At 46.6% G+C, this 238,565-nt stretch overlaps 9 protein-coding genes and 1 long non-coding RNA gene across 19 annotated transcripts; 3 read left to right on the top strand and 7 right to left on the bottom strand.

Annotated features, from left to right (window-relative positions):
- Positions 1 to 780: 780 nt before the first annotated feature.
- Positions 781 to 21,560, top strand: GTF2F1 (general transcription factor IIF subunit 1). The gene is made up of 14 exons (XM_083593549.1): positions 781 to 894; positions 2,616 to 2,678; positions 4,029 to 4,075; positions 4,465 to 4,537; positions 5,354 to 5,547; positions 6,623 to 6,793; positions 8,333 to 8,514; positions 10,250 to 10,394; positions 10,599 to 10,660; positions 11,802 to 11,921; positions 13,806 to 13,879; positions 16,506 to 16,641; positions 18,165 to 18,297; positions 20,623 to 21,560. Exons 2-14 carry the CDS (start codon positions 2,667 to 2,669, stop codon positions 20,825 to 20,827), a joined length of 1,554 nt encoding a protein of 517 aa, XP_083449675.1. The 5' UTR covers positions 781 to 894; positions 2,616 to 2,666; the 3' UTR covers positions 20,828 to 21,560.
- A 9,831-nt stretch (positions 21,561 to 31,391) lies between these two features.
- On the top strand, positions 31,392 to 35,587 carry PSPN (persephin). Its single transcript, XM_083594138.1, has 2 exons — positions 31,392 to 31,529; positions 34,621 to 35,587. Exons 1-2 carry the CDS (start codon positions 31,397 to 31,399, stop codon positions 35,019 to 35,021), a joined length of 534 nt encoding a protein of 177 aa, XP_083450264.1. The 5' UTR covers positions 31,392 to 31,396; the 3' UTR covers positions 35,022 to 35,587.
- A 1,484-nt stretch (positions 35,588 to 37,071) lies between these two features.
- ALKBH7 (alkB homolog 7) lies at positions 37,072 to 44,075 on the bottom strand. The gene is made up of 4 exons (XM_083594074.1): positions 43,783 to 44,075; positions 41,604 to 41,777; positions 39,148 to 39,272; positions 37,072 to 37,522 (listed from the first exon to the last, which is right to left on the bottom strand). Exons 1-4 carry the CDS (start codon positions 44,044 to 44,046, stop codon positions 37,387 to 37,389), a joined length of 699 nt encoding a protein of 232 aa, XP_083450200.1. The 5' UTR covers positions 44,047 to 44,075; the 3' UTR covers positions 37,072 to 37,386.
- Positions 44,076 to 47,254: 3,179 nt separating this feature from the next.
- On the bottom strand, positions 47,255 to 72,446 carry LOC310752638 (afadin- and alpha-actinin-binding protein-like). Of its 4 annotated transcripts, none has more exons than XM_083593482.1 (14): positions 72,310 to 72,446; positions 69,312 to 69,385; positions 67,966 to 68,132; positions 66,221 to 66,436; positions 60,133 to 60,243; positions 58,250 to 58,385; positions 57,834 to 57,909; positions 56,101 to 56,245; positions 55,300 to 55,384; positions 53,638 to 53,786; positions 49,651 to 49,824; positions 48,623 to 48,749; positions 47,969 to 48,140; positions 47,255 to 47,428 (listed from the first exon to the last, which is right to left on the bottom strand). In XM_083593482.1, the coding sequence occupies exons 2-14, from the start codon at positions 69,358 to 69,360 to the stop codon at positions 47,299 to 47,301; spliced, it is 1,737 nt and encodes a 578-aa protein (XP_083449608.1). In that variant the 5' UTR covers positions 69,361 to 69,385; positions 72,310 to 72,446; the 3' UTR covers positions 47,255 to 47,298. The 4 variants fall into 4 exon arrangements, with proteins under 4 accessions (XP_083449608.1, XP_083449606.1, XP_083449607.1 ...); XM_083593480.1 differs by lacking the exon at positions 72,310 to 72,446 and adding an exon at positions 71,386 to 71,435; XM_083593481.1 differs by lacking the exon at positions 72,310 to 72,446 and adding an exon at positions 71,320 to 71,356.
- Positions 72,447 to 75,625: 3,179 nt separating this feature from the next.
- On the bottom strand, positions 75,626 to 83,912 carry CLPP (caseinolytic mitochondrial matrix peptidase proteolytic subunit). The gene is made up of 7 exons (XM_083594034.1): positions 83,843 to 83,912; positions 79,580 to 79,681; positions 78,780 to 78,851; positions 78,134 to 78,230; positions 77,775 to 77,962; positions 77,065 to 77,170; positions 75,626 to 76,099 (listed from the first exon to the last, which is right to left on the bottom strand). The coding sequence occupies exons 1-7, from the start codon at positions 83,858 to 83,860 to the stop codon at positions 75,930 to 75,932; spliced, it is 753 nt and encodes a 250-aa protein (XP_083450160.1). The 5' UTR covers positions 83,861 to 83,912; the 3' UTR covers positions 75,626 to 75,929.
- On the bottom strand, positions 80,721 to 82,776 carry LOC310753085. 2 transcript variants are annotated; one of them, XR_014543165.1, is made up of 3 exons: positions 82,681 to 82,776; positions 82,130 to 82,647; positions 80,721 to 81,323 (listed from the first exon to the last, which is right to left on the bottom strand). It is a non-coding gene; the product is annotated as an uncharacterized lncRNA (long non-coding RNA). The 2 variants fall into 2 exon arrangements; XR_014543166.1 differs by having other exon boundaries at positions 80,721 to 81,320.
- Positions 83,913 to 102,389: 18,477 nt separating the features above from the next.
- Positions 102,390 to 121,761, bottom strand: MISP3 (MISP family member 3). 4 transcript variants are annotated; one of them, XM_083593053.1, is made up of 4 exons: positions 121,566 to 121,761; positions 117,018 to 119,529; positions 111,657 to 111,721; positions 102,390 to 103,484 (listed from the first exon to the last, which is right to left on the bottom strand). In XM_083593053.1, exons 1-4 carry the CDS (start codon positions 121,683 to 121,685, stop codon positions 103,389 to 103,391), a joined length of 2,793 nt encoding a protein of 930 aa, XP_083449179.1. In that variant the 5' UTR covers positions 121,686 to 121,761; the 3' UTR covers positions 102,390 to 103,388. The 4 variants fall into 4 exon arrangements, with proteins under 4 accessions (XP_083449179.1, XP_083449178.1, XP_083449181.1 ...); XM_083593052.1 differs by having other exon boundaries at positions 111,639 to 111,721; positions 121,566 to 121,742; XM_083593055.1 differs by lacking the exon at positions 121,566 to 121,761 and adding an exon at positions 121,214 to 121,408.
- On the bottom strand, positions 106,197 to 221,770 carry RLN3 (relaxin 3). 2 transcript variants are annotated; one of them, XM_083594175.1, is made up of 3 exons: positions 221,542 to 221,770; positions 217,716 to 218,220; positions 106,197 to 106,235 (listed from the first exon to the last, which is right to left on the bottom strand). In XM_083594175.1, exons 1-2 carry the CDS (start codon positions 221,699 to 221,701, stop codon positions 217,964 to 217,966), a joined length of 417 nt encoding a protein of 138 aa, XP_083450301.1. In that variant the 5' UTR covers positions 221,702 to 221,770; the 3' UTR covers positions 106,197 to 106,235; positions 217,716 to 217,963. The 2 variants fall into 2 exon arrangements, with proteins under 2 accessions (XP_083450301.1, XP_083450302.1); XM_083594176.1 differs by lacking the exon at positions 106,197 to 106,235 and adding an exon at positions 140,970 to 140,990.
- Positions 134,204 to 177,008, top strand: PALM3 (paralemmin 3). Of its 2 annotated transcripts, none has more exons than XM_083593061.1 (8): positions 134,204 to 134,603; positions 153,800 to 153,851; positions 159,862 to 159,942; positions 161,492 to 161,616; positions 163,587 to 163,707; positions 168,640 to 168,670; positions 172,004 to 172,111; positions 173,367 to 177,008. In XM_083593061.1, the coding sequence occupies exons 2-8, from the start codon at positions 153,807 to 153,809 to the stop codon at positions 175,643 to 175,645; spliced, it is 2,790 nt and encodes a 929-aa protein (XP_083449187.1). In that variant the 5' UTR covers positions 134,204 to 134,603; positions 153,800 to 153,806; the 3' UTR covers positions 175,646 to 177,008. The 2 variants fall into 2 exon arrangements, with proteins under 2 accessions (XP_083449187.1, XP_083449188.1); XM_083593062.1 differs by lacking the exon at positions 134,204 to 134,603 and adding an exon at positions 143,999 to 144,310.
- IL27RA (interleukin 27 receptor subunit alpha) lies at positions 181,359 to 213,188 on the bottom strand. The gene is made up of 16 exons (XM_083593208.1): positions 212,476 to 213,188; positions 206,966 to 207,047; positions 203,957 to 204,092; positions 202,235 to 202,404; positions 200,261 to 200,415; positions 198,674 to 198,827; positions 197,407 to 197,486; positions 194,733 to 194,928; positions 190,240 to 190,443; positions 189,426 to 189,527; positions 187,374 to 187,538; positions 186,213 to 186,347; positions 185,637 to 185,727; positions 184,503 to 184,617; positions 182,443 to 183,478; positions 181,359 to 182,278 (listed from the first exon to the last, which is right to left on the bottom strand). Exons 1-15 carry the CDS (start codon positions 212,917 to 212,919, stop codon positions 183,317 to 183,319), a joined length of 2,391 nt encoding a protein of 796 aa, XP_083449334.1. The 5' UTR covers positions 212,920 to 213,188; the 3' UTR covers positions 181,359 to 182,278; positions 182,443 to 183,316.
- Positions 221,771 to 238,565: the final 16,795 nt, after the last annotated feature.

The following is a 238,565-nucleotide window of genomic DNA, read 5'->3' as shown; positions in this document are numbered from 1 at the left end:
TGCTCAGTTCAACCGGCGGGTGTGGTCGCGGTCAAAGAGGTGCCTCACAAAGCTCCGCGCAACCGCGACTTAAGGTTCCGGTTAGGATGCAACGCAAAAAGCAGGGGAAGTATTATATATTCAAAAGCATCAATTCTTCGGCGATCAGCCTTCTTTATGGTCCAGCTCTCACTTCCATACATCACTACTGGGAAGACCATGGCTTTAACTACACAGACCTTTGTTGGCAAGGTGATGTCTCTGCTTTTTAAGGTGCTGTCTAGGTTTGTCATTGCTTTTCTTCCAAGAAGCAGGCGTCTTTGAATTTTGTGCCTGTTGTCACCATCTGCAGTGATCATGGAGCCCAAGAAAGTAAAATCTCTCACTGCCTCCGTTTCTTCCCCTTCTATTTGCCATGAGGTGATGGGCCCAGTGGCCATGATCTACCTGAACTCAGAACTAGCAGTTGCTTACATACTGTGTTTATGGAAGACAATCTTACTCGGCTACGAGTGATTGCCAAAGAAGAAGACCAAGCAAAACTTGACGCACAAAAACAAAATAAAAACGAGCTTTATTATAATCTTAAATGAGATTTTAATTATATTAATGATTTATAATTGTCTTTGTCTTGTACTTCTAGTGTTGAAACTTATTCCAAAACGCTGCAATAAAATGGGAAACTCCCGCGGGCGCCAAAAATAAATATACAAAACCCACCCTTTGCTGCTCTATTTTGAGCTTTCCCCTTAGTTCCTACGCCCCTCATATGGCGGGCGCCAATGAGTTTGGCGCAAGGGTACCGGAAGTGTCGAGAGACCATGGAGCCACGGAGACGCCTCACTTGGTCCTCGCGCATGCGTGTGTGGCGACGGCGGGGAACGCGCAGGAGACCGGTGTGCTGCTGCCGGGCAGGTGAGGCTGCGTGTCGGGCGAGGAAGGAGCTGGGAGGGAGGCGGGTGCGGGGGGCGCGCGTAAATACGGTACTCCAGCAAGTGCTGCCATGGGACGGGAGCGCCCCGGTCTGCCCCACCCCCATTCCCTGGAAGGGACCCAGGAGTCCGGGTGCCCCACCCCCACCCACCGGTTCAGTCCTTGCAGGGGAATCTCAGGTTCGGACAGGTTCGCTTTCCAGCCCAAAACCCCAACGCCTTTTAAGGTTGCCACTTTTTTTTGTTTCGTTAACATTTTATTAATCTCCCCCAAATAACAGAAAAAGGAAAAAGAAAGCAACAACAATACAAAATCATTACAAAACAAGGGAAAAAAGAACATCATAAACAATTTTTTAAACTATAATTTTTGCTTGACTTCAATCCCCCTCTTGGTTCGATTGTTTTATGCTTGTTCACGCCTGTCCATAGAACCTTATATTCTTAACAAACCAATTTTAGAACCTTCTTCATCTTATTACAAGTGAGTTTTTTAAAAGTTATGCTAATGTAGAAGTCTATACACAGCTTAAAAGATATGCATTAAACATTTGCCCTTTTTAAGAAAAAACAAAAATAAAAAACAACTCAAAGTCCTCTTTGTTTCTTGGTTTCAAATTGACTATTTTGTCCCGCATAGTTGAATAATTTAGTTTGCCAATCTTCTTCATCTTTTTTGGCGGAGGCTTCTTCCTTTTGTAGGGACTGGCTTAGGGTTTCTACTTTTGACCTGACCGGCAAAGGACAGGACAGGATATGGGGCGGGGTGCAATTCCACCCCCGCCCCCGTGCTGAAATGACTTCAGAGCAACCCATTACCCACTGTCCAACCATCTCGTCCTCTGTCGTCCCCTTCTCCTTGTGCCCTCCATCTTTCCCAACATCAGGGTCTTTTCCAGGGAGTCTTCTCTTCTCATGAGGTGGCCAAAGTATTGGAGCCTCAGCTTCACGATCTGTCCTTCCAGTGAGCACTCAGGGCTGATTTCCTTCAGAATGGAGAGGTTTGATCTTCTTGCAGTCCATGGTTGAGAGGATCAGCAGTCCTCTTGAGTCTCCTCCAGCACAAAAAGGCACATTGGGCACATTTTGCAAACGGAACGTCCACATACTGGAACACCCCAGAGACAGGCCACTAGGTGCAAAGCCCTCGTGACTGCCGCCACCACTTTCCCCTCCACGCACTCTGTTACACGACAAGTTTAAGCTGCAACCCCTTGTGGACCATGGCCTTGTATCCTCCATTTCCCTGGCCTACAGGAAAATTAACTGTCAGCTTTAACGAGAGACACACGTGCGCAGGCAGGTTTGCACGACCCTCCCACCAGCCAGCCTCGCCTTCCCTCTTTTCCTTCCTCTTCTCCAAGGCACTTCCAAACTCACTCCCTTCTTTCTCAGCCTTGCCCCTACGTTCCAGACTTTCTGCCTCTTTCTGTTGCTTTTTTATTTTTAAGCAGCTTCCTGGCAGAAAGGAAAAGGCCCTCTGTGCATGATCAGAAATATTCTGCCCTGTTATGGTGGGTGGGGACAACCCTCCTTGGAGAGAAAGGCACCCTGCACACATCTTAAGGGACACTGTGAGGTGCCAAGGATTCTTGAAAGCAGAAAGCGGCAGCCCTCTCTCTCTCCAGCCCTTCATCTGACTTCTCCCCCAATTCTTCCATTCCTCCATGTGGAACTAACTCTTCCATTCTCTTTCTTCCTCAGACAGGTGCTTTTGGAGAGGCTCGGCTGGATACCTGCGCAGCACGTCCAGGAATGACTTCTTTGGTGAGCTGTCATTCTGGGATGGAGGCCAAGAGTTGTCTGAATCTTTGGCCTTGTCTCATCCTGGTTCCATAGTGGATCAGTTCTGGCAATCCCCACTAATTTTTGGCATGGAAAGGCATGGTCGGCTATTTCCTGCCTTCCCCCAGACCTCTTTTGCTTCCACAGCTTCAGGACACCAGCCAGATTAGTGAGCAGTGTTAGAAACTGAGATATGAAAGCTAGGAGCTAAATGGCACCTTAAGACGAGGTTATGGGCGCAACAACGGAACGTCTAGGCACACTTTTTTATAACAAGAATTCAAAGCTGAAAATGAACGAAATGCAGCTAAGATATTATGTTCATTTTTCACATGGTCCAGTCCTTCCCCTGCCCATCCCCTTAATATTCTTAAGAGGGTCTCTTCTCCAGTCTTCAGAGAGTAACTGGAAGTGGGGAGGCAGAAAAAGGTCCTCTTTTCGTTCCACTGCAGTTTTAATCTGAAATCTTAGGCGCAGTACTGCGCCCAGAGCTCAGAAACTTCTCTTGCTAGTGAAATTCCCTGTTTCAAAATGCGCCTAAAACAATGGGAGTTTCGATCACTGTTAGTGAGTGTACCAGCTTTCTGAAACCGGACAGCCCATTATTACACACACACACACACACACACACACACACCACACCAGCTCTTATCTTCCCCAGGCAGACGGATGTATTGCTCCCTCCCTCTCTCTCCTGCCCGACTTGGCAAAGCTGTTCTCAAAATGGCCACCTGTTATTTTCCCCCAAGTCCCAATTGGGTTCCATGTTCCATCTCCTAGTTCCTACAGCGTATTGTAGTAGAACATGATGAGCCCGTTCCTCAGCAAAAATGCATTCAACTCTTTTGTCCCTAAGAGTGACAGAGACATGATGATGGTCATCTGCTCAGGCTTGGACCTTGAGGGCAAACATGCGTCTCCACCCTTCCCATCTCATTGCATGCCTCCAGCCTGGAGCTGTGACCGGAAAACATATGCTGTTACTAGGCAACTCTAGCTTCCTAGCTTATTATATGGTCTAAAATGCATGGCTAGGCCATAGATGACCATGCAGTTTGGGGAATTAGCACCAGCTGGGCTAGCCATTGAGATGACACTGGATTACAAATTAACTCCTCTCTTTTTTTTTTTGCAGCCGTTTGTCTTTGGTGTGGTTTGCATGCAGCAGAGCAGTTCTTAATGTTCTGTAGGAGCATATTGCTCGAAAAAAAATACCTGATATATTTCCTGTGACCTGTGCTAAACCTGTCACCTACGAATGCCCTTGAGTTTGACCAGCCTCCTCTCTGCATCCTTTTTCACTTGAGCAATCTCTGTTGCTTTGTTTTGCAGGGGACCAGCAGTCAGACGGCAACTGAATATGTGGTCCGTGTTCCCAAGTAAGTGTAATCCTTTTTCTTACTTTCTTTCTTCAGACGTTTTGGTGTTGTGGTTGAATCTCCTTCATTTGATAGTTTTTCTCCTCTAACCCAGGCAGGTGCAACATTTGACCATACTGGCCTTTTTTGCATTGTGGTCGGGTTGTTAGATTTTAATGTTTACCCATGGAAGCAAAGCTTTATTTGGGTATTCTGGGCATGCTGGGCATGAAATGTGGCCCTCGGTAGCACTGAACTGTAGGCATGCTTCGTGCTTCTCTGCAGTGTGCAGGGAAGGGCTTCCCCTGAGACCAGAAGAAAAAGAGTTATTTTGTTGGAGCATTCCCACTTGGTTCCAACCTGTGGTGCTGGGCAGTGATCTGACTTATTTCTGCTTCCTTTCTCCACAGAAACACCTCTAAAAAATACAACATTATGGCATTCAATGCTGCTGACAAGGTGAACTTTGCAACTTGGCACCAGGTAGGACTCTGCGCTTAGGCTGCTAAAGTTTTTTGAAAGCATTTTTATAAATACAGTGGTACCTCGGGTTACATATGCTTCAGGTTACAGACTCCACTAACCCAGAAATATTACCTCGGGTTAAGAACTTTGCTTCAGGATGAGAATAGAAATCGTTCTCCGGCGGCGCGGTGGCAGCAGGAGGCCCCATTAGCTAAAGTGGTGCTTCAGGTTAAGAACAGTTTCATGTTAAGAACGGACCTCCAGAACGAATAAAGTACTTAACCCAAGGTACCACTGTACAGTAAAAAGTTAAAACAGTAGAGAATACATATCCATATATCCAGATTCCTCTGAATCTCGAGACTTCCCATCATCCCCTCCTTGGGTCCTATTGTCAACATTTTCGACTGCATATTATTTTGTAATTATATTTTGAACCTGTCCATATTGTCCATAGTGTTTGTGACATTACAAGTGTTACAGTGGTACCTCGGGTTTAGAACTTAATTCGTTCCGTAGGTACGTTCTTAACCTAAAACTGTTCTTACCTGAGGTACCACTTTAGCTAATGGGGGCTCCGGCTGCTGCCTCGCCGTCGCGTGATTTCTGTTCTCATCCTGAAGCAAAGTTCTTAACCCGAGGTACTTTTTCTGGTACTATTACGTTCAACTTTCGAGGTACGACTGTACTTAATTGGAATCCGTACTTTGTGCTAGCAGACCTTTAGTAATGAATTGGAGCTGCTTAAGAGCAAATTCATCCCCCACCCCTCTTTATTAGAGACAACACAATACGTGTTGACCTTGGCCTTTTCTTTTCTGCTCCTACTTGTAGGCAAAGATGGAGCGAGACCTCAGCAATAAGAAGATCTACCAGGAAGAAGAGATGCCGGAGTCGGGAGCTGGCAGCGAGTTCAACCGCAAGCTGCGTGAGGAGGCGCGGCGCAAGAAATATGGCATCATCTTGAAGGAGTTCAAGCTTGAAGACCAGCCCTGGATCCTGAAAGTCAACGGCAAGACTGGGCGCAAGTGAGTGGGTGATGGTGCTTTTTTGCCCAGCGGGGTTTTGGTTCACATCTCAGCTTGGGAGTTTGTACTGAAGAAATAAACCTATGCTGCCAGTTCTCATAGTAGACCAGTATAAAGTAAGCAGCACATAAGCAGCACAGAAAACACTAAAAAACCATTCTACATTCTAAATCTTATATTAATAATCCAAAAATTGAGCTATGTACAAGATCTACTACAGAAGCCACAAACAGAAAACTCATTCAAATTGTGTCCAAAAGGGAAGATACAGTCTTTAAATGTTCCTTTAGCCAGGCTCCTGCAGATATTTAAAGACTGTATCTTGTAGATATTTAAAGACTGTATTCTGTAGTAGATCTTGTACATAGCTCTCTCAATTTTCAGATTATTAATACAAGATTTAGAACGTAGAATGGTTTTTTAGTGTTTTTGTGTGCCGCTTATGTGCTGTTTACTTTATACTGGTCTACTACCGATTTGGGAGTTTGGGCTAGCATTACTCTTCAGTTTGCTTGCACTTGGTAAAGTCTAGAATTGGAGCATGTGATGAACCTCTCCCGCTTCGTGAGCAGGGGAAGGAGCAACTTTGATATCTAGAAAGCTCTAGTTAAACATTTGCAACTGGGAAAACTGAAGTCTCAAAATTAGAAAGTTAGGCTAACCCGTATGTGCACCTTCTGGACAGTTAAATATTTTTTATCTTATGAATAGTCTAGTTCCAGACTTGCGGGGCTGGGGGTGGGGAAGGAAATGCATAACTTGAATTTAAAATAAATATATAGACCCTGTGATTTTCCAGTTTTAACAACTGTGACAAGTGGAGGATTTAATAATAACAATAACAATACATGTTTATTTAAGCAGAAGCTAAAATTCTTGAGGTTCTCAAAAACTCAACAGATTTAGTGTTTCAATCATATCCCTGGATTTGGGCAGTTGACACCAGAGTCTTAAGAGGCGTGTCTTCCCCTGATCTTGCCTTGCACCTTTCTGGAACTGAATCCCTAACATTAAAACCTTTGGCATACTAAGAGTGCTGCTGCTTTATACTTCGTGCTGTTTTCTTTTTGCTCAGGTTCAAAGGTGTGAAGAAGGGTGGGGTAACCGAAAACACCTCCTACTACATCTTCACCCAGTGTCCGGACGGTGCCTTTGAAGCTTTCCCAGTCAACAACTGGTATAACTTCACACCCATTGCCAAGCACCGCACGTTGACTGCGGAGGAAGCTGAGGAGGAGTGGGAGAGGTGAGCAGAGGGACTTCGGGGGGCCTAAATAAGGCACGGCTGTTAATTTCATGGGGTCTATTCCTAGTGAAAGCTAGTAGACTACAATGCGTGGGGTGGAATTCAACGTAAAGAGATTGTTCCATCAGTTCATGCATCTCTGCTTGTCTGGTGGAATGATCCCCCATCTCCTCTTCACTGTGGAGGGCTTCAACTGTGATGATGATGATGATGATGATGATAATTTATTATTTATACCCCGCCCATATGGCTGGGCTTCCCCAGCCACTCTGGGCGGCTTCCAACAAAATATTAAAATACCGTAATACATCAAAGCTTCCCTAACAGGGAAGCTTCCCTAAAAGCTTCCCTAAACAGGGCTGCATTCAGATGTAATAATAAGTGACCCTCCAGATCAGATTTGGGGAGCGCGTGGTGGCAGGAGTGTCCTCTTGAGCTAGCAGGAATCATTGTGCTGGTTTCTTTTTCTTTCTTTATTTTTGAAATATTTTTTATTTGATTTTACCAATACCAAATTGTGAAAATCCAAACATACATCCATATACAGATATTTTTCCGAACCTTCCCGAGCCTTCCTGCCACCCCCTCCCTGGGGTCCCATTTGAAACATTTAAAACTGCATCTTCTTCCAAATTCTAACTTTTATATCAATCCATATTGTGCATAGTAATTATTACACTATAAGTGAAATCAGAATCTTGCCTATGTTTCCATCTGCTTACAGTGGTCTCTTAGATCACTTATAAATTTTTCCCAGTCTTTTGTAAAGTTTTTTTCCTCTTGGTTCCTGAGGTTTCCAGTCAGTTTTGCCATTTTGGCATAGTCCATCAGCTTGGTTCGCCATTCCTCTCTAGTAGGAACCTTGTCTCCTCTTAGCCTAGTGGAGAGATCTTTAGGAAGCTTCCAGGGTGTGGCGATGTCTCTCACCTTGGGTCCAGTGCTTCTGTTACCTTTATAAGCTAAAAGGCAAAGGACCCCTGGACGGTTAAGTCCAGTCAAAGGCGACTATGGGGTTGTGGCGCTCATCTCGCTTGAGCCGGTGTTTGTCCGCAGACAGCTTTCCGGGTAATGTGGCCAGCAGTTGCTTCTGGTGCACGGAGGACCGTGACAAGTGCCAGAGTGCACGGAAATGCCGTTTACCTTCCTGCTGCAGCTGTACCTGTTTATCTACTTGCACTGGTGTGCTTTCAAACTGCTAGGTTGGCAGGAGCTAGGACAGGGCAATGGAAGCTCACCCCATTGCAGGGATTCGAACCACCAACCTTCTGATCAGCAAGCCCAAGAGGCTCAGTGGTTTAGACTACAGCGCCACCCGCATCTTATAATTTGCATAGCATATTTCATGTGCATAAGAAATAAGAAATTCTGGTCCTCTGCCCAGGACCTGCAGCATCCCTGCCTGGCGCTTTAAGGCTCCAGCCTGGTTTCTTGCGAGTCCCTGTGCCGTGTGGCCCTTGCCTCCCAACCACAGTGTCCTGGGGAACTGGGGCTTTAAGGAGCAGCCCAGTTGAGTCCGGCCCCCTTTTTTGCCTTTTGCAGGCGGAACAAGGTTCTGAACCACTTTAGCATCATGCAGCAGCGGCGGCTGAAAGACCAAGGCGATGAAGAAGAAGAGGAGAAGGAGAAGAAAGGCAAAAAGAAAGGGAGCGATCTAAAAATCCATGACCTGGAAGATGATCTGGAAATGAGCTCAGATGACAGCGAGTTCAGCGATGCGGATGGTGCGAAGGGGAGGGGGTGGCAGCTCTGACCTGGATTTTTTTTATATAATAATTTTATTAGTTTTCAATTACAATAATCCAATAATAGCCTCACTAGAACAATGCCAAATTATAATACAATTACTCATACCAATCATTCAAATACCAAATTATATAATTTAGGTGGCCCCCTGCATGCTAGAATTGATGGTTTGATGATTTAATTTATTTCTGCGTTCCAAAATCTTACTAATTTCAATTATACTCTGGTCAAAATAACAATCCCTTATACAACAACTGCAATATTAACAACTTCCATTCGTATTGACATATTGCATGATTTATAAAACTACAGATGAGGCACTCAAACTATATCCTTGTTCTTGTTCTTCCTGTGTGTGGCAATTTTTCTGTCCGTGATGTTTCTTCCTGTCCTTGTAAAATATTTGTCTATCTTTTCCCAGTTGTTGCTGTTCTGCATCATGCCTTGGGCGGAGGAACTAATATCCCATTGTTGTTTCAGAAATTCTCCATTGCTCCATCCCGTGCTTCATTGTTTTACAACTTTAACAACAGCTTTAAAAAACCCCAGTAAATTACCTGTTTTCTGGCCTGGATTTTTGAAGGACCTCTCTGAGAGACAGTGGCTAGCTTTATAATGGGTTCCCTTTCACCCCCACTGAGCTTTCATTCTTTCTCGTGTGGAGGAAGGCTTGGGCACACTTCTGCAAGGCTTCAGGAAAGACCAAAAGAACAGCTATGTCCTATAAGTGAAGCAGTGAGGGATAGGAGAGACAAGACATAGATGCATAGTCAGTGCGATAGGTAGCAGTAACATATCTGGGCCATGCAACAAGAACTGGGGCCCTTCCAAAAGAGGTTGGGCTTCAGCAAGCCTTGAAGCACTCTTCTGCAGCTTTTGTCTCCGGTATTGCTGGATCTTTTCCTTGTTTGTGTTCACGGCCCACACAGAAGGCAGATCTCCTTTGACGTTGGCTCTGTGCATATAATCTTGTTCATAAAAATCAATTTGCGGCGGAAGATTCTGTGCATTTGCTGTTTGTCGCAGATGGGGAACCTGTGGCCCTCGAGATGTTGCTGGACTCCAACTCCCACCAGCCCCAGCCAGCCTGATCAATGGTCAAGGATGATGGGAGTTGTAGGCCTGCAACACCTGGAGGCTCCCAGATTCCTCACCCCCTGCTCTGTGCTGTATAAAGTGTGTAGGCATAGCGGAGGGCGACAGGAGGTTGGATGCAGGTGAGCTGTGCAGAACCACGCTGGCAAACATGCTCCAAGACAAGCTGCTGGCTAGCTCTGCAGAGGCTCCTTTTATTAGCACAGTATGCAAAACCAGTCAGATACATTTTGGACTGTGACCTTTACACATCTTCCAATCCCGAGATCATGGGGTGGTACAAAGTTATTTTGGCACCTGTTTCCACCGCGTCATTTTCCCCTTGAGCAATGTATGACGAAGGAGACAAAGGTCACAGAAAGGGCACAGTAGAGCGCTAAGAGAGCAAAGGTTAGATAGAGGGCATGATATTCAGACAGCTGTGGCTTTGTCTGCGGATGGAAGTGTGCTCCACACCCAGCGATCATTCCTTCAAAAGTGCACCCCTTTTCTTTTCTTTTCTTTTCTTTTCTTTTCTTTTCTCTCCTCTTCCTCTTGGGTTGTACCTCTGGGCTACCACTTCCAGTGAGATTTCTGCCTTTGGAGAAAAGTGTTTAACGTCATCCCGTTATTCTTTAGATGAGAAACCCACCAAGCCCAAGAAGAAAGCCCCTCTGACGAAGAAGAAAAAGAAGAAGAAGGGCTCTGACGATGAAGCCTTTGAAGACAGCGATGATGGGGACTTTGAAGGGCAAGAGGTTGACTACATGTCTGACGGATCCAGGTGGGCACCACAGTGGACGGGAAGTGGGGGTTTTTCCCAGCAAGGGGGGGCAAGCATTGCCTGGCCACCCCTGGGGTGGTCAGTCTGCTGCTGCTTCTCTTTCCTATACCCCTGTTGGGACAGGTGGCTTTCCCTGCCGACACTTCATGTTGCCTCTATGTGTTGTGTCCATTCGCACTGAGGGTTCTCCCTGTCCTCTTACAGCAGTTCTGTGGAAGAAGCCGTGGGGAAGCCCAAGGCGACTAAAGAGGAAGACATCCCCAAAGGTGTGTGGCTGAGCAGGTCGTGCAAATGAACAAATCCTAAAGTTCAAGATGGCAGCAAGACCTGGAGCAGCCCATTGGAAGCTTGGTGGTTCTTATCCGTTGGCCCTGATCGTTGTTTTGCTCATCTCCTCTGTAAGATGTGTGGGAATGTTAAGGAAAGTAAGAAAGGATATATTGGATAAGTATTATCCTTCCTTCACTCACTCACTCTAGTATGTAGCAGAACAGATTCCTCTCAATATAGCTGGAAGCTAGTTTGCAGATTCATTAGAATCTCTTAGTTACGATTATTTCCTGGTGTCCCCTTTGACCCCTCTTAAAAGAATAAAGACGAGAGTCTCTCTGAGTAAAGTTACAAAAGTTTACTCACATTTCAGTTCACGATATGATCCCTGAAAGGCAGGCTTTACTTACACAAAGAAAGAGTGAGTTTATCACATAGGGAGACTGAACTCATGTGCTGCTGGCTGAGAGCCGGCAGACAGCAACATTACATTAATAGAGCGAAATGACTGCAGGAGAGCAGCATGGTAGCAAAAGATCAGCAAGAGAGCAATAAGAGACAAGACAAACTGAGAAAATGGCTGCATGGCTCTTTTGTGGAGTCAGCCAGAGCGATGCCCATCTCCCGGGTCACATGCAGGGAGAGGAAGCTCCAGACCAGTGGAACAGGAAGTTACACTGACTGGAAGTCCCCCTGCATGTGCCCACTCTAGGGAAATAAGGAATGTTGCATTTGACTGTGCCAATGGATTACATCCCACAAGATGCATGTTGGTGTGCATACTGACGTTGACCCGCAAGGAGATTCTGTTCTGCCTTGTCCTCATCTGAGTTAGATCTACCCAGTTTTCTGCCAGCTTGCATGGCATGGCTTCTCCCAGTAATCCTCAGAGATGTACTTTGACGTGGGTGCTGAGCATCCTCTGCTCAAAGACCTCTAGGGCCACTCTGCGCCCCTCTCAGAGCTGCACTTCCCTGCAGAGAGGGAAGCAGCAACTGATCTGGCATAGGCGGGTTAGGTTTTCCTTTTAGCCGGCACTGGCAAGGGGAATGGGGGAAACTGTCAAGCGGATTTGCCCAGAAACAAGTCAACCCCAACTCTGTTGCCTCCTAACCCCATTGCCTTTCTGCTTTGCAGGTATAGACGAAGCAAGCGAGAGCAGTGAAGAGAGCGAGGAGGAGAAGCCGGTGGAGGAGAAGGAAGAGGAAGAAGAAGAGAAGAAGGCCCCGACTCCCCAGGATAAAAAGAAAAAGAAAGGTGACGCTCAGTTGGTAGAGCATGAGACTCTTAATCTCAGGGTCGCGGGTTTGAGCCCCACACTGGGCAAAAGATTCATGCTTTGCAGGGGGTTGGGCTAGATCACCCTCATGGTCTCTTCCAACTCTACCGTTCTGTGATTCTAAAAACCTCGAGTATTGAAGCGGCATATCATAGAAGGCTGGGAAGGGGGAAGCATTTATGGTCTTGATTTATGGGCTACTACTACAACGAGGCTGCATTTTAAGCTGTATTTTAAGCCGTATTTTAATTAACTGTTGTTTGTTTGTTTGTTTGTTTGTTTGTTTTCCTATTACGCTTATTGTAATTCATATTTGGTGTTAGCCACCCTGAGCCCTGGCCAGGGAGGGCGGGGTATAAATAAAAATTTATTATTGAGCCAGTGTGGTGTAGTGGTTAAGAGCGATAGACTCATAATCTGGGGAACCGGGTTTGTGTCTCCGCTCCTCCACCTGCAGCTGCTGGGTGACCTTGGGCTAGTCACACTTCTCTGAAGTCTCTCAGCCCCACTCACCTCACAGAGTGTTTGTTGTGGGGGAGGAAGGGAAAGGATAATGTTAGCCGCTTTGAGACTCCTTCGGGTAGTGATAAAGCGGGATATCAAATCCAAACTCCTCTTCTTCTTCTTCTTCTTATGAGTCAGACTTAAGAGAGGCAGAACTAAGTTTATGCTGCAATTTCACAGGGTATGGCAGTGGGCATAGCATTCAATTTCCCAAGGATCTTTGCTTTCACTTGTTGAAAAAACCAAGGCTTATAAGCCTTTATGGCCTCAAAGACATGCTATAAAGAATGTGGGTGTTAGCTGTTGGAATCGGCCTAGAGTAGCCTTTATAGCAGCTAACGTCTCCCTATAGCTAGGTTGCAGAATATATTGCAGATAATAGTAATGTGCAGCTTGAAGCAATGGGGTGCATAAAAACTGAATCCTTTTGGAATAAAAATTGTCCAGACCCATAAGTAGTATTCAAAGCTTTAATTACCAGCACTTCAAAACAGGTACAAAAACAATTAATGATATGCATATGCTTTATCCAGAAAGTTGTATATAGCATATGCACATTCAAGCATAGATTCTTCTTAAATATATAACACAAATACGATCAGAACAAAAATCAAAGCTCTGTTTCTCCCATAGCTTGCATTAGGCTGCATCTGGCCTAAGACTATGCAGCTCCTGTTGTCTCTGTGGCATCCAGAGACTTGCAGTTGAATACCCTCACGTGATCTAAGGTTAAACACTCACATGAGTGCTAGCAGAGAACAACAGTTAATTATCAACTCAGAAACTTAGAGAGCTTCAGTATGGCCCAATGGAATTTTCCACCGTTAAACCCTTCACAACATACATACAGACATTCTGTTTTACTGTGCATTTAAACAATTATACTTCAGAACTTTGCTTCCTTGGGGCAGAATTTTGACAGTTGTAGCATGCGCCCAACCTTGACCTGCTGACAAAAGTCTCCAGTAACAAACCTGGAAGCCCAGAATGTTTTGAGCATCAAAACATTATTTCTGGCCTTGGGAGATAGTTTAGTTCCCAACTTAGGGCCCTCCAGATGAAGATGTTGCGCTCCAACTCCCAGAAGCCCCAGCCAGCACTGCCTATAGGTAGAGATGGTGAGAGCTGGGAGTCCGCAACAACTCGAGGCCACCATATTAGCCACCCTGGCCTAGTGCTTTACTTTTGACCTGAGTGGTCTTGCAGTTCCTTGAGAACAAGCCTTGGTGAACAAGCAGCAGCCTGACCTAGAATCTCCGTGCCAGTGTCAAATGGGTTCTGCCTGTGACTTGTTTGTTTTGAAGTCTGCCACAAAGACAGCAAAGCCCAGATTGACTTGGTTTGGCTCTGTTTTACAGACACCAGTGATGAGTCTGAGACGTCTGAGGACAGCGACATTGACAGCGAAGCATCTTCAGCACTCTTCATGACGGTAAGCCCAGATGCAGTTGGGTTGGGGGTGGCATTCCAGGGGTTTGGACCTTGTTTGGAGAACAGCTGTCATTTCCAGCCTAAGCCTGGTCCCCATATGTGGTAGAACGGACTGTGTGACACTGACAGTGGCAGTGAAGAAATCAATTTTTTTGAATGTCCGCTTTTTTTAAAAAAAAAAAAAAATATTCAAAATTTCATCAATACATAAACAAAAGCAAGAGAAACAAAAAGAAAAATACAGCAAAAAGTAAAACAAAAAGAAAAACCAAAAAGGGAAAAAGAAAAATACAAATCTCAGATTACAACTTTTCATTTGCTTATTTCTTTCTCACACCTCCCTTTTTGTATTCTAGTTTAATTCATTATTCCAGCAAATTCTTCCCCTGTTTCTCAATTTTAATTTAAATAATTAATCTTCACAATCTTATTTATTAATTCAACATAACCTTTCCCTCTTTTAATTTAATCTGTTATTCGATTTACCTTAATCTCTTTAACCTTATCTTATCTTAAAAATCTTAAAATTTCAAAGTTTACGTCATATTCATTCATATCTCCTTAAATCATTTCTGCTAAAGCCAATTTAGTTCCTTTCCGGCATATTCCCTGGTATTTCATTAATGTTACACTGATTCCAAAATTAACAAAAGAATTTCCCTTGATATCTCTAATTTTTATCCAACGTCCCTTCTTCCTGGTTTCGGGTCATGTCAGTCCTTTCAGTCCATTACATCCAGTCCATCAATCTGGTGTTCTTATGTCCGAGGCCCTTAAGTCTCTTCTAGGCCCCTTCTGCACAATTTCTTGTCCTTGTTTGTGCTTACGCACTTCTTTGTCTGTTGTTGATTTCTTGGGGAGTGGGTCTCCGGAGGGTTCCATCCGGTAATAGTTTCCATTTTCCTTTGTCAGACTGGCCCCTTCCCCCCAGTCCCACTCCCTGTCATCTTTGTAATCCAAAAAGTATTTATCCAAAAGATAGTTGTTCACCTGTTTCATAGTCCCACTAGAGTTAAGAGCTTCCTTTACTTCGAACACATCCCAGCACTCTCCAAGTTCAATCTTCCAACGCAGTAACTTTTGTTCCTGCAGGACTTTGGATCTCTCAATTTGTGTTGTTTGAGGAGTAATTACTGCCTCTTCCTTCTTCATCTGCCCTTGGACTTGTCTTGTCAAGCCGGTTTCTTGAATTGGTCGTTGTATAACTTCTTTATCCTTATTCCCTGTTAAATCATATTCACTGGCCACAGCACTCATCAAGTCCAATTTTTCATGCATCAAATTCATTTTCTCATGCAGCTGCTCCAGCAGGGCATTTGTCATGCCAAGGGCAGACACCAAACCTTCCTCCCAACTCATTTCTGTTCAAGGTCGAACGGCAAGTCCCACGATCGAAATCTTGCAGCTGTAGAGTCCAGATAAACAGCAACAGCAAACTGACAGGCTCCCTCTAGGGGACACAATTTCTATTTGTATCCACTTTTTTAAAAAGTATCCAACAAAGAAAATTACTTTCGATTTCAAGTCCTTTCAATTTTCAAATACTTTGTATCTTTAAAATACAGAAATGCAGAAGGTAGCGTTGAAGTTAATTTGTTTCTCTTCTTTTTTTTAACTATCTGTCAAAGTACTGCACTTTCAATCAATGGACGTCATAAGCAATTTCTGTCCCGACACCCCGTCCCCAGGTTTGGGACGATGGAAACTTAGATTCCTTTACTCTCCTCCTGCAGGATTAGACAGTCAAATTCCCCCCCCCCCTTTTCTCCTGCTTCCAAGGGGGTTTTATTGGTTGTAGATGCAGGAAATTTCCAACTTTAAAGCAGTTTTCCAGGCTATTAGGTTACAAGGTCTTTGCTTCAATCTATATACAAAAAGCGGAAGGCGGACTTCCTGTTTAAACCTTCCCACTTGTGCCTAATTCAAAAGTTTTGCAAATTTCTTGATCCAATTCTCCGTTTTTACTCACGGGTACTTGATTTAGAGTCCGAATGTCATCAGGAAAAAGTCAGCGCTCTCCGGCGATGGCTGTGCGGCTTCCCTCCATGGAAATAGCGATCGGTTCGCAGCACCGCGCTGCTCACCCCACTTCACTCCGGAGCCCCAAAAAGGGGTTTCCTCATGAGTAGGGGAGGCGCTCTTGGTGCTCTGCCGAACCCCACGTTCCCAGGCTTCTCCACCTGGGGTTTCTAGCGGGCCTTCGCCGCGGCGGGAAGACCCAATTTCCACGGAGCCCGTTCCTCCAATCGGAGGAACTCCGCCATTCGTCGTTGGCGCTAACCCGGAAGTCCCGAATTTCCGTTTGCACTAACTTCCTGCAGGCATCAGCTGCAAGTTTTCTCCCCAGTGTGGTAGATTTGCAGGGGTCGACTTGCATGGATTTCTTTTATCAATACAAGAAAGCATATTATTATTATTATTATTATTATTATTATTATTATTATTATTATTTTATTATATTCCTCCCAACTGCCAACTGAACTGGTCCAGTCTCCCTTCCACCTCACAATTCTGTCATTCCAACCTGCTTCATGGATGGGCCTGACAGCGTATTGAGGGCCACACGCACTGGTGGTGCTTGAGTGGAGAAGGGAGCCCTGGCTGAGCCTGTGTTTCTGCCCTCACAGAAAAAGAAGACTCCTCCCAAGAAGGAACGCAAGGGCTCGGCTAGCAGCTCACAAGGGAACAGCCGTCCAGGGACGCCCTTGGTAGATGCCGGCACCTCATCCACCTTGCGGGCCGCAGCCAACAAACTGGAGCTAGGTACAGCCGAGTGTGGGCCCACAGGAGCTTCTGAGCTCTGCCTCTTGCTTTGTATTGTATACAGTCGTACCTCGGGTTACATACGCTTCAGGTTACATACGCTTCAGGTTACAGACTCCGCTAACCCAGAAATAGTGCTTCAGGTTAAGAACTTTGCTTCAGGATGAGAACAGAAATCGTGCTCTGGCGGCGTGGCAGCAGCAGGAGACCCCATTAGCTAAAGTGGTGCTTCAGGTTAAGAACAGTTTCAGGTTAAGAACAGACCTCTGGAATGAATTAAGTACTTAACCTGAGGTACCACTGTACTGTATAAGCTGAAATGGGTGCCCTCTTCTTTGCTTCTTGAAAATTTCTGGGCCTTGTATGTATTTTGGAAAACAGGCAAACGGCTCCCATGATCAATGGGCAGGGCTCCTCCGCGAGGCTGAAAACCATACCTGTTCCGCTCTTCTTTGTGGCCTGTGGTCCCTCTCTCCTCCCATTCTTTGTATCCCATAAAAAAAAAATCCTTCTAGTAGCGCCATAGCGACCAACTAAGTTTGTTATTGGTATTAGCTTTCGTGTGCATGCACACTTCTTCAGATACATCAGACCCTTATATATAGTGGGAGGGTGGGGTATTACTCAGAAGGGTGGTGGGAATGGGTGATTGGCTGATAGGTGTGGTAAACCAGTTGACGACTGTTAACAACTGCAATTAGCCTTACAGGAAAAAGCAAGGGGTGAGATGGCCAAAAATAGCTTTATTGTGTATAATGAGATAAGAATCCAATGTCTCTATTCAGACCAGGTTTCTCCATGGTATTAAGTTTGGTAATAAGTTGCAATTCAGCAACTTCTCTTTCCAGTCTATTTCTGAAATTCTTTTGTAATATGACAGCTACTTTGAGATCTTGTATAGAATGTTCTGAGTAATACCCCTCCCCACCCTCTCACTATAGATAAGGGTCTGGTGACTTCTGTTTCAGTGTATCTGAAGAAGTGTGCATGCGCACGAAAGCTCATACCAATAACAAACTTAGTTGGTCTCTAAGGTGCTACTGGAAGGAATTTTTTTATTTTGTTTCGACTACGGCATACCAACACAGCTACCCACCTGTATTTTGTATCCCATAGTTAGAAAATAGCAATACAGTCGTACCTTGGTTCTCGAATGTAAACCATTGTGGGAGTCTGTTCGACTTCCGAAAACGTTCAAAAACTAAGGCATGGTTTCCAATTGGCTGCAGGAGCTTCCTGCACTCAAGCGGAAGCTATGTTGGACGTTTGGCTTCCAAAAATCATTCAAAAACCGGAACACTTACTTCCGGGTTTTCAGCGTTTGGGAGCCAAAACGTACGAGTTCCAAGGCATTCAAGAACCAAGGTACGGCTGTAAATGAATAGTAGCAAAACCAACAAATGCACAAATTACTGAGGCGTCCATTCCCTCTTTAGCCTCATTCATTCGGGCTCCTAGGGTGGAAGGGAAGGTGTGTTGCAATGGTTGTCCTGAGGCCAGCTGGTTTTCTTTCCCTGGAACAGGAAAGCGGCAGGCAGGGTCCAGTGAGCTACCTGCAGCAAAGAGGCTGAAGTTGGACGCTGGGCCCCAGGCCTCCACCACCTCTGGGAAATCTACCCCACAGCCACAGTCGGGCAAGTCAACACCCAGCAGTGGGTAAGCATACAAGTTCACCTTCCCGCTGGAGCGGTATCTATTTATCTACTTGCGCTGGCGTGCTTTCGAACTGTTAGGTTGGCAGGAGCTGGGACAGAGCAACAGGAGCTCACCCCGTCGCGGGGATTCAAACTGCCGACCTTCTGATCGACAAGCCCCAGAGGCTCAGTGGTTCAGACCACAGTGTCACCCACGTCCCTATAAGCGGCTTTCCGCGCACTCTGGTTTCCGTCACAGTGTTCTGTTGCGCCAGTAGTGATTTAGTCATGCTGGCCATATGACCCAGAAAGCTGTCTATGGACAAATTCCCTCGGCCTGAACACAAGATGAGCGCCACAACCCATAGTTGCCTTTGACTGGACTTAACCGTCCAGGGGTCCTTTACCTTTACCTTTTTTATTTACGCATACAAGTGTTGGCTTTTGTTTGGGCAGAGGTGGGGAGGGTCCTTGCTGTGCATTGGGCCCTTCTGCAACTATGATGACACACTTCGCATCACTGTTGACAATAATAATAGTAGTAAATTTTATTTTTTCCCCGCCCTCTCTGGCCAGGGCCGGGCTCAGGGCAGCTAACACCAATAAAATCACAGCAAAAACATAATTGGGGGGGGGATTTAAAATACAGGTTAAAATGCAATTTAAAATGCAGCCGATAGATCAAGACCATAAGGGGAGGGCAACATAAGGGTCAGACTGAGTCCAAACCAAAGGCCAGGCAGAACAGCTCTGTCTTGCAGGCCCTGCAGAAAGATGTCAAGTCCCACAGGGCCCTAGTATCCTGTGACAGAGCGTTCCACCAAGTCGGGGCCAGTACTGAAAAGGCCCTGGCCCTAGTCGAAACCAATCTAACCACCTTGTGACCTGGGACCTCCAAAACGTTGTCATTTGTGGACCTTAAAGTCCTCCGTGGGGCATGAACTTTCCAGAAGCAGTTTGAAGAATTAAGCGATTGTATTAACTCCCTAATCCGTAGCGGACGACGATGTACATGGCTAAGAATGCAGGATGTGAGGATCAGTTCATGGCCCACCCTCCAGTCTGCCTTTGGTGAGCCGCTGTTTCCGAGAGCCACCACCATGCTCACAACACGGGGGCAGTATTTCTGAGGGGTACGAGCCCTCAGATCCCATTTCTAAGCAGACTGATGGAAGGCGTGGGGTTCTGTGAATGGTGGAGACCCCCACACCCTGACCCTTGGAATTACGCCAGTGCTGTGCTAAGGGAGACACAGCTAAGTCAGGTCAGACCCACCGTGGCCTTAGTAAAGCACCAGCTTAGCTGCTTCGTTTATAGTTGAATTGTCTTATTATGAACTCCTCCTAGTGCTTTTCCAGCAGCACCACTAGGTGGGGAGGTGAGCTGCTATGACAGTCCAGGTCTTGCCAACTGAAGGAAGGGGCTGAGAGAGGCCACAGCAGTCAATGCCCTACCTGCCCACCCCCACCCCCATGCCATACCTTCATTTAGGTGTGATGCTAGTGATCAGGGCAGCTCAGGCATGTCACCCACTTACCCCAAACTCTGTTGTCCCAGGCACATTATTGCCCACTTCTCTGCAGCAAAAGCCAGTTCTCCAAAAGCTCAGAGATAACAACAACACCGGTGGCAAGCCAAATGGTTAGGGCAGATAATCTAGTTATCTCAGATATTCGGACCTAACGAATAAGCTAATAAGATTAAAAGAGGGACCGATGTGAGAATTTATGAGAAATGCCTGAAAACACCCTGTAAAGCAACATTTTAAATATTCACTGTCGCCGTTCAGGATCTGGACACTGCAAAGCTTAGGGCCTGAAGATTTTAGTGAGGTTTAGAAGTACATCTGTGTTTTCAAGCACTGTGGCTGTCCTGGCCAGCTGCACGCGTCACAGAAGGGCAGTGGGGAAATTCTGGCACTTAGATTTTGCTGCAAGAGCCGTGGGGAAAAGTCCTTCCTCTTCTGCGGTGTTCATCCCTGCCTCGTGCCATTGCAGTAAACTGTCCTTTATTTTTATTTTTATTTTTAGTTTTAGTTTTTTGAATTTGCAAACATTCTAATATTACATCGGTAAACATTGTCATATTACAGGACTTACTATAATATAATTTCCAATATGTATACAAAAATTATATACAAATTTTATATACCTAGAAAGAAAATGAGACAAAAAAAGAAAGAACAAAGAGAAAAAGCAAAAACAATTTTCCACCCAAAATCATATACATACCAACACACTAGACTTCCTGTCTATCCCGTTGTATATTCCTTTTGTACAAATGAATGTACTCTTATTATTGTATATTTCTTTACATTCTGCATTAACCTGCCCTTGCTTCCTTGCAGCGATGTGCAGCTGACGGAGGACGCCGTGCGCCGCTACTTGACCCGAAAGCCCATGACCACCAAGGATCTTCTGAAGAAATTCCAGACCAAGAAGACGGGGCTGAGCAGCGAGCAGACGGTCAATGTGCTGGCCCAGATCCTGAAGCGCCTCAATCCCGAGCGCAAGAACATCAATGACAAGATGCACTTCTTCCTCAAGGAGTGAGGAGGGCAGCGGCTGGGCCAGAAACAAACTGTCCTTTGGCATCCACCCTCCTGCTGGGCAGCTCTGAGCCCCTTTGGTTAGGAGCTGGGGGTGGCGACATCCTAGAACCATGTGGACTGGCCTTCATACCCTTTGGGGAAAGCGAAAGAGCCATTCTCCTACCTACGTGCTGGTGGCCCCTTTGGGATTCAGGAGGGGGCGGAAGACTGGGACAGTCTCGTGAGAGGCATTGAAGCCACAATCTCTCTGAAAGGAATACTTTTCTCTATCATGTGGAGGAGTTCACAAATGAAATGCTGCCATTTTTAGAATAAACAGGGGAATCTTTTTACACCCAATCCACAAACACCCACCCCACACCTTGTGTGTTCTCTCACATGCTGGAAGGCCTTGAGAGGTAAACCGTTCCCCTTTGCAAGCTGTTTTGCAACCAGTTCCACTCTTCTCCCCTCGCCTCCCTCACCCGAAATCACAGAGACTCTGAGTAAGCCATTACTGGTACACAAATATTTTTCCTTGTATTTTTTTTTTTTAACACAGTCTAAAATTGTGTGTGCTTTGGCAAACAGAGAAAGACACTGCTCAGCCTGCCCTGCTGTGACTGGATTCCTCTAGCTGGATGCATCCAGTTGTTTTCAGTCTGCCCTGAAAAGGTTTTTGGGATGGGTTTTTTTTGGTAAAAGCTTGGGATTCCAGATTTGACACGAAATAGGAATAAATTAAGCAAATTGAATTATTTGCATGTACACGCTTGCTGTTCATGCTCTCTGAGCACTTCATAGTTCCATGATCACCTACTTCTGTGCTGGATTCTAGATTGCTTCCCTACACCAGTGAATTACTACAAAGAAAATGTTTTGTGTAGTGCTGGATTGGTGCTCCAAATAGGCACAAACATTATTATGATTATTATTAGTAGTAGTAGTAGTAGTAGTAGTATAGTATTATACCCCACCCACCTGACTGGGTTTCCCCAGCCACTCTGGGTGGCTCCCAACAGAATATTAAAAACACGATAAAACATCAAACATTAAAAAACTTCCCTAAACAGGGCTGCCTTCAGATGTCTTCTAAAAGTCAGATGGTTGTTTATTTCCTTGCCATCTGATGAAGACGGGTGCCACTACTGAGAAGGCCCTCTGCCTGGTTCCCTGTAACCTCACTTCTCTCAGTGAAGGAACCACCAGAAGGCCTTTGGATCTGGACCTCAGTGTCCGGGCTGGACGATGGGGGTGGAGACACTCCTTCAGATATACTGAACGTAGGCAGAGAGCTGAGGAAATGTGTTGCTTTTGTTTGTTCCATTCCTATATGCCACACACTGATTGAGAAGTAGTACAGAAGTAGTCTGTACCCTCCAGCGCGGAACACATGTTCAGAGGAGTGAATGGGTGCATACAAGATGGTCAAAAGCACCTGTGTCGCAGGTCCAATCAAGTGCATGTAGGGTCAGGTCATGGAATCATAGAATCTTAAGAGTTGGAGGGGAACCAAGGATCATCTAGTCCAACCCCTGGCAATGCCAGAATCTCAGCTAAAGCATCCATGACAGATGGCCATCCAAGCTCTGCTTAAAACCTCCAGTGAAGGAGAGTCCACCACCTAAACCCCATCCCTCCTCATACCTTAGTATGCATTTTAACACTATGGGTGTAAAAGCCAGCTCTCACCATGACTATATCTTTAGCAACCTCCCTCCTCGTAATGCCTGCCTGCCTTTACAGTGCTGCTATCAAGTACCATATTTTTCGCTCCATAAGACACACTGTTTTCCTCCTAAAAAGTACAGTGGTACCTTGGGTTACATACGCTTCAGGTTACATATGCTTCAGGTTACAGACTTCGCTAACCCAGAAATACTACCTCGGGTTAAGAACTTTGCTTCAGGATGAGAACAGAAATTGTGCTACGGCAGCAGCGGGAGGCCCCATTAGCTAAAGTGGTGCTTCAGGTTAAGAAAAGTTTCAGGTTAAGAATGGACCTCCAGAACGAATTAAGTACTTAACCCGAGGTACCACTGTAAGGGGAAATGTCTGTTCGTCTTATGAAGCAAATGCACTGGATGGCAGAGGGATCCCTCGGCTGCCGCTGCAGTCGCGAGCTGAGGGATGCCTCCACAGCCGGAGCCATGGCTCCCGTCCATTGCTCACTGTGAAGCCATTTTTGTTTTAAAGCGAGAGCCGTGCAGAGCCTGTCAGCAGCTCTCGCTCTGCTGGGTTCACAGCGAAGTGGAACGGAGGACGGACGGGAGCAAGCAAAGTGAGAGCCGCTTACATGGCTTCCGTCCCGCTTTGCGCAGCTCTCACTTTGCTGTCCTGGTGTCTCCTCCTCTTCTTGCTCCAGTGTCGCCGCGCTTTACAGCGAGGCAGGAGGAGGGATGGGCAAGCAAAGTGAAAGCTGCGCAAAGCGGGACAGAAGCCATGTAAGCGGCTCTCACTTTGCTTGCTTTAAAGCAAGAAAAGCGAGAGCCACTTACACGCTCTGCGCAGATTTTTTTCTTCTTCTTGCTTTCCTCTAAAAACTAGGTGTGTCTTATGGAGCAAATAATACGGTACTTGGTGCTGCTGATGTATCAAACCTTGGTGTTATGGGGATCACCTGCTTCCACAAGTTTATCACTCTAGCAAAGCAACTGCCTAAACATGTCTTGTCATAGTTGTCTCAGGAAGTCATATGTAAGGGGGCTCCCCTTTTGGTGCCTTGACAGCTTTGCTGCTTGCTGACCTCTCTGGCCCTTGCATCACCGCCACCTCTCGTTCAAGCCGGATGTCTCACACTCTCTGGGATGCCTGGCATGTTGTGATTAATTGGCTAAAAATGCTCAGTGGTGTCTGCCAAGCATCCTTGTGCATCTTTGTGTCCTGTGGGCTCTTGAGGGAGGGGGGATGACAGTACTTCTGGGTGGTGGCCCCCACAGTCTCCTACCACCGTTGCCTTCTATGGGAATGCTAGCACGATTTGGAGATGATGTTATCCAAAGCATTAAACAGGGACATATACATGCTTGACAGCTCTGTGACCACAGCACAGCCTCCACTCATTCATGAACACTACCAGCCTGAGCCAGAACTGTTGTGTGTGTGCACACATCTGGAGTTGCTGTTTTGTGCACACATTTGTCCTAATAATAATAATAATTTATTATTTATACCCCTGCCCATCTGGCTGGGTTTCCCCAGCCACTCTGGGCAGCTCCCAACAGAATATTAAAAACATGATAAAAGATCAAACATTACAAAACTTCCCCAAACAGGGCTGCCTTCAGATGTCTTCTAAAAGTCAGATAGTTGTTTATTTCCTCGACATCTGATGGGAGGGTGTTCCACAGGAGGGGCGCCACTACCGAGAAGGCCCTCTGCCTGGTTCCCTGTAACCTCACTTCTCGCAGGGAGGGAACCGCCAGAAGGCCCTCGGAGCTGGACCTCAGTGTCCAGTCTGAACGATGGGGGTGGAGACGCTCCTTCAGGTATACTGGGCAGAGGCCGTTTAGGGTTTTAAAGGCCAGCGCCATAACTTTGAATTGTGCTAAGAAACGTGCTGGGAGCCAAGGTAGGTTTTTCAGGACCGGTGTTATATGGTCTTGGTGGCCACTCCTAATCCACGACAGGCACAGATTGTGTCCAAGCCTCCAAGGAATAAGTGCTTGGAGAGGATATGTACAGTACAGCCCCAGCAGCAGAAATGTATGACATCAGAAATGGCCTGAGTGAAAGAAGCAGGGTAAGAATGGTCTACATAAATAAGCAACCTGATCAAAACTAAGCAAGCACATTACACAAGATTATTGGGACTCAAAAACCTGTGGTTGCCCCAATCAGTTCCTTTCTTGTGTCTAGTTTTTTTCTATTAATTCTTGAGTTTAAGATATGGGATGGCAGTTTTCCAGAGTTAGTAGGCCTGGCTCCACGCTGGTATTCCCAACAGTTGATGAATATGGTCAACTTGCATCATTTCACATATATAGTCTTATGTGCCTGCAGGCAAGCACGTAAGTCTGTAGAAAATCACTTTCTTTAAAGAAGACTGCTGTGACCAAGAAAACTTAACGGAATGAAAGCATGAGATTAAAGGAAGAGGAAGGAAGGAATATATTGGTATGTCTGCTAAAGGTGCCTTTCAGAGTAACTTATCCCAAAGTGGTTTGCAAATGATTTGTTGTTGTTGTTGTTTAGTCGTTTAGTTGTGTCCGACTCTTCGTGACCCCATGGACCAGAGCACGCCAGGCACTTCTGTCTTCCACTGCCTCCCGCAGTTTGGTCAAACTCATGCTGGTAGCTTTGAGAACACTGTCCAACCATCTTATCCTCTGCCGTCCCCTTCTCCTTGTGCCCTCCATCTTTCCCAACATCAGGGTCTTTTCCAGGGAGTCTTCTTTCTCATTAGGTGGCCAAAGTATTGGAGCCTCAGCTTCAGGATCTGTCCTTCCAGTGAGCACTCAGGGCTGATTTCCTTAAGAATGGATAGGTTTGATCTTCTTGCAGTCCATGGGACTCTCAAGAGTCTCCTCCAGCATTGCAAATGATAATAGAACAATAAATTACCAACAACCATGAAATTGCATTAGCAAGTAAAACAGTTAAAAATGGGACAAATCAACGTTAAAACTAGCAATTAAAACAGCCATTAAAAACAGTGCCATTAAACTATTTAAGTCTGGCTTTAGGTCTTTAGGGCTCCCTTGAAGGCCAGCAAGGAGAGGGCAAGTGCCTGCAAGTTACATAGCTGCACTATGAGGATGTAGTTGACTAGCAATTACTCAGAGTAGACCCACAGAAATTAATGGCCATTGAAAATGGGTCTATACTGCATAATAGTTTATTGCAACCCTTTCAGATAACCAGTATACATAGCATAATAAGTACAGAGAACATTTCTGTAGGCCTGAAAGGGGGAAATGTCTCCAAATGTTGAATTCCCATCACCCCTAATCCTTGGCTGTGCTGGCTGGGGACAGCGGAATGGCAGATAGAAACCGAACAGGTAAATTCGTCTTTTCTAGTACTGTATAGGAATGTGATTATGGAGAAAGCTTCACCATCGCTGTATGCCATGCCCCCATGGCAGCCATGTTGTGACTGGCACCCACAGCAGTCCCTCAATATTCAAAATGTGCCCACTGGTCCAGAAAGGTTGGCAACCTCATATTTAATGCATAGGCCCAGTTAACTCTTCATAGCAATATTGTGGGATCTCTAAAACTAGCGTGGTCCTCCACTCACAATATTCCTAATCTGACTCGGATACTACTATGGGAATTTGTATTCTGGTTTCTGCAAGCTGGTGCATTTAGTTGCATGTTTGGCTCAATATAGATACCAAATCACATACAAGGGCAGCGTTCTATACTATAACCACAAACAGCGCTACAAGGCACGGGACTGTAACAGCAATATATTGATTATGAAAAGTTTTTAAATAAAGTTTCAGTGAGGCTTGCAAAGAACCATAGAGCACAAAAAAAATAATTATTCTTATATGGAAGAATACTTGTAAGTATCTGACAGCAGGCAGGCTGTCCTATTTTAATTAGCTTCCTGAGATGATAACTGCAAAAGCATTCCCCCTGGAGGAATTAACAAGCAATTAGTTTCTAAGGTAGGCATCCACATGTCAATCACACAACCCGGAAACATTTTGATACCCTGATTGCAGTTTTCACTAGTGGGAGAAAGTCAGGTATGTTTATCTGCCCAAATAAGTTACTCGATTCCAATAGGACAACTGCAATGGTCCAAATTTTAGGCCCTGCCTATACTTTGCATTTGTAATTTTGTCTACTTGATTGTAAACTTCTTCTCATCAATATGTTGTTAGGTTAGAGTTCTGTGCCTTTCAGAACTATTCTGCGATCGATATAAATACCACCAGTTATCTGCGCAAAGCCAGTTCACAACCAACAGACTGACATGACCAGAGCCAGGGCCTTTTCAACACTGGCTCCGGCCTGGGGGAACGCTCTGTCTCATGAGACCAGGGCCCTGCGGGATCTGATTTCTTTCCGCAAGGCCTGTAAGACAGAGTTGTTCCTCCTGGCCTTCAGCTTGGTATCAATTTGATTCCCTCCTCCTCTTCTTTTTTCCTTTCTCCTCCTGTGTTGGAACTCCTATTTGGCGACTTCCCTGGCTTTTTTCTGGCCCGTGTAGGACCAGTCTTGGTGAAGACTTGACGTTTTCACCCCCAAAAAAGTTTTTGATTTGAGTTTCCATTGAAATGAGGCTGTATTTTAATGTTTTAATGTTGTATTTTAATCTTGTTTTTAAGTTGCATTTCAATCAATTTGTTTTTATATTGGGTGTTAGCCGCCCTGAGCCCAGTCTTGGCTGGGGAGGGCGGGGTATAATAGAAATAAAATTTATGATGATGATGATGATGATGATTAGCTCAGTTGATAGAGCATAATCTCAGGATGTGGGTTCAAGCCCCACATTGGGCAAAATATTTCCGCATTGCAGGACATTGGACTAGATGACCCTCGTGGTTCCTTCCAGTTGCAGTTCTATGATTCCATGAACATGAATGTTTTTGCAGGTCCTGCACTGGCATAAGTAGGTGCTGCATCTTCAATGCTCTGCTGTGCTCTCCCTCCTCTGCCCCAGCCTCTGGGCACTGATCCCTTACCCTTCCAATACAGTTTCCTCATCCATCATCCATTCAGGAGCATCAAGGGAAGCCCAGTTGTGATTTATCCTCCGCAAATCCCCTCTCCTCCAGACTGGAGCAGCCCTAGCATTCCTCAAATTGTTCCTTGCATGCCACTACCCACTGCGGTCTCTGTTGGCAGGAGAGCAGACCTTTAGATGTCCTGGCTAAAAATAACATGCTTGAGATAACACCTGCATGGAGGCACAGGCCTCCCTTTCGGACTAGGTCCCACCTCTTCGGGTCTTGGTTATGTCTCTGCAAGCCAATATGTTGCTCTGCTCGGAAGCAGAGTAGTGCCAGTATTGTCCTGGGTGGGTTGTGGGTCTTTGGTGCACAAAGCCTTCTTGTGCGCTATTGTGGCAGAGCTAGGTGGTCCACAGTCTTCTCAGGCCTTGCCAAGATGGCCACATTGATATCCACTGCATAGCAAAGCGTCAGTAGGATTTCTCCCAGTGGCTAGAGTCTTTGTTTGTAAATATAAATTGCCACCACTGTGTTTGTGGGTCTAGTGTTCCTTTTTTGCATCAGGCACAGTGTTAAATTAAAATGCCAAGACCATTTAAATGCCAAGCAGCCAGCAACGTCAGACAAAAGGGATGTGGGTCTCTGTCTCTAGTCCCCTAAGTGAGTCCTTAACTGGACATTGTCGGTAGATGGTTGCGAATTCTTAGATAATATTTCCTTCCCCAGTTTCCCACTACAGAAAGATAATTATATAGTTGGAATAAAAAGATGTACGTGCCACACTTCCTTGTTTCTGGTGGCTGTGGGGTACCCTCTTAAATCGGGCATGGGGAGGCTTTCTTTCAAAGTGATGGGGAGTAGAAAGGACCATTTCACAGAAAGGGTGGAATTCAACATCACACTCTTCTACCTGTTCCATCTGCACAAGGATTCAGTGGTGTAGCGTGGATTGTCAGCACCAGGGGCAAGGCAAGTAATTTGCGCCCCCTAACCTGTGGATTTGCGCCCCCTAACCCTAACCCCCAGATGTTGCGCCCAGTGCGGCCAGCCCCCCCTGCACCCCCCACGCTATGCCACTGCAAGGATTTCAGCTTGCCAAATAAACTATCCTCCTTCTTCCCCTTTGCACTGTCCTGGAGGTTCTGACACACACACACACCCAGGCCAGAGCCAATTTCAGGGGACAAATGGGATTTTTATGTTAGCTAAAAGGGAGTGTGAGTTTAAGAAGGTTGAGAAGGACAAGCCTAGGGGTTGGAATCGGAGTCATAGACTGCCTAGTGGAACAGTGGAATTTCAAGTGAATTTGTGGCAGGCCTACTGAATCCTGTTCCCTACACGTGCTTAATAAGATGACTGACTCTCAGCTTCTCTGCCAGATTTAAAAAAAAAAACTTGCTCTCAAGGAACCCTTTCTGCATTGTCTGTTGAGGAACCCTCAAATGTCCCAGAGGATAATCTAGACCTTGTGCTACAACACACATTCTGTTCACACAAGGCCCTGACTAAGATGGTTGGGCCTCACCCATGGCCCTGTGGAAACCTAGAACAATCCCATGGCTGTACATTGCATAGAAGGTCTGTTGTGGCAGAGAAGTTTTCTTCAAACATGGACAGACAGCCCTCCCTGAAAGAGAGCTTGCCATGCCATTTATTAGTGGTCATGATCTTCACATAGAGGAACCTTCAGTAAAACTCTGAGGAAGCTCAGGGTTCCCTTGGAAACACAACTTGAAAGCCTCTGCTCTAACCATTCTTGACACACATGCATACACGCGTAACTCCATGTGCCCAGATCCAGTTGAGATGGGGAACTTGTGTGGTCCTCCGGATGGTTTTGGATTCCAGCTCTCACCACCCCCAGCCAGCATGGTGAATAGTTGGGTATGAGAGGGGTTCTAGTCCAGAAACATCTTGAAGGCCACAAGCTCCCCATCACCACTGTTCACTTGGCACATTACTTGAAGTTGGGTGTCCTCCCTTCTGCCCACCCGCACAACTCACATCCATTGATCATCCGTGTTGCCCTCTGGCCTGTTATTCCGCTCCTCCTTATTCTCCAGACTGTTTCCACTCCTGCTAAGCCTCCATTGGGCCCTGTTGTGGTATTCCCCATGCCAAGTGGAAGGAATGTGCTTGGAGAGGCCGAGCACAGACAGCGGAGATCCCTCTTGTGTCGGCTTGATGGTGATTTATCAGCGCTGTCATGCCACATGCAAGCGCTCCCAGCCTCGCCGGGGCTCAAGAAGATGTTCCATGCTCTACAGGGCTAAGCCGACAGCCAGACGACGGCTCGCCTGCCCCAAATTCCTCTTCCCCCTTTGCTGACCTTTCCCTCGGCATTCCAGGAATGCTCGCATACATGGAAGTGGCTGGTCTGGAGTCGCACACTAGCCCAGAGAGCACAAAACACATCAAGGGAAAGCTCTTTAGAGCCATTAGTCTCAGGTGTCTTTTTGACCCTGCAGCAGCCACAGCCGGCTCTGAGACGTTTCAGGTCAACGCCGCAACAAGCTGAAAGGTCAGCTGGCCCTGACTCCCCACCTTGGTCCTACTGAGGGAGCTGTGCAGCAGCTGACCTCTACAACCTCCCTGTTTTTGTGACGAAGGCGTCAAGTCATGTTTGGTTGCATGCAGCCAGTGAACTCTGAGCATCTTCCTCTGCCCCATCACATGGCTCAAGTTCAGTGCAGGCCACCCCAAGTATCACGATCTGTGCTGAAGCGAGTGCAGAAACAAACCTGCGCAAAGACAAATTTTGGCGCTGCCCACCTTGCGCTGCTTCCTTATCATTAAGCCGTAGAAAGGGCATGTCCCTCAGGGCCAAGTCTGGATTGTGCAACAGCCTGGAAGTGTCGTTTCACAGTGGAGGAAGAGCTTGTGTGTAGCATGTTGTGGTTCTGAGACAGTAGAGGCTCTGTTCTCTGTCCCACTAGGGGTGCCCTGTGAGGCACAGTGGTGTTGGCATCAGTGCCATCACCCCGCTCTCTCAAGATGGGAGGTTTGGCTCCATCTCCTCACCATCCATCAGTGTGGAGAAAGGGAGTCCCCTTTTCCGGACATCCTGTCCGATAACTGCAGGCTAGGTTGCTTCTGAAGCCAGGGCCAAGCCAGCCAGCTTGGTATGTTCCTTGAAGACATAATTTATGGAGTTGCCCTTCTTTTTCGCTCCCCACCCACCCCGCCAGCCGCCACTGTCAGCAGCTCCTCCCAAAAGCATTTCACCACAGCGGGATCTGGGCAGAATAAGCTCCAGGAATTTCCATTCAAGGATTCTGGGCTCTCTTAAAGATTTAACCATTTCGGATGGGGAGCCAAGGGCAGCATTGGACAGAAACACCAATGGTTCCAATTTCCATCAAAGCCACGGGACACAGCCGTGCTACCAGAAAAATGCACTGGACACAGAAGAGAGTGGGCAAGACACTTGGGTTGTGTAGAGCTGCACCTAACCCCAGTGTTACGTCCTGCAAGGCACAACATTGCCAAGGACAACCTCCCCCAAACTTCTTGCATTGGTACCCCTGGAGTATTTCTGCTCCAGCTGACTACGTGGGTTACTCGTTTAGCTGGCTGACCTGGTACTTAGAAAATAAAGTGGCCTGGAAGCCTGCCTTCAGATGCAGCTAGGGTGGTTCTCTGCCCGCCTCCTGCAAGGAGGGCTTCCAGAAACATCTCGAGGAAAGGGTAATAGGCTGCAGGGAGAGAGGCTGCATCCTTTACAGGGATCTCATCGAAGCGACAGTGATTTATGAGCGCTTTCTCGATTGAGCCTCTAAGCCCATCGTGCAGGAAACATCACTTGCATGATCTGTAATAGTTTTCAAGGCACAAGGGTTAACGCTTTTCCTTCCAGCCGGCGTACATGCTACTCCCCCTCCCACCCCCGTTCCAAAGAAGATATAAATGAGGGGGAAGGAGTCATCTTCCTTATAGAACCTGGCCCTGCTCACTGGGTAAAGGATGGGGCCCCCTCAGCTCCTCTCTCTGGTCCTATTGATCCAAATAGTTCCTTCTCAGCTCACTGAAGGCAAGAGCCTGGCAATGCAGACATCGTTGGGCACCGCAATCGGAGATGCGCTACAGAGACCACTAGGTATGACAACCATTTGGGAATTCTTAAGAAGTTCCTACTGAATTGTGCTTCCAAGAAAGGGATCCTGCCATGCTTGGGTTTGGTGGTGGCTCTTGCTGTAGCTGGTGGGCTAGAATGAGCTAAGGTGCTCTCTTGGAATTAAGTAACGTGGGTTCAAATTTCTGCTCTTCTGGAAAATCCCCAGCTGTGGCCTAGAGCACAACCTTGTGTCTCTGAATATCGCAGTAGCCTGCTGGAACAAACAGCTGCATTGGCCAACGAGTTTTGGGGCATTAGCAAAGCAGTCCTAAATTCAGCATCTCTCACTTTTTGTACATGATGCCAATAAAAGGTTTGATGATGATGACAATAACAGGAGCTGGAAGGGGCAGCTCGTATTCTGTGCCCTTTCAAGAGATTCTGTGGCATGCCTCTTCACGATGTGCCATCGAGGGTGGCCTTGAACAGCCCTTTCAGGGCTCCAGAAATATAAATGTCATGAAGGTCGTCTGGTGTACCAAACATTGGATGAATGAACATACTAGCTTGGGTGGAAGAGCATGATGGAGCATTGAGAGGGCCTAGCTAAGGCCAGAGCTGTAAGCAAGACCGTGCTTAGAGCAATGTTTAGACCAGGCCCTCCAGGTGTTTTGGGGACTACAACTCCCATCATCCCCGACCACTGGTCCTGTTAGCTAGGGATGATGGGAGCTGTAGTCCCAAAACATCTGGAGGGCCGAGTTTGCCAATGCCTGGTTTAGATTCACTCCCAGGAAAGCCAGACAGTTAAGTGTTAAGATTTGGAGGCTAAACCTCCAGTTACTACTTAACAATGATGCTCACCTACAGGTGCTCTCTCTCTGACCTCACTAGGTAGTTGTGAGAATAAAATGGTGGTGGCAGAAACACACACACATACCATATGTGCTGCCCTTGGAAGGACAGGATAAAAATGTACTAAATAATTAGTTATGAGATGCGTTTCAAGGAACTTGTGCAATTATTGAAACATGGCCCCCCTTTCCCAAAAGGCACTACAGTTCTCTTCTCTGAAGTCTCTTCTTGATCCATTGCCAACCAAAGCGGCCGCAGCAGCAGCAGCAGCAGGGATGGGGAACTTCCAGATGTTGCCGAACTACAACTCCCATCATCCCTGCACCTGCTGCTATGCTGGATGAGGGCCACACAGGTTCCCCTCCCCTACTTTACGGCTTAAAGCAAAAGTAGCATTTAGTACCAAGAGGGGAAAGTTTGGTAAAACATTGTTTTAGTTTTTGAGTGTACACAAGCCCTCTGTCTTAATGTGCTTGTAGCATGAAAGGGGCTTATTTAAAAACCGGTGTTTGAAAACACAGCAGACATACAGGGTGGAAATGGAATGAGGTCCCCTCACTCGATGCAATTTCCTTTTGCATCCCCTAATTCTATTATGGAGTTCCCGTAACCCTCCAGAGCAGATTTAGGGGGCATGGAGGGTCCCGTTGCATGAGCGGACTTTGTTTTGTGCATGCAACAACTTGGTTGAGTCCCACCCTCATTGCTTTGGGATGGGACACCCTAGATAAGTGACAGAAATGCCGAGAGAGAGGAAGTAAAGTGAGCTTCTCCTGTACTCCTGCCTCCCAAGCTGATTTTGTACATATTTCTTATTTGGTAAGAAATGTCCAAGTCATTGTTCTATGTGTGCGGCTGACGTATCAGTTATTTACAATTCAAAACATTCCCAGCTGTGAATAGCCAGATCCACTGTGCATACAAACCTGGACCACTGTAGAAGCTTGCTCATATTTGTGACCTAGGTCTCTGTACCAGCGCTCTAGCTTTTTGACCACTATAACTGACATAGCACAGTGCGCAAGGATCAGGTAGGATGGCAACAGTCCCTTGGGGGTTGAAACACAGAATTGGCCCCGTCATAGAGAACAGACTTCCCCAAACATCTGGAGGGCCACAGGCAGGCAAAGGCTACCAGAGAAGGGTTGGGTATCTGATTGTCCCAAGGGTACCAGGCATCTTATTCCCAGATGGGGCTCAAATATTGGAAGTGATCCCAGCTTGGAGGTGTGCGGAGCGGGAGGGCTTGGGTGTCAAACTATGGGAGCAGGATGTTTCTTGCTTTAAACTGGATCCGCGGTGAGGCTCCTTACAGGGCCCTTGCTGCGGGATCACATTCACCCGGTGCTATACCAGCTGCACTGGCTCCTGGTGAAGTACAGGATCAGGTTTAAGGTGCTGGTTTTAACCTTTAGGGATGCGGATGGCACTGTGGGTTAAACCACAGAGCCTAGGGCTTGCCGATCAGAACGTTGGCGGGTCGAATCCCTGCGATGGGGTGAGCTCCCGTTGCTCGGTCCCTGCTCCTGCCCACCTAGCAGTTCGAAAGCACGTCGAAATGCAAGTAGATAAATAGGTACTGCTCCAGCGGGAAGGTAAACGGCGCTTCTGTGCACTGCTGCTCTGGTTTGCCAGAAGAGGCTTAGTCATGCTGGCCACATGACCCGGAAGCTGTACGCCGGCTCCCTCGGCCAATAAAGCAAGATGAGCACTGCAACCCCACAGTTGGCCACGACTGGACCTAATGGTCAGGGGTCCCTTTACCTTTAACCTTTAAAGCCCTATACGGCCTAGGACCCTTGTACCTATGGGACCACCTCTCCTGGTATGTCCCATAGAGGACCTTACGGTCTTCAAACAAAAACGTCTTGGAGGTCCCGGGCCACAGGGAGGTTAGGCTGGCCTCAACCAGAGCCAGGGATTTTTCAGCTGTGGCCCCGATCTGGTGCAACACTCTGTCACAAGAGACTAGGGCCCTGCAGGACTTGACATCTTTCCGCAGGGCTTGCAAGACAGAGCTGTTCCACCAGGCCTTTGGCCAAGGCACAGTCTGACCCCGCTCCTTTGGTAATCCTCACAGAACTCTAGCCCAATGGTTGCCATTAATTTGATTTTGATTTGATTTTAAAATGAATTGATTTTAGAATGCTGTGTTACTTTTATTGTTGTTAGGCGCTCTGAGCCCGGCTTTGCCTGGGGAGGGCGGGAGATAAATAATATTTTATTATTATTATCCCCCACCTGCCTTCCGCCATTCTTCCTTTCCTGCTCGTTTCAGAAACGCAGACCTCCCAAGGAGCATCCCTGGACACGGCAGGCCTCCAGAACAGCCTGCTCAAGTCACTCCCTGGCCCAGCCAGGAGCCGTCCCAAGCGGCGCGCATGGGAGAGGCCTGAGGAGTGCCGCCTGCGAAGCCTGCAGGTTCGCGTCAAGGACCTGGGCTTGGGCTACAGCTCCGAGGAGACCATCCTCTTCAAGTACTGCAGCGGCATCTGCCCCAAGGCCCGCAGCAACCATGACCTGACCCTCTCCGCTCTGCTGCAGAGGAGCGAGATACCGGCCTTGGGGGACCCCTGCTGCCGCCCCACACACTATGAGGATGTGGCTTTCCTGGATGACAGTCACCAGTGGCAGGAGGTGGAGCAGCTTTCGGCCGCTGCCTGCAGCTGTGTGGGCTGATGGTGGTGTTGTTGTTTTTTGAGGGGGCTAGGGGAGGGATAAACGAATGCAGACATGGGGCAGCAGCAGAGCCCACAGTAGAACAGGCCAACGCAGTCCATGGCTCAGAGATGTGCTTTTAGCCACCAATTAATGTGCAACTAACAAAGACGTCCCAGCAAGGGGTGCCCATGCTTCTCCCCAGTTCCAACTGCAAAGCCATTCCTCATAACTCACAGCCAAGGGGAGCAGCTCAAAGAGTGCCACACCCATTACTGGTCCCCTGCTCCTCCCTAGGACCACTTCACTTTACAAACATATGGTGTTTTGACTGGATCCTTTCCGCATTAGTTCCAAGAGGCTGGGGCAGCACCGCGAGGACTGAGCAAGCGGATATATTTATGGGTTATTTCTAAGTTATTTAATTTATTTCTTCCCCTGAACAGGAGGAAGGCCTAGCAGTTGTGCTAGCCTTTGTCCAAACTGAGCTCCCCGTTACAAAATAATAATGTATATGCTGATTTCTCGTGTTAAGAGGCTTGAGGGTATTAGTCGCAGACATGCAATAAGAATGACTGAGTTGTAAATACTGGTGTCTATACAATAAAGAGCAAGCAAGGAAATATCAGTGTCTACAGTTTTGGGGTTACCAGCACACACTGGGAGGACAGGTTGCTTGCTAGCTTCATGGGAGCAAAGACTGGATGGGTTAGGTATAAATAATATATTATTACAGTGGTACCTCGGTTTAAGTACTTAATTCATTCCGGAGGTCCGTTCTTAACCTGAAGCACTACTTTAGCTAATGGGGCTTCCTGCTGCTGCCGGAGCATGATTTCTGTTCTCATCCTGAAGCAAAGTTATTAACCTGAGGTAATATTTCTGGGTTAGTGGAGTCTGTAACCTGAAACGTATGTAACCTGAAGCATATGTAACCTGAGGTACCACTGTATTATTATTCCCCAACGGATGACTTGAGCCAAATGATAAGAGACTGCTGCACAGTGACCCAGGCAATGCCAGGTATAGAAAAGCAATGTACTGCAAAAGCAATACCTGATGAATAATAGTATTATTATTATTAGGTACCTATGCTATTTGAGGAACCAAGGAAAATATAAAAATCAGAAAGAGACCCTGGCAACAAGCCTACATTCTAAGGAAAAACATATATAGGTTTTTTTTAAAAAAGGATTGCTTCTCAATCATCCCAGCTCCACAAGCATCATGAATCTTTTTCTATTTAAAAAGAGAGGGAGGGACAGAAGAAGAGGCAGCAAAGGGCAGTAAAGGGTGAAAAGTCAAAAGGAGGAAGAAGATGGCCATATGCAGCATACAGATAAAAAGTGGTTCCTTTCTTGCAGGCTGGAGTTGAAGGTGGGTCAAAGGTCTTGAAATGGTGGACAAGCATTTTCCTAAATTCTCCCTCCCTGCACCACCACCAACTGATTCAAGGATTATGTGAGCTATGGATAGGAGTGCAACGAGTGGAAATTCTGTGAGCACTATAGAATCTCCCCTCTCTCTCTTTCCACAGCCAATATCAAATTTGCACCTTGTCTTCCATTTTTATGTTTCAATTGCCAGCTATCTTCATGGACTTTCAGTGCCACAGGCCAGAAGCAGGATTTTTATTCTACTCTATTTCCACTCTTTGCACACCTGTCCAGTATCGCAATCTAGGAGGACCCTGAATTAGCCTCTGAATTATTTTTAGATCACAGGAATACTCGGGCTACTGTTGAGGATCTCATGACAGGTCCTTGCAAGGCCCACTTTGAGGGACACACCTCACACAATGGAGAGCAAATCCCAGCTGTGAGAAAAAGCAAAATTTCAGGCGATTTGGGTTTTGAATTAGGAAAAACAAGAAAAGCTTTGCCATTCTGTTCACACCAGCGAGTTGCCACAGACCAGGTGTGTGATTCTCCTCATGACCTCCACTTTTGTTAGTAAGAGAGCCTGTAACCTTCCATTGGACAACACCTGTTCAGCCTCCTTTGCTTGAGTTCGCCATTTTGAAACAGCCTGTGTGACAGTGAATGCAGGCAAAAAACTTGAGAGCAACATATCAAAGAAGAAGCATCAAGATTTTTATTCCCTGAGATGAACAGTACATTCATGAAGTATGTTTCGGCCCATTTCTCCAACTCTTTGCAGGGCTCACCTCTTTCCCATCCGCTAAGGGCAAAACTGCCTTAGATCTTGACCATCCTCAGACTCTCCTTCTGGTGCACTGAGGAGAAAGCCCACCGCTTACACCTGGCTGCAAAGCTGTGTCCCATGGAGCCAGGAGGGCAGGGCAGAGCAACAATTTCAGAAGCAGCCCCACTCCCACCAGGTGAGCGCTTAAGAGATACTCCAAATGGAGACAGTCAGTCAGGTTCTACGGTGGAGTAGATGGCAAGGGGAGGTTTCGGCAGATGACAGAGATCCTCCGCTCCCGGGGGATCTTCCTTCCACCGAAAAAGGATTCCTCATCTTTAAGGATCTCGTGAGTGAATTCATAGCGAGCTGGCCCCCTTAAGGCAAAGAAGAAATTACACAAGATGCCAGTGTATTACCATAACTAATAATAATAATAGTAATAATAGTAATAATAATAATTTACACACACACACACACACACAAACATTGCCCGTCTGGCTGGGTTTCCCCAGGTATTCTGGGCGGCTCCCAACAGAACATTAAAAACCACAATAAAACATCAAACAGTAAAAACTTCCCTAAACAGGGCTGCCTTCAGATGTCTTCTAAAAGTCAGATAGTTGTTTATTTCCTGGACATCTGATGGGAGGGCTTTCCACAGGGCTGGCGCCACTACTGAGAAGGCCCTCTGCCTGGTTCCTTGTAACCTCGCTTCTTGCAGTCAGTGAACTGTCAGAAGGCCCTTGGTGCTGGACCTCAATGTCCAGGCTGAATGATAGGGTAGAGACGCTCCTTCAGGTATACTGGGCCGAGGCCATTTAGGGCTTTAAAGGTCAGCACCAATATTTTGAATTGTGCTCGGAAACGTACCGGGAGCCAATGTAGGTCTTTCAGGACCAGTGTTATATGGTCTTGGTGGCCATTCTGAGTCACCAGTCTAGCTGCCGCATTCTGGATTAGTTGTAGTTTCCAGGTCACCTTCAAAGGTAGCCCCACGTAGAGTGCATTGCAGTAGTCCAAGCGGGAGATAACCAGAGCATGCACCACTCTGGCAAGACAGAGTGGAAGGAATTTTGCTCCAGGCGGAAAAAGAGACACTGTGACCCACCCAGTTGGGTCTCTGTGGCTCAGCTCCAGGACTTGGGTATTTTATATCTGGCTTCACTGGGCAATCCTAAAGAAGACCTTCTGTTTGCAGACACTAACTGTAGAGATGAGTCTACAGATACACACACACACACACACACACACACAAAAACACACTAGTCTACATCTCACAGCACTTCATTTGTATGAAGAGCTCAGGACCTTCATGAATTCCTGTAAGATATCAGACTGGTTCACACATAATGTGAAGCCACGGTTCCTTGATCCACAAATGACTCCTGAGCTCATATATTCCCCTCTCCCCTCTTTTTGGGGAACAGAAGCTTCTGCTGTTGAACAAAACACAGTGCCTTGTAACACCCAAAAATCAGGGAACCGTGATTTGCGAGAACCAGTATCTGAGTGGAGTTCATCCCCCTGACTTTGAGCATAACAGGGAATGGTGTTTAAATTGTTCTGAAGCAAAGCATGCCTTGTGGCCATGCAGAGAAGCAGAAGAAGAAGAGTTTGGATTTGATATCCCGCCTTTCACTCCCTTTAAGGAGTCTCAAAGCGGCTAACATTCTCCTTTCCCTTCCTCCCCCACAACAAACACTCTGTGAGGTGAGTGGGGCTTAGAGACTTCAGAGAAGTGTGACTGGCCCAAGGTCACCCAGCAGCTGCATGCGGAGGAGCGGAGACACGAACCCGGTTCCCCAGATTGCAAGAAGCAGGAACCTAGTGCTCCCCTCAAAGAACGCTTTGCAAGGGGATTTTGACAGATAAGCAAACAACAAGGGAGGACTCTTGCTTTCATCGCCGTCCTTTCTCAGAGGCATCTGTTGGGAGGCAGGGTGGTCTCTCTGCCTGTAATCTAACCAGGCAATTCTAACATACTAATATTGCTTATTACCTAAGGATGTAGAGAGAACGGCGTTCAAGAAGCAGGTCCAGCCAGTCGTGCCTGTTCTGCTCACTGACCAGGCGCATCACGCTTGAGGACAGCAGGGAAAGGCCTGCAATGGTGCAGCCACAGAACTAGCAGATGGTTTTTTGAAAAAAAGGAAGGGGGAAAGAGAAGAGAATGTTTAATTCTGTAATCACAACCAGTCCTTTAACACAACCCAGAAACAACAGCACCTGTGAGAGGTGGGGCAGGAAGATACATTTACAGGGGGAGAAAGGTGCTAACATTTGCACACATTTTCTCAATGCCTGACTGGGGTTTGATGTTGCCAAGAAGGGGCACCAAACTCAACAGGACCCACGTCTGAGTAGACATGCAAACGATTATGCTACAGACATCACGTTCCAACACAAATCTTCACAAGCAACAATTCCCCAATTGAAGCAAAATCTATTCTCATGAGAAAGCAACGCCAGAAGGGAACAGACAAGCCTGGTTCTCACTGACAGGGTAAATCTGTATTTGAACTCTTTCCCTTGAATTCAGTTTAAAGGAATTCATGCGATGAAATCCTCCACCAAACACAGTCCCCATGGCACAGAAAACTAGCATGTCAGGGGAAATGAGAGGCTAGAATCCTTCCCACATATGCAGGGAGCTGCTTTGACCGATGGAGCATTCAGACAGACAAGCCTCCAGCTGCGGTCACAGGTACTGCTGCCATCCAAACACAAGTTTACCTTCTCAATGAGAACCAGGCCTTCTTATAGCAACTAAGGGCCAACCTTTTGTGCATGAATGCACAGCAACAAAAGGCAGGTGCTCTTCTTGAAAAAGGCCTTAAAGGTAAAGGGTAAAGGGACCCCTGACCATTAGGTCCAGTTGTGACCGACTCTGGGGTTGCGGCGCTCATCTCGCTTTATTGGCCGAGGGAGCCGGCGTACAGCTTCCAGGTCATGTGGCCAGCAGGACTAAGCCGCTTCTGGCGAACCAGAGCAGTGCACAGAAATGCTGTTTACCTTCCCGCCAGAGCGGTACCTATTTATCTACTTGCACTTTGACGTGCTTTCGAACTGCTAGGTGGGCAGGAGCAGGGACCGAGCAACGGGATTCGAACCACCGACCTTCTGATCGGCAAGTCCTAGGCTCTGTGGTTTAACCCCCAGAGCCACCCACGTCCCAGAAAAAGGCCTTAGGCCAATGCTAAATATTAATCTTGCACCCACACCAAAAATATGCCTCTTATTCATGGTCACTTGGGGGGCGGGTGTCTCCTGCTGCCCACCTGCACTTATTTCAGTCACCGTTGCTTGATGTTGCTTCCCATTCATTTTGCTGGCTCAAGGTGAAGGGGGGGAAGTTGCCATATTGCAAACAAATCCATAAGGACTATTTATGGCCGACCAGATCAAAGTTCCCTCTAGTACCACATCTCTCACATCCTGGCCAGTCAGGTGGCTCTAGGTAAAGGTAAAGGGACCCCTGTCCATTAGGTCCAGTCGTGACCGACTCTGGGGTTGTGGCGCTCATCTCGCTTTATTGGCCGAGGGAGCCGGCATACAGCTTCCAGGTCATGTGGCTAGCATGACTAAGCCGCTTCTGGCGAACCAGAGCAGCGCACAGAAACGCTGTTTACCTTCCTGCCGGAGCAGTACCTATTTATCTACTTGCACTTTGACATGCTTTCGAACTGCTAGGTTGGCTCTAGGAAGCCCATAAAGGGCACCTAGGGAAGGGGTGGCCAACATGGGGCTACCTTTGTAGGTGACCCGGAAACTGTAATTAATCCAGAATGCGGCAGCTAGACTGGTGACTGGGAGTGGCCACCGGGACCACATAACACCAGTCCTGAGAGATTTGCATTGGCTCCCAGTATGTTGCCGAGCACAATTCAAAGTGTTGGTGCTGACCTTTAAAGCCCTCGGTCCTGTATACCTGAAGGAGCGTCTCCACCCCCATCGTCCAGCTCGGACACTGAGATCCAGCGCCGAGGGCCTTCTGGCAGTTCCCTCATTGCGAGAAGTGAGGTTACAGGGAAGCAGAAAGAGGGCCTTCTCGGTAGTGGTGCCCACCCTGTGGAACACCCTCCCTTCAGATGTGAAGGAAATAAGCAGCTATCCTATCTTTAAAAGACATCTGAAGGCAGCCCTGTTCAGAGAAGTTTTTAATATTTAATGCTGTACTGTTTTTAACGCTTGATTGGGAGCCACCCAGAGTGGCTGGGGAAACTCAGCCAGATGGGCAGGGTATAAATAATAAATTTATTATTATTATTATTATTATTATTATTATTATTATTATATACCAGCCAGCACAGATCATAACCAGGAATGAGGCAGTATAGCCCCCAGCATGCGGAGGCCACCCCCATTTCCAACCCTGCCCTGCGGCACAACCCTCCCCAGTTATCAAGATGCTATTCTGCAAAGCTGCAAGGAGAATACCTGGCGTGTTTGCCTTACCTTGACACTGTCTATGTGAGGCTTTATGTAGCCAGTTTTATCCAAATCCAGGACGTGAACTTGAGCGAGCTGCGGCACTCCCGGGGGGAAAGCCGTATCCCGGACCCGTTGCAGGATCTCCTGACACTCCTTGCTCCAATGTGATCTTTCTGTCTCGCGGTACCTATGAATAACCTACGGGATGGAGAAGAGATTTCGTGAGATGTTTGGCAGGCCCCTGGTGGTTGAACCTGCCCAAGGCCTGGAAAGAGGAAAGCCCACATCTGAAGATTGGGAAAGGTTGTGGGGGAAAGGGCTCAAGTTTACTGCATGTACAACGTTAAAGGAAAATATAATGAAAATGATGTATAGATGACACTTGACCCCTGTACAGTTAGCAAAGATTTATAATCTATGCTGGAAATGTAAAGAAAAAGAGGGTACCTTTTACCATATGTGGTGGACCTGCCCCAAGGTGAAAGACTTCTGCGAGGAAATTTATAATGAGCTGAAAAAAATGCTGAAATACACATTTGTTAAGAAACCAGAGGCCTTTCTTCTTGGAATAATAGGTCTGGAATTGCCCAAAAAATATGTTAGATTGTTTTTGTATGCCACAACTGCAGCTTAAATTCTATCAGCCAAGAACTGGAAAACACAAGAAATACCAACAGTGGAGGAATGGCAAATGAAGATGATGGACTTTTCGGAGCTAGCCGACCTGACCGGAAGAATCCATGACCAGAAGGAGGAGGAGCATCAGGAAGAATGGAAGAACGTCAAAGACTATTTATCTAAATATGCTAAGATAAATTAAATAGAAATACTTGCAAAATAATAGTTAGGCTACAGATCTGAATATGTGAAATTATAAAACAATATGTTTAAAGTTAAGATGAAAAGAGATAAAGATGTTAAGAGGGTTAAGTAAATTTTATGAGATATTATTTTGGAAAACCGTTACAATGATACATAACGACATTCAGTCAAGGGAATTTGAGGAAGTCATTTAACTATGATATTAATATTGGACCAAGTTCAGTTTGTCTAAAAATGTGGAAAACTAATAATTTTTTTGGGGAAAAAAGATTTATAATGAATTGAAAAAAATGTTGAAATATACATTTATAAAGAAACCAGAGGCCTTTCTTCTTGGAATAACAGGTTTGGAATTGCCCAAGAAAGATGTTAAATTATTTTTGTATGCCACAACTGCTGCTCGTATTTTGTTGGCTAAAAAGTGGAAAACCCAAGAATTACCAACAATAGAAGAATGGCAGATGAAGATGATGGATTCTTCGGAGCTAGCCGACCTGACCGGAAGAGTCCGCGACCAGAAGGAGGAGGAGTATCAGGAAGAATGGAATAAATTTAATGATTATTTAGTTAAATTTGTTAAGTTAAACTAACTGGAAATAGCTTGCAGATACTTAATGGGCTTAGGATTTTATTTATGTTAAGTGATGAATTAATATGTTTAATTCTATAAGGTGAAGATTTAAGGATGTTGATGTTTAAGTTAAATTTCATAAAAATTGGGATTTGGAAAACCGTTAAAAGGACATGCAATGAAATTCAACCAAGGGGAAGCGAGGAAGTCACTTAACAAAGTTAATAACTGTAATTTTTAACAACGCTATGATTTATGTTTGTTTTGTTTGTTTGTCTTGTGTGTTTGCTTGTTTGTTTATAATATTGTGAAAACCAATAAAATTTTTGGGGAAAAATAATAATAATTTTTTTGGAAAGAGGAAAGCCCCCATCTCCTCTCCACAGTGGCCTAGCGTGGGGGGTGCAGGGGGGGCCGGCCAGGGGCGTAGGGTGGGTTGTCAGCACCCGGGGCAAGGCAAGCAATTTGCGCCCCCTAACCCGTGGATTTGCGCCCCCTAACCCGTGAATTTGCGCCCCCTAACCCTAACCCCCAGATGTTGCGCCCGGTGCGGCCGGCGCACCCCCCCCACGCTATGCCACTGGGGCCGGCCGTACCGGGCGCAACATCTGGGGGTTAGGGTTAGGGGGCGCAAATCCACGGGTTGGGGGGCGCAAATCCACGGGTTGGGGGGCGCAAATCCACGGGTTAGGGGGCGCAAATCCACGGGTTGGGGGGCGCAAATTGCTTGCCTTGCCCCGGGTGCTGACAACCCACCCTACGCCCCTGCCTCTCCACTTCGCGCGCCCAGGGTGCCCCGGGGATACCCACCCCGTCCCAGTGCGCGTCCTGGTAGCGGCCTCGGCGCAGCGGCGCCTCCACCTCCCGCGCCAGCAGCGCCTCTTCTTCCTCGCTCAGGAAGCCCGGCACCACCGACGCGCCGCCCGCCACCAGCCTCCGCAGCAGCGCCTCGCTCGACGCCGCCGCCACCGCCGGCTGCCCCGGAGCGCCTTCCCGGCCGTGCAGCGCCCGCTCGGCGCATCGCCGCGCAGCACAGTGCGCCCTCCGTGCGCCCAGGGCGCACCGGCTCTGCATGGCTGCCGGCGGGGCAGGGCGAGCTCGCGGTGCATGCCGGGCGCGCCGACACCCCTTGCTGCATGCTGACGTTCGCCTTTCACGGATCCCGAGGACGGGAGCCCGGAACCCACGTGTTTGCTTTCTCCGCCCCCTGCCATCCTGTTCCTTTAAGGAATGCAGCAATCTTGTGGTGCGTCCCCGCTTTGGAGCTAGTTATCCAACCAAACTTTCCTTATTGGCGCCGTTCTTCGTTTCGTGCTTTCAAAGAAGGAAAATCTCCCAAGCGGTCGACCACGCATTGGGACAGCAAATAAAACAATACGGAAGAAAACATTAACTGAAGAAAGCAAGCCAAATGTCAACATACATTCAAAACAACTTTGATTGAGCTGTGTTTCCAAATGGCACCCACCGCAGTCTTGGGTGGCCGCTACAAGGTCCCGTAGGTGAACAGATCTTTGTATTTGTGGTCAGCGTTGGAAGACATCTCTCAGCTTTCTGAAACCTTGTTTAGGGAAGTTTTTAATGTCTGATGTTTTATCGCATTTTAAACATTCTGTTGGGAGCCGCCCAGAGTGGCTGGGGAAACCCAACCATATGGCGGGATATAATGTAATGTAATGTAATGTAATGTAATGTAATGTAATGTAATATATTATTTTTACTCCCATAAGCAAGCACATGCACCTGAGCAAAAATACTCCAGTTTCTTTTGAATCTTAGAATTGTAGAGCTGGAAAGGCCCCCTAGGGTCATCTAGTCCAACTCCATGCAAGGCAGAACTCGAACCCATGACCCTGAGATTAAGGCCCTCATGTTCTAGGACTGAGCTATCCCTTCGCAACACACAGTGTAGCCCTGAATGCACTGGCTGCAAAAAAAAATAATAATCAGGAAAAGAGAGTTAACAAAAATTGCTTTAAGTTGTTGTGGTGATTTAGAGGTTTAATCTCAAATCAGGCTGGATTTCAGCTTGTTTGTGTCTGGTATCTTTTCTTGCTTACATTAGGTTCTGTATTATTTTATTATAATTCCACTGCTACCAATTTCTCATGGGCTTTGTAAACTTATGAGGAGGAATGTGTGTATGTGTGTGGGGGGGTCTTTTTGTTTTTCTTTTAAGTCCCTTTGGGTTGCCTTGGGCAAGATGAAGGAACTAACAAATATTATTATTATTAATATTATTGCCAGTCCTCAGCACAGCAGCTGGTTCCCTCCTCCCTTCCAACTACTTTGCATAAGTTGCTTACAATGGACAGGATCACACTAGGATTGCGGGCACACACATTTGTGGCAACGTGTGAAAGCAACCCACTGGCAACACAGTACAGCTGACACTCAGTGGAGGTTACGTTCAGTGGAGAGAGCAAAAAGCCAAAATCGCATATACCGTAGTCAAAACACTCTCTCTCTGCAGCTCCAAATGCTCTTCCAAGGTGACTGCAATGGTGGGTGGGATTGCCAACATTTTATTTCCTGGATCCCCGGCTCTGCCTTTTTAAAAAAATTTTGCTGTTTGGCCAAGTGCAGAAAGCTGAATTCACACGTTAAATGTGTTTAATACTCTGGCCAGTAGCTTGCCAACAGTGTGCATTTCTTTTGCAGTGTACAAGGGGACAGGAGCTTACAATCTTAAAATTTGAAGAGGAAAACAACAGAAGGGTAAATACGGGATAGCCACCCCCTCCAGCTGTTATTCATACTTTGCTTGGTCACAGTTTTGGTTGCAGCAGGGCTAGGAAATAAAGCCAAAGGCCTAATAAGAAAGGTAGGTCTTGAGGGGTTGAAATAATTGCAAGAGCATCATGTACACCTAGAATTCCAACACTCGGATCACTGCAAACACTCCCTTCATTTATCCTGGATTAAGGCACTTGGATTTCAGGCCCCACCCACGAATTGCCCTATGGCAGAGATAGTTATGGCCTATGTCTGAATATACTTCTCCCCCCTGGCACTTACCGTATTTTTCGCGCCATAAGACGCGCCTGACTATAAGACGCGCCTGGTTTTTAGAGGAGGAAAGGGGGGAAAGCCCTGTTTTTTGGGGGATCAGCTCACAGTTGTGCAGCGCCTTTTGCAAAGGGGAAAAGCCCCGGTTTTTTGAGGATCAGCTCACAGTTGTGCAGCTTCTTTTGCAAAGGGGAAAAGCCCCGGTTTTTTGAGGATCAGCTCAAAGTTGTTGAGCTTACTTTGCAAAGGGAAAAAATCCTGTTTTTATGGGGTTCAACTCACAGTTCTGCAGCTTCTTTAGGAAAGGAAACGGAGCTGTTTCTACAGTTTCCAGACAGATAATCTAATCAGCCAGTCACATGTCACTGGGGAAACAAACAGCCTCCGTCTGTAGAAGATTCAACAATGGAGACCTGGGCAAGGGGGCGAGGCCAGAAAGGGAGCCAGCGATTGACCACACATTCGCTCATAAGACGCACAGACATTTCCCCTTACTTTTTAGGAGGAAAAAAGTGTGTCTTATGGAGCGAAAAATACAGTATATCCTACCTCTCCTCCATTATGGAACCCAAGGTGCCAGCATGTCGCTAACTCTTAGGTGGTCCTGACCAGACCCGCTCAGCTTCAGCAAGTTGGTTAAAGCTGCATTGAGACCAAACACTGGGACCATGAACTGAACTCTCTCATGGTACCAGAGCCAAGTCAGTCAAAGTATTAGCTGCGCTGAGGCCTCTGAAATTCAAGGAAGCATACCTTTCCAAAAACCCTTCCAAAATTAAGCCAGATACCACACATGGTTAAAAACACATTTTTATTATAAGGAGATAGGAACCCGTGAAGAAACCCCCAATTCTATGGCCACAAAAACAAGAGAAAACTTTTAAAAGAGATAACTGAGGTATAACAGGGTGCTTAACGTGTAAATTCTTAAAAACCTACCCCCCTGGAATGTTCTTGGATACAGACGGGGGAAAATGGACTCATTAACATTGCACCCCTAAGAGCAGATACATTAACATATAAAATTCAAATGTCCAGTTACCAGCATCAGGTGTGGTCTAGTAATGATTATATCACTTCTATACTTGCACACAAAACAGTTCAATTGCATCTTTTATTCCCATTAGCAGCTTTTCCTAAGCAGAAGCAATGAATAGAATTTCAAATAAGGGAAAGCCATCTCTTGTAAGTTCTACTGAGGTTAAGGAGTCATGCATTAACATTTCAGCTTCTTATAACTAAGACAGCAAAATATATTGAAATGGAACTTAAAAAACACACCAAAAACCCACTCAGGTAGCAAGGTTAAGAGCATCCCTAGAGAAAGCTGTCCAGGAAGCGTTCTAAAAGGTCACCCTGAAGCTCATCATTCACAGACATCTCAGTTTGGCAAGCTGTGTTTTGGCAGCTTCTCTTACTTTGCCAGAGCTGTGGAGGAGAAGCTGGCCTACAAGGAAGAGACCAAAATAATAAATGAATAAATAACACATGTGGTTATTATACGCCCATTCTTCCTTGTGTGTAGGCTGTTCAAATCCCAAAATTCCCTTCCGATTTATGGACAAGAGGGCATTATTTATTTGTTTATTTTTTAGCTGATTTTTATTTAATTTGCCACCAAAAAAAATAATCTAACATTGACATTTTGATAATGGCACTCATGTCTTCCATCCCTGTAGACAAACTATAGAAACAGAGGCAAGTGTCCTCTCCGTCATATTCATTCATTTATAAATACTCTCCAGTTGCAGTTACTATGTCCAATCCTATCAACTATTGATGTAAGCAACAAACAGGCATGGGTCAACAACTCACAGGAAGGTTCTTTTAGCAATACAGAAAGGCTCAGTTCTTGCATAAGGCAATGCAGGGGTAGGACAATGTTGGGAAATTCAGTCCGCCTGGAAAGTCATCCCCAAGTCTGGACTGGATCTCCATCAGCCCCCACCCTGCTGCCTGATTGGACCAGGAACAATGATGGCCTTACCAGTCATCTGGGAGGAGCAGCTGTTGCCTGCACATGGTGGGGCTGGTTGGGTTTGAAGCGAGGTGTTTTCTTCTTAAGACCTGCACTGGGCTGCAGCAAGGAGTGATCATGACCTTTGGATAAGGAGTACAGATGGGTTTGTTCCAGGTCCTTTGTTTGAGCAAATGCTCATCTGTGGTCAAGGAACGAAAAAGGGTTACAAAGCAGAAAGCTAAGAATGTCAAGACAAGCCCTGAGGGATCAGACCAAAGGTCCATCAAATTTAATACATCATCATCATCAAGTCCTGCAATCTTTTTCCAGCAGCAGATGGCCAGATGGCACCAAACCAAACTCTGCGGTCCCATGGAGCAGTTTCCCATTTCTGTGGCTTTTAGACATCAAGATCTATGAGCCTATGCCAGCAACAGTCTGTAGAATAACTCTCCAAATTGCAAGACCATTAGCACTGTGGGATGAAAAAGTGGGACACACATTGAATAAACAAGCAAACACACAAGACAATAATACTTTTGGAGACCTCCGAAGACAGAGACAGACAGGATTTCTATGCATTTCTGCCTTTACGTATCTACTACAGAAAACATAGGCGTAACCACAGTAGAACACACCTGCCATGTGTTTTGAAGCTATACTAGAGGTGGAGACAATTACCTTGCACCCCCCTGGCAGCCACTGGGGCAGAGAGCCTTCGGGTAGGATCTCTCACATCAAATCCTGGCCATGAAGACAAGAATCCCTGTTGCAAGAATAGGGCCTTGCGTTGCTCAAACTGCTTCCTCTGCCAAGGAGAAGAAAAGAAGACAGATTATTATCTATTTCCAGAATTCTACCAATCTCTCAGTCATCTTGAGAGCACTCAGAACTTCTCCTTCCATGGCCCAAAGCTCAGTGAGATGATCAACTTGTGGTTGAGTTATACTGCTTAAGATTCTGGGAGCTCACAATAATCCTCTCTGTCATATTCATTCACACATACACACACTCCATACAAAGAACTAGATGTTCAAGAAAAGGGTCTCAGCCTAGCCTTTTCCCTGACATGCCAGACTATGAGATGGCAATTTGACTTTGTGTTTGTTCCTGGGGAAATAAAAGGTAAAGGTACCTCAGACCGTTAGGTCCAGTCGTGGACGACTATGGGGTTGTGGCACTCATCTCGCTCTATAGGCCGAGGGAGCCGGCGTTTGTCCGCACACAGCTTCCTGGTCATGTTGCCAGCATGACTAAGCCGTTTCTGGCGAACCAGAGCAGCACACGGAAATGCTGTTTACCTTCCCGCCAGAGCGGTACCTATTTATCTACTTGCACTTTGACGTGCTTTCGAACTGCTAGGTGGCAGGAGCTGAGACCGAACAACGGGAGCTCACCCCGTCACTGGGATTCGAACTGCTGACCTTCTGATCGGCAAGCCCTAGGCTCTGTGGATAAACTTGAGGGTGGGGTTTTAAGAAGATGAATCTATCAGGGATGAGGAACCTTTGGGCCCTCCAGATGTTGCTGGACTACAACTCCCATCATCCCTGACCTCTGACTGATGGGATTCAGAGCCCAACAACATATTAAAGGCCCACATCTGCCCTACCGTGTTTCATCATTCTCAAGGAGGCATTGCCGCTGCTTGTTAAAAATGTATAAAGGTGGCAACTTGGCGTCAGGTCTTCTGGAAAGTAGCTACCTACCTCCCACCCCAGCCGAATGGCCGCTTCCGTGAAGTTTTTCCGCTCTACTTCAAATGCTTGTTTTTGCTCCTCAAACCTATTCTGTTCTTCTTGCAGCAACTGCTGTTCCTCCAGAAAATAAGATCCCTTCAGGTGAGCTGGGAGCTCTGAACTGGAGGCAGCGGTCAATTGTTCCTGAAAGGAGGAGACATGTCACTTTGGGTGGGAAAATGAAATGAAGAAACAACAACGGACTTTTTCTCTGTCATCCACCATTACGGGGCAACATCTTGTACCTAACTCCATGTTAGCCCTGCTGCCAATGCTACCAAGCCAAAATGTCAAGCATAAAGCGTTGGCCTTCTTTCTTATGAGCAGCGAGACAAATAGTTGCTTACAATTGGGGGAAAAAACCACCCCCTCCCATCACAGAAATTTGGGCCCAATATGTGCAAAATATAGCATTTATGAAACACTTAACTCACTATCAGAGGGTGATAAGAGGATACCAAGAAAAGATGGATTTGACTCTCGATTTATATAATTTATTAACAAGAGTAATCTCCCTTCCATGTGGATGACTGAATGCAAGACTTAACACCTGTACATGTATTTGTCTTGGAAGACAACATGTTTGGTAACTGATTTTTTAAAAAAATTATTCAGTAAAGTTTGTAAACAAATAAACGAGCCACCCTTTCTGATTACAGAGCTTTCCGCCAAGGGGAGTAGGAACAGAACACGTCTCCATTGCAAACTTGAATTGGTTCTGCCCCAGTTTTAACAGCCATGCGTTTCCTAGTAACTGACTCCTGGCAACCACAGTTTGATGCTGGTGCTGGGAATTCTACGGTCAGAACTATGGTTCTCATGGTTCCCTGAAAGAAGGCAAGACTACCAACCAGTTTGTGGTGCTACATGATTCAGCCAGTAAAGGGACCCCTGACCATTAGGTCCAGTCGTGGCCGACTCTGGGTTGCGGCGCTCATCTCGCTTTATTGGCCGAGGGAGCCGGCGTACAGCTTCCAGGTCATGTGGCCAGCATGACTAAGCTGCTTCTGGCGAACCAGAGCAGCGCATGGAAACGCCGTTTACCTTCCCGCTGTAGTGGTACCTATTTATCTCTTTGCACTTTGACGTGCTTTCAAACTGCTAGGTTGGCAGGAGCAGGGACCAAGCAACAGGAGCTCACCCCATCACAGGGATTCGAACCACCGACCTTCTGATCGGCAAGTCCTAGGCTCTGTGGTTTAACCCACAGCGCCACCCATGTCCCAGAAAAAGGCAAGACTACCAACCAGTTTGTGGTGCTACAAGATTCAGCCAGTAGAGGGAACTAAAAGGCTGAACTAACAAGGGACGAAATTTCACAAGCACCTGCTGCTGATGGCGTGTGGGGTTCAGCCATATAAAGTCTGCAAACAGCAGCCTGTTAGTACAAGTCATAGACCTTCCCCCACAGCCCAATTATTTGTGCATCAGCTCACAGAAAGAACCCTGCTCTTCCATCACACTTGCTGCAATTCCATGTGCACTCAGACACCTGTCCTACTGAATTCAATACTTTAGGATGAATTCCAGTTACCTTAGAATACCTCCAACTTCCTCCTCCAAAAGGAGATTGCCCCACTTCAGCCCAAGCAAACTCTCCAATGCTCTTTTTGCAAATTCTCCCCCTTCCAGTGGACATTTGGCACCTGCTTGCTGGCCTCGGTCCAGTATACCTGAAGGAGCGTCTCCACCCCCATCGTTCTGCCCGGACACTGAGGTCCAGTGCCGAGGGCCTTCTGGCGGTTCCCTCACTGCGAGAAGCCAAATTACAGGGAACCAGGCAGAGGGCCTTCTCGGTAGTGGCACCCGCCCTGTGGAACGCCCTCCCACCAGATGTCAAAGAGAAAAACTACCACCAGGCTTTTAGAAGACATCTGAAGGCAGCCCTGTTTAGAGAAACTTTTAATGTTTAAGCGACTATTGTATTTTAATATTCTGTTGGAAGCCACCCAGAGTGGCTGGGGAAACCCAGCCAGATGGGCAGGGTATAAATAAATAAATAAATAAATAAATAAATAAATAATATTATAGATCTATCTTAGTTTGTGTGTCTGGGCAGGAAAACTGGAGATGTGATGCCAGCTACATGCACACTCAACCCCTGCCCATCCTGACTATTGAAAGTGTCAATTTCAGAAGGTTGTGCTGGCCATGATCATTGGCTGCTGTCCACAAGTTGTGCAATATCTATATGAAACTGCAAGGAAACACCCAGGAGTTTGGAGCTCAGTATGTTATTGACATCTCACTCTATTTTTTCTTTCCACTTCATGGAAAAGCTGCATAGAGGTTCTGAACTGAGCCCTAGAGAAAGCAGTAGACTTCTTGTGGCCAATGTGAAGCTTAATCCAGACAGGACAGAGGTGTTCCTGGTTAGCAGAGCTGACTCAGAAGTGTGTAACTGATTTTTGATGGGGTAGCTTTCCACTTGAAAATAGGTGGGGATTCTTCTGGACTTTGCTATCACCTTAGATGCTTATGTATCAGCACCAACTATGCCCATTCCTTGAGGCTGCACATTTGGCTAGGGTGACACGCGCTTAAATTGCATCCCATCTGGATTCCTGCAACAGGGCTGCCTTTGAAGAGAGTGCTTGGAAATTTCAACTGATTCAGAATATTGCAGCAAGGCTGTTAGCAAGAGCTGCTAACTTGTAACATAACTAAGCTATAAATCCTGGCTTATAAAACCATACTGTACAGAGGCTATGTGATGGTGCATGCAGCTTAAGCCCTCCCACTTTGCACAACTGGCTAAACAAACCACAAAGCGGATGGCTCGGTGTTATGTCTGAACCCAGGATTGTGGTTTGTTTCACTGCAACAAACTATGGCTTTAGGCAGGCTAGCAATCAAAGCTTGCTAGGGCGGAACAAACTACGGTCCTAGGTTCAGGCACAAAGCTAAACTATCTTTTTCTGGTGTGTTTTCCAGCTTGCACCAAAGAAAGAGGGAAGTGAGAGTGCCCAATACAATTTAGTGAGCCAAGGGTGATGATGGCTGAGGTTTAGGGCTTAGAACTGTGTGTTTCAACTGCTACAGGCTTCCAATTTGTTTCCAGGCACAGTTCAAAGTGCTGGGATTGACTTTATGGCTTGGGGCCAGGATAACCGAAGGACTGCCTTCTCCAGCATGAACTGTCTCCCTACTGAGACCCACCTGCATGTCCTAAAGCCCCCAGAAAGATGCCTATTTAGAACTAGGAAGAGGGTCTGGCACAGCTTTAAACTGTAGTCATTGGCACGTCATCTATCAATCTACTGGGCACTGCTCCTGGTTCTTCTCAGTGCAACAAGCGTATTTTTGCACGGTGCACACTTGTAGTTCACAAGAGCCTCGTGCCTTGCAGCAATAACAAATACTGTACTGGGACCTTTGTGTGTGTATTCTGCTCAAATGCACAAGGAATCCAGTTATTATTGGAGAGCCTCAGTTTTCAAGTTTCTAGACCTTATAGGGGGTTTTTTTTGGAAGAGCTTTAAAACTGTGAGAGAAATGCCTAGAGTTACTGGATAAAGCTTCAGGTGGAGTGGGCTTGCTTTAATGCCCATAGCTGACTCAGGCTCCCCACCATGCAGGGCAGGTGCTGAGTACAAACAGCCCTTTCCTGTGGCTGCCTAAAGCAGGGACAGGCAACCTAAGGCCCAGGGGCTGGATGCGGCCCAATCGCCTTCTCAATCCGGCCCTCGGATGGTCCGGGAATCAGCATGTTTTGACATGAGTAGAATGTGTCCTTTCATTTAAAATGCATCTCTGGGTTATTTGTGGGGTATAGGAATTCATTCTTTTTTTCTTTTCCAAAATATATTCCGGCCCCCCACAAGGTCTGAGGGACAGTGGACCAGCCCCCTGCTGAAAAAGGTTGCTGACTCCTGGCCTAAAATCTGATGTGCCACCTGCAGAGGGCAGACAGGAGAGCCTGGAGAAGGGCCAAAATTGACCAAATCTTTCCTTTACCTGGAAACATTGCTGCTGCAATGCAATCAGCACTCTGCTCTCCTCAATTTCGCCCTTTAGTTTCATGATTTCCTTCTCATGATCCGTCACGCTGATTACCGGGTCTTGCCCACCTCCCTCAGATACGCAGGAATCAGCAGCATAGACAGCTGTGGAGGGAAAGGTAAAGCAGGAATGTGTCTTTATGGAGCCCACCATTTCAGCACTAGGAGGCTCAGAGAAGGAAGCTACAAGAGAGACACAGATTTTGGAACATTCGAACTCAGGACTTCCAACGCATCAGCTTGTCTGGTGGGTCCAAAAATGTAAAAAATAATTTCAAGCTTCAAGCTGCACTTAAAAAGATTTCAGGATCAGTATGGTTTGGTGAAGAGAGTTGATGGGAATAAACAGTGATCTACCTCACAGGATTGTTGTAAAGTTTTTAAAGTACCTTGTTTATTTTTAAAGCTGAATATAGGATCAGTTCGTTATTGTATGCAATATTTTTAAAGATAACAGTGTACATACAAACACACCCTTCCAGGTGGTGTAAGTGTCTTAAGGCAATCTGATAGGTCAGAGCAGGTTCACCTGTTGCGTTCCTAACATACCATGCCTTTGCTTTATAAACATCACTGCTAAGGAAGGCTGCATTTTAGTGGTAACAATGCACCAAGTTTTGATATAAGCAAGTGCCCTTGTTGCCAGTAAACTTTTGTGAGCAAAAGGCATTATAGGAGGATTTGGCTCTTGTTGCTTTTGAATTAGCTCCAGCCAGAATCAAAGCTGAACAAAACACTACAAAAAATGTCAGCCAGACCACCTTTGTTGGTTCTTATTGAGCTGATGACGACTTCTGGCTTTTCAATTCAGGCAAAAGGGGGCTTGCTGATACCACAAGAGAACAAGGCCAAGTAACCAAGCTTTCGTTCTGCTATGCAAGCAAGGTTCCATGCTGTGTTTTACTGCTGCTAAGGTCTTGCACATGTCATCCCTGAACTGAACAACGTTAAGAACCAACATAAGCCAACATAGGAACCGGGTGAGACATGCAATCAAATGTTGTAGTGTGGATTTCAGCCAGCTTCTCTCTCCACACCCATTATGGAAGCACAAAAACCTTGCCCTGTGTAATCCCAGCATTTGACATACAGAGAAGTTGCTGTATGCAGAGGAACCATTATAGCTGCTATCCTCCAGGAATGTGCACAATCCTTTTGGAATCTCATCCGATCTATGTTCGCAACCAGTGCCGGATTTATGTATAAGCTAAACAAGCTATAGCTTAGGGCCCCACTCTCTTAGGGGCCCCAAAAAAATTTGAAGGAAAAAAAACCTGGATATACATTTCCAAAATATAAGTTCAACAATTACTTTGATAAAATACATGTTTTGTTATGTGCAAAGGGCTTTAGATACCTATTAGGACCATAAATGAGCATATAGCATATACCATATATTCAACACAAAAATACAGTGACAATTTGTTGTTGACAAAGGACAGCTGGACATATGAAGGGCCCCATTACCTTCAGTAGCTTAAGGCCTCATCAAACCTAAATCCGGCCCTGCTTGCGACCATCACCGGTGCCTCTTTTCCCAGGGAATTTCCAGGGTAAGAATAATGTGATATGGGAGCCAAAAATCAGTGGAAAGAACTTGCAGCTTCCAAAACCATACCTTGACCCCCAAGGGTCTTGAGGCTGCTCTTCAGCCTGCTCCACTGCTCCTGGAAAGCCTTGTATGGGCAGCTTAGATCTGCATCCTGGAGAAGAGAAAGCAGCAGCTGAGCACCAGAGAAGTCAAAGGACTGTGGATCACCCTCCCATCAGATGTCAAGGAGATAAGTAGATATACAACCTTCAAAAGACATCTGAAGGCAGCCCTATATATGTTCTGATACATTTTTGTATTACGTATATGTTGTATTATGTATTATGTATATGTTTGTATTATGTATATATGTTCTGATACATTTTTGTATTATGTTGGAAGCCACCCAGATTGGCTGCGTCAATCCAAACAGATAAAAAGGTAAAGGTAAAGGAACCCCTGACCATTAGGTCCAGTCGTGGCCGACTCTGGAGTTGCGGCGCTCATCTCGCTTTATTGGCCAAGGGAGCCGGCGTACAGCTTCCGGGTCATGTGGCCAGCATGACTAAGCCGCTTCTGGAGAACCAGAGCGGCGCATGGAAACACCATTTACCTTCCCGCCGGAGTGGTACCTATTTATCTACTTTGCACTTTGACGTGCTTTCGAACTGCTAGGTTGGCAGGAGCAGGGACTGAGCAACAGGACCTCACTCCGTTGCGGGGATTCGAACTGCCGACCTTCTGATCAACAAGCCCAAGGCTCTGTGGTTTAACCCACAGTGCCACCCGCGTCCCTCCAAACAGATAGGCGGGGTACAAATAATAAAATTATTATTATTAAGTGGCGGCGGCAGTTGCCGCCAGCCAGGAGCCCCACAAAACTCTTACCCGGGCGGTGTCAGTCCCCAACAGCTGCTCCACATCTTGGCCCACTTGGCCCAGCAGCTGCTTCAGCTGGGCATTCTCCAAAGCCAGGCCCTGCTCCCGCCGTTCCTGCTTGGCTAGCTGGGTACGGTAGAGCTCTTCCTCCTTCCTGCCAGAAAGGAGAATGAAGAAATAAAGGAAGATGGATACTGCCTTCCAAAGCCTAAACCTGGCTCAGGACTACCACCCCCTGTGATCTTCAACAGCTATTCACCATTAGGATTCATTTCCCGTGCTGCAGTCATGGGATTGTTTTTATCACATGATGGTGTATGTTTTCATTCCACATTGTGGGAAGTCACGGAGACAGGATGTTTGTATTACTGTGTTTCCACATTTGTCCTTTGTTCTCTCTCTTTGCTGTCTGATGCTGAAGAGGAAGGAGCTGAGTTACAATGCTCCGAGTGTGTATATGTAAATAAACGTAGTTTAGCCAAATGCTGCGCTACTGAGTCTGTACGCTGACTGCCTTTACTCTGCTGATCCTGAAGTGTGCTGATGTCTCTAAGGTATCAGTCACTGTGATTTTCGGGCTGGAGAAAGATTTTGAATCTCCCAAACGAACGACCAGGAGTGAGAGAACATGCCAGTCGGGCATGTGTCTTTGCCAGACCCCTACTCTTGTGTAGGACTTCTTGACATCTACCACCTCTTGATAACCCATCCTTGGATTTAAGAATTCACCTGGCAGCCAGGAATTCCATGCAGGCTGGGAGGGTGGGTGGGTGGGTGGGTGGGTGGGTGAGGAAGGAAAGTCTCTTCCTCCACGACCCACACAAAAAATGCCACGTGGAGCAGGCATACTTAGCCTGCATGACCTCCAGATGTTGTTGAACTAAAGCTTCCATCATTACTGACCATGAGACCCGGTAGCTGAGGTTGATGGGAGTTGGTGGAAGCAATAGCTAGAGGGCCATAGGTTCCCCATCCCTGATGTAGAAGGGCCTGGGGTTCCATACTCAGAAGCTCTAGGTAGCAATGGGATAGGGAAAATCTCCTGTCTGAAACCCTATAGAGTCACCAGCAGTCCATGTAGACAGAACGGAGCTAGCTGGACCAAAGGCTGACTTGGTAGATAACTAAATAAATAGCTATGTTCCTATGATCCTATCAGGTAGATCAGCTTCCTTTAACCTTTCCAGACCCACTTTTAACCCAAACATGCATTCGGGGACCCATTTCTTAATATTCTACCATACGTTTGCACAGTGGTAGTGCTTCTGTTGAAACGTCATCCAGCCTGGACACTGAGGTCCACCTCTGAGGGCCTTCTGAGGGTGGTTCCCTCACTGTGAGAAGTGAAGTTACAGGGAACCAGGCACAGGGCCTTCTCGGTAATGGCGCCCACCCTGTGGAATGCCCTCCCGTCGGATGTCAAGGAGATAAAAAAAACTATTTGACTTTTAGGAGACATCTGAAGGCAGCCCTGTTCATGGAAGTTTTTAAAGGTCAATGTTTTATTGTGTTTTTAATATTTTGTTGGGTGCTGCCCACAGTGGCTGGGGCAACCCAGTCAGATGAGTGGCATATAAATATTATTACCCACCTCGCATAAGGCTGTGACCCACTAGCAAGTCCCAACACACCAGTGGAAGATGGGTGCACTAGATTAGTCAATCCATTTCTGTGTGCAGCTAGTTCTTTCACACACTTCTTAAAGCCCCTGGGTCCTTAACAAACAGGTCCCTGTGACTCACCTGCCAAGCGTTTTCCCGGTTTTCCACGTTGCTCTCCTACCATCAACCCGGGGCAAGGTGTTGAGGACTTCAATTGCTAGAGACAGCAAGACTAGCCTGAGTAGGAGATCAATATTACACCATCTCTTTCCTTGCCCCCAGCCCCAGGACAGAACTCCCCTTCCCCAGACCCCACAGCCAGGTTCTTGGAGCCGAATCCAAATTGTGCTAGAGCAAGCAGCATACGGAGTCCTGCACTGCAGGGGGTGGGTCTAGATGACCCTTGGGGTCCTTTCTAGCGCTACGATTCTATGTTTCTATATGCTAACTTCTCCACTTTCCATTATTCAAGTTGCAAAAGGAATTTTTCAACACACCCAGATGTTCTCTTGCCTTGAACTTCCACACTCCTCCACCTTGCTCCCTTGCCCACTTACTTCCTCTCTTGTCTTTCTTGTCAGTCACCAGCTGGCTCATCTTCTCCCTGAGTCGGAGTAGCTCTTGCTCCTTTCTTTTCATTTCGTGGCTGTGCTGGCTCTTCTGGTTGGCCAGCGCATTCAGGAGCTTGGTGATCTTTTCAGAAAAATGCGGACTGCTATCAGCTAGCAACCCACCACAACTCCCTTCGTCTGACCACATTAAAAGTTCTGTGTTCTTAAGTGTACGCAGGAAGCAATCCCAAAGTCTATCCAGACTTTCCCCTCCAATATATCACAGCTGGTCAACTTGTATTGCCTTTTATTCTATTCGCTCTCACATAGCTAAAGCTAAAGGGACCCCTGACCATTAGATCCAGTCGTGGCCGACTCTGGGGTTGCGGCGCTCATCTCGCTTTATTGGCCGAGGGAGCCGGCGTACAGCTTCCGGGTCATGTGGCCAGCATGACTAAGCCGCTTCTGGCGAACCAGAACAGCGCATGAAAACGCTGTTTACCTTCCCGCCGGAGCGGTACCTAATTATCTACTTGCACTTTGACGTGCTTTCAAACTGCTAGGTTGGCAGGAGCAGGGACCGAGCAATGGGAGCTCACCCTGTCGCAGGGATTCGAACCACTGACCTTCTGATCGGCAAGTCCTAGGCTCTGTGCTTTAACCCACAGCGCCACCCTCGCTCTCACATACATGCCTGTAAAGGAGTTGCTAAACTGGCCACAGCAGCAGCCTGCTTAGCGAGATAGCGCTGGCACTGTTTTTTAAATGTGTGCTTTAACATCATCAGCCACAAACCCACTGGGTGAAAAGAAGAGGTGGCCATGAAATATAAATAGGGTTCAAAAAATCTTAAGAGTGGTATTCAACTACGTTTTACTCAGAGTATTCAACTAAGTAGACCCAACCAGGGCTTCCTTCTCCCCACCAAAATTGGTTTGTAGAGTTCAGAGAGCCAAACCATGTGTAGCAGGAGGAGAGAGCAGAGTGTTCCACCAGGCAAGCAGAAATGTGTGCAACTGATGGTGTAATCTGCTTAGCACTACGTTGAACCCCCTCCTGTAGAAATTAATGGATGTGACCTAATGGTACCGATTATTTTCATTGGCAAAGCAGAGGAGATGGGCAGAACCATCTAGGAAATCTCTCAGACATTGGGAATGTATCACTGAAGACTGTTGGTGACAGGAGAAAGACTGGACTATTATTATTATTATTATTATTATTATTATTAATTGAATTTATATACCGCCCTATACCCAGGGGTCTCAGGGCGGTTCACAGAATAAAATCAAGATATAGAACCACAAAATATGTGATAAAAATAAAAACAACTCCCCAATAGCCCCCCCCCCGCAACCACATTTTAAAAGGGCATAGGATGTAAATCAGATCAACCAAAGGCCTGGTTAAAAAGGAACATTTTTGTCTGGCGCCTAAAGGTATATAATGAAGGTGCCAGGCGAACGTCCCTAGGGAGAGCATTTCAGAGACAGGGAGCCACTGCAGAGAAGGCCCTTTTCTCGTGTAGCCACCTTCTGGACCTCTCAAGGAGGAGGCACACGAAGAAAGGCCTCATAAGATGATCTCAGGGTCCAGGTAGGTTCACATGGAAAGAGGCGGTCCTTAAGGTATTGGGGTCCTGAGCCATTTATGGCTTGGAGAACCTTGGAAAGGCTACACCCAATTTTGACCAACAAAGGAGCCTCCACTGGAGTTTATTATGTCCAAATTGCATTATTGTGATGCTCTTTTAAGCTGGCCTCCTCTGTTCCCACCATAAGTCTCATTTCCTGCTGCCAATTAATGAGAAGTGTTGCCAATTGGATTTTCCATCCCCAGCATTAGAAAGCTAAGGTTCATTCAGTTGTTTCCCCCCTCATTCCACTTACTTCATCCTTTTCTCCTTTCAGCATGCTATTCAGTTGCTTGTTCTTGCTTTGAAGTTGCTGCTCCTTGCTCTGCACAGCTGCAATTTCCTGTTCACAAGCTTCCACCTGGTCCTGAAGTTTTGGGGGGCAGGGTGGAAATAAGCAGAAGGTGTAAACAATTAAGGCAAGAAAGACCGCGTCTTTCTCCCTGCACCTCCCACCCCAAGATAAAGCACCCCACTAAATATATTGCTGAACAGGGCAGGTGGATGATGCATGGGTTAATAAGTCTGTAGGGAAGCAAGCAAATACCTATATAGGCCCAGTTCACACATAATGCTAAGCCAAACCGTGGTTTGCTGCAAATGAGCGGATTGTTTGTTGTATTACAGTTGTTTGATGTATTACGATATTTTAATATTTTGTGGGAAGCAGCCCAGAGTGGCTGGGGAAGCCCAGCCAGATGGGCGCGGTATAAATAAATTATTATTATTATTACTAGAGAGAAGGTTGCAGCTGCTCTCCTCTTCTTCCTGCTCCCACACTGCTGAAGGCCAACTCATGCTTTGGCTAAGTGTTTCTTCAGAGCCCAGGTGTGTGGCATGAGCAGTTAAGACAGGAACAAGCCAGGTAACAGATTTTAGAGGCTCACAGCTGCTTTCGGTTGAATATTGTTTCCTTACTGAGCCTGCTACCTGATAGGGCAAGCTGGGCCCTTCCTCTTGTTATAAGAATTCCAAGGTCTCAAATATAAATTAAATGTACAAGGCAAACCCATACATAAGTATATAAACCACATGTCTGAAATAGTACAGGAGAGCAATCCTCAATCCATTTTGACTCTCCCAAATTGACCTCAAATATTTCTCTGCAAGGAGGAAGAAAATAGGAAAGTCTCCCCATTGTCTTTTGCTTACCTGCCCTAAGGGTATATTTGTGTGTGAATAGGGTGAGCCTGTGACCTGGATTCAGGAACTAAAGTATTAACCATCGCAAAAGAATGGCCAGGCTGCCCAGGTAATGCAATCAGTAACCATTATCAGGTATCCTGGCAGACAGGATTTCTGCTGTAGACCACCTCCTTCTGTGATGTATGTATGTATGTTTTAGGGGGGTGCTCTTGGGCTACAGGGTGGGCAATTTCAAAAGTCTGTATAAGGGCTTGCACACCATTGTTCAGGGTTCTCCTTCCTCCTGCGTGTGGTGAGTGGAGACCCTGCTGCAACAGTTTAATAAAGACCAGGCTTACTAGCCACTTTGCTTCTCAATATACTCTGGTTGGCCTCTGTTATTTTCTCCTATCGATAGGGGACCCACTTAAGGACTCTATATGAGCTCTTGGATACCCCATAAGGGGAAAGGAGCAGTTTTTTCTTAATAACACTCTTATTGCAGGTAGGTGTCCAAATTTGGCATTTGGGGCTGGTGGAGCTACCCACAAGCTTATCTACGTCATGGGCTCCTTTGGAGGAAGGGCAGGATATAAATTTAATACACAAGCAAATACAAGTAAACAGAACTTGAGCAACTGGCTGTGGCCCCCTCCACCAGCAGCGTGCTCACAAGTAAGTCCAGCATGGATTTCTGAAAAATAAGTCATGTCAGACTAACCTGATCTTGTTTTTTGACAGAATTACAAGCCTGGTAGATGAAGGGAACGCAGTGGATGTAGCCTACCTTGATTTCAGCAAGGCATTTGACAAGGTGCCCCATGATATTCTTGTAAAGAAGCTGGTAAAATGCGGTCTTGACTATGCTACCACTCAGTGGATTTGTAACTGGCTGACTGACCGAACCCAAAGGGTGCTCATCAATGGTTCCTCTTCATCCTGGAGAAGAGTGACTAGTGGGGTGCCACAGGGTTCTGTCTTGGGCCCGGTCTTATTCAACATCTTTATCAACGACTTGGATGATGGACTCAAGGGCATCCTGATCAAATTTGCAGATGACACCAAACTGGGAGGGGTGGCTAACACCCCAGAGGACAGGATCACACTTCAAAACGACCTTGACAGATTAGAGAACTGGGCCAAAACAAACAAGATGAATTTTAACAGGGAGAAATGTAAAGTATTGCACTTGGGCAAAAAAAATGAGAGGCACAAATACAAGATGGGTGACACCTGGTTTGAGAGCAGTACATGTGAAAAGGATCTAGGAGTCTTGGTTGACCACAAACTTGACATGAGCCAACAGTGTGACGCAGCAGCTAAAAAAGCCAATGCAATTCTGGGCTGCATCAATAGGAGTATAGCATCTAGATCAAGGGAAGTAATAGTGCCACTGTATTCTGCTCTGGTCAGACCTCACCTGGAGTACTGTGTCCAGTTCTGGGCACCACAGTTCAAGAAGGACACTGACAAACTGGAACGTGTCCAGAGGAGGGCAACCAAAATGGTCAAAGGCCTGGAAACGATGCCTTATGAGGAACGGCTAAGGGAGCTGGGCATGTTTAGCCTGGAGAAGAGGAGGTTAAGGGGTGATATGATAGCCATGTTCAAATATATAAAAGGATGTCACATAGAGGAGGGAGAAAGGTTGTTTTCTGCTGCTCCAGAGAAGCGGACACGGAGCAATGGATCCAAACTACAAGAAAGAAGATTCCACCTAAACATTAGGAAGAACTTCCTGACAGTAAGAGCTGTTCGACAGTGGAATTTGCTGCCAAGGAGTGTGGTGGAGTCTCCTTCTTTGGAGGTCTTTAAGCAGAGGCTTGACAACCATAGGTCAGGAGTGCTCTGATGGTGTTTCCTGCTTGGCAGGGGGTTGGACTCGATGGCCCTTGTGGTCTCTTCCAACTCTATGATTCTATGATTCTATGATTCTATACTTTATATCATCATCATCAATCTTTATTACGGTTCAGAGACCCAACAAATCGTTACAAAGCAATACACAATTCATACAGCCTACCTCCAGGTTAAACAAGCATTTTGTTCAGAATATAGGGATCATTGGTTCTTGCAACCACCGATAAAAACTTTGCCACTGCTAATGTTCTAGCATTTGTCGGGTCTTCCAATAGGAACCTGACATAGTGAGCCTCTGATTTTCCCGGGAAAGGAACCAGCAAGTGTAGTATCAGTTCAGCCCTGGCTTGCTCATATTTTGCACAGTGCAACAAAATATGTTTTATGGAATTGATGTCTTAAGCACACGAGCAAAGTCTGTCCTGGTAGGGAACTCCTCTCAACCTACCATCCAACACTGCAGAAGGAAAGACGTTTAGTCTGGCTTTGGTGAAAAGCCTTCGATAGTTTGGTACTGTCAGGTTTTTAATGTAAGATGTTAACTTAAAGACATGGCCATATTGTACTCCTACTGCAAGCAGACTACAGACTGCGTGTGATCAAGATCGCAAGTCACTGTGTGCATTATCCCATAATCTTTGCTTTAACGTCTTTAGGGCGCCTTCATAACCCAGGTAATACAGTTGGGGGGGGGTGACAGACCAACAGACTGCAGCATGCTAGGCCTCTCCTTGTTCTGGCACCCTCTCCTTGAGAACCCCTAAAGATCAAGGAGAATAGATGATCATACAACAGTTAACCCTGTATGATCTTTTTGCTGCTGCTTAGAGTAAACAGTGTTTAATTTATAACAGAGACAGCATGTTATTGCACTGCCCAATCCAGATAGTTGCGGTTCCAGTAAACCATTTAAGAGTTTCATACTGTACAGAAACTGTCCTTGAACGGGGACACTTTGATACAGCTTCTTCTGCCTCACCCATTTCTTAGTTGCCATTACACAGAAAAATATTTTGAACTATTCATTATTCAGTGGAAGTTTTTTTCCCCTTATCAATTGTAATTTTTTTTTTTTTGCTGCGCTCACAAAATTTCCTATGAGCTCATGATTAGTCCACAGAAAACCCAGAAGTTAAAAGGCACTAATTATATTAGGTAACACTTTGAACATTCTGAAGCGCTATCTCAGTAATTCTTACAGCAAACCTGAAAGGCAGGACAATATTATCCCGCACTGCAAATCAATTGATATAAATGAAGTTTCATAATCAAACAATGACAGAGGATAAGGATCCAGAGATCATGCTAAGGATGGCCAAATTTTGCGCAGCTGCCATAAAACTCAGGGAACAAGCTGTGCTATTACAAAGACTAAGGCCTCAGGTGCAAACTCTGGATAATATTTTAGAGACTAAGACCTAAACCACATTTCCAATGGCTGTCATATTCGTATTGTTTATTGTCATATTTGATTGCTAAATTCAAACTTAATTCTACTGTGTTTTATGTTCGCTTAGTACAGTATGTGAATCTCATCTGGGACCATAATAAATTTTATTCATATTCAGTTTCAGTTTCATAATCAAACAATGTCCTTTATACTTTACTCAAACATAAATTTACTTGGATGCAATGTCACTACCTATCTAAATAAGCCAGCTTTCCCCTTAATGCATTGCCGGCCCTGAAAAATGACTGATAAATCACTATTATTAATTAATTAATTAATTATTGTTGTTTTGTTGTTGTTATATACCATCTTATACAAGATATGTACAACACATCTCGATTCAACTAAACAAATGAGTTGGCAGGAGCCAGCAATTCCCCCTAATGCAATGGGGTTTCTCTCCCATATCCCAAACTGGCTTAGAAGAACCCCCAGAAAAGCATTGGGGGAGGGGAGGAGAGGGGAGATCACTCCTTCTGTCTTGGATGCTTTAGTTGAGATTTCTGCATTGCAGGGGTTGGACTAGATGACCCTGGGATCCTTCCAACTCTTACGATTCTACGAACATTGAATTCCTCTCAGGGCTCTCAGAGGCACACACCTAATACATAACTTACTCCCCTCCACACAAATTCAGGATCCGTCTGACAAATTGCACCGCAAACTCCGTATAAAGAACTACAGTGGTACCTCGGGTTACATACGCTTCAGGTTACATACGCTTCAGGTTACAGACTCCGCTAACCCAGAAATAGTACCTCGAGTTAAGAACTTTGCTTCAGGATGAGAACAGAAATTGTGCGGCGGCAGCACGGCGGTAGGGGGAGGCCCCATTAGCTAAAGTGGTGCTTCAGGTTAAGAACAGTTTCAGGTTAAGAACGGACCTCCAGAACAAATTAAGTTCTTAACCTGAGGTACCACTGTAATGTGCTAGGGATGGACTCCAAGCAGGGAGGGAAATCAGACAATGGAACATGAAGGCTAGAAAGAAGAGTCTCTCACTCAAAAGAAAGTAGAAGCTTCTGGTGATGGGGACACACTGACTCACACACATTTATAGAGTATATGTTATTTTTGGTAGCCATCCTGAGATCTAAGGGGTATAGGACTGAAAGAGGAACTGGCAGGACTGAGCGGAGCGCAAAAATAGGACTCCCCCCCCCCCGGCTGGCTGTCCCCACTGCGCAGTTCTGTGGAAGGAGGAACACATGCTGTCTTAACAGAAAGGAATATTCCTGAAGAAATTCAAGAGGCAGACCTGTTACAAGGTGCAGCAAAGCAGTGGGTTTCATTTTGAGTACTCTTAGACAGGCAGCAGACTGGGAAGCACCAGAAAGTTCTACGGTTAATTTCAGCAGAACTTGTGTAGGAGAGGTTTCTGCTGGTTTGCATCCCAAGCCAGAGGGAGGTGTCATTTGGATTCTACCCCAGGGGTAGGCAAACTAAGGCCTGGGGGCCGGATGCGGCCCAATCGCCTTCTCAATCCGACCCGCAGACAGTCCGGGAATCAGCGTGTTTTTACATGAGTAGAATGTGTCCTTTCATTTAAAATGCATCTCTGGGTTATTTGTGGGGCCTGCCTGGTGTTTTTACATGAGTAGAATGTGTGCTTTTATTTAAAATGCATCTCTGGGTTATTTGTGGGGCCTGCCTGGTGTTTTTACATGAGTAGAATGTGTGCTTTTATTTAAAATCTCTGGGTTATTTGTGGGGCATAAAAATTGGTTCATTTCCCCCAAAAAAATATAGTCCGGCCCCCCACATCGTCCGAGGGACGGTGGACCGGCCCATGGCTGGAAAAGGTTGCTGAGCCCTGTTCTACCCCAAGACACCCAAATGCAGAGATTGGACATGAACAAGCTGAGATGCACTTATGGGATGAACAGAGTAAAAAGCCAGGCGCTCTGACCTTGAGTTTACCATGTCGTGACCTCAGGTAGTCCAGTTCTCCAGCCCGTCGCCTTTCCTCTGCCTCCAGGTCACCCAGCTTGGCAGAGACACCTTGGTAGAGATTCAGCAGTCTGCAAGTACTGTTAACTAATGCCAGGAGGTCAAAGCCATGCTCAGCACCATCTCCAGAACCATCATCCTTATATAGCGCAGGGAACCCCAGCATCACCAGTTCCTAGGTAGGGAAGGTAGTTAAGGAGAGAAGAGTTACTAAAGGAGTCCAAGGACAGTTTAACTGCAACTGCTTTTCTCCAGGTTCTGTCCACCTTACCATTAGGTACTCAGTTTCTCTCCTGGCTCATTGGTTAACTTGCTTTCACCATCTTCTTAACCAGTCCTTATACAGGTGCCTACCAGCACACCGGGACATGGGTGGCGCTGTGGGTTAAACCACAGAGCCTATGACTTGCCGATCAGAAGGTCAGAGGTTCGAATCCCCGTGACGGGGTGAGCTCTCATTGCTCAATCCCTGCTCCTGCCAACCTAGCAGTTCGAAAGCACGTCAAAGTGCAAGTAGATAAATAGGTAGCGCTCCGGCGGGAAGGTAAAAGGCGTTTCCATGTGCTGCTCTGGTTCGCCAGAAGCGGCTTCGTCATGCTGGCCACATGACCCGGAAGCTGTACGCCAGCTCCCTCGGCCAATAAAGGGAGATGAGCGCTGCAACCCCAGAGTCGGCCACAACTGGACCTAACGGTCAGGGGTCCCTTTACCTTTATCTACCAGCACACCAGAAGTCTACCCTTCTGTGATCCCTTTGCAGGAGACAGATATCCCCAAATTTATCATACAGCTCAGCTTCAATAGAAATTTTGACGCATCCTCAAAACTACCCGGCAATTTGAAATGTATAAATCTAAATCATAAAAGTGTTGGAAATGTAAAAAGAAAAAAGGTTCTTTTTATCATATGTGGTGGTCTTGTACTAAGGTTAAAGCTTACTGGGAAATGATATACAGGGAATTGAAAAGGATGTTCAAAATAACCTTTGTAAAAAACAACAACCTAGAAGTTTCTCTTTTGGGAATTATAGAGACAGAACTACCTGAAATGTATAGAAACTGATTCATGTATGCTATTACAGCGGCAAGAATGTTACTTGCTCCAAAATAGAAAGAAGCAGAAGTCCCAGCAAAGGAAGAATGGATACAAAAACTGATGGAATATGCAGAAATGGCAAAACTTACTGGAAGAAAAAGAAATCAAGATAACATATTTTTTTTAAAAAAATGGTAATGATTTATTACATTAATTATAAACAGATAAAAACATTGGCAGGATTGTTGTAATAACCTGAACTTTCATAAGAGTATATATTTAAAGAAGATGAATAAATGAGCAAATTAAGTTAATTTGGATATGCAGAAGATATTAAAAACAAATTTGAGGAACCGCAGAAAGAGGGAGAAGGAAGTCAAGTTTTGAAATGTCAAAAGGATTGTAAAAATAGTGAAATGTATAAAATTTATGAAATGTATAAGCTTGAAAAGTACAAAATAAAAATACATAAAATGCAAACAAAAAACAAAGACCCCAACTACCCTGCAATTTGCACAGGAGCGAGGGAAACCTCTCAGTTGTTACACCTGCAGCTTGACATAACCAAACTAGATAGCAGCAGACAGCTGGAAAAGTAGATTCCTTCCCTGTAAAAGGCTCAGTCCTGACTCGCACACAGTGACCTTCCTGCCCAAGGCCATTGCTCACCTTGTTAAGGTAGGAGATACAATGATCGACATTGTCACTCCAACAGACGACATCGCCCAGGCCACCAAGGCCTCCAAGAAACTCCCCAGAGTCAGGGTAACAGGCTGGGTTGCACCCATCAGCTGAAAAGAGGCCCATCTCAGAAGCATAGCTGAAGAACTGTGTGTCTGTGAGGAAGAGGACAACGTAATAACACAGGAAGATCCAGCGGGAAGACATAGGCAGATGGTGGAAGAGGGACCAAAGGATTCCTGAGCTGTAGGTGGGTTGCACACTAGCGTGATGGACCTCTCCGAATCCAAAGGACAGAGGAAGGTCTCTTGCAGCTTAAGTGTGGGAGTGAATGCTAAGCTGGCGTTTCCATGCATGCATCTGCACCCGTGTTAGAAACTGAGATATGGAAGCCAGGAGCTAAATGGCACCTTAAGCCGAGGTTATGGGCGCAGCAATGGAATGTCTAGGCGCACTTTTTTTATAACAAGAATACGAAGCTGAAAATGAATGAACTGCAGCTAAAATATTATTTTCATTTTCCACATGGTCTAGTCCTTCCCCTGCGCACCCCCTATATATTATTAAGAGGGTCTCTTCTCCAGTCTTCAGAGAGTAGCTGGAAGTGGGGAGGCAGAAAAACATCCTCCTTTCCTTCCACTCTGCAGTTTTAATCTGAAATCTTAGGCGCAGTATTGCGCCCAGAGCTCAGAAACTGCTCGCACTAATGAAATTCCCTGTCGCAAAATGCATCTAGAATAGTGGGAGTTTTGAACAATGGTCTGCACACACACACACAGCTTCTTTACCCATATATCTGTGTACTCAGTAACATACTGGTATAATGACAAACTTGAATGTGAACCAGCCACTTAAAGACACCCATTTCAGTGGCACCAGTTGTATACTTGAATACACAGCCATATAGAGAAAACAAGTGCAGCTTTTTTGTGGGAACTGACTGTAGGGTACAAGGCTGCAGAGATAAAGCCCCAGAGGTCCAGTAGTCAGGAGCCCTGCTCCACGAGGAGGAATCAGTCCAGGAGGAAACAGTCCTAGAAAAGCAGAGTAGCTCTCCCGCCAGCTATAGCACAGGCCATTTGGTGCCTCACTATCTCAAGCAGACCTTGAGATTGTCACTCTCTCGCTGAGCCTAACCTACCTCACAGGGTTGTTGTGTGGATAAAAATGTGTCTCTGTGGATATAATAATGTACACTGCTTCCTTAAGCCCCTTGGAGGAAGGATGGGATAGAAATGTAAGAAATTAATCAAATGAGAAATGCTGGAAAAGTTAGAAACTCTGGCAAACATCTCTAGCTAAGATGCCTTACCAAATGGTAACCGCACAGTTACCTGTGAATAGTTGTTCCCCTGGAGTATCTGGGGCAGTTGAGGCTTCCATTTTCTACCAGGGGTTCACTAGAAATCTAGAAAGAAACTAAGAGGTATTATTATTATTTTGACACGCCTGCAAGGTCCACAATGCAGCAGTGACACAGGAATCTGAGCTCTTCGACACCCAGCTAGTCAACATGCTTCTGGCTCTCTTGCAAGAACTCACACATTAATTCTATTTTAATAATCACTACCAGTTACTAGCAGATACAGATTCATTTTATTAACTTTGATCCTGTATTGAATTTACTTGCCAGGTGGGTGACTGAGAAAACTGAATGTCCCTCTAGGTAACAGGGCCTCACATTGCTTATGCAGTGAATTTCTGGAGAGCTTTTGAATTTAGGTAAAAAGAAAAAGCACAACCTTGGAGGCCGTACACTTGTCCTGAAGCGTGTTTTTTTGGGATTCAGAAAAGTGTGTAATTTCCCCCACACATTATTTTGCAATGCTTTTCCATCAGATTGCCTCAGAATAGCTCTGTCACACAGGTGGCTTCTGCAAATCCTGCCCTTTGCCCCATGCTTCTGTCAATTTAAGGCAGCCTTTGCCAAGCTGGTGCCCTGCAGATGTTTGGGATGAGGCAATTCTCAAATGCCCCTGCCAGCACCACTGGCTGACTGGGACTGATGGGAATCAGACTAAAACATCTGCATGGTAGCATGTTGGTGAAGGCTCATTTCAGGAACGCTGCCTGTTTCCTAGGACACAAGGCCTGGAGTTTATCGGCATTTTAGGCCAAACTATTAAGATTGCCTGCCAAACCATATTTTACTTGTCTACCTTGTAAGGATGCTAGCTGGTTTGCCACTGTAAACATGGCCCCCACAGCATTCCTCAAACTTGGGTCCCCAGCTGTTGTCAAACTACAACTCCCATCATTCCTGATCACTGGTACTGCTAGCTAGGGATGATGGGAGTTGTAGTCCAGCAACAGCCAGGGACCCAGGTTTGAGAAACACTGCCAGAGTCTTGAACGCATCCCTCCCAAATGTCCCACCCCACATTTGTAAACTTTTCTGGACATAGACTTAGCTATGCATTTGCTACTTTGTAAAATGTACTCGTTTTTTAAAATATTCAAATATTAAGATGCCGGCACATTACCTTTTATTAATAATAAAAACACAAACAAGGCAAAACATACAATAGAGCCCTTATAGGACAGCTGCCTGACAAGCTTTTCTCATCTCTATGTGGGGAGAAAACTTGCCCTGCGGAATTTCTGCTTAAAGGGCACAGGCACCCTGCAAACCAGGCAGAAGTTGGCAACCTTCATAACCACCTTCCCTCAAGCTATTAACTTTACTTTAGTATTCAAAGGGGAACCTGCAAGCATAACCCTCATCCTTTAAAAAGCCAGCACTCAAATCTCCATGTTTAAAGGGGTTTCAGGCACCTATATTAGAGGCCAGCAAGCTTGGTTTTTTTTACTCAAGCTTTGCCTGTCTCCCAGTGCAGAATTATTGCCACTGTTCTCCTACTTTTAAAAATATCTCTGTCACTTCCTGCACCCACCCAGACAGAAGGATACAGACACACTATTGATAATAATAATAATAATAATAATAATAATAATAATAATAATAATAAACATATGGGAAAAGGTGTGGCTGATACTGTTAGGGAACAGGGCATGACGTCCATTTTCTCTCTCTCTTTCACACACACACACCTCTAGCCCTTCAAACAGACAACCACACACAGCATCCATAGTGTATAATAAAAAGCTATTCCTTTTAAAAAGCAAAACAAAACTTGAAATCCCCCATAAGCTTATCTCGTTGATAAAATGCACACACACTCGCACACTAATCCTTTTAGCTGCTCTTATTTTTTTTATCTGTAAACCGCCTTAAGTCCCTTGCAGGGGGAAAGGCGGGGTATATTATATAAAGGAAGAATAGGACCGCGTTGAAGCCGCCAACCTCGCTAGCCTAACCTCCTGCAGAGTTGTGCAATATACGCTCAGCAGCCCTGCCGGCACCAGAGAAACCCCCCGACCCGCAACCGCAATGCACACGCTCCTTACTAGCGCAGCGCAGACCCTGCAAGACTTGCCGCCAGCTGCAAATCAATGGCCTTTTTTCTAAAGTTCCCGCCCCTGTTCCGCGCGACTCGCCATTGGCTGGAACGGAGGGATCCCGCTCTGACGTAATGCAGTTTGCAGTTCCGATATGTTGAGTCTGGGTACCCGCAGCAGCATCAGAGTGAGGTATACTCAGTGCCGGATTTATGTATAAGCTAAACAAGCTAAACAAGCTACAGTATAGCTTAGGGCCCCACTCTCTTGGGGCCCCCAAAAAAATTAAAGGGGGAAAAAACACCTGGATGTACATTTCCAAAATATAAGATAATAATAAAATAATAAAATAAAATAAAACCTACATACAGCAACAGTGTTTTGTGTTGTGCAGGCTCCTATGATGTAGGTAATGGGTCCCGCCTGATAGCCTGCTCCTTAAAAGATCACTGGTTTTGTTATGTACAAATGGCTTTAGATACCTATTAAAGGCAAAGGGACCCCTGACCGTTAGTTCCAGTCGTGACCGACTCTGGGGTTGCAGCGCTCATCTCGCTTTACTGGCTGAGGGAGCCGGCGTACAGCTTCCAGGTCATGTGGCCAGCATGACTAAGCCGCTTCTGGCAAACCAGAGCAGTGCACGGAAACGCCGTTTACCTTCCCGCCGGCTTTTTTCTACTTGCACTTTGGTGTGCTTTCGAACTGCTAGGTTGGCAGGAGCAGGGACCGAGCAACGGGAGCTCACCCTGTCGCGGGGATTCGAACCGCCGACCTTCTGATCGGAAAGTCCTAGGCTCTGTGGTTTAACCCACAGTGCCACCCACGTCCCTAGATACCTAGTCCATAAATTACCATATAGCATATATTCAACACAAAAAAAGCGACAATTTGTTGTTGACAAAGGACAGCTGGACATATAAAGGGCCCCATTACTTTCAGTAGCTGAGCGCCTCATCAAACCTAAATCCAGCCCTGGATATACTGCGGCTGAACATGGAGGTTCCACTCAGCTATCACGGAATATTGGCAGCTCAAGGCGGTAGAGAGGTGGAGGCAGATTGTCACAGTCACTTATGTGCATGTGACAGCATGCACAGCCATTTTGTGCGGGCACCCATGGCACTTTTTATCAATATATGAGTACTTTTAAATGTATTTTTACTGGAAAAAAGACTGACCACCTTTGTATTGACATCTTTATTTTAACGTGTTGCCTGGGCCATTCTGAAGCTAGCAAACAATTTAACGGCATATATCCTATTGGAATGCACTTAAAATCCAGCTAATATATCTGAAACAAGCTATCTATCAGTTTAAGGCAGTGTAATAATCGAAAGCAATGGTTCCCTAACTCCCCCCCCCCCGAATCACTTGACAATTACTAACACCATTTATTGATTTTTCTGCCCCCTGTAGCAATTGCACTAGATGCTGTGTGGCTTTTCATGGCATTTTGTTACTTCTTTTGTTTCTTACATCGTATTACCATTTGAATTCCAGAGAACACAATGTAAAGTACGAGCATAAACAACAGAATACGAAGAAAAGAATAAAATAAAATGCTTTTGGAGGGAAAATCTTTATAAAGATAGTTTTCTATTCAAGTTACATTATAGTCCAAAGGCTATTCATCAGGAAATAAGGATTTGTTTTCAGTTTTTTATGTGTGCTAAAACTCAGTCTAAGGTTTTTATTTTAAAAAATTGTTTAACCACATCAGTTAACAAACATGGATACATATGCCACAATGTTATTGTTTTAGTTAAATAAATTGTTTAAATTGTTACTGTATTAAGGAAATGATTATTTTTCTCCTTCCAATGAAGTACAGCAGAAAAGTTGGCCAAATATAAACAGTTAACTTATTAAACCTCACAATAATTTCATAATTATCTGTCAATGTATTTCTAATAGTACAGTATAACCAAATCAGCAATTTTTGATATACCGGTAACTAAAAACTACTCTGAAAATTTATTATTCCAAAAATGAAACCTTCATCTGGTTGTAAATATTAAGATTATACCAGCAAGAATGAGTTTTTCTGTAAAAAAAGAAAGAAAAAGATTTAAAGCAAGTCTTACTGACCAGTGATTTAAATCGTGATTTAAATCAAATCCACCCTGCTTGTGGTGAATATATGCACTTTCCCCCTCCATTAATGTTTTGTGGCCCTCTCTCGTCGCCTTTTCTGCTCTTTTAGACGTGGCAGCCATTTTGTGATGTGGCAGCATGCCCCACAGCAGCCATTTTGAGCGCAATGCATCAAACAGAGCCTGCGCAGTCTGTTTTACTGTGGACTGTGGGCATATTAGGAAACTTTCCAGGTTGGGTGGGTGGGGGAGGGTGTGGTGGGCCTTGAAGAGACAAATAAACTAATGACGTGCTAGTCACAGAGGACATGCACAGATGGCAACGATTTATCAGTTGCTCATGCCATAGGAGGATCCAAGGGGCCCGAGGTCTCTTCTCCCACCCCTGCAAAATATTGATGGTCCAAATGATGTGCATGCGCCACATGTTGTGATCAATTATGTGGGGCGGGGCTTACCTGCCCCCCTCCCAATATTTTATTCAAGTTGGCACCCTTGGCTCATGCTGTCTACATGGCAAAGTGCTTTTGCAAAGTGATCGTCTACGAAAATGCTTTCAGAAAACCCCAAACCGCATCACTTCAAATGCTGTAAGATTGTCCGGGTGCCCTCTCTCTACTTTTTCCACCAAATACAGTGGTACCTCGGGTTACATACGCTTCAGGTTACAGACTCCGCTAACCCAGAAATAGTGCTTCAGGTTAAGAACTTTGCTTCAGGATGAGGACAGAAATTGCACAGCGGCGGCGCGGCGGCAGCAGGAGGCCTCATTAGCTAAAGTGGTGCTTCAGGTTAAGAACAGTTTCAGGTTAAGAACAGACCTCCGGAACGAATTAAGTACTTAACCCGAGGTACCACTGTACTTATATCCAACTGTGGATAAATGGGATTCTAATTTAAAAAAATAAAATAAAAATATTGCACATAGTTTAGTTTGGGAGTTATGGGATTAATTTGATTCCCAGAGCCAACCCACAATTTCTGAGACACAGGGTCCCTTCTGAAACATTGTGAGAACCACAGAATTGTGGAATTGGAAGGGAGCATGAGGGTCATCTGGTCCAACCCCCTGCAACGCGAGAATCTTATATTAAGATGGTGAACCCACCCCCGCTGATTAGAAGATTATTAAAAGAGCAGTTTTCAGTGATGGGTGCCCATGCGAACCCTGGGACTACTTCTCAGCCTAGTTGCAAACCACCTCTTAGTGTTCCGAGTCCTGCTCAGATATCTGTTTTCCATTCTCTCTGGAAATCTTTGCTCTTGAACATGCACATCAGCTATCTTTTGCAAGAGTTTGGTGTCATTGTCTTGTTGGGGGGGGAATACTTTTGGGGGGCCACAGCAGCAAACTCCCCCAACTCACACTTCCATCTATCACCTCTGGGCCAGTAGCTTCTACAGCAGCTCTGGAGAATCTTCCTTGCATCGTGCAGGACATCAGCCAAGCAAGCAGAATCACCTTTTTTAGTCATCACTTCTCCACTGTGATGTGCTACATGCAGGGAGAATGGAGGATGGTGCCGTAGGAGCAAAGAAAGAAGCAATCGGCTTCCCCTGCCCTTCCTAATTCTGCTTCCCATTTGACTGTGACTGTGTTGCACTGGCAAAGCCAAGACATCTATGCGTACATCGGTTACCACTGCGTATGAAAGCCATGTAAAAAAATTCCTTCCAGTAGCACCTTAGAGACCAACTAAGTTTGTTATTGGTATGAGCTTTCGTGTGCATGCACACTTCTTCAGATACACTGAAACAGAAGTCACCAGACCCTACTGGAAGGAATTTTTAAATTTTGTTTTGACTACGGCAGACCAACACGGCTACCTGCCTGTAACTAGAACTATGAAAGCCATGATTATTAATGGATGTGGCATAGAGATGTTTGTGGACCATCCTGGGCCTCCTCCATATTGTGTGGTTGCAGAAGAGCTAGATGGCAGGACAAGGTCTTCTTGGTTACCTGGCAGAGATAATGTTTTGGCAAACTGGCCGGGCCACAATTCTGAAACAGCCAGCAAAATTATCTCCCACAAGCCAATGCTATGGACTATGGGACTGATATAAACAGCGGACCCATAAGTTGAGGGAACCTCAAGATCTGCTGCCAATAGCCTTTCACTTAGAAAACCAAGGAAAAAAAAGAACACCCACACCACAGAGGTCTAAGTTTAATTTAAAAACATCACTCTCTTATACAATGGTGCAACTGGAGGAGCGAGAAGGAAACTGGATCAGCTGAGGAGAAAATGGCAAAGAGACCAGCTCCTGTAAACACAGCTGGCCAGCTACATGTGGGACCCTCCGCTAAGAGAAGGCCTGCTAAGGGGAGACATCCCCAAACAATTCCAAGGACTCCAACCAACCAGCCTGGGGAAGTAACACCGTCCTCACTTCAGAGTGCTGGCGCTGCAGAAATAATTCCTGACACAACAAGCATCTGAGGAAGTCGTTGATCCCTCAGGGTTCAGCTGAGGAAGAGGTGGGAGCAGAGCCAGGAGGAGCCTCTTTTTGAACCAGCTCTGGCTCATCTTCCCCATCGTGTGGAGGATGAACAAGCACCTTGTCCAAGATGCCAAATTCCTGGGCTTCGACTGGGCTCATGTAACGATCTCTCTCCATGGCAGCTTCTGTGAGGGTTAAGAACACGTAAAGGTAACATAAACGTGGAAAAGCACCAAAAAGTGTGAGCCCACATACCAGGGAGAAAGTCCTACTGAGTTCAGGAGGCCTTCAGAGTCTCCCTGCTCCATCCCAACTTCCCTCTCCACTGCCATTCTGCACCTGAAGCATCCATGGCTAGACACTGCAAGGATCCCATCAACCCTTACTTAGCCTTCCAGGATTATTTGTTTACATAATAATAGAATCAATGCACAAGCGCAAGTCCAGCCCTGACCCCACCCCGGCCCAATTAATCATCTGACAGCACCTCTCAAGGCTGACCAGGGAGGGAGCTGGTAGACAGAAAGAGAGAAATGTCAGTCTCCCAGGGTGAAAGACTGGGAGGAGAGAGAAAAGATCCCAGGTGAGAGCTGGGAGGAGCTTCTGTCCTCTGTGGGTGCTAAGGACCAATAATTACTTTTAAGAGTGATTCAGTTTGCATCTTCTGTAGTTGTAATGTAGCTGTCTTATGAGAAAATCTTAATGAATTAATTAAAAATATATATTTTTGAAAGGAAATTGTGTTATTACGGAAGGAATTCTTGTTTTATTTGTTTGTTTGCCTTTTCATCAAAAGGAATCTGCAGCCCTGCAGAGGATGTTGGACCACAGCTCATATCATCACACTGGCTGAGCCTGACATCTCTGAAGGGTCACAGGTTCCCCTTCTCTGGTTTATACCCTGCCTTTCTTCCTCCATGGAATTCAAGATGACATACATGTGGATCTTAGGTGGCCAGACTCAGACTTGCTTGGCTTCAGGCGCCTTCAGAAAGCTTTATCTCACCACAGTGGTGTCCAAGAAGGAACAGATCCAAACTGGAGGCTGGAACAAGCATATGGCCTCCCTCTCCCTTGTCCGAATGCTAGATATCTCCCCTGGCACACAAGGTTTTGTCTCCCTGCCCCACCTTCTGGCTCCAATGCTTACCAATCACATCCAGGGATTGCTTGGTGTGCTTGGCATAGAGGGCATTGATCTGCTTCTTCAGTTTAAGGATCTCCTCGGCCTGGATGGCAATGTCTGTAGCCTGACCCTAGAAGTCAGGAATCAGAGTCAGTGGAAAATGTTACTCTGTCATCTGCTGAGGTCATTCACTCACCAGTGAGCACTGGGGAATGCAGAGGATGGGTAAAGGTAAAGGTAAAGGACCCCTGGACGGTTAAGTTCAGTCAAAGGTGCTCATCTTGCTTTCAGGCTGAGGGAGCCGGCGTTTGTCCACAGACAGTTTTCTGGGTCATGTAGCCAGCATGACTAAACCGCTTCTGGTGCAATGAGACACCGTGATAGAGTGCACGAAAATGCCATTTACCTTCCTGCCGCAGTGATACCTATTTATCTACTTGCACTCGCATGCTTTCGAACTGCTAGGTTGGCAGAAGCTGGGACAGAACAATGGGAGCTCACCCCACTACGGGGATTCGAACCACTGACCTTCTGATCAACAAGCCCAAGAGGCTCCGTGGTTTAGACCACAGTGCCACCTGCATCCCCTAGGCAGAGGATGGATACAAGATCTGCACCCCATGCCCCACGTCCCGGGGAGCAATTTGCCCAGGGAAGCATCAAGATAGGGTGCTGGCTAGAGAAGGAGGTGTGGCCCCTGCAAGAGAAAGCAGCAGCAGCAGGGTTTGACTTACCCGTGCCCCACCTGACGGCTGGTGGATCATTATGCGGGAGTTGGGCAGAGAGTGGCGCATGCCTGGTGAGCCCGCAGCCAATAGCAAGGAGCCCATGCTAGCTGCCTGCCCCACACACCATGTGCAAATGGGGTTCAGGATGTACTGCATGGTGTCGTAGATAGCCAGTCCAGATGTTACCGCACCACCTACAGAGGGAACAGAGAAGTCACTAGCGGTCCCCAAATTTAGACACAGCATGCCTCCTTAACCCATTTCTTTTTTTAAACACCAAAGTGGCATTAAAGATAAGGTGAGAGAGAGGAGATTCTGTAGGGAAGCTGCTCTGATGTCACTCTGTGCTTTTCGCTGCCTCTCACCTGGGCTGTTGATGTACATGTGGATGGGCTTCTTGTTGCTTTCTGACTGCAGGAAAAGTAGCTGTGCAATAACCAAGCTCGCAACGTTGTCATCAATCTGTAGACGGGGAATGAAAGGCAGTGGATGAGAAGCAAGGGAACTCCTTGCTGCAAGAAGCCCACCTCCCGCTCAAGTCAATATATACTTGAAGTCAAGTATACCTGAAGGCGTGTCTCCACCCCCATCATTCAGCCTGGACACTGAGGTCCTCCTCTCAGGGTCTTTTGGTGGTTCCCTCACTGTGAGAAGTAAGGTTCCAGGGAACCAGGCAGAGGGCCTTCTCGGTAGTTGCGCCCACCCTGTGGAACGCCCTCCCTTCAGATGCCAAGGAAATAAACAACTATCTGAATTTTAGAAGACATCTGAAGGCAGCCCTGTTTAAGGAAGTTTTTAATGTTTGATGTTTTAGCATGTTTTTAATGTCCTGTTGGGAGCCGCCCAGAGTGGCTGGGGAAACCCAGCCAGATGGACAGGGGAAAATAATAATAATAATAATAATAATAATAATAATAATAATAATAATAATTATTATTATTATTATTACACATGGACACACTGTGACAGAGGACCCATTTGCCTCGCTGCAGAAGGAGTTTGTGTACTTACTGGGCCCATGACACAGACTATGCGCTCTCTCAGAAGGCGGGAGTAGATGTCATAAGCTCGCTCGCCACGACCCTGAAACAGAGAGAAGATCAGCACAAGTACCCTCAAGGCCTGGGATTCGGCGCTGGTGGAGGAGGAAAGTCCCAGCATATTTCAGAGGGAAGGACCTCCAGTCTCATACGAAGGAAACACCTTGCTGGAAGCTTTCTTTAGCATGGTTCTAAGAGCAGAACAAAGTTAAGCCATTTTGAAGGCCACTGGAACAGTTGCATGCTGTTAAAAACCAAGGCGTGCATCGACAGAAAGCAGAGTCGTAAATAAATCAGGGGAGTTAAAACACGGCTGCACCGTGATTCTGGTCTCCACAAACTCCATCCCTGACACTTTGGCTGTCATTACCAAAAAGAATTAAAATTGAAATAGCATCCACCCTTAGGGAGATATGATAAAAGATGTACAGGCAATAATTTGTGCAATCAGAAGGAAAACTCTTCCAATTGCAAAAAGACTTAGCACAATGTACAAAGCCCTGTCCATATTCTTAAATTTTCTTAAGAGCCTTCAAATGCAATTGCATAGTATTAAACGTAACCTGCTTGTAGTTAGGTCTCTGCAGTTTTTGCATTGATGGGCCTGCAATGTAGCACAACCCTTAACAAATTACTGCTATGAGCCTGACAGTAACTGCCAGCCACTGCCACAAACACCTGTTATTTCAGACTTTGCAATTCCCAGCCTGCTCCCTTTCCCAAAAATACATTGATAAAGAGGAGTATCTCCCTCCCCTCCCCTGTGCTTACCGTTTGCTCCACTACAATGGGAATGAGAGGGATGTGACTCCGGGGAGACTGGTGCAGGCTCCGAGCCACAGAGAGGACGTGGCTTCCCAGCCGCAAGGGGCGCTGCAGGCAGAGAGAAGGCCGGTTACCAAACAGACAGACACTCACCCCTGTCAATAACCACCAGCAGCTCCTCTGCAATCCTCCATTCAAGGTGCAGCATTTTCATTAACACCCTTTCAAATTCACTGCCACATTCATCAATGCGCCCTCATGCTCAGAGGGAAAAGGAGGAGACTACGCTGCTTTTAGCACCTGTGAGTGTAGAGGAAGGTCTCAGCAGGGATGCCAGGTCAAAGAAACCCAAGGAAAGGTGTGGCATTCTACTTTCATGAGAGAACAGCAACACTTATCCATCAATCTATTTTTGTGCATTTGAAACACTTGACACACAGCGCAACCAGCTGTCGCACTTGCATGGCAGACTATCATATATCCCCATGTGTTTGTCTTCAAAGACAACACTTTGCGTTTGGTGATTAGAATCAAAGAAGCACAGAGTTGGAAGGGACCCCAACTCTAGTCCAGGCTTCGTCAACCCCGGCCCTCCAGATGTTTTGAGACTACAATTCCCATCATCCCTGACCACTGGTCCTGCTAGCTAGGGATCATGGGAGTTGTAGGCCAAAAACATCTGGAGGGCCGAGTTTGAGGAAGCCTGCTCTAGTCCAACCCCCTGCAATGCAAGGAATCTCAACTAAAGCAAAACGCTTTATTGTTTTTAAACACTATTGTTTTTAATAGGGACACGGGTGGTGCTATGGGTTAAACCACAGAGTCTAGGACTTGCCAATCAGAAGGTCGGCGGTTTGAATCCCCGCAATGGGGTGAACCCCCATTGTTCGGTCCCTGCTCCTGCCAACCTAGCAGTTCGAAAGCACGTCCAAGTGCAAGTAGATAAATAGGTACCGCTCCGGTGGGAAGGTAAACGGCGTTTCCGTGCTCTGCTCTGGTTCCCCAGAAGCGGCTTAGTCATGCTGGCCACATGACCTGAAAGCTCTACGCCGGCTCCCTCGGCCAATAAAGCGGGATGAGCGCCGCAACCCCAGAGTCGGTCACGACTGGACCTAATGGTCAGGGCTCCCTTTACCTTTACTATTGTTTTTAATATTCGGCTGGAAGCTGCCCAGAGTGGCTGGGGAAACCCAGCCAGATGTGCAGGGTATAAATAATAAATTATTATTATTATTATTATTATTATTATTATTATTACTACTACTACTAAAACATGCATGACAGATGGCCATCCAGCCTCTGCTTAAAAACCTGCAAGGAAGAAGAGCCCACCACACCCTCTGAGAGAGTCCGTTCCACTGTCAAAACAGCTCTCTATCTGTCAGAAAGCTATTCCTAATGTTGACTCGGAATCTACTTTCTTGCAACTTGAAGCCCTTGGTTCGAATCCCACCCTCCAGGGCAGGAGATGACAAGCTTGCTCTACATGACGGCCCTTTAGATATTTGAAGATGGCTTTCATATCTCCTCTCAGTCTCCTCTTATCCAGGCTAAACGTACCCAGCTCCTTAAACCTCATCCTCTTAGCTGCTATACCAGTTCTCAAAGAAATGATGTCTCCCCTCCCACTCTGTGGCCACCAGCAATGATGTGCTACAGGGCCCACAGCAATGTCGCAGTACCAGGATGAAACCATCACCTCCGTGTACAACCTGCATAGGGCCTAAGAGCTGCCATTCCCACCCACCTCCTTCAATCAATCAATCAAAATGTTTATTCGGCTTTACGCCCATCATGAAACACAACACAACAAAACAAATCAAAACAAATCAAATCAAATAAAACAGCGGACTCGTACAAGCCACAAGTAGTATAACACAGTTCACAACTCACAAGGACAGATATTAGCCATTCATAAGAAAAGTTGAAGATTAAGATTAAAAATTTTAGGCACTACACTAAAATCAATATCTGATGTCATTATAGAAAATTCTTATAACTATCAATAATCAACTAACATTCCATTCCGTCTCTTGTACGAGAGGACGGCTGTTAGGAATTTAGCAACCTGTAGGGTAATATAAGGATCCACATCTTGAAGAACCCAGGCAAGCTGTAGGTCTACTGATTTGTCAGCCATAGGCTGGATTATGGAGTTTAGTATACTAGCACGGGCTGAACTGTACAAAGGGCAGATAAACATAACATGATGTAGAGATTCAGATGTTTTCATTTCACACGCACACATTGAAGGGACTTGGCCCTTAGTGAATCTATGTCTCAGCACGTTTGTTGGAAAGACATTAAACCTAGCTCTAATGAAGGCATATCGGTGAGACGCGGCCATAAGCGATGTTAAGTAGGACGGAGCGCGGTAGATAGGGGTTATGCCGATATTTAACGGCGAGCAGACTCCACCACCAGCTACGAAATTTTGTTATACCTCCGCATCATCCAGCCTTTGATTTATACACCTTTTTGCCACATTTAGATCCAGTTTGAGCAATTCAGTGGGCGAGATCTCATAGGACAGCAATTTGGCATGGATTTTTCCACCTCCTTCTTCTTCTGCAAGGGATGCCTCTAAGGTTGCACATCCCAAAATTATTTGCCACCCCCCAATAAACACTGTAAGTGGCTTGCTTTAAGCAGTTGGCCAGTATGGTGGTTTGACCATAGCTTTCAACTTTTCCCTTTTTTCAAGGAAATTTCCTTATTCCGAATAGGATTCCTCGCAAGAAAAGGGAAAAGTTGACAGCTATGGGCTTGACCCTTCTCCTCCCACTGCCCTGGCAGCACCACAAAGCAGGAAGAAGAGCCTTTGGAGAGAGACAGACCAGGCACTGATCCTGCGGGGCTACTTATAAGGAGATGCTAAGCATTTGAGTCTTCCTGGCTCCAAAAACCAACATAATACAGGTTTATAGAATCATGAATGGATGCTCCAAATAAAATGGACATTCTTTGCCCCCGGCCCACTCCCTACCCACCCCCAAAAACCTCTAGAACTCAGGGTGACCACAATGAAACTGAGGAGTGGTACATTCAGGAGAAAATAAAAAGTACTTTTCCACCTCTGTAAAAGGATGTAGCAAAAACTTTTCCACACTTGCTACATCCTTTTACAGAGGTTGTAGCAACAAGAGATGGCGAGGACCCCCAGTTTAGATGGGCTGGAAAACGGGATTGGACAAAATACATGGGTTGTTATGTGTGGTGTGGTATATTTTACTGCTGCTTCAGCTTGTAAACCGCCTCGTGCATACGAATTAAAAGTGGAAGCGTGGGGGAAACTGAAAAGTCTATTCTAACTGATTTTATAATGAATTGATTTTAGAATGCTGTATTATTTTACTGTTGTTAGCCGCTCTGAGCCCAGCTTTGGCTGGGGAGGGCGGGATATAAATACATATTATTATTATTATTATTATTCAAATTAAGTCTGTTCAACATCTGTCCCCCGCAGCAGCTTCAAATGGTAAAGGTAAAGGGACCCCTGACCATCAGGTCCAGTCGTGACCGACTCTGGGGTTGCGGCGCTCATCTCGCTTTATTGGCCGAGGGAGCTGGCGTACAGCTTCCGGGTCACGTGGCCAGCGTGACTAAGCCGCTTCTGGCGAACCAGAGCAGCACACGGAAGCACCGTTTACCTTCCTGCCGGAGCGGTACCTATTTATCTACTTGCACTTTGACGTGCTTTCGAACTGCTAGGTTGGCAGGAGCCGGGACTGAGTCACGGGAGCTCACCCCGTCGTGGGGATTCGAACCACCAACCTTCTGATCAGCAACTCCTAGGCTCTGTGGTATAATATTATTATTATTATTATTATTATTATTATTACTATTATTATTATTATTATTATTATTATTAATTCTGTTCAACATCTGTCCCCCGCAGCAGCTTCAAATGGCACTTCCAGTTTAAAGGGGCCTTCGACTAAGGGAGAGGGGGGCAAAAGGCTGAGGAAGGGGCTGCCACCACCGCCTTCATATTCCGCCTCTGAGGTTGCAGAGGAGGCTAGGGAGCAGCTGTGGAAAAAGGAGGCGCTCAGCCCGCGGGTGCAAGGCTCGGATCGCTTCCTTGCCTTTCAGGAGACCGGCGGGTGGGAGCTCCAGGAGGCGCTTGAGGCAGGAGAAATCTAGGCAAGGGGTGGTTCTCGGAGTGGGGTGGGGGCTGCCCCTTCCACCGCCCCCCCCTCCTCACTACTGCACCCGCAGTCCCTGAGGCACCCACCCTCCAAGCCCCACCCACGTGCACTTGCCCCTCACCACTATCCTTTGCAACATGCTGCCCCGGAAGGTCTTTCTTGCTTTCCACCCTCCCACGTGGTTTAAAAAAAAAGGGGGGGGGAGAACAAGAATACTGCACGCGAATCACGTGATGATGGCCGAGGTGCCGGGGTTGCCACGCCGCCGCAGTGCACCGTGGGAAATGTAGTTTAAAATTTAGGTACCGGTGCTTTTTGTTTTGTTTGGGGTTTTTTAAAAGCGGTTTTAGTATTAAGCTGCTCTAAAGAGCGTCATTCATTCAGTGCCGGATTTACGTATAAGCTAAACAAGCTATAGCTTGGGGGGGGTTTGGGGGGGGAATAAAGGAAAAAAAACCTGGATGTAATAATAATTTCACTATTAATATACTTTTTCTTAATTGTATTTCCTGTCAACAATTACTTTGATAAAAATACATATTTTGTTATGTGCAAATGGCTTTAGATACATATTAGGTCCATAAATTACCATATCATACAGCATATATTCAACACGAAAAACAGCGACAAATTGTTGTTGACAAAGGACAGTTGGACCTCATCAAACTTAAATCCGGTCCTGCATTCATTCATTCATTCATTTTTAAGCAAACGGGATTTAAAAAAATAAGTGCACGGCAAGAGGAAAATCAGCATCTGTCAGACGGCTGCGGGGGAGAACCGAATTGTTTTCAGGTCTGCAAGTTCAGAGGCGTCTAAGATCGGCAGCAGTCCGTTCTTGTGCCTTCAGTAGCAATGGGATCTGCAAAAAGGAGCAAGTGAGGCGTCTCATGGCATGCATATAAATTTTCTCTAATGCCAGTGTGCCTTTAGGGGTTGCCATATTTAAAAAAGTAAAAACCAGGACACCCCGAAAGTTCTTGAGATTTTTTTAAAGGAAGACTCCAAAGTTGTTGAGCTTGTTTTAGCCACTCACATTAAATGTCTACAGATGGTGACATTGCTCTTAGCTACAGGAAAAGAGGTAAAAAAACCTCACAGCAAAGGGGTACCTTACATTTCCAGGTGGGGGTGGAAGTCTGTCACACACTGTCATTCTTCCAGTTTCCGCTTCCTCCACCAAGTTTCTAGCATTTATATTTTGGAGACGGCAAAATTTGCACAAACGATAAGTTTGTGCAAGATCAGATCAGAAGAATCTTTATTTGCATCAGCCACTAGTCATAGCAATAAAATAAAATATACTTAAGATAGAGGTAAAAACTTAACTATGCAAAATACATTTTTGAGATTTATATCAATAAAGCTTGTGCAAGAGTAGTTGTAGTAGCTTCTGCATTGATTTAGATTATATTCTGCATGGTGGGTTTTTTTTTATAAAAAACCTGAGTTTTGTCATGACTATAAATGAGTTATAATGATAACAATGTAAATAAATGTTTACTGCTGAGTGTCTCACAGGCATCCAATCATACAGCAGGATACAATATCGAACCCTCCGCTGTTATGAGCTTACATCACAAAGTCAGCTGTGTCTGTTACGAGTAAGTCTCCTGGGATCCCCCTGTTTTGCCATTGTACACTCCAGCCTGCTGACTTTATTATAGATGCTTTCAGATCCATTCTACCATGTCCAAGACCTGTATTTCCATTACTGTCCGCACAGTGGCAAGAATGCCAGAGAAATATCCTGCCAGCAACAGCACAGGGAGAGCTGCCTCCATAATATTCAGTCTCCACCCAGTAGACGTACAAAGAAATCAGCCCTATTATAGTACATGCCAGTGCACCGAAATACCTTCATACGTGCAGGGTTCTTTCTTCCTTTATGCAAATCACTAATTTAGGGTGCAATCCTAGCCCCCCAAATACATTGGCTGGGAGAAATTAGGCTGTAATGTACCTTTCCCCCACCCCACTGATCTGGCCTTAAGTCCGTGTAAATAACTTATCCCAGCCTATCTACTTGTGTCAGCTAAGGGAAAGACCTGTTGGTAGAAGTTATTATTTAATATTATTGTTAGCATTTATTAAATTTATACATCACCCTCTATCTGAAGATCACAGGGCAGTTTACAAGTTATGCCGGCATCAGACCCTCCAAGTGCCCCTATTTTCCAGGGACAATCCCAGATTTACAGAAACTGTCCTGGTTTCTGATTTGATCTCAGAATGTCTCGCTTTTCTTTAGGACGTCCCTATTTCCATTGGGGGGACGCGGGTGGCGCTGTGGGTAAAACCTCAGTGCCTAGGACTTGCTGATTGTAAGGTCAGTGGTTCGAATCCCCGCGGCGGGGTGAGTTCCCGTCGTTCGGTCCCAGCTCCTGCCCACCTAGCAGTTCAAAAGCACCCCTAAGTGCAAGTAGATAAATAGGTACTGCTTTATAGCGGGAGGGTAAACCGTGTGCGGCACTGGTGCTGGCTCGCCAGTTGCAGCTTCGTCACGCTGGCCATGTGAACCAGAAGTGTCTTGGACGGCGCCGGCTCCCGGCCTCTTGAGCGAGATGAGCGCGCAACCCTAGAGTCGGTCACGACTGGCCCGTACGGGCAGGGGTACATTTACCTTTACCTTTACTATTTCCATTGGGAGGGACGCGGGTGGCGCTGTGGGTTAAACCACGGAGCCTAGGACTTGCCTATCAGGAGGTTGGTGGTTGCCTATCAGAAGGTTGGTTGTTTGAATCCCCGCAACGAGGTGAGCTGCCGTTGCTCGGTCCCTGCTCCTGTCAACCTAGCAGTTCGAAAGCACGTCAAAGTGCAAGTAGATAAATAGGTACCGCTCTGGCGGGAAGGTAAACGGCGTTTCTGTGCGCTGCTCTGTTTCTCCAGAAGCGGCTTAGTCATACTGGCCACATGACCCGGAAGCTGTATAAATAAAGCGAGATGAGCGTCACAACCCCAGAGTCGATCATGACTGGACCTAATGGTCAGGGGTCCCTTTGCCTTTACCTTTATTTCCATTGGAGAAGTGTTGGAGGGCATGGTAGGAAGTCCCTATTTCCATGGGAGAAATGTTGGAGAGTATGGAGTTATGCAACCCCTGTTCCATCTGATGGCAGCCCTGCATAGGGAAGTTTTTTTTAATGTTTAATATTTTATTATGTTTTTATATATGCTGGAAGCTGCCCAGAGTGGCTGGAACAACCCAGTCAGATGGGTGGGGTATAATTATAATTATTGACTAGGACGTCCCTATTTTCATCGGAAAAATGTTGGAGGTATGCGGTATAGAGCTCAAAAAGGGCTGTGTCAGGCTCCCTCTCCTTTTCTGAATGGGGGTAGTACAAACCGTGCAAAATGAAAGCTGCAGTTTCCCCTAATTTCAGGTAGAGCAATCTTACACTCTCATTACTGGAAGGGGAGATTTAGTGGAACAGCCACTCGATCCTAATTTGCCCTTCAGTATGTATATATTCAGTATATTGTTGCCTTAATCCTTCCACTGAGGTGTATGGGTGTTAGGGGAGAGGAAGTCCCTTTGGTAGGAATGCAGATGGTGCTGTGGTCTAAACCACTGAGCCTCTTGGGTTTGCCAGTCGGAAGGTCGGTGGTTCGAATGAGCTCCCGTTCCTCTGTGCCAGCTCCTGCCAACCTAGCAGTTGAAAAGCACACCAGCGCAAGTAGATAAATAGGTACCGCTGCGGCGGGAAGGTAGATGGCATTTCCGTATGCTCTGGTTTCTATCATGGTGTTCCGTTGTGCCAGAAGCAGTTTAGTCATGCTGGCCACATGACCCGGAAAGCTGTCTGTGGACAAACGCCGGCTCCCTCGGCCTGAAAGCAAGATGAGCGCCACAACCCCATAGTCGCCTTTGACTAGACTTAACCATCCAGGGGTCCTTTACCTTTTAGCTGTAGTCCATTTGGTGGGGGACACATTGTTCTTCTTCTGGTGTAGTTTGTCCACCTTTGGTCCACACCCTGCACTCAGCTCTCACCTGTGTCTCCTAGAATCTGTCAGCATGCAACAGCGATCACACCCCGGGAACAGCTTTGACTGGCTGGCAAACCAGGTGAGAGTACCCAATGGGATTGAGCAGACGAGACCAATAGTTGGTCCAATGATCAAGAAGGCAGTTTCTGCACGTGCTGAAGAAGGAAGTGAGGGTCAAATGTGGCTCCTCAACCTGTGAAGGTAGTCCATCCAGGAGAAGGAAAACTCTGACCCAAACCTCCACTGCCTTGCAGGATATCTTCAGGAGAAGATAAGGCTAAGGAGTAAACCCAACACAAAACCAGAGTGGAGACCCTAAGGCACCTTGTATATCTCCTTCTGGCAACCTGCAGCCCAGCTGGTGCCAAACATGCAGTGGTACCTCGGTTTACGAACTTAATCCGTTCCAGAAGTCTGTTCTTAAACCAAAACTGTTCTTAAACCAAAGCACGCTTTCCCTAATGAGGCCTCCTGCCGCCGGTGCCCTTCCATCATTCTGATTCCGTTCTTAGACCAAGGTAAAGTTCTCAAACCAAGACACTATTTCTGGTTTTGTGGAGTTTGTAAACCAAACCGTTCTTAAACCGGACTGTTCTTAAACTGAGGCACCACTTTATTGCTCTGTTTTCCTTTGGACCACATCAGTGAAGCTGAGAGGGGGATCTTGTCATCTGGGCAGCCCAGGATTTCCTAATTCTCCAGCCAGGATCCAAATATTAAGTAAACTTATTGCGGAGGAAACAGTAATTTTAAAAAGAGGGTGTGGGATGTGGAAGACCACACAAGTACAGAACTAATATTTTAATAACATTCAGCGTAACATATCCAAACCAATAAGGAACGAAATGTGGTAATCCCTGGTACCAGAATATTAGCAAAAGATAATAAGTAGGCACAGGGCAAATAAAGCACCCATCGGTTATGTCCACTGATTCTCCCCTAAAAGCTACCATACCCCTTTCATCGGTGTTATGTACTGAGAACAATAGGATCCAAAATGCAGCAGTCTGATTGGTCCTAGAACAATAGGATTCAGAATGCAGCAGTCTGATTGGTCCTAGAACAATGCAGCAGTATGATTGGTCCTCAGGAGCCACCCAACCCAGCTCCAGGTGGAAGTGAATCCGCAACCTGATTGGCCTACAGGAGAATCCTGGAATTAGCCAATCACGTGCGGCCCATTGTGTAAATAATGTATATAAAGCAGATATTTTGGGGGAACTCCCATTTTTCACTACTACGAGCTGAATAAAGAGCATGAAATCCACACTCCGAATATATTTCACTGGTGATGACAATCGTGTTTTTGGAAACAGATCTTTGCCCAAAGGCAATGTGTAGTGCTGCTCCTGCTAAGCAACTGGGAAAGTGAGTCCTGTCAGAATATAACCCCTTGTTTTTCCACACGCTAAGGGTCTCAAGACTGATTATATTTGCTGGAAAGTCAGAGAAGAATGTCCCTGAGTGTGCCAGGTTCCTACAAAACGCCCCACACCCTCCCATCACAGGGTGCAGTTGTGGTTCTCGTTCCCCGTCCAATTCACATGCTTGCCAGTCAAGGCCAGAAAGACGGTGAAGTTACTGGCCCCCCCTTGGCTGCAAATCTGGGACAAGGGAAAGTAACATTGTAGTGCAATCTGCTTTTTGCAACTCCATGACAAAAAGGCTCATTCAGACTGCAACAACTTCTCTCTGTTCTTGTATGTTTCCTCTTCGGGCATGGAACTTGGTGATCCAAACTTTAGCTACGGGGGGCATACCCCTCTTGATATTTCACAGAGGAAAGAAGGACACTCTTTTGTGCTTATAAAATGCCTGTTCTCACAGCTTGAGCTGCCACAACTGCAGGTTGAGGAATCTGTAATACTCCCTTACCTCAGCATTAAAGGACCCCTGACCATTAGGTCCAGTCGTGACCAACTCTGGGGTTGCGGCACTCATCTCGCTTTATTGGCCGAGGGAGCCGGCGTACAGCTTCCAGGTCATGTGGCCAGCATGACTAAGCTGCTTCTGGCGAACCAGAGCAGCGCACGGAAATGCCGTTTACCTTCCCGTAGGAGCGGCACCTATTTATCTACTTGCACTTTGATGTGCTTTCGAATTGCTAGGTTGGCAGGAGCAGGAACCGAGCAACGTGAGCTCACCCAGTCACGGGGATTCGAACCGCTGACCTTCTGATCGGCAAGCTTTAGGCTCTGTGGTTTAACCCACAGCGCCACCCGCGTCCCTACCTCAGCATTACAAATTGCCAAAGGTTCTTTTCTGCCTGCTATATTTTGTTACTACATCTCTTGTGCTGACTTCTGAAACTTAATACTGTATGTACACCGACCTTAACTATTTCCTTTTTGGAAAATGGGAGAAAATTTAATTTCACAGAGGACCAAGGAGGTGTTAATTGTAACATAGCTGCGACTCAAAGACACCCAAAGACATTTACTATCTAATGTTACTTGCAGAGGGGCTGGTGGAGACAAAGAGAAATGTCCTTTCTTATCTATGTAAATAATCCAAAGAGTTGCATGGACCTCATAAAGGAAACGGCAAAGGAAAATATTTTAGATATTGCATTGAGAAGCAAGGATATGGGAACTGAGTGGGGGGGAATTTGCATGTTGTAATGATTTAAATTCTGCCCCTTTTAGTTAAATGGTATCTCATTCTTATTAATTCGTGTGAATGCTTTTTCATATGCGCGCGCGCGCGCATGCACACACACACACACTCATACACACAAACATGGATGTTTAGAACCAACAGGTGGTTTTTCTTTTAATGCCATGGGGATAAGCATTAAACACATGCGACTGTCTGCAGCTGAAGCTGCTGTTCCAGGGAACGGAATCAAGACTGGTTGAAGAACTGGCAATTCTGTGGAGCAGGATAGAACTTTGGCAGTCATGAAGCCCTTTCAAAGGTATCCACAAGGAACAAGGCCATCGTATTCACTGAGGAATCGGAACAGGAGAAATGTACAAGGAGTAGAGTGGTGTAAAAACCCAATAAATTGATACAAAGTGGAAAATCACAAGTAGCAATGTCGGGCATTTAGAAAATTCCATGCAGCAATAGTAAAACAATACTTTTACTAGGACAAAAAAGGAAAAGGAACAGAAACCACAAGGCACTGTGCCAGTCTTTGAGTAAATCAAAACTCCTTCAAGCTGTATTTAGCAAATAATAGTTTTTAAAAGGAGACTAGGAGAGAGGAGAAGAACATTTTCTGAGTACGATGGGAAGGGTGGTCTGAAATCTGTATGTAACAGCCTTAAAATTGAAAGAAAGAGGCATTTGATTATGCCAAGTGTAAAGGGATATCAGGTTGCAGCCAGGCTTTCTTGGACAAAGAAATACGTAATAGGCTCTCTCCCTTGGATTTCAATAGTTGCTGGCTTTTCATTTTCGAAAGGAGAGTGGCCCATTGTCCCAGCCAGCCTTGCTGCAACCTGATATCTTTTCCACCAGACACCATCTAACAGTAGAATCCTATACATGTCTACTCAGAAGTAATCCCACCTGAATTCATTATGGGGGTGCTTATTCCAAGGGAAATGTGTATTGGGGTACACCCTCCCTTTTTGTTCATCCTAGCTTTAGAACCATTAGCTTTATGCCTCAGAACAAGGCATATAGCTTGTTCTGACACAAAGGAATCCAGACATCAAAGGAATCCAGTTTGGGAACCAAACTATACAATTGGGTTATTTGCTGTTGATTTAATTATTGTGACACCTGACCTGCTGAGAGCTTAACAGTTTTGCAGGCCTGCAGGTTAGCTTGTCACAATCCGAAGCTTTATGCTTCCTTGTATCACCCAAGAATCAAAAAACACTCACAGAATTCACAGGCATTAGACTCTGTCACACAAAGCATAGATATTTAAGAATTACAGTTGTACCTCGGTTTACGAACAGCCCTGTTAACGAAATATTCGGTTTACGAACTCCGCAAAACCGGAAGTAGTGTTCCGGTTTGTGAATTTACCTCAGTCTACGAATGGAAGCCGAACGGTGGAAGGGCACGGGCGGCAGCAGGCCTGATTACGGAAAGCGCACCTCAGTTTAAGAACGGCTTTGGTTTATGGAAGACACAAGATTTACCCACTTTGGAAGAATGGCAGATGAAGATGATGGACTATATGGGACTGGCAGAAATGACTGGCAGAATCCGGAACCAGGGAGAAGAGGCAGTGGAAGAAGATTGGAAGAAATTTAAAGACTATTTACAGAAATATTGCAAAATCAATGAATGTTAGAATGATGTTGGATAGAAATTAAGTGGTTTCCAGCTGTAATGCTTTAAGAATATGGAAGAAGGGTATAATTAGGTAAAAAAAATAACTAAAATGGTGTTGGATTGGAAATAAGTGGTATTGGCAACAAAGTTAATAAGAATATGCAAAAATGAATTGATAATGGATGAAAATACTGAGTTATAAAATGTTAAGTTATAGAGATAAGATAAATGAGAGAGGGTAAGGATTTGCTGATTTGATTATTTAAATGGGAATACAAGAAGGGGAGGTGTGAGGAAGTCAAAGAAACAAGCAAATGAGTTTTATGTTATGAAAAACAATTGTTTTTAATTTTTCTTGTTTTTTCTGTATGTTTTACTTATCTTTTTATTTTTTATTTATTATTATTATTATTATGTGTTTTTGTATATTTGTCTTTGTAAAATCTTAATAAATATTTCTCAAAAAAAATAATAATAAGAACGGCTTTGGTTTAAGAACAGACTTCAGGAACGGATTAAGTTTGTAAACCGCAGTACCACTGTATTATAACAAGAAACCTTAACAGACTCTATTCACAAAACTATCCCCTTGTATGGCAGACAATTCTTCAAAATTTGTAAAAGGCGAAAGATTTATACGATCTGAAGAGAAACCAGACTAACTGTTTCAAAAGGACTGGAACAAATTTATACTTTATATGAAAGAAAATTGTAAACATCTGAAAATGTTTGTAGGTCGGAATTGAAATGTTTTGTGATGTAAATATAAGGAACAGACTTACCGATAATAAGGTGAACAATTATAATAAGATAGAAGGTAAATATGTGATCTTAGAAATGCAGAAAATACAGAAAGATGTGTGGAAGTCAGAAAGGGGGAGGGAAGGAGGTCGATGCACTTATAGAGTAATGTATTAAGTTATAGAATTATGTCACAAAATGTGATTATGATAAAAGTGGAAAACTCAGTAAAAAGTATATTTTTAAAAAAATTCTTCAACATTTGGAAAAAAATGAGCAATACCCATGTCACCCTCCCAGACAAATCAGTAATGGTAAAAACAATGATCCTAGCAAAACTGCTGTTTCTATTCCAATCATTCCCAATTTAGACCCCACTCGACTAGATACGAAAGTGGCAGGGGAAAAAATTCATTTCTTTTTTTCCTGCAAAAGGCCCAGAATAAATGCCAAACTCCTGTTTCTCCCCACAGTGAAAGGAGGCTGGAGCATCCTATGCCTGGAGCTATATTTTATTGCTCTCCAAGCATAGGCGCCATCTCTGGGGGGCCTGGGGGGCCTTGGCACTGTTACGGTAAAAAACTGGGTGCGAGGCTGCTCAGCCACCCAGCTCGTCGGACTAAGTCCGCGGGTCCCTGCGGAGGAAAAATGAGCTCAGCCGGAGACAGGAGCAAGCTGCAGAAGATCCAAGTTTATTGCGCAACAGGTTCAAGGCGAGATTGAACAGCGAGAAAGGGGTGACATAAACTTTTGAAACTTCCCTCCATGTCCCAGAATACAGTGCAAAATACATCCCAGTTACATCATGAATACATTAAAGAGAGGTTGGGTTACACAGATTACATCATGAATACATTAAGAAGAGGTTGGGTTACACAGGATTAACATATGGAGGAGGGAGGGGGGAATATGCAGAGCTGGAGATATGCGCAGATAAGCACATCCTGATGAGAAGACAATGGTCCATGTACTGGCATTTCCTGGAGGAAAGGCTTGGCAGAGTGATTTGACAGGATTAGGGTCTTGACACCTTGCTTGAGGGATTATGGAGGACAGGGGAGGTGTGATGGAGTCCTAGAGAAATTGAGCAAATTGGCACGTTGATTTTCTATGAATTTTATAGATTTTAGTCCCTTTTGACATTGACAATTGGAAATAAATTGATATAGTGTAGCGAAGAAGAAGGTGAAGAAGACATGCCCCCCCGTTCCGTATCAGTACCCACAAAATTTGCACTGTGGGTGCCCAGCGGGGTCGCACATGTGACGTCACACAGCATGACATAGACACAATCTCCATGGGGTTGTGGATGCCTGTGCCCACGGCCCAAAAAATGTGCGCTTTGCCGCCCCACCCCTGCTGCCACTGCTGTGACCAGACCAAGCCCTCTGCTGTGAGACCTCCCCTGAGGCCTGCTGTGGCCGCAGATGCACCCTAGAAGCTGGGCTGCACAGGGACCCCCATCAAAGACCCCACTGAGGAGGCAGAGGCTTCGGCCCAAGGCACATGTGCGACATGACATCATGTTGCACGCATATGATGGCACAAGTGATGTCACGAGCACCCACAATCTGCAGCCCAAGTCAGAGGCTCTGTCACCAAGTAAGACACGCCATCCCTTTTATTTTAGATGACACCTCAAAACAATGGGACCGATGGGAAACAGAACTAGCTGAGGGAATATGGACCTCAGAATACCCTTTCTTAAAGCAAAAACTTAGAACTTGCCTAAAAATTTGAAGGAGAGTCATGCAAACCATGCTTAATGCATGGAAAGAGACATGGGCATAGCCGGGAGGGGGGGCAGGGAGGGGTAGCTGCCCCCCAATCAATAAAAATACATAGCTAACTGAGGTGATAATATAATTTATTATTTATACCCCGCCCATCTGGCTGGGTTTCCCCAGCCACTCTGGGTGGCTTCCAACAAAATATTTAAAATACAATAAAACATCAGACATTAAAAACTTCCACCTGCCCCCCAGCAAAAGGCCTGCCCCCCCAAAAAACAAAAATCCTACTATTTCACATTACCTCACAACAATTTGATGTGGTCAGAAGGTGGGGAAAAGTTGCATACCAGTTATGTGACTTTTATAAGAGAAACACAACACTCTCAGTCCAAGAAATACAAACTACATTAGGAAACTTACAAACCCCTTGACCACAGCTGTCAACGTTTCCCTTTTTTTAAGGGAAATTCCCTTATTCCGAATAGGATTTTCCCTTAAAAAAAGGGAAAAGTTGACAGCTATGCCCTTGACTGCTACTCCAACAAATCTGCAACTTTTTTTTGCTAACCCAATGACCAATAAGGCAGCCACAAGACCACTAGCCACATTTCAATGACATGTAATTTCCACAGAAGGACATGGTCCAAGTATAACATTTGCAAGCTATACCATTCTATTCAGTGCATCAGTTGGTTCAATTGTCCTTGGGAATGCAATTTTGGCTATGAACTTGACACAGGACTTTAGACAAACAAACAACGTCTGTTTACGTCTGTTTCGGCAACCAATAGAGAATTAACCCTTAAACTCATAAATAGATGGTACCTAACTCCTAGGAATCTGGCAATCATCTATCCTGGCACCTCATAATGTTGCTGTACGGGTTGCCTGAATACTGAAGTTAATTTTGCAATCAGTCCAGAAAACTTTTTTGTGCCTGCGTCCTATTGTGTCTGAGGTACAAAGGTTATGAGGCTCTGCAAATATTTATTGGACTGCTCTCTGTGTAAGGATAAAACAAATAGCTTGGTTTCTAGATTAAAGAAGGATCTGCATTCCACCCTTAATCCTAACTCTATTTACTTGAGAGTAAGCCCCATTAAATTCAACAGGATGTCCTTTTGAGTATAGATAAAGTTCAGATTGTGCTGTTAGTCTGCAATCTTATACCCACTTACCTGTTGGAAAGTCAAACCAAGGAGGCTAACTCCTGAGTAGACACTTAAAGGTTCCCTTGGTCCACAGAATTATCGGAACTGTAGCTCTGCGAAGAGGGTAGTCAAATAATCTTCTGTATCCTCACTAAAACCACAATTCGCAGGATTATTTGGGTTATTTTAACCAGCATAGTTAAAAGATTTCAAAATATAGCTGGATTTGTTTCAACTGTGTGAAATGTTTTTGGATAGACATGTGGTATATTACCATAATAACCAAGAGTGTTTTGGGGTTTTTTTAATGCAATGGTCTAACCCTGCTTATTTAACATATGCAGAATTCATCATGCGAAAGGCTGGGCTGGATGAATCCCTAGCCGGAATTAAGATTGCTGGAAGAAATATCAACAACCTCAGATATGCAGATGACACAACCTTGATGGCAGAAAGTGAGGAGGAATTAAAGAACCTTTTAATGAGGGTGAAACAGGAGAGCGCAAAATATGGTTTGAAGCTCAACATCAAAGAAACGAAGATCATGGTCCCATCACCTCCTGGCAAATAGCAGGGGAAGAAATGGACCAGAGCCCATGGACCAGAGCACGCCAGGCACTCTTGTCTTCCACTGCCTCCCACAATTTGGTCAAACTCATGCTGGTGGCTTCGAGAACACTGTCCAACCATCCCATCCTCTGTCGTCCCCTTCTCCTTGTGCCCTCAATCTTTCCCAACATCAGGGTCTTTTCCTGGGAATCTTCTCTTCTCATGAGGTGGCCAAAGTATTGGAGCCTCAGCTTCACGATCTGTCCTTCCAGTGAGCACTCAGGGCTGATTTCCTTCAGAATGGAGAGGTTTGATCTTCTTGCAGTCCATGAGACTCTCAAGAGTCTCCTCCAGCACCATAATTCAAAAGCATCAATTCTTTGGCGATCAGCCTTCTTTATGGTCCAGCTCTCACTTCCATACATCACTACTGGGAAAACCATAGCTTTAACTATACGGACCTTTGTCAGCAAGGTGATGTCTCTGCTTTTTAAGATGCTGTCTAGGTTTGTCATTGCTTTTCTCCCAAGAAGTAGGCGTCTTTTAATTTCGTGACTGCTGTCACCATCTGCAGTGATCACGTAGCCCAAGAAAGTAAAATCTCTCACTGCCTCCATTTCTTCCCCTTCTATTTGCCAGGAGGTGATGGGCCCAGTGGCCATGATCTTAGTTTTTTTGAAGTTGAGCTTCAGACCATATTTTGCGCTCTCCTCTTTCACCCTCATTAAAAGGTTCTTTAATTCCTCCTCACCGAAGCAGCATTCTTAAGGATTGTGCTGGCTACAGAAGAAGCTGGCTAAGCAACAGCCCTAAGGCAAGAAGAGCCTTTAGAGTACGGTTTCCCAAACTTGGGTCTCCAGCTGTTTCTGGACTACAGTTCCAGACCAGTGCTGGATTTACATATATGCTAAACAAGCTATAGCTTAGGGCCCCACTCTTTTGGGCCCCCCCAAAAAAATTAAGGAAAAACAACAACCTGTATGTACATTTCCAAAATATAAGATAAAAAACAAATAAAATAAAACCCACATACAACAACAGTGTTTTGTGTTGTGTAGGCTCCTGTGATGTAAGTAATGGCCCCCGCCTCCTAAAATATCACTGGTTTTGTTATGTGCAAATGGCTTTAGATGCCTATTAGGTCCATAAATTACCATATAGCACATATTCAACACAAAAAACAGCGACAATTTGTTGTTGACAAAGGACAGCTGGACATATAAAGGGCCCCATTACCTTCAGTAGTTTAGGGCCTCATCAAACCTAAATCCGACCCTGTACAGTTCCCATCATCCCTGACCACTGGTCCTACTAGCTAGGGATGATGGGCTTTGTAGTCCAACAACAGCTGGAGACCCAAATTTGGGAAACCTTGCTAGAGAACTAATGAATCCAAGAGTTTATCTTTCCCCCTTTTAAATATCTCTTTGCATGTGGTAACGGTAATGATGGTGAACCGGCACAGAGCAAGCCAAAAACATAGCTAGCTGTGCCCCACCTAGTCCCATTTCCCTATCCTTCTAGGTTGGGCTGTTTGTTTAAAGGGAGATTAGCCACTGTTTACAATCCCAGGTTTCCAGCTTCTTTTGTCCTATGACATACTACCTGTTTCACAAATAAAAGAACCATTGTAAAGTTTTACTGCAGGTAGACACAAAGGCTTGGTAAAGATGGCTGTTGTCATCCTTGGAAAGGTTCACAGGTGCTGGCGGACTCACCTTCGTACAGGACTGGCCTAGGACTGGCCAAATATTTATGGTGTTTCTGTTTTTATATTTTTATATGCTTACTGTGATTTTATACTTGCTGTACAGCGCTTCAATGTTTTCTGTATGAGTTAGTGGTATACCTGCACATGCATATATATATATATATATATATATATATGCATATATATATATATATATATATATATATATATGCATATGCATATATATATATATATATATATATATATATATATATATATAATTTTTCCTGTCTAAGGTGAAGGATAAGATGTACCCACCCCCGTTACATCTTATGACTGGACAGGTAGTTGTATTTTTTTCCAATACTGGTGACGGGGGTGGGGTCATTATCCACCATACTTGAGAGCAGGCAACTACCTTAAGGCAGCACCTCATTGCCACATCTCAACATCATGTTGCCTAATGGGAGGGCTGTACTACACAAGTACAGTCGTACCTTGGATCCCAAATGCCTTGCAAGTCGAACATTTTGGCTCCCGAATGCCACAAATCTGCAAGTGAGTGTTCCAGTTTGCAAATGTTCTTTGGAACCTGAATGTCTGATGCGGCTTCTGATTGGCTGCAGGAGGTTCCTGCAGCCAATCGGAAGCCACGCCTTGGTTTCCGAACCTTTTGGAAGTCGAACGGACTTCCGAAACGGATTCCGTTCGACTTCCAAGGTACCACTGTATCCTGATTTCACCTCTGCCTTCTTAAACCCACATGCTGCTGCTTAGGTTACCTCAGGGGTCAGCAAACTTTTTCAGCAGGGGGCCAGTCCACTGTCCCTCAGACCTTGTGGGGGCCAGACTATATTTTGCAAAAAAATATGAACGAATTCCTATGCCCCACAAATAACCCCTATGCATTTTAAATAAAAGGACACATTCTACTCATGTAAAAACACGCTGATTCTCAGACCGTCCGCAGGCCAGATTTAGAAGGTGATTGGGCTGGATCTGGCCCCCGGGCCTTAGTTTGCGTACCCATGGGTTACCTCCTGTACCTGCCACCTTTTCTTCATTTGTGCTCCTTTATTTGCTCCTATCCCTGAGAACTATCTGCAGCAGAAAGCCCTTCTCCCTATCCTCCTCTTAGGACTCCTTGAGTAGCGTTCAGTAACAGGTGTGTATACACAATGGGACTAAAATTGGAGTTGAGCAGTAAAAAATGTGAATTCATCAAGCCTTCGCCCCATTCCTTTCCTGTCATAATTTTAACTAGGGTTAAGATGAAGCCGGTTGCCCTTCAGAGATGCCAGGGCTTAAATCAGAAACCTCTTGGGTTCCAGTTGTGGCCTAGCCAGAGCTCTCACAAACTTTGAGGCAAAGTATACATGACATGTGATTGCATGGCTTTTTCCTCAGCATTTTTTAAAGAGCAAAGCAACTGCCTGGAGCTTTGAGGCTGATCAAGAACAGGAGGGGAAGGGTAGAAGAGGTGCTGAAAACCTTTCCCTTGGTCTGGATTTGCACTCAAAATCCTCCCCCCTCACACATACTTTTCTCCCTGGTAGAAAATGCTGGTACCCTTATAATTTTACCCCTTGGGGAGAGAGACACCGTGAGGAGACCGATTCTGAGCAGACCAATGGCAGGAAGGGAAAGAGTGGGTGATACAATGCACATCATGTGTGGCGTGACTATCTTTCTTGACTTATCTGTTTGGTACGTTGGACATTTTCCTGTTTGTGTGATCTGTGCTTACCAGATATCATGTGTGCATGGTCCTGATGTGGCAGAATACCTGTAGGGATGTGCAAAAGCTTCACAGGGGAGGAGAAAAAATTGTGCATGAGAGAGGGAAGAGAATCATGTTTGTGGGACAAGTCTTGTATGAGTTTAATATGTACAGTGGTTCTTGCCAATGTATGGGAAGGTGATGTGGCGGACCCAGTCTATATATAACACACAGAGCCCAGAAAATCCTGTTGGCACCCCATAAAATAAGCTCTGATGACAAAAGCCAGAGTTCCCTTTTTTCTCTTTTGAAGGTGGGCCTAAATTTGAATCTATATAAATAGAATTAGCATATACAAATGTTATGCAAATTTGTGTTATGGACACCACCATTCCAAGGCTTTATGTGCCTAGCAACATGTAGAGGTGGTTATTTTGTGTACAGGCAAGCTCCCCACGGGACAGAGCTATTTCCCCCCCTTCCCTTCATAAGCATTTAGAAACTTTACACTGTAGATGGCTAGACAACTTTTGTGGTACGCTCTGGACTCATTGCAAATGTCAATGCCAGCTTCCACTCTCAGGACCTGCTCAGTTGGTAGCCTTAATTAGGGCCCAGTGCCTGTTTGGCAGTGAAAAATCTTCTGTTTGCTGCATTTTTGAATCTAGTAGTGCCTGAGTTATGGCGGGTTTGTGTGCTTCACTATTGTTTTTTTTTAAAGATGCAAGGCCCAGGATGTGGCTAAAATTAGAGGGAGACAGGGGTTGGGGCTTGTGGATTTAATAAAGGCTCCCCTACCTCCACCCCCCACCCACCCCATAGTTTGAGCACTGGTTCCACCTTCCAGCTTTGGCTGCTCACCTGGGGAATGCAGGCTGGGAATGCCCCCTCCCGGTTTTAGTATTGCTTGCTTTCAGCTTTGGCTCGGCACTGACAGAAGCGACTCTCCTTCCCTCCAATTCAGCAGGGCCTCAGGGACTGTATTTCCCTTTTAAAAATACCGCCTTCACCACCTAAGCAGAACTTGACAGAGATGGGGAGCACCGTGGAAGAATTGCGTGGGTCAGGGGTATCCTGGGGTAGCACTTTCTGCTAAGCCAGGTCTGAAATGTATAACTCCTTTTGATACCTACCAGAATGTGGTTTGACTGGTCAGACCAGGAAAATAACAGAGGCAACCTGAGCCTTCGCGTTGCACCCCACTCCAGACTACTGAAACAAGAAGCCTCTTTTGCCTTCCTAAGCTACTCATGTTGACGTATTTTTCCTTCTGTTGCCACAAAACAGAAGGCAGAGGAGAATGAAGTGGTTGAGGCAGCCAGGGCGAAACAGCCCAGGCATCTGGCTCCAGCTCCTTTCCTGTTCTTATATTTTAATTTATGGTGCATAAAATGCCCACATTAATTAAGACAGCCAAGCCTGACAGCCTACCCCACATTTATATTTTACAGCGCACTAAATGCCACACAAACGCACTGAAATTCCATTCCTTACAGAATGGAATCTGGTTGCAAATTGGTCCCTCTAAATTACAGCTAGTTAAGCATCTTAATCACTATGGTGAGATGCATTGCATTCTGGTCATATTGTGGCAATTATCCATACACCTATAAATCACCATATGCAACTTTTATGCAAATTTGCTTCTCGGTGGGGGCTTGAAACAGGCACCCTGTTCTTCTCTCAAGGACAGGAAATAGTTGTCAGATGGCTTGAAGTCCAAAGAGAATTGGAGGCAGCTATTCTTCGAGATTTTGCAATATTCTGCTATCTAAGCAACAAGTAATGTTTGTTTCTGGTGAATGGCTCCAAGGTCCTTCAGATAATTTGTATCTGTGAAGTATCTTTCCAAAAAGGCCATGGCATGAAGACATCTCAACCCCTTTCATTGAGACCCCAAGTAGCCAAGAGGGTTCAAATTTAGCCTGCTTTCCCATGGCAGTCAGCAGTCTCACCCAAGGCTCAGACCGCCAGACGTCAGAACAGCTGAGCAGCAGCCCATCATCGTACTATGACCTGTAGCAGTTCTCATTATTCCACAGTGCACCTTGCAAGCCTAAGGCTAGGCAACTGGTTCAATTGCAAGAAGATAAGCACTTAAAACGAAAACAAAATATGCTTAACAATGCCCAGTTAACATTTTTGTTAAAAATGGATTTGAAACTGTGGAGGGGCAATACTTTCCTCCCCCTACCATTTTCCCACTGGAAACAGATCCTTGGGAGGGAATGAGCAGCTGAGAGGCATTTGTGGCGGTAAAACAGCTTTGGGGTGAAGGGGTTAACCCCCTCTCCCTGCAGTTGGAATCAAGCAGCTGCTGTTTTGGGTTGGGTGGGCATGCTTTTTAAAAAGCAGGCTTAAGGTAACATGTACTTTGATCCTAGCACAGGTCTGCTATGGCACTGCAGTAGATGAGTCAGAATTATCAGCAGGGTTATTTAATACCACTCTGTGCCTTTCATTATACGGACAAGCCATTAACAGTATCCACCCCCACCCTGAAACAGAAGGGTCAGTTATAAATTATCTGGTAGTAACAAGCAAAAGTATCTGATAGTAATGCATGGTTGAATTTTCTGCTTACAAAAGGCTCTTTGGGCTTTGTTGTTCATCGCTTTTCAGACTTTCTCCTTGTGATATCTTTCTAGCAATTTCCCTGCTCTTATTTGAGAAATTCCCACGGCGGCTTTTACGACCCTGCTTGCAACCAGCTTTCCCCCATTGGTTCCCCCCCCCAATCACTGAGGGGAACTGAGGCAGGGCTTCCCCTCAAAGGTGCTAAGGGACTCTTTCTCTCCATTTGTCGAATGTCAATGTTCTCGTAGTATTTACAAAAGGCAACAATCTGGAGTCACTCCCGTTTGATTTACTTTTAATTCTTGCTGGCATAGACAAAATCAAGGAGCTCTTTTCATTGAAAGATTCTTGTTTGATTCTTATTTTGCTGAATGAAAAAGAGAGTCAGTGGCAAAGCATACTACCCCAGAGTAAAAAAATTGCCATCTTTCATCAACCGCCTGTGGGCTGGTTCCTACAATACTTGTTTGTACACAAGTTTGAATACCCAGGGACAAAACCCACATGTGACTTGGTCAAATCTGAGGATGAAAGAAGTCTTGGGGGAACAGTCGCAAGTCACCTGAGATAGATGCCCAAAGGCACAAGTCTGCCCAGATTATTGGCCCTCTGCAGCCAGTTAAACATAGGAATGTAGGAATCTGCCTCACAGAGTCAGACCTATGTTCCATCTAGCTCAGAATTGCCTACACTGACTGGCAGCACCTCTCCAGGGTTCCAGGCAGGAGCCTCTCCCAGCCCTACCTGGGATTAAACCTAGGACTTTCTCCTTGCAAGCCAGGTGCTCTGCTACTATGGAGCTATGGCGCTTCCCCATAAACAACTGGACCTCAACAGGAAAAGATGCTGCTGGCATGGGACAGCTCCTACACATGCACTTAAGTGTAACTGCTCCTGCGCATGGATCCACCTGTACACTTCGGTGTGGGGTTGCCCAAAGCAGACCAAATGTAGGGGAAACCTGTGTTTGGAAAGCCCTTGGGTTGAGAAATCAGTGTCCAAGCAGGTGTTACCTACGTAAAAAAAGGAACTAAAATGAACCGTAATGCTTTGGAGCCCATCCCTTAAATCTTTCTCCTCTTTGTTCCAGGATAATTTTTTTTTTTTTTGTCAAATCAAAAGGCGGAGTGGAAAGAATACATGGTCGGCTCCAGAGGTGCACTCGACATGCACACCGTGAGTTATGTTTTGTGCAAGTTTGGGGGAGGCACAGGGGGGCCCTTGTGTCTTTTGCACTGGAGACGCGACCCAGTGGCTTTTCTTGCTGAGGCAGCCCCCTAATCTTCACTGTCCTGGTTGCCAACAGCTCCCGACTCCCAGCGCTGGATTAAGGCACTCCTCTGTCGGCGGAGGATTCGAGGGCTTCTCTCCGGCTGTGGGGTTAAATGAGGGGAGAGAGAAAGTGGGGAAAGTGAGCAAGAGTCCACAGAAAGTGAGGAAACATGCAGGCTGAAGGCTGGGGCAGAGAGCTTTCTCTGCTTAGTGATAAAGGACTTGAGGCTCTGGGTGGGTGCAGCTGTTTCTGAACAGAAAAGACTGAAGACCCCATTTCTCTGCAAAGAAACAGTTATTGGTTCAGTAGGAAAACTGTTTTGCCCCATGCCTGTGGGCAGTTCCACGGAGCCCAATTATTACACTCAAGGACTGAGGGAGCAGAGCCCCACACCTAAAACAATTCTTAATTCACCCACCCCATTCTTCTGCTGAAATTTAAAAATTCTTCATGCATTTGGTGGAGGAGTTTGGAATTGATATCCCACTTTATCACTACCCGAAGGAGTCTCAAAGCGGCTAACATTCTCCTTTCCCTTCCTCCCTCACAACAAACACTCTGTGAGGTGAGTGGGGCTGAGAGACTTCAGAGAAGTGTGACTGGCCCAAGGTCACCCAGCAGCTGCATGTGGAGGAGCGGGGAATCGAACCCGCTTCACCAGATTACGAGTCCACCGCTCTTAACCACTACACCACACTGGCTAACATTCTCCTTTCCCTTCCTCCCTCACAACAAACACTCTGTGAGGTGAGTGGGGCTGAGAGACTTCAGAGAAGTGTGACTGGCCCAAGGTCACCCAGCAGCTGCATGTGGAGGAGCGGGGAATCGAACCCGCTTCACCAGATTACGAGTCCACCGCTCTTAACCACTACACCACACTGGTTCTCCCTTTAAAAAAGAAAGAAAAAGCACTCACAAATCACAATTAGCGAGCTAAATTTTAAGATGTAATACGTTGTGGTTTGTGCTAGGACGAATTCGCAAGCATGCATGCTGCAATTCTACACATGCTCCCTTTGAAGTAAGTAGAGTTTACTCCCTACGACTTGAGTTTAGGATTGCAGCCTGATTGATGTCTAAAACATTTCAGTGCCTGATGCTGAAAATCATAATGGTATCAGGCATCTCGTTTATTAAAATCAGAGTGAAAGCTGCAATGCTTTCTCATGAGATGAAAGGCATGCCGAATCATATAATGAAGTTTTCGCACATTGTTGGTAAATATATTGAATTCAGATATGTTTGCTCTCAAACGAACTGCCCAAGGTAGGGGTTGCTATGGGAAGAGGTAGAGATAAATGTGAACTGGCAATCCAAGTCCTATTCAGTGCCTGCCCTGATGTTACAGCTTCTCAGCCTTTTGGCTAAGTTCAAGTGTATATTAACAGCAGCTGTAGGCAAAAGGTAAAGCACGGACCCATCTCGTTTCTGATGAACCTGATTCCTGCTGACTGTTAGGGTTCTTGCAAAGAACACTGGACTATTTATTTATTTATTTAAATTTCTATACTGCCCTTCATCTGAGGATCACAGGCCAGTTTGCAATATAAAAACACAAAAACACGTAACAAAGGGCTCATCTACATTTTGGTTTGTCTCGTGCTTTCTAGGCATGGGTTAAAGCAGTTTTCTCTCCCCCCCACCCCCCACTTTCCTCTAAGAAACCCACTCTTTAGCGCTAAATCGGAACAAACAGCAATCCGCAGAAAACCCAATTGCTGTTTGTTCTGATTTGCAGTGGGGAAAATGGAGGTGTGGATAAGCCCATAGCAACAAACAAAAACTATACCCCCCCACCCCAGGATTAGGGAGGCTCTGATCTGCTCCTGCAAGTTACTTCTAATAACTTGGGTTTGCTCAGAATCCCTTAACCCACATGATTAGTGTGAAGGGCCAGAGCCCATTGGTAGTTTCTGCCTTGCACAAATAAGGTTCCTGGTTCAATCCCTTGCCTGGGATGCTGAACGAGATGGACCAATGGCCTGACTCAGTACAAAGCAGCTTCTTCCTCCTCGAGTATCAAGAGATCCTGAGTCTGCATTCTTGCTTTGGGTCTTTGAAACACAAAGGGACCTTTTTGGTGCCAGAGGTGGAAAACTGAAGCTGCACCCACTTTCACTAAAGACTTACCCTTGCTCCCTCTTTAGTGCTCTATCGGCAAGCGGGTTTTCCACAAATTGCCATTTGTTCCAGTTTAAAGCTAAAGAGCAGACTTTCCCTGGGAAAGGAGCCGGGCAAAGGGGAAACCGCTCAGACCTGTGCCTAGAAAGTAAAAAACTACTCGGACCTGTGCTTTTTAGGCACAGGCCAAAGGGAAGCGTGGCTGAGCACTAACTTTGTGGCAAGGTAAATCTTCTGTTATCCCAGGGACCAGCACCATCAGGCTTCCATTGAGGCCCCAGCACCCTAGGCTCCTATTGCAGATACCCTTCCTGGGGACGGGGGTGCTTCTCCTTACAGCTAAGCAAAAGGGATACAGGGCAGGAAAAAGGGGTGAATGTGCAGAGGCAAAACTAGGATCCCTGGCACCCATGGCAAGGAGCTGTATTGGTAAGGTAAAGGTAAAGGGACCCCTGACCATTAGGTCCAGTCGTGACCGACTCTGGGGTTGCGGCACTCATCTCGCTTTATTGGCCAAGGGAGCCGGCGTACAGCTTCCGGGTCATGTGGCCAGCATGACTAAGCCGCTTCTGGCAAACCAGAGCAGCGCACGGAAACGCCGTTTACCTCCCCGCAGGAGTGCTACCTATTTATCTACTTGCACTTTGATGTGCTTTCAAACTGCTAGGTTGGCAGGAGCAGGGACCGAGCAACGGGAGCTCACCCCGTCATGGGGATTCAAACCGCCAACCTTCTGATCGGCAAGTCCTAAGCTCTGTGGTTTAACCCACAGTGCCACCCGCGTCCCTGCTGTATTGGTGTCCCCCCCCCCAAAAAAATCTGAGAAGCAGGCAAGGTTGCCTAGACAGGAGGAATGCACCTCCTTTGGGCTGGATGGGGCACCAATGCTGCTGTCTTCCTGGAAGCTGCTCCAAGGACCCCTTTCTCTCCCCTGCTGGAAAGCTTTGCAGATTCTTTCTGCAGGCAAAGCAGGTGGAGTGCTGAGCTGGGGATTGGGGGGGGCACTTCAGGTGTCACAGGAGGAGTTCAGCACCTGAGAGGAGGTGATTTTTATGCCCCCTCCTCTCCTGTGGGTGTGGAAGGGGTCTTGCTGGCAGGCACTGTGCAGAAGGCCCCTCAGGCCCTTTTCAAGATTATTATTATTATTTATTTATTTATTTATTTATTTATTTATTTATTTATACTCCGCCCATCTGGCTGGGTTTCCCCAGCCACTCTGGGCGGCTTCCAACAAAACACAAAAATACAATAACCTATTAATACAATAACCTATTAGATGGGACCTTCAGCTTTCAGAAACAAAACAGCCTGGCTTTTACCATATCAAGAAGCAGGCAAACGATACAAAGTTTTATTGCTTCCTGTCCTGCCAGCATTTTGCAGCCACGTGAAATGAGGTATGGCAGGCTCAGCCCTTCTATGCTCAGTGGGCTTGCCAACCCCTATTTATCAGCAGCAAAGGAAACAAAATTTTAATGCATTACAATGAACCTATTGAAATGTGTGCTTGTCTTGTGTGTGTTTTATGAAATCGAGAAATGCAAAGGAAAGATAACCAAGACTTGTTTCCACTGGATATTTGTGTGTGCGTGCCATTAAAGCACAACACAAATTGAGGGGACCTGGCCAATGGAGCACAACCCCCCCAGCTTTTCTCTGCAAGCCTAGTTGAAACAGGAAGGAGTTGCTCTTTTGCAGTTCCTGTGGGCTCATCCATACTTCCCTTTGCCTCCTCGCTTTCTGCCAGGAAAACCCATAGTTTGGTGCTGAATTGGAACAAATGGCAACTGAGTTTTCTGCAGATTGCTGTTTGTTCCGATTTAGCATTAAAGAGTGGGTTTTCCCAGGGAAAACGGCTGGGCATGCTTTCTAGGCATGGGGCAAGCAGAATTGTGGACATGTTAATTAGAGAGAGTCAAGCACTGCTAGGATCCTCACACACACACCCCGCCTGCCCTGTGCACCGAAATAATGCTTGAATTGTTTGTGGAATAGTAGGTAGTTCTTAATAAAATCCATACCCCTCCTCCATTTTTAACCAAATCATGCCCCCCGTAGCCTTCTGAAAGCAGTGGGGGGGGGGAGCTTCTATAGTTTTCCCTCTTTAGAACATCTGCCTGGCCCCATTTCATTGCGCTACCTTTTGATGGACGCCTATCAAACTATTGCTCTGTCAAGTATTGTGCCTTCCACATTCAGAAACTAATTTAAGAGTCTGACCTTTGCAAGCAGACACACACATTTCCTGCTCAGACGTGAGCTCCGATTAGGGCCAAATAACACAATGGACTTATCCACATTTGCCTTTCCTCTGTTCTTTCCAGACATGGTCCATGCTTTAAAACTCCATGTCCGAGCACCCTTTTCTTTGCTGTGGAGCTTTCCCCATGAAAACCTGCTCTTTAAAGCTCAATCGGAGCAAACAGCAATCTGCAGAAAACCTGAACTGATGCTTGCTCCGACTGAGCGCTAAAGAGCAGGGTCTCACAGAAAAGCTTCGGGATAAGAAGAAAATACTTGGACACAGAGCTTTGAAGTGTGGACCTGTGCCTAGGGAAAAGGGGCAAATGGTAAGTGTAGATAAGCCCAGTGTATTAGCTTGGCATCTGCCAAGGCCCTGGATCCCTCCAAAGGTTTACTACTTCTTCTTCTTCTTTTATTTTAAAAAAAGCATTTTGGGAGCTTTGGAGAGTTTTGTTTGTTGTCTGCACTGCTTGTTTTTTTTTGGAGGGGGTGGGCATGTAAATACTTTGCCTGTTGTATGTTTTGGGGGGGGGTGTTCCTGAATCTTGCTATTTGTCTTCTGCAAAATGGATGTTTTGTGGGGCTCATGACCGTTTCAGAGGTTTCCAAATGTGCCCCCAGGCTCCAAAAGGTTGGGGACCCCTGCACTTATGTACATACCTGTGCCTCTAAGTGCAGGGTTTCTCCCTACCAATTCCTAATCATAAGATGGAGGTGCCGAGGGTTTAACCCTTTAGCCCTGTGCTGTAATCTTGGTCCTGATCTGGATCCCATTTCTCATGCCCAGATGATGCTGAGCAGAGGGACTCTTGATTGCTTCAATGAGAGCTCTTTTCTTAAACAAACTGCAGACACAACAGGGGTGGGGAAGGGATAAAGTCCCCTTTCCTCTCATCACACTAGGATCTGTATCCAGATCAGGCTCCTTTATCCAAATTGGATAAACTAAAGCAAAAGCCCAGACATGTAGGAATGGGCGTAGCCAGGGGGCAGGGAGGGGCAGTTGCCCTCCCAAAATCAATAAAAATACATGTTCTTCACCCCCCCAAGACCTACCCCCCTAACAAAAATCCTGGCTACAACCATGCATGTAGGCATGAGCATAGCCAGGATTTATTGGTGGCGGGGACAGAACAGAGTTATCTGTGACACAATTGGTCCGTTAGTTAAGTATTTTTATTTATTTACTTGATTTAGGGGGGCAGCTGCTCCCCCCTGCCTATGCCCATGCATGTAGACTGTGTGCACATTACCAACTTAAAACACAGCAGGGTCATTCTTTTTCTCAATTCAGATTGAAGCTGGTTTGGGGGGGAGACACATCAAAATGCAGTATTTCATAACAAACAGCAGGCTAGATATAGCTTGTGGCTAATGTTGTGTGTACACAGATTCTCAAACGAGCAGTAAGAGTGCACTTGATGCAGAATAAACAGTGTGTACACAGCCATAGCTAACATATTGTCTAGCTTGGCTCTTCGTTCAGTGGAATTTATTTCCAGTTCCATTTGCTCTGCATCCAGGGCTTGAGAAGCAGCGAACACCATGTAAGTCACAATCCATACCTGCCCTGAGTCTATCCTGTTGTTGCTTAAGAAACACTGCATTTTGATGTGCTTTCTGCAAAACCAGCTTCAATCCCAATTGAGAAAAAGAACGACCTAGATGCATTTTAAGCCCTTAATGTATTATGCAGCCTGAAGAGTGTGTATAAGATTGCAGTCTGAGTTACAGCAGTCGCTAACCACGTTACTAGCGGCAAATAATGAATGAATAGGATTCTAGCCCTTGCTGTTATGTAAAAATAATGTATATAGTTTTGTTGACGAGTACCTGCTTTCCAGAGCAGCATAAGCAAAAAGATTTGAAGGAATCTTGAAGGAATTTGCCACTGAAATGTTAACAGCAAGGGAGACAAAAAAAGGGCATGGGGTATCCAACAGTGGAGTGTGTGTGTGTTTGTGTGTGTGTGTGTGTGTGTGTCGCTCAGAGATAACAGCACATGGTTTGCATACTGAAAGTTCAGCTCCTCCACCCCAGGGCTGATTGAGGCTTTGGTTGGTCTAAAACTCTGGAGAGTCCAATATGGACGGCACACATATTTATGGTATGATAAAGTAAAAGTGCATAAAGGATTCCTGAATCACACAATAAGAAAATCAATTTATGAGGTGTGGAACAGATATAAAAACTTATTGGAATGTAAAACTCCTTGGTGGCTCTCTCAAATTGAAGCAACAGCAGTAAAAAAGTTAAATATGAAAGGAGAGTGGGCCACGTATAGAGATTTGTCGACAGAGGTAGGAAGTCAGTTAAAATTAAAAACATTTGAAGAAATAAAAGAATTATTGACGGATTGGTTGCAATACCACCAGGCAAATGAGGTGTTTAAGGAAGAGAAAAAGAAAAATGGTTTTGATACAGTAAGATCTAGGTTGGAGATAGATTTATTGGATAATATTGGAAAATATTATTGAAAATGTACAAATTACTTTTGGAGTGGCATACTAAAGATAAAGCGGTTAAAGGGGTGATGATACAATGGGCTAAAGATTTTGGATATAATATTCAGTTAGAATCGTGGGAAAGGCTGTGGAATGAAGGTATTAATTTTACTGCATGCAGTGTACTTAAAGAAAATGTGATGAAAATGATGTATAGATTGTATTTAACACCATCAAAACTTGCAAAAATGTATAAGACAAGATCTAATGAGTGTTGGAAATGCAAAGGAAAGGAAGGTATCTTCTACTGTAAGTGGTGGACTTGTAAAGAGGTAAAGGCTTTCTGGGAAATGATATATAATGAGTTAAAGAAAATGCTTAAAAACACTTTTGTTAAAAAACCAGAAGCCTTTTTACTGGGTATAGTAGGCGAAGAGATACCAAGAAAAGAAAAAAGACAAAAGACTGCTCATGTATGGAAAAACAGTGGCAAGAACCCTTTTAGCCCAAAAATGGAAACATCAAGAAGTACCAACGAAAGAAGAGTGGCAGATGAAACTGATGGACTTAGCAGAACTGGCGAAGCTGACAGGAAAAATCTGAAACCAGCGCGATCGAGTATTCCAAAAGGACTAGAGTAAATTTATACAATATTTGAAAGATCATTGTAAGCAATTAAGAACACTAGTAGGGTTATTTGAAGACTTGTAATGAGAAATTTCTTACCTTTCTATATTTATTTAAATTATGAGGTATTTTGTAATGAGTTACCGTATTTTTCAGTTTATAGACGGAATGTATAAGACACCCCCTATTTTGGGGGACTCATATTTAAGAAAATGGGGGGAGATGGCCCCATGTATAAGACGCCTCCTAGTTTTTGACATTAGTTTTTAGGGGGAAAAACCTAGTCTTATACACAGAAAAATACGGTACATTAGAATTGGAAAATATATAAAATGCTGTGTAAACAAGCTTAGTTTTGAAAGCCAAGAGGCGGGAGGGAAGGAAGTCAACAGGCTCTAAAGAGCCAAAGAAGTAAAGTGGATAATAATAATGCGATTATATATGTTTAAATGCAAAATTAATAAAAAATATTTGGTCGGAGAGCAAGTGTGGATCCAGTCAGGTCAGCAGCCGTGTGGCTGTTGTTATAATAAGGCCGGCCATTTGAACATGGATTGCATGTTTGCAATCATGATGTGAACTAATATCAGACCAATATCTGCCCGCTGGTACCTTGAGGCATATGTGGTAGTTGCTTTTCCTGCTTACGCTTCAAGTGAGATTGAGAGTTGCGCATTGCAGGATATTTTTACTCCAACTCCTTCCTTGTAAGATGGCAGCTCTCTACCACAGAGGCAGCTGGTGCTGCTTTCTGAGGACAGCTACAGGCCGCCAGTCATAGCTGTGTGATAAGGGCACTGCTCCCCTGCGCTTGTTACCTGATGGAGGCCATTCACCTGAGAGGTCTCCGGAGGGCTTGGAGGGGGCCAGGTGACGTCCAGCTTCTTGCAGGAAGGTCTCTCTGAGAAGGAGACAGAGACAAAGGACAGGACTCAACGGTGACACAGGGCTAACGGTCAGTAATAAGAGTGCTTCTGGCCACCTGCGTTTCCCAAAGTGCAATTTTCTCAACAGGGACTGACCCACCCACATCAATGGCCTTAGGGAAGGGTTTTCTTTCAGGCCCTGAAGATGGGGAACTGAACATTCTTTCCACATCCCTGTCAGGAAAGCAGTTTCTCCCAGTTTCCGTTTTACAACCTTTGCGTCCCTCTCGTGACATTTCCTTGTCCCTGGTTACACCTGCTGGTTTCCCTTTCAGTCTTGCCTCTGTTAAAATTCAACCAACCCTGTGTTTGCTACAGCAGCCTAGGAAAACTATTACCACCCACTAGGTACACATTCCGGTTCTATTGGCTGCCAGGTTCTCATGGTGCAGCTGGGACCCTAATTTGTTTATTTAATCTATCTATATCATTCTGTTTTCCCCAAGGAGCTCAAGGAAGTGTGCATACCACCAAACACTACCCCATTTCTCCTTAACCAGGAGCTCCTCTCTCTGCAACAACCCCCTGCCCTGGGCAAAGAAAATCTTGGGTGGAGAACCCAGAAGACGCAAAGAGAGAGGGAGCAGCAGTTCTGCTGTGCAAACAGAAGTCATTGCACAAATAGAATGACACAGTAGGATACAGTGACTGGCCTAGGGTCACCCTAGCTGAGTGGGGATTTGAACTGACTCATAGTTTTGAGTCAGTTCAAAACTATGTGGGACGCGGGTGGCGCTGTGGGTTAAACCACAGAGCCTAGGGCTTGCCGATCAGAAGGTCAGCAGTTTGAATCCCCACAACGGGGTGAGCTCCCGTTGCTCGGTCCCTGCTCCTGTCAACCTAGCAGTTCGAAAGCATGCCAGTGCAAGTAGATGAATAGGTACTGCTCCAGCGGGAAGGTAAACGGCATTTCTGTGCGCTGCTCTGGTTTGCCAGAAGTGGCTTAGTCATGCTGGCCACATGACCCGGAAGCTGTATGCTGGCTCCCTTGGCCAATAAAGCGAGATGAGCGCCGCAACCCCAGAGTCGGCCACAACTGGACCTAATGGTCAGATATCCCTTTACCTTTACCTAGTCCAATGCTCTGATCATTAAGCTAAAAAGGTAAAAGGTAAAGGACTCCTGGATGGTTAAGTCCAGTCAAAGGCAGTTATGGGGTTGCGGTACTCATCTCACTTTCAGGCCGAGAGATCCGGCATTTGTCCACAGACAGCTTTCTGGGTCATATAGCCAGCATGACGAAACCGCTTCTGGCACAACGGGACACCGTGACGGAAACCAGAGCACATGGAAATGCCATTTACCTTCCCGCTGCAGCAGTACCTATTTATCTACTTGTACTGGTGTGCTTTCGAACTGCTAGGTAGGCAGGAACTGGGACAGCAATGGGAGCTCACCCCGTTGTGTGGATTCAAACTGCCAACCTTCTGATTAGTAAGCCCAAGAGGCTCAGTGGTTCAGACCACAGTGCCACCCACATCCCTCATTACAACACATTGGCTCAGGTGCTAAGCTTACAAGGAGACAAGGAAATGGCTGTGTGTGATAACTTCTGTAGGTCAGCTGCAGCTCACCCCACAAGCCCTTAGCCAAGGACCCGGCTCATTTTGGGCCTTGGTGCAGAGGCTCCAGATAGTGTACCCTCCATGGCAATAAACGTGTCACAGTAAATAATAATAATAATAATAATAATAATAATAATAATAATAATAATTTATTTATATCCCACCCATTTGGCTGGGCTTCCCCAGCCACTCTGGGAGGCTCCCAACTGAACATTAAACAGAATGAAATTTCAAACTTTAAAAACTTCCCTAAACAGGGCTGCCTTCAGATGTCTTCTAATGAAGTACATGGCAATGTTTTGTCCTTGAACGGTGCCACCAAAATCTGCTTCTTCAGGCAGGCTACCTTACCAGAAGAACTTGGCCTTCCAGGAAGGTTATTATATTCAAACACTGGGCATGCAGATATGAAGAAGAATGACACTGGGAACACTTTCTCTGCCAGCCCTTTCCCACCCCATTGCCCCGCAAATGCTTTGGACTACAACTCCTTTATGGCTGGGGCTGATGAGAGTTGAAGTCCAAAGCATCTGTGTGCAAAGGCAAGTGGGAAATATGGCCCAAAATCCAGGTGCAGAGTTCTGTGACACCTACATCCCTGTCCGTGACAACAACAGAGCACACGCTCAGTCTCTTTTTCTCTTCATTCAAGAACAGGTTGAGTCAGGCCTTAAGCAGCCTGAGTAACATAATTGGAGATGAAAAACTGGACGTCCTATGAGCCTGAAAGATTCATACACTGCTTTCTGTGTATTTTTGTGCACTTGTAGTCTGAGGCCCTTCTGTATGTCTCCCCCACCCCAGAGGTTTGGAGGGTGTCAACAAGAGAACGGACCTTTTCTGAGGTGGTTCCCCAATTGTGGAATGCTCTCTCCAGAGAGGCTCGCCTGGCGCCATCATTACATGTTTTTAGATGCCAGGCAAAAGCATTCCTCTTTACTCAGGCCTAAGGCTATTAAACCCCTTCGTGGATCACTGCCTTGCTGTGGTGAAGGGGCTTGAATAACTCAGAGAAGCTATGAGCTATGCCGTGCAGGACCACCCAAGATGGACAGGTCATAGTGGAGAGTTTTGACCAAACGTGATCCACCTGGAGCAGGAACCGGCAAGCCACTCCAGTATCCCTGCCAAGAAAACTCCATGGACTTTTGAGCAAACTGCAGGAGGCAGTGGAAGACAGGAGTGCCTGGTGTGCTCTGGTCCATGGGGTCACAAAGAGTCAGACACGACTAAACGACTAAACAACAACAACAACAAGGCTATTAAATAATCTATGGCCTGTTAAAATGTGGGGGAGAGGACTGGTCTTCTTATTTTACTATTGGGCTGTCTGTCAGTCTGCTTTTTACTATATTTTTCTTATGTTTTTGTCACTGATGTTTTGCAATGTGTTTCTGATCTTGTACACCACCCTGAGATCTTTGGCTAAAGGGTGGTATATAAACTGAATAAGTAAAAGTAAAAGTAAAAGTTAAAAAAGGGGAATTTTTTACTATCTGAGTTGCACACGTTCATTCACTTTATGAACCGGAGTACAAAGCAACAAACTCAAGGTTACCCAGTGATAGCGATTTGATTAGAAAGTTCCAGCGCTTCAGTTTGTAAATCACGCCAGAGGTCAGGGCTGTAAATGTGCCCGGATTCAATGGAAATGCTCAATGTTGTGTTAGATGCCACAATCCTTTGATTGTTGGGTCCTGCTGCTATGGAGCCAGGATGTGAGTCAGAAGGACCGTGCAGGTGTGATCTGAAAGGGTGGCGGTTTTCATGATCCCTTTGCATCTTAATGATTTTGCAAGCGAGAATGCTGGACTAAGGCAATTTTTGCCTGAGGTGGAGCTGCTGCAAGGTCTATGATATGGTGGAGGACGGGGAGGGGGGTCAAGTTATTTTGGCACCTGAGGCAGAAAACACCACAAGTGCCTCTCCTCCTCCCTAGCAGTAAAAGTACAATAACATTAAATAACCATTTGCCGCCTTCTCTTGATACTCAATATTAGTTGCCTGAGTCCGCTGCTTCACTCTGCCTAATGTTGGAGCTGGTCCTTGGAAGTGATATTTATTCCCTACAGCACAGCTTTCCAAACTTTTCATGTTGGCGACACACTTTTTAGAAATGCATCATTTTGCGACACAGTCATGCAGTTTTACTAGCAAACCGGAGCTTCAAATAACCCCTTTCCAGCCCCGGGAGGAGTGCAGGGAGTGTTCACATGACACACCTGCAGCCGACACACTAAAATGTCGCAACACAGTTTGGAAAGCTCTGTCCTATAAAACAGGACTTTCGTGGGAGTTCTGTGGCAAGGCATGTTACTAGAAAACCAAGAACATCAGCTTTCAAAAGCAAATAGCAAGTTTCTAGACCACATGCTTCACTCCAGAAATATTACTGTTCCAAGCAACAGCTTCTGTTCTTTACGCAAGCCCTGCATTTGTATGCATACAGCCTTCTTAGCTCACCTTTTGGCACCAGGCAGGAAAAAGAAAACCCACCTTGCTTGTAAAAACTCATGCCACACAAGAAAGGAGCCAGTCTTTTAAGATTCCATAGCATTCTTTGCCTTTCTGTAGAGCTACTCCTAAAATCACTGGTCGTAAGAAGAGTTCTGGTGGACTTCACCAAAGGTCCACCTAATTGAACCGCCTGGTTTTGACAGCGGCCAGCAAAGTGCTTTTCTGAAGCCCACAAGCTGGGCATGAAAAGGCAGCGACCCTGCTGTTTGTCCCAGCAACATGGTGCAGTGGTTAGAATATTGAGCCTGCGAGGCCAAGCTTCACATCCCCACTAAGCCATGCAGCTCACCTGGCGTCCTTGGGCCAGTCGCCGTCTCTCAGCCTCACCTGCTTGTAAGGATAACATAGAATGGGGAGAACTCTGCCTCGGGCTCCTTTGCGGAACAGTTGGATGCATATGCAGTAAATATGGAACTGAATACAAGAGGACTCCCTTGGTCCCTTTTATGTACTTATTATTACCATTATATATTTATTCATACGCGCCTTTTCCCCTGATAGGGACTCAGGATAGCCAAGTAGGAATTCTACATTCAGATTTGAATACAATGCCAAATCTGAATGTAAGAATCCCACTTAGCTATCACAAGTACAGTGGTACCTTGGGTTACATATGCTTCAGGTTACATACGCTTCAGGTTACAGACGCCGCCAACCCAGAAATATTACCTCGGGTTTAGAACTTTGCTTCAGGATGAGAACAGAAATCATGCTCCGGCGGTTTCAGGTTAAGTTTCAAGTTAAGAACGGACCTCCAGAATGAATTAAGTACTTAACCCAAGGTCCCACTGTATGTAAAAGTAACTAAGAGGCTTCCTATAGCCCAGCATTCTGTTTCCAACAATGGCCAGTAAGATGCCTCTGGGAGGTCCAGCAAGGAGGCCAATACAGCAACAGCCCTTCCCTGTGGTCTGAAATCTAACCTTGCAACTGGCCTTCCACAGTGCGCTGCCTCTGAAACTGGAGGCTCCATTGAGCTTTCCTCCGTGTGTTTGCCTGTTTCATTCTAAGGCCAACTAATCCAACGGCTACGAATACATCTTACGGTAAACCAAGCCCATGTGTTAATTATGTGTTGTGTGAAGAAGCGCTTCCTTTTCCCAGTCCTGAACGAACGGCCCTTCAGTCCCAGCAGGTGACCCCCATTCTCCCTCTTCCCCACACTCGCTCATTGCACCTTGCCCCTTACCTGGCTGGCTGGGGGTCTCCTCATCCTGAGCTGAGGCCTCTGCAGCCTGGCAGGGCAACGCTGAGCCGTACAGGCTGTGCCTCTGCCTCTGCAGCTCCCGCTCTCGTTCCTGAGCTTCTTGGACCTCCTGCTCCAGCAGAGACTGGGGGCTTTTGGCACGCAAGCAGAAGAAGGGGTTGGCCGAGGCAGGGGTTCTCTCGGCCAGCGGCCGTTGGGCTCGCAGCAGATCACCAGAGTCCACAATGACCATGTTGGCGGTGCTGTTGGCCTCTGCAAAGGAGAGACCCCGCGCCCCTCTGGGGCTGCTGCACAGCATCTTCCTGGGGGCCGGAGGTTCTGGGCTGGGGTGCTGTTCAAAAATCATCATCTTCTCCTGCATCTCTTGCGGGGTGCCACGGTCGTAGGCCCCCCTGACCTTCCCCAGCTGGACCAGGTCCTCTTCACGTTGACATTCCCTCTGGATCTCCCTCTGCATTTGAACCCCGGCCCACTGGCGCTCCTTCTCCTTGGGCAGCATGGGGGGCCCCACGTTCTGGTTCAGGATAGGCCTGATGCGCACCTCCACATACTCCTGAGTGCCCCAGGGGCTAGCCAGGCCCCTTTGGCGCCGCAGGTGCTCTTCCCGTTCCTGGTGGAGACGGATCTCTCGCTCGATCGGGGTCTCGGTGGCAGGGTGCAGGGCCTCTGTACTCTCCGTGGCGTTTCCTGTCCAGTCCATGCCGCCAGTCCCAGAGGGCCTGCTGGGCGTGGATGTGGCACAGACCGGGTCTGCAGGGCTCACCAGGTCTTCTGCGCTGGCAGGGTCCCTGGCACCAAGTAGCGACTGGTCTCCAGGTTTCGGACTGGAAGTGTCGTGCTCCGAAACAGCAACTGGGCATGTGGTGCTGGCCAAATCTTCAGAGCCCGCTCTGTCCCTGGACCCAAGTGGATCTTCAGTGCTAGCTAGTACCATGGTCCCAGCTTGGTCTTGGGGACCAGCTGGATCCCTTGTGCCAGTCGGGCTTTCCAAGCCAGGTGATTCTACGGCTGGATCTTTGGCACCGGCTAGGTCCTTTGCACTCTCCGGCACGCAGGTGGCTTCCCCAGTCCCAGCGCTGCTGGACACCTCCTCTCCCTTCTCAGTTTCCAGCGCAGCGTTGGCTCCAGCCTCACCCTGGGCTTGGCTGTCGTTGCCGGCTCCGCTCGATTCCTCAGCAGCCAGTCCTTCTCTCTCTTGCCTGCCACAGTCAGGAGCCAGGCCCCAGTGGGCAGGTCCAGAGGAGTCACCGGTTGCCACAGGAGACTGCCTTGGCGCTGCCTGCAGGGGAGTGTCGCCATCTGTGCCTGCTGCCCTCTGCTGGCAATAGGTGCCAACATCTGGCTGAGAGTCTATCAATGCCAGTGAAAGTCCGGCTGGGGTGCGTTCAGCATCTTGGGCATCTTGCTTCTCCGTTGTTTGGGAGTGATCCACCGAGCCCTCCCCAAATAACTGCCCATTCAGGTTACCCAGATATTCCTCTGCAGCTTGGGACTGATCACCCAGCTCCCTGGGCGTGCTTTCCTCCTTGCCAGCCTCTACCGTTTCCGTGCAGCCTGGTTTTACGTCTTGATCAACGCTGGCAGTGTCAAACGTCTCCTGATGCTCAGCACAGGGAGCGGAGCTGGGATGGTGGCTGGGAAAGACCAAACAATCTCCCTCCCATGACTGCTTTGGGGAATTGGTCCCCGGAAGCGAGATGCTGGGTGGCTCGGAGGATGCAGCGGCGGCAAGTTCAGGTTCCTCTAGAGATTCTGAAGCAGGATCCTGGCTGTGACTACCCACAATGCCACTCTCCTCCCATACGTCCACTTGATTTGAGGTGTTGGTGGAGTTCTGTTGCTCCGAAGAAACACCTGAGGTCTCCACACAATGAAGAAGAGTTCCTTTTTCTTCTTGGCCATGCTCCAACTGTTTCAAGGAGTCAGTGGGCCCAGCTCCGTTCTTCTCATGGCAGTGATTCAGACCGGCCTCCTCCTCTTGCGCCAGCTGTTCCAAGGTCCCAGTAGGACACTGGACACCCGGCATCTTGTCACGACACACAGATTGGCTGCCATGTCCCCCTTGGGCCAACAGGCTTGCAGCATCCTCAGCATTCGGTTGCTCCGGGGAGGGACTTGGCGTCTTGTCCTGGTGAGCGGAATAGCCGTCATCCTGCCCTTGGTCTGGTGACTTGGAGACCTCTGCCATTTCAGTCCCCTCTGGCGGCTTGACTGGAGATGGGGGGGCCCTCTCAAAATGGTTGCCCTCCTGTCCTGAGGTGGACGGTTCCTGCAGCACATTGTCTTTGGCAAGGGAACCAGTGGCAACATCGAGCGAGGGGACCAAGGAGTCGTCGGGTTGGGTGGCTATGGGGACATTTTCAGCCATAGTCCCACTTTCCACCATGTCCCCGAATACATCCACCCCGGAGTTCTCCTGGTCTCTGTGGCACAACCCAGCAGCTGGGGGAGGCAGTGGCAGAGTTTCGGTGCTCATGCAGACCAGGGTGTGGCTCTTTTTTTGTAAAAAATAAAACAGAACAGAAACCTTGAACAAAAGCATTCATCTCTTTTGTGCGGGTTCCCACTACACCCATGACCTGAGCTCAAGAAACAATGAGGTGATGGCTCCCTCTCCTGGCAATGGAATCAAAGGGTGCCAAAGGGCGCTGGAGTTGGGTTTCTCTGCAGCTTCCTTTCCTCCTCCTCCTCCTCCTCCTCCTCCTCCTTACCTGCTAACCCATGGGTAGGCAACCTAAGGCCCGGGGGCCCAATCGCCTTCTAAGTCCGGCCCGCAGACGGTCCAGGAATCAGCGTGTTTTTACATGAGTAGAATGTGTGCTTTTATTTAAAGTGCATTATTTGTGGGGCATAGGAATTTGTTCATTTCCCCCGCAAAAATATAGTCTGCCCCCCACAAGGTCTGAGGGACATTGGACCAGCCCCCTGCTGAAAAAGTTTGCTGGCCCCTGTGCTAACCCCTGAGCCAGTGGAGAAGGGGGTTAGCACAGGGCCAAATATTTTCTGCACTCTTCTATGCCCTTCCCTGGCTCCTTCCCTCGCACCTGGGGCTCATCCACACTTCCTTTCATACCATGTTTTTAGGCACAAGTCCAGGATTTCCAGATCCATGTCCAAGCAGGAAAACCCACGTTTGACCACTGAATTGAAGCAAATGGCAGTCAGGTTTCCCAAGGATTGCCATTTGCTCCGATTCAGAGGTAAAATGCAGCGGTTTCCCAGTGAAAATGCCAGAATGAAAGAAACCTGCTCAGACACAGACCTGAAAATCCTGGCTGGAGAAAAAAAAGCCCTCCTGATTTTTATACAGGTGATCTGAAACGCAGTTCAGGGGCCAACCAAGCACCTATTCCTTCCCTATGTAGTGCTTCTGGTAGCAGGGAGTTTGATTCCTTCTCCACCAACAGGTGGCAGGAATAACTACCTCTTCCAATGGACAAAAATTGGGAGCCCTGCACAGAAAAAGTGCATAGGCAGGTGAAATACAGCCATGAAGGATATTAACATGCAGCTTCCAGAGACCTTCCCAAACCCTTCCCCAGCTGTTCTGGGATGGATATTATATGAGCAAGCAGGATCACACCCTGAAATGCTTTGTACAACTATCTGCCTTGGTGGGGGGGGGGGAGTACGTTCATGAAAAGCAAAGCAGGAGCTATATTCCAGGAACATGAAAGGGGAAGGGAAAAAATTATTTCAGTCCAATAATGACCAGGACTCAATCTTGGGACATTGCAGCCCTTGCTACTCCAGAGTCTGACCATATGAGCCCCTAATCCAGGGGTCAGCAAACTTCTTCAGCAGGGGGCCGGTCCACTGTCCCTCAGACCTTGTGGGGGACCGGACTATATTTTTGGGAAAAACATGAGCAAATTCCTATGCCCCACAAATAACCCAGAGATGCATTTTAAATAAAAGGACACATTCTACTCATGTAAAAACACGCTGATTCCTGGACCGTCTGCGGGCCGGATTGAGAAGGCGATTGGGCCGCATCCAGTTTGCCTACCCATGCCCTAATCAGTCCCCACCCCCATCTCTTTCCACTCTCTTCTCATGACCCAGTGGATTAACTAATTGTTTACTGCCTGCCTAAGGATTGCCCTTTCCATTATCCTCTTCCAACCTGCAGAGTGATGCCCGCACCCTGTATCTCAGAGGCATAGAGCTTCTCTTACCTGCCACTGACACACGCTCTCCGGATTCTGCCTGGCCGGAGTCCTGGACCCCTGGCAGTCTGTCCCAGCAGGAGGTGCTTTCCCTGGGCTTTATGCTCAGCCACTGAGCCAATTACACGCCCCAAGCTAATCTGCGGGGAGGACACAGCCCTGCCGCACAATTGCAAAAAGAGTTGCCAAGAAAATGCACAGCCCTGGGGCCACTCCTCCCTGAAATATGCACAACAAAGCACGGGTAGTTGTGCAATGGCAATGAATATTAACCACATGCAAGGGACATTCTTGGGAACAGAGAGATTCATGCATGAATCTCAGCCTATTGGTGGCTATTAGCAAGGAAAGCTGAATAAACCTTCACGCACTGTGGCAGGATATAATTTTTTCTTTCCAGATGCTGTATTGACAGGGAAGGTTCATGCCCTTTTTTTGGGGTTTTCGGAAGGCATCCGTACAGCTCCTGTGGCACTTGCATGCCTAGCCAGGACCTTGACCTGATCCACCAAAGCAGCCCCTGTGTTTTTCTGTTCTTCCCTGCAATGGAGTTCCTGCCCAACTCTTAATAATAATAATAATAATAATAATAATAATAATAATAATTATATCCCGCCCTCCCCAGCCAAGGCCGGGCTCAGGGCGGCTAACAACCAATAATAAAAACAAGTTGAATGAATACAACTTAAAAACAAGATTAAAATACAACATTAAAACATTAAAATACAGCCTCATCACAGGAGGAGAAAGGAAAAAAGAAAGAGAGGGAGGGAATCAAACTGACTCCAAGCCAAAGGCCAGGTGGAACAACTCTGTTTTACAGGCCCTGTGGAAAGAAATCAGATCCTGCAGAGCCCTGGTCTCAGGAGACAGAGCGTTCCACCAGGCTATTGAAAAGGCCCTGGCTCTGGTTGAGGCTAATCTAACTTCCTTAGGGCCTGGGACCACTAGGGTGTTGCTATTTATGGACCTTAAGGTCCTCCGTGGGGCATACCGGGAGAGGCGGTCCCGTAGGTACGAGGGTCCTAGGCCGTGAAGGGCTTTAAAGGTCAAAAGCAGCACCTTAAATCTGACCCTGTACTCCACCAGGAGCCAGTGCAGTTTGAAAAGCACTGGGTGAATATGCTCCCATGGCAGGGACCTTGTGAGGAGCCTCGCTGCAGCATTCTGCACCCGCTGGAGTTTCTGGGACAGCTTCAAGGGCAGCCCCGCGTAGAGCGAATTACAGTAGTCAAGCCTGGAGATGACCGTCGCATGGATCACTGTGGCCATGTCGGGGCGGGAAAGGTAAGGGACCAACTGCATTCTACATGAGTTGTGGACCTGGGGAGAATCAAGCTTTCTTCACCAGCAGAATTTCTGACCCCCTTCCTATAGAGACTCCAGGGAAGTGGGGGGACATGGGAACTCCCTCGGGCAGGTCTTGCTTTCACCAGGCTAGTAACACCCCCTGCCTCTGATATACACTAACATTCTTGCCCCATATATTCACGGCAGAGACAGAATTCCTGCTCCGTGCTCAGAACATTCCTTGCATTATTTTTTGGTGGAAAAGCATCATACAAATAAATCAGGATCAGGAACGATAGGCCTTTTAATACTTGTAAACCACATTTCTCAACGAGCAGTCACAGAACTTGGTGGGCCTGTCAAGGTTTCTGGTTGGCCACTGTGTGAAAACAGAATGCTGGACTAAGGTAAGGTAAAAAAGGTAAAGGACCCCTGGATGGTCAAGTCCAGTCAAAGGCGACTATGGGGTTGTGGTGCTCATCTCGCTTTCAGGCCGAGGGAGTCGGCGTTTGTCCACAGACAGCTTTCCAGGTCATGTGACCAGCATGACTAAAACGTTTCTGGCACAACAGAACATCATGACAGAAGCCAGAGTGCACAGAAATGCCATTTACCTTCCTGCCACAGTGATACCTATTTATCTACTTGCATTAGTGTGCTTTCGAACTGCTAGGTCAGTAGAAGCTGGGACAGAGCAACGGGAGCTCACCCCGTCACGGGGATTCGAACCGCCAACCTTCTGACTGGCGAGTCCAAGAGGCTCAGTGGTTTAGACCACAGCGCCACCCACATCTAGTGCTGGACTAGAAAGGCCATGATCTGATCTGGCTAGGCTCTTCTCATCAACAGCAGTTTACATTTCAGCTTCTGTGAGAAAGCACAAATACCAATGTGGTATACAAGCATTCCCCCCCCCCCACTTATGCAGGGTTTTCGTTCTGGGCCCCTACGTGTGTAAGTGAAATCGTGTAAACTGGGGAGCACCCTCTAAAAAGCCTCTAAATACCTTCCTGTTTGGGCTGAACTACCCATTAGATGCCAATGCATGCCTAGCTGTTGTTTGTGGATGGAACAGGTGAGGCTTGTCCCTCCTAATAGTTATTTCCTTCCCAGTTCCTGGTCCAAGAGTCCCCTTTGCGGTGACTCCAACTTCAGGCAGGTGTCAAGCAGGTGAACCAAAGGCTGACCCATCATGAGGCTTATTGCCTTACGCTGTTAGCCCAGAAATGGAAGCAAGAAGAAATTCCGACGAAAGAAGAATGGCAGACGAAAATAATGGACCATGCAGAATTGGACACAATGACAGGAAGGATTCGAAACCTGTGGGACCAGAGATTTACAGAAGATTGAAAGAAGAATATGAATTATTTGAAGAGCAACTGTAATCAACAAATTATGCTAGTAGGACTACAAGAAGTTTTTTAAGGAGAAATATACGAAGCGTTACAAAGTAGAAAAAGATAGAGATATTGGTTATGAGTTTGAAATGTAATAGGGAAAATAAGAAATGCCTACTAAGAGATTAGATTGGAAAATTTTCAGACAGGACTGATGGAAGTCAAAAAAATTGAATAAGATGTAAAAGTATGTTTAATTACTGTTGAAAATGATATGTTAAAAAACTAATAAAAAATTATATACAGTATATAAAAAAGAGGCTTATTGCCTTACGCACAGGGAGAGGGGCCTCTCCCAACTGGCATTGCCTCCAGGAGTTTCCCAGCGTGAGACCTGTCCCTTCAATGGTTCTTTTGCTGCCACTCGATAAAATGCAAATCAAGAGAACAAATAGTGTCTATGCTCCTGGCTTAAGGAAGGTGCAGCACGGAATTTTAGGCAAGGCTCTAAGAAAAATTGAATTTGGAGTGGGGGAATAGTTGGCTAAAAAGCAGGAGGAGGGCTGTATGATTTTGTGGCTTTTTGGGGGGGGCATGCTGTAATACACTGGCCATTTCATCCTTCCCAGGGAGGATTCCAAGGGGAGATTAAAGAAGGACAGGAACAAAGGCAGAGCTTTTAGGGTTGACCTTTTGCCATTGTGCTCCCAAGCTGCCCCAGCACATGATCTAAGGCAGGGGTCAGCAACCTTTTTCAGCCGGGGGCTGGTCCACCGCCCCTCAGACCATGTGGTGGGCCGGACTATATTTTGAAGAGAGAAAAAATATGAACAAATTCCTATGCCCCACAAATAAACCAGAGATGCATTTTAAATAAAAGGACACATTCTACTCATGTAAGAACACGCTGATTCCCGGACCATCTGCGGGCCGGATTGAGAAGGCGATTGGGCCTTATCTGGCCCCCAGGCCTTAGTTTGCCTACCCATGATGCAATCGGTGCAGGTAATGCTACACACACACACACACACACACACACACACACACAGTCATACCTTGGAATTCAAACTGAATCCGTTCCAGAAGTCCGTTCAACTTCCAAAACGTTTGGAAACCAAAGCACAGCTTCTGACTGGCTGCAGCAAACTCCTGTAGCCAATCGGAAGCTGCAAAAGCCCCTTCGGATGTTCGGCTTCCAAAAATAGTTTGCAAACTGGCCCCCGGGCCTTAGGTTGCCTACCCCTGATCTAAGGGCTGCACCCCGGCATCTTGTTTTATAAAGCCACGTGTTCTGCAGTGCTGCTGCCCCCCCACCAGTCACAGGCAGCATCACCCCTGAAAAGACTGCAGCTGTGTGCCATGAGACTGGCAGAAGGGGGGGGGGGTTGGGGGGGCGGAGAGAGAGAGAGCCAGCTCAAGTTCTGTTGTTTGATGGGATTAGAGGACGCTCAAGGACTTGAATAAGTGCGATCAGGCTGAGAGGCTTTGCACAACCACCCTTCCCTGCCCAGCACAGACTGGATCCACTCCCTGCCCCCCCCTCCCCGCGTGCAGGTTGGAGGCAGGCAGGCCTGGTACGCTGAGGTACCAAGCTCAGTGCTGCTCCTTCGTGGGATCTGAGAGTCACAAAGTCACCCCGTGCCTGGCGACGTTATGATTATCCAGGCTGGAACTGGGGAAATCCAGATTCCAGAGCCTCCGGCGATTGGTAGGAGGAAATGTTCCTTCAAAAGTGTTTCACGTCACCCAGGAGAGATTGGGATCAGTTCTGTGAATGGAAGGGGGAGGAAAGCTCCGAGGGAAAGAGAGGCAGGGCCCAAGGTCAACCACGCAGGGTGAGCGTGATGGCACCCACATCTATTTTTATATATATATATAAATTTTTTACTAGTTTTCAACATATCATTTTCGACAATAATTAAACGTACTTCCATCAATCACATCTGAAAATTTTCCAATCTATTTACTTGATTTACATTTCTTATTTTCACTGTTGTTGTTGTTTAGTCGTGTCCGACTCTTCGTGACCCCATGGACCAGAGCACACCAGGCACTCCTGTCTTCCACTGCCTCCCGCAGTTTGGTCAAACTCATGCTGGTAGCTTCGAGAACACTGTCCAACGATCTCGTCCTCTGTCGTCCCCTTCTCCTTGTGCCCTCCATCTTTCCCAGCATCAGGGTCTTTTCCAGGGAGTCTTCTTTTCTCATGAGGTGGCCAAAATATTGGAGCCTCAGCTTCAGGATCTGTCCTTCCAGTGATTTCCTTCAGAATGGAGAGGTTTGATCTTCTTGCAGTCCATGGGACTCTCAAGAGTCTCCTCCAGCACCATAATTCAAAAGCATCAATTCTTTGGCGATCAGCCTTCTTTATGGTCCAGCTCTCACTTCCATACATCGCTACTGGGAAAACCATAGCTTTAACTATACGGACCTTTGTTGGCAAGTTATTTTCACTATTACATTTGAATCTCAAGACTAATATCTCTCTTCTTTCTCTTCTTTGCAATATTTAATAGACGGCACCCATATCTCAGAGTGCCACTGCCGGGGGAGCAGAGGTGAAAGTGAGGCACAGACATATTTAGGGGTGCCAATGAAGCAGCATGTGTTTGATGCACCTCACATTCCTTTGCATGTGGTCTGTGAACTGGGGCCCAGCATGCTTTTTCCCACCGCAAGGGAGCCTTAGATGCCTTTTCCAGATCATGAGGTACAGCTGCTTGAGATGGTCAAATGCCAGGGGCTGGCAGTGAGAACTACATCACCACATTGCAGGAGGACCACAACTTCTCTCAATAGCCACACACTTGGTTTCATCCATAGTCCCTCGTTCTGTTTTTAAAAAAAACATTTTATTGATTTTATGTACAATCTTTACAACAGAGGACTTTACAACCAAAATAAACCAAGACAGAAGCAATAACATGACTCTCACTTTTCATTTGTACTAAATTTTTCTCAGATTTCCTTATTTTACTATTCTTTAACTTAAATCTTCTTTTAATTCCTTGTTCTTAACCTCCTAAATTGCATGTTTGTCCTCTACAATTTTCCAATTACTGCCTTATACCTCCCTCCCCCTTTACCCATTACAGTGGTACCTCGGGTTAAGAACTTAATTCATTCTGGAGGTCCGTTCTTAACCTGAAACTGTTCTTAACCTGAGGTACCACTTTAGCTAATGGAGCCTCCTGCTGCCGCTGTGCCGCCGGAGCACGATTTCTGTTCTTATCCTGAAGCAAAGTTCTTAACCCGAGGTACTATTTCTGTGTTAGCGGAGTCTGTAACCTGAAGCGTCTGTAACCCGAGGTACCACTGTACTTCCCTTCAGCCATGTGCGATCTTCTCTTCATACTGTTATTTCTTGTTGTGTTGATAGCTATTAAGTTTGTTTTTCCATTTGTATTGTAATATTCTCTTGTATCCTTGCATACTTCAGGCTACTGCATGTTAAATTTAAGCTCTGAAACCAAATCTTATCATATATTCCTGTACGCATTCCCATTCTTTGTAAATTCTGGGCGTCTGCCTTCTCTAAGCACTGCTAGAAGTTCTTTCCTGGTTATTTTTATGCTGCCTTTCTGCAAAAAGATTGAAATGCATGAAGCAAACAAAATCATGAAAGCATACGTACTCTGGGGCAGCCTGTCTTGCCCTGGCTTCCAAAGCATGGGTTATTTGCAGTAAATGGACCGTAAGAGATTTCTTTTTGAAAAAATGAAGAGCGCTTAATCTTCCAGAATCCAGAGGATCAAATTATGTTGCTTGTTGGCAGCAGCTCAGGTACATTCTAAAGATCTTAGATGCAACTACCCAGGACTTTGCTTAGCCCAGGCCGCAAAGCAGAGGGACCTTCTGAATTAAACGACAATATAGAGGGGGATTGCCCTGGGAAATTGTTATGTAATGAGTTGAATAGGATCCAAACTGCAGCAGTCTGATTGGTCCTAGAACAATAGGATCCAAAAGGCAGCAGTCTGATTGGTCCTAGAACAATAGGATTCAGAATGCAGCAGTCTGATTGGTCCTAGAACAATGCAGCAGTATGATTGGTTGGCAGGAACCACCCAATCATGCTCCAGATAGAAGTGAATCCACAACCTGATTGGCTTACAGTAGAATTACGGATTTAGCCAATCATATGCAGCCCATTGTGTAAATAATGTATATAAAGCAGATACTTTGAGGGGACTTTCATTCATTCCTCCTCACCACTATGAGCTGAATAAAGAGCATGAAATCACTTTGCGACTCTGAGTATATTTCAGAAATACACCCACTTCAAAAAGTTTGGCGGTAGTGTCATAGATTATATCTTAATCTCAAGATCTGCATACAAGTTTGTCACGGAGTTCCAAGTGGGCTATAACATTGAAAGCGACCACTTACCCTTAACTCTGGCTTTTGCAGGTCCGCTCCTCAACAATTCTATCGTAAAACCGCAATATATCCCTAATGCAAATCTTGGCATATCCACAGCTAAAAGAATCAGATGGGCCCCCCTACTGAACACAGCCCTGACTCATCTTCTTCAAACAGCTGAGCTAAAGGACATCCATACTGCGATTATATCCGCTAACTCCGCTGCTGAGACCATGGAACTATTAAAGACACTCACCGAAAGGCTAAAACTACACTTAACAACCGTGATCCAAAATACTGCCGCAAAAAGGTTAACGGAATTTGCCACCTGGTTTGACTCCGAGTGCAGACAGGCAAAGGGACACCTGCAGAGAGCTTACCATAAATATAGGACCTCCAGGTTGCCTCTCTGATTTACTGCATACATTTCTCTTCGACGGAATTACATTCAATAACTTTTACTATTTGGAAAGGCTGTTATTTGACTGGGGAGAGGAAAGGAATCGAGTGCACTCCAATATACACGGACAAATTAAATATTACATTCCATTTCTTACAAATATTCACTATATTAAACATTCTGTTCAATACCACAGACATAGGCACAAGTTAGTGACAGAGATTTACCAGGGACAGAAAACAGGATAAATAAAGGCGTTTGGAGCATATGCAGACTTCAGGTTCAGAAACTGATTCCTGGTGCTCACAGTGCACCCTTTCCAAACAGAAAGAGGCAGGAAACCAGTGGCTGGGTCTGTCCCCAGTTGACTTTTCTACTCTTTTTCTGTATGACTGGTTTCATACCTAGATTGTCACAGAGGAACAGATCTCTGCCTTCTTTCACGCCCTGTTGTTTTTCTCTCTCCCCGCCCCTTCCACCCATCTGCCAAAGACTTTTCACAAACCAGGAGCTCATCTAGTTGAGCCAATACTTCCCAAATTCAGATCTTTCCCACCCTAGTGGCCTCAAGTGCTCCTGTGAGATTGCTGCTCAGCAATCATCTGAAAGCTGAATTATAAAGGTAAAGGGACCCCTGACCATTAGGTCCAGTCGTGACCGACTCTGGGGTTGCGGCGCTCATCTCGCTTTATTGGCCGAGGGAGCCGGCGTACAGCTTCCGGGTCATGTGGCCAGCATGACTAAGCCACTTCTGGTGAACCAGAGCAGCGCACGGAAACGCCGTTTACCTTCCCGCCGGAGTGGTACCTATTTATCTACTTGCACTTTGACGTGCTTTCAAACTGCTAGGTGGGCAGGAGCAGGAACCGAGCAACGGGAGCTCACCCGGTCGCGGGGATTCAAACCGCCGACCTTCTGATTGGCAAGTCCTAGGCTCTGTGAGTTAACCCACAGCGCCACCCGGGTCCCTTATAAAGCTGAATTATAGGCCCCATAAAAAAACAGAAGCAAAGAAAAATGCGAAGTAAACGGCAGGCTAGCAGCTCTTCACTGATACTAATGGCCACAAAACAATGCACAAGGCCTATACAGATATGAAATGCCTTTAGTTCATTGTAAGTAGGAGACAGTATTCTCTGTGCCTTGAAAGCAAAAAAAAGACTCTGTGCCAAGGCACCAGGCACATACTTTGGTCCTGTCAGGTATTATGTATGCAGAGAGCTTCTGAGTTGTCATGAAACATCCTTTTTAGTTAAAAGGATTCCATCGTACAGTGGTACCTCGGGTTACAGATGCTTCAGGTTACAGACGCTTCAGGTTACAGACTCCGCTAACCCAGAAATAATGCTTCAGGTTAAGAACTTTGCTTCAAGATGAGAACAGAAATTGTGCTCCGGCGGCGCAGCAGCAGCAGGAGGCCCCATTAGCTAAAGTGGTGCTTCAGGTTAAGAACAGTTTCAGGTTAAGAACGGACCTCCGGAACGAATTAAGTACTTAACCTGAGGTACCACTGTATATGATTCCACTAATCTACTTTGACACAATATCAGAGCATTGCACCCCAGCATCCCTGTTAGATCTCCTAGATCATGTAATGTAACAGGGTGGAGTGGGGTGGAAAGCCAGGTCTTGGGTGGATCTTGAATAATAAGTAGATGATGAAGAATTCTTCCCTCTCCTACTCCAACACCCTTCCAAGTCAATCAAGAAGAATGTCATCTATTTCTGTCTTGCTAATCGCCAGCCCTGCCTTGCTAGGGCAGTGTTTGGTACACAGTCGTCTTTAGAGTCCTAAGCTGATTAATATTCCTTGAAGAAGAGCGGAGAGATGGAACCTCAAAGCACCACTGGTTCCTTAGGCAAATAAAAACAGCATTTTATTGTGTGGTGTGTGTGTGTGTGTGTGTGTGTGTGTGTGTATATATATATATATATATATATATATATATATATATAAATTTTCTGTTTTACAATTTAAAATACTCATTTAAACATCCTTAAAATATCAGTGACTTCCCTTCTTCTCTTTCCATGGTGCATTTTGCATATCATAAAGCCCTGAATATTTTACATAAACTAAACCATTCAGTATTCCATTACAGTGGTACCTCTGGTTAAGAACTTAATTCGTTCTGGAGGTCTGTTCTTAACTTGAAACTGTTCTTCACCTGAAGCACCACTTCAGCTAATGGGGCCTCCTACTGCCGCTGTGCCAGCGCTGCACGATTTCTGTTCTCATCCTGAAGCAAAGTTCTTAACCCGAGGTACTATTTCTGGGTTAGTGGAGTCTGTAACCTGAAGCATCTGTAACCTGAAGCGTATGTAACCTGAAGCGTATGTAACCCGAGGTACCACTGTATTACATCCATCAAAATTTATTTACACTGTTGAATTTATCTTAATGCTGCCAAGGTCTTCAAGTGTACACAATTTCCCCCCATTTATTCAATAAACATTTTCCAATCTTCTCTAAACGTATGTTCTTCTTGTTCTCTTTTGCTATATGTTAAGTCCGCAAGCTGAGCATATTTCCTCAGCTTAAGTTGCCATACTTCTTTGGTTGCCACCTCGCTTGTTTTCTGTTTTGGGGTTAACAAAACATGGGCCAAAGTATTGGCATACACAAATAACCTTTTAACCTAAATAAGAGCATTTTATTGTCAAGCAATAAGAATTAGCAGCTGGCTGGCCGAGTGTTTAATTTGTTAAGAACTGCTTTTCTTGCTTCATCTGTGGAATGGAAATTTGAGCAATTGTAAAAGCAGTTTACAAATTAAGAGCGATAGGTAGGAAGCGTACGATGCATACAATGAAGGACATACTTGCTGGTAGCAGGTACTGAAATATGGGGGTGCAAGAAAGGCAGTGGGGTGTGAGGAAGAAGACCTAGCAGCCAGTTACAGAAAAGTGAGAGGAAGGAGGCTGCGAAAGGCTGGGAAGTAGGCGCACTACATTGGCTTGCCAGCAGAGGGCGCAACAGAACTAACCAGAAATGTTCTTACCCATCCTGCCAAAAGTGACAGCTGTTCAGATCTAACGCACATGTAATGACGTGTTTTGTTGTGCTGGCTTTTATGGGCTGGGTTCTACCAACCAATTTGCCGGAATACTAGAGTGCATGATACATTGCATTTACATCTCGTATTTTCTCCAAATAGCTTGTGGTTTTCCAGATCTTTTTGCATCAGGAAATGCCTTTTGCCGGATCATGCCCTTGGTTCCTCTAGTCCCTTATTGGCAGCATTCCCCAGGGTGTCTTTTTTTAAAAAAAGTTTTTATTTATGCTTTTCAAGTTTATACATTTCATTAGTTTTACAATCAATTTAACATTTCAAAGTTTGACTTTCTTCCCCCTCTTTCTGCGGTTCCTTAAATTTATTTTTCAATATCTTCTGCACATCCAAATTCATTTAATTTGCTCATTTAATTATCTACTTTAAATATGTACTCTTATTACAATAATCCTGCCAATGTTTTTATCTGTTTGCAACTTATCTGCAAATATTCAATAAACCATTTCCATTCTTTTATAAAATGTTTGTTATCTTGATTTCTTATTCTTCCAGTAAGTTTTGTCATTTCTGCATATTCCATAAGTTTTTGTATCCATTCTTCCTTTGCTGGGACTTAGGTAGCTCTGTCCCTATAATTCCCAAAGAAAAGGTTCTGGTGTTGTTGTTTTTACAAAAGTTATTTTGAACATCCTTTTCAATTCATTGTATATCATTTCCCAGTGAGCTTTAACCTTACTACAAGACCACCACATATGATAAAAGGAACCTTCTTTCTCTTTACATTTCCAACACTTATTTGATTTAGATTTATACATTTTTGCCAGTTTACTAGGTGTTAGATACCAACGATATATCATTTAAATATAATTTTCTCTTAAACCATAACATGCTGTAAATTTTATATCCATATTCCACAGTCGTTCCTACGCTTCCATGTCTATTCTGTGACCGATATCTAATGTATACATTAGCGGCTTAAAACACAGTGAGGTCATCCCCCTCATTTTTGTGCTTCAAATCACATTTGTAGCATTGCTGTGCACACCAGGGTGTGTGTGTGTGTGTGTGTGTGTGTGTGTGTGTGTGTAAGGATGTCTTCACTTGATGCGTATTACCCAAATTGTTTCGCCACACCTGCAACCCTCCCGACTTCTATTCAAGGAAGCTGTCAACCGCACAAGGGCAGAGGCTGTCTGAAGCGTACATAGCTCAGCTTAACCACAGCTTGCGTTTTCAAGTTGGATGGAAGCTAGTTTGAGGGAAAGCGTATCAAACAGGGGCATCATTTCCTTGTATCATGGAATTACAGCGTTGGAAGGCACCCAAAATTACATCGAGTTCAAGCCCGTAATGCAGGAATCCTTGACAGATGGTCGTCCAGTGACAGACAGAGGCATTTTTCGAGAAACTACTATGGGATACCCTACCTGCCCGCAGACTGTCTCGCCAGAGTGGTGCATGCTCTGGTTATCTCCTACTTAGACTACTGCAATGCACTCTACGTGGCGCTACCTTTGAAGGTGACCCGGAAACTGCAATTAATCCAGAATGCGGCAGCAAGACAGGTGACTGGGAGCGGCTGCCAAGACCACATAACACCGGTCCTGAAAGACCTTCCTTGGCTCCCAGTACATTTCTGAGCACAATTCAAAGTGTTGGTGCTGACCTTTAAAGCCCTAAAGGGCCTCGGTCCAGTATATCTGAAGGAGCGTCTACACCCACATTGTTCTACTCGGACACTAAGGTCCAGAGCCGAGGGCCTTTTGGCGGTTCCCTCACTGCGAGAAGCCAAGTTACAGGGAACCAGGCAGAGGGCCTTCTCAGTAGTGGCGCCCTCCCTGTGGAACGCCCTCCCACCAGATGTCAAAGAGAACAACAACTACCAGACTTTTAGAAGACAATTCAAAGTGTTGGCGCTGACCTTTAAAGCCCTAAACGGCCTCAGCCCAGTATACCTGAAGGAGCATCTCCACCCCCATTGTTCAGCCCGGACACTGAGGTCCAGCTCTGAGGGCAGTTCCCTCACTGCGAGATATGAGGTTACAGGGAACCGGGCAGAGGGTGGCGCCCACCTTGTGGAATGCCCTTCCATCAGATGTCAAGAGAAGAAACAACTACCTGACTTTTAGAAGACATCTGAAGGCAGCCCTGTTTAGGGAAGTTTTTAATGTTTGGAGTTTTATCACTTCTTTAAAAAATTATTATTATTATTATTCTGTTGGGAGCCACCCAGAGTGGCTGGAAAAACCCAGCCAGTTGGGGTGGGGTATAAATAATAATAATAATAGTTGTTTATTATTATTTTTATTTTTATTATTTTTATTATTATTATTATTATTATTATTATTATTATTATTATTATTATTAATTGTGGCTAACGGTCATATGTACTTGGCTTCAAACACCAGTGGTAGGAGCACATTGGGGCTGGAGTAAGCAGTAAGCAGTAATGGATACATAGACTAATTGTCAGGCTGTGTATGAGAGAGAGGGAGAGGGCGAAAAACAGGCAGGTAACTAAACAAGGCAGCCCAGGAATGCTGGTAAATAATTCAGCCAGACAGCTGATAACGTCTCTGACCCAGGAAGGCGGAGGGGAGGAAGGTTTTCAAGGGCGCCAGGACCCGGAATCACTTTTGCCGGCTGTGGAGAAACTCTCTTCCCTTTGTCCAAGTCTGCCTGCCTCTCAGCTTTCCCTGAACTCAAACCGGCCTGACCAGCTTTCTTCTCCATCTCTGCCTCTGGACACACACGCACACCGGGGATCGAAGCCAAACTGGGCCCTGCTGAGTTGGAGATGTGGAGAGATGCCTCCTCTTTGACTTTGCCGTTCGGGCAATGCAGAGGCATCTCTTTGTGCTTCTGATCTGAGCAGGGCAGAGGGGGGCTGGGAGCGCACCCTCCCCTCCCAGGCACACGCTTCACCCCCCAGGCACAGCTGGAGGTCTCACCTGGAGGAGAGGCAGCTCACATTTGGGGCACTGGCTGCTGCAAAGGTAAGTGAAAAGAACAGAGGGGTAAAAGCAGAGTAGCTGTGGTAGGGAGGTAGGATTGTAGACTTGGAATGGATGCCAGGGGGGTCATCTATTCCAACCCCCCGCAGTGAAGGAAAGGACCTGCAGTGCCAGTGTTGGCCTGCAGGCTTGGAGAGGGTGGCATAGTGCTAGACAAGGGGAAATGCTTTGACTGAAAGCAAGGCAAAACTCATAAAAGCACAATACCGAGATTATTATTATTATTTACCTCTTGGATTGGAACAGGGCCAAGGTAGCTCCCTTCTGCCATTTAAGAAATCTGGAAATTGGCCAAAGTGCTTTCTCAGACTGGCACCAATGTGGCTGCTTTTGAAAGAGGGGATTTTGGCAGGTGGTGCTTGCTTATTAGGTAAGGAGCAGGAAAGCTGCACCTGTGGAGACTTCCAAACTCTTGCTTTCCATCACCCAGGTTTCCCAAACATGGATCTCCAGCTGGTTTTGGACTACAATTCCTATCATCCCTGATCACTGCTCCTGCTAACTAGGGAAGATGGGAGTTGTAGTGTAAAAACAGCTGGAGACCCAAGTTTGGGAAACCCTAATCTATAGGAACATGGTCCCCCCTCCCCATGCTTACCAGGTCTACAGAATATTGTTTTACGGAGGCAAAGGAAATAACAAACTCAGGTATGCAATGTGGGGCAAAGGGAAGGCCCTATAAGTTGCATCGAGATGTTTGCATGTGCAGGTAACTGTGGCTCGGAGCACTTGTGCCCATTTAAACCTCAGGGGCACCAAACCTTTCGCCTGTACTTCTATGGGTAAAGGTAAAGGGACCCCTGACCATTAGGTCCAGTCGTGGCCGACTCTGGGGTTGTGGTGCTCATCTCGCTTTACTGGCCGAGGGAGCCGGCGTACAGCTTCCGGGTTATGTGGCCAGCAGGACTAAGCCGCTTCTGGCGAACCAGAGCAGTGCATGGAAACACCGTTTACCTTCCCGCCACAGCGGTACCTATTTCTCTACTTGCACTTTGACGTGCTTTCGAACTGCTAGGTTGGCAGGAGAAGGGACCGAGCAACGGGAGCTCACCCCATCGCGGGGATTTGAACCGCTGACCTTCTGATTGGCAAGTCCTAGGCTCTGTGGTTTAACCCACAGCACCACCCACGTCCCATCACTTCTATGGGTACTTTACATAATGACAGTAGATTCCCTCAAGAAGCTGCTGTGCTGAAGGGGAAATCTGAAGGAAAGCACAACAGCCTATAGGACACTGTCCCAATGTGACTGATTAAAAAAAAGGCCTTTGTACCCAGATTTGCAGGAATTTACAGGGAGCATACGTAGGATGACTTACAGGGAATGAATTTCCCATTTAAATCCTTTAACCATCATGTCTCAGGCACAACTGTGCATGTTAAATAAAAACGTAGCAAAAAACACGGGGTGACTTTCCTAATCTCAGAATTTGATTGTGGAGGAAGAGCGGAATCTGAACTGCCTTAACACCAACATTAACACCAAGATGTGTGTGTGCTTGATCCAGATTAACACAGAATATAAAATTCTGTGACCTTGTGATATATTACATTTTTATGATGCATGTTTGGGAGCAGCTATAGTCTCAGGCTGGCCTTGGATTTACTTGGCTGCGCTTGGGAGAGGCAATTAGTGAGATTTTTGTTTCCAGCCTAATACAAGTGTTCCATAGTCGTGTTAATTTCTTCCTAGTGCTTTATCTGCGCTCTCTGAATTTTTCCAGATAGTAACGATTCCTTTACATCATGTGATGCGAGAGCAGCAGTGGGTGAGAGAGCTGGCGGGCAGGGAGGGAAATCTCAGTTCTCGTTGCTGCTAGTCCAGATTTGCTGGTAGGTTCAGCCCAGGAGGCAAGATGACTGTTGCAGCAAAACAACAGTCCCTCAGAACCTCTTTCAACAGGATGTAGAGATGCAGGGCTTGCTTCAGTGGGTGGTAGGGTCTGGCATTTGCTGAGCCCCCAAGATGACAAAGGGCCCACCTGCTAATAATAATAATAATAATAATAATAATAATAATAATAATTTATTTATTTATACCCCAGCCGCTCTGAGTGGCTCCCAAGAGAATATTTAAAATGCGATAAAACATCAAAAACTTCCCTGAACAGGGCTGACTTCATATGTCTTCTAAAAGTCAGACAGTTGTTCATTTCCTTGACATCTAATGGGAGGGCGTTCCACAGGGCGGGCGCCACTACCGAGAAGGCCCTCTGCCTGGTTCCATCCTCACTTTTCCTAGGGCCACCAGAATGGCAAGATGAGACAATGTTTGATTCACACATCTCACCCCACAAAAGGTGCCGTGCCCAATGGTCCCCCAAACCATGGAGCTGGTACTAAAATCCAGGATACAGTGGTACCTCGGGTTAAGTACTTAATTCGTTCCGGAGGTCCGTTCTTAACCTGAAACTGTTCTTAACCTGAAGCACCACTTTAGCTAATGGGGCCTCCTGCTGCCACCGCGCCGCCGGAGCACGATTTCTGTTCTTATCCTGAAGCAAAGTTCTTAACCTGCAGCACTATTTCTGGGTTAGCGGAGTGTGTAACCTGAAGCGTATGTGACCTGAAGCGTATGTAACCCGAGGTACCACTGTATTCAACTGCTTGGGAATTCCTAGAACCCAGCACACTCCAAGCAGAGCTGCCTCACCCATGAGGCAAGGCGAGGCAACCGCCTTGGGCAGGAGAATCCACAAGGGCAGCAAATCTTGATGTAGATCTTTATTTCCCCACCCTCTTTTTTCCTGATGAAAATCTTCACTCGCCCATTCTTCCATGGCGGGGAGGGGGTGCCATTTTGCCAAAATGTCTTGGGCAAGCCTTGACTTCAGCTATGTCACTGGGAGGTGCTGAGGGTCTCTTGAGCATGCTATGGCTTAAGAGCCGACTAATAATAATAATAATAATAATAATAATAATAATAATTTATTATTTTCCCCTGCCCATCTCGTTGGGTTTCCCCAGCCACTCCGGGCGGCTCCCAACAGAATATTAAAAACACAATAAACATCAAACTTTAAAAACTTCCTTAAACAGGGCTGCCTTCAGATGTCTTCTAAAAGTCAGATAGTTGTTTATTTCCTGGACATCTGATGGGAGGGCGTTCCACAGGGCAGGTGCCACTACCGAGAAGGCCCTCTGCCTGGTTCCCTGTAACTTCACTTCTCGCAGTGAGCTAAACAAATGGTGATCTCTATTGGTTGAATCACAGCCTGCACTGTGACACAAGATGCTGTTGTGTGTAACTGGGCCTCTTGGCATCATGGGAAATGTAGTTTACATGTTGAAAGACACCATATGCCAGCAGCGGCTAGAGTGGCAGCGAAGGAGTCCACCCCTCCCCCCACTCCCTGGCTTGTTCATAAGACCTACAGATGAACAGGATCAGGTCCCTCCCTGCCCCCCACCCCCCAGTGCACAGGTGTCTTATCTGTAGCTAATTCAAGCTCTGACATGTTATCTAAATCAATTAATTCAATTAGCAGATTATTTACTGATGTAGCTCCACTCAGAAATAACAGGAAGAATGTTAAGTTAGGCAAGGCAGCATCTGGAAATGTTTGTGCCCTAGCACAACTTTTTAATACATTTAGATTAATATGTTTATCAATAACTTTGAATTGATAGCAATTAGCTACAGACTGTAGCTTTCTCCCTTTTTTGTATCTGTTTGCCTGTTGACAGGCTTCTGGATGGTGTGCATATGGGAAACACTCAGGAGACGCAGGGTGGATCTGCACACAGGAAAAAAACCACATGCTATAAATAAGTCAGAAATTAAATCCTTATAACAAAGGTAAAAAAAACACTATGTAAAACTGTTGCATTCAACACACTGTTTTATGACTGACGTAGAAGAGGCCGCAGGGCACGGTTGGGCTTTACCATTGCTCTGCTTGAACAGTGTGAGGTACAGAAGTTTCTGTTTGTGAGAATATGTGTGAGTGAGAGAGATCAAAATGATTGCTGGGTTCCTGGCTGCGCAGAGAAAATTTAATAATAATAATAATAACAACAACAACTATATATATATATATATATATATATATATATATATATATATATATATTAACACACACACACACACACACACACACACACACTCGTACCTTGGTTTTCGAACAGCTTAGTTCTCAAATGTTTAGGCTCCTGAACTCCACAAACCCAGAAAGAACTGTTCTGGTTTGCGAACTATTTTTGGAAGCCAAACATCCGACTGGGCTTCCGATTGGCTGCAGGAGCTTTCTGCAGCCAATCAGAAGCAGTGCTTTGGTTTCCAAACGTTTTGGAAGTCAAACGGACTTCTGGAACGGATTCCAAGGTATGACTCCGTGTGTGTGAGTGAGTGAGTGAGAGAGAGAGAGAGAGAAAGAAAGGGGGGGGCAAGGCCTGCCATTGCAATGGTGCTCACCATTACCTGCACTGATTGCATCATGGGTAGGCAAACTGAGGCCCGGGGGCCAGACCCAGCCTAATCACCTTCTCAATCCGGCCTGCGGACGGTCCGGGAATCAGCGTGTTTTTACATGAGTAGAATGTGTCCTTTTTAATTAATATGCATCTCTGGGTTATTTGTCAGTCCTGCCTGGCGTTTTTACATGAGTAGAATGTGTGTTTTTATTTAAAATGTATTTCTGGGTTATTTGTAGGAATTTGTTCATCCCCCCATACAAAAATATAGTCCGGCCCCCCACAAGGTCTGAGGGACAGTGGACCGGCCCACTGTTGAAAAAGTTTGCTGACCCCTGGATTGCATGAAGAGGGTTGGTGTCACTCTGTGAAAGATTTCCCCAGCCCTGAATAATGCAACAAATACTCTCTGCAACAAGCCTCCGTAGGAGGACGGCTGAGGATTTAAGGATCTGCAATACCCGAGATCCCCTTTAAACATTACACAAATGGCACGACTGCTTGCCACCAGCACATCATGCATCATTATAAAGCTTCCATTCCGTCCTATCATGCTCTTAAGGGCAGTTTGTGCGATTAAATATCGCACCCCATGAGATTTGTTGCCGCCCCTGACCACTTAGGAGGATGGAAACTTTGTGTCACTAGAGCAATGGAGGGAATAACCACAGGATGATAAATAACCACAGTGTTGCTAAAACCAGGACTGAGTTAAACGCTGGAAGCATGGCTGACCCAGGCATTTTGGTTCCCCGAGTACTTTATCCCTGATGGAACCTGGTAAAAGATGCTAGGAGTGCCATTTCCAGAGCCGTCACAGCCTTGTGTGCAACGCAAGAGTTGTGAATCAGCATCCTTCATAGTTCAGATGTCCAAGTTAGTCTCAGGACCCATTTCCCCCCGCAGTCAGTGCTCTGAGGGCTGGAAGTGTTTTTTAGCCACACAAACCATTCTCGCAGATTATCAGACTCCATAATAAACTGAGTGCCGCATAACAACGAAGGATTAATGTATGATCAGGCATGGCGGTTTACATGTGCAATCCAAAAATGCTTGGAAAACATATAGGCTTTTTTATTATTATTACCTGTGAAATGACGAGCATGCCTTGACATGCCTTGATTACAAGTTTGTAGGGCCACCAGGGGCTGGATAAATTTATCTGGGGGAGGTCCCAGTTCCAGCCCAGTTGTCCATTTCTGTTCCATGGTTTTGCAAGAAATCTAGAGCTGCTCCTCTCAGATTGTATGTTGCTTGTCAATTTAGGACCTTTGAAAATGTCTGTCTGTCCAGCTTAGAGGAGGGTTTGGGTTGCTTCTGCACTTGGCCAGCCCTTAGTGTGTGGGGTGTGGGGGGGTATGGGGGTGAGAAAACCAGGATGGGCATATCCCTGGTTGATGGGTCATGCCAAAATCCCAACATCCTAGAAAAATGCAACCTGTGCTGCTGAAAGAAGTAGTGAGACTCATGCAACACGTTGGCGATTAATATACACAGAATAATCAATTATACATTCTGAATCAACCTTTTGAGAAAAATACAAAACATTAAACAAAGCCACAGAGACTTGTAAACTACCCAACCTAGGATGAACTTATAATGTCTGGTTTCAATAGATTTTTCAAATGCTTAACTCAGTCTTTTAGATAAGTTCATGAATTCAATACTAAAGGGACCCCTGACCATTAGGTCCAGTCGTGACCGACTCTGGGGTTGCGGCACTCATCTTGCTTTATTGGCTGAGGGAACCGGTGTACAGCTTCCGGGTCATGTGGCCAGCATGACTAAGCCGCTTCTAGTGAACCAGAGCAGCGCACAGAAACGCCGTTTACCTTCCCGCCGGAGTGGTACCTATTTATCTACTTGCACTTTGACGTGCTTTCGAACTGCTAGGTTGGCAGGAGCAGGGACCGAGCAACGGGAGCTCACCCCGTCGCAGGGATTCGAACCGCCAACCTTCTGATCGGCAAGTCCTAGGCTCTGTGGTTTAACCCACAGTGCCACCCGCATCCCAAGTGGAGTTGTAGATAGATGTTAATGAAGTTGTAGACTGTAGATAGAAACGTCCCAACATCCAGCTACCAAGTGGAAAAATAATTATGCTAGGCCAGGGGGCCTCTTGGGGAGCAGCATTGCACCTCAGTTGCATCATTCACCCTCTGCTGCTTCTCAGGTATGTTCCAGGCACCCTTCAGTCTGGCCCACCTCCCTCAGTCATGGGCAACCCCCCCCCCTTCTCCAGCATCTATACATATGAGTGGTAAGTCTCTGGACTTCTGACGTCAGACTTCCTGGATCCCAGCCAGTAACAGGATCCGACCATTAGTCCCTTTTGTCCTAGCAAACAACTGTTAGCTCAGTTCCTTTTTGGAAGGCTCTCAGCAAAGTGCTGACCTGCAGGACTCCACAAAAAGGAATTAATAAGCAACCCTATATTATTAAATCATCTATTCCCATCTAATTAATCATTTATCTGTCCAACAAAAAGAAAGCTGGCTATATAACAGTGTTTCATAAACTTCTGGTAGCTGGGGCACTTTTTTTTCTCTGAATCAAAGCGGGGGGCCACTTCTTCACTTTTGCACCCATAAAGACTTATTAACAGAGTGTGAATTAGCTGCCTTCAAAGGAGCCCACCGCTGTGCTTCTGCATGAGTCAGTGTTCTGAGTGAGGCTTCTTTTTGGAGCTAGGCAAGCCCAAAGCAGTCATCGGTCTATTTTGTCTCAGCTAGAATGGGCTTTTTAAAAACCTGGGGTTATTTGGTTGATGCTCTGATCACTGCATTTTTGCATTTCTGCACTGTACATCGTGATGCTGCTACTTTAGCACCTAGAGTGTCTTTCAATGGGCTGCCATGCTAATTTAATTCAATACTAAAGGTAAAGGTAAAGGGACCCCTGACCATTAGGTCCAGTCGTGACCGACTCTGGGGTTGTGGCACTCATCTCGCTTTATTGGCCGAGGGAGCCGGCATACAGCTTCCGGGTCATGTGGCCAGCATGACTAAGCCACTTCTGGCGAACCAGAGCAGCGCACGGAAATGCTGTTTACCTTCCCGCCGGAGCAGTACCTATTTATCTACTTGCACTTTGACGTGCTTTCGAACTGCTAGGTTGGCAGGAGCAGGGACCGAGCAACGGGAGCTCATCCCGTCGCGGGGATTCGAACCGCTGACCTTCTGATCAGCAAGTCCTAGGCTCTGTGGTTTAACCCACAGCGCCAACTGCGTCCCTAATTCAATACTACTAATAGCAATAATATGGCATAATATATTATTAACGCAGCCTGATAATTTTACTGTTTATACCCCATACATCTTACTGGCTTGCCCCAGAAATTCCGGGCAGCTTCCAACATATATAAAAACATAATAATACATTAAACATTTTTTAAAAATCTTCCCTGTACAGGATTGCCCTCAGACGGCTTGGGGGTCGGATAACTCCATGCCCTCCAACATTTCTCCAATGAAAATAGGGACGTTCCGGGATCAAATCAGAAACCGGGATGGCTTCTCTAAATCAGGGATGTCCCTGGAAAATAGGGACATTTGGAAGGTCTGGAGGTCAGGGATTGCCCTTGAGGAAACTCATTACGGCCTGGCTCAGCACAGGTTGTTTGGTTTAACCTAATAGGTATTGTTATGAACGTGGGTGGTCAGTCTGGATGAAATTATTATTATATTATTATCGGTACTTCCCCCCCCCCAAATGTTTAGGGGTCCTCTCATTTTGACTCAAGAAAATAGTTTTATAGTTCAAATTGGGAAAAATAAATACAGTAAATGGACAAAAGGCCGCCATCGAGGGTAGCAACCGAACTGACGATTCACCGTGGTAAAGAAGAAATTAAAAATTATAAAATTTTAAGTTTCTTCTCCCATTAGATTCACAAAATGTTTAGGGGTATGCGTACCCCTGCATACCCCCAGAAAAAAGTACTGCTTGTTGTTGTTATTATTATTATTATTATTATTATTATTATTATTATTATTATTATTAAAATGTATGTAACACCCTTCATCCAAAGATCACAGGAAGTTTACGGTATAAAAACACAGAAACACATAACATAAAAACAAATAAAACAATAATCCCCCTCACTTTAAAAGGCCACGGATTGTGTAATTAGCCCAAGGCCTGGGAGAAGAGGGATGTTTTCACTGGGTGTCTAAAGATTTGCAGTGAAGGTGAGCCTTCTTGGGGAGTGCATTTCACATATGGGGAGCCACTGCAGAAGAGGCCTGTTCTGATGTATATTTTGCTCTAGGAGGCTTTGTTTGGTCAGAATCGAGTATACACTTCCCAAGTTTATGCTAAATACATTACATCTGCTAAATGAGCCATCATAGCTGGTGGAGGACTGCGGAAATTTGTGTCCCAGGCTTTTTAGACTCGTCTACCCCTGTGCTATCTGAAACCAAAGGGGTGCATTGCTTGCCAGAGGTGATGCATATTGTATGCGGGTGGTGCTGTGGTCTAAACCATTCAGCCTCTTGGGCTTGCTGATCGGAAGGTTGGTGGTTCGAATCCCCGCGACAGGGTGAGCTCCCGTTGCTCTGTGCCAGCTCCTGCCAACCTAGCAGTTCAAAAGCACACCAGCGCAAGTAGATAAATAGGTACTGCTTTGGCGGGAAGGTAAACTGCATTTCCGTGTGCTCTGACATCCGTCACGGTGTTCCATTGCGCCAGAAGCGGTTTAGTCCTGCTGGCCACATGATCTGGAAAGCTGTCTGCGGACAAACGCCGGCTCCCTCGGCCTGAAAGCGAGATGAGCGCCGCAACCCCATAGTCGCCTTTGACTGGACTGAACCGTCCAGGGGTCCTTTACCTTTATCTTTTTATCATTGCAGTCAGCTCTCTCTCCCCCCCCCCATTGTTACGTACTTAAGTGTGATTGACAATTACAATGCGCTGTATGCAGTGTGTCCTTAAAAGACTGCTTTGAAGCTGTAGCTAGCGCACGTCGTGGCTGCCCACTTCCTTTTGCTTGCAAGTATGAAAAGAACATGCCGCCACCGGCTGCTTCTTCGCTTCCGGGCCTAGTTCAAAGCACCGGCAGTTAGCCTTAAAGACCTTTACAGCCTGTGTATGTTGTACCAGAGGCTGCCTTATCACTTATAAACTCTTTAGGGGAGTTGAAATCCTGCCCAAGATTCTGTCTCCTGCCAACACATGGAGCAGGGCTGTGGAGGCAGCGCAAGACTGTGACTCACTTCCTAAGGTGTCCCGACAGAGTTGGACTTGCAGCTTCTTCCCAAGGCTATCCTGTGCAGGTGCGTGTTGTATCTTTAGGGTATTATCATCTGTGATCCATGCTAATATGCTTGCAGGTTTGATCCCTGTATGGGCCAGCTGCATGTTCCTTCATTGCAGAGGGTCAGAACAGATGATCCTCAGGATCAGTGCTTTAAAAAAAAATAGATATGTTTAGGGGTAATTTCATTTTTACTGGAGAAAATCACCATTTTATAGTTCAAATCAGGGGAAATAAATACAGTAAATGGACAGGGGTAGCAATGCAACTGATGATTCACCTTGCTAGAGAAGAAACTAAAACAATTTTTTTTTTTAGTTTTTTCTCCCGTTAGATTCACAAAATGTTTAGGGGTATGTGTAGCCCTGCGCCCCCCCCACGAAAAAAGCAGTGCTCAGGATCCCTCCCAATTCTGTGATTCGATGTAGCAATGGCATAGTTTCATTTGTATCTAGGTATGATTTTATCCAGTGCTTTTTTTTCCTTAAAAAAAAATGTTTAGGGGTACTCTCCTTTTGACTCAAGAAAATCACCATTTCGTAGTTCAAATTGGGGGAAATCAATACAGTAAATGGGCAAAAGTACAAAGATTCACAAAATGTTTAAGGGCATGCGTACCCCTGTGCCCCCCCCAGAAAAAAGCACTGATTTTATCAAGAAGTGCTAAGCTGCTTTGAAGTCGAATGTGGGGCAAATGACCGGGTGTCACTGACCCCTGTCCCCTTGTGTCTCTACATGTGGGAAGGTGTGTCACAATAATTCATTGCAGTAGGATTTCCACACCTCCAGCTCCCTGCAGGTAGCAGGCAGTGGAGTGTAAGGGGGGGGGGGTTGCCAAGAAAGAGGAGGACACAGAAATGCCTTCACAGCTAGCACCATTTTAATGGATTTCTAGCCTGCCTCTGAAGGTGTATGTTCTCCCAAGCCAGATTACAACAGATCGATACAAGTCGACGTTAAAAGCCTAAAATTTAAAATGGGATTTTCTAAAATAACCTAACATTAAAATAGCAGTGCATAAAACAGTCATTAAATATCACAACCATTAAATCATCCAAATGTAAAACAGAAAGAATAAGTATTTAAGGCTTTTCTAAGGCCGACAGAAGGACGTGGGTGGCGCTGTGGGTTAAACCACAGAGCCTAGGACTTGCTGATCAGAAGGTTGGCTGTTCGAATCCCCGTGACGGGGTGAGCGTCCATTGCTTGGTCTCAGCTCCTGCCAACCTAGCAGTTCGAAAGCACATCAAAGTGCAAGTAGATAAATAGGTACTGCTCCGGTGGGAAGGTTTCCGTGCGCTGCACTGGTTTGCCAGAAGCGGCTTAGTCATGCTTGCCACATGACCCGGAAGCTGTACGACGGCTCCCTCGGCCAGTAAAGCGAGATGAGATGAGTGCCACAACCCCAGAGTCGGTCACGACTGGACCTAACGGTCAGGTGTCCCTTTACCTTTTTAAGGCCGACAGAGCTTGGGGGGTGGGGTGGAGAGGGAGATGTCATACGAATTTCCCTCAGGAGGGTATTTCAGAGATAAGGGGCCCAATTCAGAGGAGGCCCTGTGATGCAATGATGTTGTGCCAGCCATTGGTGTATTTTAAAAAATGTTTTCAGGGAGGCATGGGTGCAGGGAGAGGCACAGTTTGGCAGTGCGCATGTGCTCCCATAACTGGGTGTGAATTTTGCAAACTGGGCACTCAGGTAGACTGTAAGTGTTAAATCTGAATTCATAGAGCTGTATTGTGCAATGGTAATGATGAGATTCTTAAGAGAGGCAGTATGGTCAGAGCAGGGGTTGCCAACGTGGTGCCCTCCAGAGTCCAGACATGGCTAGAATCCAGCTTCCACCAGCACCATGTACCTATTAGTTGGGGGTGATAGGAATTGTAGTCCAACAATAATCTGGAGAGCACCAGGTTTAAACTTCCACTCAGCCAAAGAGCAAACTCATTACTGTGGTACCTTGGTTTACAAACAGTCCTGTTTACGAACTATTCGGTTTACGAACTCCGCAAAACCGGAAGTAGTGTCCCAGTTTGTGAACTTTACCTCGGTCTACGAACGGAAGCTGAACGCTGGAAGGGCACCAGTGGCGGGAGGCCTCGTTAGGGAAAGCGCGCTTCATTTTAAGAACGGTTTCAGTTTAAGAACGGACTTCAGGAACGGATTAAGTTCGTAAACCGAGGTACCACTGTATCTGTCACCATTAGCCTACCTCAGAGGAGTGTTTTGAACATAAAATGGATGGCTGGAGAACATGGATGCTGCCTTGAACTTCTTAGGGATAAGGGGGGGGTAGACAGACAGACAGACAGACAAAATTGAAAAGAAAAACTGGATGTATGTTTCCAAAATATAAGATAAAAAACAAATTAAGTAAAACCTACATACAGCAACAGTGTTTTGTGTTGTGTAGACTCCTATGATGTAAGTCATGGGCCCCGCCTGCTAGCCTGCTCCCTAAAATATCACTGGTTTGCTCATTTCTATATACAGTGGTACCTCGGGTTACATACGCTTCAGGTTACATACGCTTCAGGTTACAGACTCCGCTAACCCAGAAATAGTGCTTCAGGTTAAGAACTTTGCCCCAGGATGAGAGCAGAAATCGTGCTCCGGTGGTGCGGCGGCAGCAGGAGGCCCCATTAGCTAAAGTGGTGCTTCAGGTTAAGAACAGTTTCAGGTTAAGTACGGACCTCCAGAACGAATTAAGTACTTAACCTGAGGTACCACTGTATAGGGTGCCTACATTCTGCATGGACTGGTTTGCATGGCATCATGTGCAAATGGCTTTAGATACCTATTAGGTCCATAAGTTACCATATAGCATATATTCAACACAAAAAACAGCGACAGTTTGTTGTTGACAAAGGATAACTGGACATATAAAGGGCCCCATTACCTTCAGTAGCTTAGGGCCTCATCAAACCTAAATCCGGCCCTGAAGGCATCCTAACTTGAACTGGGAGTACCCTCCTTGACCATGCAAGGTAATGCAGAGCCTGCGTCTATGGTTGAGCCGAGCCGGCTTGAGGGTTTGCTGACTTGGAAGGCCCTGGAGCCCCCAAACGCAGCTCTGTCAAGCTGCGGCCCCATAACTTTTCTACTAGTTTGGAGGCCTGACGAGAGGCAGCAGGCAGAAAATGGCAGCTGTCTTCATTGGCTGCCTTGCCACCTTCCTACATAGTGACCTTTGGAGCTGCTGCTGGGAAACGCAAGCCCCACCCCCTTCTCCCGAATGAGCACTTTGTGACGCTCGTGCGGTTTGCAATATTAACCAGGTAGCCTCAGGAGGCCCCTGAAAGCCAGGCAGCAGCTTCTGAGCAGAGCTGGCCTCTCCCAGATGATGTCCAGTGAGAGGTTAATGGGGTGAGTTAACCTGGGTGAATGTACTTGTGCAGCCAGGCTAAGCTCTGTGCAAGTCCATAGGATTAGGTAATCCATTCGCTTTATAAATGGGCATTAGCTCGGGGTCACCGAGAGAGAGAGATGCTGATGCGACAAGTCCTTGGTGATGGAGCTGCAGCACTTTTTACTGGGCGCACACCCACGGGATCATGGGCACAAATACTTCCCTCCCCATGCAGAGTCAGATGCTCATTGAATACCCACGAACAGCATGAAACTCACTGTGAGATGATAATAATAATAATAATAATAATAATAATAATAATAATATATTTATACCCCCACCCATCTGCCCGGGCCTCCCCAGGCACTCTGGGCAGCTTCCAACAAAACACTAAAATACAATAACCTATTAAACATTAAAAGCTTCCCTAAACTTCAGATGTCTTCTAAAAGTTTGGTAGTTATTTTTCTCTTTGACATCTGGTGGGAGGGCGTTCCACAGGGCGGGCGCCACTACCGAGAAGGCCCTCTGCTTGGTTCCTTGTAACTTGGCTTCTCACAGCGAGGGAGCCGCCAGAAGGCCCTAGGCATTGGACCTCAATGTCTAGGCAGAACAATGTAGGTGGAGACGCTCCTTCAGGTATACTGGACCAAGGCCGTTTAGGGCTTTAAAGGTCAGCACCAACACTGTGAATTGTGCTCGGAAACGTATTGGGAGCCAATGTAGGTCTTTCAAGACCGGTGTTATATGGTCTTGGCGGCCGCTCCCAGTCACCAGTCTAGCTGCCGCATTCTGGATTAGTTGTAGTTTCTGGGTCACCTTCAAAGGTAGCCCCAAATAGAGTGCATTGCAGTAGTCCAAGCAGGAGATAACTAGAGCATGCACCACTCTGGTGAGACAGTCTGCGGGCAGATAGGATCTCAGCCTGCGTACCAGGTGGAGCTGGTGAGAGCAGTGTATAACCAACCGGGCATCATGGAACATTATTTGTATTTACGTGTGCAGCTCCCCTAGTGCGTATGAAAACCTCTCTGTGTGTGGCTTGGGGGCACACACTCATTCTCTCATTTCCCCTGCCTGTAAACAGGCCATTTGTACCAATGGACGTAAATTGTGGCACAACAGCATAATTTGTATCCTCACTTCCTGGATGCACAGTTACCTTTCTGAACATTGCCTGTGTGTGTGAGCATCAACAGTCTCTCCCTCTCATTACAATCTCGCACAGGGAGATCTTCCAAGAGGGCTGTGTGCCCCTTTGGAATAAGATCTTCCTGCTTCTTCCCACTCTTACTACCGGTTATGTATTCAGTGGTTTGTGTTTGTCTGAGTTTGAGTCTGGACTCAGGATTCTGAGCTCCTGTGCTCTGATTCGATACATGATGTCCAGTCACAGAACATTTCAGGATTTGGGCCTCTGCCATTGGCCCTTGAACTCTGAGTTGTGATTCGCAGTTTGGAAGTTTAGAGAGCCAATCGTGTTAGGAGTGGGAGTGGCCCAGGCTTTCAGGAATGTATATAAGCAGTTGCTTTGCCCCTGTTTCCCAGTTATGTAGTTTAATAAAGGTTCTTGCTGTTATCACTGTTATCACTTCACTACCTATAAACTTACACTTCACTACCCAAATCTAAGGTGGGCTGCCTTAGGATAAGTCTTGCACTGCGCATGTATGTCTAAACCATACGTTTTCCCAGCCAAATGTCTCCCAAGAGAGAAGGATGTCAACAACAAGAAGAAATTGGCAATCCATTAAGGATTGGGTGGGTAAAGATATTATGCATAAAAACAAGCCTCTTTCAGTGTGTCGCAAATGATACAAGGTTAGATGCACATATTTTGTTCTTGGTTATTTGTACAGTCTTGAATACATGTACAGTGGTACCTCGCAAGACGAATGTCTCGTAAGACGAAAAACTCGCAAGACGAAAGAGTTTTTCGTTTTTAGAGTTGCTTCGCAAGACGAATTTCCCTATGGGCTTGCTTCGCAAGACGAAAACGTCTTGCGAATTTGTTTCCTTTTTCTTAAAACCGTTAATACCCAGGGCGCATTGCTTGAAGAGGTGCAGTTCCGTGCTTCACAAGACAAAAAATTCGCAAGACGAAAAAACTCGCAGAACGAATTAATTTCGTCTTGCGAGGCACCACTGTACTCTTCACTTCTGAGCAGTGACAAGTTCCAGGGATAGTGCTACATGGTGTCCTTGTAGTGTTTGCTTTATTTATAAGCAAGCAGAGCAGAGCAATTTGGAAGGAAACAGCCCCACAGCTGGCAGCAGCTGACACATCCCAAACTCTAAACAGGTATCTCATTCCAAAGGCTGAAAAGGGATCCTCAGCTATCAGGAGAACAGCTCCTATAATTAGCTGTGTTTGAAGATGCATCCACTAATTATCCTGGATAATTAGCCAGTCATCTGCTGAACAACAGATAAGTCACCCAGCATCCATAACAGTATTATTAGGGGATACACCATATATCCGTGTTTATGTATCTAGGGATTTGGTCATCAGTAAGCGCGCCGGTTTGGGAGACTCAGAGAATCATTCCCCCTTTTCCAGAACTGAAGTAAGAAGAAGACCAACTTGGGAATTCTCACTCCCTTTTATCTTTCCTGATAGGTTCCAAACCCAATAGTTTCCAATAGTCTCTGAGATTTTCTATTGTCCAGGTTACAAAAGCAGCATCCAAACTATCTGTTTGTCACACCACTCCTGTGTGCTTGGTGAAGCAGGACACGGGTAATCTCCTGTCCTGATCAAGGTTTGTCCTGTTTTGCAAACAAAAGTCATCTTTCTAACAAGCCGTTCAGAACCCAGCAGTCTCTCCCCGCCCCAGTTAAGCTCACGATATTCGTGGGGTCAAGAAGCAAAAGGAATCCAGTCGCTCAGCTTCAGTGGTCCATCTACACCAGGGTGACCAAGACCGTTTCAGTGCCAAAACGGAGCTTGAAACTGAATCAAAAGGGATCCAGATCCTCAAAGCAACTTTGAAGTTAATCTTCCACCACCTTCTTGAGCCCCTTGCCCCCCAAAGTGACATTTGTGAATTGGCTATGGTTTCTTAATTCTCTGGGGTCCGGGATTTTTGATGGGGGGCAGGCTTTTGTTAGCAGGGGGCAGAACCTCAGATTTGTATTGATTTAAGAGGCAGCGTCCTCTCTGCCCCCCTGGCTATGCCCATGGGTCCAGGGAAATTCTTTTAAGAAAGGGGTGCTGGCACTCTGCCCCTCAAAACGCACACGTGCAATGAAGCATTAATTGCTCCCTGGACACTTTATCAGGAGCATCTGTGGCGTCTAATTCCATGCAAATCTAAGCATTTTTCTCCTCAATGCACCTAACGGGTTTGTCACAAGCCTATGATTGCTCCCACATCACTTCATGCTACCACCACACTGACTACTTTAGGGTGCAACTGTGATGGCCATGAGTGTGACTGTGAGTGCCCAGGGCCGTGGGTGCCATGCAGCATGCATGGCCCTGGCACCGAAATTTGTTGGTGCCTGGCCCCTTCATGGGGAATTTTGTGGGTGCCCTGGCATCCAGGGCCCCAGGGAGTTGGCACCTAATAATTATTTCTTTTTTGGAAAAAAATTATTTGATTTTACAAATTCATTCACACTCATAATCACAAATAATAAAATTACACAAGATTCTTTCTAATCTCAAGACTTCCCTCCTCCCCTCTGTGGGTTCTTCAGTTAACTTTTTCAACTGCATATTATAAATCCTCCTAACTTTCAGTCCCCCATTGTATCCCAAGTCTATGTATCATTACAAGAGTTATTTAAGACCTGCCAAAGAGTTCAAGTGTTTATAGTGGTTTGTCAAATATACAGTCATACCTCGGGTTGAAGTACCTTCGGGATGAATATTTTCGGGTTGTGCTCCACGGCGACCCGGAAGTAACGGAGCGTGTTACTTCCAGGTTTCACTGCTCGTGCATGCGCAGATGCTCAAAATGACGTCACACGCATGTGTGCCCTGGTCCATGGGGGTCACGAAGAGTCAGACATGACTAAACGACTAAACAACAACAACAATGTGCTCTTGCCCGTGCTCAGTCAGACTTGTCTCAGGATCTCAGCACTTGTGCTATAGCTGCCATTGCCTGCAGCCCCTCAAAACACCAGGGAGTTCTGTGGGCCCCACAGTGTCAGGGAGCATGCCTGCTTGGGAATGATCCTGTTTCATAATGAGACCAGGGCTGTGAAATGATAGTTTTAGATTATATGTTAGTGACTAAGTTTTAATTTATATATTATTTAACTGTTGCTATATCTGTATTGTCCCTGTTATACCTAATTGCAAATTCAAATGTATCCCTATCTTGTTTTATGACTTCCTTGATATTGTATGTGGGCTGGAAGTGGTTTGTGACCGAAATAATAACATTCATTCATTCATTCATTCATTCATTCATCGGGGGGGGGGGGCAGACCAACTTAATGGATCCTCCACCCTAGAGGAGGAGATACTGCCACATCCAGGTGTCTCAGCAGGGATGGATCTGCCCATAGCAACAAACTCCCCGCAATCCCTGCTGCTAACAAGTCCTTCCTTTCCTCTGTTGGGTTGCCTGCATCACCACTAAGCATAGTGTGGAATTCTGCATACAACAGCTTTCCATAAGCCACTGCAATGACCTGGAAAAGGCATGGTTGTTCTGGCAGAAGGCTGATTTGCACGTCAGTCAGTCAGTCAGTCAGTCAATCAATCAATCAATCAATCAGTCAATCAATCATTGCCTTTCCTTCTTCCCTGACAGGGACTCAAGGCAGTTTACTGATAAAATAAGAATAATCAGCACATGATTGGCCATTCCTGCACTTTAATACTTTCTGTGGACTTGCCAGTTAAGTACTGATAATAATAATAATAATAATAAAAATTATTTATATCCCGCCCTCCCCAGCCGAAGCTGGGCTCAGGGCGGCTAACAACAATCAAATAATCCAACATTCTAAAAACATTTCATTATAAAAATCAATTAAAATCAAATTGATGGCAACCATTAAGCAAAATTCTGTGCAGATTGCCAGAGGAGGGAGTCAGGCTGCGCCCTGACCAAAGGCATGGTGGAACAGCTCTGTCTTGCAGGCCCTGCGGAAAGGTGTGAGGTCCTGCAGGACCCTAGTCTCTTGTGACAGAGCGCTCCACCAGATTGGAGCCGCAGCCGAGAAAGCCCTGGCTCTAGTTGAGGCCAGCCTAACCTCTCTGTGGCCTGGGACCTTCAGGATGTTTTTATTTGCAGACCATAAGTTCCTCTGTGGGACATACCAGGAGAGGCAGTCCCGTAGGTACGAGGGTCCTAGGCCGTATGTGACTTGGCCCTGAGTACCTTTCAGAAGGGGACGCGAGTGGCGCGGTGGGTTAAACCACAGAGCCTAGGGCTTGCCAATCAGAAGGTCGGCGGTTCAAATCCCCGCGACGGGGTGAGCTCCTGTTGCTCAGTCCCTGCTCCTGCCAACCTAGCAGTTCGAAAGCACATCAAAGTGCAAGTAGATAAATAGGTACCACTCCGGCGGGAAGATAAACGGCGTTTCATGTGCTGCTCTGGTTCGCCGGAAGTGGCTTAGTCATGCTGGCCACACGACCCAGAAGCTGTACGCCGGCTCCCTCGGCCAATAAAGTGAGATGAGCGCCGCAACCCCAGAGTCGTCCGCGACTGGACCTAATGGTCAGGGGTCCCTTTACCTTTACCTTTCAGATGATGCCACTTTAAAAAGAAAATAAAAGTAGTTTGAAATGTAAAACATCAGTGATATTTTTCAGCTGTGTTAGCTGAACTGTGCCAGGTTATTTGACTTCAGCGTGCGAATGGCACTGTGGGCAGGTAAAAGGAAGACACTGTGGGCAGGTAAAAGGAAGAGACACAACCATGTGCCGAACGATGGAGCAAGCCGGAGAAGAGGTTTTGTGCCTGCAAACCTGCTTTCCCTTTGCCGTGCCTGGGCTTGCTGCTGAATGCCATGAATGCAGTGGCCAGATGTCAGGTGGGAGAAGGGGAGAGGGGTCTGCTTGTGTGCAGGGATCAGAGCAAGCAGGAATGCGAGACAGAGCTGGGGGAGGGGAGGGGAGAAGAGGTGAGCGCTGGCATCCAACTGGCATCCAATGTCCTTTGGACACATCCCAAGAGGCTCTGTTTGTCTTTCAGAGGGAAAATGGCAGAGAGCTCCCTGTTTGCGCAGCGGCTGCAGGCCATTACTGTAAGTATTCTTCCTCCCCTCCACTACCCCTACCCCACTTGTGCAGAAATGGGGCTCAGGGTCCTCAGACGAGGTCCAGCCTCTGTTGCCCACAGGAACTGGCCCCCACCCCCATTCCAAAGCTGAGGGAGAGGGGGAGAGGTGGGTGGGAAGGCAGAGTGCCCAGATCTGCATGCCAGAACTAAGCAATTCTCATAATAATAGTGTAATGTAACTAGGGTGGGGGTGATAGGGGCAACTGCACCAGGCACAACCTGGGCAGAAGGCACAGCTGTCAACGTTTCCCTTCTTTAAGGGAAATTCCCTTATTCCAAATTCCTCGCAAGAAAAGGGAACGTTGACAGCTATAGCAGAAGGGGTGCAGTGCCTGCTATGTATTCACGACCCTCAAAGCCACATTGCAATATGTAATGCTCTACAGTGGTACCTCGGGTTAGATACGCTTCAGGTTACATACGCTTCAGGTTACAGACTCCGCTAACCCAGAAATAGAGCTTCAGGTTAAGAACTTTGCTTCAGGATGAGAACAGAAATCGTGCTCCGGTGGTGCAGCAGCCGCAGGAGGCCCCATTAGCTAAAGTGGTGCTTCAGGTTAAGAACAGTTTCAGGTTAAGTACGGACCTCCGGAACAAATTAAGTACTTAACCCGAGGTACCACTGTATTTATCAGTTTGGCATCATTAGGCATTTTTAAAAGGCTGACATGAACTGGCAGGGCGGCTTATTGCGGCAGCTAGGCCAGGCCCAGTGGCACTTTGTGGGCTGCTCATTTGCCCTATAGCCTAACAATGGCTGTAGGTTGAAAGCACATGACTTCCCCCAAAGAGCTACCATTCACGGCACCCTTAACAAACTACAGTACCCAGGATCCTTTGGGGGAAGTCATGTGGTTTAAATGTATGGTGTGGACACAGACACAGTCAAATTAATGCATTCAGCCGTGGGGATGCTGCTGGTGGAAAGGAGGATGTTGGTGGCATGTGGCTGGCCAGCTATTGCTGAGGGGATGGCAGATTGTGGGATATATTTCTAAAAAATTATTTCTGGCTTTACAGCTTCTCATGACTGGCGGTTAAGGTGCAAGCAGCAGGAGCTGTCTATCTTGAGCAGCCTATTTAAAGCACACACCACTAAGAATCCTGGGAACCATAGTTTACCGCTCACAGGGCTATGATTCCCAGCATCCTTAACAAACTACTATTCCCAGGATTCTTTGGGGGTGCTTGAAATGTATGATGTGTCTGCGCTATAACTTTAAAGCACATTTGAAGCACATTCCCTCCCCCCTCAAAGAATTATGAGTGCTGTGGTTTCTCAGTTTGTGAGGGGCAAACTACCGTACTCGGGATTCCTTGAGGGAAAGAAGGCGCTTAGAATGTGCTTTGTGAAATATACTCGGAGCCGAGAGTGGATTTCATGCTCTTTATTCAGCTCATAGTGGTGAGGAGGAATGGAAGTTCTCCCAGAATGTCTGCTTTATATACATTATTTACACAATGGGCCCCACGTGATTGGCTAATTCCGGGATTCTCCTGTAAGCCAATCAGGTTGCGGATTCACTTCCACCTGGAGCTGGATTGGGTGGCTCCTGTGGACCAATCAGACTGCTGCATTCTGGAGCCTATTGTTCTAGGACCAATCAGACTGCTGCATTCTGAATCCTATTCAACTCAGTACATAACACTTTGAATGCATAATGTATACACAGTCTAGTCCCTGCTCTGTAATATAAGGATAACAGCATTGCCCTCCCTGGGTTGATGTGAGGATTTGAGAGGATTCCGTTTTTAATCCCATTTAAAAAAACATTCCTGCATGCAAGCAGTTCCCCCATTCCACAGGGGCAACTATTTCAGACCCAGCAGCTGTTTACAAACCTATGAGCTGTATCAAATTCTGCAATTCCCCTTGCACAACAGACAGCTCCTGTTGCCTCGAGCCCCTAGTGCACCCTCAATATCAGCTCCCAGGAGCTGGGGGACCCTCTGGTTCAGATTTTGAGGCATGTGGGGACATGGGCATAGCCAGGATTTTTGTTAGCAGGGCAGGTTTTTTATTGGGGGGGGCAGAACCTCAGTTTGCTATGAATTTTTATTTATTTTTATTGATTGGGGGGCAGCTGCCCCTCCCTGCCCCCCCGGCTACTCCCATGCGCAGGGAGAGGAAATTTAATGAGTTTAACTCTGCTTGCGCAGTTCTGGATACAATCCCAAGTTCCCCTGCAGGAAAGGAAGCAGCCAGAGGACCCCCTCCATTTAAAATACGATACAATATCTTTATTGTCACATTGTCCCATACAGAACAATGAAATTGAAAAAACTACATAAGACATTCAAAAACCCCTAAAAGCTCTGAAACCCCATTTTAAAATACAATATACAGTGGTACATCGGGTTACATACGCTTCAGGTTACATACGCTTCAGGTTACAGACTCTGCTAACCCAGAAATAGTGCTTCAGGTTAAGAACTTTGCTTCAGGATGAGAACAGAAATCGTGCTCTGGCGGCGCGGCGGCAGCAGGAGGCCACATTAGCTAAAGTGGTGCTTCAGGTTAAGAACAGTTTCAGGTTAAGAACAGACCTACGGAACGAATTAAGTACTTAACCCGAGGTACCACTGTACTCCTATAGAGACTCCTTATACTGTGTTTAAAACCAGAATTGCATTTGGGTAGAAACTGTTTCTCAGGTGGTTAGTCCTGGTCTTTATAACCCTGTACCTTCTTCCAGAAGGCAGAAGCTGAAAGAGATCATTTCCAGGGTGCGCACTATCCTGTGCTATCTCTGCAGCTTTGTTATGGCACCTGGCAGCATAGATTTGATCTAAGGTGGGAAGAGTGCTACTGAAAAGATGACTTGCAGGGATGAACTTTTGGGGAGTCTTTCTTCCAGTCTCACACGCGCATTCAACTGGGAGAGGCTCTAGTGAAAAACAGCCCCTCTCAAAATACAGTTTTGTATGGCAACCCGTTTTCTCTAGAAGAAAATAGCACGGTCAGAAATGTGATGATTTGTCTGTGGAGTAATGCGTCCACACGTAGGGCAGAGAGCTTTGGTTTGAAATTCTTTCAGAAGAAAGCCATGCATTTTGAAAAAGACTTCTGTTTTAAGTCCAATTTAAAGATAAGGAACCATAAGAAGAGAGATTAGGAGCCTTGAAATTGTCCATAATAACATTGAGCGGCAGCCTGAGCGAGCGCTCGGGTCACCTGGCCACATTTTCCCCCACTATGAGAGATATATTGTATTTCTGTTTAAATGGCAGCAGTTGCTTCATGTTTCTTGATGATACACAAGCGGCAAACCTGGTGTGTGCATATCTCTTCTGCCCAGTGATGTGGCTATTGGAAGTGGCCAGGTCCAGTATAGCTGAAGGAGAGTCTCCACCCCCATCGTTCTGCCCGGACACTGAGGTCCAGCACTGAGGGCCTTCTGGCGGTTCCCTCATTGCGAGAAGTGAGGTTACAGGGAACCAGGCAGAGGGCCTTCTCGGTAGTGGTGCCCGCCCTGTGGAACGCCCTCCCACCAGATCTCAAAGAGAAAAACAACCACCAGAGTTTTAGAAGACATCTGAAGGCAGCCCTGTTTAGGGAAGCTTTTAATGTTTAATAGGTTATTGTATTGTAGTGTTTTGTTGGAAGCAGCCCAGAGTGGCTGGGGAAACCCAGCCAGATGGGTAGAGTATAAATAGTAAATAATAATAATAATAATAATAATAATAATAATAATAATAATAATAATAATAATTTCAGCCCTTGAATATATTCCCAGCATTTTTGGATTTGGGCTAAATCTGGGCTGCTTCCCCTCCTCCGTGGGAAACACTGAGGAGGCCTGGTGTAACCTGAGCTGCCATTCCTCTGCTCATCCTGCCTTTGAAACAAATGAATTATTCACCAGGCAATAGCTCCAACCTGAACCAAACAGGAGGAGAGGGATCTGGAGGCCTGCCCAGGCTGGAAGAAGCAGGGGCCGGGCTGGGTTGGTGCCTGTGATGCAACCCGGCTGTCCTTGTGTTCAGCCCCACGCACACATCCAGATGGGAGATGTTGTCATGAATGGTGCATGCCAGGAAGCGTAGTAAACATTTATTGTTGCGAGAAATGTTTCGGCAGCTGAGGGATGTTTCTGTGCAGGGAGAGAATCGGGGCAAAGGGAGCTGGAGCCACAAACAGCAGTGAGGAGCCTTCAGTACGTGAATACTGGCAGCTGCACCCATGACCTTATGCGCGCCACAGGGTGTTTTGAGCGCATGCAACATATGCTGGCTTGGTAAACACATTGTCACCTCCGTGTAGGCACACACCCAAACACTGCATCAAAATTTGTACCTTTGTACTTGGTGATAGGGATGCGGGTGGCGCTGTGGTCTAAACCACTGAGCCTCTTGGGCTTGCTGATCAGAAGGTCGGCGGTTCGAATCCCTGTGACGGGGTGAGCTCCCATTGCTCTGTCCCAGCTCCTGCCAACCTAGCAGTTCGAAAGCACATCAAAGTGCAAGGAGATAAATAGGTACTGCTCCGGCGGGAAGGGAAACAGTGTTTCTGTGCGCTGCTCTGGTTTCGGTGTTCCACTGAGCCCAAAGCAGCTTAGTTATGCTGGCCACATGACCTGGAAAAACTGTCAGCGGACAAACGCCAGCTCCCTTGGCCTGTAAAGCGAGATGAGTGCCGCAACCCCAGAGTCATCTCCAACTGGACTTAACTGTCAGGGGTCCTTTACCTTTTACTTGGTGATAATTTATTTGACATTATGTCCTCTCTTTTAATTTCATATGCCTAGTCTGTGTACCAGTCATCCCCACAAGGATATGCCGCCGCCTTTTAGGTGCCACGAGGCTACAGAGAGTCCAGCCAAAAGGGGAGGGTGGTAGTAAAGTCTCCCTCTTGCTGCACGGAAACCTGCCCCCCTAGGGTCTCTCTCTCTCTCTCTCTCTCTCTCTCTCTCTCTCTCTCTAACATCCCCAGGCTCAGACAGAGGGGGGGGGCATATGGGCCACTTGGCCCGGGCCTCCGATTCCAAAGGGGGCCTCGGTCAGCATACATTCCCTATGTATTTTTTAAAAGCACTGTTGTATACAGTGGTACCTCGGGTTACATACGCTTCAGGTTACAGACTCCGCTAACCCAGAAATAGTACCTCGGGTTAAGAACTTTGCTTCAGGATGAGAACAGAAATCGTGCTCCAGCGGCACGGCAGCAGCAGGAGGCCCGATTAGCTAAAGTGGTGCTTCAGGTTAAGAACAGTTTCAGGTTAAGAACGGACCTCTGGAACGAATTAAGTACTTAACCCGAGGTACCACTGTATCTATATTTTCCATTTTTTCTTTATATGCAGATACGGTCCAAGCCTTGAAACAAAATTATTTGTCAGCATAACTTTTGTGAAAATTATTTATATACTTATTTATAAGACTTCAGTTATCCCCAGCGTAAAAAAAAGGGGGGGCACATTATCTACCTGGCCCTGGCCTCTGCCTGGCTCTGCAAGACCCTGAACATCCCGGTAGGGTTAAGGGGGCAGGCCCTTTGCAGACAGGGCAGTCTCTCACCCCCCACCCCGCATCCCTCCCCCCCAGCTCTTCCAGCCTTTAAAAGGGGGATGCGCTGGCACAGTTGCAAGGTGGCGTCTGGGTTGGCATAGATGGGTTTTTCCTTAACCGGTGGCGAGAGGGAGACAGAGAGATAGAGAGCAGCGCAACGCAGGGCGAGACACAAAGGGGTGGCGGCGGGGGTGGGTCTCTTCTCTGCTGCTCCTCTTGCACCCAGGTGATGCTGCTGCTAAAGGCCGAGGGGCGGCGGCTCTGCTGGGCTTAAGTCCTCGGCGCGGTCGGGCAGGCAGGCACGCCGCTTCGCCTATCTGCCGCCCACGTGGGCTCGCTCGCGCCCTGCCTCCCACCTCGGCGGCGGCGGCGGCGGCGGGCCCTTTGTCCGCCCCTCTCTCTCTGCAGGGCGGCTCCTGCCTCGCCTCGCCTCCCACCCCTTCGGTCCCCTTTTTGCTTTGCTGCAGGAGCGGCGCAGGCTGCAGGAGCGTATCCTGGCCACCCGCCGGGAGCTGGAGGAGGAGAGACTGCGAGCCCAGCGCCTCAAGGTAACGCCCAGGAGAGGGATGCAGGAATGGATGGACCAGAGGGATGGAGGTTGGGATGCGGGAGCGGGGAGATGAAGGAGGTGAAATGATGGCGGGGTGGGGGGTGCGGTACCACTGTGGGAGGGACCAGGGGAGGAGGGGGCATGTCAGACCCCAAGATTAAGGTGGTTGGGGGCCCTGTTTTAGTTCCCAAAATAGACCCCCCCCAAAAAAATAGAGCCTGAAATAAGATACTACCAAAAAAAAGTCTTGGTGTGTCTTAAAAACTAACTCGTGTATAATGGCACATGCTTTTGTGGACTTTCCCCCCCCCCCCTTGGTCCACCTTGATAAACAAATAGAAAATACTCTGTGCATGTTCATTTAACTCCCCATTGCTTTTGCTCACTTCCTTGGCCGAGTTTCCAACTCTCAACCTAACCTACCTCACATGGCTGTTGTGAAGATATAGGAGGAGGTATAAAATGGCTGCAAAATGGAACTTAGTGCTTGTATCACAGGCATCAAATGTTGCTTCCTTTAACTGCACTAATGCATTTTTGTTCTATGAAGGATCACATTTTTTCTGCACACCTCCCAGGAAAAACCAAATCAGGACAGCTCCAAGGCTTCAACCAATCATAATCTGGCCTGAGAATTGCATGCTTTAGATAACTAAGTCCCAGCAAAAAACAGCAACAACCTTGCTTCACTTTCCAATGTTCTGCACTAGAAATAAACATGTCTAATCAAATTTATAGCCCACATTTAGCAATGAGCTTCACTGGGCATTCTGACACAGTCACTGGGATATGAGCTATGGGTTTGCTTGCAAGTTTTTCCTGTTTTGGCCTGTGTTTTCACAACCTTGTGTGAAAAAGGTGTGCAAGAGGACCACCTATGTGCAGATGTTCATGCCCCTAGAAGCTGAAAGCTGTGGGAGTCAAGTTTTGGCTGTGTGGCCCTTTGTGTGCAAATGCTTGCATGATGCGTGGTGGTTGTGGAGAGAGAGAGAGAAACGGTGAGGATTGTGGCTGGAGTACGTTTGAATATCCGCACTAGTGGGTGTGTTCAACATCTGCTGTCAACGCCATGTAGCTTCATTATTTATTTATTTTAAAGTATTTCTTAACCAACCTCCATCCTTTACCAGTACTAGGATGGTATGTAAAGAGTATGACTGACAATCCTAGCAAATACAACAATGCAATATATTTTTTATTTTATTTTTAAATCACCACTAAAATACATTTCCAAACAATATAAGCACTTGACACAGCCGGCACTGAATATGCTGCAAATATCTGGGCATGTAGCCTGGCGTGAAAAGATTGTACTGTCGGTGCTTCGTGTGTGACTGCCTGCCCATATAGACCTATATGTGCATGTGGTTGAACAAAGATGCAATTCTGGGTATGCGCAGGAATGATCTCATGTGTGCCTGTGCATATATGCATGACTGTAAGCCCATTGTCTTGTCTTGATGTGTCCTGACAGCCCACGTGTCTCTATCGGCGTGAGTGTCCAGTGCAGGATTGCTGACAAATGCATTCTCTGTCTCTCTTCTCAGAGGAAATCCCTGCGTGATCGTTGGCTGATGGAGGGAACATCCTCACCCACAGACGACAATGATCACTTGTCTTCTGTTTGGGAGGCACAAAATCGCATTCAGGAATTAGAGAAAGATCTGTCCAGGTGGGTGTGTCTTAGGGTATGGCGGGGCAGTGGTGGTGGAGCAGCACTGACAATAACACACCCAAAGAGGTTTCATGGTTTTACCCAGCACAGAGAAGCAGCCACTTCAGTTTCCTCCCCCTTTTCTTTCCCCTCTCTGTGTCAAATTTTAGATTGTAAGGCCCTCGGGGCAGAGACCTGTCCTCTTCACTCTCTACAAAGCATCTCACGTTCTGTTTTTATTTATAAAAGTGTTTATATGCCCCCCTGAAACATTAGGGTGGTGTACAACAGGAACATTTAAAACGAGACAAAGCAATCATAAAAATGACTGGCTACTCAAGGAACGTTTTGGGCAACTACTCAGGCTTTTTTGCATATATATTTTTAAAAAATATATTCAAGAGATACCTGAAAGTTAAAAAAAAAAAGAGGAAGCTTGCTGAATCTCTGCTGGAAGAGGCAGCGTGGGACTAGCAACGCTTAAATGCCCATCTCCTAGTGGAAGCCAGTCAGGCCGCTGATGGCAATATATACATAAATAGCAACTACAGCCACAATAATGTGCTGTTCCGGCTGAAGCTGCAGATGGAAGCTGATGATGACATCGAGGTCTCTGGAGGACGTGAAGGAGGGATGTTTTGTGGGCACTTTGTGTCCCCCTCATGCCTCTGCATCTTCTTCTTTCCGGAAGAGAAGATGCCTGAGACTAAAAACAACAACAACCGACACTCAGGACAGAGAAGCCTGAAACCACTTCCTGGCCTGAGGGAGCTGGAGGGAAGGAGCTCAACGGAGTGATTAGTCAGCAAGGCTCCTGAGGATTAAATCACCCTCCAGCAGCAGCAGCAGGAGGAGGAGGGGGAGGAGGGGGAGGAGGAGGGCAGGATCCCCCAGGCAGTGCAAAAGTGACAATTCAGCAAGAGGGGTGGAGAGCCTCCAGCAGCCTGGCTGTAAATGTGGGGGTGGGGGTCTTTTCACACCCAGGCGCACAAGCAAGAAGCCAGGATTTGTCTAACCAAAGGATGTCAGAATACAGTACTTGCTCATGAAGGATAGCACTAAGGTTCAGTTCATAAGGTTACTTAATTCTAAAGGACAGGAGAGCAAATTGTTCCCAGAATAGTGACTGGTGAGTTTAGAATGGGGCTGAAGATCTCTGGCTTAAAACCCCACTCAAAACAATGAAATACATCTGTTGTTCTTGTTGATGTTGTTGTGATTTCTGTCCTGTTGGGTAGCCTAAGGTCCTTCAAAAGCAGATTGCAAAGGGGGAAAGGCAATATGATAAAAACACAACACAGTAATAAATCAACACCAAATCAATAAAGCACAAGTTATTTCAAGCCAGTCCATAGCGCTCTTAGTAGCATGCAGATGCATCTAAAAAGCCAGGTCTTAGCCAGCTGGCTAAAGATCAAACAAGAGCAAGCCGGGCAGGTTTCCAGAATGAGGAGGCAACCACCGAGTAGGTCCTGTCTGTTATAGCTACATGCTATGCTTCCTTTTGCCAAACTTCCTCAGAAGGTTTTAAAATTATGGGGGAAGAGGACAATCTTGAAGGTAGATGTGATATGCTTTCTATGGCCAGCTCCAGTCAACCATCAGACTACTGTATTTTAGATTTGCAGATTCCAAAAGCATGTCAGAAGGAGGCCCCACTCATCTAGATGTTACCAAGGCATGTGTTGTGATAATCAAGCGCATCAATTTCTTGTGAACAGAGTCCTGATTTGACAGAGGTGTCGCAATATTCATGTGGATCAGGGGTGGGGAATTTGTGGCCTTCCAGATGTTGTTGAACTCTCTTCAACCTCAGCCAGCAGAACCAGTAATGAGGGGTAATGGGAATTGTCGTCCAGATCTGACCGCAGAGCCAATGTTCACCAGCCCTGATGTAGAGATTTGGTCATGGCCACCATTGTTCCCTGTGACTGCTTGCCAGGGGCATGAAATGTTGTCCTTTAATGACTGTTCCTCTCTTTTTGAAGCCTCCAAACTCAGATGCAGCAGCTGGATAATCCAGAACTTCACCAGGGACTGCCACAGCCAGAAGAGCCTGTGAAGGCTTTGAAGGAGGTGAAGCGGTCTTCGTTGGATGGCATTGGGAAGGTTTGAGTAGTTCCTGATCTCCTCTGTTGTGGAAAATGCAAAACGGCCTATCAAGCACAGAATCTGACATTTTGAGAATTTCAGCATACATTTTTTAAAACCAAGCTTCTTGCCCTTATCGTTGTAGGGAACAGCTTAAATACAGTGGTACCTCAGGTTACATACGCTTCAGGTTACATACGCTTCAGGTTACAGACTCTGCTAACCCAGAAATAGTGCTTCAGGTTAAGAACTTTGCTTCAGAATAAGAACAGAAATTGTGCTCCGGTGGCGCGGCAGCAGTGGGAGGCCCCATTAGCTAAAGTGGTGCTTCAGGTTAAGAACAGTTTCAGGTTAAGAACAGACCTCCAGAACGAATGAAGTACTTAACCTGAGGTACCACTGTATGTTGAAATCACCTAATTTGCATGTTACGCTCAGCCAAACCATGGCTCGGTAGGAATGTGCAATCATGTGGGGTCCAAGAGAGGGGATTGGGGCCACTTTTACTACTCTTTAGTCATTTTGCTGCTGCTTGAGCTAAGTACTGAGCCAAGCATGGTTTGGCTTTGCATGTTGTCTCAAGCCAGGCTCAAGGCTTAGCACTCTCCAGACTAATCATGTAACCAAGGTTTGTCCCATGATTTATGGCTTGTGGTTTGTCTGGGAGAGCTAAGCCACGAGACCAGACCTGGGTGATAGCTACGCCAAAACTAAGGTTTAGCTCAGCATAGCCGCAGGACATTAAGGGAAGCGAAAAAGAGACCCCAATCTCCTCTGCAGTGGCTCACATATGCATAATTTGGCTCAGCAAACGGGCCAACAACAAATGAAATTTCAAAAGCCGGGACTTCATTTATTCAGGCAACAGGACCTAATGATCAATGCTTTGTGCCCTGTTTTGTAATTCTTGGATGTTCGTTCCTACAGCCTACCTGCCTCCAGTGTCCATATTCTCTCCCTTTCTATCAACATTTTCCAAGTTGTTTTAGAATTTGGATCTTGGAAACAGAGTATTTTCTGCTGCAGTTGCAAAAGCACCTCTGATCCATCGTTCAGTAGACATCTTTAGGCACCATGTGAAAATGTTCCTCTTCAACCAAGTCTTCAGCTGATTTACATTCTATGTCTTTTTAAATGTGCTGGTAGGGTGGGGTTATTGGTTTGTTTTGTTCTTGTTTTTATTGTGTATTTTGCGTTTTTACGCTGTGCAGTCGTACCTTGGAAGTTGAATGGAATCCGTTCTGGAAGTTCATTCGATTTCCAAAACGTTCAGAAACTAAAGCGCGGCTTCTGATTGGCTGTGGAAGCCCTGCCAAACATTCGGCTTCCAAAAATAGTTCATAAACTGGAACAGTCACTTCTGGGTTTGCGGAGTTAAGGGGGCCAAAACATTCGAGAACCAAGCTGTTCGAAAACAGAGATACGACAGTCTGCACATTTAATAAATAAAAGGTTGTAAATGTTTCACTTTAGATAGAGTTCAAAATTGTGGGTTCATTATCTGGTGAGAAACTGAATTTTCCATATAGAGATGAGGTGTTCTGGTGATATTATTGGGTTAAAAAAAACACACCACAATACCACGTGGGTGTTATTTTGAAATGTAATTTGGCCCCTCCAAGTCCAGGTGAATGATATGCAAATTGGATTGACTTGACGATGCTCTGAAGTCTGCCAAACAGCCACAACCTTCTGACTTTGGATGCAATCTGGGAGGTAGGGAAGGAATGAAGGAAGGAAGGAAGGAAGGAAGGAAGGGAGAGAAAGAAAGAAAGAAAGAAAGAAAGAAAGAAAGAAAGAAAGAAAGAAAGAAAGTCACTGGAGCTTACTTTAGGTCAACCTACTCCCGTTGCTCAGTCCCTGCTCCTGCCAACCTAGCAGTTCGAAAGCACGTCAAAGTGCAGGTAGATAAATAGGTACCGCTTCGGCGGGAAGGTAAACAGCGTTTCAGTGCGCTGCTCTGGTTCGCCAGAAGCGGCTTAGTCATGCTGGCCACACGACCCGGAAGCTGTATGCCTGCTCCCTCGGCCAATAAAGTGAGATGAGCGCCGCAACCCCAGAGTCGTCCGCGACTGGACCTAATGGTCAGGGGTCCCTTTACCTTTTACATAAGATCAGGTCAGCAATATAGGATGCTGCCTCACAGCAAATCACAACATTGTTTCCAAGATCCTTTAACTGGAGGAGTGAGTGAGCTATGGCACCTCCCTGAGGGTCTCACCTTCACTTCTTCTGGCCTTGGGTTGCATTGTTACCTGCACAGCCTGGCTACCCAGTTCTTCCTTTGCCCAAGTGAAGGGTTCCTAAGGCTCAAAGGGGGATCCAGATCTGTTATAGAATTGGATCTCATCTCATCCCATTGCCATAAAGGCAGAACCAGCCCCGTAGACCAGGCTATGCAATCCAGACCATATTGTGCCACAAGAGGTTCTACCAGAGACAGAGAGATATCTGTATGCACAGTAGCCATAGCTTCCTGACTTTTGCAGCAGTCCCAATGAAGGAAGTTACAATGGATTAAGTGCTCTTGGGCAAAACTGCAACAGAGATGGGGAACTTGCAGCTTTCCAGATGTTGCTGTACTACTCTTTCCATCATCCTTGACGATAGACCTTGCTGGCTAGGGCTGATGGGAGTTGAAGTCTCAACAGCATTAGAAAGGCCACAACATGGTTCCCACCCCTGATTGAGTGAAAATGTCTTCAAAAGACTCCAGCAACTGAGCCACAATACACATTTTAAGGTAAAGGTAAAGGGACCCCTGACCATTAGGTCCAGTCGTGGCTGACTCTGGGGTGCGGCGCTCATCTTGCTTTATTGGCTGAGGGAGCCAGAGTACAGCTTCCGGGTCATGTGGCCAGCATGACTAAGCCGCTTCTGGCGAACCAGAGCAGCGCACGGAAATGCCGTTTACCTTCCCGCTGGAGCGGTACCTATTTCTCTACTTGCGCTTTGACGTGCTTTCGAACTGCTAGTTTGGCAGGAGCAGGGACCGGACAACGGGAGCTCACCCGTTCGAACCGCTGACCTTCTGATCAGCAAGCCCTAGGCTCTGTGGTTTAACCCACAGCGCCACCCACGTCCCTTAATAGACATTTTAGAGGAAAGCAAAACCTGCATTCCATTTTGAGCCCCAATGTGGATCTCAATCAGACCCTGTGATAATGTCTCTGCACCAGTACCCTTGACACCTTTCTTTCTTTCTTTCTTTCTTTCTTTCTTTCTTTCTTTCTTTCTTTCTTCTTCCTCTGGTTTGTTTATATCTGTTTCTCACACAGATGAGCCACTTCCTCTCAGGATGTGGGCTCAGTTTTGTGGGGGGGAACCCTATTGTTGAATTATGCTCATGCGCCCACACACAGGCCAGGCCACATGAGGTGTTCAGAAAGAAGAGGGGAGGGATATCTCTGTGGGAGTGGAAACACTCCTCACCCAAAAAATAAGTTAGTGGGAGGGGGTGGTGACCAAGGCAGCTATGGTGAATTGGTGGATATTATTAAAAAATTAAGTCAATTAAATTTCTCTCCCACCCCTCCTCCCCAAGGAGGCCTGGGTGCCATCGTTTTTGTCATCATACATTACAGTGTGAAAGTAGACAGTGCCTGTTATTTATTATTTAGTTCATTGGTTTGGAAATGCTTAATCACCATCATCTCTAAGCAGAGTGCTAGAGACCCAATACAATAGGTCTAGCAATAAACTGACACTATAAAATCCCTTCTGCAGTAAGTGCCAGAAGGTCAACAATGGGAGTGGGGTGGGGGCTTTCTGACCTCAGCTGAAAATGAGTTTTACAGAATCTACCTTGAAGTAAGTTCCATGGAGTTCGGTGGGATCTACTTCCAGGTAATGGTATGCAGTTTCAGCCATAAAGAAGCATGTGCCTTAAATGCTTGTTTGTACTTCTTTTTTTAATGGAAATCATTTTTTTAATCATTTTTATTAATTTTCCAATAAAAACATCCAATTAATATATCCAGTCATAATGCAATGAAAATAAAAAACTAAAATAAAAAAAACCAAATTGTAATCCAAATTATAATTGTTTATTTTTCGGGGCTTCCCATAGTCTGGACCTCTGAAGCATATCTCCAAATCTCAGTCCTGCCTCTCCTCGTTGTTTCCATATTTTCCACATCCCAATTTTAATGCTTTACATTTAATGGAAAAATTTTTAAAGCAGAAAATTCTTCCAGGGATTGAGGGAAGAGATGCCCTGGTGATGTCACAGGTACTGGCCAATAAGCATTGTGCAAACACTGTATGCTGTCTTAGTCATTGCTTTAACCTGGGAAAGGGCCTTAGCTTAGTGGGAAAACTCAAGGTTTGTGTGGAAAAGGTCCCTGGTTCACTTCCTGGCATCTTTAGGTAGAGCTGGGAAAGAAGACTCCTGTCTGAAGCCTTGGGGAGAGGCTGCTAGTCAGTTTGGAGTTTGACAATACTAAGCAGGGCCAGTGGTCTGACTCAGTACAGTGGTCCCTCGGTTTAAGAACAGCCCTGTTTACAAACTATTCGGTTTACAAATTCTGCAAAACCGGAAATAGTGTCCTGGTTTGCGAAATTTACCTCGGTCTAAGAATGGAAGCCAAATGGTGAAAGGGCACCGGCAGCAGGAGGCCTCATTAGGGAAAGTGTGCCTCGGTTTAATAATGGTTTCGGTTTAAGAACAGACTTCTGGAAAGGATTAAGTTCGTAAACTGAGGTACCACTGTATAAAGCAGATTCCTGTGTTCATACTTTGCCGGATTGTTGTGCAGATAAAACGAGAGAGATCTTTATGGAGGCTCTTCTGAGCTCTTTGGAGGAAAGACAAAGAATCAACATGTTGAATAAATAAGAATTTGAGAATGAGCAAGAGCCACCTCAATATTATTATTATTTTTAAAAAAGATGTTTACTAGTGATATCTTTGGAGACTGTTGCCATGAAGTTCCTTTCTTTTGCTTTCAGGTTGATGGGACCTCTTCCTCTCCTCTAGAAGGTGAGTCATTCTCTGTTTGCCGGGATACCTCTATCACAGTGGGTGCAATTTGCTTGGCAGTTCTTCTGCACAAGCTTCATTGGAATGAATGGGAATCTCACAACTGTCAGTTGCAATTTTCTGAACTATGCAGGTCAGCTGGTTCAGTTCCACCCAGGACCTATGAAGTCACATCCCACTGTGCTTTAAGAAACAGCTTTCCACTTGCTCCTCTCTTGTTTTCTGCAGCCCAGTTGGCGGATATAATAAGGCGGAAGGTGGGCTCCCTATTCCCCAAGCGTATTCTGCAATTTACTTTCCCAGATGTGTGTTGAAAGATCCACATCTGCCGGACTGAAATCTGATCTCCAGCCAGCTATTTGTGTGAAAAGGGCAGGCTCAGAGGACAGAGTAAATTGGAATGAACACAGTCGTGATCCATGTCTGTGTCTCTCTCTGTGTGTGTATTGTTTCTTTATCTATTCTAGATTGTTGGTACAGCCTTGTAGGGCATTCAGATAAAGAAACAGCCCTGGGACGTGTTCCAGCCTGTTCCAAGCTTATGTTTCTTCCTTGCCCTCTGTAACTTCAAGTTGGGAGCCTTGTCATTTAGGCAACCTCTAGCCCACCTTTAAAATGGACGTGGGTGGCCCTGTGGGTTAAACCAGAGCCTAGGACTTGCCGATCAGAAGGTCGGCGGTTCGAATCCCCGCGACGGGGTGAGCTCCCTTTGTTTGGTCCCTGCTCCTGCCAACCTAGCAGTTCGAAAACATGTCAAAGTGCAAGTAGATAAATAGGTACCACTCCGGCGGGAAGGTAAACGGCATTTCCATGCGCTGCTCTGGTTCACCAGAAGCGGCTTAGTCATGCTGGCCACGTGACCCGGAAGCTGTACGCCGGCTCCCTCGGCCACTAAAGCGAGATGAGCGCCGCAACCCCAGAGTCGTCCATGACTGGACCTAATGGTCAGGGGTCCCTTTACCTTTTAGCCCACCTTTAGCCATCCCTCTACTCATCCCAGAATGTACCCCACCTTTTCCTACCATTACCCAGGTAACTTATACCTCTCTTCACCCATCCCCCCTACCCACTGTCACCTTTGTCTCCCCACCTGCTGGTGAAACTAGAACCCTTTTCATATTCTTCATATTCTTCCCAGCCTGCACAGTGTGACCCACCAAGCCCAAAACCAGCCACCAGTCATTGCATTGTGGCCTTGCAGCTTTGCCTTTGCCCGTCTGGTTTTTAGAACTCTCTTCATATAAATTGACGCAGACCCTGTGTTCGTCCTCGGGGGCCTTTTCTGCAGTGGCTCCCCGTTTGTGGAATGCTCTCCCCTGGGAGGTTCGTCTGGTACCTTCATATCTTAAGGTGCCAGGCAAAAATGTTCCTCTTCAACCAGGCCTTTGGTCAATTAATATTCTACAGCAGGGGTAGGCAACCTAAGGCCCATGGGCCGGATGCGGCCCAATCGCCTTCTAAATCTGGCCCACGAACAGTCCAGGAATCAGTGTGTTTTTACATGAGTAGAATATGTGCTTTTATTTAAAATGCATCTTTGGGTTATTTGTGGGGCATAGAAATTCGTTCACCCCCCCCCCCCAATATATATAGTCCAGCCCACCACGGTGGACCGGCTGAAAAACCCACAGCTGAAAACGGTTGCTGACCCCCTGTTCTACAGTGTTCTAAAACGTTTTGTGTGTTGGGGGGGCTATTGTTTTGTTATTGTTTTAACTATTTGTTTTTTGCCGTTATCCTTGTGAAGCCCCCTGAGATATTTTGATGAAGGGCAGTATATAAATTTTAAGAATAAGAATGAGAATGGAAGATATGGACCAGTAGGAAAGTGCAATGTCAGGATGGTGTGCCTGTTGCTCTTTATTTTAAAAATAAAATAAAAGTCAGTACTCAGCAAAAAAAGAGAGAGATGCTGGTACTCTGTAGAGGTGAGTCCTGCCACATAAAAATCCCTGCCTACAGATATTCTTCCACTTCAGTATGGCTGGTGGTCAGGGAAATATGGGAGCTGGAGTCCAGTAACATCTAGAGGACCACCAGTTTGCCATCCCTGGTGTACTGCCTACTTCGGTGCATCTTTAGGGGACTCTGATACTACTTAATAGCAGTACGTTTCCAAGCACAATTCAAAGTGTTGGTGTTGACCTTTAAAGCCCTAAACAGCCTCGGTCCAGTATACCTGAAGGAGTGTCTCCACCCCCATCGTTCTGCCCGGACACTGAAGTCCAGCTCCGAGGGCCTTCTGACGGTTCCCTCACTGCGAGAAGCCAAGTTACAGGGAACCAGGCAGAGGGCCTTCTCGGTAGTGGCACCCACCCTGTGGAACACCCTCCCATCAGATGTCAAAGTGATAAACAACTACCTGACATTTAGAAGACACCTGAGGAAGACATCAGGGAAGTTTTTAATGTGTGACATTTTAATGTATTTTTAATCTTTGTTGGAAGCCGCCCAGAGTGGATAGGGAAACCCAGCCAGATAGACGGGGTACAAATAATAAATTACTACTACTATTACTACTTTAGCTTGTCTGAACACTGATCTGCTTGGTCTCAGGGCCTGGCTTGATCTTTCAGGGTTTTGATGGCCTCATTCGGAGGAAGAGGTAAAAATCTCAGGGTGACACACAGAACCAAGGTGAAGGGTTAGTTATCTGCTTGGCAGTTCTTGCTGTACATTTGTTTGTTTATTTATAAAAATATTTATATACCAATATATATTATTAATATATATATAAGTAGAAGTAAAGGGACCCCTGACCATTAGGTCCAGTTGTAGCCGACTCTGGGGTTGCAGCGCTCATCTCGCTTTATTGGCCAAGGGAGCCGGCATACAGCTTCCGGCTCATGTGGCCAGCGTGACTAAACCGCTTCTGGCAAACCAGAGCAGTGCACGGAAACGCCGTTTACCTTCCCGCCAGAGCGGTACCTATTTATCTACTTGCACTTTGACGTGCTTTCGAACTACTAGGTTGACAGTAGCAGGGACCAAGCAACGGGAGCTCACCCCATCGTGGGGATTCAAACTGCCGACCTTCTGATTGGCAAGCCCTAGGCTCTGTGGTTTAACCCACAGCGCCACCTGCGTCCCTTAATATATATATATAGTATAATATGAATAGAAAACACCTGTTACCTCTGCCCACATTATCCACAAGGGTCCAGGCTGAACTGCCAAGACAGAGAAATACCTTTCCCCCTTGACCTGCCACCAGGTGCTGCTGCCTCTTACCCCCACCAGACTTTGCCCTCTGACCTCTGACTCACAAGCTTCACACACTCTTCTCAGAGGACCTGATAACTTCATCTGAATGTGACCATGAATTCCTTGCAGAGAGAAGTGGCCTTGAGTCCAGGCTTGAGTTGGCTCCTGTTCCACCCAAGAGGTCTCTGCAAGCAACAGCCCAAGAGAAGCTGCAGAATGGAGACATGCCGGGAGGAGGTGGGTGCTGGGCACTGGCAAGGCCTGCCCTTGAGTGAGGCAGGGAGGGAGCTTTCTTTTAGCCTGAGGGCCACCTTCCATCCTGCACAACCTCTTGGGAGCCAAATGTCAGTGGTGGGCAGGGCCAGAGGCAAACGTGAGCCGAGTAACTCATGTAAAGTTTGCCTTGGTGTGCTAAATTGCTGCACATGCTCAAACACTCCTTTCTGCCCTCCATGCAGCCAGGAAGAGACATTATCTGAGCGAGGGGACACCTTCCTGCTGGTCAGAAATGCTCCAGGAGCCTGTGAAGGAAAATCTGTCCTGGGTGTGGCTGGGGAGATGTGGCTTGAGGAGAGTCCCCAGGGCCAGAAAGGGGGAAGGGCTTGGAGGGGCATATTTGGCCCCTGGGGCTGAGATTTCCCACCGCAGGGGTGAGGGATCAGGCCAGGAGGACCAGAGGCAAACCCTTCGACTCAAGCCTTTGCATTCCAGTGGAGCATGGGGCGAAGCAAATTTCTGCAAACATGGACTTTGGTATTGAGTGGCAGAGTGTTTGGCTGAAATCCTGAAAATCAGAGTTTTCCTTTAAAAGCAGGATGCAAATGTTAAGGTTTGAAGTGTGTGGGGGGTGGGACCTCTCCATGGAATCACAACAGACGTCTATATCAATCACTTTATAGCCTCTTGTCTCGCCCCATGACTGGCAAAAGCAGAGTGAATTATGCAAAGTGCGTGTGTCCTTGTTTGTCTACCCCTTTCAAAGTTCATCTCTGGTTTGGTCAACTTAGACTCTGGACAATGGACTTGGCACAACACCTCTTTATATAAGTAACTGTGTCTTATGGGGGGTCGCTAACCTTTTGGCCTCCAGCCTACAACTCTTTCTCCTCCTTGACCATTGGTCATGCTGGCTGGGGTTGATGGGAGCTGTAGTTTATTTTATTGAGAATATTATACTGTTTCCTGCCCAGCTTTGCTTCTTTGTGTTACAGCTGCTTCAGGTTGCGTTTTTTCGGGTTACGGACCACCGAAACATGGAAGTACCGGAACAGGTTACTTCTGGGTTTTGGCGGTCACGCATGCGCAGAAGCACTAAATTGCACTTTGCACATGCGCAGAAGTGCCGAATCGCAACCTGCGCATGCGCAGATGCACAGACGTGGGTTGCGAACGTGCATCCCGCACGGATCACGTTCACATCCTGAGCGTCCACTGTACTGGGAAATGAGAGGACCTGAGTGCTGAGATAATGTTGTTGCTTTTTCCTCCAAAGGTGTGTTTGGCAGTGAATGCAGTCCTGAGAAGGCAGAAATCGATGTGAACCCTATGACTGAAGAAGGTGGGGACATCCACCCCTCACAGAGAAGTGCTGAAGCTGCTCCGGACATGAAACTGGCCTGCCAGAGCTTGGGCCTCAGTGAAGCCTCTCCCAACTGCCCAAGAAAGCTGGCGGTGGAGGAGATGGTCATCCGAGACCACTTGGGCCAGGAAGTGGGCAGCATGGATGCTGTTGGCCAGAAGCAGAGCTCCATTGGGAAGGAGGAAGACTTGGAGGGCCACCCTGATTTAGGGAATGAGGGTGAAGAAGGGAGCAAGTCAAACCACCTTTGCAGTGCCTCGAGTTCAGTGAAGGCCCCTGGAGCTACAGAAAGCCGGGTGGACAGTGAACTGGGCAGCCGTGATGGTCCAGAGGGAGAGTCCCCCACTTCTTGGGATCATCAGAGTCCCTCTAAGGCACCGCAGGGTGAGAATAGCTGCCTTGATTCTCCCAAGTGGCGGGCAGAGGCAGAGCTGGAGATGGGCTCCCTGGCCAAGGAAGCAGAACTGATGGGAGCTGGGCAGAAGGAATTCCCAGAACAGGGTGCCAAGGACGCGGATCCTGCCCGAGGCCCAGCAGTTGGCCATGCGGAGCCAGCGATGGGGGGACAGGAAAATCTAAGCGGAGAGGGCCTGGGGTCATGGCTGGACCAGCCTAAGCTACCTCTGCTGGACCAGATCCCTGATCTGGAAGAAGCCAAGATGCCACTTCTAGATGAAGTCATGTCATCATCATCACCTCTGCCAGATCAGGTTCCAGTGACACTTCAGGAACAGATTCCTCCTCCCCTGCAAGACCAGATTCCATCTTTTCAGGAAATGGAGGGTTCACGCCTAGAGCCTTTGTTACCAAATCAGAGTCTGTCCACCCTTTCGGACCAGACAGCTCCTTTGCAAGAAAGGAAGGAACAGCTTTCAGCCCCAGTTCCATCCCCACAGCAAGAGTCCCTTTTAGATCCAGGCCCACCATCTCTGCAGGACCATCCTTCCTCTTCTCCAAAAGAGAACCCATCCTCTTTGCAGGGTGAGGTCACTTCTCTGCAGGACCAGATCCCATCGCCTCTACGTGAAGCTATTGGGAAACCTCTGGACCAGATCCCAACATCTCTACAAGAACAGAGTGCTGCTCTGCCAGATCAGGTCCTGTCACCTCTACTAGACCAGTTCACATCTCTGCCAGAGCAGATCCCTTCCTCTTTGAATGAAACAGAGAAATCGCTTCAGATATCGACAGCTTCACAGGGCCAGGAACTTTCTGGGGTGGAAGCTAAAGGATCCTTTCCAGACATAATCCCCTACCAGCTCACTCCTCTGCCTGATCAAATAAATTCCCTTCAAGAAGCAGAGGGGTTGTCCTTGGAAGAGATTCCGGTCATTCTGCAGGATCAAATGCCAACAGCTCCAGAGGCCTGGATCCCTTCTCTGCCAGAGGAAGATCTCATTCTTCCAGGCCAGATCCCACTCCCTGTGGATGAAGGTAAGCATTTACTTCCAGGGGAGTCTCCAGCATCTGTACCAGATTCGATCCCACAAGCTCTTCTGGACCAGAACCCAACATTTCTGGAGGGTGCAGCCCCTTCTTCTCTGCAAGAGGCGGGAGGATGCCTTACAGACCAGATGCAGACATCCCTGCCAAGCCAGACCTCACCTTGTCTCCTTGAAGCTAAAGGGTCACCTGAGGGCCAAGCTCAACCTATGCTAATGGAGCAGGTGCCAATCTCTATGCAGGGTCAGGCAACTTCCCTTCAGGAACCTGAAAAGTCTCTTCCAGAAAAGCTGGAAGAAGTGCCCCTTATGCCAGGCCAAGCCCCATCCCCTAACCCAACGGCTCCAGATGCTTTGCTCTTGTCCAGCCAGGAGATTGGCCAGCCTCTCCTGGACAAGACTGTATCAGTGGGAAACCAGGAGCTGAAAGAAGGTGGAGATGCCAGCCTGGCCTCAGCAGCAGAAGAGGCTAAGGAAGTCCTGGAAAATCTCCACGCTGAACAGCAACCTCTGCTGCAGGAGGCCTCAGCAGATGCTCTGGACATTTCTGTCGGAGACATGCAGCCCAAGACGGGGATCTTAAAACTCCAGGCAGCCACAAACCAGGAGGCCCCAACCTACACCACCACCTCTGCCAACACTGCCTCCTCATGCCAGCTCCAGCCCATGGCACCCCGGCAAGGGGAAGACCCAGAGCAGGGTCAGAGCAGGCGCAAGCAGAAGTCATGCCAGTGCTGCTCAGTCATGTGAGCTTGGCTAGGATGCCCTCCTCAGGAACAGGAGTTGTTGATCTGGTCCCAGTGGCAGGCTCTGAAGTTGGTAACATGCCCTGCCAGTAGTCTACTGTAGCGCTCTCTCTCTCTCTCTCTCTCTCTCTCTCTCTCTCTCTCTCTCTCTCTCTCTTTCTCATACACACACAAACACACACACTCCCTGGGAGGAGACGGATGCTGGTTGTGTTCAAATAGTGGATTTGCCTCTCCATGTTTATCTCTCCATGTTCCCCTGGAGTGGGTGAACAGGAGGGAGAGAAATCTGATGCTCTAGCTGTTTGGGAGGCTCCAAGTGTGTCTCTACATGACATAATCACACATAGGCACTAACACATGGACACGGACCCACACAATTGCAGCAGGCACACTCTGCACACTAGCAACATGGGTCCACATTGCTGACCATGCATTGTCATGCACTAACGCATAGACTACACCATGTTCCCTCCACCTGTGTTTCCTGTGTATGCATTCTCCCCCAGACACACACCCATTTTGGTGTGCATTTGTGTAAATTTGCGTAGTTGGAATGCACATATCCATGCACAGCTGTTGTTAACATGCATACACAGGCACATACAGTCACATATCCGCTTGCATGTTGGCCTGCAGCGCATCAGTTCACGCCCCACAGTTTCATGTGCCAGTACGAAAAGACATCTGCTTCCACATGCTTGTACATAACTCGCATTGGGCTGGATATGAGAGCTACACCTATGCATGCAGAACTCTTGACACCTCCACTCTCCGCATGTGCCTGAATCCCTCTTGCCAGCTTGGCATTACTCTCCAAAATCAGTCTGGGCACATTCCAGAGACACTGAGCAATACCTTCTTCCCTTCGTACTGCCTTCTGCACATAGGCTGAGGTGCCCCAGCTGTGCCACGATGGATTCTGCAGCAAATACTCAGCACTGTGACACTTTGGGCACAAGAGGACTCTGGGACAGCAGGAGCTGGCAATACAGAGAGACTCTGGACAAGAGGCTGCTGGAACCCTCTCAGTTTGGATGTGGCCTCCCAGCTAAGATCTCACGTGGTGCAGACTTAATGCTCTCCCTCACAAGGACAGACTGAGAGACCTTTCCTAACTGTGGAACCCCCCCCCCACATTCCTATCACAGCCACTGGGTCCGTGCTCTAGCCAGAGTACAGGGACCCCCAGCCCTCCTCCTCACAACCACCCACACCCTTCCCATGACTGTTTATTCTATGCACTTTGTTTTTAATTCTAATTATCTAACTTCTGTTAGGGCCACCACCAAAGTCAGTAAGAGCCTTTTACATGGTCAGTTCCTGGGCAGTACTGGAAGAGTCTCAATTAAAGTCAGATGCAATGACGAGCGGGACCTCTGGCTGTGCTTGGGGTGAGGAAATGGGTCTGGTGCTCTGGAGCTGGCAAAGGGGTGGTCCTCAGGGATGTTCCAGCTATCAGCATCTTTTTACTAACAACCACAGCTAGAGGAACAGCACGACCCAGATGTCAGGGCAGGAAACACAGGCAGGCAATTGGGGGTTCTGGGGTTATCCTAAATAGGCAAAGGTAAAGGACCCCTGGGCAGTTCAGTCCAGTCAAAGGCGACTATGAGGTTGCAGCGCTCATCTCGCTTTCAGGCCAAGGGAGCTGGCATTTGCCCATAGACAGCTTTCCGAGTCATGTGGCCAGCATGATTAAACCGCTTCTGGTGTGTCAGGGAACTGCCATCAGTCCTGGAGGGGGAGAGCAAAAGCCAGAGGGATTCCAGAGAGCGTCCAGGGATCTAGAGGAGCAGCCCATCTTCTGGGGAAGAGAATCAGCGTAGCACCAGTGGAGAAGGGGGGCAGCTGGGGGAAGTGGCGAGGCGGTCTCATGACTCCTTGCCTGGGACCAGCGGGGAGAGTAGGGGTCCTCCGCTGCCCACACCCTCCCTGCGCAGACTTCCGCACAGGGAGAGTAGGAGGAGACTAGGCGTCAAAGAACTTCTTTGCTGGAAGAAGTTTAAGAAACGCCCACTCACGGATTCTGCCAGCGATTGAGTCAGCCACGGGTGAGTGGCTGTCCGGACAGAAAAAGGTTCACTTTGGCAACCCAGCCAGGTGTTTGCACCCAGCCGGGGAGATAGGTACCCGCTTACGCACGAGCAACCCCTAGAACCATTACATGGTGCAACAGAACACTGACGGAAGTCAGAGTGCACTGAAACGCCGTTTACTTTCCTGCTGCAGCGGTACCTATTTATCTACTTGCACTGGTGTGCTTTCAAACTGTTAGGTTGGCAGAAGGAACGGGAGCTCACCCCATCACGCGGATTTGAACCACTGACCTTCTGATCGGCAAGCCCAAGAGGCTCAGTGGTTTAGACCACAGCGCCACCCATGTCTGGCTTCCGTCACAATGTTCCTGCTATTTCTAGCAAGTGAGGCCCTTGACTTCTGCCCTAAAGGCCTTCCCAGCTAGCCCCACTTCCAGCTCCCCACATACTTGCATACTGAGAGGTGAGAGGAGGCATTTCAGCAGATGCTGGCAGGGGGACATGGGTGTAGCCAGGATTTATTTCGGGTTGGGGGGCAGGCATTGTTAGGGGCGACACAGAACCGAGTTATCTGCAATGCAATTGGTCTGTTAGTTAAGTATTTTTATTTATTTACTTGTTCAGCTATGCCCACATGGGGAGGCTGTATTTGCAAGATCCTTGTTTTGTGCTGAGGATTGGACTTGGTGACCCCCTAGCTCCCTTCCATATCTAGGAGTCGAGGAAAAGCTGCCAAGGTGATGTTGGGCCACAGACTCATGGCAAAGGCTTGGTGTTTCCGTGTTAAGCAGCACCTGTAGGAAGGGCAGCTGTGGTGGGGCAAAGCTTTGGGGCAGGTGTGCCAACAGGAGATGGTGCCATGCAGTGCATATGCAACCTCCCCAACCCCAAAGGAAGTGCTTCTGATCTACTAAGAGAGGCATGCAGGTGAGTGAGCCTGTCCCTACGACACCCACAACCAGGCCAGTGCGTTGCCAGCTGGGTCCACTCCTGGACCACTTACCTTGGTCTCAAGAACACCCAAGCTTCTGTTGTAGAATCAGTGCAAGGATCAGAGCACCCAGAGTTCTTCGAGTGGGTTTTCCTGTTGCCTTATCCGGGCTTAGGTTTCTACTCCTGGAGTTATTTGCCCTGCAGATTTCATGTAATGTGCCTGTCTTTGTGCTGGCACCAAAGGCAACCCTAGTATGAGGCCAGATTTCAGGTGATCGGGTGAAGCCTTTGTTTGGTGCCTAGTGAAGCAGAGCGCTCAATGGCCTTGCCAGCCCCGGGAAAAAAACAACATGATTTTATTTCAACCAAAGGATTGAGCCGGGCTGTTTTCTCATGGGCAGTTCAGAAAGGAGAAGTGTCATTTGTTTAGGTCAGGCACGTCCAACAGGCAGATTGTGATCTACTGGTAGATCACTGGACGTTTGTGGCAGATCACTGGCTCCCCCCAAAGAAGCTCAAAAAGTTTGGTTCCCCTAAAAAAAGCTCAGCATGCACCTCCCAAAAACGCCCAACAACTTTGACCTGAACCCCAAAAAAGGGGATAGATCACTGCCAGTCTTTAACTCTGTGAGTAGATCGCAGTCTCTTGGGAGTTGGCCATCCCTCGTCTAGAGTAAACACTGTTGGGGAAAGGAGAACCCTGTTCCCAATCCCATACCACCCCCTTCTTACTGCCTGATTGTGAAACACTACAAAAGCCGTTGCTTGGAAAACCACGTTCCAAAGGAACACAACTGTTGATATTTTATTGTTAATAATTTTGCTTTCTACCACCCTCTCCTTAAACCTTACAAGTGTGCCGGCAAGGAGCGACTTTTTGCCTGAGCTCTTACAGATGGCAGCACTAAAGGGAGTCCTTTCACGGGGTGGGGGTGGGGGTTATGTCTACAAAGCAGATCATGTTCACAAGTATAGAGGCTGCTGGAATACCTCTGATCGATAGCTGGTCAAATGGTCACATCAGGACATACGGGGCAAGCCAGGCATTATGTCAATTGCAAAGGCATTCTGGAAATTGTAGATTGAAAATGATGTTGTGTTGGTGTTGGGATTTCAGGCACAAATGGCATCCCCCACCCATTACAGTACCAGAGGTTCTTTGTGTGGCATCCATGATTATGAAATAGCCGTAAAACTGATGGCGGTGGGGGTAGAGACCTTCCAAGCACAGCCGCACCATTGCCCCATCCTCTATCCTGTAAGCCAGGGAAGGAACTCGGAAAGGATCAGGGTGAATTCCACTATAACTAAATTCTGAAGTTTTCCTTCAGCTTTGATGCAGCTGGTGTATAAAAGCGTGAAAAAGAGATTTGACTGTAAACACACAACAGCCAGGGGAGAGCTGAGCGTCCTTCTCTGCTTGAAGCATCGTCATATTTACCACTGCAAACTGTGGTACAAACACACAGCAAAAGCCCATGGTCTGAATCAGTCCCAAGGCAGGTGAAGGATAGTGGCTCTTTTGGCAGGGGGATGATGTTTAATTCTACATGGCTCGTAGGGAAACAGACCTCAAAATGGAGAAATGTGTGTCAGATACAAAAATCCACACACTAAAAGTTGTAAGTAGGAAACACAACCAAATACAACTGCGCTCAGTGGGCTCTAAGCTGCCTTGACCGTGCAGGTAGCAGCAAGTGGGTGTACAGAAGCATCTGTCACACACATATCTAAGGGATGCTCAGATAAGACCCACCTCCTGAACAGAAAGAAGCTGCCTCTTTTATATCCACAGAATTTTCTACAAGGGAGACAGGAGGGCAGGGAAGGGGAGCTGCTCTCAAGGGAAGAGGGGACTTCATACAGCTGTCCAAAGGTGGGCTTTAGAAGAGTCAGGGGCTGCCCCCCCAACTCTGCCTGCACTGGGGAACCTGGGCCAATTCCCTTCTGATCAGTCCTTCAATGGGTGGCAAAGGAAACTGCTGCCATTTGTAATTGGAGGCATGCAAGGCTGCGAGAAATCACACACAAATTTGGAAAGGGGGGGTCATTGCAGAATACACAAGACAAGCAATGAAACAGGAATCCAGTGGCTTGGGGGGCAGAGAGGAAGACATTTTTATTTTAAAAACAAAACCAAACATATCCCACCCCCCAAAAAAAACTTGACAAAGCAGCTGTAACTTGTCAGTATCCAGAGCACCCTGAGCTTTCCTGCCCCCTGCTGGGGGGAAGGGAGTTGTTGCACCTTTTAAACTTGAACCGGATCTGCCAAAAGTTACTACAAGAAAGTGCCGGTATGTGACTGTTTTACAGAAGCACTATGTGGGGTGTAGCTGCAGGCTTCGCCTTCTCCATACCTTTCTTGGTAACGACACCATCTTGCATAGACATCTTCCAGGTGATCTTGGCTGCAAGTTGTGTTAGCTGTGTTTCCATCAAGGGTGAAATACACCTGTCCATTGCATGGACAGGGAGGCCACCCCAATTCAATCTCCACCTCTGCTTTATCCATCCAGGGAGCACCTCTCTCTCTCTCTTTTTTAATCGTCTTTATTGATCAGGGAGCAACCTCTCAGGTGTGTTTCCTAACCCCACTGCTTTAAGCACAAGGCACCTTTTTAATGTACATCCATGCTGCTTTGCAAGAGGAAAAACTTCCAAAGCAGCTTACAAGACACAAAACCAAACCAATGATATAAAAAGGAAATCTTAAAAAAAACAACCACCAAAACATTTTAAAAAAACAAAAACCCAACGAAAGGTCAAAGTAACAGTTACACTTGGGCATGGGAACCAGACCCCACCCAAAGGTGAGATATTTATAGCCCTTCCCAGAAGCAAGCAGCATTTCTTCCTCTTTGGCATTTTGGCATTCTGCTGCCTTGTGTGGGGTTTGCTGAATACACTGATAGGACAACACAGGAAGCTGTTTTATGCTGAATCAGACCACTGGCCCATCTTGCTCTGTCTAATCTGCAGTGCCTCTCTGGGGTTTCAGACGGGATATTCCCAGCCCTGCCCGGAGATGCTGGCAACTGAATCAGGAACCTTCTGCACGAAAAGTGTGTGCTTTGAGCCAGAGGCGTAGCAAGGTCAGGTGGTACCCGGTGCAGAACTATTTTTGTCACACCCCCCCCGAACACACATTGACAGCTCGGGGTAGGCTTGGGAGAGACACCTCTCAGGATTCTTGGGGTGAGTGTGCTTTAAATGGGTCCACAGCCAAAGCAGGGCAGAGGGGCAGCATCACCCTAAACGTGACCCGCTTCCTGAGTTGCACATGGTTTGGAGACCCTGCCCAGCGCCGGAAAGAGCGCCCTGTCTTTGGCACAATGGAGTCGATGGGAATACAAAGGCTGAGGCCCCCGCCCTCCCATTTCCCTGCCCACCTACCCAAATCCCTTCTCGCTGCCTTACTCCCTGCTGGCACCCTCTCTTCCCACGGCAAAACAAAACAAACTCCTCTTACTTCGTCTTTCTTTCTCACCCACATCTAAAGTACGGATCCAGCCCAGATCACTGCGTCCTGGAGAGCGTGCACCTCTGGATGCAAAATAAGTTTGGGAATCGAGGGGGGATTTTTTTGCCCCCTCCCGGGGATCTGTTGTCTCTCTTTGCTATGGCTCTGTCCCTATAGGAAGCTCAACCCTGCCAGGCTGTGCCTTTTTGTCACCCTCCTCACGGATTACACCTGGGGCGGACCGCCGCCCCCTGCCCCCTTCCTACAGCCCTGCTTTGTGCTTCTGAGCTACTGGCCCCCAATGAGATGAACGATGCCTTTGCTTAAGGAAGGAAGAACCAACCCCCCTCCCCCCCCCACTGACACCATGGCTCCGTTGGGAATCTGAATATGTTCAGCTTCACACACAGAGTCAATTAGGGTTTGGCCGACAGCCAAGGCAGTGTGAAGGAGTAAGTCTGCCTGGTGATACAGAGGCATGGAGACAGCTCCATGATTGGTCAAGCTCTTTCACGGGAATGATGATTTATGGCCTACTAACTGGAATGCCTTAGTTCAGAGTTCTGAGTTCAGAGTTCAATGTCAGTGAGTGAGGTTGAGAGTTGTGAGTCGTGTAAGAGAGAGCAAGTTAAAGATCCGTGTTCTGTTCTGTTCCTGTAAATAGTCCACTATATATAAATAAACACCTATAACTACAAGTTACTGGTTCCTGCTTTGTCCATCCTGTCTGCAGCCAGTTGCCAATTGCTTGCGTGAACTCTACGTTTACTCTGCTAGGTCTGGCTAAGGTCCTGCAACTAGTCAAAAGTTGCAAAACACCAATAGGGTCCAGCATCCAGGTGGATATCAAACAGCTGAGATGACAGAAAGACCGAGCCAAGTAGTAACAGCTTAACACCAGGGAGCCTTGAGGAAGATCCAGGCTCAGTCCACAACTTCATTGTGCTTCCTCCTTTCCAGGAATCTCTCTGTGGCTGTTTTGAGGCCACAAGTACCTGTTAGAAGCACCTGGGGCTGTAACCGACAGTTCTGCCCTTTGATCCATGGCATAAGAGATGCTCTGACAGCCAAAGAAATTGGCAGGGCACTTTTCCTACAGTATGTCCAAGGCTGAAGAACAAATGCCGGAGCATAGGTTGCTGACCCTGGTCCAGCCAGAGATCAGAGGCTGTAGGAATAAGCTTCAGGTCCCCACTCTCCCATTGGTCTCCAAAGGTCATAGGCATCCTCTCTTCTCTTCTCAAGCCAGCCTCTGCAGCTCCTCCAAAGTGGGCATGAATCGCTTCTCATAGCCAGAGAACTTCACTGGGGCAAGGGGCGTGGTCTGCTCTGGGGCTGGTTCCTTAATCTCAACAATGTCTAGCTCTTCTGGGAACTTGACCGGGCATTGGCTTAGGGCATCCTGCAAAACAAATGCAATAACCATAATTTATTTGCCTCCTATCTGGCTCGGTTGCCCCAGCCGCTCTGGGCAGCGTCCTGCAAATTATAAAACCACAGTAAAGCATCACACATTTAAAACCTCCCTATACATTGGGACAGAGCTTCTCCGAGATTTGGTGTTTATCATAAAGGACTATCAAAAAAACCGGCAGAGAGGAAAGGAAAGAGATTTAAGGGCCTCGGACGTGAGGTCACCAGGCTGACACCAGATGGATTGATGGACATCGGTTGGAGATTGAAACCGGGAAAGGCGGGGAGTGGGGTTTTGGGTATCCAAAGGCGGTACAAATATATTTGGTTTTTTTTATGTAAATATTTTGTTTTGTTACTTAGATTAAAATGGGGAATTCGTGAAATGGAATTGGGGTTGACTTTAGAAAAAGGTATTAAGAATAAGTTTTGATGTATAAAGATTGAGGTTTATGTTAAAATTGGTTAAGTAAAAGGATTTAAATATAATAAGGTAAAATCTGGGGACAGGAACTTGTTGAATTAAAAACTGAATTGGAATACAAGAAGGGGAGATGTGGGGAAGTCAAGGAAATATGTGATTGAAAGTTATATGTCTGTTTTTTGTTCTTTTTTTGTTTTTTGTTTTTCTTTAAACTTTTTGAAAATTTCAATAAATATTTTATAAAAAAATAAAAATAAAACCTCCCTATACAGGGCAGCCTTCAGATGTCTTCTAACACGTTTTCAACCTGGCGCATAAAATATACATAATGGCGCCAGATGAACCTCCCGGGGAGAGCATTCCAGATAAGCACATTTATTCAAATATATCATCAGTTACTGTCTGTTAGAAGATGGGTTGATCGGTCCTTAAAATCTGGCACAAGTTCTTTTTGGGTCCGCTCAGCAAGTGAAGAGGAAGAGGCAACTGGGACGGCTAGTTCTCTCCAGAAACCAGATCCTTCTCATCTACTCCCACCACGAACAGAGACATATCTGGGTTGTTGTTTCTTTAACCAATGACTTCCTACCATGCCAGGGGCAGCGTTGTGTTCATCAATCCTCCGGGTAACATCACTGTGCCCTGGGTCTGGAATCTTCTCCCAGCACCACGGAGGCAGGATCTTATGGCAGAAGTCAAGGACCCTGCGGAGGAGAGACATCGACAAGAGTTTTCACATGGGGCTGCAAATTGAAATTGAAATACTTTATTGTCACTTGTACAACTTGTATACAGTGAGATTACACGAGCACCCCTCACTCAGCTCTCTTAGTCAAAATTAATTCCCCTCGTTTACTGACACACACACACCAAACCCAAAAGTCAGTTGCCCTCTTGTTATCTTTTCATTCAGCAGCCCACGGATAGAAGCTGTTCTTTACCCTGTTGGTGCAACTAATCATGCTTCTATATCTTCTGCCTGAGGGCAGGAGATCAAGAAAGTGCCGGCCAGGGTGTGAATCATCCCTGAGAATTTTCCTCACTCTCCTGAGGCAACGTTCTTCCACTATTTCATCCAGCAGATTCACAGGACAACCCATAATATCTTGTGCTGTATTCACCACCCTCTGTAGGCACTTCCTATCAGCTGATGTCAAACCAGCGTACCACACCGTGATGTAGTATGAAAGGACACTTTCTATTGTGGACCAGTAGAAGGAGATCATCAAATGTTGATTGACATTGTTCTTCTGCAATACTCTGAGGAGATGGAGTCTCTGTTGGGCTTTCTGAACCACCTGGGTTGTATTTATTTTCCAAGTAAGGTCTTCACTGAGATAAACTCCTAGGAATTTAAAGGAAGAGACTCTCTCCACACAGCCCTCCCCGATGTACAGCGGGGCTAGTTCTCCTCTCTTCCTCTGAAATTCCAACACCGTCTCCTTTGTCTTGCTGATATTAAGGTGCAAGTTGTTCCCTAGGCACCATGTAATTTTGGACCTCCCCTCTATACGCTGATTCGTCTCCACCTGTTACTAAACCCATTATGGTGGTGTCATCTGCAAACTTAATAATTGCAGTAGATGGGTCAGATGATACACAATTGTATAAATACAATGAATGGGGGGAGATGGGGAGGGGAGGTAAGTAGCCACAGATGCTGGGCACGATGTTGCACGGGCCAGCCTGCCTCTCCACCACACCTCTGCCTTTTATTACTCACCTTCTGTAATTAACCAGCACCACAAGGAACGCCACGAAAAGCAGGAATCCCACAGCCAGGAGGACTGCCAGGAGGGTCTGCCAATGGGAATCTGCAGGTAATCATGGGGATAAAACTCAGATGACCCTCACTGGGCACAGACTGTTCAGAGTCAAACCAGAACATACTGTGTGAACTGCTTTACTTTTATTGCATGTTGACTAGACGGCTGCCATTCAGTCCAATGGAACAAAGTAGAAAGAAAGCTTCCCTTGGAGAGAGCGCTGAGCCATGGGGGAAACCTGCCCCAGGCCCATGGCATTAGCTGGTCCCTGACTCCACCAGAAGAATCTCCCATGGCTGTGGCTGTGCATGTGCATCTTTGCAGACACCTGAAAGGTCTTTGCGCAAAAATCAGGGCTTCCCCAAGACCTCTGCTGACAAGGCCTGATCTTGTCCCGAAGTTTGATATTTCCCTATCAAGGCATTTCAAGATGGCTCCGGCTGCTGTGTTTACTGAGATATTGCATAGCCTTTGCACATGCCAAGCAGGTTTCGCTTGGTCCAAGCAACAGATATCCTAGAAGCCTCTCCTACCTGGAGTGTGGAAACGATGCAGAGGACTGGGCACACCTTCCCCGGCTGAGGTAGATCCCATCATGCAGAGCTGGTAGGAAGTCCCAGGCATCAGGTCTGAGAGAATGTAGCTCCTCTCTGCAGCACCAACTACAACTAGGAAAGGGGTGGATAATCTGAGCATAGGCGGGGGGGGCAGTTTGTACCCACCATCCAAGAGTTTACTGCACCAGTATCTCAATGTGTTGGCTGGCATGGGTGGGAGAAGAGATGGGGACCATAATGAGAGCACATTGACATCAGACTGCTAGGAAGAAACTGAAGTCCAACATGACATGAAATTCTGGTACTGAACTGTTACTGAACTGAAGTTAAAAGGTAAAGGTAAAGGACCCCTGGACGGTTAAGTCCAGTCAAAGGTGACTATGAGGTGCGGTGCTCATCTCACTTTCAGGCCAGGGGAGCCGGCCTTTGTCCACAGACAGCTTTCCGGGTCATGTGGCCAGAAGGAGTAAACCGCTTCTGGTGCAACGGGACACCGTGGCGGAAGCCAGAGTGCACGGAAACACCATTTACCTTCCCACCACAGTGGTACCTATTTATCTACTTGCACTGGCATGCTTTTGAAATGCTAGGTTGGCAGGAGCTGGGACAGGGCAACGGGAGCTCACCCCATCACAGGATTCGAACCATAGACCTTCCAATTGGCAAGCCCAAGAGGCTCAGTGCTTTAGACCACAGCGCCTCACTGAACTGAAACTGAAAGCAGATAATGACCCTTATGCTCCACTGAGTTAATAATGATTTTATTATTTATACCCCACCCACCTGTAACTCCATCCTTGTATTTCTATGGTAAAAGCCCTATGACTACACACAAGGTCAATCCCATGTGCAGACATGAAATCAATCATGCCCAGCCCCAATCCATGTGCACCAGATGTCACATTGGCATAGCAGTCTGAGACTGGTGCAACCTGCATGCCGCACAGTAGTGGAATCTGGTTTGGTTTCCTTGGTCCACTCAATGCATCTTTCAACCCAGGGGTTGCAGATTCTAGATGAAAACCATGTAGGCAGCTGCAAGGAAGACCTCCATGTCGGCAACTCAGAGGGTCTTGGGCCCAGCCCCTCCCTCCCCGCAAACCTGGGAATTGCCTCTTGGTCTCAGGCATCACTCACTGGTCCTGTTTGCCGTGGCGTTCCGTAAAGTGGGATGTCCCAGGTAAAGCGTGTAGTGGGTGATGTGTCCATTGCGATCTCCCAGTGGAATTTCCCCCCAGGAGATGAGAGAGGCTATAGGTGAAATGCTTCTGTCCTGCAGTGCCTGGGGAGCAGCTGTTGGTGCTAGAAAGGAGAAGGAAGGAGAAGGAATGGGAATGTGTTGAAAAATATATCGTACAAAACCATCGTAATAGAAATCTCTGGATAAGTATTGACTGAACCCATTAAGTTAAGAACTGATACTTCTAATAGGTGGATGATTATTGGGATGAATAAAAATGAACGCAAATATTAGAATTTCGAGAAATGAGTGTGATATCATGCACGTGGGTGAAGGAAGTGACTTGGATATTTGGGTGTAGGGTTAGGTGTGGAGAATTTGTAATTAAATACACTATATGTTATGTATAATGTTGAAACCTTATTACCGCATTTTTCGCTCTATAAGACGCACCTGACCATAAGACGCACCTAGTTTTTGGAGGAGGAAAACAAGAAAAAAAATATTCTGGATCCCAGAAGCCAGAACAGTAAGAGGGATTGCTGCGCAACGATCCCTCTTGCTGTTCTGGCTTCAGTGATAGCTGCGCAGCCTGCATTCACTCCATAAGACGCACACACATTTCCCCTTACTTTTTAGGAGGGAAAAAGTGCATCTTATAGAGCAAAAAATACGGTAATTAACATGTAACATGTATTTGATGATGATAATAAAAATAAAATAATAATTAACATGCAATATGTACTTGATGATAATAAAAAATAAAATATAATAATACAACAACAACAACAACAATAATTGGAGAAGGGAAGGAGGACTGCCTGTCAGTTAAAGAGAATGGCAGGAGACCGTGGTGCAAGGGGCGGTTTCATTTTCATGTGATGTAAGGAAGGCAAATGGAAGACACTCCATTCTGCAATGATCCTCAATAAAAGTGCCTTACTATGGGTGAACCTCTGCACAATGCACAGGAAATCTGGGGAACATCCACTTCCCTACAAATCTTAACAATGATTAATAAAATAAATCAGTATATAACAGGCTAAAACCAGTAAAGAGAAAAGTTTGGTCTTATCTGTTGAAGAAAGGCTTTCATTTTTTGGCCAACGTTGCTTTAAAAGGGGGGGGATTAAAATCTCACATTAATTATTTTACATGCCATCCAGATTAAGTAAGCTTTATCCTTTCTCTAATTGGTGTTGGAGGTAAAATGAAAAATAATGACGGACTCCTCTGTTTTTTAAACAGATCTGGTGGTCCTGTGTTAAAATTCAGCTTTACATGGCAAAGAATATACAGCTGGTGACAAAGCTTCCTTTGCAAACAGATGTGCTTTTGAGAATTATATTTTGAGTATACCTGAAGAAGCGTCTCCACCCCCATGGTTCAGCCTGGACACTGAGGTCCAGCTCCGAGGGCATTCTGGCGGTTCCCTCACTGTGAGAAGTGAGGTTACAGGGAACCAGGCAGAGGGCCTTCTTGGTAGTGGCGCCGCCCTGTGGAACGCCCTCCCATCAGATGTCAAGGAGATAAACAACTATCTGACTTTTAGAAGACATCTGAAGGCAGCCCTGTTTGATGTTTTATCGTGTTTTTAATATTCTGTTGGGAGCCGCCCAGAGTGGCTGGGGAAACTCAGCCAGATAGGCAGGGTATAAATAATGTTGTTGTTGTTGTTCTTGTTGTTCTTGTTACATTAATAAGCAGTTCCATACACTTTTGAAGGGAATCTTCTTACAACAGCTGGGATCATGGCTAAGGGAGACCCAAGTCAATAGCAAGCTCCCCTTTCTGCAAGCTGGAACAACAGCAAGGGCCACACACGAAGAGTGAGCAGAAACAAGATGACTGCACTGTTTCAAGACTACAGGCAGAGGATCTCACACCAGAAAGCTAAAAGCCACTCCTCTTCCTTGCCAAAAGAAAACCAGTACACCAGGAGGGATAGTATCTACCTTGTTCCTCATCCCACTGCCAACCTCCACATTCCCTTTGCCCATCAAGATTACCTCCTTCCTTGAAGTAGGCTCGCACAGGGACCGAAGCGCTGCTCCCATGAGCATACACAGCATAGACGCAGACAAGGTAGGGCACCTTTGCTCTGAAGTTACCTGAGAAGTGGGGAGCAAAAGCAACGTCAGGCCACCTGACGAGGTACAAGATGAACAAGCCTCTTTCTCCAAGCACAGAGACCATGTGGAGCCAGACATTATCTGGGGTTTGTTGCCTGTCTCTTTTCACTCCACACATCCCACGTGATTATCCAGAGGAGGGCCGCTAGTTGTTTCCACACCCAAAGAGGACTTGCATGTTTTTGGTTAGGTGAACACCCAAGTGTGGGAAAGCCCTGAGAGACCTCGTGGGGCTGGGTGGGAGTACGTGGAAGAGTAACTATCTCCCAGCCATGGTTGTGACAAAAAAAAAAGTACCTCCAAAAGATGCTATTTGCAATTTAAGGGAAGTCTCCGCCAGGGTCCATGTGTGAAGACCAAAGAGCATCTTCTGAGGAGAGGATTTCTGTTGGGACTGTGGCAGGGGGAAGAGAGGACCAATCTGCCTCTCCCCCCCCCCACAGTGCCAAAACTGATGGGTTTCCCCCAACCCTGCTATCTATATCCTTGTTTTTCCTTTGCCAACAATCTCTTGCTGTCGTGGGAGCTGCCTCCATTAAGGCAGACCAGCCTGCTTCCCTCAACACTGCTATCTATATCACAAAAAGTCTGCTAACTGCATTTCACACCACTAACAACACATTTACTTTGGCTTGGGAGTTTCTTCCCCCCCCCCCCCGCCGCCCACTTAGAGCTCTCCCACACTCCTCACCTCTCAACAGGGCGCTGCTGCTGTCCCTGGGGCTCCGTGTCCAGTTCAGCAACTGTCCGGCGGAGTTGCTGGAGATCTCTTCTCTCCATTCCACCACATACTCCTCAGGCTGGAGCCACCGAGCGCTTGCACTGGGCTTCCACATCACCCTGAGACCCAGGCCTGGTACAGCCGTCACCTGGACTTCCTCAGGGCCAGGAAGATCTGGAGAAAGGCCAAGTCATTTGTCATTAAGAGCATCCCTGGAGGCGCTGGGTACCTTCCCCAGCACAGTGTTGGTGATGACCTTTAAAGTCCTAAACAGCCTCAGTCCTGTATACCTGAAGGAGCATCTCCACCCCCATTGTTCAGCCCAGACACTGAGGTCTAGCTCCGAGGGCCTTCTAGAGGTTCCCTCACTGCGAGAAGTGAGGTTATAGGGAACCAGACAGAGGGCCTTCTCGGTAGTGGCACCTGCCCTGTGGAACATCCTCCCATCAGATGTCAAGGAAATAAGCAGCTATCTTATTTTTAAAAGACATCTGAAGGCAGCCCTGTTTAGGGAAGTTTTTAATATTTAATGCTGTATTGTTTTTAACACTCGATTGGGAGCTGCCCAGAGTGGCTGGGGAAACTCAGCCAGATGGGCGGGGTATAAATAAATAAATTATTATTATTATTATTATTATTATTATTATTATTATTATTATCATCATCATCATCATCATCATGGTCCAAGAAGACTCCTGTGACAGCATCACTGCTGGGTGCATATACAAAGTGCATTCATATAATATTAACCCTGCAGCTCTTCAACATTTAAGATGCACCTATTGAGCCAACAAAGGATCCGTGCATTGCAGCTACTGACATGCTCTTCAGCATGCCAACAGACCATTGGCAATCCAGTGAAGGGAAGTGGGAGGAATCTAGTGCGCAGAAGAGAGCAGCCAGTTTCCATCCTGGTCCCCACATCCAGGATCAGCATGGAAGTGGAGCTCCTTAGCCACTGAGAATATGTCTTCTCACCCTTTGTGCTGATTGGAACCGAACAGAGTGAAAAGAGGAGAATTGGCTCCTAGGGTCAATCTGCAGAGAAGGCGCTCAGACACAGAGGAGAAATGTGGAGGACTTGGAGAGATGGGGGAGCCTGTGTGGAAAGGGGAAGCCTGGGCTGAAGGGGAGCTTGTGGTTGCTGCTGTCTCTCCATTCTGGCACAGAAGGACCATGTTGAAGAGATCTGTGCTATTTTTGCACTTTTATTGGTCTAGATTTGGAGGGGGTGTGTGAGAGAGATGTGGGTGGGTGGGCAGCACGTTAGCTAAACTCTGTAAGCTTGCACATCCTCCAATTTGTTTCGTTTGCTAACAACGATCTCATTCTCAACCCAACAGCAACCCAAAAGGGCCGGGGAGATGTGGGGCTTTGTTTGAGTCTAAAGCCATGTTTAGGAGAGGAAGGGAAAGAGAGATGAGTAAAAAGGAATTTCCACGTTTCCTCTTAAAACGCATAATAATACGCTCTGCCGAAATGCAGTTACTCAGAGTCTTAGAATGGCAGCCAGAGGGGGAAAGGAATTCCTTATCTGACAGCATCTTAGTCTTGCGGGCACTGCTGGTAATGATACTACAAATAATGATAGTGAGGCATGATGATATGCAAAACTGCCTGAATGGGCTGAAACCTATCTTTTCTAACATTCCAGTCACAGAGGTATGTACATGGAAATAGGAGAAGGGTGTGGGAAGGTGGCAAAGTTCAAAAGGTTGCAAATTCCTGTGCGAAATGAGTGCCTGGCCTGCTTGCAGTCCCATAAACCTCTGTTTATCAGGAACATGGAGATAAATTCCTGAAAGTCATCGAGGAAATTCCAGAGTATTCTGGTACAGTGGTACCTCAGGTTACATACGCTTCAGGTTACAGACTCCGCTAACCCAGAATTAGTGCTTCAGATTAAGAACTTTGCTTTAGGATAAGAACAGAAATCTGGCTCCGGCGGCACGTCAGCAGCAGGAGGCCCCATTAGCTAAAGTGGTGCTTCAGGTTAAGAACAGTTTCAGGTTAAGTACGGACCTCCGGAACAAATTAAGTACTTAACCTGAGGTACCACTGTATCGCATCTGTGTGTCTGGAGGAGAAAACCCATCCTGAGGAGAACAGGTAACTATTGATTTCAAAGTTATTCCTTAGAATCATTGAATTACAGTGGTACCTTTGCGCTACAAACTTAATTCATTCCGGAGATCCGCACTTAACCCGAAACCGTTCTTAACCTGAGGCATGGTTTCACTAATGGGGCCTGCCACTGCCACTGCCATGCAATTTCCGTTCTCATCCTGGGGCAAAGTTTGTAACCCGAGGTACTACTTCCGGGTTAGTGGAATTTGTAACCCAAAGTGTTTGTAACCTGAGGTGTTTGTAACCCGAGGTACCACTGTATAGAGCTGGAAGAGACCAAGTGGTGCATCAACAGCTAACTATTTTTATAGGTATCTTTAAAAATAAAATAGAAATATATATGTTTATGTCTATCCCCTAATCTTCCCTACCCCATTTGCATTGAAGAGATATCCTGATCAAACATGCCATGCTAGCGCATGCTCTTTCTGGAAAACAAAAGCTGATGCACCATTGCCTTTCTTCAGTTTTTATCAAAAGCCGCTTAGAGAAGCACAGCCCCTCCCCAAGCATCTCCTGCCCCTCCCCTTCCTGTCCCACAAAGGGGCGACTGCAAGTCATGGGGGAGGAGAGCCGATCACAAGTGAATGAGACAGTTTTGTGGGTCTTTTTTTCTGTTTCTCTGGGGTTCTGTGGTTCCCTCTCTGTGTGTATGCCAGACGCATGCATTACATTACCAATGTTGAAAATGCTGCTTTCTCCCAGCCCAATACATTCTGTAGTACTTCCCTATTGGGTTCAATTGTTTTCTTTAATAGTTGCCCGAGTGACATTTCCCTTGTCTTATGTACCAGCCTTTGAAGGAAGAGTTTGTATTTTGCCTCTTTTCTTGCACAGTGGAACCTTGGTTCCCGAACTTAATCTGTTCCGGGAGTCCATTCGACTCCCGAAACAGTTTGAGAACCAAGGCGTGGCTTCTGATTGGCTGCAGGAACTTCCTGCAGCCAATCGGAAGCCATGCCAGACGTTCAGCTTCCAAAGAACGTTCGAAAACCGGAACAATCACTTCCAGTTTTGAATCGTTCGGGAGCCGGAACATTTGGCTCCCAAGGCGTTCAGGAGCTGAGGTTCCACTGTATCCTAACTCCACCTTCAAGGTACTTTAAACTATTAAGGCGAGGTGGGGGAGAACTGGACAACCAGATATGTTGTTGCACTACAGCAGGTACAGTAGTACCTCAAGTTAAGTACTTAATTCGTTCCGGAGGTCCGTACTTAACCTGAAACTGTTCTTAACCTGAAGCACCACTTTAGCTAATGGGGCCTCCTGCTGCTGCCGCGCCGCAGGAGCACAATTTCTGTTCTCATCCTGAAGCAAAGTACTTAACCCGAGGTAATATTTCTGGGTTAGCGGAGTCTGTAACCTGAAGCATATGTAACCTGAAGCGTATGTAACCTGAGGTACCACTGTATGGGGAACCTTTGGCCCTCCAGATGTTGCTGAACTACAACCCCCATCATTCCTGGACATTGGCCATGCTCCCTGGTCTGATGGGAGTTGTAGCTCAGTAACCTATGGAGAACGAAAGGTTTCCCTGTACTACAGTTTCCGCAACCCCCAATTATTCACCATGCTTGCTGGGGCTGATGGGAGTTGTAGTGCAATGAAGGGCACGACACAATTTTGGCCCTACAGTCATACCTCAGGTTACAGACGATTCAGGTTGTGTTTTTCCGGGTTGCGGACCGCTGAAACCCGGAAGTACCAGAACGGGTTACTTCTGGGTTTCGGCGGTCGTGCATTCGCAGAAGCGCTAAATAATAATAATAATAATAATAATAATAATAATAATAATAATTTATTATTTGTACCCCGCCCATCTGGCTGGGTTTCCCCAGCCACTCTGGGCAGCTTCCACAAAGACCAAAAATACACTAATATGTCATACATTAAAAACTTCCCTGAACAGGGCTGCTTTGAGCATGTGCAGACGTGCTGAATCGCAACCCATGCATGCACAGACACGCCGCTGCGGGTTGCGGACGCTGCAGGTTGCGAACGTATATCCCGCACAGATGGTGTTTGCAACCTGAGCATCCACTGTATTTCACTTCCAAACCAAGCGAACTCGAGTAGCTGAATTGCTATGCTAGGATTAGCATATAGGGTTGCATTTTCTTATTAGGTCTGGCAAGAGTTTGGGTGACAGGCAATGCGCTCTCTCACGAACAGGATGTTAGGGGAGGTGCACAGAGGGCAGCAAACCACCTTCCCCCATCAGCGGTGAGGATGACTCAGCTCTAGTCTCGGCAGAAAAGGCAGGAAACAGGGCGGGCGTGAGAGGAAAGACCCCTTACAAGCATCCCTTTGATAAGGCATTATCAACAACTCTTGCCTGCTTGTTCCAAGCTGAGGTTGGCAGGCAGCATATTCTTAACGGAATTTCGGGCCGATACCCAGGCGTAGTCGGCGGAAAGAGGGAGGGCAGCATGGCAGCAAAGGCACACCATCGTAGTGATGTTTTTGTCGTGGTCCCGGAAAACAACTTCATAGTCCAGGATGACTCCCCGAGCTGCTTCTGGGTCTGGTGCCTGCGAAAGGGAGGTGAGCAGAGGTTCCTCTGGTCAAAAATAGAGGTTGTAAAAGAAAACAAAGGAAAAGAAAACCCTGAAGAAGCCCACCCAGTCAAACAGATCTTGCTCACTAAGGACACAGCTGCACGGCAGTCCCTGCTCACACTCACAGCAGCCAGAGAGTCAGAGATGGTGTAACTACTTTTATTTAAGTAGATGGAAAGTCCTGAGCCTTTAACACACTGCAAAGACAGGGCAAAAGGTCCACAGAGTGCATCTCCTCTCAGCGAGGGAATGGGGTGATAAGAAAAGGTTGGGCTGTTGCTATAGGGCAGGAAGCTGGCAAGGGAAAGATGGGCAAAATAAGGTTTTTTATCAACAGCAGCTGCATGAAAAAGCACTCAGATGTCATTCTAGTGTTGGTGAGGCAGAAGACCCTGGCCCCAAGCACACATGAATATTGTATAAAGGTGCAAAGCCCTTCTTTCGCACCCTGTAAAACATACCGTATTTTTCGCTCTATAGGACGCACCCGACCATAGGATGCATCTTTTTTTAGAGGGGGAGAACAAGGGAAAAAATTATCCCTCTCTCTGCGCAGCGCCCCTTCAGCGAAGCGGCAGGAGAAACGGAGCCCCTTCCATTTCTCCTCCCGCTTAGCTAAAGGAGCGCTGCACCTTAGCTGAAGGGGCTCCTACCCTTCAGTGAAAGGAACCCGAAGCCTCCGGAGCTTCGGAGCCTGCTGCGCTCTGGAGGCTTCAGGCGGCTATTTTATCTCGCTCTCCAGATAGCCTCAGGTTCCTTTCGCTTGTGGGGCTGGCGGTGGGGAAAGCCAAGCTGGTCGGGGCTGGTGAGGGAAGCCCGGGTTCCTCCCCCCCAGCCCCAGGGACCACACATTCGCTCCATAAGATGCACAGACATTTCCCCTTAGATTTTAAGAGGGAAAAAGTGTGTCTTATGGAGCGAAAAATACGGTAAATGAACAGTTTTTAAAAAACTGGGCAATGGCCGCCCACCCACAATTCCCGAGCCTCCCGTGATCAGTCAAAACAAAGGGGGAAGGGGGCAGGAGATTACACAAGACACATCCTATGCGCACAAGACACATCGTATGGGGACTTCTGGCGAGGAAAATGGTGGGCGCCACGGCAGTGAGCAGCTCCTGAAGCCAGCCAGAGCCAACTACGCTACCAGGCTGGCTCTGGGCTGCTGAGGTTGCCGCTGCCACATTTCCCAGGGACAGATTTGCAAATCTGGGGACATTCCGGGGACGGAATTTTTCCAGGGACAGATTTGCAAATCCGGAGACTGTCCCCAGGAACCGGGGAAATCTGGTAACCCTATCCTGCACGGTATTTTTCCTGTTGTTTTGTTTGATAGGCCGTGAGTGCACCACAGACATTTATGGAACATCAATTTACAGGTGGCAATTGGCAAACTTGGCAAAAGTATGCATTCTTCTTATAGAATTATAGAACTGTAGAGTTAGAAGGGACCCCCCAAAGGATATCTAGTCCAACCCCCTGCAATGCAGGAAACTAAACACAGAATCATAGAATTGTAGAGTTTAGCCTGATGCAGGCCAAACGCATTCGTGGTTATGGCGAGGTCAGATCTAAAGCAAACCTGATTACAATTTGCTTTCTGGGCCTGCAAACACAAAGCTCCCTTAAAAAAAAGAAGAAAACCAATATTTATAATGCCACTTTCTGGCCCCATAGGGAACCCCAATAATAATAATAATAATAATAATAATAATAATAATAATAATAATAATAATAATAATAATAATAATTTATTTGTACCCCGCCCATCTGGCTGGGCCTCCCCAGCCACTCTGGGCGGCTTCCAACAAAGATTAAAAAGACATTAAAATGTCACACATTAAAAACTTCCCAGAACAGGGCTGCCTTCAGATGTCTTCTAAATGTCAGGTAGTTGTTTATCTCTTTGACATCTGATTGGAGGGCATTCCACAGGGCAGGCGCCACTACCGAAAAGGCCCTCTGCCTGTTTCCCTGTAACTTTGCTTCTCGCAGTGAGGGAACCGCCAGAAGGTTCCCCAAAAGCAGCTCACAGCTGTAATTAAAAAACAGTGCACCAGTCCTAAGAGGAAGTGATCATGATTTGCTAATATCCCTGTTGTCTGACAGCATAGTAACTTCGTTTTGCTGCAAAGCTCAGCATATTTGCTAGCAGTCTGTGGTCTGTGTAGCGCCATCAGTTCCCAGAAGCTATTATGACCAATAGCTGAGCACAGAGAACCATTACAGCTCAGGGGAGATGTTAACTCAGTTAAACTAAATAAACTTCATGTTCCCACCCACCCACCCAGCCAATAGCAGGGAGTGTATGTCTGCTCATTTGCCAAAAGGCTCTGTGTATTGTACACTCCAAGGCTCCTCAAATCCTATGAAAGTTCTTTAAAATTCAACTTTCATTCATCCATCCCTTGTGTATGTACAGTAAAAAGGAGACCAGCAAGGTTCACTTTACCTTCCACAGCAGGAAGCGACTTGGAACACCTTTCTCAGAAACACCAACTTTTTGCCACACGTCTACCTGACCCAGTGGAGCTGAAGGCAACAGAGATGCAACAGGTGGTTAGTGAGAGCTAACAGAGCAGCTGGACAATCGCAGGTGCTTTCCTCAAAGAATAAGTCCAAGAAACAAATGAATAAGGCACCATGCACAACTAACTTTTTCCAAGCAGACAGAAACAAAATGCACAATGGTGATTTAGTAATGATCAGGTTTATACTCCAATTTTGCTGCATGGAACCAGTTCCCCCAAAGATGAACAGAATCTTGAATCCCAAAAATACCTGCCTAAGGAGTTGGTGGGCTCTGGATATATTTAAGCAAATGCTGGGCAGCCCCCTAGTCACAGGTTCTGCGGCTGCATCCTGCGTTGTGAAACTTGCATTGAAATGGGGTCATCAGGGAGGGTGGACCAGAAGACCTCAAAGATGCCTTCCAACTTTGGAATTCTACGATTCAGTACCCCAACCCCAACCATCCCACATAAGGTCTGAGAGTACAAGGTTAATTCCTTATACAATGGCCTCTCCCCACATTTACGTATATATTTTTCAGTTGTACACCTACATTTTCAAGTGTACGTCTCAAAAATGTGAGACATGCATGTGACTAGCAGTTGTTTGAAATAAGTTTATCAGCCAAGCTCCTGCTGTGATGTTAGCGCATCCGTCTCTAAAGACAGAATGTTTCCTCCAGGAAAAGACAAGGAGAAGAGAAGGGGACCATAATGAGAGCATATTGACATCAGACTGCTAGGAAGAAACTGAAGTCCAACATGACATGAAATTCGGGTACTGAACTGTTACTGAACTGAACTGAAGGTAAAAGGTAATGGTAAAGGACCCCTGGACGGCTGAGTCCAGTCAAAGGCAACTATAGGGTTGCGACACGCATCTCGCTATCAAGGCAAGCTGGTGTTTGTCCATAGGCAGCTTTCCGGGTCATGTTGCCAGCATGACTAAACTGCTTCTGGCACAACAGAACACCGTGGTGGAAACCAGAGCACACGGAAACGCCATTTACCTTCCTGCCACAGTGGTACCTATTCATCTACTTGCACTGGGATGCTTTTGAACTGCTAGGTTGACAGGAGCTGGGACAGAGCAACGGGAGCTCACCCCGTCGTGGGGATTCGAACTGCCGACCTTACAATCAGCAAGCCCAAGAGGCTCAGTGGTTTAGACCACAGTGCCACCTGTGTCCCTTCCAGGGCTGTACGTACCTGCCTCCGGGGTTACGAAGGTCTGGGAAGAACTCCATTCACTCCAGAAACCCTTTTTCATTTCTGGAATGCATTGTACCTGCACCTCGTAGGAAGTGAATGGCTTCAGGTCCTCCAGGTCATACCCTTCCTGGTCTACATGCTCCTCACTCAGCTGGGAAAGAACATTATCGTCATCATTATTATTACTCTTATTATTCATCGTAGCAATAGAAGTAGCAGTTATATTCCTCTTTTAAAGTAAGAATCTATAGAAAATATCTCACAAATCAGGTAAAGCACCCCCCAACCCCATTTTCTCCTGCTATTGTTGTTGTGCTGATATACTTGCCTTCAAATAAAAATAATAAAAACAAAACAAAAATCATCAACATAAACATTCATCAGAATAGCAGGAAGTTTAGCGGGGCGTAGATGCAGGAGAGCACAGGGAGTGAGGTGTTAGGAGACCATATTCCCTCCTATGAACCTGTCCTGGTTCTGAGATCTTCAGGGAACACCCTTGTCTCTGTCCCACCACCATCTCAGATACACTTGGTGGGGACACGGGACAGGGCCTTCTCGGCGCTGGCTGCTCCAGACACTTGTGGAACTCCCTCCCTAGAGAAGCCAGACTGCCTTCTTCCTTGTTGTCTTTCTGCCGCCTAGTGAAGATTTTATTGTTCCAACAGCTTTTTGAAAACTGACTGCTTTTAATGAAAGGGCTGGGGCCATGCTATTTCTACAGCAATTAATTGTATGGTTCTAATAGATAGGTAGGGACGCGGGTGACGCTGTGGGTTAAACCACAGAGCCTAGGACTTGCCGATCAGAAGGTCGGCGGTTCGAATCCCTGCGACGGGTGAGTTCCCGTTGCTCGGTCCCTGCTCCTGCCAACTTAGCAGTTCGAAAGCACGTCAAAGCGCAAGTAGATAAATAGGTACTGCTCCAGCGGGAAGGTTAACGGCGTTTCTGTGCGCTGCTCTGGTTTGCCAGAAAGCGGTTTAGTTATGCTGGCCACATGACCCGGAAGCTGGACGCCGGCTCCCTCAGCCAATAACGTGAGATGAGCGTTGCAACCCCAGAGTCAGTCATGACTGGACCTAATGGTCAGGGGTCCCTTTACCTTTACCTTTACTAGATAGGTAAATCGATAAATTTAATTCTATCAATGTTTAACTGGTTTTTAATGTGTTTTTTTCTGTTCTTATCTGTTCTTATTTTTATTTGTAAGTCATCTTGAGTCCCTCTTAGGGAAAAAGGTGGGGTATAAATGAAAATAATAAAAAGAAGGAGAAGAAGAAGAAGAAGTTATTTTTTATCACTGAGAGGGAAAGCAGCGCCAAACAATTGGAACTGAGACTCCTGGGTTCTGTTCCAGTTTGGGAAGCTGTTTAACTTCCACTGAGGTCTCTGTGCTTTCTTCTCAAATCATTTCAAGGTGCACCCACAGAGAGTATGCTTGGTCTCCCAGGTTTGTTGCTGTGATGCGCCAAACGGCCACAATTGTCTCAGACTCCTCAGGTTGCAGTTCTCCCGGAATACAAGCTGGATAACAGCTGATGGGATGGGGAAACAGACCCATGCATCCAAACAAAACAGACTTACGTAGGTCCAGCTGTGGTCCTTGGACATCTTGTATCGAAGGGCACAGGTGAGCGGCTGGTGATGAAGGGATTCAGACCAGTGAGGGTTCTTCCAACTGACCATAGCGACAGAGGACTCAAACACCACAGGCTCCAGATCAGGAGGAGGAGGCTTCACTGAAAGAAGCAACGCAGAGAAAGGCCATCAGGCACAAGAACCCTTCTTGCTTATCCTTCACTCCCACTTCCCACTCTCCACTCTAAGCATCAGGAATGGAGCCATAACTATGCTATACAGTCATACCTTGGGATAAATATGCTTCAGGATAAGTATTTTTGGGTTGCACTCTACGGCGACCCAGAAGTAATGGAGTGTGTTACTTTTGGGTTTCACAGCTCGCGCATGCGCAGACGGTCAAAATGACGTCACGCACATGCGCGGAAGCGGCAAAACGCGACCTGCGCACACGCAGACACACTGTCGCATCTTACTTTCTGTTCAGGATGCAAACGGGGCTCCGGAACGGATCCCGTTCGCATCCCGAGGTACCCCTGTAACAACAAACTCTAAACAAAACCCAGGAAACAAATGCTGAGGAGTAAGATCAAGGGTCGGCATGTCCACAGAGCAGGTGGCCTGCAATTCCACATCACAACTTCCACTGTTTTTATTACTAAAGTTACTGGTTTCTTAAGAACAAGAGGAAGCAGTCTAGTGTTTTTCTCAGAAGTCAGGGAGAGATTAGGTGGACTTCTGCAGTCAGCGCAGTGACTTCTCAATGTGTTCTAAATCCTTTCAGAATCCAAATATTGGGAGGCCCAAAACCAACCAAACAAAAATGCAACATGAGATAGCGCATTTGATTCACTTTCACAATTTAGTCTACTCACAGGATTTGTGCGCACATTTTTGAGAAAGCACACACAGGACTGAATGCAGTGAAGAGGTGAGTGTTGCAGAACTAGAGATAACTTGGATGGGCTGGAAACTGCTTTAAGTAAATTTAACAGGACCCACTGAAAGCCCCAACCACATAATTTCAAGTGTCAAAGTCTTTAGGGATATAAGTTGCCATTTTTTCTTGAACAATAGAAAAGCTGAGGTGTCTGGAATTTCACAGCTCGTGACATCACTGTGGAATCTGCAGGCGTGATCCTCCATTGCAGCGTAACACCATTATTCAAGCTGCCCTGTACCACACAGATGCAAGATCAGCTCCAGATGTGAGATGGCTCTTGGCAGACTGCCCTCTGGCAGCCCAGCCTCCCACATCACTGGTCCCCCATCCACAAGCTTTCATGGTAGTGGAAGTGGGTGGCATCTTGAATTTCCCACAATACCCCACAGTGATGCTACATCAGGTTAGGTCTTTAGGCATTGTGGGAATCCCAAAGTGGTGACTCACAGGCCCAGCTGTTTAGTTCTGGGGATGAAGGCCAGCACTGCCACTAGTTCCCTGTTGGGGTCTTAGCAACTGCCAAGAGTTACCTGATGCTGACACTGAGCCTGCACTGATACACACAAGTGAGCAAGTACACTGGTACTATTTTTAGCACTGAGCCTCGCGGGCTTGCCGATCAGAAGGTTGGCGGTTCGAATCACCGTGATGCGGTGAGCTCCCGTTGCTCGGTCCTTGCTCCTGCCAACCAAGCAGTTCAAAAGCACACCAGTGCAAGTAGATAAATAGGTACCGCTGCAGCGGGAAGGTAAATGGCGTTTCTGTGCACTCTGGTTTCCATCACAGTGTTCCGTTGCACCAGAAGCAGTTTAGTCCTGCTGGCCACATGACCCGGAAAGCTGTCTGTGGACAAACGCTAGCTCCCTCGGCCTGAAAGCAAGATGTGCACCGCAACGCCATAGTCGAATTAAACTGGACTTAACCGTCCAGGAATCCTTTACCTTGTTTACCTTACTATTGTTAGTAATATTTTTTATCCTCATCTGCAAGTTTATCTAGACCCTTCCCCAAAGCACTCTGTGCCTATTTTCTCTCACCTATTTCATGCAGGCTGAAGTTTAACTTAGCGGAAGTTGCAATCCCAGCCATGCCGTGATTCGTTTCTACCCAAACACTGTAGCTGTCCCCCTGTGTCAGGTCGTGCCTTTCAATAAGCACCCAGTTCTGCTTGCCGGGAGCTCCACGCCTGGGGGGTTCACCAGGATGACTAGAGAAAGAGGCAGAAAGAGGAAAGGCAATTGCGGCATGAATCAAAAGTGAGTATTTGCCACTCCTTACTTATACAAATTCCTGCCAACCTAGCAGTTCGAAAGCACGTCAAAGTGCAAGTAGATAAATAGGTACCGCTCCGGCAGGAAGGTAAACAGCGTTTCCGTGCACTGCTCTGGTTCGCCAGAAGCGGCTTAGTCATGCTGGCCACATGACCTGGAAGCTGTACTCCAGCTCCCTCGGCCAATAAAGCGAGATGAGCGCTGCAACCCCGGAGTCGGTCACGACTGGACCTAATGGTCAGGGGTCTCTTTACCTTTACCTTTGGTTATACAAATATATTGCCCAGGACTTACCATTCCTTGCAAAACCTTGCCACAAAAATCCTGCAAATCCCCCATTTCCATTTCAGAATAAAGAGTTATGTAAAGTGGGTAATTTGTTTTGTTCTGAGTGTGGAATTTGTAAATTTGGTCTCCCAAGACTATGCATTTTCATACACATGCCTCTGTGTTGGCTACAGTAATAATAATAATAATAATAATAATAATAATAATACATATGTGATATAGAAATAAATAAATATACAGTACTGCCACAAATTTTAGAGAACAATTGCTTTCTGAAATGACTAGGAATGCCTGCTAAAAACCCCCAATGCCAATTCATCTACAAACCAAGAGCAGTACATATTTGACTTATTTTTTAAAAAAGTAAGCAACAGGCAAATATGGAGGGTTTGTGAAAAATAATCAAGAATTAAGAAAAATAATCAAGATGTAAGTAGGAAGTAGTGATTGCCCCATGCAAAGACACAGAGAAAGGTCATAATGAATACTGGGCAACAGAAGCTTAATTCGTGACCGGCCTGGAAGTGGTCTATATGCAGAGATTGTTAAAGTCAACCTGAACACTTTCCCTCCGAGTAATAGGGTATCTGAGGAATTATGAGGTATAATTATGAGGTATTACTATTGTCTCCATACTGCAGATGTGGGGCTTATTGGATTCTGGCTTGCCTAAGGGTACCTGGTAAGTTCAAGCAGATGTGAGATTTTCGGCAGGGGACTTTCCGACTCACAGTGACGCCAGCCAATAGAGTGATGTGTGAGGAGACAGGTTAGTTTAAAAACAAGGTCTGTGGGCTCATGATGAGTCTGGACTTATTTGCAAAGCTGTCGGAAGCATAATGGCAGACAACTCCTGTCCAGGCAGGTAACTTCCAGAGTCAGAAACTCCCTGGAAGGCTCTGTCAATCAAATGCAGTGACTTCTTTTGCTGACAAGACCTTGGTAGAAGCCCTTTTGCCTCCCTGAAGAATGCTGAAATGGCATTTGAGACCAACGCGGCTAACAATAGAGTGAGGAAGTTGCAGCACATTGTGAGGACTGCCACCCAAGCGCACACACGCACCGATGCACGCACACACCCACACACCGACAAAGCAAATTCTGCCTGACATTTTGGAAGTTTTGCCTCTTTCATGCCAAAATCCACAGGCTCTCTGGGGCTGGATCAGCACAGGGAAACACAGCTAATGCCTTGCTTACAATTTCAGGCTCTTATAGTAGAGGACATGGGTAGTATTAGCATCTGGTGGAGGCTCCCTGGTAGACCAACTGCAGTTCACAATATTGCTGGGCACTAACTGATAACATTTCAGGTCTGTGGGGACATCAGGGTCACCTGCAAATAGAGACATATTCCAAAATCAGCACTCAAGCCACAGAAAACACAGCCATTATCTTGCACTATTAAAATTCAAGGGAAGTGATCCTAGTTGTCCAGACAGAATTAGCACCCTTCTCTCACTATCTGTTTGTTTGTTACATCCTGCACTTTACCCCTCAAAGGAGCTGAGCGCAGCAAACAACAAATGACAGAGCAATAAAAACATCATTAAAACATCTCCAATATACAGTGGAACCTCAGTTTTCAAGCATCTCAGAAGCTGAACATTTCAGAAGCTGAACGCCGAAAACACGGAAGTCATTGCTTCCATCTTCGAACGCACCTCGGAAGTCAAACAGCTTGCACTGTGTGTTTTTCCATTTTCTCAATGGATTTTGCCGATTGCCCATTGTTCCTCGGTTTTCGAACGTTTCGGAAGTTGAAAACCGAGGTTACACTGTATAAGCTAATCACCAAATGGCACCTTAAACCTAGATGGCAGTCACCACAATGGAATTTCTAGGGAATTTCTAGGTCCCATCTCCCCCCATTGGTGGTATTATTATTATTATTATTATTATTATTATTATTATTATTATTAATATTTTAGAAAACAAATCTCTAAGGGGTTTACAACATCCCCCCCCAAAGAATCCAGAATAAAACAGGGGGGCTTTTCTGCAGTGGCTCCCCATTTGTGGGATGCGCTCCCCAGGGAGGTTTGCCTGGCACCTTCACTGCATATATTTAGGTGCCAGGTAAAAACATCCCTCTTCTCCCAGACCTGTGGCTAATTAAACAATCTATGGCATTTTGAACGGGGGGGGGGGCAGGTATTGTTTTTGTATGTTACTATGTTATGGGAACCAGATAGAGGGCCTTCACAGTGGTAGCACCCTCCCTGTAGAACGCCTTCTCATCAGATGTTAAGGAAATGAACCATTACAGTGGACACTCGGGTTCGAACGTGATCCGTGCGGGATGCACGTTCGCAACCCACAGCGTTCGCAACCCACAGCACAGTGCTGCATCTGTGCACGCGCAGGTTGCGATTCGGTGCTTCTGCATATGCGCAAAGCGCGATTTAGCGCTTCTGCACATGCGTGACCGCCGAAACCCAGAAGTAACCCGTTCCGGTACTTCCGGGTTTCGGCGTGTCCATAACCCAAAAAATGCAACTTGAAGCATCTGTAACCCGAGGTATGACTGTACAGTGGTACCTCGGGTTACATACACTTCAAGTTACATATGCTTCAGGTTACAGACTCCCCTAACCCAGAAGTAGTACCTCAGGTTAAGAACTTTGCTTCAGGATGTGAACAGAAATCGTGTGGCAGCGGCACGGCAGCAGTGGGAGGCCCCATTAGCTTAAGTGGTGTCTCAGGTTAAGAACAGTTTCGGGTTAAGAACGGACCTCCGGAAGGAATTAAGTACGTAACCAGAGGTACCACTGTATATGAGTTTTAGAAAACATCTGAAGGCAGCCCTGTATTGGGAGGTTTTTCTATGTACTGTAAACTGTCCGGATGGGTGGGGGAATGAACGATGATGATGATGTTTCTATATTGTAAACCACCCTGTGCTCCTTGGATGAAGGGCAGGATAAAAATTTAATAAATCATCCTCATCATTCCTATACAGATTCAGCTTAAAAGGCTCAACAGTAATTGCATTTCTGACCCACAGCTCCCCACCACACACACCTTCTCAGCATCTTCACTTCCTTCCTGTCAATACCACACAGGCCCCTGCTGTCTCTAGGCCTTAGCCCCGCTTTCTCCTTAGCCTGCACCTTCATGCCTCCACCATTTACTGTTTTCTCAAGTCTCTGCTTCTCAAACACTCCCTGCTCTGTCCATCTTGCCTCCTGGCCTCTCTCCCCAAGAGCTCACAACCTTTCCTGTCCTTGCTTCCCTGCCCTCTCATACATCTCTCATTCTTTTATTTTTTAAAAAATATGTTACATGGGGGGGGGGAATACGAGGCATTACACTTACTTCTGTAAAACAAGAAATACCTCTCTCATTCTGAAACATTATCTCCCTTGCACTTATTCCTTCATGCATTTATCTGTCTCCTATACCACCACTTCCTTCAGATACCGGTAACCCACTGCTTCCCCTGTCTCCTTCCATTCCAAGAGTGCTTAGTTCCCAGGCAAGCTTGGTGTTGGTGATATCACACAAGTCTAGCTAATTAGCATCACAAACTCTGGTGCCCAGGCTGGTTTGCGTCCCCCAAATTTTAGACTCGCGGCATTAAAGACCTATGCCACCAGCCACTCGCACGTAATAATAATAATAAATTTTATTTATACCCCACCCTCCCCAGCCAAGGCCGGGCTCAGGGCGGCTAACAAGCAATAATAAAAACAAGTTGGATGAATACAACTTAAAAACAAGATTAAAATACAACATTAAAACACTGAAACATTAAAATGCAGCCTCATCATAGGCGAAGAAAGGAAAAACGAAAGAGGGGGAGGGAATCAAAACTGACTCCAAGCCAAAGGCCAGGCGGAACAACTCTGTCTTACAGGCCCTGCGGAAAGAAATCAGATCCTACAGGGCCCTGGTCTCATGAGACAGAGCGTTCCACCAGGCCGGAGCCAGTGTTGAAAAGGCCCTGCCTCTGGTTGAGGCTAATCTGACTTCCTTAGGGCCCGGGACCTCTAGGGTGTTGCTATATATGGACCTTAAGGTCCTCCGTGGGGCATACCGGGAGCTGGGATAGCCACACAAATGCTACAGCTAAGTGGCACAGTGCCACAAATAATCAGTTGCCACACAGCTGTGTGTGAGGGACAATAGCAGGAGTCGTAATCGGCTCAGCTATGAAATTTTAGAGACAGTCCTGTATGAAGGAAATGATGAATGCTGATCCCTTACCTTTTTTCAGCCCAAAGACCTTTAACGACAGAAGCAACAGCCATACTGCATTCCCCCTGTTTCCCATAGTGCCAGCGATGTCCTGTATTAAGAGACAGCAATGGTGGATCATGAGATAAGGACAAAGTCAAGCAGCACTGAATTAAATGCCTCCCCCCATTTACTGTATTTATTTATGTGGACTTTACATGTGTGTCCATGTCAGAATGGCACATTGGAGCCTTTGAGGAACTAAAGCACAAAACCTTTTTACGAGCTCAAAGACTGGCAGGGGATTGATTCAGCAGAAACACCAGAAACACCAGCATGTGAGGAGATGCTGAAAACTTATAGAGGGGAATCATAGACATAAAATCCACACAGAAACACAACATTGCTTGTGTTAACACAGAAAGGGCTGAACTCCTCAATGCCTTCTTTGCCTCAGTCTTCTCCGATAAAGAAAACAATGCCCGACCTGAAGAAATTGGAGCAAATGATTCAGCAGAGGAAACACAGCCCAGAATAACTAAGGAGATAGTACAAGAATACTTGGCTAGTTTAGATGTATTCAAGTCTCCAGGGCCAGATGAACTGCATCCAAGAGTATTAAAAGAACTGGCAGATGTGATCTCAGAACCACTGGCAGTCATCTTTGAGAATTCCTGGAGAACAGGCGAAGTCCCGGCAGACTGGAGGAGGGCAAATGTTGTCCCTATTTTCAAAAAGGGGGAAAGAGAGGACCCAAATAATTACCGCCCAGTCAGTCTGACATCAATACCAGGGAAGATTCTGGAGCAGATCATTAAGCAAACAGTCTGTGAGCACCTAGAAAGGAATGCTGTGATCACCAATAGTCAGCATGGATTTCTGAAAAATAAGTCATGTCAGACTAACCTGATCTCATTTTTTGACAGAATTACAAGCCTGGTAGATGAAGGGAACGCAGTGGATGTAGCCTACCTTGATTTCAGCAAGGCATTTGACAAGGTGCCCCATGATATTCTTGTAAAGAAGCTGGTAAAATGCGGTCTTGACTATGCTACCACTCAGTGGATTTGTAACTGGCTGACTGACCGAACCCAAAGGGTGCTCATCAATGGTTCCTCTTCATCCTGGAGAAGAGTGACTAGTGGGGTGCCACAGGGTTCTGTCTTGGGCCCGGTCTTATTCAACATCTTTATCAACGACTTGGATGATGGACTCAAGGGCATCCTGATCAAATTTGCAGATGACACCAAACTGGGAGGGGTGGCTAACACCCCAGAGGACAGGATCACACTTCAAAACGACCTTGACAGATTAGAGAACTGGGCCAAAACAAACAAGATGAATTTTAACAGGGAGAAATGTAAAGTATTGCACTTGGGCAAAAAAAATGAGAGGCACAAATACAAGATGGGTGACACCTGGCTTGAGAGCACTACATGTGAAAAGGATCTAGGAGTCTTGGTTGACCACAAACTTGACACGAGCCAACAGTGTGACGCGGCAGCTAAAAAAGCCAATGCAATTCTGGGCTGCATCAATAGGAGTATAGCATCTACATCAAGGGAAGTAATAGTGCCACTGTATTCTGCTCTGGTCAGACCTCACCTGGAGTACTGTGTCCAGTTCTGGGCACCACAGTTCAAGAAGGACACTGACAAACTGGAACGTGTCCAGAGGAGGGCAACCAAAATGGTCAAAGGCCTGGAAACGATGCCTTATGAGGAACGGCTAAGGGAGCTGGGCATGTTTAGCCTGGAGAAGAGGAGGTTAAGGGGTGATATGATAGCCATGTTCAAATATATAAAAGGATGTCACATAGAGGAGGGAGAAAGATTGTTTTCTGCTGCTCCAGAGAAGCGGACACAGAGCAATGGTTCCAAACTACAAGAAAGAAGATTCCACCTAAACATTAGGAAGAACTTCCTGACAGTAAGAGCTGTTCGAAAGTGGAATTTGCTGCCAAGGAGTGTGGTGGAGTCTCCTTCTTTGGAGGTCTTTAAGCAGAGGCTTGACAACCATATGTCAGGAGTGCTCTGATGGTGTTTCCTGCTTGGCAGGGGGTTGGACTCGATGGTCCTTGTGGTCTCTTCCAACTCTATGATTCTATGATTCTATGATTCTAACTCGCTTGTGGGAAGAACTCAGAGGCTGTGAAAGAAGAAAGGTTAACAACAGAAAGAATTAGAGGAACCATCGGAAGTGTCTATGAAAAGCAGTAGAAGTATGAGATGATCAGAACCCTCCGAACTTGAAGCATGGGAAGTCCTACTAAAAATTTAAAATTTGGCAGAATATTCAGATTATTTGATATGTATATGTATAATTTGGAATATTTAATGTGATTGGATTGGATTGTTAAAGTGGAAAATTTAATAAAAATGAATAAAAAAACAAAGACTGGCAGGGGAAGCAGCTGTGTGGGGCTCACCACTGGCAACGCCACAGGTACCATCCAGTGGGAGCCATTGCTGACTGCATAACTCCATGTTCTGCCTCCAATGTCAGAGGCAATGTGTGCACCTGAATGCCGGCTGAAGGTGAGCACAAGTTGTTGGGAGAGTGCTGCTGTGGTCAGGTTATTCTTTTGAGCTTCCCATAGGCAACTGGACTAGATGGGCCTTTGGTCTCAGCCAGCAGAGCTCTTCTTATGTCATGGGTAGACAAACTAATGCCTAGGGGCCAGATCCGGCCCAATCGCCTTCTCAATCCAGCCCATGGAAGGTCCGGGAATCAGCGTGTTTTTACATGAGTAGAATGTGTGCTTTTATTTAAAATGCATCTCTGGGTTATTTGTGGGGCCTGCCTGGTGTTTTTACATGAGTAGAATGTGTGCTTTTATTTAAAATGCATCTCTGGGTTATTTGTGGGGCACAGGAATTCGTTCATTTATTTTTTTCAAAATATAGTCCGGCCCCCCACAAGGTCTGAGGGACAGTGGACTGGCCCCCTGCTGAAAGAGTTTGGATTTGATATCCCACTTTATCACTACCCGAAGGAGTCTCAAAGCGGCTAACATTCTCCTTTCCCTTCCTCCCCCACAACAAACACTCTGTGAGGTGAGTGGGGCTGAGAGACTTCAGAGAAGTGTGACTGGCCCAAGGTCACCCAGCAGCTGCATGTGGAGGAGTGGGGAATCGAACCCGGTTCCCCAGATTACGTGTCTATCACTCTTAACAACTACACCACACTGGCTCTCTACCCACACTGGCTGACCCCTGCCTTATGTTCTTAACTACATTCCACATAGCATTTGACACAGCAGTGGACAGGTGGAGAAATCTTGTTCTTGCAGTAAAGGTAAAAAGGTAAAGGACCCCTGGACAGTTAAGTCCAGTCAAAGGTGACTATGGGGTTGCGGCGCTCCTCTCATTTTCAGGCAAAGGGAGACGGCGTTTGTCCGCAGACAGCTTTCCGGGTCATGTGGCCAGCATGACTAAACTGCTTCTGGTGCAAAGGAACACTGTGATGGAAACCAGAGTGCACAGAAATGCCATTTACCTTCCCGCCGCAGTGGTACCTATTTATCTACTTGCGCTGGCGTGCTTTCGAACTGCTAGGTTGGCAGGACCTGGGACAGAACAACGGGAGCTCACCCCGCCATGCGGATACAAGCCGCCGACCTTCTGACTAGCAAGCCCAAGAGGCTCAGTGGTTTAGACCACAGCGCCACCTGCATCCCTTTCTCGCAGTGGCAATGGTTGAAACATTACACATAAGAATGGTAAGGGCTAACTATGTTTTGTTGCCTTAACCAGGAGGCCACAAATTTTGGCTGACCCTGGTAGTCACCCATCGTATCTAGAAGCCACCAAGCCTCGCCTTTGTTACTTCTTGATCCACAAAGGGCAGGTGGGTCCCTTATGTACTGCTGCTGGACAAAGTCATCATATAAGGCTTAACAAATGCAGTCAGAGTTTCATTTTGTTTGCAGCTTCTACAGCCCATGCCACTAATTGTGTGTCCCTAACAGAAGATGCAGCCATTTTGAAAGATGCACTCATTGGACATGTCTTCATGCAACAATAAGGTCTACCTTGATAAACCACTCTGTGTTTCTACTTTGCTCCTCCCCCGTTGCAAGAAGGTGGGCAAACCAGCCTAGTGCAATGTCTGCACCTGGGATCTGGGTTTATTTCTTCCTAACAAGTCAGAATTCAAAAGCAACATATAACCTTGGTTTTTAAAACCTGGCTAGCAATCCTGGCTTGTTAAGCAGAAACAAACTATGATTACAGGTTTCCCCACCTGCAAGGCAGAAGCAATCAGGCTCCATGCACCTATGTGGGCACAGTATTTATTCTTGTTCCCTGACAATAGGGATCCTAACTAAGGCAACCCCCGCCCCTAAAATACAAGTAGTTCGCTCGCCCAAGAGCCACTGCAGAAGTAAATTCCTGGGGGAAGTGAAGGCGATTGTAGCAATGAGAACTTATTGACAGTCCCCTTTAGGACATAGAGATCAACCTAACCCACTCAGTGCAGTCCCCTCCACTTTCTTAAAGGGACAGACCCATAAAACTGGTTGCCAGCCTACAGTGTGCAGTAGTTCTGCGTTCTTGAAAAGAAGCACGAACAGGTCTCTTTCCTTACTGTCACTTTTCCCAGCTCAGCTGGATCCCATGGTTTGAAAGCAGGCTTCTAGGGTTGTCTGAGTACTATACCGAGACTTTTAAAAAGACCACTCAAAGCGCATCCTTCCCCTCAAATAAGTTTGGGCACCGTAGTTTGCTCCTGGCAGGGTTGCGATTCCCAGCAACCCTTAAACTATAGTGCCCAGAATTCTTCAGGAGGGCCGTGACCAAAAGGAGGAGGGAAATTTAAAGAAATTTAAAGACTATTTAGCTAAATATGTTAAGATAACTTAAATAGAATTACTTGCAAGTATCAGATTGGCCTAGGATTTAAATATGCGATGTTATAGAACAATATGTTTAAAGTTAAAATGAAAAGAAAGAAAGAGGTTAATTGACTAAGTAATTTTTAGTTTTGGAAAACTGCTACAATGATATATATGGAAATTCAGCCAGGGGGATTCGAGGAAGTCACCCAACAATGTTAACAAAAATGGAATTATTACGGTTAGGATTTATGTTTGCGTGTTTGTTTGTGTTTCTTTTTGATATTTTCTTTTATATGTTTGTCATAAATTTTGAAAATCAATAAAAAAATTGGGGGGGGGGAGAATTTTTCGGGAGGGGACGAGATGCGCTTTAAAGGCATAGCGCGCACGCAACGTCAAACTGGAGAAAGGGAGAGAAGTGGATGAAAGGAGAACCGGGGACCACGTCGTGGTGGAGCCCTTCCCAGACAACGAGCGAGCAGCCTGCCCAGCTCAAGCCTCGTCGGTGATGCAGCGGCTCTTTTGCCCGGCCCCCGCGCCGCCTCCCGCGCGCATCTCCGGATCCTCTTTCCCCTCCGCCCAGGCCGCGAGCCCAAGTCCCACCTGCCAAGAGAGAGGACCGAGGAGGACCCACCGTGCCAGCAGGATCCCCCCAGAGATCCCAGAGGGGAGAAAGTCATCGGCTCGCCTCGTTACTTACACGGCACCCTTTGCGCGCCGGGAGGAAACTCCAGCGCCCGCTCGGCCAGACGATGGCTCCCCAAGCCGCGCGCTCCCCAAGGCGCCCCTTGGGGACCCCGGCGGGACTCAGGCGCGACGAGCCCCCGAGCCGGGTTCTTCTCTTCGCGGAGGAAGGAAATGAGCTCGGGGCTTTTTTTCTTTTCGAGGGCACGAAGTGTCGGGGCGCTCGCTCCTCCCGCTGCCCGATCACGCTCCGCCCCGCGACGCACCAAGCCTGTTCCGCCACGGGCTGCTCCTTCTTGGAGCGCAGTCGGGGGGCGATGGGGGCTCGTCTTCCCTGGGTGGAAGGGGCGACAAGCCTCCCTTCCTTGGCCTTCCTGGCTTTTTGAGAGCGGAGGGGGAAGCGGGTGGAAGAAAAGCAAGAGCCGCGCCGGGATTCGGTAAAGAGGAAATCGTGTCTCATCCAAATCGTGACTCACACGACAAACTCACTCGTTTCCCCTGCTTGGGGAGTGGGTGGGGTGGGTGGGCAATGCGCCCATTCCTCCCAGCACGTGTGCGGGGCTATGGGGGGGAATCACAGAATTGTAGAGTTGGAAGGGACACCGAGGGTCATCTAGTCCAACCCCCTGCAATGTGGGAAAACGTTAGGGAGCCTTAGCCAAGCGCAAAGGCGCAGAGGCGCAGCGTGGGCGGAGGGCGGCGACCTTCGCTCCCGGCGCAGCCGGACTGAGAAGGACGCAGCAACTCAAGCGCCCTGCGAGCTCAGCGCTATTTCTGCGAGTCTTGCAAAGTGTCGCAGTTCGCCATGAGGGCGGCCCTCAAAGCCTGGCGGCCAGTGGGTGGGGGTTGCTCTGGCGGCGCCCCACACCCCCACACTCTTCTCATTGGAGAATGGTCTGGGTCTCCGGATGGAGTGACAAAGTATGGGAAGCAATGGGGTCTAAACCCCCACTAAATACAATTTCTGTAAGAATGCAGGAAGCCACACTGAAAGCAGTGTGAAAATGACATTGGACTCCAATCCGCTCAGGGGTGAAACTAGGCTTTACAGTGGTACCTCGGGTTAAGAACTGAAGGTCCGTTCTTAACCTCAAACTGTTCTTAACCTGAAGCACCACTTTAGCTAATGGGGCCTCCCACTGCCACTGCGTGATTTCTGTTCTCATCCTGAAGCAAAGTTCTTAACCCGAGGTACTATTTCTGGGTTAGCGGAGTCTGTAACCTGAAGCATCTGTAACCTGAAGCGTCTGTAACCCGAGGTACCACTGTATTTCACCCCGGTCAAAAGACCCAGTTTGGCACACACCCCATGCGCATTTGCGTACACACACAGAGAGGCTGGGAGCCTCTGTGATGCCCCTCTGGAGGCTTCACCTGGGGCAAAACCCTCAGCCAGCCCCCTCCCCAGGGCTGGATTTAGGTTTGATGAGGCCCTAAGCTACTCGAGGTAATGGGGCCCTTGATATGTCCAGCGGTCCTTTGTCAACAACAAATTGTCACTGTTTTTGTGTGTTGAATATATGCTATTTTTTGTGTGTGCTGAATATATTTTGTGTGTTGAATATATGCTATTAGATACCTAATAGATATCTAAAGCAATTTACACACATAACAAAATATGTATTTTTTCAAAGTACGGTAATTGTTGAACTGAAATACAATTAAGAAGAAGTATATTATTTTAGGACAAGACTTGCCAAGGAAAACAAAGAATTTATTCATGTCTGCTACAACAGCGGCAAGAGTCTTGTTAGCACATGGATGGAAGGATGAGGAAGTCCCAAGGAAAGAACAATGGCAAGAAAGACTGATGAGTTATGCGGAATTGGCAAAGTTGACATATAAACCACAAGAGAAGATCAACCGTGACTTTAAGGAAGAATGGGAACTTTTTACAAACTATTTAAAAAGACAACAAAAGGACTTGGATTCCTTGGCAGGTTTTGAATAAACATCCACAAATTTATTAGTAGAACATAGGATAGATAAGGTATATGTATAACTTTTTAACGTGCAGAGAATAATATGTGCAAACAAATCAGAGAAGGGAGCTGAGGGAAGCCTCCGGAGTGTGGGAGAGGGAGGGAGGATAGGGAGGAGATAAAAAGGGGAAAATGTACGTAATTGGTTATATTGATTGATAATTTGTTTGTTAAAATTGTTCACTAAAAATATTTTTTTTAAAAAAAGTATATTTATAGTGAAATAATGATTAAGCTCTAACTTAAAATGATTTTTTTATTCATAACAAACTTAATAATGCAAACGCCTTGGCATTTGGCAACAACAACCCCCTAGCTACAGCTCTGACTCCGCCTATCCAGAATTGGCAAAGATTACTCTAATTCATGGGTAGGCGAACTAAGGCCCAAGGGCCGAATCCGGCCCAATCGCCTTCTAAATCCAGCCCGCGGACAGTCCGGGAATCAGCATGTTTTTACATGAGTAGAATGTGTCCTTTTATTTAAAATGCATCTCTGGGTTATTTGTGAGGCATAGGAATTCGTTCATTCCCCCCCCCCCAAAAGAAAAATATAGTCCGGCCCCCCACAAGGTCTGAGGAACAATGGACAGGCCCCCTGCTGAAAATGTTTGCTGACCGCTGCTCTAATTTATGCTGGCATGGTTGTGGTCACATTGGAACATTGCTCCATGTGTGGTGGGATTGCTGCATGGTGCAGAGATTCTGGAGCCAAATTTTGGAAACTATCTCCACCACCACCTCTGGGTTACTGCCGTGGGCAACCCTGACCTCTCCCTCTTTCCTTCCCTCCCTCCTCTGATGCCCTCTTGTTTCTCTGCCTCCCAAAGGCTTGCATAGATGTTTGTTGCATCAGCCCTGGCTACAAGCTCCACAGACAAATGGTGCTTCTGGGGCTGGCCAGGAGGAGCTGAGGTGGCCTTGGAGTAAGCAAGAAGCGGGCGAGGGAGCCCAGCCAGCCAGCCTGTCAGCCTTTGCTGCCTGTCCAACGAAATGGACAGACAAGTGGGAGGCCCGGTGGGCAAGCAGGAACTGTGCTGGCCTTGCTTGTGCTTGCTGTGTGCACGGCCTGCCTGGGAGGTGAGTGCCTGGTTACCTTTGGCCATTCTCTATTTGGCCACTAAGGCTGGGGGCCTCCTCTGCCCAGGCCCCTGTGGGGTGACGTGAGGAGGCATCTCTCTTTGGGGTGTGGGGGGCAGCTCAGAGACCAGGGACGGCAGCAGTGGCTGCCCAGAGGACTCCCAAGGAGAGGGGAGAGGAGAGGAGGCTGCGGGAATACTCCACAAGGGAGGGTGTTCGAAAAAGGACAAGAGGCTGCCAGCTCTGCAGGCAAGGGGTGACAGAACTGGGCTCCTGAGCCCCTCAGGGGTGCTGCAGAAAGAAGGTAGTTGGTCAAGGGAGCAGTGGACTCAAAAAGGTTGAAAACTTCCGGCATACAGCATTCAGTTGGTTAGACCCACAAGAGTCATTCCTCTTTACCTAGCCCAGTTGAACGAGGAATGCCAATTTCAATACCCAGGGCTTTAATGAAACTTTGGACAGACTGGAAGTATGTGCAGATGCAAGAACCACCTTGAGAGATTTCGTTGGTCTTATCGAAACTCTTCAGAATCTGCTCAGAATTCTTCAGGCACTTCTCGTAGGGTGGACAGTGGAGCACCTTGGTCATTTTAGATTCTGGATTTAATGGCGGGGGGGACTCTTTGGGTTGTGATATATGTCACAATGGTGGTAAGCTAGCCTTCCTGTGTTTGAGGGCCCTCTTGCCCATTCTGCTTAGTGGAGGCCATTGGCTTCTCTGAAATTTTGCTTTGATGGCACCACCAATTGGTTTAAAACATACTTTAGGCAAACTTGCTGTGGCATTTCTAATTTTAGGCCTGCTTATGTCATCAACATTGATATTATTATTATTATTATTATTATTATTATTATTATTATTATTATATCCACCTTGAAGGGCCTTCTTGTTACCCTCCATGTCAACAAAGTTCATCTCTCTGTTTTGTTTCATTTCAGCTTTTTATTTCAGCTTTCACATAATGTGCAATCTTAAAGGTAAAGGTACCCCTGCCCGTACGGGCCAGTCTTGACAGACTCTAGGGTTGTGCGCTCATCTCACTCTAGAGGCCGGGAGCCAGCACCGTCCGCAGACACTTCCGGGTCACATGGCCAGTGTGACATCGCTGCTCTGGCGAGCCTGCACCAGCGCAGCACACGGAACGCTGTTTACCTTCCCGCTATAAAGCGGTACCTATTTATCTACTTGCACTTTTAAGGGTGCTTTCGAACTGCTAGGTGGGCAGGAGCTGGGACCGAAGGACAGGAGCTCACCCCGCCGCGGGGATTCGAACCACCGACCATACGATCGGCAAGTCCTAGGCACTGTGGTTTTACCCACAGTGCCACCCACGTCTCCATGTCAACAAAGTTCATCTCTCTGTTTTGTTTCATTTCAGCTTTTTATTTCAGCTTTCACGTAATGTGCAATCTTAAAAGAGAACAAACACTGTCTTTCTCCAGGAAGAAGGAACTGATGAACAGAGAAGCAGCAGCAGGGCAAAGACTGTTGCTTGCAATGCCATCCTACTCAAATCAAAACTCAGCTGCACATTCGTAAGATAAAACGTGCGACGGACACTGACACACACACACACACACACACCCGTCAAGAGACCAGGGCATGACACATTCCTCGTGAGCGTTTCGCTGCACCACTTGGGAGGGTTCCTTGTTCTACTGTGACTGCAGGTACATTTGGTTTCCTATTGCAGTAATGGCTGTAGGAACACAAACTTCAGGTTTATCAACAGCAGCTGTAGGAGAGGAGCAGCGTAAGGGAAGTAATGGTAGAGTGGGAATTTGTCAATTAATTGGGACTTGCCAGAATCATTAAATCCCACTCAAATTGTGTAGTCAGCCACTTAGGAGAGCTGTCTGGCAGTATGCCAGTGTGGGGTAGGTAAAGGTAAAGGACCCCTGGACGGTTAAGTCCAGTCAAAGGCAACTATGGGGTTGCGGTGCTCATCTCGCTTTCAGGCCAAGGGAGCTGGTGTTAGTCCACAGACAGTTTTCCGGGTCCTGTGGCCAGGATGACTAAACAGCTTCTGGCGCAACGGAACATGGTGATGGAAACCAGAGTGCACAGAAACGCCGTTTACCTTCCCACCACAGCGTTACCTATTTATCTACTTGCACTGGTGTGCTTTCGAACTGCTTGGTTGGCAGAAGCTGGGACAGAGGAACGGGAGCTCATGGGGATTCGAACTGCCGACCTTCTGATTGGCAAGCCCAAGAGGCTTAGTGATTTAGACTTTGTCTCATAGGATGCTGGGAATTATAATTCTTGGGCACGTTTTCCTAGCTTGGTGAAAGGGGTGGAGCTTTAATAGAGATATTTATGGTCAGCGGTGTGCACATTTTTGTGTCTGATGGCCTGAGCTTCAAGTTTACAAATATTTGAATATTTGAATTCCCTTTTTGTCAAACACCCACACGCACACTCAACCTCGCACGCCGCCCTTTAGCACAGGGAGCTGATTTCACTCTTGCTACAGCCCCACTTGCAGCAAGCGTTGCTCAGTCCTGCCAAAACATCTCGGGCTCCACGGTCAAAGCCCCAGGTTTCTTCCGAGGGACTGTGGCTCTGCTGGCCATGCCAGCTCCCATAATATTCAGACGGATCTTTCGGCGGGGCGTGGATCGGGACCCATTCATTGGATGAGGAAGTTGCAGCAAAGGCTTCTGCAGAATCTCCTCCAGGGAGGGCACCGACATTTCCTGCAACGAGAAGCCAATATGGAAAATTGGGGGGAGCAGGCACAATGCATGTGGCTCAGCAAACAGGAAGAGAGGTCAGGGTTCAAAATCATGCCATCCCTACCAGGGGTATTTTCTGAAAGTCAGCCTAAATTTGCACCTGTAAGCAAATATTATGCAAATTTGTGTCATGGCATGAACCTGCACCTTGAGTCATGAGAACATAAGAGGTAAAAAAGGTAAAGGACCCCTGGATGGTTAAGTCCAGTCAAAGGCGTCTATGGGGTTGTGGCGCTCATCTCGCTTTCAGGCTGAGGGAGCTGGCGTTTGTCCACAGACAGCTTTCTGGGTCATGTGGCCAGCAGGACTAAACCGCTACTGGCGCACGGAGGACCATGACGGAAAGCAGAGTGCACAGAAACACCATTTATCTTCTCGCCACAGCAGTACCCAGTGCTTTTTTCTGGGGGTACGCATACCCCTAAACATTTTGTGAATCTTTGTACTTTTGTCCATTTACTGTATTTATTTCCCCCGATTTGAACTAGAAAAATGGTGATTTTCTTGAGTCAAAATGAGAGTATCCCAAACATTTTTTTAGGGAAACTAAGCACTGGCAGTACCTATTTATCTACATGCACTGGCGTGCTTTCGAACTGCTAGGCTGGCAGGAGCTGGGACAGAGCAACAGGAGCTCACCCCGTTGCAGGGATTCGAACCACCAACCTTCCAAACAGCAAGTCCAAGAGGCTCAATGGTTTAGACCACAACGCCACCCATGTCCCACCAACCTCCAGAATTTGTCTAAGCTTCTTTTAAAGTCATCCCGGTTGGGAGACATCGCTGCCTCCTGTGGTACAAATCCCACAGTCGTTTAAGGACCCAGCAACGCCCCTGTTAACAATCCAATATATTATATGAAAGAAAGGGATGGATGGGGGACAGCAGAGCTGAAGCAAAACATTCAGCAAATTCCAATTCTAGCAAATTTTCAAACTTTGCAATGTAACTGTCAATTTTCAGCTAGAGTTCAAATTTCAGAATAAGAAACCAGCAACAAAGGAGGCTGGGGGACAGTCATCTAAACAAAGATGCCTATAAATATGGCAAGCAAATAAATGAATTGGCAGTAATGATTTAAATTTGACTGTCTTTTTTTTTTTACCTGTTCAAGAGGATGCTTTCTGAGTGGCTGAATGAATGAATGACGTTAGTAAAAACTTTATGCTAATACAGGTCAGGCATCATATAAAACAGAATCAGAATCAGAAGAATATTTATTTGCATCAGCCACTAACCATAGCAATAAAATAAAATAAAATGTACTGAAGATAGAGGTAAAAACTTAGCTATAGAAAATATATTTTGGGGGTTTATGTCAATAATCAAATAATAGATTTTATTCTAAGTGCCTCCACTAAACACCTTGCAGTTTTTGCTGTCACCTGATCATCTTGATCTGCTAAAAGAAAGGACACGGCGAGCAACCCGGCATGGACAATAATAGAGGGGTGATAACCTCACTCCTCAAATCTTCATAAAGAGTGCAAGCCAGAAGCACATGAGCCACTGACTCCATACTGCCACCTCCACAGGGACATACTGTATTTTTACATGTATAAGTCGCCCCTGTGTATAAGACACCCCCTATATTAGGGGACTAAAAATTAAGAAAATGGGGGGAGATTTCCCATGTATAAGGCGACCCCCCTTTTTTAAAACATTATTTTTTAGTTAAAAAAAACCCCTAGTCTTATACACAGAAAAGTACGGTAATCGTTTTTCCAGTGGAATTTTTTGAAATCGACCCTCAAATACAGCCGAAGGCAGTATATTCAATCTTGTGAAAGTGAAAGTGCATCTGTATTTTGGAATTGTTAAATTTTGCAAATTGGGTGCCGAAGTGTCAAATGACTAGGTGGAAACTAATCATGCCATGGACAAAATTTCCTTATTGTGGCCAAATTATTCTGTCGCTCAATATCTTATAGGGCATATAAAACATGTACTACTGCTACTGAAAAACCGTTGGATATCAAATACTGGTGCCAAATGTCAAATACATATTGGACATTCATGCACGCATGTATTCAATGTCATAATTCACAGAAGATCATTTCTGAGCATAATTAGGAGGGCAAATTCCATGCAAAGCTTCTGTTTATCAGAATCTCATCGGTAGCATCTGTGCTGGGACTGTGCACAGCTCACCACCACCCACAGCCTTGAGCCAGGGGTCCCCAACCAGGACCTGCCTTTAGCTAGTGTGGTTTAGTGGTTAGAGCATTGGACTAGAACCTGGGAGACCAGGGTTCAAAACTGCACTTGGCCATGGTGCTAACTGGGGTTACTTTGGGCCAGTCATTGCCTCTCAGCCTAACCTACCTCACAGTGTTATGGGGATTAAATGAGGAGAACTGTGTATGCCACACTTTGCTCCTTAGAGGAAAAAGCAGGATATAAATGCAATACAATAAATAAACAAATGGTGCATCCAGGCAAACTGCATAGTAGCCAAGTTATTTTGTCACCCGAGTCCCTTGCCTCACTCTCTGGCAGTAAAAGGCAAAAAAAGGTAAAGGACCCCTGGATGGTTAAGTCTAGTCAAAGGCGACTATGGGGTTGTGGCGCTCATCTGGCTTTCAGGCCGAGGGAGCCAGTGTTTGTCCACAGACAGCTTTCCGGGTCATGTGGCAGCATGACTAAACTGCTTCTGGCGCAACGGGACACTGTGACAGAAACCAGAGCGCACAGAAACGCCATTTACCTTCCCGTCGCAGCGGTACCTATTTATCTACTTGCACTGGCATGCTTTTGAACTGCTAGTTTGGCCAGAGCTTGGATAAAGCAACAGGTGCTCACCCCGTAGCAGGGATTCGAACCGCTGACCTTCTGATCAGCAAGCCCTGTGGTTTAGACCACAGTGCCACCCACATCCCTTTGAAAAACTATAAAACTATAACAATACAGTGGTACCTCGGGTTAAGAACTTAATTCGTTCTGGACGTCCATTCTTAACCTGAAACTGTTCTTAACCTGAGGTACCACTTTGGGGCCTCCTGCTGCCACCGCGCCACTGGAGCACAATTTCTGTTCTCATCCTGAAGCAAAGTTCTTAACCCGAGGTACTATTTCTGGGTTAACGGAGTCTGTAACCTGAAGCGTCTGTAACCTGAGGTACCACTGTAGTAAAATCAAACGACTAACAATTTGCTGGACCTCTGAAAACCAGCTGCGTCACTCTTGCCCAATGTTAGGACTGGTCCTGGCTAGATGAAGCCCGTTCCTCCTCTCTCCCACCCACCCCTCCGGTCAACAGTCCCCAGCTCTCCAAGCACCCACCTGCCCGTCTCCAGCGAGATCCTCCACAAGTGAAGATGACTGCGCGGATGAACTCCCTGCCACACAGTTTGACACCATAGGGTGGTGTCCTGGCCTCACTTGGCAGCCTCAACTCAGATAGCAGCACCCCGAGTACCAGAGCCAGAAGGATCTTGGGCATGGCTGGACTCAGGCAGGATGGTCGAGAGATGCTGGGCGTTGCGCAATTCCTATCTGCCTTCTTGCCTGCTCTCAATGTGCCTTGCTCCTCTTTATACCATCATGAGTGACTGAGGATGTCCTTCAAGGTTATCTACCCAATTATCATCAGGGAGGGATGTAGACCTTTATTGGACACTGGGCAGGGTTTTGGGGGGGCGGGGGGGCGGGATGACTGCTATTGATAACGCTAGCTAGTCAGAGATAACCTTTTCTTTGTTATCAGCATGGCAAGTGCGGAATTGTGTTCAGTGTTTACCTGGCCTTTTGGAGCTGCACATTGACGGAGGTACTGCTTGGTGCGGAGGAAGTGGAGGTGTCCCCCCCCCTTTCATAACGCTTGAACTCAGGGCCATCCCGTTGAAGTTGAAGGTTAAAAGATTCAGGACAGAGAGTACTTATTCACACTGCATGGGTCTTTCACCCCCATTTACAGTTTTAACTTTTGTTGATTTTTAAATATGGATACAGATAAAATGGGACATGGGCGGCGCTGTGGGTTAAACCACAGAGCCTAGGACTTGCCTATCAGAAGGTCGGCATTTCGAATCCCTGCGATGGGGTGAGCTCCCGTTGCTCGGTCCCTGCTCCTGCCAACCCAGCAGTTCGAAAGCACATCAAAGTGCAAGTAGATAAATAGGTACCGCTCCAGCAAGAAGGTAAATGGCGTTTCCATGCGCTGCTCTGGTTCGCCAGAAGCGGCTTAGTCATGCTGGCCACATGACCTCGGCCAGTAAAGTGAGATGAGTGCCACAACTCCAGAGTCGGCCACGACCGGACCTAACGGTCAGGGGTCCCTTTACCTTTACAGATAAAATATAAAGCAAGGAGAATTTGCAGGGAACAAATAGCTGGGGAGGTCAAACAAGAGAAGTTGGGGGAAAGAAGTAATCACGATCTTCCTACGGGTACGAGAGGTCAGATAAATTGTTTAAAAAAGCAAATAAATCGTAACAACACAAAGAAACTTTGTCGAAACCATACAGAAATAGTAGAACGTCCGGTTCAGGGGACGAGAGGCAATGATAATGAAACAAAAATAAGTTACATGTATTTGTAAGTAAATCTGAATTTGGCCACAGCATTTGAGATGTTGTTTGTCCATGTGGTCCACCACGGCTCCTAGCCATGTTGGCTGTGTTCTGATTTCCCTGTGGGAAAGTAGCCTCTGAAGGCTGCAAAAGGAGAGGGTGCTGTTCTGCTTCTGTCGTGTTTGCAGGATTCCCAGCACCTGGCTGGACACTATGAGAAGGGGGTGATGGGCCAGATGAGCCTTTGGGGCCTGATCCAGCAGGATTGTTCTTATGCTCTTACATTGCTAACTTTTGGCAAGGCATTAGCCAAGTCTTGACAAGGCTCATGTAGACTGACTGAATTTTATTATGGTACAAAATTGTAAATCACCCTTAAGTGAGCCTAATAAACATGTTGGGGATATAGTTCACTGGTTTTTGGTCCAGTGTAGTCTGTGAAACAAGGGACGTGGGTGGCACTGTGGGTTAAACCACAGAGCCTAGGGCTTGCTGATCAGAAGGTTGGCGGTTCGAATCCCCGCGATGGGGTGAGCTCCTGTTGCTCGGTCCCTGCTCCTGCCAACCTAGCAGTTCGAAAGCACGTCAAAGTGCAAGTAGATAAATAGGTACCACTCCGGCGGGAAGGTAAATGGCGTTTCTGTGCACTGCTCTGGTTCGCCAGAAGCGGCTTAGTCATGCTGGCCACATGACCCGGAAGCTGTACGCCAGCTCCCTCGGCCAATAAAGCAAGATGAGCGTTGCAACCCCAGAGTCGGTCACGACTGGACCTAATGGTCAGGGGTCCCTTTACCTTTACCTTTTAGTCTGTGAAACAAGTGGTTGAATGTCTATACAGTGGTACCTCGGGTTAAGAACTTAATTCATTCTGGAGGTCCGTTCTCAACCTGAGGCACCACTTTAGCTTATGGGGTCTCCTGCTGCCGCCGCGCCACCGGAGCACAATTTCTCATCCTGAAGCAAAGTTCTTAACCCGAGGTACTATTTCTGGGTTAGTGAAGTCTGTAACCTGAAGCGTCTGTAACCTGAAGCATCTGTAACCCAAAGTACCACTGTACTGAATAGAGTTTTTGAGGGCATTGTCATCGGCATCTGACAGCACCCAGTGCTATTTCTCCTTTCCATCTTCTCTAGGTGGTGCAGTAGATATGCTGAATCAGTGCTTGGCCATAAGAATGGACTGGATGAGGGATAATAAAATAAAAATAAATCCAGACAAGACTGAGATGCTGTGAATAATAATAATAATAATAATAATAAATTTTATTTATATCCCGCCCTCCCCAGCCGAAGCTGGGCTCAGGGCGGCTAACAACAATAAAACAATACAAAAGTACAACACAAACAACGCTCTAAAATCATTCATTATAAAATTAATTAAGTTCAAGCCACTGGCCACTATTGGGCCAGAGCTCTGCGAAGATTGCCGAGGGAGGGAGTCAGGCTGTGCCCTGGCCAAAGGCCTGGCGGAACAGCTCTGTCTTGCAGGCCCTGCGGAAAGATGTCAAGTCCTGCAGGGCCCTAGTCTCTTGTGACAGAGTGTTCCACCAGGTCGGAGCCACAGCCGAAAAAGCCCTGGCTCTAGTTGAGGCCAGCCTAACTTCTCTGTGGCCTGGGACCTTCAAGATATTTTTATTTGAAGACCGTAAGTTTCTCTGTGGGGCATACCAGGAGAGGCGGTCCCGTAGGTACGAGGGTCCAAGGCCGTATAGGGCTTTAAAGGTTAAAACCAGCACCTTAAACCTGATCCTGTACTCCACCGGGAGCCAGTGCAGTTGATATAGCACCGGATGAATGTGATCTCGTAGCGAAGACCCCGTAAGGAGTCTCGCTGCAGCATTCTGCACCCGCTGGAGTTTCTGGGTCAGTCTTAAGGGCAGCCCCACGTAGAGCGAGTTACAATAATCCAGTCTGGAGGTGACCGTCGCGTGGATCACAGTGGCTAGGTCAGGGCGAGAGAGGTAAGGAGCCAACTGCTTAGCTTGGCGGAGATGGAAAAATGCCGCCTTTGTTATAGCTGCAATCTGCGCCTCCATGGAAAGGGAGGTGTCGAAGATTACACCCAAACTCTTAACGGACGGTGCTGGCACTAACTGCGCCCCCGCAAGAGATGGGAGTTGCCCCCCCAATCCCATATCGTCCCGTCCCAGCCACAGGACCTCTGTCTTCGAAGGATTTAGCTTCAACCGGCTCCCACGTAACCATCCAGCCACAGCTTCCAGACATCTGGTCAGTGTGTCTGGGGCCGAGTCAGGATGGCCATCCATCAACAGATAGAGTTGGGTGTCATCGGCATACTGATGGCAACCCAGCCCAAAACTCCGGACAAGCTGGGCGAGGGGGCGCATAAAGATGTTGAAAAGCATTGGGGAGAGTATCGCACCCTGAGGTACTCCACACACCAAGGAGTGGCGCGATGACAATTCCCCCCCAAGCGCCACCCTCTGTCCCCGACCAGAGAGAAACGAGCGCAGCCATTGAAGGACTGTGCCCTGGATCCCCACGTCGGCAAGGCGGTGGTCCAGAAGTTCATGATCGACCATGTCGAAAGCTGCTGACAGATCTAGAAGAATCAGCAGCCCCGACCCGCCTCGATCCAGCTGTCTACGAAGATCATCTGTTAGGGCAACCAGAGCTGTCTCGGTCCCATGACCAGTGCGGAAGCCAGACTGGAATGGATCCAGAGCCGATGTTTCATCCAGAAACCCACCAAGCTGTTCAGCAACCGCTCTCTCAATCACCTTACCCAGGAACGGAAGATTCGAAACCGGGCGGTAATTGGATAGATCTAAAGGATCTAATGATGTTTTCTTTAAGAGCGGGCGCACCACTGCCTCCTTCAGTTCCCCTGGGAATGTCCCCGTGCCAAGGGACAAATTGATGATATCCCCCAGGAGGGCCCGCACCTCGTCTGGACACGCTCTAATCAGCCAAGACGGGCACGGGTCGAGAGGACAGGTGGTGGGCTTTCCAGCTCGGAGGAGTCTGTCTACATCGGCTGGGGATATCCGGTCAAAGTGGTCCAATACTGGACCCGAGGACAGTCGAGGGGCCTCCAGTTCCTTTATTGTATCCAAATTGGCAGGGAGGTCATGGCGGAGCAACAAGACCTTCTCCGCAAAAAAGCTCGCAAATGCCTCACAGCCGTGTGTCAAATTGTTATTTAAATTTGGCTGTCCTTCAAGGGACGTTAAAGACCTGATTATACTAAATAATTGCGCCGGGCGAGAGCTAGCGGATGCAATGGAGGCCGAGAAGTAAGACTTCTTAGCAGCCTTCACCGCCATCTCATAGGTTTTCATAAAAGCCCTATAAGATGTTCTTGAGGCTCCGTCACGGGCACCCCGCCATACTCGCTCTAGCCGTCTGAGGTCCCGCTTCATTTTCCGGAGCTCCTCGGTAAACCAGGGAGCCCGGTTTCTGCGGGGTCGCAGAGGGCGCTTCGGTGCGATCTCATCGATGGCTGCCAGGAGCTGGATATTCCAGCCCTCAACAAGCTCAGTCAATGAGTCGCCAGGGGGAGCAAGGTCCCGCAAGGCTTGGCGGAATCTATCGGGGTCCATCAGCCTCTGCGGGCGAGCCCAAATCGGCTCGGCACCTAAGCAGGGTGGGGGTGGAAAGTCAATCCTGGCTTTCAGAGCGTAGTGATCAGACCATGGCACCTTCATCGAAGGAGATATGATCACATCTATACCTGCACCAAAGATCAAATCCAGCGTGTGGCCTGCTTGATGTGTGGGGCCCGAAACAAACTGGGAGAGCCCTAGTGTCGCCATGGAAGACACCAGGTCCAGAGCCTGTGAGGAGGGAGTGGCATCAGCATGGATGTTGAAGTCCCCCAATACCAATAGGTTAGGGAACTCCAAGGCCCAGCCAGCCACCGCCTCCAATAGGCCTGACAGGGTGGCTGCTGGTGCGCTAGGTGGCCGGTACACCAGCCAGACAGCCAAGCTCTCCTCGGAGCCCCACACTAGGCCAACACATTCAATGCCGGGGATCGATGGTGATGGTAGAGCCCTGAAAGAACAATCTTCCCGGGGGTTCTTCCATCCAGCTGAGCGACAGTACTGCTTGCTCGAGCTGGGGGGTGGGGTCACACTCTCGTTGAAGGAGCAAGTAGTTTGGGGGATCTCCTGGCAGTGGTGGGTGCGGTCCACCCCAGGTGTCACCACTGGGGGGGTGACAAAATGCCGGGTGGCACTCACCGTGGGGCCTGCAGCGGTGGCCTGGGCGCCCACAGGCTCTGTGCTGCCCCAAACAGTCCGCCCACCACCTCCCCCTCAGCTGTAGGGTGGCAGAGTGGGAGGAGCAGCAGACTCCTCGGAGGAGCCGCGGAGCACCCTGCCCCAGCTGGCCCCACCCAGTGGATGGCTGGCCCCGCCCCCGCGGGTGGCTGGCCCCACCCCTGGGTGCAGGGCCCACGCACCGCCCTAGGCGCCCAATTGGCTTGCTTCGCCGCTGGTTCAGTGTAGCAAACTTCAAATAGTTAAAATGAGGCTAAATAGAACCACTCTGAAAACATTTAAAAGCAGTTAAAATTTAAAGACTGTGGGATAATTTATTTTAATAATAATAATAATAATACATTTATTGTCTTTGTACGACCTGTGTACAATGAAATTAAACGAGCCTCCCCCCCCCCCACTCAATCTCTTATCGAACAACACACCACCTCGCAAGTCAATTTCGCTATGTTATTTTCTGTTCAACAGCCTAACAGCCCACGGATAGAAGCTATTTTTTAGCCTGTTGGTACAGCTGATTATAGGGACGCGGGTGGCACTGTGGGTTAAACCATAGAGCCTAAGGCTTGTTGATTAGAAGGTCGGTGGTTCGAATCCCTGCGATGGTGTGAGCTCCCGTTTCTCGGTCCCCGCTCCTGCCAGCTAGCAGTTCGAAAGCACGTCAAACTGCAAGCAGATAAATAGGTACCGCTCCGGCGGGAAGGTAAACGGCATTTCCGTGTGCTGCTCTGGTTCGCCAGAAGCGGCTTAGTCATGCTGGCCACATGACCTGGAAGCTGTACGCCGGCTCCCTTGGCTGATAAAGCGAGATGAGCACCGCAACCCCAGAGTCGGCCACAACTGGACCTAATGGTCAGGGGTCCCTTTACCTTTACAGCTGATTATACTGTACTTCTATATCTCCTGCCCAAAAAAAAGATTTCTCATCTGCTTAATATTTTAAAATCTCTAAGCCGCACACAAAAAGTACAGCATAAAAAGCAATGGGTGGGATCCAACATAGAGCTAAATGAGGTCTGTTTGCCTGTTGGGACTTTCCCCCACTTCCCCCACAAACCACATGCCCCCTAAACCTCCTTTGGGGTTTCCCAAACCCTCCAGAGCAAATTTAGGGGGTGCAGAAAAGAGGGGGGGAAGTCCCATTGTGCAATTGCACCTTGTTTTATGCATGGTAGCAACTTTGTTGTACCCTGCCCAGTAAGACAGTAGAAAAAACAACAAGTGTTACAAGACAGAAACCAGTAAAACAGTATAATTCAGTAATAAGGATCCAGCATACCTAGGATATGGAAGAGCAGAACATCCAGAATTTTGAAACAGAGGGCTGTATCCAACATTAATATTGCTCACAGTAGCCCCATAGTTGGATACAAGCAGGGATGGATGTATCTGTCAATATCAGTTTCTCTCAGCTTCTCATTTTGTCAGTAAAATTTGTTGTTGTTTAGTCGTTTAGTCATGACCGACTCTTCGTGACTCCATGGACCAGAGCACGCCAGGCACATTTTCACTGCAATCTTTGATTTATTTATTATTTAATTCTCATTAAAATTCATAAGCTTTTTAATGCTTCTCCTAATTCTTGTAAATTTCTGTAAATTTCATAAATATAAGTATTTTATGCATATTTTCCCCATATATGTGCATTTTTGTATACATTGGTTGGAGAATTGCATCACAACATTTGGAAAAGTGCAAATTTCAAAGGATAGCTCTGTTTCATTTTACACAGAGATTCAAGAAGTGTGAATCAAAATGAAGACAAAATTGAATTCTGCCCTATTTTTAGATATAAACTTTCTCTCTCTCTCTCTCTCTCTCTCTCTCTCTCTCACACACACACACACACACACAGAGCAATTTTAAAATGAAATGATATATTTATTTGGGTTGGCTTCATCATTTTGTAATGAGCAACATTAAGCTACTGCTACAACAAGTAGTGTCTGTTGCAAAGATATTATGAACCATTAAAAGCTGTACAAATTATGATGATTGCTTTTTGAAGGGCTTTTATTATATCTCTTTCACGTTGGTGCTTCTAATTAATTTTTTTCTCAACGGTGCGTAATTCGAAGCAAGTCAATGATAGAAGATAACAGTTTAAATCTGTTCTTATTACTTTGTGAAAACAACAGCATAAAGATTAATCTCTTTCTGCTTAGTAATGTAAATTTCTGCACATGTAAAGGAAATTTTTGACAGCAAAGGAAAAACGGGGGCGGGGGGGGGGAGTAGTGTCTTAACTACTAGGGATGTTGACAGAATAATAGCTCTCTGAAATTCCAGCAGCTTCATTCGACTCTCGCATTGCCACTACAGCACCTCCTTAGAGAAACAGATGAGTAGAAAGTTCAGTTCAATATGGGTTTAGATCAGGGGTAGTCAACCTTTTTATACCTACCGCCCACTAATGTATCTTTCTTGATAGTAAAATTTCCTTACCACCCACCAGAGCTTGATGGAAGGAGGATTCAGCTTATGCCCTACCGCCCACCTAAACACCCACTAATGGACAGTAGGGACCAGGTTGACAACCCCTGTTCTAGATAGAATTTTCACCTAGAATCTCTGGTTCTTCAGTACAGGGACAGCTAACCATTGACCTGGAATAAAAACTCTACCAGCCCCAACCATACCATGCTGGCTGGGGCTGGTGGACCTTGCAGTCCAGCAACTTCTCTGGAGAGTCACGTTAGCCAACCTTGCTTCACAAAAGTGACAGCCTCTTAGCAGTGTGGTTCAGAACGGTCTCTGAATGCCAGTTGTTGAGGAGCAATAGTGCGAGTGGGCTGTTGTTTTCACTTCCTCATGTGCCTCCCAGAAACATCAGGCTGGTCACGGTTGATAATGGGGTTAATGAACTAGAGTGACTCTTCTCTTGCCCTTATGTTCTCCTCTAGCTATTCATTCCGTGTGTGGAGACAAGAGTGGGGCTGAATGAGGCCTTGTTCAGCAGTGATACTCAGTGGGATAGCCAGCTGTTATCCCTGGGCCCAACTTTTGAGGAAGCTGGAGTAACTCAGGAGGTAGTCAATGTGGTAACCCTCCAAATGTTGATGGATTCTAACTTCCATTTTCCCCAACCAGCATGGCCTATTAGCAGGAATGATGGGAGCTGGAGACTAACAACACCTGTAGGACAACACATTGGCAAACCCTGGGGTAACTACTGCTCATCATCCTGCTCTCCTTGGAATAGAGTTGAGAAATGATGATCAAAAAGCAGCCAGCCTGCTCTTGTGTCATCCAGAGTACTTTGAGATGGAACATGGGGACGTAGGAGACTGCCATATACTGAGTCAGACCAATGGTCCAGTATTGTCTACACCAGCCTTCCACACTACAACTGCCATCGCCCTGATTCATTGGCCATGCTGGCTGGAGCTAGAAGCCCACCAGCTCCCCAACGTTGGTCTGCACTGATAGTTGCTCTCCAGGATGTCAAGCAAGAGTCTTTCTCTACACCTCCTGAAGATGTCAGAGATTGAAGTGCCCTCCATAACCACCTCTCTCACCAGCCCTGTTTAACACCGTTTGAGTATTTGTCTGGCTGGAATAAGGGACGCAGGTGGCGCTGTGGGTTAAACCACAGAGCCTAGGACTTGCCGATCAGAAGGTCAGCGGTTCGAATCCCCGCAACGGAGTGAGCTCCCGTTGCTCGGTCCCTGCTCCTGCCAACCTAACAGTTCAAAAGCACGCCAGTGCAAGTAGATAAATAGGTACTGCTCCGGCGGTAAGGTAAATGGCGTTTCTGTGCACTGCTCTGGTTCGCCAGAAGCGGCTAAGTCATGCTGGCCACATGACCCGGAAGTTGTACACCGGCTCCCTCGGCCAATAAAGTGAGATGAGCGCCAAATCCCCAGAGTCAGCCATGACAGGACCTAATGGTCAGGGGTCCCTTTACCTTTACCTTTACCTTTACCTGGCTGGAATAGGTCCTTGAAATCTGATATTGCCTCTTGTTTACCCAGATGGAGGTTAGAGAGGGGTGTGTTTCATAGAAACATAGAACTGTAGAGTTGGAAGGGACCTTGAGGATCATCTAGTCCAACCCCCTGCAATGCAGGAATATGCAGCTGTCCCATATGGGGATCGAACCTGCAACCTTTGTACACCCGCTGTACAAAGGTAAAAATTACATGTTCCACACTCTTTTCCTGCTGGCTCTGCCCACAGCTGGTAAGTGGCCCCCAAAAGACTGCTCAGAAAGGAAGGTGGCCCTCAGATAGAAATAAACTCTATTGAAACAGAAAAGCTCTTGTGATACTCTGAAAACACCAGAGATGGTACAACGAGGGAGAAAGAATGCAAATTACACTCAGTGGGATTCTCATGGGTATCTGTTTCTCAACCCTTGTTCCAGATTCACCCCATCACTCATATAATGGCTTACTGTGGTCCAGCCTGTGCCGTCCCATCCATTGCATCCAGCCCAGTTGATGGTTTTGGATCTGCAGGAGGCATTGGCTGTGGCTCCAGTCTCAGTTACAGAGGTCTGGGCTTTGGCTATGGTCTAGGTGGTGGATTGGACTATGGCTACAGTTCTGGTGCACTTGTCGTAGAAAGCACAAACGCAACAGTGCTTGGCTCTCTGTCTGGGGTTATTCCTCAGCCCATCAACCAGATTCCATCAGCAGAGATCATGATCCAACCACCCTCCTCCATTGTCACCATCTCAAGACCCATCCTCTCTGCCAGCTGTGAGCCTGTTCCTGTTGCAGGAACTACTCCATGTGCTGTTGGTGGCTCTGGGCTGGTAAGAGGCTCTGACTACGGGGGCTTGGGCTGGAAGAGAGCTTCACTTATTGGAAGGAGCATTGTGGTAGCGTCTGTCATTAGGCTGATTGAACCCCAGAATAATATGAGATAGAAAACAACCGATAACCAGATAAATTGATACAGATATGTTGGCCTGGTTCAGAAGAGCTGAATCTCAGAAACTGCCTGCAGAAGCTCAGTCTTTTTCACACGCCCTCTTTGCTTTGAAGTCCACAAAACAAAATCCTTCTTTGGGTCTTCCATTGCTTCTTGTAATGCCATTTCTTTGACCTTTTCAATAAAGCATATGCTGCATTCTGATAACCGACGAGTCTTGGTTTTTGAGCCGTTGGCCTGGATTCCTCGTTGCAAGTGCAAGATTATTTGACCCAGGCAGAGGAAAGATAACAAGGAGGCTGAATAAGTCAGAGATACAAGAGGCTCACTCTCCTGAGAGATCTGCTACATCCCTGCATTTGGGGGTGTGATTGAAAGACCACAAAGACCAACTAATTCAGGGGTATGGAAATCAGCAAATGTCAGAGTAGAAAATCCATGCAGACCTGAAGCAAGAAGACTCCTTCAAGGGTGGGTCTTTCTGATGAATCTCTTCAGCAACCCCATATGAAGGTTGAATGGAAGAAGGTAAACCCAGGACAGTGAATCATGCAAAGATACAGCAGGTAGGCTTTCAGGTGTAATGTTTCTGTGGGTACCCAGGACTCTTTGCTTATTTAACATACAGTGGGACCTCTGGTTACGTACTTAATTTGTTCCGGAGGTCTGTTCTTTACCTGAAACCATTCTTAACCTGAAGTGCCACTTTAGCTAATGGGGCCGCCCGCTGCCACCGTGCTGCCAGTGCGTGATTTCTGTTCCCATCCTGGGGCAAAGTTCTTAACCCGAGGTACAACTTTCGGGTTAGTGGCATCTGTAACCCGAAATGTTTGTAACCCGTGGTACCACTGTATTTAATGTTTCCAAGGTCTACCTGGTAGCCCAGACAAATAAACAGTTTAACTCTATGTTTGGCAGAAATAAGTAGGTAAGTAAGTAGGTAAAGAGATGCGGGTGGTGCTGTGGGTTAAACCACAGAGCCTAGGACTTGCCGATCAGAAGGTCAGCGGTTCAAATTCCTGCGACGGGGTGAGCTCCCATTGCTTGGTCCCTGCTCCTGCCAACCTAACAGTTTGAAAGCACGTCAAAGTGCAAGTAGATAAATAGATACCGCTCCGGCGGGAAGTTAAACAGCTTTTCCGTGCGCTGCTCTGATTCGCCAGAAGCGGCTTAGTCCTGCTGGCTACATGACCCAGAAGCTGCACGCCAGCTCCCTCGGCCAATAAAGCGAGATGAGCGCCGCAACCCGAGTCGGTCACGACTGGACTTAATGATCAGGAGTCCCTTTACTTTTTAAGTAGGTAAACTCAGGGTTATTTTTCTAGAAAACACTTCCATGAACACCTCCTTTGTTCTCTTAGAATGGCAATGGTGTGCACGTGAGATGTGCCAGAACTGTCGAGTTCTGGCTGAAAAAAAGCCGTGGTTAAACCTCTTCCTTGGTCTGAACCAAGGATGTGGGGGTGGGGATTCACATGTTTGAACTTTCCGTGTTATGAATACCTCCTTGAGAGACCTCAGAGGCATTGGTATTGCAGTCAATACAGACCCTTGTGTAACTGTTTCCTTACATTTATAGGCAATAATCCTTAATATAATCCCACATTAAAGGGGAGGGCCGAATTCCATAGTAGAACACTTGCTTTGCATGAAGATGCCCAAGGAGAACTGGGATTCACTTCCTGAAACCTTGGAGAGCTACTGCCAGTTGCTGTGTAGATGATAGTGTCCTAGATAGAGGACCGTCCTCTGACAGCACTTTATAATAGAGGACCACCCTCTGCAAACGAGGGCCCTCTAGTTCATGGGTAGGCAAACTAAGGCCTGGGGGCCGGATCCGGCACAATTGCCTTCTAAATCTGGCCTGCGGACAGTCCGGGAATCAGCATGTTTTTACATGAGTAGAATGTGTCCTTTTATTTAAAATGCATCTCTGGGTTATTTGTGGGGCACAGGAATTCGTTCATCCCCCCAAAAAAAATAGTCTGGCCCCCCACAAGGGGGACAGTGGACCGGCCCCCTGCTGAAAAAGTTTGCTGACCCCTGCTCTAAGTGGATTGTACATCCGGGTGAGATCTGCTCGCCTCCCCCCATGCTGCCTTCACATAGCTGAGGCAGCCTTATGCAGAGCCACCACGACTCCTTGCTGCATAAGACTGTCTTTCATGCTGCGCTGGCAGCCAGAGCATCACTGAACTTTTCTTATCTCCCAGAATACTGTCCTTTCGGCCTGCTGAAGATAAGAGACCTTGCTTCTCTGCCCTGTGATAAGAAATCCACCGCTTCCCCGGCCGCTGGCAAATGCCACCATCCAAGCCTTCTGCGACTGAGATAAACTCTGCCCCAAGTGCTGAATGGCTAGTTTGCCTTCAGCTGCATGATAAATGCAACATGTCCAAAAACAAAAAAAAGAGGAGCAATTCCACACACACACACACACACACACACACACACACTAACACCTCAACAAGCAAGATACATTGTTGTTCTTTAATGAAATTTTATTAAGACTTTTCATAATACAATAAAAAAGAAACTAATCTAGACAAAAATTAAAAGAAAGAAGATGCAAAGTCCTCTTTCACAGGTATATCTTAACCTTTGTTCAAGAAAGAAAAGGTGAGCTCCCACAGTCCTCACCTGGGAGCTTTCCTTTCTTCCCCTGGCCTCCCACCCTCGGAGATCTCCCGTTCCCATCCTCTCACACAGGGTCCTTCTCCAACAATCCATCACCTTCATCTGCGTGCAATTCCCTCTTTACCCCAAAGCAGAGGGCAACAACAACAACACCAGAAAATAAATCAAAACAGAAGCAAGAACAGAGCAGAAAAGGAAAAGAACCAATAACAAAGATATAAGAATAATAAAGGAATGGAAAGATAATAAAAGAATAATAGATAAGGAAAAGGAAAGAATACAAATAAAAAGGACTTCCAACTATCGGGTTTGTCACGTTATATATATAATATTTCTTCAAAATATTTGAAATGTTCGCTCCAGGATGGTGTCCAACTGTTCCTCCTTCTGCTAGGCGATCTTTTTCCAATACTCAATTCTGGGCATCTCAAGTTTGTTGTCCTTCTACACAAAAAGTCTAAAAGAGCTTCTCCAAATACTATTATCGATAAAAGTTCATCATAGTCTTCCTCCAGTCCAACATAACAGCTTTGACTCCAGTACTGAGGAACCATGCATCCTTGATCTTTATTCCCTCTTTCCCAAGTACTTTTTTAACTTCTCCAAAAGACATTTTTGGAGTTCCTACTTGGTTGGGAGAGGGAGGGCAGGAATAGGGTGTTTGCAAGCTTTTTCAATTATGCGCAATTTCACCCATGCACGCAATGACCTGGAGCGCAATCCCTGAACAAATGGGGAGTTGCCCGTATACACATGCTCCCTCTTGCTCACTTCAGGTTAGGGACATTATTTTTCAGCTCTTTTCGTTCATCTGTCTTGCATAAGATCCTCCTATTTTGTTAACCTAAAAGGAAGTTTAAAGTTTCTATCTTACCACCTTGTGGTACATGACCTTTAAACACACCCACATCTGAGCCCACCCCAGAGAACAACCCACCCACCATATGTGAGAGGAGGGAGTCTATGCATGTACAGGAAATACAGAAGCATGGGTCGGGGTGGGGGGAAACAATAGGTGGTAGGAAACAAAGCTAAAACCCTGTTGCGGTGTCCCATAACACGCTTCTGAGATTTAAAAAAAACAGACTTGCAGCAGCAATTAGCTTGTGCCGTTTTGATCTCTGTCACATGTATAGATGATCTCTGCACTTGAAACTCCAAATTCATTTTTAAAAATTTATTTCATAAATTTGCTTGACTATAAAACAAAAACTTCAAAGCAGTTTACAAAAAATAAAACAGTAGAATCAAGAAAAAATTATGACCCAATTTTAAAACATACAGAAGTTAAACTACTAAAACAGACTAAAATCACCTCCTTTCCAAGAATGTTTTTGTTGTTGCTGTTGTTTAGTCGTGTCCGACTCTTCGTAACCCCATGGACCAGAGCATGCCAGGCAATCCTGTCTTCCACTACCTCCCGCAGTTTGGTCAAACTCATGCTGGTAGCTTCAAGAACACTGTCCCACCATCTCGTCCTCTGTTGTCCCCTTCTCCTTGTGTCCTCAATCTTTCCCAACATCAGGATCTTTTCCAGGGAGTCTTCTCTTCTCATGAGGTGGCCAAAGTATTGGAGCCTCAGCTTCAGGATCTGTCCTTTCAGTGAGCATTCAGGGCTGATTTCCTTCAGAATGGATAGGTTTGATCTTCTTGCAGTCCATGGGACTCTCAAGAGTCTCCTCCAGCACCAAAGAGTACATTGAAGGCACCTGGCTGATCTCAATGGGCAGGGAGTTCCAAAGTGCAGGTGCCACCACACTAAATGAGTTCTGACAAATATGGAACGGGTGTTGTGTGGCATTTGTAGTAGTGCTAATTATGCCTATCAAGCCAGTTGAGTGGGCACACGTGGGGTAAGGCAATCTCATAGGTAAACTGGTCCCAAGTTGTTAAGGGCTTTATGTGCTAACAATAACCCCTTGATGTCGACCTGGGAGCAAATCGGCAACCAGTGAGATCTCTGAGCACAGGTGTTATATGCTGACAAGGCCTCACTTCTGTCAGCAATCATGCTGCTGCAATCTGTAATAACTGCAGCTCCCAGATCAAGCATGGAAGAGTTTGATGCAAAATGATGGCCAAGGTATTTAACGGCATAGCTGCTAAACAACTGGGATCTACTGCAAACCACCCAGAGATCTACCAGTAGATATCGCTCTAGCTTTTGTTCACCCGTGGCCTAGGTCAGGTGTAACTGTCCTATCAAGTGCATAGGCTGAAATCTGGATTGCTTAGGTCCCAGGAACTGAACTGTCAGCCATGCAACTTTATCTCCCAATCCAATTGGGAGACATAGCATTGTGCCTTATCTTTACAATTCCTCTCCAAACACCAGGCAGAATGATCTTGTATCTTAGCCCTAAGCACCACAGCACTGAGATCAATCCCCCTGCCTACTCTTTAACCTGAAACTGTTCTTAACCTGAGACACCACTTTAGCTAATGGGGCCTTCCGCTGCCGCGAGATTTCTGTTCTCATCCTGAAGCAAAGTTCTTAACCTGAGGTACTATTTCTGGGTTAGGGGAGTCTGTAACCTGAAACATCTGTAACCCGAGGTACCACTGTAAATGGCAACATCACCACCCCCACCTCACTCCAATGCTGGGGTGGGAAGAGATGTTGCATTTTACTTTTAGTGCTAAGTTTGTAGATAAAAAAAAAACAACCCTGTGACTGCTCCTTAGAGATTCTATAAAGTACAACTGTATGTGCATAAACATTGGCCAATAATTTGTTACAATTTATGTCATTATGTACAGACATTGTGCTATATCACATATTGTGCTCACAATTTCATCTCTATGCATTCTCACTTTCCATTAGGGGTATGAGAGAGGGAAAACACTTCCCCCAACTTTTGTGTCCAGATTTTCACTTTTTGAAATACGCCAACTCTATCACACTGCCTCTAACTTGCCTTTTCTCTAAACTAAAAAGTACCAAACTCTGCAACCTTTCTTCATAGGGGAGTTGTTCTATCCCTTGATCATTGCGGTGGCACTTTTCTGAATCTTTTCCAATTACACAATATCCTTTTTGAGGTGAGGAGACCAGGACTGTACATAGTACTCCAAATGGCATTATGATACTGACAGTTTTATTTTTCAGTTCCTTTCCTAACAATCGCTAGCATGGAGTTTGCCTTTCTCACAGCCACAGCACCCTGGGTCCATTATCATTATCTGCCACCTCCACCTCACCCCATAGCTGTCAACCTTCCCTTTTTTTTGCGGAAAATTCCCTTATTCCAGTGCCGTTTCCCGCTACTTCCCACTGCTATCCCGGATTGTTAGATAACTCGTAGACTGTCCCTAGGACATGTGAGGCTGCTGATCCCTTATTTTTGAGGTTGCTGATCCCTTATTTTCAAATCTTAAAGTTGACAGCTATGCCTCACCCCCATGGGCGTGTACGTGAAATTAATATTTTTTGCTCCAACAATATTTTAATCCATGTTTCCACTGAGCTGGAGCAAACGGTCCTTTCAGTTTTATGGTAAGGTACCACACACTTATAGGGACGCGGGTGGCGCTGTGGGTTAAACCACAGAGCCTTGGGCTTGCCGATCAGAAGGTCGGCGATTCGAATCCCCACGACGGGGTGAGCTCCCATTGTTCGGTCCCTGCTCCTGCCTACCTAGCAGTTCAAAAGCATGTCAAAGTGCAAGTAGATAAATAGGTACCACTCCGGCGGGAAGGTAAACGGCATTTCCGTGCGCTGGTTCACCAGAAGCGGCTTAGTCATGCCAGCCACATGACCCGGAAGCTGTATGCCGGCTCCCTTGGCCAATAAAGCGAGATGAGTGCCGCAACCCCAGAGTTGGGCACGACTGGACCTAATGGTCAGGGGTCCCTTTACCTATGCCAGGATGCTAAGGGATGCGGGTGGCGCTGTGGTATAAACCACTGAGCCTCTTGGGCTTGCCGATCAGAAGGTCGGAAGTTCGAATCCCCGCGACGGGGTGAGCTCCCGTTGCTCGGTCCCTGCTCCAGCCAACCTAGCAGTTTGAAAGCACGTCAAAGTGCAAGGAGATAA

This window comes from Podarcis filfolensis (assembly GCF_964270895.1).
Source record: "Podarcis filfolensis genome assembly, chromosome: 17".
Lineage (NCBI taxonomy): Eukaryota > Metazoa > Chordata > Lepidosauria > Squamata > Lacertidae > Podarcis > Podarcis filfolensis.
The sequence above is the reverse complement of the archived record's forward strand: the minus strand, read 5'-3'. Positions and strand labels throughout refer to the sequence as shown.

Coding starts and splice junctions, on each gene's coding strand:
- GTF2F1 (XM_083593549.1), top strand. Junction 13,880..16,505: donor CTTCAGCACTCTTCATGACG/GTAAGCCCAGAT, acceptor CTGCCCTCACAG/AAAAAGAAGACTCCTCCCAA. Junction 16,642..18,164: donor AGCCAACAAACTGGAGCTAG/GTACAGCCGAGT, acceptor TCCCTGGAACAG/GAAAGCGGCAGGCAGGGTCC.
- PSPN (XM_083594138.1), top strand. CDS start 31,397: ATGGGGCCCCCTCAGCTCCTCTCTCTGGTCCTATTGATCCAAATAGTT. Junction 31,530..34,620: donor TGCGCTACAGAGACCACTAG/GTATGACAACCA, acceptor TGCTCGTTTCAG/AAACGCAGACCTCCCAAGGA.
- ALKBH7 (XM_083594074.1), bottom strand. CDS start 44,046: ATGCAGAGCCGGTGCGCCCTGGGCGCACGGAGGGCGCACTGTGCTGCG. Junction 41,778..43,782: donor AGGACGCGCACTGGGACGGG/GTGGGTATCCCC, acceptor TCCATCCCGTAG/GTTATTCATAGGTACCGCGA. Junction 37,523..39,147: donor CGTTCTCTCTACATCCTTAG/GTAATAAGCAAT, acceptor CTTTGCCTTAAG/GGGGCCAGCTCGCTATGAAT.
- LOC310752638 (XM_083593482.1), bottom strand. CDS start 69,360: ATGGAAGCCTCAACTGCCCCAGATACTCCAGGGGAACAACTATTCACA. Junction 68,133..69,311: donor AGGGGAACAACTATTCACAG/GTAACTGTGCGG, acceptor TCTTCCTCACAG/ACACACAGTTCTTCAGCTAT. Junction 47,429..47,968: donor CTGCTCCTCCCAGATGACTG/GTAAGGCCATCA, acceptor TCTTCCTTGTAG/GCCAGCTTCTCCTCCACAGC.
- CLPP (XM_083594034.1), bottom strand. Junction 77,963..78,133: donor CATGTACATCAACAGCCCAG/GTGAGAGGCAGC, acceptor TTCCCTCTGTAG/GTGGTGCGGTAACATCTGGA. Junction 77,171..77,774: donor AGCCGTCAGGTGGGGCACGG/GTAAGTCAAACC, acceptor CCTGACTTCTAG/GGTCAGGCTACAGACATTGC.
- MISP3 (XM_083593052.1), bottom strand. CDS start 121,685: ATGCAAGTGCCACAGGAGCTGTACGGATGCCTTCCGAAAACCCCAAAA. Junction 119,530..121,565: donor TCCTGCCACAGTGCGTGAAG/GTTTATTCAGCT, acceptor TTACAAAAAAAG/AGCCACACCCTGGTCTGCAT. Junction 111,722..117,017: donor GGAGACCCCCAGCCAGCCAG/GTAAGGGGCAAG, acceptor TCTCCTTCTCAG/AGAGACCTTCCTGCAAGAAG.
- PALM3 (XM_083593061.1), top strand. CDS start 153,807: ATGGCAGAGAGCTCCCTGTTTGCGCAGCGGCTGCAGGCCATTACT. Junction 153,852..159,861: donor AGCGGCTGCAGGCCATTACT/GTAAGTATTCTT, acceptor GCTTTGCTGCAG/GAGCGGCGCAGGCTGCAGGA. Junction 172,112..173,366: donor TGGAGACATGCCGGGAGGAG/GTGGGTGCTGGG, acceptor TTTCCTCCAAAG/GTGTGTTTGGCAGTGAATGC.
- IL27RA (XM_083593208.1), bottom strand. CDS start 212,919: ATGAGACACGATTTCCTCTTTACCGAATCCCGGCGCGGCTCTTGCTTT. Junction 207,048..212,475: donor CGGCGCGCAAAGGGTGCCGT/GTAAGTAACGAG, acceptor CTCTTAATACAG/GACATCGCTGGCACTATGGG. Junction 189,528..190,239: donor CAGCAGCGCCCTGTTGAGAG/GTGAGGAGTGTG, acceptor CCCACTTCTCAG/GTAACTTCAGAGCAAAGGTG.
- RLN3 (XM_083594175.1), bottom strand. CDS start 221,701: ATGCCCAAGATCCTTCTGGCTCTGGTACTCGGGGTGCTGCTATCTGAG. Junction 218,221..221,541: donor ATCTCGCTGGAGACGGGCAG/GTGGGTGCTTGG, acceptor TTCTCGTTGCAG/GAAATGTCGGTGCCCTCCCT.